General features: G+C 41.7%; 3 protein-coding genes and 2 pseudogenes across 13 annotated transcripts; 2 read left to right on the plus strand and 3 right to left on the minus strand.

Moving 5' to 3' along the window:
• Nucleotides 1-18,392: 18,392 nt before the first annotated feature.
• RABGEF1 (RAB guanine nucleotide exchange factor 1) lies at nucleotides 18,393-68,419 on the minus strand. Of its 6 annotated transcripts, none has more exons than XM_055409971.2 (9): nucleotides 68,317-68,419; nucleotides 43,172-43,360; nucleotides 40,936-41,102; nucleotides 35,754-35,923; nucleotides 29,015-29,096; nucleotides 28,178-28,310; nucleotides 26,851-26,942; nucleotides 21,498-21,754; nucleotides 18,393-19,002 (listed from the first exon to the last, which is right to left on the minus strand). In XM_055409971.2, the coding sequence occupies exons 2-9, from the start codon at nucleotides 43,348-43,350 to the stop codon at nucleotides 18,604-18,606; spliced, it is 1,479 nt and encodes a 492-aa protein (XP_055265946.1). In that variant the 5' UTR covers nucleotides 43,351-43,360; nucleotides 68,317-68,419; the 3' UTR covers nucleotides 18,393-18,603. The 6 variants fall into 6 exon arrangements, with proteins under 6 accessions (XP_055265946.1, XP_055265947.1, XP_055265948.1 ...); XM_055409972.2 differs by having other exon boundaries at nucleotides 43,172-43,357; nucleotides 68,317-68,332; XM_055409973.2 differs by having other exon boundaries at nucleotides 68,312-68,331.
• Nucleotides 68,420-75,553: 7,134 nt separating this feature from the next.
• KCTD7 (potassium channel tetramerization domain containing 7) lies at nucleotides 75,554-86,370 on the minus strand. 2 transcript variants are annotated; one of them, XM_055409975.2, is made up of 5 exons: nucleotides 86,047-86,370; nucleotides 82,529-82,698; nucleotides 79,697-79,875; nucleotides 78,886-79,258; nucleotides 75,554-77,683 (listed from the first exon to the last, which is right to left on the minus strand). In XM_055409975.2, the coding sequence occupies exons 1-5, from the start codon at nucleotides 86,188-86,190 to the stop codon at nucleotides 77,605-77,607; spliced, it is 945 nt and encodes a 314-aa protein (XP_055265950.1). In that variant the 5' UTR covers nucleotides 86,191-86,370; the 3' UTR covers nucleotides 75,554-77,604. The 2 variants fall into 2 exon arrangements, with proteins under 2 accessions (XP_055265950.1, XP_088689330.1); XM_088833204.1 differs by having other exon boundaries at nucleotides 75,554-79,258.
• Nucleotides 86,371-90,970: 4,600 nt separating this feature from the next.
• LOC129545024 (small ribosomal subunit protein eS6 pseudogene) lies at nucleotides 90,971-91,760 on the plus strand (annotated as a pseudogene).
• A 10,563-nt stretch (nucleotides 91,761-102,323) lies between these two features.
• TPST1 (tyrosylprotein sulfotransferase 1) lies at nucleotides 102,324-197,747 on the minus strand. 5 transcript variants are annotated; one of them, XM_055409963.2, is made up of 7 exons: nucleotides 190,017-190,244; nucleotides 168,067-168,143; nucleotides 154,908-155,853; nucleotides 134,319-134,517; nucleotides 108,043-108,093; nucleotides 105,605-105,651; nucleotides 102,324-102,904 (listed from the first exon to the last, which is right to left on the minus strand). In XM_055409963.2, exons 3-6 carry the CDS (start codon nucleotides 155,750-155,752, stop codon nucleotides 105,634-105,636), a joined length of 1,113 nt encoding a protein of 370 aa, XP_055265938.1. In that variant the 5' UTR covers nucleotides 155,753-155,853; nucleotides 168,067-168,143; nucleotides 190,017-190,244; the 3' UTR covers nucleotides 102,324-102,904; nucleotides 105,605-105,633. The 5 variants fall into 5 exon arrangements, with proteins under 5 accessions (XP_055265938.1, XP_055265936.1, XP_055265939.1 ...); XM_055409961.2 differs by lacking the exon at nucleotides 168,067-168,143 and adding an exon at nucleotides 189,324-189,363; XM_055409964.2 differs by lacking the exons at nucleotides 168,067-168,143; nucleotides 190,017-190,244 and adding an exon at nucleotides 197,728-197,747.
• Nucleotides 179,697-179,902, plus strand: LOC148773639 (cytochrome c oxidase subunit 7C, mitochondrial pseudogene; annotated as a pseudogene).
• Nucleotides 197,748-209,599: the final 11,852 nt, after the last annotated feature.

Genomic DNA, 209,599 nt, shown 5'->3' on the forward strand with positions numbered 1-209,599 from the left:
ATCAGAGAGACCGTTCACTGCATAAGACAACAAAGATCTCGCGTGCTGCGGCTGAGGCCAGATGCAGCCAAATAACACATAATAACTTAATAAGAAATAAACAAACACAGCTCCGAAAAAAGGATAATTCTGATAAACCAGGTGAAAATGAACAAGCCATCCTTGGTTTGAAATAGCACAGATTTTGAAATGAGATACTTATTAATAATAAAACTATCCAGTGAAATCTGGAAATGAAAGAATCCAAACTCCAGGAGCTTAAATGGATTAGAAAGGAAATGCAAACCAATGTCAAGTCAGCTACAAATTCAGTCCCATGGTTGCTGCTTTGAGCAGTAGCCAAATGAAAGCAAGCTCAGAATCTCCATGGGTTGAGTTGGCGCTATAATTTTTGATGAATCGGCTAAGCTTGTGACACCCATGACAACTCAGAAGATAATTCAAGTGGGGCAAGATGAGAGTGGAGGGCAGGAAGCCATGGCAATAAGGGATTATTCAGTAAAGGATGGAGACATTTTGTAGATCATTATAGACATCGTCCTGATAAACATTTGTGGAAACGACCCTCCCGAGACCTTTAGAATTGGGTCTCTGTCCTTACTTTGAAGTCTGCTAGCGAGAGGGGGGGTTATCTGGGCCACCCCCACCCCATCCTCTGTTGGCTAATACCTTTGTGAGGATGGTTCATGAGGAAGCCCCTAGATGATGGAATGAAGAAAAGGGTCCCTTCAAACATATCCAGAGAAGGGTAACTTTATCGCCCCTCCCTTTATCCACACAAACTGAAGATGCCAAAACCCTGCGGGTGCAGCCAGGATTGGGCTATGTATATAATTATGGGACCGAGTCACCCAGACTGTGACTAAAACCATAATGGAAGGAATCCTGCCGGCATTGGCACCATCTAATACTTTACTACTGAGTCCACGGAGAATGTGAAAGAAACAGCCTCAAAGCTTTTATCCCAGTGACCCCACGGGGAATTTTTTTTTAAAACCTAGATGGGGTAGCCACTTAGGAAAACAGATTGGCAATTCCTCAAAAAGTTAAGCATTGAGTTTGTATCTGACCCTGTAATTCCACTCCTAGAGACTCAATAGAATGGAAGACGTGTCAACACAAAAATATGTACATAGATGTTCACAACAGCAATATCATAGCCCAAGAGCGGAAACAGCCCAAATGTTCACGAAACGACGAATGGACAAACAAAATGGGCCATATCCATGCAATAGAATATTCAGTTCAGTTCAGTCACTCAGTCGTGTCCGACTCTTTGAGACCCCACGAACCGCAGCACGCCAGGCCCCCCTGTCCATCAACAACTCCCAGAGTCCACCCAAACCCATGTCCATTGAGTTGGTGATGCCATCCAACCATCTCATCCTCTGTCGTCCCCTTCTCCTCCTGCCCTCAATATTTCCCAGCAACAGGGTCTTTTCAAATGAGTCAGCTCTTCACATCAGGTGGCCAAAGGACTGGAGTTTCAGCTTCAACATCAGTCTTACCAATGAACACCCAGGACTAATCTCCTTTAAGATGGACTGGTTGGATCTCTTTGCAGTACAAGGGACTCTGAAGAGTCTTCTCCAACACCACAGTTCAAAAGCATCAATTATTCTGCACTCAGCTTTCTTTATAGTCCAACTCTCACATCCATACCTGACCACTGGAAAAACCTTAGCCTTGACTAGAAGGACTTTTGTTGGCAAAGTAATGTCTCTGCTTTTTAATATGCTACCAAGGCTGGTCATAACTTTCCTTCCCAGGAGTAACCGTCTTTTAATTTCATGGCTGCAATCACCATCTGCAGTGATTTTGGAGCCCCCAAAAATAAAGTCAGTCACTGTTTCCCCATCTATTTCCCATGAAGTGATGGGACCAGATGCCATGATCTTAGTTTTCTGACTGTTGAGCTTTAAGCCAACTTTTTCACTCTCCTCTTTCACTTTCATCAAGAGGCTCTTTAGTTCTTCTTCACTTTCTGCCATAAGGGTGGTGGTATCTGTATATCTGAGGTTATTGATATTTCTCCCGGCAATCTTGATTCCAGCCTGTGCTTCCTCCAGACCAGAATTTCTCATGATGTACTTTGCATATAAGTTAAATAAGCAGGGTGACAATATACAGCCTTGACGTACTCCTTTTCCTATTTGGAACCAGTCTGTTGTTCCATGTTCAGTTCTAACTGTTGCTTCCTGACCTGCATACAGGTTTCTCAAGAGGCAGGCGAGGTGGTTTGGTAATCCCATCTCTTTCAGAATCTTCCAGTTTATTGTGATCCACACAGTCAAAGGCTTTGGCATAGTCAATAAAGCAGAAATAGATGTTTTTCTGGAACTCTCTTGCTTTTTCAATGATCCAGCGTATGTTGGCAATTTGATCTCTGGTTCCTCTGCCTTTTCTAAAACCAGCTTGGACATCTGGAAGTTCATGGTTCACGTATTGCTGAAGCCTGGCTTGGAGAATTTTGAGCATGACTTTACTAGCGTGTGAGATGAGTGCAATTGTGCTGTAGTTTGAGCATTCTTTGGCATTGCCTTTCTTTGGGATTGGAATGAAAACTGACCTTTTCCAGTCCTGTGGCTACTGCTGAGTTTTCCAAATTTGCTGGCATATTGAGTGCAGCACTTTCACAGTATCATCTTTCAGGATTTGAAATAGTTCAACTGGAATTCCATCACCTCCACTGGCTTTGTTCGTAGTGATGCTTCCTAAGGTCCACTTGACTTCACATTCCAGGATGTCTGGCTGTAGGTGAGTGATCACACCATCGTGATTATCTGGGTCATGAAGATCTTTTTTATACAGTTCTTCTGTGTATTCTTGCCACCTCTTCTTAATATCTTCTGCTTCTGTTAGGTCCCTACCTTTATTGGAATATTATTCACCCATAAAGGGGAGGGAGTACTGATACATGCTGTAATATAGATGAACCTTGGAAACATACTAAGTGAAAGAAGCCAGAAACAAAAGACCATGGATTATATCATTCCCTTGACATGAAGTGTCCCGAATAAGCAAATCTATGGACACAGAAACTAGACTGAAGGCTGCCTAAGGTGGGAGGCAATGGAGGGTGATAACTAAAGGGGAGTTTCTTTGGGGACAATGAAAATGTTCAAAAATGTATTGTGGTCATGGTTGCACAAGTCTGTGAATATAATGGAAACCATTGAACTGTACATTTTAACGGTATGAACTGTGTGGTATATGAATTATCTCTTAATAAAGCTGTTTTCAAAACATTAAGACTTTACAAAGAAAATCAAAACAAGGCAGGGAGTAACTTTCAAGGCTCTAATCCTGTGAAAATCTTTAGACAGTTAATGTTTAAACAAAGATAAAAAAGGAAGAAATTGACAAAGTGCCATCAAAACCTTGATAGAAATTTTGGAATCTGAGTTTCCCACAACTAAGTCTCCTCAAAGCCCCTAGGATATAAAATTCCAAGTCTTAGAGAAATTTCTGAAAGAAAAGGATTACAATGAGCCTACAGCATCAAATTCCAAAATACTTTTAATATAAAGGCAGTAGTTCTTTCTCTCATACTTGCTAATTTTCCTTAAGATCAAGATTATTTAGAATTTTAAAATAATTGACATTTCTTAGTTAAAAAAAAAAAAAGCAAGGCCATAATGGAGGAAGACTGGCATAAAGGCTAAGATGCGGACCTTAGCCTTTTTGATGTGGACCATTTTTTTAGTGAAACTCACTCAGTCATGTCCAACTCTATTCGACCCCATGGACTATACAGTCCATGGCATTCTCCAGGCCAGAATATTGCAGTGGGTAGCCATTCCCTTCTCCACGGGATTTTGCCAACTCAGGGACTGAACCCAAGTTTCCCACACTGCAGGTGGATTCTTTGCCAGCTGAGACACCAGGGAAGACCAAGCGAGCCACTAGGGAAGCCCAAGACTTTAAAAAATATGTCTTTATTTAATCTGTTGCAATACTGCTTCTGTTTTACATTTTGGTTTTTGGCTGTGAGGCATGTAGGATCTTAGCTCCCTGAGCAGGGATTGAACCAGCACCCTCTGCATTGGAAGGCGAAGTCTTAACCACTGGATCACCAGTGAAGTCCCGTGCTGGGGTCTCTTGAACCAAATCCCTGTGGCGTTCCTAAGGCCTTTTACTCACGTGTGGGTAAAATGACCAAGGGTGGAGAAATAAGTCCTCAATTTCTATTGGGCACAAGAGCAAGTTACAGCACTGCCTAGGCCTGCTTGTGAGTCCCTAAGGGTGGGGGAGGTGGGCGGCACAACCGAATTCACCCAGGGAGCTATGGGGATGCTCCTGAGAGGGATCAGAATTAGAGTCTGAGGGCTTCCCTGGTGGCTCACTGGTAAACAGTCTGCCTGCCATTGCAGGGGATACGGGTTCCATCCCTACAGGATCCCTACAGGATCCTCCCTACAGCAGGATCCCACGTGCTATGGAACAACTGAGCACACATGCCGCAACTCTAGAGCCCAGGAGCTGCAACTACTGAAACCCAAGCACCCTAGAGCACACGCTCTGCAACCAGAGAAGCCACCGCGCTGAGAAGCTCATGCACCACAAAGAGAAAGCAGTCCACGCTCTCTGCAATTGGAGACAAGCCTGAGGAGAACAAAGACCCAGTGCAGCTGAAACATAAATAAGTAACTTTGAAAAAAGTCTGCAAACTCCCCTGGTGGTCCAGGGGCTAAGACTCTGAGAGCTCAATGCGGGGGCCATGGGTTTGATCCCTGGTCAGAGAACTAGATCCCAAATGTCACAACTGAGACCCTGCATGGCCAAATAAATAAATAAAAATAAATATTTTTTAAAAAGTCTGGTTAAAAGTTGGAATACATGATTTTTAAAAAGTACACTGTGCTGGTGTCTCCCTTATCACCATGCTCTGACAGTGGAACTGGGGTTAAAGGGCATGACAGTGAAATTTTGGGATCTTCCCTGCTGTACCCCAGTTCATTGAACTTTTTCATATTGAAAAAGTTTTCTTCTTCAATATCGGACCTAGTTGTCTCTGTGCTGGAACTATAGTTAAGGGCTCCAGAGGCTGGAATATTTTTTCACAGGATACCACTTCTACTAATTGGGACCTAACTGCAAGAATTCCAAATGATTGATGGGACTCATGGTCCTTTTCCCACACTCTGCCACGTTGGAGCTGACAACAGAGGGTGTTTTATTGCCTAGTGGTCAACATAGTTGTATTTCTCTGCATCTATCCAATCAGCCCCTCAGGATGAAATGACGTGGAGGCCCTTCCAAGTCTCCTCCTGTTGCCATACAACTTGCCCAGTGGGGAACCAGAAGGTCCTGCTTCCAAGAGGGGGAAGTGGATTAAAATTAATGATATATGGAAGAAGATTAGCTTGCTGCTGAGGAGAAGGAGAGAATAAATTGTTGATAATGTGGAGGCTTTTTGAGGAGCTCAGAACAAGGGAATAAATGTCTCTCAGTTCTGACTCACACAATCCTTGGGGCAAAGTACATGTTTGCCAAAACCTTTTCCTCTTTTAAACAGCCAACAAAGTCATCTGATCGATGTGGAAAACAGTTTGGCCTCAGAAAGTTAAACATGGAATTACCGTTTGATCCAACAAATCTCTTCTGAGGTACACACTCAAAAGAATTAAAAGCAGGAACTAAAACATACTTGTGTAACAATGTTCATTGCACCATTATTTGCAAGAACCAAAAGGCAGTGAAACCTAAGTATCCACCAACAAGTGCATCAACAAAATGATATAAACATGAGTTCAGTTCAGTCGCTCAGTCATGTCCAACTCTTTGTGACGCCATGGAGTGCAGCACACCAGGCTTCCCTGTCCATTACGAACTCCCCGAGCTTACTCAAATTCATGTCCATCGAGTCGGTGATGCCATCCAAACATCTCACCTTCTGTCGTCCTCTTCTCCTCTTGCTTTCAATTTTTCCCAGCATCAAGGTATTTTCTAATGAGTCAGTTCTTCGCATCCTGGCCAAAGTATTGGAGTTTCAGCTTCAGCATCAGTCTTTCCAATGAACACCCAGGACTGATCACCTTTAAGATGGACTGGTTGGATCACCTTGCAGTCCAAGGGACTCTCAAGAGTCTTCTCCAACACCACAGTTCAAAAGCATCAATTCTTCTGCGCTCAGCTTTCTTTATAGTCCAACTCTAACATTCATCGGAGAAGGCAATGGCAACCTACTCCAGTGTTCTTGCCTGGAGAATCCCAGGAGCGGGGGACCCTGGTGGGCTGACATCTATGGGGTCGCAGAGTCGGACATGACTGAACTGACTTAGCAGCAGTAGAAGCTAACATCCATACATGACCACTGGAAAAACCACAGCTTTGACTAGACGAACGTTTGTTGGCAAAGTAACGTCTCCGCTTTTTCACATGCTGTCTAGGTTGGTCATAGCTTTTCTTCCAAGGAGCAAGCATCTTTTAATTTCACGGCTGTGGTCACCATCTTGCAGTGATTTTGGAGCCCCCCAAAATAAAGTCTCTTGCTGTTTCCATTTTTTCCATCTATTTGCCATGAAGTGATGGGACCAGATGCCATGATCTTAGTTTTCTGAATATTGAGTTTTGAGCCAACTTTTTCACTCTCCTCTTTCACTTTCATCAAGAGGCTCTTTAATTCTTCTTCACTTTCTGCCATAACGGTGGTGTCATCTGCATATCTGAGGTTATTGATATTTCTCCCAGCAATCTTGATTCCAGCTTTTGGTTCCTCCAGCCCAGCATTTCGCATGATGTATTCTGCATATAAGTTAAATAAGCACGGTGACAATATACAGCCTTGACGTACTCCTTTTCCTATTTGGAACCAGTCTGTTGTTCCATGTCCAGTTCTGACTGTTGCTTCTTGACCTGCATACAGGATTCTCAGGAGGCAGATAAGGTGGTCTGGTATTCCTGTCTCTTATAAGAATTTTCCACAGTTTGTTATGATACACACAGTCAAAAGCTTAGCGTAGTCAATAAAGCAGAAGTAGACATTTTTCTGGAACTCTCTTGCTTTTTCGATGATCCAGTGGATGCTGGCAATTTGATCTCTGGTTCCTCTGCCTTTTCTAAATCTAGCTTGAACATCTGGAATTTCATGGTTCACCTACTGTTGAAGCCTAGCTTGGAGAATTTTGAGCATTATTTTCCTAGTGTGTGAGATTGAGTGCAGTTATATGGTAGTCTGAATATTTTTTGGCATTGCCTTTCTTTGGGATTGGAATGAAAACTGACCTTTTCCAGTCCTCTGACCACTGCTGAGTTTTTCAAATTTGCTGGCATACTGAGTGCAGCAATTTCACAGCCTCATCTTTCAAGATTTGAAATAGCTCAACTGGAATTCCATCACCTCCACTAGCTTTGTTCGTAGTGATGCTTCCTATGGCCCACTTGACTTCAAATTCCAGGATGTCTGGCTCTAGGTGAGTGATCACACCACTGTGGTTATCTGGGTCATGAAGATCTTTTTTGTATAGTTCTGTGTTTTGTTGCCACCTTTTCTGAGTATCTTCTGCCTCTGTTAGAGCCATACCATTTCTGTCCTTCATTGAGCCCATCTTTGCATGAAATGTTCCCTTGTCATCTCTAATTTTCTTGAAGAGATCTCTAGTCTTTCCCATTCTATTGTTTTCCTCTATTTCTTTGCATTGATCACTGAAGAAGTATTTCTTATCTCTCCTTGCTATTCTTTGGAGCTCTGCATTCAAATGGGTATATCTTTCCTTTTCTCCTTTACCTTTAGCCTCTCTTCTTTTCTCAGCTATTTGTAAGGCACTCTCAGACAACCATTTTGCCTTTTTGCATTTCTTTTTCTTGGGGATGGTCTTGATCACTGCCTCCTGTACAACGTCATGTACCTCGGTCCATAGTTCTTCAGGCACTCTGTCTACCAAATCTAATCCTTTGACTATGTTTGTCACTTCCACTGTATCATCATAAGGGATTTGATTCAGGTCATACCTGAATTGTCTAGTGGTTTTCCTACTTTCTTCAATTTAAGTCTGAATGTTTTTAAGTCTGATATATACACAGAATGGAATTTAATCTTAAAAAGGAAAGGAATTCTGATACTTGCAACAGTAAGGATTAGCCTTGAAAACATTATGATCAATGAAATAAGTCAGAAACCAAGAGAATATATATAGTATGATTTCTCTTACACAAAGGAGCTAGAATAGGCAAATTGATTAGGACAGAAAGTGCAACAGAGGTTACTGGGAACTGTAGGGGGTGGGGAGTGAGGAGTTGTTTAATGGGTACCAAGTTTCTGCCTGGGATGATAAACAAATTCTAGAAATGTACAGTGGCACATTTGTGAATGTACTTTAATGACACCGAATTGTACAGTTGAAAATGGTCAATTTTATGTTACATACAGTCCACCAATTTTTTTTTTAAGTGTGCTGACAGCCTGGTACCTAGTGAGCTTCTAGGCGTGGTCTGTGCCCTCATAATGGACAGACAGGTGGGAGGTCTGACCGTGTAACTGTCTGGACCAGGACAAACGTGGCTATGCCTTCAGGTTCCCCTTTCCTTTATTTATGTAAGTATAGATGACCTACGTTGGGGCACTTCTCTCATGTCCAACTGAGGGCACATGGGCCTCGTTGAGAGATTACTCTTGCTGGGAACCAATATCTGTCAAAGTACGTGACCCAAGAAAAGAAGTCTGGTTATATTCTCAAGATGTTTTGAACCTGAAACAACAAAGCCTCAAACCTATATTCCCATGAGAAGTAATATATGGTCCATGAGAAAAGGTACATTTTGTTGGGAGGGGCAAAAAAAATCAGTGATAGATTACTTATGGTTTCATCAGTCAAAAGAAATACCCCCAAAAGTATAGATTGTTATTGATCAGGGAGGAAAAGAACTGTCAAGTATTACAAAAAAGTCTGTGCTGGTGGTACTGGACGGAGCAGCTGTCTGTTTAAATGAATACCAACACTCAAATGACTGCAAACTTTTGGGACATGTGTGCACATCAAGATTCTCTACATGAACAGGTCCTGTTCCCAGGTGTTCTGTGCACACAGGGTGACAGCCTTTGGCTGTGATACCATTCCTTACATTAATGGTGTTGCTATCTTGTACCCCTTTCCTGAGATAAACTCTAGATTTGTAAGCATTGCCATACTGAGTCCTGTCATTTGTGTGTCTTTAGCAATCTAAACCTGTTTACCACCATTGGGGTAGTTTTCCTGCATTAACAATCAGTCTCCTGATGGGAGCGCTGATGAGGACACAGCCCCTCTTTAGTACTCCTGCCGGCAACCACTAAAACACAAATCCTGTTGTTCAGTTGCTTAGTTGTATCTGACTCTTTGAGACCCCATGAACTGCAGCACACCAGGTTTCCCTGTCCTTCACTATCTCATGGAGTTTGCTCAAACTCATGTCCACTGAATCAATGATGCCATCCAACCATCTCATCCTCTGTCACCCCCTTCTCCTCCTGCCCTCAATTGTTCCTAGCATCAGGGTCTTTACCAGTGAGTCGGCTCTTCACATCAGGTGGCCAGAGTTTTGGAGCTTCAGCTTCAGCATCAGTCCTTCCAATGAAAACTCAAATCTAGTCACCATGAAATGATCAGACAAATCCCGGATGAGCGACATTCTCTAAACATTGAGCCCACCCTCTACAAATATATACCAATGTCATGAAAAACAAAAATCCTCACATACACATTAAATTTCACAATCATGCTCATGTACACATTAAACATCCTACGGTTTTGTCAACTATTATCAATAAAGCTGAAAAAACACACCCAAACAAAATAAGGCTGCCAATTATTTAAAGAAGACTAAAAAGACATGACCAATAAATGTGGTAATTAATCCTGCACATAAAACTGAATTAGAAAAAAAATCTATTAAAGACACTATTTGGAGATTTTGGTCTGTTTATTGCCTCAAAGTTAAATTTTCATTGTTATGTAAAAGACTGTCCTTATTCTTAGGAGATATGTATTTAACATATTTAGGGATATAAAATTATGATATCTGCACCTAACAAGTACTGCAGCCAGAGTGGGAGGAGGGGCAGGGGAGAAAGAAAAAGAGAGGGCGAGAGAGAAAGAGATAAAAAGCAAATGTGGTAAATGTTAAGGATTAGATCAAGGAGAAGGGCATGTAGGTTGTTCATTATTCTTCCAATATTTCTGTAGATTTGACATTTTTCACAGTAAAACAATTTAAGAGGAAAAACTAACAATCACTGTACTACATTAGACTAGAGGTCGACAAACTTCTGTAAAATACACTTTACGTTTTACAGGCCATAGGAACGCTATTCTAACTATTCATCTCTGCCATGTAGTATGAAAGCAACAGAATGAATGGGCATGGCAGTGTTCTAATAAAACTTTATTTACAAAAGCAGATTTGGCTGCTGGTCACACTTTTTGACCCCTAATTTAGGCTGTGAGCAACTCAAGGCTGCACCCCAGGGTCGACTGGAAATTCATGGCTGGAATTGATAAAATTCTCTTAAAACACGCATCAAATACTGTAGCTTGAAATGCTATAATCCTAATTGCCTAATAACAAAAAACAGCCACACCCCACTTCAAACCTCTCTTTTTCATCTTTTCTCTAATAAAAACTCTTCAAATTTCATTATCTTCCTGAAGCCCCAAACCTCTCTCTTTACCAACCTCTCTCTTCTCAGTTCTCTGAGATCTTGGGGAGAGTTGATATAAAATGGTGCTTTGAAGTGGAGACTCTGTGGGAATGTAAAATGGTACAATGGCTATGAAAAACAGTATGGTGGCTCCCCCTAAATTAACAAGAGACCAGCCATATGATCCAGCACTTCCAGGAATATATCCAACAGAACAGAATCAGGATGAATGGAAGCCTGAACTCTGTGTTCACTGCAATACTAGTCACAGTTGCTGAGAGGTGGGAAAAAACCTAAATGTCCAAGAGATGACTGGATAGAGAAAATGTGTATACATACGATGGCATGCTACTCAGCCTCTAAAAAAAATAAGGAAATTCTGAGACTTCTGGGCAGGTCCAATGGTTAAGACTGTACTTCCACTGCAAGGGGCTTAAGTTTAATCCCTGGTTGGGGAACTAAAGATCCTGCATGCTGAGCAGCCTGGTCAAAATATTAAAATATAATAAAATTCTGTGCAAGTTATTATATATAAGATGGATTAACAACAAGGTCCTACTGTATAGCACAGGGAACTGTATTCAACAACTTGTTATAAACCACAATGGAAAAGAATATGAAAAAGAATGTATATATATATATGTCTAACCAAATCACTTTGCTGTACAGTAGAAATTAACACAGCATTGTAAACCAACTATACTTCGATAAAATAAATTTAAAAGATTTTTTTAAAGGAAATAAAAAAATTTTTATTGCAGAATTCTGCAATATGGAACATGGATGGACCTTAAGGATATTAGGCTAAGTGAAATAAGCCAGACATAGAAAGACATGTACTGCCTAATTCCATCTCCAGGAGGTATCTGAAACAGTCAAATTCACAAAATCAGATAGGAAATGGCGGTTACCAGGAGCTGGGGAAATGGGAGATGGGGTTATTCATCAGTAGGCGTAAAGTTTCAGTTAAACAAGATGAATACGTTCTAGAGATCTGCTGTGCAACATTGTACCTAGAGTCAACAATCCTGTACAAAATTTAAACCAAAATTAAACACACAAAAAATTCAGAGGATAGATCTCACATTAAGAGAATAGATCTCACTTTAGTGTTCTTCAGTTCAGTTCAGTTCAGTTCAGTCGCTCAGTCGTGTCCAACTCTTTGCGACCCCATGAATCACAGCACGCCAGGCCTCCCTGTCCATCACCAACTCCCAGAGTTCACTCAAACTCATGTCCATAAAGTTGGTGATGCCATCCAGCCACCTCATTCTCTGTCATCCCCGTCTCCTCCCGCCCCCAATCCTTCCCAGCATCAGACTCTTTTCCAGTGAGTCAACTCGTCGCATGAGGTGGCCAAAGTATTGCAGTTTCAGCTTTAGCATCAGTCCTTCCAATGAACACCCAGGATTGATCCCCTCTAGAATGGACTGGTTGGATCTCCTTGCAGTCCAAGGGACTCTCAAGAGTCTTCTCCAGCACCACAGTTCAAAAGCATCAATTCTTCGGCGATCAGCCTTCTTCACAGTCCAACTCTCACATCCATACATGACCACGGGAAAAACCATAGCCTTGACTAGACGGACCTTGGTTGGCAAAGTAATGTCTCTGCTTTTTAATATACTATCAAGGTTGCTCATAACTTTCCTTCCAAGGAGTAAGCGTCTTTAAATTTCATGGCTGCAATCAGCATCCGCAGTGATTTTAGAGCCCAAAAAAATAAAGTCTGACACTGTAAGTGTTCTTACACAATACAAAGTAAAAATAGAACAAGAAGAGTGGGGCTCTGGAGCTAGACAGCCCGGGTTTGAATCCTGGTTCCCCACTTCAGCTCTGTGATCTTGGGCAAGACACACATTTTGGTGCATCAGCCTCATTTCTGTGCCTCGGAATAACAGTAATATTTCCCTGCAGGTTCCCTGAGAAGGTTCAATGTATGTTGCTACGTGAAGCACTTAGCTCAATGCCTAGTGTGTATTAAGCACTAATTAAGTCTACCTATTATTATTCCTGTTAGTCCAGATTTATTAGGGCTTCCCCAGTGGCTCAAAGGTAAAGAATCCACCTGCCCATGCAGGAGACACGGGCTCAATCTCTGGTCCAGGAAGATCCCACACACTGCGGAGCAAACCAAGCCCATGTGCCACAACTCTGGAGCCTGTGCTCTAGAGCCCAGGAGCCACAGCTACTGAAGCCCGCGCGCCGCAGCTACCAGAACCTGAGCACAGCAGGGCCCGTGCTCCACAAAAAAAGCCACCACGATGAGAAGCCAGCTCACCACAACAAGAAAAGCCCTCGCAGCAATGAAGATTCAGCACAGCCCAAAATAAAGAAAATGATTAGACTAGGTTTATTACAGACATTCAAGAGGTAATACATTTTAAATGCTTGCTTAGCACGGGACCTTGTACATAAGGGCTGAATGCACTTGAGATACTATAATTATTCCACAGGGCAGTTAAGCCCGAATGTGGTGCCTTGTCACTTCCGTTATATCTTATGGTCAACCAAGTCTTGAGCTATTTGACTTTTTTCATATTTTCAGAGCTTCCTATTTTTACTGGATTGTAAGCTGAAGGCAAAGTCCAGGCCATTCACCTTTTCACAGTCCCTCCAGCACCATTCTTCATATGTAGTCTGGGCTCCACATATATTTAGGGCAGAAAACTAGTACATTTGAAAGAAAGATGCTTCTGCAGACCACCTTGTCCAGCCCCTCACTAATCAGTTCACCCAAACACCCACAAAGGACTCATTTCAGAATGAGTCACTCTTATTTTGGGGAGGAGAAAGTTTCCACTTGAAATAGTGACCATGTCCATCCATCCCTCACTTTCCAAATCAGGAGAAAAATGACCAAATGCCTCCTGCAACCCACCTCTCCACTGCCCAGAGCAGATGCCACTGGAATTTCAGGTTAATTCTGATGACAGAGTCGTCCTAGTGCTTAGAGAAGAGGCTTCCACATTTAAGAATGCTTACCAGTCTTCTGGCTGCTACCTCAAATCCAAGAAACTAGCTTTCTTTCAGCTTAATTGACTTTTTACTAAGGGAGCAAGCAATTTTCTTCTGGCAGGGAAACCATTCCACAGGTGCATACTCCTGTAGAGGAAACTTAAGCCAGACACCTACCCCTGCAGACAACTCATTATTCTTTTAAACCAGGGCAGGCCAGCCAAGAGCTTGATTCCACCCCTAGAGGTGGCATTCTGTATTGGCAACCACCAAGAGGTTGCCTGGGAAACCCTGCTCAGAGACAGCTGTGTCACTTTTAAAACAAACGTCTCCCTTTAAGAGCTGCTGCTGCTGCTAAGTCGCTTCAGTCGCGTCCAACTCTGTGGGACTCCATAGACAGCAGCCTACCAGGCTCCTCCACCCATGGGATTTTCCAGGCGAGAGTACTGGAGTGGGGTGCCATTGCCTTCTCCACTTTAAGAGCTAATGTGTGCTAATACAATTCTGTCATGCAGTAGTTTGAAGCTTTTGTTTTTATACTCTGAGAATATTTTTTTTTTCTGTTTTCTGATGATAAAACTACCATTCTACTGTATAAAGTTAAGAAGACTAAGGAAATATCAAAAAGAAAAATTAAAACCATCTATACTTTGGCCACTTCATGGGAAGAGTTGACTCCCTGGAAAAGGCTCTGATGCTGGGAGGGATTGGGGTCAGGAGGAGAAGGGGACGACAGAGAATGAGATGGCTGGATGGCATCACCGACTCGATGGACATGCGTTTGAGTGAACTCTGGGAGTTGGTGGACAGGGAGGCCTGGTGTGCTGTGATTCATGGGGTTGCAAAGAGTGGGACACGACTGAGGGACTGAACTGAACTAATTACTGATGAGCTTTTTTATTTTTTCTGTAGCACTGCTTGGAATTTTAAAACAGATTTGGAACTATGTTTAATACTATATGAGGATAGCTTTCTGCATAATTATTCAATTGAAATATCCCCCTCTACACAATTTAAACATTGAATTTTTAGACTTCTATACTTAATGTTTTTATATAATTTTTTTATTACTTTCTTGGGCTTCCCTGATGGCTCAGAAGGTAAAGAATCCACTTGCAGAACTCAAACTGGGGCTCTGTAACAACCTTAGACGGGTGGGATGAGGAGGGAAGGGGGAGGGAGATTCAAAAGGAAGCACACAGAAGCATACCTATGGCTGATTCATGGTGATGTTTGGCAGAAACCAACACAATATTGTAAAGCAATTATCCTTCAATTTAAAAAATAAATTAAAAAAAAAGAGAATCTGCCTGCAATGCAGAAGACACAGGAGACTCGGGTTCAATCCATGGGTGGGGAAGATCCTCTGGAGGAGGAAATGACAATTCACTCCAGTATTCTCACCTGAAAAATCCCATGGACAGAGGAGCCTGATTGGCTACAGTTCACAGGGTCGCAAAGAGTCGGACAAGATTGAGAGACTAAGCACAAGCAAATTATTTTCTTAGCATTGCTAATTATAGAAATAGGGTTACTGTGCCATCAAAGTAAAAAGGTTTTTAAGGCTCTTGACACACTGCCCTGATTAGCTGTCTGGAAATCTTATCATTTGTGCTTTCATCAGTGAGGCACATTTCTCTATACACTTATAAAGTGCAATATTTGCAATAAGATGTTAACCTTTGCCAATGTGACAAAAAAAAATGTTATTGAATTCTTTTCCATTTCTTTGGTTACTAACGAGGTTGAGTATTTTTCACCTGGTGTCCATTTAAAAAACATTTATGATCACTTTTTAACAAACTTTTATAATTAATTGGCAGAGTGGTAAATGCCGTCGATCTGTTTCTGATCTCTCAAAGCACATCTCTTCATATTCAAAACTAAGCAGGTGAAATGCCAAGAAAATCTAACATGTTGTGACGCTTTCTTAGTCATAAGAAATCATGAACACTTCAGGGAAAACAACATTCCCAGACAAATCGTTGTCCGTTTTTAAGTCCATATGGTGAATTGTCATGTCCTTTGTAGTATCTTTAAATGTTCAAAGTTTTACAGTTCCTTATTTGAAAAAGTACTTTTTTTTTCCATATTTGTATTGATTTGTCTTTCTTCTGTTTTTCTCCCAGCTTTATGGTGTGTGCTCAGTTTCACCGGACTCTCAGGAGCCTGCCAGGCTCCTCTGTCCATGGAATTCTCCAGGCAAGAATACTGGAGTGGGTGGCCATTTCCTTCTCAGTCCAGGGATTGAACCCACATCTCTTGCATTGGTAGGTGGATTCTATACCACTGTACCAACTGGGAAGCCCAACTTTATGGTGATATTAATTGACATCTCATTGTGTAAGCTGTACAACATTTTGACTTCCTACAACATAAACATTGTGAAATGATTACCACAATATACTTAAGTAACACATTCATCACTTTACATAATGACATTTTTTGGTGAGAAATTTAACATCTACTGTCTCACCAACTTTACACAGTACTTACAAAAAATTTTTAAGTATTTAAAAAATATTTTCTTAAAACATTTACTTATTTGGCTGCACCAGATCTTAGTTACAGCACAGTACGTGGGATCTTCTATCTTCATTGCAGCATGCAGGATCTATAGTTGTAGCATGCAAACTCTTAGTTGCAGCATGTGGGATCTAGTTCCCTGACCAGGGATTGAACTCAGGTCCCCTGCTTTGGGAGCAAAGGACTCACCAGCTGGGAAGTCCTTCTTGTTCTTGATTTTAATTAATGTCTGTTTCATTTTTAAGTAGGATAATGACCTCTGTGGTTTTAAAGGGAAACCTTTAGAACATGAGAATATTAATACTATCTTCCTAAGATGAAGAACCAAAAATCAACCTATTGGGAAGAGGAATGGATTAGGAAACTCTATTGATAAGGACTTCTGTTCCAATCACATTTATAGTACATAAAATGCCAGTACTTTCTGGTTGAGAAAACAGAAACCCTGGCTATGATATTGATGCTGACTTAAAGAGACATTGCAAGGCAAGAGTCCAAATAAGAATTCAACCAGAGACATATATAAAAAAAAAAAAAACAGTTAAACAATTTACACACACAGGTAAGAAGTCAAAAGACAGCTTTTTTTGGGAGGCTGATATGCACATTTTATTTAATAAACATAATGTACAATGACTAAAAGAATGGTATATTCCCAGGAGAAGTAAGAATGTGTACGTATACCTGGATTAGCACCTAGAAAGTACATAGAAAAGAAAAAAAAAAAGGGAAAGCTCTCTACGAAGACCATCTGGGCCCAGGTTTTTATGAGCACATTCTCCAGACACTTGATGGTAATATTCCAAGTAAGCTTGGCAATCAGCTGACTCAGTTAACTGCTTCATGTCTTCAGTGCTTTAGGACAATAGATGTATCAACGTGATGCATTTTAAGACGTTAATATAAGTAAGGGGTAACAAGTTTTATACCACCCTAGTTTTACTCCAAACCTATTGCACTACACATCTGTGGTACACCATGAGGAAGATACTGGAAACGCAAAGGAAGCTTTCTTAACTGCTTGTGTGATGTGATCTTGTGCAAAAATGGTGCTCTGGGAATTACAATTTCCCAGGTACTCCGAGAGTCTGTAGACATCACTGATTGTGAGGAGAATCAAGATGGTGTATTTAGTTGTGAAAGGCTCCACCAGGATTAGACAAGGCTCCATGCTGCCAGGGGTTGGAGAGCTTTACCGAATGAGCTCTGAGTTCACATTTCACTGTACATTTGGTGCCATTTTCTTTGGTTATGTCATATTAGCCATCAGGAGGAAAACACCTTTGCTTACAAAACAGATCAGCAGTCCCTAACTGGGAGCAATTCTGTCCCCCGGGAGACATTTGGCAATGTTTGGAGACAATCTTTCACAACTGGAGGGCTGCTACTGGTGTCTAGTGGGTGTAGAGGCCAGGGACATCACTAAATACTCTACAATACATGAGGTGGCGCCCAAATAAAAATGTCCTCAGGCTCCAAACAGTACTGAGGCTGAGAAACCCTGAAAGAGGCTTATGTGACATGTGACTGGGCTGTCCATAAAGTCACAAGTACACTATGGAAGCAGAGACGCCCCCTCCCTTGCCTCTGCACTTTAAAGCTCAGAGAGATGTTCCATCAGCTCTCACCTGCAGAGACCTGTTCATTCCTGGCTTCTGACTCAGCCCCAGGGCAACCGCCCTGACCAAGAGCTCAGGGAACATTTGCTGAATGGAAGGAGGACAGAGGTGCTGGAAGCATGGTTCAGTCTCCAGTCTGTACTCAAGAGTAACTTCACATGACTAAAAACGTGATTCAATGGTGTCACGTTTTCTGACTGAACAGGACCTCAAAGTTAGGGCTAACGCATTGTTAAAGCTGGAGCCAACGTTTTAGGGAGAGTATGTCTAAGCATTTCTGCATTCATTTTAGTGGGTCAAACCAAATAAAATGGTGTTAAAAGGCAAATATTCAATATACTTCATTTCAAACTAATAAAAACAAAACAGAATTAACACATGAAATGCCATGCACAGTGGACACCATTCTTTTTTTTTTACATATTTACAATTTTACATATTTACTTAGCAATATATCGTCTATCTTTACAATTAGAAAATTATGTCAAACTGTAGAACAGCGGTACCACATACATTTTTTGTAGCATTCATTTGTTTTCTCCTTTAAAAGGCAATTATTTAACCAAATCCAAAAATACAGTGAATGCCACAGAGGAAGCACATAGGAAAACCATGGAGAAAAAACAGATTTATAGACAAACTTTTCACACAAGCCTTAAATGAATCTATTTCAGTGACTCAATAAATAGTACTTTATTATTTACTAAGCCTCCCCTGACAAGAAAACAAAACAAAATGAACAAAGCAATCCCCACAAACTGTACCTTTAAAAATGCTCTGATACTTCTAAGCAATTAAGTTATACTCTAGACCCCAATCAGTGGACTGCAGGAAGGGCTGGCTACAATTCCGGGTCAAATAAATACTATCCATGTGAAGTTTTCATCATCCTGCATAAACTTGAGGTTGCAACGGTGGAGGAAGTTTATCATTTTCAACATTTTCAGAGTCAATAGCTGCTACAGACTGATTTGGGGGTCTAATTTCAAGTGGGTATTTCTCAACAATGTCTTGAACCTCTTTTGCAATTCCATCGGTCCAGTCTATGAGGTCTTTCTCAAGTTTCTTGGCTTCATTCATAATCCTTTCCTGTCGTTCATTCAACTGAGACAGGAGGTCCAAATTCTTATACATCTGCTTCACACCTAAGCAAGCATCAGGAGACCAACTCTCAGATTCCTGCTTCCTGGGAGAAGTCTGGCCAGACATGTATCGATCAAAATCTTCCTGACTTAAATTCAAAGACTGAGCATCTAATTTCTCAATGAAAGCCACGGCACAGCACTATGAAAAGAAGAGAATGTCATTTATTATAGTTATATAGGAGAGCTACAAACATTCAAAGAGAAAGTAAAAATATCCTTTTATTAAAAATAATTTAAACAGAATTAAAACTTGACAAGATAATCTCATGAACCTCCATGGACTTCAGCTTCAAAGATTACCATGGCCATTCATGTTGTTTCCTTTACACTCCCATCTGCAATAATGCATTTCTTCCTTTAAAAAAAATTAAATCTAACTGCCAAGTTCACTGAGCCAGAAATTCAGTCCTCTCCTTGGGTGGTTCGAAGGTCCTAGGGTCTTGTACAGAATGAAATATTTGAAGAGGCACCTATAGTATTCATTCCACAATGGTTATCACAGAGCTTCCTGTGTGTTTCCTTGAAGTCAGAGGCGCTCTGCTTCCCTGCCACACTGCGGGGCAGAGGAATCACGGTGTGGCCTGGAGCTCCAGGACCACGCCCCATGAGGCCCTTCCCTCCGGAGACCTACCCAGCTCTGCAGACCCACTCAGCGCACGGCCTGCCACTGAGCATGTCCACAGTTACTCGTGCGCACACAGACCACTGGTCCTCAGAGATATTTTAATGTCAAACAGTTAAAAGAATACACTCTGACACCAGACAAACTGAGTGAAATGTCACCTCTGTCAACTGACAGCCCAGAGCTGTGTGACCCTAGAAAAGTTACCTAAGCCCTCTGTGGTTCCCACATTTGTAGAATGAGGGAAATACCACCCAGATTTATTGTGAGAATTAAACAACGCAGCACATGTCTCACAAGTCTGTAGTAAGCAATGAATAAATGGTAGCAATTATTAGCACAGAAATGCTGAGGGAAATGCTGAGTGACACAGACATCTTAGTTATACTCTCTTAACTAATTTTTTTTAGAAGGAGCACATACCATTTTCATATTTTTTTAATAAAGTATTTTCATGAGAAAAACATAACAGGAGAAAATAGACAGCTCTCAGAATTTCTTTTGAGAAACTCGTTCACAGGATCTTACCTTATTATTCATAAAAAAGTGAATCTCCTTAAAGAATATTTAGCAAATCTATTTCAACAGCCTCATCTGACAAGAACGTGCCTGTCTGACCCTTACCCACCAGCTCACACTATGTGTGTGGAATCAGTGCAGACTATTTTCTGGAAAGAAGAGGCCTCTAAAATGATTCTGACGTTCCTGGCCTAGGGGAGTAGATACACGGTACTGCCACTAATGGAAACAGTACCTAATGGAAAAGAAAGAAACATTTGATGGGAAAGTAGCTTCAGTTCTGAACAGATTAAATCTGAAGCACAATAAATTATCTGGGGAGCTCAGAGTGAGGTCAAAACAGGTGACCTGCAGGTCATCACTGTACAGGTGACCAGCAGCTCTAGGACCAGAGGAGACAGTCTAGGGAGAGAGATGCACGGAGGACAGAGCCTCCAGGAAGTGACACATTCAAGGGAACTAGGAGGACACCAGGCCCACAAAGAGCCCAGGGAGATGGAGTGGAATCATGGACGCTGAGGCACACGAGAAGTTCCAGAAGGAAGGAGTCACCGGGAGTGTTAAAGGAGTGAAGCAAAGCAGAGTTCCTAAGGCATGTGGCAACTGGCCAATTTTTTACTTTTGCCACAGCGGTTTCACTGGGGCCGTGACTCTAAGTCTGGCAAGAAGAGGATGAAGAAAAAGGTGTACACACAGTTGAGGCTGTGGGTCAGGGGGCCAGGAAGAGTTGCAGAGTGCAGGTGATTCAAGGATCCGTCTTTTTAGATAATTTACCAGAAATGCTTCCTTATGTAACCTGGCCTCCCCTTCCTACCTTATTACCCTGAACAGCTTCCAGCACAGGAAACAAAGAATATAAGTTGTCTTGAGGCTCAAATTCATGAATGTGACAATAAATCTAGTCTAAACAGGGAGAAGTCCAGCGGTCAGTAAAAGGAAGCATGTGGCCTCAGGCCTTAGATATGCGTACCTCACGACTGTCCTGCCTAGTGTTAATTAGTACTGTAGAAAAACAAGAGCTGACAATCACTGCACATGCTCTGTGCACCAGCATCTCAGTATTCAGTTTTAAGAGGGAATTTGTAGAAATGAAACAAAAAATAAACATTAAGTCTTTTAATAAAGGAATCAGCCCAAGATCTCACTTATTCATGGTTGAAACAACCAAGTAAATGAGCGGCTCTTACAGCTGGGACTCCGGCTGTTGGCTGTCACTCCCTGGGACTCCAGGGAGTGACAGCCAACAGCAGCAAAGACACTCAACGTGGCTATCATGTGTCCTGTAGGGGAACCACAAGGGCTAAGTCCTGGGAGGTGGTATGTGTGCCTGGCCTGGTCACATGTGCTCTGTGATACCAAGCAAACATCCTCAGCTATGCTGACCCCTCAACTCCAGAGCACGAACGGGTCACAGGCCTGTGAGAGCCCTGTCACCTCCTTAAAATGAACACCTCTGGGTTCTCCTCCACCACAACACCAAGTCAAGTCCTTACCAGATTGGTGAAATAGTAGCCATCCTCGCCCGTCATCAGCCGGCTTGGGTTGCAGAAGCGGGTGATGTACTGGATGTTGGACTGAAGGCGTGGGGGGTTGCCCTTCAAGACAATGTAGATGAGTGTGGGTAAGAAGTCGTCGGCTGAAGCCGGCTCGTTCTTGGTGATCTTGATGGCATTGAAGATGTGCTTGCTGCACTTGGTGATGCAGGCCAACTTATCCCGGGGCACACGCTTCGAATCCATCTCAATGATATCTACAAAGAAGAAGAGATGCTGCTTTCAGTGAGGAGACGGTTACATCAAAGAGGCGTCAGGATCATCGTATTCCACCTCTTAAGTTACAGAGGTGCCCTCACTAACCCCTTCTCCACTAGTTAACTTAGCGTATGAGAAAGCCTGCAACAAATGTAGACACCAGCTCACACTTGGGCACACGTGCCCATCAGCCAAGCCCTACAGTGCGTGCTCTACAAGCATACTCTCTCCATCCCCAGGGTATGCATGCGCACTATTATTATTAAGGGAGCTGAGGTTCAGAGAGGGTCAATGATTTGCCCAAGATCATAGCAGGGATCTGAAGCCAAGCCTATCTGAGTCTAAAGCGCATTCTTTAAGTCATGATATACAATGCTTATGAGCTCCCCAGAGAAATAAGCAGAGTCGTTTCACTGTTTTTGTTCCTCATAAACACATTGTAAAACTGAGTTCAGAAGGCCTTATTTGCATACAGCTTTTTAGAAATGGGGCTATTTTACAAGGCATCTCTGAGCTGGATATCAAAGGGCAAGCGGCTGAAATCCATCACACCGAGGTCCATAGTGGCCAATCCTCACGGCATATAAATCTCCTACTAGCAACAAGTATCTAACAACAGCTTTATTGACACTTATAACCTGCTGGGTAACAGAGGGGATGAGCGTAGGTACTATTTAATCTCATAAACAATACTTTCTCTCAGAAGCAAAATTATTTCACTGCCCCTCTCTACCACTAAGTCCAACTGGCAGACTCTTATACGTTCACATTCTTTGTCACAAGGACTAGGAGGTAACGAGGAACGATTAAGTTTGAACTCTGCACTGTCAGAACCACACAGAAGAAGGGCAGGTGGGTGCCTCTGGACAGATACACCTGCCTACAGTCTAGAACACCGTGAAAGAAAAGAGCTGAAGTGGTTTAATTTGACACCAATTTCTTGCCATTAGCAGAAATGAAATTTTCGGATTTAGGTGGTTTGGTGGTACATGCCAGCGAGTTTTTTCCTGCTCTTGGCTCTCATCCTTGGGGTCAGCTACCTGGGGAGGTTCTCACAGAACCACCAGCCATGGAAGACTAACGTGTGGGAGACAGAACACTGGACAGTGCTGAGACCTTATTTTAATATACTAATACTTCCCCCCACTACTTACCTGTCTATTGTATGAATTATATAATTTTTGTTTGTTTTATTGTTTAAATTTTTAATTCTGGGTTTTAATTACTGTTACTATGTCTCAGTCTATTTATTTTTCTTTTTCTATTTAAATACAACTTATTACCAAAAAGATTTGGGGGAATGTCTATATATGGATATATATATATATATTTATTTTTTAAACCATTTTCACCCTATTTAGCCTTCTGCCTTTTACTGTTGGTTTACATTCTCCATTTCAACCATTTAATCATGTTCTCATTAATCTTTATTCCTTAAGTTTTAAAATAAATTATAAGTGAATTACGGGCACATATTTTATTGCGCTGCACAGATACTGCAGGGTTTTTTTTTTTTCAGATTGAAGGTTTGTGGCAACCTATGTTGAGCATCTCTCAGCACCATTTTTCCAACAGCATTTGCTTATTAATTACTCTGTGTCTCTGTGTCACATTTTGGTATTTCTTGCATATTTCAAACCTTTTCATTATTATTATATCTGTTATCATGATCTGAGATTGTTAATGTTACCATGGTAATTGTTTTGGTATTTTTAGCAATCAAGTCTTTTTAAAATAAGGTATGCATATTTCTTTTTAGACATAATATTACTGCACACTGGAGAGACTACTAGAGTCCACCAGGCTTCTCAGTCCATGGGATTTTCCCAGGCAAGAGTACTGGAGTGGGTTGCCTTTTCCTTTTCCAGGGGATCTTCCTGACCCAGGGATTGAACCCAGGTCTCCTGCACTGCAGGTAGATGCTTTACCCTCTGAGCCACCAGGGAAGCCCGAAGAGACTACAGTACCATGTAAATATAACTTATCAGCATTGGGAAATCAAAACATCCGTGTGGCTCAATTTACAACGGTGTTTGCTTTATTGAGGTGACTGGGAACCAAACCCGTAGAATCTCTGAGGCATGCCAGTATTTTCTATCTGGACGCATGTGTAGCTGCCCTGCCAAGGAGCAGGTCCAGCAGTGTAAAAAGAGAAAGAGAACAGAAGAAAAAGGAAGGAAAATAAAGGTGAAAACAAAACCCAAGGGACTTCTCCCACACTCTCCATCTGGTAGTGAACCCCATCCTTCCCCAGTATCTTTGAGTCTGAGAAAAGTTTCTTTTTGCTTTTAGACCACCCATCCCCAGGAGCAGTTCCATGATTTGTGCTGCCCTGAAGGTCCGTCTAGTCAAGGCAATGGTTTTTCCCGTGGTCATGTATGGATGTGAGAGTTGGACTGTGAAGAAAGCTGATCGCCGAAGAATCGATGCTTTTGAACTGTGGTGTTGGAGAAGACTCTTGAGAGTCCCTTATACTGCAAGGAGGAGATCCAACCAGTCCATTCTAAAGGAGATCAATCCTGGATGTTCACTGGAGGGACTGATGCTAAAGCTGAAACTGCAATACTTTGGCCACCTCATGCGATGAGTTGACTCACTGGAAAAGACTCTGATGCTAGGAAAGGTTGGGGGTGGGAGGAGAAGGGGACGACGGAGAATGAGATGGCTGGATGGCATCACCGACTCTGTGGACATGAGTTTGAGTGAACTCCGGGAGTTGGTGATGGACAGGGAGGCCTGGCGTGCTGTGATTCATGGGGTCGCGGAGAGTCGGACACGACTGAGCGACTGAACTGAACTGAACTGAACTAAAGTCTAAACTAGGAGACATGGAAAGAAAAGTAAACAACACAGGAAATTCATGACTGCGTTAGCTGTTCCTCCAGTAATGACTTCCCTTCCCAATCTGCCTGCTATGACTTACTTTTCAGAGTCCTCAGGTACTGCTTTATGTTTTCTGTTCAGGGCTTTTCAAAAAAGTGAAAGCATTAGTCTCTCAGTCATGCCCGACTCCGTGTGATGCCATGGACTGTAGCCTGCCCAGCTCCCTTGTCCATGGGATTCTCCAGGCAAGAATACTGGAGTGGATTGCTATTCCCTTCTCCAGGGGATCTTCCCAACCCAGGGATCAAACCCGGGTCTCCTGCACTGCAGGCATATTCTTTACTGTCTGAGCCACCACAGGCCAGGAGGAAAGATAGGGTTGAGGGTGGGGACTCTATCTTAGCAGGTGTCCAGACTTATCTTTAATGGGGTTTTGAAAGCAAAGTAGGCGGTACTCCCAAGTCAGTCAAACTGGGTGCTAGTGACATTTTGGCCAGATGATTCTGCTGCAGGGACTGTCCTGCACACTGCAGGGTGTTTAGCAGCACTTGGGGGTTCTACCCACTAGATGACGGATGACAACTCAAGTGGCACGGACCTCAGTGCAGTGTATTTATAAACAAAAAGGACAGTCCTGATTAGAAGCAGACAGTGATTTGGAGAGAGTTCACTGATTATCTCCACATTTAAGACTATTGTTAGAGACTGTCCTTTTGAAGGCTGACAAGTTTATAGAGTAGAAAGAAAGTGATCATATCAACTCTGGTCCTCAGAGGCAGAATGTGCCAGCTGTTGGATTGGCAAGAAGACGGGGCTAAGATGAGAGTATAAGAAGACTTTTAAAATTTCGTGGCTATACTTTTACTATCAAAAGATCTCTTCAAACTTCATCTTAGATGCCAAGAGGGCAAAGTCCCACAGCTCAAATTCTGCTAACAAACTGCTGATATACTGACATCTTCTTTCTTATTTTTATTTTTCAATAAACAATGATTTGGCCCTTGTAGTTTCTGGTTTTATAAGGTCTGTCCTGTGGCTTTTCAGAAAAGAGTCCCCAACATAAATTCCTATGAAGTACTTTAAATGTAAATCAGTTCATCTTGAACTTACTAGTAAGAGTCTTTGGGGAAAATGTAAGTACAAGTTTCAGGCTTCACTTTCAATCTCTTATGGATGTCCCCTGAGTAAAAGGCAGGGGTGGGGGTTGGGCCTTGACCCAAAACGGTCATTCATGGGACCCATGAGGAGCTTAGCAGAAAAGCTCTGAGCAACAAAGAAGACGGTATTTAGTGAGGACAATTAAACTCTACACAGGGAGTTACAGAAAATAATACATTTTATACCAAGAGCTGAAATGTGAAAAAGTACAAAGAGAAGCAGAACCTGAGAAAGTGGAAGAATCATGTTAGCCAGAAGATAATCCAGTCCCTAAAGGGGCCTTGAAGCTAAGTTTCTGTAACAGCCTCACCTCCTTTCCAACCCTGATAATATCTTAAGCAAACCCTCATTTCTTACTGTAACTCGAGTCTCTGGTTCTTATAACCAAAGGAGACTACTTAATGGTGCACCTCCAGCACTGCTAACATCAGCTGACCCACTTTCTTTCCCAGTAGAATTTCATTAAAAATCTCTAAACTGGCAATTTCTTTCCAACTCTTCTCCTTAATTAAGGAGAAGTTGGGCAAGTTGGATGTCTTCTCCACCAGTTTTGTTTTAAAACTTTTGTGTTGCACTTCTGCTGGGTTATTCCTTGATTAAGAAACAGAAACCTTATTAGGCGACTGGACCTGTCCAGAATGTCAGAGCCACATCGATTTAGGGCACTTCAGTTACTTCTCCAACTAACCAGAAAAGAAATTCAAAGCACATCTCTGATTAACAAGCAACTAGAGGCATCATTTTAATATATAATTCTAGCTTGGGAATAAGCATGTCTCACCAATTTCATCTCTCAAAATTATTTTGATACATAAATGCAGTTGAGTTTTAAGAAATTTACCTAGTTGACTTTAGTTCAATGCTCAAGAAACAAGAAACAGTCATGGAAAATGAAGGGGGAGAGTGGTTTAGTTGCTGACTGAAAATGCTTCAAATTCATAAACCTAACACTCTTAAATCACTTTTATCACATCCCAATATAGCTTTGGCAATCTGCATTTTAGAAGTATTTTAGAAATACTTTTTGCTCACTGAAATAAGTACAGATTTATAAAGCAAAATGCTAACTTCAAGGGGAAAATATCCAAATACAAAAGTTCTTAGTTTCACTGACCTGTAATTGCTTTCACCACCATATCGGACACCTCTGGAATTTCTTCATTAACAGGGACACAAAGCATCTGAGGTGTAACCCAGTGCAGGGCTCTACGGAGAGAGAGACAGTGAAATAAAAGGTCCAAGGATGGACTGTAATCATTTATCATGTTATTTCCTCAGTGATAGAAAAATACGGGCCGCCGCTGGCTCGTCAGGCAATCCCAGCCCCTGCACGTACTAGCAGATCATCTGATGTGCCAGGCAACTGGAATCCTATGGTGAGGCTTCTCTTCTGCACTTATCACAAGAAAGCAGAAGACAATTTTTCCAGTTGAAATGAAACTATACTACATTGGAAAAGCAATGGATATTTGAGAATGAAGATCTGGTAAGAGCCTGCTGCTCCCTGTCCTCACTGCCCACCTTTTAGGCTCTGCCCTAGACTTCTGAGGCACATCAGAGTCCGAGTCAGAGATCATTCGGCATGTGTCGCTTCTGCCTGAACTGCTGAGATTTCTGGTCATGTGGGGATTCCCCTCATGAAACTCTGCTGCCAACCCTCACCACATGCTTGAGTAATGCTCTCACCCTGCATTTCAGTCTAACGCCCACCAAGTTGCTTCTGGCTTCATCCTTTATCTTCCCAAGATCAATTCCGCACTTCCGATGACATATCAGCAAGTACAGAGCTACTGATTGCCAGCCCCACTGTCTAGGAATCCCACTTGTGATCCAAGGCTCCCTCTCCTCCAGTAACACCTCTTTAGGCTCAGGCCTGGCCCTGTTCCCACATGTCGACAGCCTCTTTCCCCAGTGCTCTGCTGCCACTAGAATGCACAGCACGGGGACTCACTCTACTGGCCATAGAAGAATGGGTGCTTTGCATAGTGTTAGTAACCCAGGGCTAGTGGGAAAATGGAGCAGCAGGAATGGCTGAATCACCCCTGGGAATAACAAAGAAAGACAACACACATTGCCTTTATATGGATATTCACAGCTTCCTTCCTGACAAGATAGTGCAGTGAAATGAGAAAACAATGTAATTTCCTCTTGTTCCTTGGAAATTTTGGAGATCTGAACAGTCTCAAATATCAGGCATGGTTTTCACCTAAAGCTGCCTGGATTCAAAGAGATGAGCAAGAAGGAGACCTGAGTCTTTTCCTCTTGTCAATTTACCACATTCCTTTTCTTTCTGACACCATAAAGGAGTTTATATGCTAAGGATGGCAGACACCTTAGCTGTTACTCACACCCAAGGTCTGAAACTCAAGGGCCCTGTTTTCTCAGATGTGTTCTTCCAACAGGAGGTAGTAAATACAAGGAAAAGCAGAACAAACAACTACCTGATCCTCTTCTGAATAGCAAGATCTTTCTTCTCATCATCAGTAGTTTCTGGACAGAACACATATTTATAGAGACGAGTCATGATGTACTTTTCAATCTGATCCATTATCTTCTCAACTCTTTCTGGAGGCACTGAAATATTCAAAAGGATATTTGAATGAAGGATGAACATTTGAAATGAAGAGTAGTGTTTTTATAGTACTTTCAATGTAGCAGAAAACTAATTTACCAGAAATACATTAAAAACACTCAAAGTATAAGATATTAAAAAATACTCTTTAAAAAAATTATCCCAACTTTTGGGGCTGCCTTTTACAGAATCCCTACTTCTAACTTAAGCTGTCTGCCAGGACCTAACAGGTGCACACCCTGCTTAATGAGAAGATCTTAGCATGGTGCTACATTAGAAAAGCACTTGAAATTCCCAAGACTGGTAAGTGCTGGCGAGACTCACCCTTTCACTTTTCAGAGGTCTACTATATGACCTTAGAGGTCACTCTAAAGTAAACAAATGGGGCAGATTTCTCACCAAGATGGCAATTCCGAGATGGGGGATTTATTTAGAAGCCTCCCAAGGGGTTTTAACTGACTCTGCCCCTATTCCCAATGACATTATTAAATATTGCTCAAGAAATTATCCAATTGCCTGATTATCTTGGTATGATATATGTGGTGGTATTCAAAGACACCGCTAAGTATAAAACCAACTATCTGCGTGGTAGTGGAGTAAGCAGGCAAACCAACAAAGCCTCCTGAGAAAGAAACTACTAACAGACTCAGCGGGAGGCCTGTGCGACTGCCAGCAGTCCCTCGGAGGCGGGCTAACAAAGGATTACCTTTTCCACGAGTCTGCATTCTTTCAGCAACATTCTGGTAAAAATCCTGAGTACACTCTGACTGTTCCTCAATGCTTAAGTCCTGAAACAAAGGGACAAAGAGGCTGCTAAGTAACTGAAAGACAGATCAGGAGGAAAGCTCTAAATTTTACAAAACTTACTCCTTGAACTAATCCCAAAAGTACTTTCGAATTAAATTACTGCTGCAGGGAAGAAAAGCCTGTCCTTTAATATTCTTTACCACATTCCATGACTTCTCATTTCTTTCTGCTGTATACACATATTCTTACATGGCTATAATGCATATTTTGATAATTTACATGTATATGTACATTCTGACTTACCTAGTCTACTTAATCATTTGATGGCTTTATAATATTTCATTATATTAGCCATTTAACTATCTTCTACCACTGTGTGCCATGGGCTTTTACCCTTTTTTCAATAATTATATATTGCAGCTATAAACAACTGCATGAAGATAGTTTATTTGGGGTTATTTCTTTGTGATTCATTTATAAAAGTGGCAAAAATACAAACAACTTTACAGCTCTAAATATCTGTTGCTAGACACAATCCTCAGAAACTCCAAGTACAGACATTAGTCACGTATGTGTGCTTATTTCTCCACAGCCCCTCCAACACCAAGCACCTAATTTTTATTTGGGTTTTACTGACTTCACAGGTGTAACATGTACATTAGTATTTATTCCCCACTTTCTTCCAAAGAACATTTGAAGTCTATATGAAAGATAAACCCAGTTCAGCACAACCTAGAAAAATGACGAAACAAGACAAAACAAGGAGAGAAACAGAAAATAGAGCTGGAAAGGTAACACTAAAATGTCTTCCTTGAAGATACAGAAGTTAGTAAAAAAAAAAGTCAGCCCACAAATTTGTCTAACTAAGCTATCTAGCAATCATCAGTAAGATGAAAACAGTCACACAACTGAGTGTCCAAATGTAAAAGCAGTTTCTTAGGTGAAATTCTGACTCCAAAATCAGGAATTTCTCCAAGGGCTCTCATGAAGATGTCATCACAGGAGGGCATGGATATGGCGCAAGACAAATTCCACAGGACTGCTTCTCACAGACCACCTCTGCACGGGCCAATGTCGTGGGTCAATAAAGTCCTGATGAAGCACACAGTCCCTGATGCTCTGGCTGATTCAGAAGAGATGGCCTGGGGTGAGGGATAGTGAGCAAACCTTGCCTACCTGCCTTCGCAATGTCTCATCCACCCTTCCCTGGTTTGGGTTCTCATTACCTCTCCCCTGGAGTTCAGCTGCTCTTCCCACTTTTCATTCTTCTCTTTTCAACTGATCATCTTAGATCACAATCTGGTCCCCACTTACCCTGCTAGGTTTCCTATTGTTGAGAATCCGCATTTAGCTTTCTTGCCTCTCTAACAATGTAAAATTATTCTCTGTCCAGATTACTTCTGCTCCTCTCCAATCCTCCAGAAGCTGCCCAAGGAAGTCCCAAAGGGTCTCATTCAAGGCTCGGTCCCCATCGTGCCTCCTCTGCGAAGATGTCCCCTCCATTCCCTTGGTCAAAATAACCTTGCAGGCCTCACAGCACTCAACAGCGCTCTGTCATTCCTTAACTGTCGCACTCCTTAACTGCCTGAATGTTTAATACTATTAAACCTTTTTCCTGATTATTAAGAACAATTTTCAACAGTTCCAAGTTTAGCTCCTCTCTGTAGATGAAATAAGTATCTTAATCTGCTTTCTTCTAAGGTTTTTCATTCTTAGCTATTTCATTTGGTGGGCATGTAAGGTTCATATCAAACACAGACCTTAAATAATCTGCACACAAACTTCCCTGTCTTCTTCAGCAGCAATAAGTAAAAAGCAATCCTGTTCCCCCTTGTTTTTCTAATTCTCAAATAATTTGCTACTGAGAAACTGAATTTATTTCTGGAATCCCTGGTTTATTTCACCATTCTCTCTCTTTTCTTTCTATATATGAAAATCATATCTAGTTGTGGTAACTTTCATTTTAGTATATTCTGAAATGTCCGCTATATTTAGAAACTTCCCCTCCCAAACTCCTGCTACCTTCTTTTACTAGAATAAACAATGTAACATTGTAATTTAATATTTTAAGTGTTCATACTGACCTGAAAGGTATTTGTAAATTTATCTTTTTGGTTTCCTCAGCTAGATCCAAGATATCTGTACTTCCTCAGCTAAATCCAAGATAAAATCCGGAAACAGTCTTTTAATTCTTTGAATAAACCTCTTTCTATATTAAGTTATCATTTAATATTTAATCTTTACATTGCTATTATCTTTAAAAACTGCTCTTTTTAAAAAGTCTGCTAGGCTCTCTAGCTTTCTATCTCTGGCATCTTGTACTGTAACTGAATTTTGTGGATTTATCTCACCATGCTGCTAAATTTATCTCTATTGGTATTCTGTTTTTTCTCAGATTTTCCGGTAAGATTATTTCCCCCCAATTTCCAGAAAATCATATTTCTATTCATTCTGAAAACATTTATTACATGGCTAATAGAATTCTAGCCACTATACCAGGCAATTAAATAAAAAATAATAACATTCTCAGAGGGCATTCAGATTGAACAGGAAGACTGAATGCAAATAATTCAGTACTTTCTGCAATGGATTATCTCCTTAGGTAGCTTAGAGGAAGAGACAGACAATAAACTAATCTATAATATATAACATGGCTAACTTTCATTCGCATCAAATCTTAACAGTAAGAACACATTTCATTCTTAAGACTATTACCAGTACTCACTCCTAACTAGAAACTATGGCCTCCTTTTAAAGGCCTAAATGGCCTGTTTTATAGGTGGCAATGGATCACCTAATTCCTCCTGCAGCTCCACACAATCACTGTAATTTTGTTACAGTTCAGAAAACTCCATTTTCTATTTCTATTGCACAGATTTACACTTTCAGTTCAGTTCAGTTCAGTCGCTCAGTCGTGTCCGACTCTTTGCGACCCCGTGAATCACAGCACGCCAAGCCTCCCTGTCCATCACCAACTCCCAGAGTTCACGCAAACTCATGTCCATCGAGTCGGTGATGCCATCCAGCCATCTCATTTTCTGTCGTCCCCGTCTCCTCCCGCCCCCAACCTTTCCCAGCATCAGAGTCTTTTCCAGTGAGTCAACTTGTTGCATGAGGTGGCCAAAGTATTGCAGTTTCAGCTTTAGCATCAGTCCTTCCAATGAACACCCAGGATTGATCTCCTTTAGAATGGACTGGTTGGATCTCCTTACAGTCCAAGGGACTCTCAAGAGTCTTCTCCAGCACCAGAGTTCAAAAGCATCAATTCTTCGGCGATCAGCTTTCTTCACAGTCCAACTCTCACATCCATACATGACCACTGGAAAAACCATAGCCTTGACTAGACGGACCTTAATATACTATCTAGGTTGGTCATAACTTTAGCAGTGTTTATTTTGCAATGTGAACTAACCTGCCACTCTGTTTTCTTATCCTGCCTTAGATTCTTCAGAGGACTTACCACAGTTGTATATTATAAATTAGTTTATTGCCTATCTCCTGCACTAAAATGTCAGTTCCCTGAGGGTACTATTTACTTTCACGTCCTTGGAGGCTACAACAGAGCCAGGCATAGAAAGAAAGAATGCAAGGGGACATGCCTATGGCTGATTCATGCTGATATAAGGCAGAAACCAACACAATATTGTAGAGCAATTATCCTCCAATTAAAAATAAATAAATTTTTTAAAAAAGAATGCAAGTGGCCATTTATTACTACTCTTTATACTATTGAAAAGACGCAGGGAAACAGTTCTATGTTGATCTCTCCTATTTCTGCATCTTGTGAGCAGACACTGGCAGCCTTTGTTCTGCACCCTTTTCCAGGATAGCTGTATAGTGGACAGGCCATGAAAACAGGCGTAGGGCCCCACTCAAGTGAAAAGGGTAGGCTGTTCACTAATATAATAAGGTTTCTTTCTGGAGCAAAAGTCAGGCAGGCTCACAGCCCTAAAAAGATCCTCTTCTTCAGACTAACTCACTGCCTGTACAGGGATTACCTGGTTGATACACTCGCCACTGCTAATGCTGTCATAAACTGAAACTGGCTTGTTTTTTCTGACCCAGGAAGCTTGTCTTCTGTCAGTATTCATGGAATTATGAAAGTGAAAGCATTAGTTGCTCAGTCATGTTCAACTCTGCGACCCCACTGACTACAACCCTCCAGGCTCCTCTGTTCATGGAATTCTGCAAGCAAGAATAATACTGGAGAGGATAGCCATTCCCTTCTCCAGGGGATCTTCCCAACCCAGGGATCAAACATGGGTCTCCTGTATTACAGGTGGATTCTTTACTATCTGAGCCACCAGGGAAGCCCATGAAACTATGGCAGGCTAACTTTTAACTTGCAAGTAGATTACATCTCAGATCCTTCAAAGTTCATCCCAAAGGAGCTAAGTGACATAACATCACATTTGTGCTGGTAAATTCTTTTAGGTTTTACAAAATTCCAAAAGGTTTTTCATAATTTTCTAAGAAAAAGCTACAGTCTAGCAGTGTAAATTACTTCTTTTCTTTAAGCATTCTTTAACCAATCCCTGGGATAGTCTTTTCTATAATGTCTGTGTAAAGTCATTTTATTTTTTCCCTAAAAAAAAAAAAAAAAATTTGTCTGGCTGAAGTCTTTCTTCCACCCCTAGCTTTCAAAATCTTTGACTATTTCCTTAATTACATTCTGTGTATTTTATCTTTCGAAACTAGATCTCCATGACCTATTTCCTAGATTAAGTTTCTTTTGTACTACAGCTAACTGTTTGATCTACTTAGGTTTTAACTTATATTTTAAAGTTCATATTTTTTGTATCTCTAGTCTCTGCTGCCTTCAATAATTTTCTTTTCCAGGAAACTAAACATATTAGGGCTTAAGTATGTCACCAAGCATGTAGTCCTCAGATTTTAAGATAATCCACCTTACGAGGGAATATACCCTGTGGTCATGAAGCCAGTTGATTTTTGTCAAATTCAATTACTGGCAACATGAAGGTGGTAAGAACTATCAAGGTACGAGAGTTCACTTCATCACTCTAAGGAAAAGCCAGTAGTAGTCACTTTTAGGAGCTACACAGTTACTAATGACAAACTACTCAAATGTGCTTTTCACAAACATTACAATGTAACTTTTCAGCAAGAGAAATGTTTAAACTTTTGCCTTTGCTTCAGTGAATGAAATGTGTAAGGGTTAAGTGTTCCAATAACTCATATTCTGAGACAGAAGGGAAAGCGCAGTTGGTGCACCAGGTAGCCAAATTCTGCAGAATTCCCAAAGATGTTCAGTTCAGTTCAGTCGCTCAGTCGTGTCCGACTCTTTGCGACCCCATGAATCACAGCACACCAGGCCTCCCTGTCCATCACCAACTCCCGGAGTTCACTCAAACTCATGTCCATCGAGTCGGTGATGCCATCCAGCCATCTCATTCTCTGTCGTCCCCATCTCCTCCCACCCCCAATCCCTCCTGGCATCAGACTCTTTTCCAGTGAGTCAACTAGTCGCATGAGGTGGCCAAGATGTTACATTCATTTAAAACACTCTGAGGGCAGCAGAGTTTGAGCACATACAATGTTATTCATTACACTCCAGGGGTCCAGTAGTGTCCTGTCAGTGGCTTCTGCAAGTAACTGACATTACTAAACATATAGTCTTAAAAATCAATGAACAGATTCCTAATAGAGTTCATTAATGCAATCGTACATTTAGCCATTGGTTACCTGAGTTTTCCAACAAGGTTTAGGAAAAGATCAAAAGTATTCACATATGAGTAAAGTGAACCAGGCTTTTCAAGCAGTATAACAGCTAGTTTTAAAAAAAATCTCTTTAAGCACTACTTTGTAATACTTCAGTGTGCGGGAATTATACAGGTGCTGAATTAAATTTTAGACTAAAGAGGTACATTTTGGGGATGAGGAAGCATTTTTTAAAACTCTCAATGCAGATACAAAGTATTTCCTAATAAAGATAAAATGGCTGAAAAAAATTTTAATGCAATTCTGAAAATACTTAATTTTTCTAGACTTGGCCTGTATGTGGAAAAAAGGTTGCTCATCACTGGCATACTCTAGGACTGGAGAAAACAGGAACGAAGACGAAAAAGGTGTGGGCAAGAGTGGTTCACTGTTGAAACTATGGGTTAGAAATTATAGGTTAACGACACATATGAAGAGGACACAAGCTGTTATCCAAGTGACCCTGGATAAGTCACTCATCCTCTCTGGCTCTCAACTTCCCTACCTGTACAATAAATGAACAGAAGTTGCTAAGGTCCTTTTCAATGTCTAAATTTTAGCTTTCACTTCTCTACCTGAGCAAGGACAGGAAAATTAAAAATCAAAATACAAAACCAAACCAAAAAAAAAAAAAAATCCTAAATGATTACTCTCGGTCTAATGATTATTACTTAAGAGTTCAAGGTCTACTATGGTCCTCTTGGCAGCTTGCTACTTATAAGGTGACAAGTTAGGAAGGCTTATTACTAAAGGACACAGTATAAGTGGCTTTGATGCCAGACTTTCCACATGAAGATGATCCAAATACCATTGAGTTGCAGTGGAAAAGTAATAGCCTTAGAGTCATGTTTAACTTGGTTCAGTGACAACATATCTGGATCTTTATTTTCTCAGTTGGAAAATGACAAAGTTTCACTAGATTCTCTCGAAGACCTTTCCTAAAACCAAAACTCTACGTTTCTAGGTGGTTCTCAACCTACCCTTTTGTAATGCATTGCTTCCAAAAACAGCTTGGTCTGCTTATAGATTTCTTGGCCTGTCTTGTGGAAGGTCTTGAGAAATTCTATGAACTCTTTAGACACTCTATCCGTTTCAATGCTGGTTTGCCGGTTTATGGAAGGACTGGGAGCTTTTGCTTCCTGAATTTCTGCTGGGAAAATTAAACATAGTAAGTTTCATTACACAGAAGATCCATGCATGGAATTACTTTAAGTATCTAACTTAAGATTATTTAAATTACGCTAAATCAAAGTTAAACTTGAATTTAAGTTATTTTATGTTTAAATATTTGGATTCTCCTTGTTTGTTTAATCGCTAAGTAGTGTCTGACTCCTTTGCAACCCCATGAACTGTAGCCCACCAGGCTCCTCTGTCCCTGGGATTTCCCAGGCAAGTATACTGGAGTGGGTTGCCATTTCCTTCTCCAGGGGATCTTCCCAACCCAGGAATCAAACCCCTGTCTCTGCATTGCAGGCAGATTCTTTACCTCTGAGCCACCAGGGAAGACCATGCACCTAGTAACACAGTTTTAAAACACATGAAACATAAACTAAAGAGAAGAAATTTTAAAATCCATAATTTTAATAGGAGAGTTCAATGCTCCTCTCTTGGTAATCAATATTATAGGTAATACAAAAAAGTCAGTAAGGACAGAATACCTGAACAATGCTATCAGACAACTTGAATTAACTGATATTTATAGAACACTCCATCCAACAAAAACAGAATACACATGCAATCTGACAAACTAACAGTGGTAATAGTTTACACACAGCAAATGTTTATGTGCTAAGTACTTTTCCGATGCTTTGTCGTGTAATCCTCACAACTCCACAAGCTAAGGCTTGAGAACATTAATTAACTTGAATGATGCTGCAGCTATTTAAGTGGTACAAGCTGGACTCTGAGCCTTAACTCTGCAGCCTGAGCTCTTTACTATGCAGTATCTGCCTCAGCATGCAGAGTGGACTGAGGACTCCTTCCAGGAACACCGTGCCCTAAGACTCTGTGGATCTGTAAGCCAGCCAAGGGTAGGGAAACTCGAACCATCTCTTTCATTGCCTTACTTGTGCACACTCTCTCCCATCAACAAATACTATTTTCCAAAAACAGATGATTCTGATTTTTAAAAAATATTCTTTCAAAATGCTAATGAAAGTAAAGATGCTCTGTATGATACTATAATGGTACATACATATCATTATACATTTTTCCAAATCAACCGAATGTACAATGCCAAGAATGAATTCTTATGTAAACTACATACTTCTGAAAATCATGTGTCAATGTAGGTTCAGCAACTGTAACACAAATGGACCACTCTGGTGGGGGATGTTGACACTGGAGGAGACTGTGCACGTGTGGAGGCACAGCACATATGGGAAATCTCTGTATCATCCTTTCAATTTTATGTGAACCTAAAACTACTTTAAAAAAACTTAAAAGAATCAAAAAGATGAACTGCATTCCCTAGTTATGAATTAGTATGTGCATGCATGCTAAGCCACTTCAGTTGTGTCTGACTCTTTGTGACCCTATGGATCACAGCTTACCAGACTCCTCTGTCCATGGAATTCTCCCAAAGAATCCCTTTCTACCCATTATCTAGATTCACAAAATTTTAACATTTTGCTCCAGGTCTGTGTGCAATTTTTTCTAAATTTTTTCAGAGTAGATGGTATGTATCATGCTCTTTATCCCTTAGTTTGAGTATTTCTTAGCAACAAGGATATTCTGTTGCTAACGATAGTTACTGAAAAGTAAGCTTTTTTTTTTTTTAAACACAGGATCAAACTGAGGGTCACACATTTATTTAGTGGTCATACAGTCTCCTCTAACCTGGAAATGTGTCTTTGTTTTTCATGACACTGACAATTTTGAAGAATACGAGCCAGTTATTTTTACTGAATGTACCTCAATTTGTGTTTCTCTACTGCTGCCTGACTAGATGTCAGGTTATACATTTTCAGCTTAAATATTGCACAACTGATGTTGTGTTCTTCTCAAATTATCATATCCAGAGGCACAGAAGGTCCATTTCCCACATTGTAATATAGCTATCATTTTTCTACTTGTAATCAGTAAATAAGTTGTGGGAGTTAACCTGAGTCATGGTTCACAACTTGTTCCTCAGGAAACTCCCTCCTCTCACCCTAGATTCAGCATCCACTGGTGAAACCTGTCTGAACCAGTTCCTACCAGGTAACTATAAAATGGTGATTTTCTCTATCACTCCTATGTTTGTTAGTCAACACTCTATGGTAAGCAAAAGTTTTCTTCACTTCTTTATCTATTTTATTAGTTGGATGGACTAATGGATTATTGTTTTATTCATCTGCAGTCCATTTATTGTCTTTATTTGTTTTGATACCCAAATGTGGTCAGTAGGAACCCATTCAAGCTGACTGGGTGTTTGACATGTCCCCAACATTTCTGAGGGGCCCTCCTTCCCCAGCTCCAGTTCCAGAATCAGTCAATTCTCCAAGGAACCCGAATTCACTTCAGTGTAAGATAGTATTTAGAATCTAAGGTCTGAGTAGAAAGAGTGACATCTTAATTCTAAAAAAAAAAAAAAGACAGAATTCCTTAATCCCTTCTTAGAGCGTAACTTTTAGATTATTTGTAAAAGATGAACACAAGATTCTACTCAGGGTGACATCTATTTGAGCTCTAAAGAAAAAGAGCAATTGAGAATGTATGAGCAAGTATTTCAACTTGGCTGACCCACTGTGATTTACTCTAAACCACAGCTCACTCAACCCTGCTTTAGAGATTAAAAAACTGAAAGTAAATTCTCTGAGTCTTTACGGTCAAGCTGTCCCATTAATCTTCTCTGAAAACACAGCCAACTCTAACAGGAAGTTAAAATATTTTTCAAATCCCTTAGAAGGTTATTTGTGTTCTATGTACCACCAACCTGCCCTGGCTTAAGAGCTTTCTTTCATACCACCAACAGAAGCAAGCAAAATATCAAGAGAAAGGACAGCTTGTATTAACAAAGTAAAATAAAGAACATAGAACATAAAAGGCCTATTGTAGTCTAGACTCAATAAATGAAAACTGCATTTAGTATAGGCGAACTTCATCCACATGCAAAGGCCAAAAAAATAATCACCCTGAAATGCAGAGTTCATTTGGCAGAGTTACATAAGCAATCTGTGAAACAAAGATCCAATAGCATCTTCTTTTCTAATACACACACATCAATTTTTTTCCCAACACCCTGAAGTCTTTCTCACCACATGCTTTCTAAAGACATAATACAGCTAAAAAAAAAAAAAAAATCTATCATTCTAAAGAAATTTAAAAAGTTAAGAATTATTTCACATGAAAGTTTTTAAGATTAAAAGTCACTTGAAATTTTTCTTTTAAAGTACAAATCTTCTTTCCATAATACAATGTATACTGTATAGAAGCTCCTAGGACATGATTTTTAAAAGTGCCAAGTACAGTCATAAATGTGTGTGACTATTATGCAGTTATCTATCTACAAAGATACAGACACAGATATAGTTATAGGTGAACACATACATATTTGAGGTCAAGGGATATAAGGGGAAAAAAGCTTAACCAGGACTTAGGAGACCTGAGCTCTAATATTAGCAACTCATTATATGACCTTGGGTAAATCAGTTCACCTATGGGCTTTCATACTGTCATCTGTAAAATGTGACAGTTAGAGCTGATGATTTTATAATTCTTTACTATTTCACTTGTCATATATCGTTTCATCAGACATCTATAAATGCATAAGGTTAATCAGACTTCCCCAAAGCAGGAAATAGAATGCAAACTAAACAGGAATGAATGGCTTTGATCAATACCTCTGACCTCCTTATCAGAAGAGATTATTCTATAAAAAAAACAAACATGCATTTTAAAATAGCTAGCACTTATTGGAGACTTACTATGTGTGTCAGGTACTGAGCTAAAACTCTGTACACACATCAGCTCATTTACTCCTCAAGACATGCCAATGATAGGTATTACTATCCCTCAGAATAGACAGGGCTTAAAGAGATTAGCCTGCGTAAGGTCACACAGCTAGCAAACTGCAAAGCTGATACTCAAACCAGAGTGACTTCAAAGTATACACTTTTAATCACCGTACTACACTACCTCCTCATAAATAAATCATGAACCAAATACATTCTTATCAAACACATTTAATCTGTAATAGGTATTGATTATTCCCCTTCTTACTGCTGTAGAGAAAACTGCTGACAGAGGGCCAAGCAAGAACAATTCCAAATGGATCATGTGAATGAAAAGATGGCTTAAAGGTTTGCCTTTATTAAAGAGAGGTGCTGTATTTTTGGATAAACAATCGTTCCTTCTAATAAACAACAAAAAAAAATCGTCATTAAATCCAAAAGATCAGCACAGATCTTTAGCTGTGATACTATTATTTCCCTTCCTGCAGCCAGACCAAAAACATAACAAAAATTACCCCAGGCTGGGGTGGAGGGAGTGGAGGGAAGTGTCCAAGAGAACAGCTCTCTGACAGCATCAGTGTTGCTTACCAACACAGAGGTGGAGAGACTAAGGTCTAAAAAGAGACATTCTTTCTTGCTTCCTGCTAGGTCATTTCAACTAGCTTATTAGCTCACTGGTAGAACAAGTGTGACTTTAGCAAGAATTTTCCTGCTGGTTATAATGTGGAATTTCAAGCAGTAGGATGAAAAAGGTCAAGTACATACAAAAGTGAGCCTTTCCTACATGTTCTCTAAATAGTATTTCCTATCTAGACACAAGCTGCCTCTCAAGCTTTCAGAAAACTTCTCTTTTAGATAACTTTAAGATAACTTGAAACAGTCATTTCTGATAAGGTATGGATAGTGAGGATATTAAACAAAGGAGAGTACACCAATATTAAAAAATTGAAGGCACAAAAAATAAAACATCCAAGCAGAGACAAGGGGTATAAATTTTATAAACAAAACTATATGTTTCAACTATTTTTATTCCTCTGATAAAGTAAAACTGTTTTATTAAACACAATGTCCTCCAACCAATGAGATTTCATTTGCCATCTGCACCTCCAACCCAACATCTCAAGTTTGCGTTGATATCTCTGAATGCTTACAGAAATTACAAAGCTGAGCCCACACACATTCTGTGTCTCATTGGGCACAAAAGGAAAAAGAGAATCAGAAAAATTACCCTTCTTTGCTCCAACCCTGGATGAAGCACTGAAGAATTTCTTCACTGTGGTAACCTTTCGGGTCTTCTCATTGGTTTTCTTCTCTTCAAACTTGGAAAATGTGAGGGACTGGGCCCCTTGGCTGCTCTGACTGCTGGCAAAGGCCTCTTCTTCCTCCCGCTGCAGTCTGTAATTCAAGAAGAGATCAAGAGTAACCCTGATATTCTCCAAGTTTTCCTTGCATCTACAGGTAATAACTCGATGAATTGGGGAGCTAAAACGTTCAGAATTAGAAGTTAAATACGAAAGAGGTCTGAGGTCTCTGATAACAAACTATCCTATGTGCCACTACAAACTTCAAAAGGGACTTTCTCTGTGGATCAAGTTCATTCAGCAGTTTTACTAGGATCATACAAAGAAATAAAGTCTAGTCCTCTTCTCTGACAACCTCAAGGGCGGAAGAGAGAAAGAGCTAAGTCAATAACTACCACATAATGTGACAGCACCTATAATAGACAGCAAAACCCTAGTGCTATGGGAATACAGGGGGGAAAAACCTAAATCTGCTGAAAGAGTCCAAGAAGGTTTTTGCTTTAAATTTATTTTATTATTTTTGGCTGTGCCAGGTCTTTCTTACTATGTGCAGGCTTTCTTTAGTTGCAGCAAGCAGGGACTACTCTCCAGTTGTAGTACAAGGGCTTTTCACTGCAGTGGTTTCTCTTTTTACAGAGCATGCGCTCCAGGGCATAGGCTTCAACAGCCAGGGTACACAGGGTTAGATGCTCCACTGCATGTGAAATCTTCCCAGATGAGGGATTGAACCCGCATCCCCTGCACTGGCAGATGGATTCTTAACCACTGGACCACCAGGGAAGTCGCAAGAAAGTTTTTATCATGGTGATATTCAGGCCAGTCTTAGAAGGATCAAGAGGATTCCGCCAAGTGAAAGAGCATTCCAGAAAGAAGGTACTATTACAAATGGGAAGGATGTGACTTGTGTGGAGGACCAAGTTCACTCAATGTAGTCAGATCACTGATGATGTGATGGACTCTGATATTGGACATACAGACAGGCGCCAGGTGGTAAGAAACCTTGACCGCCAAGTCTGCTATAATCCTGGACTTCATCATGTGGTGGGAAATCAAGAAAGACTATAATCCAATACCATTATCTGACCTGTGCTTTAAACATAATATAGGCAGCTGTGTGACACCTGGAGGGGCAGACAGACTAGGGACAGAGACAGTAATTAAGAACAAGAGTACACAGATTTAAGAGAGAGAAATAAGAACCTGGAAATAGGAGAGGATGGAATTCAAAAGACCTCTCTGAGCTGCAATAAGCAGAACATGCTCAGTTAGTTGTAACCAGTGTGTGGGAGGTGAAGGAGAAATTAAGAGTGACTGATGTCTTTTAGTCAACTGAGTAAAGAATGATGTCATTAACTGGACACAAGAGGAGGGATAGGAGGAAGTGCTGGGAGTGGGGATTAGAGTAAATAAAAGCAAGAAATCTGGCCTTGGACCAGCTGAATTTGAGGTATTTATAATAAATCTCAAAAGTTATCCATAGAACTACGATTCTCAAAGTGTGATTCCCCAGATAGCAGCGTCAGCGTCACCTGGGAACAATCTAAAACTACAAAACCTGGTGGTCCAGTGGCGTTATTCGGGTCACACAGAGTTGGACACGACTGAAGTGACTTAGCAGCAGCAGCAGCATGCTCACTAGACATTCTATGTTTTAATTTTTATCATGGTCATTTTCCTGGATAATACTAACAAATGTCATTTTTTAAGGAAAAGTTAAATTTCTGTACTTTCAGGACCATGGATACAAATCAACAGGTTTCTACTACTGCGTGCTCATCACTGTGCCAGATGATATGCTGGGTATATTAAGAGAATGAGGAAAATAATGCTTGATGAAAGTCATAAGCCAAGCCCTGAGCACTCATATCTATGACCTCATTTAATCTTCACCATAAAGTATGCTTATCTTCATTCAAAGGAGCTTACTGTCTATGTCAGAGAACTAAGACTTAACTCATCCCAAACACAAAACAAATAAAAGTTAAGACAAAGTGAATAAATCACTGAAAGCTATTTGTTAAGTGGTGAACGAAACAAAATATCCATTTCTCTTAAAATTAAGCTGACTTGCTGATAGCTCAAAACAGAACAGAAAAATGTATTCCGCCAAGCTGCGTATCCAGTTACACCATTGTCTAAACACCCCAAATCAAGTCCTTTTACCGCTCTGCCAGTTCCCAATCCTCCTGAATCTGCTTCTGCCTGGCTTTGTGGTACTCCTCCCTCCAGCACTTGGAGCAGAAACCCTGCCAAGCAGGGTTGCCGTAGTAACCACATCCTTTCTTGCATAGGAGCTCCGATTGATCCACATGAATTCCTCGGCGTTCAGACTTAAGGCTCATCTTCCTCCTGCTAATCAAAGAGCAAACAAGAAAGTGTTGTTGAAAATGAATTCACTACCATTCTGCTCACAGCAAAGCAAATGAGAAAAAAAATGAATGAGTTTATCAACTTCATGCTATAAGAGAAGGAAGGGGAGGAAGAGGGGAAAAGAAGGTTTCAATATGGCAAATTCCTGTCATACTAAAGAACAAACTTCTTATTCCTGCCCAATAATAAAACATACTTTAAGAAAGGACTGAATGGATTAAATACCTAAATGTAAGACATGAAACTATATAACCCCTAGAACAAAATATAGGGGAAAACTTCACAACATTGGATTTGGTGACAATTTCTTGGAATATGACACCAAAAGCATAAGAAACAAGAGCAAAAACAGACAAATGGGACTACATCAAACTTAAAAACTTCTCCACAGAAAAGGAATCAACAGAGTGAAAAGGCAACCTATGGAATTGGGTGAAATATTTGCAAACCATTTATCTGATAAGAGCTTAATATTCAGAATATGTAAAGAACTAAAACTCAACAACAATAAAAATCTAACTAAAAATCAGCAAAGGCCGTGAATAGACAATTTCCCAAAGAAGACATGTGTGTTAGAGTTAGTTGCTCAGTCGTGTCCACCTTTTTGCGGCCCCATGGACTGTAGCCAACCAGGCTCCTCTGTCCATAGAATTCTCCAGGCAAGAATACTGGAGTGGGCTGTCATTTCCTTCTCTGGGGGATCTTCCTGACCCAGGGATCGAACCTGGGTCTCCTGCATTGCAGGCAGATTCTTGGCCATCTGAGCCATGAAGAATACAAACAGCCAACTAACATGTGAAAAGATGTTTAACATCACTAATTATTAGGTAAATGCAAACCCAAACCACAATGACATATCACCACATGCCTGTCAGAATGGCTATCATCAGAAAGAACACAAACAACAAGTACAAGTGTTGACAAGCACGTAAAGAAATTGGAACCCTTGTATACATTTGGTGGGAAGGGAAAATGGCACAGTCACTGTGGAAAACAGTATCGAGGGTCCTCAAAAAATTAGAAATAAAATTATCATATGATCCAGCAATCTCACTTCTGGGTATATTCCCCAAAGAACTGAAAACAGGATCTTGAAGAGATACCTGCACGCTCATGCTCACTGAGCATTATTCACAGTAGCCAAGAGCTGGAAGCAATCTAAATATCCATCAAGGATGAATGAATAAACACAGGATGAATGGGTGAAGAAAATGTGGTACACACAATGGACCATTACTCAGCCTCCAAAAGGAAAGACGTTCTGTCACATGCTACAACATGGATAAAGTCTGAGGACATTATGTCAAGTAGAATTAGTCAATCACAAAAAGACCAATCAAAGACATGATTCCACCTACATGAGGAATCTAAGTAAGTCAAACTCTTCAAACCAGAAAGTAGAATGATTGTTGCCAGGGGCTAGGGGAAGGGAGGCAAAGAGAAGTTGCCGTTCAATGGAAGAGACTTCCAGTTTTGCCAGACAAAAAGGTTCTAGAGATCTGTTGCACAAGGTACACAGTTAACACTTCTGTATTATACACTTTGAAAATGGTTAAGATGGGGCTTCCCTGGTAGCACAGTGATAAAGAATCTGCTTGCCAATGCAGAGGATATGGGTTCGATCCCTGGTCCAGGAAGATCCCACATGCGGCGGGACAGCTAAGCCCAACTACTACAACTACTGAAGCCCGCGCTCCCTATAGCCCAAGCTTTGCAACAAGAGAAACCACTGCAGTGAGAAGCCCACGCACCACAACTAGGGAGGAATGCACTAAGCATTACTTCTGAGGATTCTAAAGGCAAAAGGGTGGAGGAGATTTAAGGAAAAAGACCAGAACTCACTGTATCACTGAACCCCCGTTCAGGTTACCCTTTATCCCGTCCAGTATCACCAAGTCAACCCAGAAATGAACGCCAGGGCACAGAGAGAGCTCCTTTAGTCCTGGCTCAAAGAATGAGAACAGGAACTCCTAACACTGAGAGGAAATACGAAAATCCCTCCATTTTCTTGTCTTTTCCCCCTTCTCTTGAGCCACTGGCAATCATATGATGTCTACAGAAGCAACTGGAATGAGAAACTGCAGGAGCTACCCTCTGAGCAAGGGGAACTACCCATTTCTCCCTCTCTCAAGTCTCCCAGACAGTGATGGGAGTACAAGACAGAGCAGGGTAACTACTTCCACAGCTTTCCACCCAGAAGAGAGAAGATAAGCCCTGAGGGAACTTAAAAAATACAGGAGGAATCACTGAGAATTCAAGAAAGCAAGCTGTGAACACCCTAGCCCATGCATGCACGCATAGGTCTGATGCTATTCAGAACCAAAGACTAAAACTCATACTAATAGAGACCACTGCACAGGTTTCAGACTGGCACGCACCAGGAAACAGGCTGAAATAGCACTGTGAAGCCTCTGGAAAATGAACTGACAAGGGAACCACAGCTCATAGAAGTAGGGTTGGAACCAGCAGCCTGAACTTGTCAGCAAAACTAAAAACTTTTGCTCTGCAAATGACACTGCTAGAAAAATGAAAATACAAACTACAGACTGGGAGAAAATACTGGCAAATCATATATCTGGCAAAGGACTTGCACCCAGGATATGTGTAATTCTCAAAACTCAACAGAAAGGAAAACCATCTGATTTTTTTTAAATGGGCAAAAAAAGACTTGAACAGACTTATTCAAAGAAGATAAACACATAGGAGATGATTCTCCATGGTTTCTCACATTTCTGAAAAAGGGGCCTTTGTAATTAAGACTATCTCTTCAAGAAGGTTTGCATATCTAACATTCTCAGAAGGAAGCAATCTCTGCTTCCCTTCAGAGCAGAAGACAAGTTTGTCTATTGTCAAGTAAAATAGAATATTACCCTCCAGGTGGCTTGGTAAAAAAAGCCAGGTGGCTTGGTTTGCTGCCCATTGTAAAGAATTTGAGTTCCTTAAGCAGACTGGTTCCAAATAGGAAAAGGAGTATGTCAAGGCTGTATATTGTCACCCTGCTTATTTAACTTATACGCAGAGTACATCATGAGGAACGCTGGGCTGGAAGAAGCACAAGCTGGAATCAAGACTGTCGGGAGAACTATCAATAACCTCAGATATATAGATGACACCACCCTTATGGCAGAAAGTGAAGAGGAACTAAAAAGCCTCTTGATGAAAGTGAAAGAGGAGAGTGAAAAAGTTGGCTTAAAGCTCAACATTCAGAAAACTAAGATCATGGCATCTGGTCCCATCACTTCATGGGACATAGATGGAGACAGTGAAAACAGTGTCAGACTTTATTTTTTTGGGCTCTAAAATCACTGCAGATGGTGACTGCAGCCATGAAATTAAAAGACGCTTACTCCTTGGAAGGAAAGTTATGACCAACATATTAAAAAGCAGAGATATTACTTTGCCAACAAAGGTCTGTCTAGTCAAGGCTATGATTTTTCCAGTGGTCATGTATGGATGTGAGAGTTGGACTGTGAAGAAAGCTGATCACTGAAGAATTGATGCTTTTGAACTGTGGTATTGGAGAAGACTATTGAGAGTCCCTTGCACTGCAAGGAGATACAACCAGTCCATCCTAAGGGAGATCAGTCCTGGGTGTTCATTGGAAGGACTGATGCTGAAGCTGAAACTCCAATACTTTGGCCACCTCATGTGAAGAGTTGACTCATTGGAAAAGATCCTGATGCTGGGAGGGACTGGGGGCAGGAGGAGAGGGGGACGACAGAGAATGAGATGGCTGGATGGCATCACTGACTCGATGGACATGAGTTTGAGTGAACTCCGGGAGTTGGTGATGGATGGGGAGACCTGGCATGCTGCGATTCATGGGGTCGCAAAGAGTCGGACAGGACTGAGAGACTGAACTGAAGCCTAGGTTCCTTGGCTGTGACACCAGCCCCATGGGGCTTGGGACCAAAGGTAGCCCATGTGAGATGAAGCTTATTTATGTCCTGTGAATAATGAAGTCCTTTGTCTCCGACTCCAGAGTCTCATGACTTCTGCCAGCATCTATGAAACTGGCAGGCTAACTGATTACATTTCAGATGGTAAGAACCCATGTCAGTCACATCACCTTGACAACGTGGCAGCTAAGCACATCAAAAGTAGTTCAACATTATCATCCGTCAGAGAAATGCAAATTGAAACCACCATGAGACACCGAACACACCTACTAGAAAGGCTAAAATTAAGAACAATACCAAGTGGAAGCAAGGATGCAGAGCAACTAGAACCCTTCTCAGTTCAGTTTAGTTCAGTTCAGCCGCTCAGTCGTGTCCGACTCTTTGCGACCCCATAAATCACAGCACGCCAGGCCTCCCTGTCCATCACCAACTCCCGGAGTTCACTCAAACTCATGTCCATCGAGTCGGTGATGCCATCCAGCCATCTCACTCTCTGTCGTCCCCTTCTCCTCCCGCCCCCAATCTTTTCCAGCATCAGAGTCTTTTCCAGTGAGTCAACTCGTCGCATGAGGTGGCCAAAGTATTGGAGTTTCAGCTTTGGCATCAGTCCCTCCAATGAACACCCAGGATTGATCTCCCTTAGAATGAACTGGTTGGATCTCCTTGCAGTCCAAGGGACTCTCAAGAGTCTTCTCCAACACCACAGTTCAAAAGCATCAATTCTTCGGCGATCAGCTTTCTTCACAGTCCAACTCTCACATCCATACATGACCACTGGAAAAACCATAGCCCTGACTAGACAGACCTTTGTTGGCAAAGTATTGTCTCTGCTTTTTAATCCTGCTGCTGCTACTGCTGCTAAGTCACTTCAGTCGTGTCTGACCCTGTGTGACTCCATAGACGGAAGCCCACCAGGCTCCCCCGTCCCTGGGATTCTCCAGGCAAGAACACTGGAGTGGGTTGCCATTTCCTTCTCCAATATGTGAAAGTGAAAAGTGAAAGTGAAGTCGTTCAGTCGTGTCCGACCTTAGCGACCCCACGGACTGCAGCCTACCAGTCTCCTCTGTCCATGGGAGTTTCCAGGCAAGAGTACTGGAGTAGCTTGCCATTGCCTTCTAGTGGGATGCAATGGAAAGGATTTGGTAATTTCATTAAAAGTTAGATACACTTACCATACAACCCAGCAGTCCAGTTCCCAGTTACTTCCTCCAGAGAAATAAAACCGATTGATGTTCACTCAAAAATCTATACAATGTTTCTAGTGACAATATTTACGACCAGTTAAAAAATGGAAACAACCAAAATATCCTTCAGTAGATGAATGAATAAACAAACTGTGTGGTACATCCATGCAATGGAATGCTACTTAGAAAAAAAAAAGTAAGTGATGCTATACCAAACAACTTGGGATGAATTCCCAAATGCTTTATGCTGAGTGAATGAAGCCAGTTTAAAATATTTACGTACTGTATAATCAATGTGTTAGAAACTGATGTTAGGGTGGAAGTCTACAAATGAACAGCACAAAAAACTTTTTTAGAGGTAATAGAACTGTACTGAGATGTATTATGGAGGTGTTTACATAAATCTATACTTTTTGTCTGGCTTCCCAGGCAGCTCAGTGGTAAAGAAACCACCTGCCAATGGAATGAGCCACAGAAAAGGAGGTTAGATCCCTGGGTTGGGAAGATGCCCTGGAGAAGGAAATGGCAACCCACTCCAGTATTCTTGCCTGGGAAATCCCATGGACAGCAGAGCCTGGCAGGCTATAGTCCATGGGGTCCCAAGAATCAGACATGACTTGGCGACTAAACCATCACCACCACCAAGTTCAGACAGGATTTAATCGTACTTATTATTTAGTAAATGAGGCTGAGCTAGAAAGAAGGTTAACGAAGTCTAGTCAAGAGTCTAGACTGTTAAATTGAGAAACTTTAAAGACCATCTACTTTCTTCCATTATAATACAGATAAAGACATTGAGACTAAAAAGCTATAATCTGTTCGATCAAAAAGGTAGTAAGTGGCAGGAACATCACAAAAGCCTAAACTTGTACTACGTCCTGAGTTCCATCAAACTATTTTGAGAGCCTGAGCTAAACTCACCATCATCAGCCTGTGGTCCTTCAATTCCAAGGGAAGTAGGCAAAAAGAAATATCTACTTTTTTCCTTATACTGATTCAGTAAGCTTAAAAGTTTTTATACTACAAAGACAATAGCACAGCTGTCTGTTACTAATATGAACCTAACATAGGTGTCAGCAGCTTCCCTTTCCTTGGGGAAGTGTTCCCCAAATGTAAATCTCTAAATCTACAGGTTGCCATGTTTGTGTATGTGCAGCCCCCCTCCCCCCAAACTTCAGGGCCACGGCTGATGGAACCAGAGGTGGATACATGACCCAAAATGAAGTTCTGGAAATGAGACTGAGTCTGGACTGTTCTTTTGACGATGGAGAAGCTGAGGCAGGACCACCTTCCAACAAGCAGTCTGAGTGACAGGACAATCGGTCTGTAGACTGAAACAGATATACAACAAGAAGCAGAGAAAAGTGGTAGAATAAAAATATTCTCTAGGTCCTGAGGGGCTTCCATTTCTCAGTTCCAACCCTTTGCTAAGGTTTGGCTGCTTGCCTACCTTCAGATTCTGAAACATACCCCTTGATCCCTGACTGCTTTCCTTTTGCCAACTCCAGTACAGCCTATTTGCATCCAAAGACTTGCCCAAGTACTATGCTAGAGCTCAAAAAATCTAACTGTGAAGGCTACTTTGCATATACTAAGGGCTCAACAGATTAACATGAAAACAACAATAATAGCTATGAGTCTATGAAGACCAACTTGATGTATACATGAGAACATGGAGATCGGTCAAATATGCACTCAAATCCCAGCTCTGCAATGTGACTTTGGACAAATTAATATTTCTGAAACTTCCATTCATACCACTGTATCCAACTTCTGCTCCTACCACATTCTCTACCTTTTCACAAATCTAAGCCTCATAGGCCTTGTGCTCCCATGATGTTCACTCTGTTGTTAACCTGTGACTATGCTACCTCAGATGACCAAAAAAAAAAATACTTTTCTGCATAATTAAGATTACTAATCAGTTGACCTTAAGATAGAGATTATCCTGATTTTCTAGGTGTACCTAATATAAGCACATGAACCTTAAATCCAGAAGAGAACAGGAACCCAGAAGAGTCGAAACTATCTTGAAAAAGAATGTAGGAGGACATACATTATCAATTTCAAAACTTACTACAAATCCATGATAATCAAAACAGCATGGAACTGGCACAAGGACAGACATGTGGATCAATGGAATAGAACTGTGAGTCCAGAAATAAACCCACCAAACTATGTTCACAACTATCAAATGGAAGAGTCTTTTCAACAAATGATGCTGAGACATCACGCATATAGAATGAGGTCAGACCTTTGCCTTATACCATACACAGAAATTAAAAATTGATTAAAGAGCTAAATGCAGAGACTACCGTAGCTGAAACTCTGTGCTCCCAATGCAGGGGGCCCAGGTTCAATCCTCAGTCAGGGAACTAGATCCCGTGTGACACAAATTAGGGTTGGCATGTGCAAGAAAAGATCCCATATGCTGTAACAAAGACTGAAGATACCACATGCCACAATTAAGAACCAGTGTAGCCAAAATAAAGAAATAAATGAATAAATATAGTTTAAAAAAAGACCTAAATGCAAAAACTAAAACTATAAAAACTCTTGGGAAAAAGCACAGGTAAAATTTCATGATTTTAAATTTGGCAAAGATTCTTAGATGACACCAAAAGCATAAACAAAAGAAAAGACAGACAAATTGTACCTCATGAGAACTAAAAGCTTCTGTGCTTCCATGGACCCCATCAAGAGAGTGAAAAGACAACCCACAGAATGGGAGAAAATATCTGCAAATCACGAATCTGATAAAGAAAATGTATACAGAATATATAAGGAACTGTTACAACTCAATATTTTAAAAGATAAATACTCCAGTTATCAAAATGGGTAAAAGATCTGAATAGACACTTCTCCAAGGAAGACATACCAATGGTCAATAAGCACATTAAATGACTTCTGACATCATTAGTCATTAGGAAAATGAAAAACCACTTCACACTCAATTAGATGGCTAGTATTAAAAAGCGAGATAACAAATGCTGACAAATATGTGGAGAAACTGAAACATTCATACACTGCTGATTAAATGGTGCAGCTGCTTTTGGAAACCATCTGACAGTTTCTCAAACGATTTTAGTGAGAGTTACTGAGCAATTCCACTCCAAGGTATATGCCCAAGAGAAATGAAAACACATGTCCACATAAAAACCTGTATATGAATGTTTATATCAGCAATTCCCGTAATAGTCTAATGATGTTGAAAACAACCCAAATGTCCACCAACTGATAAATCGACAAAATGTAGTATATTCACACAATGAAGTATCAATATTACTCGGTCATAAAGAGTAATTAAGTACTGACACATACGACAACAGGACTAACCTTGAAAACATTTGCTAACTGAAAGAAGCCAGTCATAAAGAGACAACACATTATATGATCCCATTCGTATGAATGTTCAGAACAGGGAAGTCTAGAGGGAAGGCAGAATAATGGTTGCTTTAGAACTCAAGGGGAGAGAGAGAGAAAATGAAATAAGGAGATAGCTAAAGGGCATGGAGTTTCTTTCTGAGGTGATGAAAATGGTCTAAAGTTGGTGTGGTCAAGGCTGCTTTTGAATTGTGCTCTTTAAATGGGTGAATCCTATGGTATGTGAACTATATTTCAAGAAAATTGCTTTTAAAGTATAAAGCAGAAGAGGAGGACAGAGAAGCCAAAGAGAGTCAAAGAACCCTTGTTTGCTTTGAAGAGAAATATAAGAAATGTGGGTGGCTTCTAGAAGCTGAGAGTGACCCCTGGCTGACAATCATAAAGGAAATGACAACCTCAGTCATAAAACTTTATTGAACTCAATTCTACCAACATTTGAGTATGCCTGGAAGCAGATTCTCCCCATAAACTCCAGATAAGAGCCAGATCAGATGACATCTTAAATTTGACCTTTGAAAGCCTTCACAGAGCACCAGCTGAGCTGGCCAGGAGTTCTGATTTACAGAACTTTGGGTGCTGTTTTAAGTTGCTAAGTTTGTGGTAATTCATTACGGCAACAACAGAAAGCTAATACAGGTCTTTCAAGTCCTCTCTTCTGGGGACCTTTGCAAGCGTGTTCTAATGCCTAGAAGCTGTGACTCTGTTCATAAGGTAATTTCCCTCTCATCAGTTAGGTCCCGCTTTCACTCTTTCTAAAGTAGTACCTACCCTAACCAACCCAAGCCTCACCTCCACCCTGGGCCCACAATTATTTCTCCATATCCTGTTTCTAACAAGGGACGGTAAGGAAAGGTATTCAGGAAGAGTTAACCAAGCAGGCCTGAGTTGCTCAAATCACGCACGTTCTCATTTTCAGAAGGGCTTGCTTGTGTGGCTGACTCTTGACCAGCTCCTGGGAACTGAGGTCTTAACAGCGCCCTTACAGACTAACTGATAAAGGTATTCTGTATGCTTGTAGTCTTGATCCACACTGTGCCAACCTGTCTAAACAGTCTGTGCAGACTGTGTGCACTGCACGGTGTGTACTGTGCGAGGGACGGTGAATACTGCTTTCCTTCTGGGGGTCAGTCATAAAGGTGCTTGTGCCTATGTGACCAGCCTCCAATAAAAACCCTGCAATCTTAGTCTTAAGTGAACTTCCCCAACAGAAAACTTCACACCTGGTGCTAGTTTGCTGCTGAGGGATTAAAAGCATCCTGTTAACTCCACTGGGAGACACCTGTTGGAAGCTCATGTCTGGTATCCTCAAATTCTGCTCAATGCGCTGTTCTCCATCGATCCCGTTTCACTGGATCCTTTCACTGTTAAAGCAGCCAGCGATACAGGCGTTCTCCAAGTCCTTCTGTGAATTGCAAGACCTGGGGAGGAGTCCTGGGGTCTACCCAGACAGATGTGACTGCAAAGGGGCAGCATAAGGGAGCTCTTAGTGCTAATAGTTCAGTATCTTGACCGTGGTGGTTAGAGGGATCTGCGTATGTGAGAAAATGGCACAGAACTGTAACACACACTGAAAGATGTCAACTTACTACAGCAGTGCTACATTGAGCCTCGTAAGACATCACCATCGGGGCAAACTAGACGAAAAGAATACAGGACCTCTCCGGGTTATTTCTGCAACTTCCTGCCAATCTGTAATTTCAAATTAAAACCTTTTTTAAAAAATAATTCCACTTAAAATCTATTAAATAAAAACACCTATGACTGAACAGGGAAGTCTGGCATGCTGCAGTCTGTGGGGTCACAAAGAGTCGGACACGACTGGGCAACTGAACAACATGATTGAACCAATGTGTATCAGACAGTTGTACATAGCACTCAGATCATTTCTGTTACTAAGTATGGAAAACAAGCAAGTGAGCCACCAAAAAGGACGTACATCCCATGATCAAAAGGTTATGGAGTGGTAATGAAGCTGTTCTGGTGGGCAAAGCAGGTACAGTCAGCACACCCAGGTTAGATTAGACATCAGAGCTACAGAGACACCATACCCTCTTCGGCTAGGGAGAAATACAGGGGATCAATTCTGAGACAATTCTGTCTTCCCAGACGGGCCACAACCCAGAGGTGAGCCACCATCAGTACTGCACCCAGGAGGGAGGTCAGAGGGACCACACCCAGTTTCTGTTCGAGCTCTGCACATCGACAAGAAGACTTACTGGGCAACCTGGGCAGAGAAAACACGTATTTCAACTGGCCTACTCATACCAGGGAGGATGGAGTAAGAATGATCTCTACTGCTGAGAAGGCTGAGACTGCTGTGAATTCTGCCGCAGGGCTAGGATTCACTCTGGACTGAGTGCCCTGAAAAGGGCCAGAGGCGTACAAAGGCCACAGGGTTGTGTCTGTTCTTCCAGAAGGCTCTGCATGCACACCAGGTTCATTTCGTAAAACCAAACCAAAAAATACTCTGTAGATCTGAGTAGCTTCCCACTATCTTCCTTATGAGAGGCCTGCTTCCTTTTCTTAGGTTCAATGTCATGTCCTCACAGATCATTCCTCTGGGCAACGCACCTGGGATTTACAGAAAACATCCAAACAACTATACTAAAACAATAAACTATCCTTGAACCTCGTTAAGAAACAGAATTTAAAGTTAAGCTTTTTCCCTTAAATTTATTTTTTTTTCCTAGTTACAGAAGTAAAAGATGGTTACTCTAAAAAACCTAAGATATATACACCCATAGAAAATAAAGAAAACATTACTCCCAGACAGTCACTATGTTCTCATAGTGCTTTCTCTACTCATCATGACCTCATTTATTTATTCAACAAATATTTATATACTGATTTATACTATATGACAGGCACTTAGGATACAGAAGAAAAAATGTTTCAGTTCTCATAGCACTTACTGTCTAGAAAATGTGACTATATACCTAGAAGCCCTGAAAGAAGAAATTAAACACTATGAATGTTGAGGAATTAATTTTAAAATTACTAAATTTCATAAAAGAATTTTTATTTATATGAAAAAGCTACATATGTGTACATGAAATCTATGAAACTCTTATAATAACCTAACTACAAATTAGGAAATATAAAAAGAGATCTCATTCCCAATAGTATCAAAATGTAAAAACATCTAGGAACTATTTTAACAAGAAAATTAGGAACTTTCCCTGGAGGTGCAGTGGTTAAGACTCTGTGCTTTCACTGTGTGTGTGTTGGGAGGTAAGGGTGGGGAAGTCAATCCCTGGTTGAGGAACTAACATCCTGCATGCCGCACAGCTTGGTGTGTGTGTGTGTGGGCGTGTGTGTGTGTGTGTACATATATAATAAAAGTAATTACTCATCTGCATAAAAATACTGAGATATAAAGAACGCTTAAGCAATTGGCAAGACATACCAAGACACAGTATGAGAAAATTAAATATTTTATAAATGAGCAAATGTTTCCAAATTTTTAAGTTCTCTATAAATAACAATAAAATTCCAAAGACTCTTTTGAACTTGACATAATTATTCCATATTTGGGGACTTCCTTGACAGTTAGGACTCCACGTTTCCACTGTCCATTGCATGGGGCAAGCGACAAATCCTGGTCAGGGAACTAAGATTCTTCATACCAAATAACACAGTCAAAAAAAATTCCATTTTTTATCAGTAATAATACATAGGCAAGAATTTTTTAAAATATTCTAAATTAACTTAATTTACTGAACTTTAATTTTCTGCAAACTAGTTAAAACAGTGTGAATTTAGCAACAGAACTAGCAAGTCACTACAGGTGACCCCCAAATGAATTGCTAATACATAAAATAATTACTAATATAATATTTAATATATTTGGTGCCTCTAATATAATAATTAGAGGAAGGAGAAGGAAAGGATATTCAATAAACAATGTTGGTATTACTGGTCAGCAATCTAGTACCCCCCAAAGTTAAAGACAGGTACTGTAAAGAGTTAAAGTTCTTTAAAGACAAGTGAAAAAATAGAAAGAACTGAAATTAAGTATTTATGAAACTTCTAAAGACGTGAGGGCTATCTAAGCTTACAAACTGCAGGAGAAATCAGAAAGGAAACAGACTTGAATAACTAAACTGAAACATCTACCTAGTTTTTAAAAGGCCCCATCTTAGAACCAAAATAGAAAGGCAAATAAGAGACCAGGAAGACTATTTAAAGAGGACAAGAGAGTATTTTATCATATTTAGAAATTACATTAATAAAATTTATAAATCTAAGGATTTGAGCAGACCATTCGCAAAATGGAAATAGCTTCCTAGGGACAGATGGAATGTCAAAGGGTGTATGCCTTGTAAACTTTGATTTATATCCCTAAACTGGTCTTACAAAAAGGTCATACCTATTTACATTCCCACCTACAATGATCTACTTTGCCAAAAACTCTTAAAAACTACATTGTTAGTCTTTAATCGTTGTCAATCTGAAAGGCAAAACAGGAGAAGCATTTCTTGTTTTAACACATATGCCCTTAAATTAACCATCTTTATAGATACTTACTGGTCATTGGCATGCTTTCTCTGAAGAAGTACACTGTTCCTGCTCTTTGCTCATTTTCTCTGACATCTTTTTTCTTTTAACAGGTGCTCTTTTTATGTCATCTTTTAGTCCTCGACTTTACATGTTACGAAGATACTGCAAGTTTAATCAAAGACTGTACACGTTTCACTAACTTTCATAGCATGAAACACATTGCCTCCAAAATGAATGCGAATGTCACACAGAGAATTAGTGGCAGAGTTCCAATGTTAAATATAACAAGACAAAGTATCCAAACACCCAAATAATTTCAAACAATAGTCAACCCCATGGAGTATAATGTACAGTTTATGTTGTTGAAATGAGCAGAGCCAGCAGAGCAGCATTCTTAAGGAATGAATTCCAGGCAACAATCTTCTACTGTATTGTCACACCCTCATCAGTGAAGTGAAATTATGACTCCAATCTGAGCGTGCCATTCCCGAGGTGAATAACTCAAAATTACACGCAAAATAACCTGGCTGTTCAAGTCTACTCCTACCAGGCTCTATCCCTTCTTCTTCCACAGAAGCAGCCATTTCTCAACTGGTCAATAACACAAAGTAACAGCAAACTACAATGTGTAAAGGTGGCTTCAGTGATCAAAGGGTTTTGGTTTTGCAAAGTTATACCTTAGTTTTAGCTGTGCCGCAGCCATTTCATCCTTTGCCAGTTGCTATCACTTGGCTAGACATACATGTATCTACGAGATAAGAGAAGTACAAAAAGCAACTGCCTGGAATGAAATGTATTTATTCAGACTTGTTAGAGGACTCAGTCAAATAAATATTTGTATTATATTCTAAGCTTGTTAGGAAAATGCCTCGTTGTGTAACAATAAATTAAATTGCAGAAACTTTCAGAAGTTGCTAAAACCATCCCATCTGCTGTGGGTTGAACTGTGACCTCCCAAAAGACAGGCTGGACCCCAATAATGTGAATGTGACTAGATTTGGAAACAATGTCTTTGCAGATGTAATTAACATGAAGTCATACTGGATTAGAGTGGGCTCTAAATCCAATGACTGGTATCCTTATAGGAGGCCCTGGGAGAGACAGAAACACGCAGAGGCCACGTGGCCACAGAGGCAGAGATTGGAAGAACATAGCTACAAGCCAAGAAACTCCAAGGCCTGCAGCAACCATCTTCCCTATACCCTTCAGAGAGAGCATGGCCCTTGCTTTTAGATGTCTAGCCTCCAGAACTACAAAAAAAAACCACATTAATTTCTGTTGTTTTAAGCACCTAGTTTGTGGTAATTTGTTACAGCAATCCTGTAAACCAATTAGAATGGCTGCAAATTCCAGAAATAATTGAAAGAAATGAGTCTTTCACTAGTTGACACAGACCTATGGATCCACAGCATCACTTCCTCTTTACAAATAGGCTGATCATACATCCCAGTTAATGAGAACAGTCCTGGCATAAAAGTATCCCTTTTGGTTCTCAAAAGTGACCTGTTTTCGATAATAAGGTACACAGTCATCCTATTCATGAACAAGTCTAGAATACCCTTCTGTTCATCTGCCTTCAAATCCCACCCTATTTCAAATAATGTCTGACTCCCCCTTCCCCACTGACAGAATAATTCCATCTCTCTGGTTCCGATAGCATTTTTTTATAAAGATTTATCTACTTATTTGTTTGACTGTGTCAGGTTTCAGTTGCGCACATGGGATCTTCGCTGCAGGCTCTTTGGCTGCAGCACAAGGACGCTTCAGTTGTGGTGCACCAGCTCCGCTGTTCTGCGGCAGCATGTGGGGTCTTAGTTCCCTGACCAAGGATCAAACCCGAGTGCCCAGATTCTCAACCAGGGAAGTCCCCCTAGAGCATTTTATAACTACAGCTATTACAACACTCGTGTTCTATTACATTTACTTGCTAACTTGTCCATTCCACGTGTGGAGACAACACAGCACCATGAACAGAATGAGTACTCAACAGGCATCTTCTAGATTTATTAAATGATTTATTCATAAGACTCACAAAGTACCTGCTTAGAGAGTTTTCTTCCCCTTTTGTCCCTGTGAAAATTTTTTTTAAAAAAGAAAATCTCAACTAAAATGGGTATCAGGAAGGCCTGTAAAGCGAGCTCTCACATGCTACTACTACCCTCATCATCCTCATCATCAATTACCTCAGACAGGAAGACATCAATTACCCTGCCGGAAAGACGTCAGTTACCGACTGCAACAGGAAGAGATGCACCTTGCACTCCCAAACAGGAAGTGCACTACTTTATTACGTCAGCAAGAGTAAGACTTCCTTCTTTCCCAGCAACCGGCCCAGCCAAAAGAAAATGCTGTAGCTCAACCAATGAGAATCTAGGGTCACCTGAGCTTTTACTTTCCTCCAATGAACTTTCATTTTCCCTTGCTGATGATGACTTCCTTTCCTGTCCCCCCTCCTTACTATAGAAGCCTCCCATGTTGTGTAACCTCTCAAAGTATCTCTTTGCCAGAAGAGATGCTGTCTGATTCATGAATCATTTGATAAAGCCAGTTAGATCTTCATTTACTCGGCTAATTTTGGTTTTAACACCCCTATATACTCTCTAGCGTTCAACCGTAGGAGGTAGGAGAAACTTAAACAGCCAAACAACTAACTTATAAGGCAATGGTTCTCATATTTTAGCATGCATAACTATCATGCTTGGAAGACTTGTTACAACATGGATTCAGGTGGTCTGCAGGTAGGGAGGGCCTGAGAATTTGCATTCTTAACAAGTTTCCAGGTGATGTGGCTAGGAGCTCCTTGAGAACCACTGTTGTAAATTAAAGTAACTTTCCCTGATGGCTCAGACAATAAAGAATCTGCCTGCAGTGTGGGAGACCCAGGTTTGATCTCTGGGTTGGGAGGATCCCCTGGAAAAAGGAATGGCTACCTGCTCCAGTATTCTTGCCTGGAGAATTCCATGGACAGAACCTGGCTATAAAGCAAGCACCACAATCATAAAAAGATTATTTTCTTCTTATAACTTCATTCTTAGCGGGAAACTCTCTTTTCTGAATATGACAAAGTAACTTATGGCAGACCAACACTGCTGCTGAGAATTAGGAAAGTCGGCAACATTTTAAAAACCAATGTTTAAATGCATCAGAAAGCAGCTGAAGCAACCAAGACTAGAAGGCTCTAGATTCTGGAAAAAGGGAGGAACCGTAGAATCCAAATGACATACTGATGATTCTGGGGCAAAAAGTTAAGAATCAAGACTTTCCTTCTGCAAAGGAACCATGAGAGGTTTTGGAAGAGATGAAAAGCAAGACTCCATGGGTCAAGATTCCTTCAGTGAAACAGGAGAGTTGAAGAACCAGGCCTGACAAAAGGCTGGCCTTCTCCTTTTGAGACATCTACCAAATTCTGCAGTTGCACAAGTTCAGTTCAGTCGCTCAGTCGTGTCTCTTTGCGACCCCATGAATCACAGCACTCCAGGCCTCCCTGTCCATCACCAACTCCCAGAGTTCACTCAAACTCATGTCCATCGAGTCGGTGATGCCATCCAGCCATCTCATTCTCTGTCGTCCCCGTCTCCTCCCACCCCCAATCCTTCCCAGCATCAGAGTCTTTTCCAATGAGTCAACTCATCGCATGAGGTAGCCAAAGTATTGGAGTTTCAGCTTTAGCATCAGTCCTTCCAATGAACACCCAGGATTGATCTTCTTTAGAATGGACTGGTTGGATCTCCTTGCAGTCCAAGGGACTCTCAAGAGTCTTCTGCAACACCACAGTTCAAAAGCATCAATTCTTCGGCGATCGGCCTTCTTCACAGTCCAACTCTCACATCCATACATGACCACTGGAAAAATCATAGCCTTGACTAGACGGACCTTGGTTGGCAAAGTAATGTCTCTGCTTTTTAATATACTATCTAGGTTGGTCATAACTTTCCTTCCAAGGAGTAAGCATCTTTTAATTTCATGGCTGCAATCAGCATCCACAGTGATTTTGGAGCCCAAAAAAGTTGCACAGAGAGGGCTTCAAAACAAAACTAAAAGCCCCTGAAAATCAAGAGTAGAGTTTTCAACAATCTCACTGTTCTCAGCAAAAATTAGAGCAGAGAAGCTACCAGGAGGAGGGATCCCTGTGAATTTATGAGAGTATTGGTTGAAAGCCCTGAGTGGCTGGCTACTTGCTAACATTAAAGGCAAACAGCATTAAAGACCAACTAGAGAGAATCCCTGCCATACCAAACCGGCAACACAACCTCAACCATCAACTCAGTCCCTAACAGGATTAGGTGATGAGCCCCTACTCTACCTGACTAGCAAAAAGGATGAGGGATTTCCTCTCTGAAAAAGAGCAGCAGCATCTGGAACTTCATTTTATTCATAATGCTCAGAATTCCTATAACTGAAAACCAAAAGGAAAAAACAGAAACAGATGTTCAGATAATCTAGACACTGAAGTTAACGGACTTTTAAATAACGATGGCTATTTAAATTTCCTATTTTAAAAAACAGGGGAAGAAAGAGGAAAGAACATATATAAAAAGATGAAGAATTTCAACTGAGAACTGGAATCTATAAGAATCAAGTTGAAATTCTAGATCTGAAAAGTATATTACCTAAAACTAAGAATTCAAAGGGTAGATTTAGGCACAGGACTTCCCTGGTGGTCCAGTGGTTATGACTCCACACTTACATTGCAGGGGACACGGGCTCGATCCCTGGTGGGAGAACAAAGATCCTACATGCCACAAGGTGTGGCCAAAAAAAAGAAAAAGGAGCAGATTGGGGAACACTGTGAAAAAGACAACCAGGTGTGTAACTAGAGTTCCAAAAGGAGAGGAGAGAGTAAACAGGGCAGAAGTAATACCAAGAAGAAAGAATGAAAATTTCCAAATATAATAAGTTACACTAATGGACTAATGATTCTAATTTAAAGACTAAAATTGTCAGGCTAAAGAAATAAAAAACTAAATCTAACCTCATGATGCTTTTCTAGGACAAAGAAAGTTGGAACGTATAAGGATGGAAAAAAGACACAGCATGCAACATTCATCAAGAGAAAGCAAAGAAAGCTATACTGGTATCAAAGTAAATTTTAAGGCAAAAATCACTACTAATGATTTCAGGATAACAGTGTCAAGTCACCAAGAAAATTCTTTTTATTTTTTTAAAGAAAATTCTAATGTGAGCCAAGCGGTTAGAAATTAGTCACCACTGGGAGCTAAGAAAAACACACTGGCTGAAACCAATTTTGTTTAGGAAATCTATGACAGCTCAAAGAAAGACAGAACCACAAAGTAACATGGAGCTTAAATACCAGTCTTCTTTGCAATACAATAAAACCCATATATGTACCTTATGGTAAGTTCTGAAATGCTTACACAAAATATTAAAATCACTTTAAAATCATGAAATAACAGGTAGACCGTTGAAGACAACACACACACACACACTGAAAAGGCAGTGTACTGAAAAGGTAAAAATTCTTCTTTAGGGAAACAGCCTACAACCTCTCACTGGTAACATCAACAACAAAATCTGCATGCAATCTGTCCTCAAGCACATGTAAGAATAAAAGTAGGCTCCTGAAATGAACTTATTTACAAAATAGAAATAGTCACAGATGTAGAAAACAAATTTACTGTTACCGGGGCGGGGGGAGAGGAGAGGGATGAACTGGGAGACTGGGACCAAAATACACACATATTATAAAACAGATAACTAATAAGGACCTACTGTATAGCACAGGGAACTCTATTCAGTACTCTGTAATGGCCTGTATGCGAAAAGAAATTGAAAACTGATTCACTTTGCTGTACACCTGAAACTAACACAACACTGTAAATCAACTATATGTCAATAAAAGATAAAATAAAGGGGCTTCCCTGGTGGTCCAGCAGTTAAGAATCCCGCCTGCCAACACAAGGAACACGGGATTGATCCCTGGTCCGGGAAGATCCCACATGCGGCAGAGCAGTTAAGCTGATGTACCACAACTACTGATGCCCAAGACTAGGGTAGCCCCCCATTCTCCATAACTACAGAATGCCCACTTGCAGAAATGAAGACCCAGCACAGCCATTAAGTAAAATTTTTAAAAAATAAAATGAAAGTAAGCTTCAGGAGAAAGTGTTGTCTCCTTCATACAGCTGACATTCAAAGGACTTAAATATTGAATTGCAATATTGTCTCTCATCAGACATTCTATTTCCTGGAGCAGGTGTTCTGTAAACATCACATGATGTTCTGTAAAGGTATCAGCAGCTAGCACATGGTATGAAAATACTCTGCCATCTGATTATTGCTTATAAATGATATTTAAGACGTGTCCATTCACAACTATACAACATTTGAAATGCCAGACAAATGAAATCTACACACTTATCACCCTACTGTCCCAACCACAAAGGCTAATTAATTTCTATAAGTAAAAATGTAATCCAATTCACTAAGTAAAAGCCAAGCATATTACTTCCTAAGACATTAATTATAATGGATTTTGGACACTGTTTCATCAGCCTACTGTTTTTGTTGTTGTTTTCACAATTTTATTTTGTATTCTTCTTATAATATCCTATTCAAAACTTAGGTCACTAGCCCAACTAATTTTTCAGGAACCTATTTAACTACAATGACAAAAGTGCTATGGAAATGCAATTAAGGAAACACCATGTTACATAACTATATTTAGACAGGGACAGTTCCACCCATTGTTTACTAATAAGGATGAATAAGGATGTTCTCTACTCTTTAGTTCCGTAGGTTAGGTCACAATTTACAATATCCTGGAGGAACTATATTACAATACTTAAAAATAAAATGATGTGAAATTAAACTGGAATAGTCTCATATGAAAACTCACAATAAATAATGGTTTACTTAACTGTACAACTCTAAAATGCAATACAATGCCTAATAAAACACAAAATGAGATTAATAACGCATAACAATATCATAACAATAACAACACCTCACAATATCACTATAAAAGTATAACCTAAATTTGTCCTAAATTGTAGTAGTGGGATCACCAGCTAAAGTTTTACTCTAAAATATAAATAAAGGCCTCTCTTTCCAGAATGGCACACTATCTTTACAACTATATCATCGTGGTTTTCCTGCTCTCAGACAAATTTATGACAAATTTTAAAAAAAATTTGCATTTCAGACGTATACAAACTCATAAAATAATATTCCCACTTCTCTAATCCTGACAGATGCCTAGAAGGCGTATTTTTTCCCAGCTGTACAGACTATGGCCAAAAGCCCTGAACTTGTAGCTCTCAGCTCATTTTCTGGATGAAGGTTCAGAATGGTTCAAGGCCCTTTTGCAGGGATGGGTTTGCCAATGTGTTTACCTCTATTGAGCGTATCCCCACCTGTGGGCCCAGACTAGCCCACCTCAAGTATTATAGTAGAAAGTCATAGGTGTGGACCACTACCAAAGTTAAATTTTACCTAAGTTCAAATCTCCATCACTTCTTGTATGACCTGGAACAAGTTACTGCTCTGAATCACATTTCTTTATACTTTTCTTTTAAGAAAGGGAATAAAGGAGAAGGGCAACACTGTGACAATGCATGTAAAGAGCTTATTATGAGCACATGCCTGGCTCATGCTAGCACTTGATAAGTTTGAACTAATTACTTAAAGGTCAATTTTTTAGCCTGAGGAAAAGGCAGACATATTAATTTACTGGACACGACACCTAGGATGAGCCGAGTGGATTGGTTCCCTTTTTAAATATAAATTATATGCCTGGACTTTACAAGCCAATGCTCTCTGTGTTGAAGCTAACACCCCAAACCTACTTCCAGCAATGAGTCTTGGTACTCGTTGGTATTTCCTCAGCTTATCTACGTGTGGAGGCAAGGTAACTTTTATTTAAATATTTATCCGTGGCAGTCTCCTCCATTTTCATACCCTCCATGATAGCATGCCTGATAAAAATATGGCTCTGTGATTAACCAAAAACTCAAAAAATAGATGTACTCAAAGAACCTGTCAGGAAGCACAAACCCAAACCTCACTGCTGATAAATTGATAAAAAAAAAGCTCCACGGAGAAACAAAATACTTACGAAAGGTAACCTGAAAACTGTGTCATCCCCATCTACACACCTAGATAGTGTAAAACAGATCCTTAAATTAAATCAGTCTCAGGAGCTGAGTGCTTAGTCCACATTTTTTTTTGCCAGCACCAGAATTGTTTTTATTGAATTATGTTTTGATCCTATGTCATTAACCTACACAATGAAGCAATGAGGAATTTTACTAAAAAACAAAGTAAACTGCAACACAGCCCTCTGAAATGCATGCTACTTAAGGATGTAGTTAAGGAGTTTCTCAGAACAAGGAATCTTTGGGAATCCAAAGCAGAAGTTGGGTCTTATCTTATGGTCAGTGAACCATGTAACTGATTACATTTCTTTCTGAACTGGCTACTAAAAAGCAGTCAAATTTGGGGCCCTCTAACAAATACTTAAGACTTCAGTCCAAGTACTTTGTGTACAGATCTCAATTCTGTTTCCACCTTCATTTTTCTCCCACAGTCCTGAATTCATCACCTTTTTCTGTTTCCAACAGTTAGTTGTACATATCTTTGTAAGTCATTATGAATCCTTTCGGGAACAAGGTGTGATATAAGCAAATGATATGCCCCACTTAAAAAAAAAAAAACAGTAGAGCACAAGAAGATATTTTCTTCCATTAATAAACATTTATGAGCTCAATTTCTAGAGGCATTTTCTTGAGCTCCCAAAGAACAAAAGCAAGTGTTGTAACCAACTTTATATTTAAAATTAGGAAAGTCTAACGACAGAGGAACTATCAAAATAAGACACTTTCATTATGTATTTTTAACTGGGGTGCACACAGAAATTTGCAAATATATCCCCTGTAAAAATCCCCCAAAAGTCATTTTTAAAATACAGATGAAATCACCACAAAAGCAGATGTATTTGCATATTTACTCCAAATGAGAACTGAACCAACTAGCTTCAAAAATGATTTATAAAATTTCTATCCAGCTCCTTCTGGGTAGTCCTCTGCCTAGCACAGGGGATGCTGCCAACCATTCTGTACTGTGAAACAGCATGGAATTTAGAGCCCTAAATGCTCTTGCTACATTCCTGCTTCAAGGATTTCAGAAATCTCATTGCTGTCATTTGAAGAAAACAAAAAGCTTAAGACTCTCTTAGTGGGTAAAATTTTACTCTATCATGCACTCATACTTAACATTCTGATCATAACTTCTAACTATAAATTTATCTAATTAATTGATTATGATAATAGTCCTTCACCAACCTAGTGACCACAAACAAGTGAGCTATGCTACTAGAGATGTAAAAAAATGTTTTACTACATAATAAAAATTACGCTTCCTATCCCACTGATAGTAACTTCAGCAACAACAGGAATCTCATGGAGTAATTTGAAAGCAGCACCACAAAGTACAGCATTTCCTTAAGGCATGTTAGGAGCTTTATCCAAATAACAAACAGATAAAATAAGAGCTAAATAATAGTACTCGGGAAAAAGATGAGTCAACTATTATTGTTTTTCCTAAATGTTTACTCAACAACAGTTTAGATTACTTCAAGGCATTTCGGTCAAACAAATAATACACATAATGTTTCCACAATTCTTTAGGCCAAAAATGAACATTTAATATGACTTTCAAAATGCCTGGCCTCTGTTGTGAAACTTTTTTTAGGGTCAGCGCTGGGTTAAGAAGCCACTTAATAGCATTTCTATTCTAAGTCACAGAACAGACAAGTATGTTACACAGACATCTCCAATATTTTAGGCATGGGTCATCTCTGCTGGAGATGTCTACTTTGCAACCAATATAAACATATGTGCCAAAAGTGAAACTTGCATTGTCAAGACAGAAATTTTGTTTCCAGCCAAAGACTGACAAAAGTAAATAAAAATAACATCTTAGTTCTTCTATTTGTAGCTATCTAAATAAGTACCGATTAATTTAAAAAAAATTTTTTCACTGAAAATCAACATCAGAAATCCATGATATCTCATCAAGTCCTCCTGGAACACTCGGTGAATGCCTGACTTGGATTGAGATGCAAAGAGATAAAAGCAGAATTCCTGTTTATAGAAGTTTACAAATAATCAAGGTCAGACACACTCAAACAATTAGTAAATGAACAGGCAATTCAATTCAAACACTCAAAACACAAGCTAGCACAGAATCAAGCACGATCCTGATCAGCCTGTAAGACCGACATAAAATTTCCATGTTAATCAGGCAAACGCGTGAAGTGAAGTGAAAGTCGCTCAGTCGTGTCCGACTTTTTGCGATCCCATGGACTAGACAGTCCACGGAATTCTCCAGGCCAGAATACTGGCGTGGGTAGCTTTTCTGTTCTCCAGGGGATCGACCCAACCCAGGTCTCCTGCATTGTGGGCAGATTCTTTACCAGCTGAGCCATAAGGGATACCCCGCCTCAAAATCCTTCCTTGGTTCTGTCACCATCAGAGAAAAGGTCCAAGAAATTCCTGCATCTCAGAGGCCCCTCTCTCCTCTGCATTTTTTTCCTTTAAAAAAACCACCTCCTGGGGAGTTCTTCTCCTCTCCTCCTTTAGCTGCCCCACCCCCACATTCCCACTACCCCGAAAATTCTCACCCCACCTTGTCAGTCGGAATATTACTCATTCTTCAGGACATTTCCGGAAATATTCCCAGGTACCTCCCTCCACACCCTGCAGTTCCTCGGGGCACCTGGGGTGTGGTCCCCACCCCACCCCGCCCCTACTCCTAGCTCACGCTGCTCACCACACTGAATCTTCGCTGTTCCCCTCTCCTAAAGTAGCTAACTTCTAGAGAGAAGAAAATGATTGCTTGGGAGGTCAATAAAAATTCAAATCCTGAATACTTCTTAATCTTGCACCTAAGAACCAGTAACTCTTAAAATTATCGTTATTTATCATTAAATGGATTAAATCAAAATCTTCGGGCATCTCTGGAAAGCTTTCTTGGTACAACTATATTAATTAGTAACTTTAATAGAAACTTTTTTGGGTTTGCTTTGCCGTTTTAGATTTACAGGAAAAAAAGGTACAATTACTTTTACACACAAAACACAAAACTCTCCAGATCCAAAAAACTACTTCCCAGGTGATGCTGTAAACTCATCCTGACAAATATTCCTGACACCTAATCAATCTCAGGGCAAGGCGAGGCCCGGCGCCCACTGACACATTTCCCAACCACAGGGCTTGGTCACTGGCGCTGAGACATCACCAGCAGGCTCTGACCTATTCTCTTCCCCCCTGCCAACTAAACTTCCGCGATGGGCATCTCCTACCAGACAGTTCGGAAGCAGGGACTTCTCCTAAAAACCCAGGCCCACAACTTCGCCCTCAACCACCGGGCCAAAGTTAGGACCAGTCTTCAGTCCCCGCGCTGGAAGCATTCTCCCAGCTCCGGGACCTTTCCCTCCCCAATACCGACGCGGGTCCCTGAAGTACCTGGCGCCCCTGCCAGGCCGGGCTGCGACGGGGTCCCCCAGGGGCCCAGGGCACGACCCAACCGGCCACCACCACAGGTGTCCCTCGGCACTCCGGCGACCGGACAGTGAGGAGGGAGCCGGCCGGAGGGCAGCCATCCCGCGAAGGGTGGACGGTGGCAGAAGGCGGCCAGGAAACCAGACGCGCGTCTGCCCGTCGGAGTTGGGCCGGGCCGCAGAGAACTTGGCGACGAGCGCCCGAAACGGGCAGTCCGAGCACGACAGAGGATGAAGGGGGCCGACTACTACCTGGGGCCGGCCAGGGCCGCGCCGCCGGCCCGGGGGCTGAGACGGAGGGCGGCAGGAGACACCCGGGCGAGACGGCCCCAGCCGGGTGGACAGCCCGGACCAATGACCCAGCAACCCCCGCCGGGACGGCGCCGCCGCCACGCCGCCCTGAGCCACGAGCCGCGGCGCCCTCGCCCCCAACCCGTCTGCCCCGTACCTCACCTGCGGCCCCACCGGCGTCAGGACAGCCGCTCTCCGCGCGTCGCTAGAGGAGGTGGCCGGTACCCGTCCACAACCCGCCCTCACGCCGGCCCTCCCTCTCGCAGCCCCGCCCCCGGCGCCGCGGACGCACGCCACGCACGCAGGCGCGCACGTCACTTCCGGGGTCTCGGCGCCGGCCGAGAGGGTACGGGTGTCCGTAGCAATCGGCCTTGGGTGGAGATGGCGTGGATACCTGCAGCCGCAAAGCCTAAGGCGAGAGGAAGGAGACGGCTTCGACTCTGATCCCGGGGCGCTGATCTGGAGCGTTCGGGAGCCGGCGGAGAAGCCGGTGTTTGCTTGTCTTTTTCCAGGAGTAGGCGGAGGACAACGCTGCCCCTCTGACACGGCCCCTCCCATGCTTAGCTTGGAATGGAAGGCGGCGGCTGCCAAGGCGCTCGGAGAGCAGTGTTTGGGCCCGTGCATGGTTCCAGACCGCAGGAAATGAGGCTGCCTGAGAAACTCAAGAATCCCACCGCTTCACCCGGATCTTAGGATTTTAAAAGTTCTTGAGTTAAAGGACCTTAACGAAAGTGGTTGATATAGAAACCGGTTTTACAGCTGAGCGTAACTGAGTTCCAGGAGTTAAAAAGTTAGCTAGTGGCTCGCTATCAGTGGTCGAGTCATAAATGGAATCCAGTTCTCCGTGATTCCCATTTCAGGAATGTTGGAGACAACAGCTGCCTCTGTATTCTGGATGCCATCTATGGCACAAAATGCAGCCACGACTGGGGTTAAAAAAAAAGAGGGAAAGAAAAAAAGAAGAGAAAATACAATACGGTGTCTGGGAGGGAGATCTGGATTGGAATCCCAGGTTTGCTAAATGCTGCCTCGGTGATCTCGGACAGGTTGCCTAATTTCTCAGTCATTGCTCATTATTTATAAAATGGAGATTGGTTCCTCCTCAGATTACTCCTAAATGCTGGAGGGTAGTAGAATATGCCATCCCAAAATATGCTTCTTTGGCATAAGGATTATTCTGAGAAAGAGACACAGAGAAGCCCTGAACACAAACTAGAAGTTAACCTTTCGTAAGGGAAACGTACATTTATGAAGGAAATGGCCATTTATAAAAGTGTCTCCCACTCTGTACCTAGCAGAGGACAACGCCAATACATCACTAGAGACTCATCAAAGGAGAAGACAGTGGCTTAAACTGTATAACAGACTTTTAAGCTTGTTTTTCTTCTCCTAGTCACCTCTATAAGTGGTCTCCACCCTCCCCTCGCCCCCCCCCCCGCAACATTTTTCCTCTTTTGTCTTTACTGGAAAATGGTATTGAGGTTGGCATTCTAAGCCTTTTCCCTCGGTAGCTCCTGTGTACATGTTAAAGATACATGTTAATAAATTTCTATTTTTCTCTTGTCACTCTTTTATAAGGATTTCAACCAACAACTCAGAAAAGCAGAGAGGAAATTATTTTCCCTCCCCTACCACACCTAAAGTGTGCTCTGCTTAGGATAGCAGACTATTTTTTTTTTTTTTAAGTACCTATGCTGAGAAGCTTACATTCTAGGGGAGAAGTGCAGGAGCCATGAATAAATCATTTACAATAGTACATAAGAGTGACCATTTCTATGGAGAAAAATAATGCAAGGGAGAGGGGTAGCGAGTCCAACCAAGAAGCCTGACATTTTAGGGTGAACAAGAAAGCCCTCGCTGAGAAGTTAACTAGAGCAAAGGGTGAGGGAGCTAGTTATACCATTGGGTTGGCCAAAAAGTTCATTTGGGTTGTAACATACAGAAAAACCTGAACAAACTTTTTGGCTAACTCAGCACTGTGCAAATATTTCGGCAAGAATGTTTTAGGCACAGGGAACAGCAAGTGCAAAGGCCCTCCTGACACCAACTTGAGTAGCTGTAGCAGAGTGAGTTGAAGGGAGGAAGGAGAAGATCAAATGGTAATGGGCAAAGCAAGTAAGGGGCTAACCCAAGGTCAGTGTGGGAGGGGACTAGCAAAAAGGACACTAGAAGTTCTGACTCGTTGAGGCCATTAATGGAACAAACTAGCACAAAACTACCACAATCCCCCCTGGGAGAAGGGATGGTGGTGGTGGAGACTATTGGAAAAGGCAACAAATGTATAGTTAACTGAGGAAGCAATGTTTTAGCTCTTGAATTGGATGACAGGTACATGGATATTCATTGCTTTATTCTTTATTTCAGTGTATGTTTTGTTTTTGCCTGTGGGTGTGTGTGTGTTAGTCGCTCAGTCATGTCCAACTCTTTGTGCCCCATGGACTGTACAGCCCACCAGGCTCTTCTGTCCGTGGGATTTTCCAGGCAAGGATACTGGAGTGGGTTGCCATTTCCTTCTCCAAGGGCTCTTCCCGACCCAGGGATTGAACCTGGGTCTCTTGCATTGCAGGCGGATGCTTTACCATCTGAGCTACTAGGGAAGTCCTGTTTTTGCAAACTAACTTATAAAAATCAGTCCCATTGGGACAACTGAAAAGAGGGTAAGAGTAAATCCTGGAGTGGGTCAAAAGGAAAACAGCCAGCAAAGAAGAAAAGAAAAAAAAGCAACAAGAAGAAAACTAGAAAAGAGAAGTAATGTGGAGGCTAAGAGGAGAGAGAAAGCCAAGGGACTGATCAGAGAGTCAAATTCTGCAGAAAGTTTAGATAAGATGAATCTACCAAGAGAAATGAAAACATACTAATAGAAGCGGTTAAAGTATGCATCCTCGCCTTGTTTCCAGCCTCAGTGAAAAAATTTTCAGTCTTTCACCATGGTCTGATGTTACCAGTGGGTTTTTCATACATGGCCTTTATCATGTTGAGAAGTTTCTTGCTATTCCTAGTTTACTGGGTGTTTTTTATCATCAAAGTATATTTTTAATGTAATTTTTATTGTAAAATAGACATAATATGAAATTTACATGCAAAAGAATGAAATTGGACCCTTACCTAACACTGTATAGAAAAAATTAACTCAAAATGGATCAAAGACCTAAATGTACGAGAGAAAATTTAGAAGGAAACACAGGGGAGAAAAGTTTCATTACACTGGATTTGGCAATAATTTCTTAGATATACACCAAAGGCACAGGTAATGAAAAAATAGACATATTGAACTTACCAAAATTTAAAACTTTTGTGCATCTAAGGTAACAGTCAATAGTCTATAAAGTCAACTCACAGAATAGGAAAAAGGTTTTGCAAATCCCTACCTGTGATAAGGGATTGTTATCCAGAATATATAAGAGAACTCCTAGAATTCAACAACAAACCAATTTACATGATATGTCTTTCCATTTATTCAGGTCTTCTTTCTTTCATCAATGGTTTTGCCATTTTCAGTCTTTCACCTCCTTGATTAAATTAATTCCTAAGTATTTTATTCTTTTTGATGTTATTTTAAATGGAATTCCTTCCCTACTTTCCCCTTTGTTCAGTATTAGAAATGCAATTGATTTCAGTGTGTTGATTTTGTACTACTACATTGCTTGATTCATCTATTGGTTCTAACAGGGGTGTGTGTGTGTGTGTGTGTGTGATTCATCTATTGGTTCTAACAGGGGTGTGTGTGTGTGATTCATCTATTGGTTCTAACAGGGGTGTGTGTGTGTGTGTGTGTGTGTGTGTGTTCCTTAGGGTTTTCTACTATAAGATCACATTATCTTCAAATATATGTGTGTCTGTGTGTGTGTGTGTGTGCTCCTTAGGGTTTTCTACTATAAGATCACATTATCTTCAAATATATGTGTGTGTGTGTGTGTGTGTGTGGTCCTTAGGGTTTTCTACTATAAGATCACATTATCTTTAAATATATGTGTGTGTGTGTGTGTGTGTGTGTGTGTGGTCCTTAGGGTTTTCTACTATAAGATCACATTATCTTCAAAGAGAGAAATTTTACTCCTTCCTTTCCAGTTTGGATGCCTTTTCTTTTTCTCGCCTAGTTGCTCTAACTAGAACTTCCAATACAGAAAAAACTCAATTTGCTAAAATCAGAAAGAACAGGGGTGATTACTATTTGCATAGTCCATGGTACTATTCCAATTTTCATCGATTGTGCCCCAAATGTCCCTTATAGCTAATGTTCCCCTGGTCCCAAGTCTAACCCAGGATCACTTAATTGTCATGTCTCTTTGGTGGTCTTTAATCTGGAATACTTTTTCCATTTAAACTTGTCTTTCATAATCTTGACATTTTTGTAAAGTATAAGTGAAGTGAAAGTCGCTCAGTTGTGTCCAACTCTCTGCGACCCCATGGACTATACAGTCCATGGAATTCTCCAGGCTAGAATACTAAAATGGGTAGCCTTTCCCTTCTCCAGGGGATCTTCCCAACCCAGGGATCGAACCCAGGTCTCCCGCATTGCAGGTGGATTCTTTTACCAGCTGAGCCACAAGGGAAGCCCAAAAGTATAAGACGGTCATTCTAAAACCTGTCCTTCACTTTGGGTTTCTCTGATTTTTTCCTCATGATTAGATTCATGCTATTCATTTTTTTTTTTTTTGGCAGAAAAATCACATAATGTTGTGTTCTTCTCCAGGCACTAAGATAAGGGATGTACATGATGTCTGTTTGTCCCATTTTGGCTAGTGACATTGATTAATGATGAAAGTGGAGTCCTTCAGGTGTCTCCACTGTGAAGTCACTATTTTTACTTTATAATTATTTAGTAATTTATAGGAAAATACTTTGAGACTAAGTAAAGATCCTATTTTTCTTAAAAACTTATTTAAGTTTTAATAATCACTTATTTAAGTTTTAAAAACCACTGATGATTGATGATGATTCAGTTCTAATTATGATGTTTACAAAATGGAGTTTTTTAAATAGGGGTTTTCTAATGCCATCATTCTTTCTATATTCAGTTCAGTTCAGTCGCTGACATTTTATGCTAATTAAGAACTTTCCTTTCTATCTCTTTTATGCCATTACTTATTCATTTGTGTCAACATAAATTCATGGATTCTTATTTTATTCAATGGGTTATAAGCCACAGGTATAATTATTTATTAATTTTAAAAATTTATTTATTTGGCTGCACCGGGTCTTAGCTGTGATGTGCAAGACCTTCTGTCTTCATCACAGCACGTTGGTTCTTTAATTGTAGCATGCAAACTCTCAGTTGAGGCCTGTGGGATCTAGTAATAAATAGTTTGCCGAGCTGGGATGGAACCTGGGCCCCCTCCACTGGGAGTGTGGAGTCTTAACCACTTGACCACCAGGGAAATCCCTATAATGATTTAGTTAGGTGTTCAAACTGTCTCATTTCAAATTTTAATAATGTGTGCCTAAGACAGGAATTTTGACTTAACACTGAGCCATTATTTTCTACAATAATTATACAGTTCCCTGTGCTATACAGTAGGACCTTGTTGTTTATCCATTCTAAATTTAATCATTTGCATCCTAAATTCTAAATTCTCATTTCTCTCCCTCCCCGACTCCTACCCCCGGCAACCACGAGTCTGATCTCTGCGTCTGTGAGCCTGCTTCTGTTCTGTAAATAGGTTCATTTGTACCATATTTTAGATTCCATGTATAAGTGAGACACTGCAAGGGGAGATGTTTCCTTTCTGGTTCTGGTGTGCTTCCTCACAGCTCATACAGCTTCTCCAGCACCCAGCTCCTACCATCCAAAGTGGTCTGCAGTCACAAAGAGCTTCCCCCAGCACTCCCAGGGGTGGTTCTGTAGTAGAGGGCCTCTGGCAAGACACCGCCTAAGGAACAGATTTCTCCAGCACCCCAGAGGGTAAATTTCCAGCAAGTTCCACCAGCATGGCACCCCCATGACTTCTCTGTCATTCAGTGAACCTGGCCATGCCTTGTCAAAAAAGGTCTGGATATCAGCTCTTGGGGGAGGGGGTATTCATCCTTGGACCCTCTGTCTCAGCCTCAGTGGCTGCTTCTTGGCTATTCCTATAGTCTTTATAGTTATCTCTACTCTTTATTAGCCAATCCTTCATTCCTCCAATCATATTATAATTAGAAATTATATTCAAGATATAAATTATTAAAATTACTGTGTAGTTTTTTTTTTTTCCTCCTGACTGATAAAAATGACTCCAAATGCAATTCAGGCAGAGACCTTATAGGTTGATATGTCAGATGTAAGGTACCAAGAAGTCTCTGTTATTTTCCATTTTGAATGGGTGGAACGTGAAGGCACATGGATGGCAAAGAGGTGAGCAGGAGTTCAGCTTCCTCCCCTGGCATGCCCCTCAGCCATTGTAAGAGAATATTGTCCCTTTCCATGTCCACTCCGGGAAGCTCTGGGTTTTGGCTTGCCTCTGCTGCACAGGTGGCTCAGTGGTAAAGAACCCGCCTGCCAATGCAAGAGAGACACGAATTCAATCCCTGGGATTGAATGGCAACCCACTCCAGTATTCTTGCCTGGAGAGTCCCACGCACAGAGTAGCCTGGTGGGCTACGACTGAGCAAAGCAACTAAGCACTGCTGCACATGGGTACAGGCGTGTAGTTTGTAGTGGCTTCTCTAAGCTGCAACCAGAGCCGGATTCCTCTGCTGGCCTCTTGGGGTCTTGTACATGTAACAGAGCCTCTTCTGAAGCCAAAGTGTTTGAAAAACCGGACCCGCCCTCATTGTGTGAGCCAAGTTGCCAGTTTCACCCTGACCACTCCAGACTGCTGCAGACACTCCCTGTAGGGGTTCTTTCACAAGGTGCCACTGGACCTTGAATCTGTTTATCATATTGCAACGCTTATACCTGGAAGGATCGCCGGCCTCAACCAACTCCAAGGGCCAGACGCTACTTATGCTGGTGCCTCCTTGTGCCCCCACCAAGGCACTGGAGTGTGTCTTGGGGGGTGCAGGCCCAGGACAGGAGAAAAGAGACACAGGGCTTTCAGCAATGGGACTTCTGGGTCCTCAGTGAAGGATCAGGTGAACCCACTTCCTAAAAAGATAGAATGGTCAAGGGAGGAAGTTGAGGATCGTGAACAAATGGTCAGCACTGCTTAAAAACCCCAGAAATCCAGGGGCACAGGTAGGTATGCCTACCGAGACAGCAGGTAAGGGTAACTGCAGAGGGACCTCCGGGGGGCCCATCCACCTTTAACTTTAAGTCTGGGTGGAAGTTCAGCCGCATGGCTCAGGGAAGGGTCTGCTTGATTTAGCATGGCAGCACCTAACATACCACGTTTTAAGCAGAAATCAACACATTTGCTGGCAGCCTGGAGTGCGGAGGGATGAGAATACATCTCTAAATAAGAAAGGCACGACACCCAGGTTCTAGTTCTTGACTTTAATGCTAGGTGAGGGTTCCGAGGCTCTGGATCAAAGCGCTCACAGACAGGAAAATGAAGGAACACAGGCAGCATTATACGGTGTACACAAACCCAACGCTACAGAAGGAAGACGACAGACCCGTGACCTCCCACACCCAGAGGCAACTGCCTGCTCCTCCTCTTGGTCTCTGTTCCCGTCTCCCTGACCCCTTAGCCAGCCCACCGTTTCCCCAGTTAACACAGGTGTATACACGTATGATTCTTCCAAAATCCCAAAAAGTGCCTCTCCCGCCCCTGCGCCCACAACTCTGGCTTCTGATGAATAAACCCTCCCTTGTAATAAGCATCATGAGGCAGGCACCACCTTCTTGAAAGAGCCACGGCAAAATGGTACCTGAGAGAGCTTAATCACTTACAGTGCAATCAAATACGGACAGAAGGTATGCAGAAGGAAGATATCTGAAATCCTAACTGGGATCAAAATGCTGGGTGTGAGTGGTTTCTGTTTTGTTGTTGTTATCTGTCTTAACCATTAGAGGATCCAGCTTGGACCAAGATGACACACTGAGGTTGACCCGACGCTGTGGCTTGCAGCTGTCAATTTCCCAGTCCTCCAGTGAGTGACCCAGAACAGGAGGATGACACCACCTGAGCAGCTGGAGGCACAAGACTCCAGACAGCTCCCAGAATGTCCCAAATCCCAGGGAGAAAGACAGAAAATTGCAGAGCACAGTTGACTGCCTTCCACATGATGAGCACTGGACAGCCTGGCGAGCTCACCAGAAGTTGAATAAGGATGGTGACGATCCCTTTCTTTCTTCGATTTAGAGCATTACCCAAAGAATTCCCCCCACTTGGGATGGTGGGATGGGTCTCACTGTGTTGTTGTGTCTCTCTCGCTGTATTTCAATCTTTGCAAACTTAGTTGCCGTTAAGTTTTTCATTCTTAATAAATTGCAGCTAGCACTGCACCATGCAGTCCTGTCTCCTAAAACTTGCACCATCCCAACCACTGAGCAGAGCTCCTGGGAGAAAAGGTGCCCAAAGTCAAACGGAAGGGAAGCTTCAAAGGCAAGCCTGTTGCTTTGACCAACTGACATTACGCACAAGAATTCCATGAACATGGCCTTCCTTTCACTCTGGGAAGCAGTTGTCCTCTGGAACCCTCCTTCCTGACCCAACCCTTTGGATGCTCTGGGCCTGCCCACTGACAGCTGAAAAAGGAACCCAACTGGGAGAGGTCACTTCCTCAGAGATGACCTTTATTTGCAGGCCATCGCCACAAACCCCCATGTCCAAGAGCACTTTGCAGCCTGGCCTTGGCTCCTCATAAGAGGACAGCCCAACATGATCATCAAATTCTCTTACTCCACATGGAAAGAGCTCTAAGCTGGCTGCTCAGCCTGGTCTACCGGCCTGCAGCCTTGTCTCCCCACGAAGGCACAGAGCACACCACCACAAGGAAAACTCGGGGAGCAGAGCAACAGGGGTGTCTCCAGCAAGAGGCACAGGGAGTGCCCCTGGAGCCCCCAGCAAGCCTTAAGGGCCTGACTTTGGGCAAACCTGCATTTGCGTGAACCAGTCTCTCCCTGTCTTTTGTGAGTGGACTCTAAATAACCGAGAGCTGCGATGCTCTGCGCTGAGGAGGGAGAGAGGAGGGGCCAAGGTGGGATGACTGAAAGTTCTGGGCTTCACTGTCTGCTCTCTCCTCACACCGGCTCCCTCCCGGAGAGCCTGCCTCACTGTCTGTCAGAAAACAAATTTTTACAGGAGTTCAAGCTACTGGCCAGTCTGGGCAACTTAAGTCAGAGACTTTCCTGTGATTACAAGGCAAGGGCTGTGCTCCTGGGGTCCAGGCAGGGATGTCAGCCCCAGAAACGTGACAGTCCGTTTGTAGATGAGAACAAGGAGAGGATGCATTATCTCAGAACCTGAAGCACTGACTGGACCATCCCCTCAGATGCTGGCCTGGACGCCTGCTCCACGCACACAAGAATACAATGTACGAGTGGGAGCCCATGCCCTGGAATCTTCTCACACAGGGGTCAAGGGGTCACTGCCCCGTGAGGGAATTCAGCCAAGGTCTGGACTGCTTCTCCTCAGCTCTCGGCCCCGTCCTCACCAGTCTCCTCCTGGAAGAATGAGACCGATGAGGCTCACAGGAAAAAAATCTTATAAGAGCACTCGGGAGCAGTGAAGTTCAATCGCAGTTGCAGGGAGCAGCCCTACCGGTGGTGTGGGAGTTCCCCGCTCCGATGACTGGGACCGCAGAGTATTCCCTGGGGACGCAGGCCCCCCCCCCCAACTGGTGGCCCCAGGCTGCAGATGGCGCAAGAAGGAAACACAGTGGAGCAGAAGCTGCTGGATCTTTTCTCTCCAAACTGGCTTCCGGCTTGTCATCCCGCAGCTCCAGGGACAGCTGCACCTCTCCCCCAGCCCTTTCTTCCCTTCCCCAAGACAGACAATCAGGGTTCCCCATCCAGGGAGGTTCACCGTAAAATGGATCCTAACACATGGAATAGTGGCCAAGCAGGGATTCTGAGCCTCTAGAAAGGATGTTACATCTCAAAGAAGATCTAGGCATCCTGCCTGCTTGACTGACTTCAGAAGGAGTCCCTGAAATGTACACTCCAGCCCCCGGAAGCAATCACCTGTCAAGCAAGGCAGGTTGGTGGAAAGGAGGAGAAGCCCAGGCCCTGAGGCAGGGCTGTAAACATTGTGCTTTTCTAAGGCCAACCTGGTGCATGGCTTTGGCAACTAGGGTAACATCTCCAAAAGGTGCTGAAGAGTGTGTCTTGGGAGGAAAAGAGTCTTTCCACATCCTAAAATGAAGCGTGGGGCTATCGCTGGGGGAAGAAGGAAAGAAGATGCTCCTTCTTCAGCCAGGGGCTGTGGGGGGCCATAGGCACAGTCCCCCACCACATTCCAGGTTCATGCCGAGACACTGAGCACAAGAGTGGAGGGTGGTTGCGCCTGCGTCAGCTTGGCAGCATGGCTCCAAAGGGCACAAACTTTCTTGCAAGGCCAAGAAAATGACAAAACCTCTCTGGACGTTCCGGTCAAGCCCTCGCTAACCGGACCCCATAAGCCTCAGGCAGAGACCACCGTGCTGTGAGGTCCCCCAGGGGCCACCAGCCTCGAGTCTGGCCCCAAGGTATAGCCGGGGAGACCGGGGCTGCCCCTCCGTTCCCCTGGAGCTGAGCCTCGGGACCCGTCCTCACCTCAGGAGGTGCTGGGGCAGCCAGGAGCCCCTCCAGGGACCTCGCTCTCAGAGCCACCAAGGGGACCAGCTACCCTCCCTGACGGGACTCTGCTCCGTGCCAGCGCTACTCACCACCACGTGATCTTGAACTCATAGATAGGGCGCTTGCAGTAGTAGTGGTTGATGAGGTGCTTGTCGCACACCCCGATGCACTGGTGGTCCACGGTGAGGCCCTGGGCCGACAGGTCCGTGACCAGGCAGTGCAGCAGGTCGTAAACGTCAGCCACGGCCTCCCAGGGCCCGAAAGACACATCCACTTCGCAGTGGTGCTCAAAGAGTTGCCCGTCACTCTCGCTCCGCTCGAAGCGCAGCGAGTTGAGCAGTGGGCACTCGTAGGGGGTGATGGGCATCTCCTCCTTGAAGATGCAGACCTTGAGCTTGGCAAAGCGGGCCTTCCGCTGCACGGCGCGCAGCCGGGCGATCTCCACGATCCGCTCCAAGTGGTCTACAGGGGGTGAACACAGAGCCTATCACTGGGCGGGGCTGGGAGGTGGGGTAGGGAGCAGAGAGAGAGCACCCCAGTGACGTCTGGAGGGAAGAGACAGACCCCCAGGGAGGGCACTCTGTGGGCCCATGAGGGGCACAAACTTCACCAGGGATGGCGGGCGATTCTACAGGGCCAAAGGAAACCGATGGGACAGGAAGAGGGCCTCTTGCTGAAATGCCATTTGATGACACTGCAGGCGAGGTGGGCCCTATTTCACCTGAGTCTCCCCCTGTGACTGAGAGGACGGCAGAAAGGGGAGCGGGACTCGCTGCCATCCCAAGTAAGACAGGTGCGCAGGAAGCCGAGACGCCCTTTCCTGGTGGAGACCCCGACACTGACAGATGCCTCGCAACCCTCCCGCCTCGCACTCCGGCTGCCCCGGTCGTGGCCCCTCACCTTTGTAGTAGGGCATGAGCCCCAGGAATGCCTGGCGCACCTTCTCCCCCTTCAGTGGCTGCATGTTCTCCAGCTGCTCCAGGAGCGGCCCGATGGCGTAGTACTGGGCCTCCTTGTACACGGCCCGCACGCGCTCCCGGGGTGGCAGGTCCCCCGAGCGCAGGAAGTTCAGCACATCGCTGAGCAGGAAGGAAAGAGGGCGGCTGAGGAGGAGCTGACGGACCCGGACAGGGCCTCCCAGAGGTTAGAGCACAGGCTCTGGACCCAGGCAGCCCGCTGTGTGACCTCGGTAAGAGAATTTAATCTCTCTGTGCCTTGATTTTCTACTCCATAAAATGGGGACAAAGTCAGAAAATGACCCCATCATGTTATGAGAGGATTAAATAAGTTAACAAATAAAAAGTGCTTAGAAAACACTTGGCACAATTACTTCCAGTGCAGGGGCCATGGGTTCAATTCCTGGTTGGGTAAGTAAGATCCTGCATGCCACATGGTGCGGCCAAGAAAGAAAGACATCTGGCACAGAGTAAGCCCTCAATAAGTGTTAGTGGTTGTTATCAGTACCATTATTAATATAATTATTAAGTACATATAGGAAAAATGAAAAGATGATATTTAACCTCTTTATACATTTTAATTGAGGTATAGTTAATATTACCTATGAATACACCCATAACCACCACCATCTGCATCAAGATACAGAACATTCCCATCTCCTTGAAGTCTCCTTGGGCCTCTTCCCAGCCAATCATCAAATGTCAGCAGGAGAACTTTCTGGTCATAAATGTCTGTCTGACGAAGTGGTGGTAGCATTTCGTTCCCACTAGCCACGTGGACAAGTCCTGCACCCCCATCCATCCCTGCCATCAGCATTATGCTACAGGGAGAAGATGACTGCCCAGCCCTGACACCTGAACGAACTGCTTTCAGGAGTGAATAAAAATGACACACTGCATTTTCTTAAAGTAAAAATTCAGCTCTTTCAGTTCTCTCTTTAGATTCTGCAGTGCTCCTCTGTGAGGGTGTGTGAGTAAACCTGAACATCAAGCTGTTACCTCAACAGTTTAGTCTATGACCATGACGCAACACCAGCCAGCACTCACTAAGTAATAATCTGTGTCAGCCACTACTCAGGTGTTATCCCATATAATCCCTTCAATGACATGGGTTAAGTGCTCTCTTGCATCCGTTTTATAAATGAGGAAAAACTGGGGCTCAGAGAGCTTTAAGAACACTCTTAGTAAAGGAGCCACGGCTAGCCGGAGGCCCAGATGCAGACACAGGTGACTCCAAGCGCACACCCACAATGGTCTAGACTTTAGTCCAAAGCGCTATGTACTGAGCCCAACCAGAAACCAGACCAGGGGGAGGCCCAAGCAGCCTCCACAGTAGCTTCTGGGGGCACGTGTGCCCACCCACAGAGAAAAGCCCTAAACTCTTTTATCTGAATCTTTCCACAACTTCACAGGCTGCTGGTGAATCACAGGCCACTGGAGTCCAGTAGCCTGAGGATGAATGCCACAATATCCTGTTTTCTGCCACACCCTTGCCTGGCCCTGCCACTCTCCAGCTGTGGCCACCTGAGCATGGGCACAGCAGCCCAGGGCCAAACCTAATGCCCCCTCCCCATCACCCCTTCCAAAATTAGGCTCGAGGGCAAACCTCAGTGACTCTGAAAAACATAACCCCGGGGCCAGGCCCAGCAAGGAGTGCTGTGGGAGATGCCAGCTGGGGCCAGCACTTTCCTCCCCCAAACAGCCTGCAAACAAAAATCTTTTTATAGCTCTGCAGAGAGATGTGACACTTTGTTTTCTCAGCATTGGAGGCAGCTGACAGCCCAGTGGGGAAACCCAGATGCTTCAAAGCAAATTATTTGACCAGAGGCTCCTTTTGGAGGATGAAAAATGACCCTCCTCCTGGTGTGGGCAAGTCTGCTTGGAGGCTGGCACAGAGATGGAGCAGTTGGAGGGTTTCCTTTTGTTCAAGGTCAAGGACCATGCTAGTTCTCCAGTCATCTCCAAAGTTAGATGGATGGGGCAAAGAGCTTCAGCCATATACTCAAAGGACCTGGCCAGAGGTCACACCAAGACTCTATTTAATCCACATGACAGGCCTGCAAAGCAGCTATAATTATTTCTCATTTCACAATCAAGGAAACAGAAACACAGAGTCTTTAATTTGTCTGTAAAGTTGTCAGAAGTTATTTCTGGGAAAGACTATCTTTTTTTTTGAGATTATGTCTTCCCATGTTTTACTGTTAAAGTGACAGTAACAACTGAAGGTTGTTTTTTTTTTAAGACTTGGCAATACTATAGGATGGCAACCCTATGTTGGCCCTCCCCTTACCTGTTTTATTTATTTTTATTTATTTATCACTGCACTGTGCAGCTTATGGGATCTTCAGTTCCCCAACCAGGGACTGAATGCAGGCCCTTGCCAGGGAGAGCATGGAGTCCTAACCACTAAACCACGAGGGAGCTCCATTTGTTTAAAACTATTGAAAGAAGTCTGAGAACCACGGCCATACACCGTGTTCCTCCCTAACGGTGACACTGACAGCTGGTGGAATTCCACTGTCCAGTCTTTGCATAGCAGAGAAGCGGTTTCATCACACCTACCCAACGTGTGTTACCTGGGATGTCTGGGGCAGTCCTTGCCTCCTCTGGGAAAGAAACTAAGAAGTCCGATCCAGTTCAGAGTGCGCATTTATTAAATCACACCAGCAGGTTATCTCCTCTTCCGGGTGTTATGGAAGGTATCACGGTCCTGGGCCCGAGCCCAGGCCACTCACTCACCAGGACCGCGCAGGTGGCGGCAGAGGGAAGGACGTACCCGAAATGCGTGCCGTCGCGGTCGATGAAGTAGCGGCCCTCGGCGTCGGTGGGGATGTAGTGTCGCCCGCTGAACATGGCCGCCAGCATGGTGTCCTCGTAGCGCCGCAGGGTGGACAGGCGTGTGGTGAAGTGAGCCCCTCCGATGTTAAGGGGGACGACCTCAGGGAACTAGGGAGGATCACCGGCGCCTTCAGTCCGGCAGCTGGGGAGGCGAGCCCGGGCTGCCCGAACCCCGGGCGTCTTTCTGACCGCTTCTCTCCCCACCCCCACCCCACTCATCAGTTGCCAAGTCCTCCCCCTCCTTCCACAGCTCTCAAATCAGGCCTCCTCCCGGCAGTCCTCCCACCCCTGCTCCAGAGTTCAAAGCCTTCGCTGTTCTCCTTCCGCTTTCTGAACTTCCCATCTTTGTCCCTTTGCTCATGTCCCCAGTGTTCCTGCCACTCCTGTCCATTCAGCAAATGCAGCTGCCCCATACGGCAGTGTGTGCTGTTCACTGCGCAAGGGCACCCGGGTGAGCAGGCTCGGCTAGCCCAGCTGTGAGCCCTTCTGCTGATTCACACTAAGGCACCGTATGGGTTAGCAGCATCAAATCATTAAGAGCTTCTAGTCAAGATCTCCTTCTCTGTAAAAAACTTTTTTCTTTTTCTTTCTTTCAAATATTTATTTATTTGGCTGCTCCGGCATCTTAGTCGCAGCATGCGGGTCTAGTTCCCAGGCATCTAACCAGTGCATTAGGAGCACTGAGTCTTAACCACTGGATCACCAGGGAAGTCCTGCATGAGCAATTCTACTCTGTCGTCCCTTGCCTGCCCCAAGATAGGTTTAACTAAACACTCCCACCATTGTGCCTTCACTATACCACATTCTCCTCTATAACAGTGCCTTGCACAATAGGTGCTTTGTGCTGTTGGTGGTTATTTATTCAGTTCAGTTCAGTTCAGTCGCTCAGTCGTGTCCGACTCTCCGCAACCCCATGAATCACAGCACGCCAGGCCTCCCTGTCCATCACCAACTCCCGGAGTTCACTCAAACTCATGTCCATTGAGTTAGTGATGCCATCCAGCCATCTCATTCTCGGTCGTCCCCTTCTCCTCCCGCCCCCAACCTTTCCCAGCATCAGAGTCTTTTCCAGTGAGTCAACTCGTCGCATGAGGTGGCCAAAGTACTGCAGTTTCAGCTTTAGCATCAGTCCTTCCAATGAACACCCAGGTTATTTATTACTGCCCAAGTTTTCCGAGGGCAGGGACAGCATCTTGTTCACCTATTCTGAGGCCACCCAGAGCAGGGCTCACAGATGCTTGTTGAATACTGCCAGGCATCCGCTCCTCACCCTCTGTACCTCTCTGCTTCCCTCCTTAATCTGTGCAGTGAGATTAGTGCCCAGTCCAGTTACAGTTCTGGATTGAAGGGCAGGGAATGAGGGTACCAACATTTGCCCTGAGAAGCTCTAGGTTCTCCCTAATATGCTCAGGGTCTTTTTTTCCCCCCCTAATCTCTTCACTGCTTGTGGCTTTGAAAGAAACCAGGCCAATTCTAATTTTCCCACAAACCTCCTCCAGATTAACTAAAATTGTATCCCACTGCATACTTTTCAATATTACGACATCGCTCTGGCTCTGTGAAAGTCTGCGTGTATTTATCTAGACAGTCTTTTCTCCCAACATTCATAATCCTTTGTGAAATAAAAGTAGGAACAAACACACTACATCAAGTGGTCCAGGGTCTTGTGCAGTGTGCCTGGCTCATAGTAAAACCTCAAAGAAGCATCGCATGAATGGATCAATCAGACAGACAGGCATTTACAGCTCTGTGAATGTGGGTAATGTTACTCGCCTGCACCCAGAGCACATAGGAAACGCCTTCTGCTGATTCAACAGCTAGCTCCTCTAAAACTATTCTATGTGCACACTAAGGACTCAAATATTATTTGGGGATAATAATACTTTATATTATTCACATGAAGCCATGTAATATTTTATATTACTCACATGGAGCCATGTAATAGTTTACATTACTCACATGAAGCCATGTAATAGTTTATATTACTCACATGGAACCATGTAATATTTTACATTACTCACATGGTGCCGTGTAATATTTTAATTACTCACATGGAGCCATGTAATAGTTCACGGTACTCACATGGAGCCGTGTAATAGTTCACGGTACTCACATGGAGCCGTGTAATAGTTTACCTTACTCACATGGAGCCGTGTAATAGATTACGGTACTCACATGGAGCCGTGCAATAGTTTACGGTACTCACATGGAGCCGTGCAATAGTTTACGGTACTCACATGGAGCCGTGTAATAGTTTACCTTACTCACATGGAGCCGTGTAATAGTTTACCTTACTCACATGGAGCCGTGTAATAGTTTACGGTACTCACATGGAGCCGTGCAATAGTTTATGGTACTCACATGGAGCCGTGTAATAGTTTACCTTACTCACATGGAGCCGTGTAATAGTTTACGGTACTCACATGGAGCCGTGTAATAGTTTACCTTACTCGCATGGAGCCGTGTATCTGTGAAAGAGCTGGCACTGGAGTGCTGGCTATAGTCTCCAGGTCCTATCCTTTTTCTCTCAAAACAGACTGTTTCCCAGTGACAGTGCACACACACAAAAAAATGGCACCCCATGTCTCCAATAGCTCTTTTCTTTCTTCAATTACAAAAGTCCTCCTGGAGTTTTGCCCATTTCACAAGTGTCCCACAGCCTCCTAACCCCAGGAGGATACTACAACTTCCCAAGAGCCTCACCCAAGCCGACCTTGCCCTTCTGGGCTTGAGTCCCTTCATCTAGAATGCTACCTGTCACATGCTTCCATGTCTGCCACTACCTTAGCCACTATCTCCTAGCCTCTCTCTTCAGCGTCCCCCAGGGCCCCTCCTTCCTCCCTCCGGAGGGTCATTTCAGGTATTCACATGATAGTGTCACATGCGTTCAGTAAGACCAGTGGAAGCCACTGTGCATCACAGCACAGCATCTAGGAGGGAGAGCCATGGAGCTGTCAGGTGGGTAAGGCTACATCTATGAACCAGCCTGCTTTACATCTGCACGCTGCCCCTGACCCCACTCTCTGGGCAGCTGGAGACTAGGTCTGCTCAACTACCCAGGCGTCTTCTTGGATTCTCTAGAAAACACTATCATCTCTTGGGGCTCCAAGGGTCCCTTCCCATGGCCTACCCTCCCTCCTCCAGTAGATAAGGGTGGGACAAAGGGATGGGAGTACCCACCCAGGAGGCAGTGGCTCCTGGAAGGAGGGGGATGGGAGGGCCAGGTGCCTCCTGGGACAGGGAAGATGCACCTGGTGCGTTTGACAAGGGTTGGGGGGGATCGGTGGGTGGTGGGAGCGGGGTGGGTAAGGGAGCAGAAAGGACTAGCGCCGCCCTCGGCCCGACCCCCAGCCTCCACCTCCGCGCTGCTCACATCCCAAGGTCAGCTCTGCCGGACACTGGCTCCTCGTTCTGCGGCCCTTCCCGCGCCCCCATCCCCTCCCCGGGTGCAGGTACCTCCTGCGGCAGCAGAGGCAGTGCGTGCCCCGCCTGCGTGGCCGTCGGGGTGGCCGGCTCCAGAAAGTCGTCTTCGGCGTCGGAGCTGGACATGGCACCGTCTTGGCGACGGCTGTCTGGCTCCCGCCCCGTGACTACCACCATCCCTCTGGCTCTGGGCAGTGGGCGCGGCTTTGGGCGGGCGGGCGGCGGCCCCGGCACTAGCACCCAGCAGCTCCTGGCATGACGCGGCGCGGCCGACAGGCGGGGCCGGAGGGGCCGAGAGCGCAGCGCGCGCAGGCTGGAAGGCGGCGACTCCCTCAGCGCCGACCCGCCCGCCGACCACTGTGGGGACCACAGGGCCACTGGCCTGACCCGGCCGCCTCACGCTATTGGCCGAACTCCGCTAGCGTCCGCCCCCGATTGGCAGGAAGCTCGACCAATCTCAGGGCAGACAGAGCTTTCGGCCCGCGCCTGAGTAGCCACAGGGTGCCAGACCGCGGGCTGCCCGGCTCTGATTGGCCGTCTGGTCAGCGGGCTCGCCCTCTCCACCCGCTAACACTCGCTCCGCGAACGGGCGCGCGCGCGCGGCCACCACCGCTAAGCCGGGCCTTCTTGTTGGCGTGGAGGGTGGCTCCCGCATCCCAGCCGACACCTAGAAACTTGAGGAGAGAGAGGGCTTACGACTTAATCGTTCGGGCGTTTCCAGGGCAACGGGTCCTGCGCATCCTTGGGCGTCGAAGGCCGGGGAAATCCGAATCCGGGAGGACCGGGCACCTCAGTGGAGAACCTGAGCATCCTTTCCTGAGGGAGGAGGCTGAGGTCACTGAGGTTGTAGGAGAGGAAGGGCAGCACTGCGACAGGGGCTGGCCCTCCTCTAACCGCAGAGACAGAACCTGGGTTTCCAGTCTTTCCCGACTGACTCAGGCAGCAGTCCAAAAAAGGAAATTCAAAACAGGGGCAATTGAGATTCATGGGGTCGCAGAGTCGGACACGACTGATCGACTGAACTGAACTGAACTGAAGAATGGCCGTAACTCTCCACCCTCTACGCGTCGGGTCTTCCTCTGGGCACCTGGAGACACGGATGGAGACACGCCCTGTCCAAATAAGCTCACAGGCTGCCGAGGCGGAGTCCAGCCTGGGCCAACACGTCTGTCTGCAGCCTTGGAGGCCGTGTCTCCTGGTATGACAGTCAGCTCAGGGACTCTCCTAGGGGGTCAGAATTTTAGCTGTTTCAAACCATTTTTACATCCAGCTCTTCATTTGAATCTCACATTGTTGTGTCAGAAAAGGAAACTGAGGCCTGGAGGATTAGAACAGCTTCAGGGAGGTCAGCCATGAGTAAGAGGCACAACACTTCCTCTGTTGGACCCACCACACTCCCAGTTGTAGGAGTCTCCTAGGTCAGTGTTTTCTCTAAATACAGCTGCATCAAAATTACTGGAGGGAGAATTTCTTAAAAAACAGATTCCCAGCCCAGTTGCTCTGTCGTGTTCAATTCTTTGTGACTCCATGGATTGTAGCCTGCCAGGCTCCTCTCTTGGTAGGATTCTCCAGGCAAGAATAGTGGAGTGGGTTGCCATTCCTTTTTCTCCAGGGGATCTTCTGCTTCCTGGGATGGAACACGGGTCTCCCGCATTGCAGGCAGATTCTTTATCGTCTGAGCCACCAGGGAAGCCCTTCTCCAAATACAGTTGCATCAGAATAACTGGAGGGGTAAAATACAGATTCCCAGCCCCGCCTCCAGAGACTGATTTGGTGCATCTGGGGTGAAGCCCTTTAATTTGCATTCCTAACAAACGCCAAGGTAATTTTGATGCTGCAGGTCCTTGAACTGTGTTTTGAGTAGCACTACCCTGATGAAGGCCCCTTGAGGCCGTCTCTTAGCTCTCACTACCTGCTCCAGCCTTTCTGAACAATATAACAAAATTTCCTCTTTCCATCCTTAGGAAGTTTCAGCTTAATAGAAATTGCAACCAAAGGTGGCTTAAATCAGTGGTTCCACAAAACCAGGGGCCAGTTTTGTGGAAGACAATTTTTCCGTGGATGGGATGGTTACTGGATGATTCAAGCACATTACATTTATTGTGCACTTTATTTCTATTATTATTACATCAGCTTCACCTCAGATCATCAGGCATTAGATGGCAGAGGTTGGGGATCCCTAGCTTAAATAATAGAAGCTTATTATCTTATGTAACAAGAAATCTGAGTAGATCCTAGGTTGGTTCAGTAGGTAACGCAACAAGGAGTTACCTGGACCAGCTTGCTTCATTTATCCCCTCTGCCAGATGGCCTCTCCTCCCCTAGGAATCCATGGAGAAAACCAGAGAGCCACGGGCTATTGGGGTGGCATTTATTCCTACATCTTAAAGCAAGGCTGTATAAAAAGAATAGGAAGGAAGCCCCAGAGACTCAGGATGTAGGAAAATCCATGTGCCATCATGGTTACATTACTGAATGTGTTCGAGTTTTCATCTTCCTTTTCGGTTGAGGAATATATTTCCTTCCAGAATATAGTTTCCCAGTTGGTTCTGTTTACACGGTGGGGGGACATCCAAGATCAGCAGCCTGGAATGAGGACTTGCTGAGCAAGTAGGCAGGGGTTGGAGCAGGTTTTCTGGGAAAGCAGGGCACTTTGCTGGCAGCGGCTACCCCCAGCCTGCAGTGAAATGATTTCCAGGCCAGTCCGCATGAGGTCTGGAGGAAAGGGTCAGTGAGCCTTGGAGGGGGCATGGCGTGCAGGGGTGGGTTCTGTTTTCAGAACACAGACACTTATAGTGCTTATTTTTCCTCCAGGAGTCACTCAAACAAATAGTCCTACAGGCATGGAACCCTGCAATTAGTCAATTGGATTCTGTCCTCTCTGCCTCATTAAAGAAAAGACCTTTTGAATGGCAACAGATTTCCAAAGTACTGATCCAACTACTGAATTTTCTCTCCCAATTCTAATTCAGCAAATAAGAACAATAAAGGAAATAAAAATGGGAACAAAAGCATCCATCTTCTTTTCCTTCCAGTTGAAGGACTGGCCTTTCCTTTCTCTCCCAGCTTTGAGGAGGAGGCTGTTTGCCAGCAGCTTCCCAAGTCCCAAGACACAAGAACTTGGCTAAGGACACACTTGCTCAGAACTCAGCTCAGCTCTCCCTCAGCCTCTGATGCACCCCATTCATTAACCACTGCTGTTCCTTAGCCTTCCCCACTGTCCACTTGATAAATGTGGCTGATGTTCAAATTGGCTCTCTCATTTCTTTTCTGAATCCCATCTACCCCCCATAAGTGTGCCTCACTGAGTGCCAGAACCTTGAAATCTAAAAGCTACTTTTCCATAGTAAATGAATCCTGGGTTCTACAGGTGACTTAACTTTCACCAAGCAGATCCCTGCACTTGAGATTTGGAGGGGGTAAGTGGACCCTGAGTTGGAGGCCTGCTTCTTGCTCTTTCAGCAGACCATCTCGGATGTGGAAGTGTTAAAACTTCTTTTTTTGCTGTGGTGTAGCAGAGGTCCCCTGTTGGTCTTTACCTTCCTGGATTTTCAGAACTAGGGTGAGGGCATCCATTTTGCTGTCTTATTCATCTCTGTAAACAGCCTCCGTGGTCCAGAACAATGCCTGACATAGAGTAGAAACTCAACAGATGAATACATGAAAGAAATCATGTTAAAATAATTACTTCTCTCCATAGATTTTTTTCTCCAGTATTTTATTGGTACTATTAGTATATAAAGGAATGGATTGTTATTGATATCACAGAGATAGGGAATTTCAGGATGGCATCATGCTGGATTGGTGAGAAGGGGTGCACCTCAAGTTGTGAAAGGTCTTAGGGGTGTTATCCAGGGCAGAATATCCAGTGAGGGGGGCTCTTTGGTTTGAAGTGCACATTGGTAACCATGGTAACTGGTAACCATATTGTCACTGTGCAAGATGACATGGGCCCCAAAGTGTTCTCATCCTAAGCTCTTTGTATGTCAGTTTTTATGAAAGTTTTATATTTCCATGAATTAATTATAATAAACCAAAATATAGATGAAAAAAATCACATCCAACAGTAGAAACCAACAAAACACTGTATATCAACTATACTCCAATAAAAGTTAATGGAAAAATAAACAAACAAACACATTGGGACTTCCCTGGCAGTCCAGTGGTTAAGACTTCCACTGCAGAGGGTGCCAGTTCAATCCCTGGCTGGGGAACTAAGATTCCACATGCCACATGGTACAGCCAAAAAGTAAAAATTAAAATAGTGATAATAATCACATCCAGAATCCTCTGAAAAGTGTTTTATTATTCTTTTTTAAATTATTTATTTGGCTGTGCCAGGTCTTAGTTGTAAGCATATGGGATCTAGTCCCCCAACCAGGGATTGATCCCAGACTCTCGGCATTGGGAGTGCAGAGTCTTAGCCACTGGGCCACCAGGGAAGTCCCCTGAAGATAGTGTTTTATTAATTTGGTTTGAGGGCTTCCCAGGTGGTGCTAGTGGTAAAGAACCTGCCTGTCAATGCAGAAGACATAAGAGATGCAGGTCTGATCCCTGGGTCAGGAAGATCCCCTGGAGGACAGCATAGCAACCCACTCTAGTATTCCCTACTGGAGAATCCCACGGACAGAGGAGCTTAGTGGACTACAGTCCATGGGGTCGTAAAGTCGGACACGACCGAAGCGACTTAGCATGCACGCAATTTGGTTTGAGTTGGTAGCTGTCCTACCAACTGCTGCCAATTACTCTCACCCCTTTATGTCTCTAAGTGAACTCTTGTTCCAGTCACCTCTGGAAGCATTACAGTCAAATCTCACTGGTGGCTGGGTGAGTTACTTGGAGCCCAGTTCTCCCTCCCATCCTCTTGACTGGCATTTTCACTAGTCTTATCAGTTCAGGTTTAAGCACTTCACAGTTTAAAAATCTTTTATCCAGCCGTTTTTCATGGTGCCTCGGAGGCTGTCGGCCACTTCAGAATGAAGCTGAACATCTCTTTCCCGGCCACTGGCTGCCAGAAGCTCATTGAAGTGGACAATGAACGAAAACTTCATACCTTCTACGAGAAGCGTATGACCACAGAAGTTGCTGCTGACGCTCTGGGTGAAGAATGGAAGGGTTATGTGGTCCGAATCAGTGGCAGGAACGATAAGCAGGGTTTCCTCATGAAGCAGGGTGTCTTGACCCATGGCCGAGTTCACCTGCTACTGAGTAAGGGGCATTCCTGTTACAGACCAAGGAGGACTGGAGCGGGAAAGCTCAAATCTGTACAGGGCTGCATTGTGGATGCCAACCTGAGTGTTCTCAATTTGGTCATCGTGAAAAAAGGGGAGAAGGATATTCCTGGACTCACTGATGCTACAGTGCCTCGTCGCCCGGGTCCCGAAAGAGCTAGCAGAATCCACAAACTTTTCAATCTCTCTAAAGAAGATGATGTCCACCAGTGTGTTGTGCAAAAGCCCCTAAACAAAGACAGTAAGAAACCTAGGACCAAAGCCCCCAAGATTCAGCGTCTCGTGACTCCATGAGTTCTGCACTGCAAATGCCAGCGTAATGCTCTGAAGAAACAGCGTGCTGAGAAAAATAAAGAAGAGGTTGCAGAATATGCTAAACTTTTGGCCAAGAGAATGAAAGAGGCCAAAGAAAAATGGCAGAATCAGATCACCAAGAGACGGAGGCTGTCCTCTCTGAGAGCTTTTACTTCTGAGTCCAGTCAAAAACAAGATGTTCTAAGAGTAACAAATAAATAAGATCAGACATCAAAAAAAATATTTTATTCAGTATGATTCCATCAAGTGGAAAAAGAATTTTTCAGGAAATATAATCCCCTGTGCCCTGATAAAATGCACCTTGTCTTCTAGCGTCCCTATCTCTTGGGATGGCGCCACCATTCCACAGCCTTTCTCTCCCGCAGAGACCCCTGCCCGCTTACACTGCCCTAGATTTGAGGTTAGGAGTGGCCTGCTTCTCTGAGGCAGTAAAAGAGTATTGGAAAAAAACAATTTGCCATGTGGGGGCTTCCTGCTGCTGCTGCTGCTAAGTCACTTCAGTCGTGTCCGACTCTGTGTGACCCCATAGACGGAAGCCCACCAGGCTCCCCCATCCCTGGGATTCTCCAGGCAAGAACACTGGAGTGGGTTGCCATTTCCTTCTCCAATGTGTGAAAGTGAAAAGTGAAAGTGAAGTCGCTCAGTCGTGTCCGACCCTTAGCGATCCCATGGACTGCAGCCTACCAGGCTCCTCCATCCATGGGATTTTCTAGGCAATAGTACTGGAGTGGCTTGCCATTGCATTCTCCGTGGGGGCTTCCTAGCGCTGATATTTGTTCTGACATTTGTTTGGAACTGTCAGCTAAGAGTCCTTTGGTGAAACCTTAAAATATCCTGAGGCAATACAGAATTAAAATTCTGATCACCGAAGAATTGATGCTTTTGAACTCTGGTGTTGGAGAAGACTCTTGAGAGTCCCTTATACTGCAAGGAGATCCAACCAGTCCATTCTAAAGGAGATCAATCCTGGATGTTCATTGGAGGGACTGATGCTGAAGCTGAAACTGCAATACTTTGGCCACCTCATGCGGCGAGTTGACTCACTGGAAAAGACTCTGATGCTGGGAAAGGTTGGGGGCGGGAGGAGAAGGGGACGACGGAGAATGAGATGGCTGGATGGCATCACCGACTCTGTGGACATGAGTTTGAGTGAACTCCGGGAGTTGGTGATGGACAGGGAGGCCTGGCGTGCTGTGATTCATGGGGTCGCGGAGAGTCGAACACGACTGAGTGACTGAACTGAATTGAACTGAACTGATAAGAGTAGGAGGTCTGAAAACTTTTTCTGTAAAGGGCCAGAGAGTAAATATTTTCAATTTACCAGGCCATAGAGTTTGTCTGTATTTAGCTCTGTTGCTGTTGAGGAAAAGCAGTCATAGACAAGACGCAAGTGATGTCATAGGTTATGTAGTAAATTATGTCGTAAGACATAAACAGTGTTGTCAGATTTGGCTCAATGGTTGCAGTTTACCAACCCTGACACTTCTCCAGTGGACCACATTTGGTCAGAACGCTCCACCACGACCCGTCCATCTTGGGTGGCCGTACACACCATGGCTCATAGTTTCACTGAGTTAGACAAGGCTGTGGTCCGTGATCAGATTGGTTAGTTTTCTGTGATTGTGGTTTTCAGTCTGTCTGATCTCTGATGGAGAAGGATAAGAGGCTTATGGAAGCTTCCTGATGGGAGAGACTGACTGAGGGGGGAACTGGGTCTTGCTCTGATGGGCGGGGCCATGCTCAGTAAATCTTTAATCCAATTTTCTGTTGATGGGTGGACATGTGTTCCCTCCCTCTTATTTACCTGGGGCCAAACTATGGTGGAGGGCTTCCCTAGTGGCTCAGAGGTAAAGTGTTTGCCTGCAATGTGGGAGACCAGGGTTCAATCCCTGGGTTGGGAAGATCCCCTGGAGAAGGAAATGGCAACCCTCTTCAGCACTCTTGCCTGGAAAATTCCATGGACTGAGGAGCCTGGTAGGCTACAGTCCATGCGGTTACAAAGAGTCAGACATGACTGAGCGACTTCACTTCAACTTCAAACTATGGTGGAGGTAATGAAGATAATGGCGCCCTCCTTCAAAAGATCCCATCCATGTACTGCTATACTCAGTGCCCCCAATGCTGCAGCAGGCCACCACTGATCCAGGCCTCCGCCAGACTCCTGGACACTCACAGGCAAGTGTGGGTCAGTCCCTTGTGGGGGCACTGCTCCTTTCTCCTGGGTCCTGATGTACACAAGGTTCTGTTTGTGCCCTCCAAGAGTCTGTTTCCCCAGTCCTGTGTAAGTTCTGGCAGCTCTATGGTGGGGTTAATGGCGACCTCCTCCAAGAGGGCTTATGCCATACCCAAGTCTGCTGCACCCAGAGGCCCTGCCCCTGCGGCAGTCCACTGCTGACCCGTACCTCCACAGGAGACACTCAAACACAGTCTATCTCAGTCTCTGTGGGGTCCCTGGGTCCTGGGGCACACAAGGTTTGTTTGAGCCCTCTGAGCGTCTCTGGCGGGAATGGGGTTTGATTCTAAACATGAACTCGCGCCTCCTACCATCTTGCTGGGGCTTCTCTGCCCTTGGATGTGCAGTATCTCCTCACAGCTGCTCCAGCACCATGCAACCGCCACTCCAGTGCCTACCGTCTTAGGAGAATTCAATCTAGAACTTTCCCAATGCAGGGGGCCTAGGTTCAATCCCTGGTCAGTAAACTAGATCCCACTAAAGATCCTGCATGCCACAACCATTATGGAGTCCCAGTGACAAATGGAGTTGTGACCACATCTGTTTCACATTGGGTCTAGTAGGTTCACAGAAGAATCTGTGGTTATTTCTCCAGCTCTGTAGTCAGGACGCCTGGTGGCTCACGAGGCACAGCCTGCAGCCATCCAGGACAAAATGTGGTCTACTGGAGAAGGGAATGGCAAACCACTTCAGTATTCTTGCCTTTAGAACCCCATTAACAGTATGAAAAGGCAAAAAGATAGTACACTGAAAGATGAACTCCCCAGGTCGGTGAAGTCAAGTCACTCAGTTGTGTCCAACTCTTTGTGACCGCATGGACTGTAACCTGCAGGCTCCTCTGTCCATGGGATTTTCCAGGCAAGAATACTGGAGTGGGTAATATGCTACTGGAGATGAGTGGAGAAATAACTCCTGAAAGAATGAACAGACAGAGCCAAAGCAAAAACAACACCCAGTTGTGGATGTGACTGGTGATAGAAACAAAGTCCGATGCTGTAAAGAGCAATATTGCATAGGAACCTGGAATGTTAAGTCCATGAATCAAGGCAAATTGGAAGTAGTCAAACAGGAGATGGCAAGAGTGAACGTCAACATTTTAGGAATCAGTGAACTAAAATGGACTGGAATGGGTGAATTTAACTCAGATGACCATTATATCTACTACTGTGGGCAAGAATCCCTTAGAAGAAATGGAGTAGCCATCCTAGTCAACAAAAGAGTCCGAAATGCAGTACTTGGATGCAATCTCAAAAATGACAGAGTGATCCCTGCTCATTTCCAAGGCAAACCATTCAGTATCACTGTAATCCAAGTCTATGCCCCGACCAGTAATGCTGAAGAAGCTGAAGTTGAAAAGTTCTATGAAGACCTACAAGACCTTCTAGAACTAAGACCCCAAAAGATGTCCTTTTCATTATAGGGGACTGGAATGCAAAAGTAAGAAGTCAAGAGACACCTGGTGTAACAGGCAAATTTGGCCTTGGAGTACACAGTGAAGCAGGGCAAAGGCTAACAGAGTTTTGCCAAGAGAACACACTGGTCATAGCAAACACTTTCTTCCAACAACAAAAGAGAAGACTCTACACATGGACATCACCAGATGGTCAATACTGAAATCAGATTGATCATATTCTTTGCAGCCAAAGATGGAGAAGCTCTATACAGTCAGCAAAAACAAGACAGTGGCAAAAAGCTGACAGTGGCTCAGATCATGAACTCCTTATTGCCAAATTCAGACTTAAATTGAAGAAAGTAGGGAAAACCATTCAGGTATGACCTGAATCAAATCCCTTACGATTATACAGTGGAAGTGACAAACAGATTCAAGGGATTAGATTTGATAGAGTGCCTGAAGAACTATGAACGGAGATTCATGACATTGTACAGGAGACAGGGATCAAGACCGTTCCCAAGAAAAAGAAATGCAAAAAGGCAAAATGGTTGTCTGAGTAGGCCTTATAAATAGCTGTGAAGAGAAGCGAAAGGCAAAGGAGAAAAGGAAAGATATACCCATTGAATGAAGAGTTCCAAAGAATAGCAAGGAGAGATAAGAAAGCCTTCCTCAGTGATCAGTGCAAAGAAATAGAGGAAAACAATAGAATGGGAAAGACTAGAGATCTCTTCAAGAAAATTAGAGATACCAAGGGAATATTTCATGCAATATGGGCACAATAAAGAACAGAAATGGTATGGACCTAACAGAAGCAGAAGATACTCAGAAGAGGTGGCAACAAAACACAGACAAACTGTACAAAAAAGATCTTCACGACACAGATAACCACAATGGTGTGATCACTCATCCAAGGCAGACATCCTGGAATGCAGTCAGGTGGGCCTTAGGAAGCATCATTACAAACAAAACTAGTGGAGGTGATGGAATTCCAGTTGAGCTATTTCAAATCCTGAGAGATGATGCTGTGAAAGTGCTGCACTCAATATGCCAGCAAATTTGGAAAACTCTGCAGTAGCCACAGGACTGGAAAAGGTCAGTTTTCATTCCAATCCCAAAGAAAGGCAATGCCAAAGAATGCTCAAACTACCGTACAGTTGCACTCACCTCACATGCTGGCACTGTTCAAAATTCTCCAAGCCAGACTTCAACAGTACATGAACCGTGAACTTCCAGATGTCAAGCTAGATTTAGAAAAGGCAGAGGAACCAGAGATCAAATTGCCAACATCCATTGGATCATCAAAAAAGCAAGAGTTCCAGAAAAACATCTACTTCTGCTTTATTGACTGTGCCAAAGCCTTTTGCTGTGTGGATCACAACAAACTGGAAAATTCTGAAAGAGATGGGAATACCAGACCACCTGACCTGCCTCTTGAGAAACCTGCATGCAGGTCAGGAAGCAACAGTTAGAACTAGACATGAAACAACAGACCGGTTCCAAATAGGGAAAGGAGTACATCAAGGCTGTATATTGTCACCCTGCTTATTTAACTTATATGCAGAGTACATCATGAGAAACACTGGGCTGAATGAAGCACAAGCTGGAATCAAGATTGCTGGGAGAAATATCAATAACCTCAGATACGCAGATGACACCACCCTTATGTTAGAAAGCAAAGAAGAACTAAAGAGCCTCTTGATGAAAGTGAAAGAGGAGAGTGAAAAAGTTGGCTCAAAACTCAACATTCAGAAAACTAAGATCATGGCATCTGGTCCCATCACTTCATGGCAAATAGATGGGGAAACAGTGGAAACAGTGACTTTATTTTTTTGGGCTCCAAAATCACTGCAGATGGTGATTGCAGCCATGAAATTAAAAGATGCTTACTCCTTGGAAGGAAAGTTATGACCAACATATTAAAAAGCATATTAAAAAGCAGAGATATTACTTTGCCAACAAAGGTCCATCTAGTCAAAGCTATGGTTTTTCCAGTAGTTATGTATGGATGTGAGAGTTGGACTATAAAGAAAGCTGAGCACAGAATTGATGCTTTTGAACTGTGGTGTTGGAGAAGACTCTTGAGAGTCCCTTGGACTGAAAGGAGATCCAACCAGTCCATCCTACAGGAAATCAGTCCTGAATATTCATAGGAAGGACTGATGCTGATGCTGAAACTCCAGTCCTTTGGCCACCTGATGTGAAGAACTGACTCATTTGAAAAGACCCTGATGCTGGGAAGGACTGAGGCAGGAGGAAAAGGGGATGACAGAGGATGAGATGGTTTCATGGAATGACTGATGCAATGGACATGAGTTTGAGTAAACTCCGGGAGTTGGTGATAGACAGGGACGCCTGGCGTGTTGCAGTCCATGGGGTCTTAGAGTCGGACACAAGTGAGAGACTGAACTGAATCCCCATGCAAGAGAAATAGATCTAAGTGCATTGTGATCTTTTCAAATGTGCTCCATCTAAATGCCCTAACAGTTAACACCCAGCTTCGTGTCTTTTTAAAAATTTTTCTTCTTTTTTATAAACCCTTGTGTCAAGGGCTGACTTTCAATAGACTGCAACAAGAGAACTGCTTGTTAGGTAAGGAAATACCACAGCTTTATTTCTAATTCAAGTCTCAGCTACTCATTTGTGAAGAACAACCGATAGCCAAGACTTGATTATTAATATTACTGATTTTTCGTCAAAAGGACTGGCTAAATAATGAGATACCAGAAAATAAGTGAATGGAAAGTCCCTGTTAAATCTAACTAGATGGCTCGTCTTGGGTAAGTCACAGCACTACTCTAAACCCCAGATTTTGTAAGATTAGGGCATTCGATCTCTTGATTTCTTTCTTTTAAAAAGCTCTCATTGTTTTTCACTTCTTTACTGAAAGTAATTCATGCTGATTGTAGCATTCAGAAAACAGGGTTAAGCAGAAAGACAATAAAAATAACTACAACCCCACCACAAAAAGATAAGACTGTTAATATCTTGGCACATTGTCCTTTCTGTTGTCTTTCAATTTAGTGACTCCATTTAGTTTTATATCCATCCTTTAAATAACAGAAGTGGGAACATACTAAACAGCTTTGTGATTTCAAATTTTCACTTAATGTAATGTGAACATTTTTGTTAAGAAAATTTTCTACAGTATATTAGCTGAATATTGTTATATGGATGTACCATAAATCATTTATCTAAACCTGCCTTTCATTTGTTTTCTTTTCCAGTTTTTTGTTTCTATAAACTTCATTGCAGTGGACATCTTTGTGGGGAAACTTTTACACACATCTATATTTCCATATTTCAACTTAAAAACTTTTCTGTACATTCAGCAGTTATTCCAAGTTTGACCAACAGAGGGCGTTTAGAGCTTTCCATCTCAGGGAAAGGCCATAAAGCCATTTCTACCGGACATAACAAAATAGTGGTTTTATTGTGAAAAATGATTTAATTTTGGATGTCCAGTAATAATCAGCAAATTCCAAAGGAAGAATCAAAGTCATTTATATCTAAACAGAACTCCTCCCTGCAAAAAACCCTCAAATAGCGTGCTTTATTAGGACTTAAACCCCAAATGAATACAAATTATCTCTTTTGCCCGGTTCAGAAGAACAAAAGGAGAGCTCAGCTTTATGCAAAGACCTCAATTCGCCACAGAAGACTGTAGGATAGTGACAAACAAGCAGGGAAGGGAACTCAATGCCAAAAATATAAATCTTGCCAGAGAAAAGCCCAGACAGCCCCAGGATCTGGAGGTCCCTAGGAAGACAAATTTAGGGGCAACACTGAATGGAGTCCTGCCTAGATTATTACTTATCCATCACCTACCAGCAAGGTTGCGGTAGGTAATACTATAGGTTTTGTTAGATAGAGCCTGAAATAATTGTTTTATGTACATTCTTGATTTTCACCAAGATCATAAATTTACAAGGCAGCACTTCTTGGCACAACAATTATACCCAGCAAATAACTAAGTACAAAGTGGGTATTTAAATAATTGTCACTCAATGCTAATGACAAGTTTCTGTTCTAGTAAAAAGATGATTATTGAGAGGTAGAGGAGTGGGTAAGGGTGTAGGCTCTAGAGCCAGGTTGCCTGTACTTGCATCCTGATTCCATCACTTACTAGCTGGTCTGGAAAGCTAGTACTGCCTCCTGACCCAGTGTCTGTAAAAATGCAGGTAGAAATAATACCTACCTCTGGCGTGATTTTGAGAATTAAATGAGTTTAGACATGTGAACTCCCGCACTGGGCTTGGACCATGAGAAGTTCTTGATGTTCTTGAGTGATTATGAGCCTTAGTGATTACTAAGATTTTTTCCTCTCATCTTGAAATTCTATGACTCTTCATGGATGCTGCTCTCTCCAAGCTCCTCAGACACTGAGGACCCCGGCCTGTCCCTGGCTCCACAGGTTCACCTGATGGCTGCAGCCATGGCTTTGCTGGCCCCGAGCAGCTCTCTGATCTTCACAGGTGACACATCTTCCCCAGTCCCTCACCCGGTTACCTCTTTTTAAATTTTACTCCAGGTGTCTTTCATTTGTTCAACAGGCGTTCCATTTGATTCCATCAAATCATAACATTTCACAAATAATAGTCATCTTCATAGAGGTGCTCTAAGATGTCCCATGGAACAGAAATGCTTTCCTTTACAGGGCTCAAAAGAAATGTGCTCAGATGGGAAAATCGGCTTTGTGAAGGAAGGTCAACGGGGATGCAGACACCATAGCGTCTGCTTCTCTTGGCCGCTTGTGCAATGGTTCTTCTTTCCTGAGCCAGCTGTTCTGTACAATTATTCCTTTTCCTATTCCAATACAATCCCAATCATGAAGGTGGAGTCTCCAGAGGTGGGCAGGCATAGGGAATAAAAATCTTTATGTTTACCTAGGGGTGAGTATTGGAGTCAGGCTGGGCTACCGTTTACAAATATCCTTGCCTCCCATTCTAACAGGCTCTGGAAGGGTGTGTGACCTCCCTACAATGCTGGTAACATAAGGCGAATACAGGAAATAAGGAAAAAACAAAAACACGAATTACGTTATGCTGAAGCTGATTTTATTGCTTTCTGGAGGCTGGAGCAGTAACTAGAGCAGTAACAAGAAATGGGACTTAAGACAGCTGAGCCCATAACGGAGCTGGGATTTCCCAGGGAGACGGGAGAGGGACTGGGTTTTTGGGCATCTTGAAGAAGCAGAAAATAGTGTAAGGACCCAGGGAGGAAGTGTACTGTTCACAAGGGGTGCCAAGGCCATACTGTGGAGGCAGAATAGTTCAGATGTCATGTGTGAGGCATTAGAGAATCAAAGGTTTTTGAACAAAAGAGTGACTTAAGACATAGTGCTGAACAAAGGACTGATCTGGTAGCAGGATTCATTTTCAGTTGAAGGGGACATGGCTAGGGGAATGGACCAGAAAGAAGGATTGTAGGGTCAGGCTTAAAACCATGTCTGTGGCACTAGCTGAGGCGCCTTGTGTAAATGACTTGACCAGGCCAGCCTCTGTTTCTTCATCTGAAACTGTTAGAGGCTTCTGGGAAGATTAATCATTTTCCTAATTTTCCTAGTTTCTTACAATGTGTCAGACATTTTGCTAGGTGTCAGGGGTACAAAAATGGACTCAAAAAGACACATCTCTGCCTTCTAGGATCTTACCATCTAATGTAAGAGACAGACAATTTAAGAAGTCAGTTCAGTTCAGTTCAGTCGCTCAGTCGTGTCCGACTCTCCGCGACCCCATGAATTACAGCACGCCAGGCCTCCCTGTCCACCACCAACTCCCGGAGTACACTCAAACTCATGTCCACAGAGTCGGTGATGCCATCCAGCCATCTCATTCTCTGTCGTCCCCTTCTCCTCCCGCCCCCAACCTTTCCCAGCATCAGAGTCTTTTCCAGTGAGTCAACTCGTCGCATGAGGTGGCCAAAGTATTGCAGTTTCAGCTTTAGCATCAGTCCCTCCAATGAACACCCAGGACTGATCTCCTTGCAGTATAAGGCAAGTTCAAAGGCATCGATTCTTCGGCGATCAGCTTTCTTCACAGTCCAACTCTCACATCCATACGTGACCACGGGAAAAACCATTGCCTTGACTAGACGGACCTTGGTTGGCAAAGTAATGTCTCTGCTTTTTAATATACTATCAAGGTTGGTCATAACTTTCCTTCCAGTAAGTGTCTTTTAATTTCATGGCTGCAATCAGCATCTGCAGTGATTTTGGAGCCCAAAAAAATAAAGTCTGACACTGTTTCCACTGTTTTTCCATCTATTTCCCATGAAGTGATGGGACCAGATGCCATGATCTTTGTTTTCTGAATGTTGAGCTTCAAGCCAACCTTTTCACTCTCCTCTTTCACTTTCATCAAGAGGCTTTTGAGTTCCTCTTCACTTTCTGCCATAAGGGTGGTGTCATCTGCATATCTGAGGTTATTGATATTTCTCCCAGCAATCTTGATTCCAGCTTGTGCTTCTTCCAGCCCAGCGTTCCTCATGATGTACTCTGCATATAAGTTAAATAAGCAGGGTGACAATAGACAACCTTGACGTTTGGAACCAGTCTGTTGTTCCATGTCCAGTTCTAACTGTTGCTTCCTGACCTGCATACAGGTTTCTCAAGAGGCAGGTCAGGTGGTCTGGGATTCCCATCTCTTTCAGAATGTTCCACAGTTTATTGTGATCGACACAGTCAAAGGCTTTGGCATAGTTAATGAAGCAGAAATAGATGTTTTTCTGAAACTCTCTTGCTTTCTCCATGATCCAGCGGATGTTGGCAATTTGATCTCTGGTGCCTCTGCCTTTTCTAAAACCTGCTTGAACATCTGGGAGTTCACGGTTTACATACTGCTGAAGGCTGGCTTGGAGAATGAAACATTAAAAACTGCAAAGTGTGATAAGATGATATTGTGAATGAGGTTCGCAGATAGGACATCAGGCATCTCTCTGAAGTTAGACTTTATGGAGACCAGACAATTAAGAAGGAAACAAAAGAACAGGATTCTGAGACAAAAGGATGATAGTGGGTCTCTCTGAAATAAATTACAGCAAAAACTCCACTCAGAATATCTGAAATACAACAACTGAAGAAACTTTGGTTTATTAGATCATCATCTGATACGTCTTATTGCTTCTCTAAAATCACGGCAATGAAAACATGTAAACTAGCAGAGTGCTTCACATTTAAAGCTTTTATTTTGAAAAATAAAATACAAAAGTCATCAAGTTGTAAATGTATGTGGTAATTCCTCAACTTCTCAGAAACAATACAATGAATTATTTAAATAATTAAGATATTTAACATTATCCACATCAAACATTTCAACAGGTACAAATGTTCTACAAAACATTAGAACAAGTACAGACAACCTAGCCCAAGATGAAAACGGCCCAATTTTGCTTACAGGATCCCATTTTTAAACCCTCCCCTTGAAAACAAAGTTTGGAATCTGGTAAGAAAAGATGAGGGCCAGAGCAGTTTTAACAGAAAGCACACATCCCCGCTGGGTTCCTTCTCCGCAGGGCTGTGCATGTAATTAGGATCGAGAGTGCTGTACATGGGAAGCAGGTCACTCAGGAGGGTCCCAATGTGTGCTGACATCCCACCCTCTCAGGTGAAGGAGACTGGCAAATAAGCAGGAGATGGAGACATGGTACACACACTCCACTGATCTCAGCAGGGGACAGCCAGTCCTAGAAATTTCTCTGTGGCCAAAAAGGCAGCAGTCTTCCCTAGGGCAGACAAACAGAATGCATTAGAGGTGTGTACTCTAATCTCACTCAATCTCACTTTGTTCTTCCCTGCATGACACCACTTCCTTTCCAGCTGTGAGCCCAGCACAGGAGGGGAGACAAGCAGGGGGATGGACCATTAGGAGAACAGCTGCTTCAGAAGGACTACTGGAGAGGCACACTCTCCCTCAGTTTGGGATGCTTTTAGATGCCTGCCAGGAGCTTTGATATGCAAAACAAAAGGATGGAAGCCAAAGCAAGGGCTGCTCCTGCCCACTTTCAAATGACTGCAACTGTCGTTTGCAATTGAGGCAACTCTGGGGGCATTTGACAGGGATGTCAAATGTCCAGGGGTTGGATCCTGACTGTTTAATATAAAAAGGTGGATACTGAGGCTCTTTAAAGGGAGCCTTAGGAGATACAGTGACTGCTGTTCATACACCAAAGGGATCCCAAAGACAAGACGAAAGACTATAACTTGACTTGAGATGCCTTGGTGTCATCCTAGCTTCTCTTGAGTTCTTCTCTCACTGCATGGGGGCCACTACAGGCCCCGACAAGCAAACAAGGATGTATTGCCGCTGTAGTGGCAACTCCAAGCTGGAGTCATTTGTCCTGTAAAACAGCTGGTTGATAATGCACCCCTGTATGAATGTTTCCAGGAAGGAATTCATCTATACTTTTTTTTTTTTGGCTGCACTGGGTCTTAGTTGTCGCACGTGGGATCTTTAGTTGTAGGATTTGAACTTTTGAACTCAGTGGCGGCATGTGGGATCTAGTTCCCTGACCAGGGATTGAACCTGGGCCCCCTGCGTTGGAAGCATGGAGTCTGAGCCACTGGACCACCAGAGAAGTCTCTCATCTATACTTTTGAAAATATTTTGAATAAACAAAATCACATAAGGCCTAATAACGGCTGTTATACCTGTATGCCCACCGAGTTTAAGTCTATATTTAGCATTAGCTCCTTAGCAAAAGACAATCATAAATCCTAAAACCTATGAATAGTATTAATTCACTATCGTTGGTAATTTTGACATAGCAGTATTCCGGAGAAGGCAATGGCAAGCCACTCCAGTACTCTTGCCTAGAAAATCCCATGAATGGAGGGGCCTGGTAGGCTGCAGCCGTGGGGTCACTAAGGGTCAGACACGACTGAGCGACTTTACTTTCATTTTTCCCTTTCACACATTGGAGAAGGAAATGGCAACCCACTCCAGTGTTCTTGTCTGGAGAATCCCAGGGAAGGGGGAGCCTGGTGGGCTTCCGTCTATGGGGTCACACAGAGTCGGACACGACTGAAGTGACTTAGCAGCAGCAGCATAGCAGTATTCACTTTTTCTATCTGTAATCTATTAATACACGGCACGTCATAAAAGTCTCTTATTCAGACTGAATTTTCAATCTCAGTTTTCTCATCAGTAGAACAGAAAAAATACCACCTACTTGCCAGACTTGAACGAAATCATTCATATATGTGTGTGTGTGTGTAATGTATATATGGATAATTCATAGATCTTAAAGATACCATTTATCATATATTATTTATATACTATATATATGTGATGCTTGGTATTTCATGCCTGGTATGGAGTATACAGTCAATACATGGCTATTATATAAAGTAAAAATAGAACAGCAAACAAAACTATGACAAAAATCATAGATTTTAATGAAAGCTTTTCAAGTTCCAAATGGTTGTAATGGTCCCCAACCTTTTTGGCACCAGGGACCTCAACAAGCAAACAAGGGACCAGTTTCATGGAAGACAATTTATCAATGGACCAGGGGTGGGGGGATGGTTTCGAGATGATTCAAGCCCATTACATTTCTTGTGCACTTCATTTCTATTATTATTGCATCAGCTCCATCTCAAATCATCAAGCATTAGATCCCAGAGGTTGGGGACCCCTGGTCTACAGCATTTCAGCATATTCAGACCAAAATGGAATCTTAAAATCTGGGAGAGTAGTGTGAGGTCTGAACAGCCATGTCAGGAGGTCTAGGTTCAGAACTAGCTTTGCCACTGGAATCCATGACATGTACCTGATGACCACTCAGATAGAAAGGGGGCCAAGAAGGCCTGCCTCACACTGTAGCCCTTAACTACAAGACAACGTGGCTTATAAACATACAACACTATAAAGAATTAACATCAGCAAGGGCAGACTTGAAAAACCAACCAAGCAACTCCCAAAAATATTAGCACAAAAATGTTGGCAGATGCCGCACACAGAGGAAGCAGCATGGGTGGTGAAAGAATCCCGAGCTGGAAGTCAGAAGACAATACTCATTACCACTGGGTTCTTCCGACCTGTGACGTGAGCTTGACCAATAATCTGGTCTCTCTAGGATCAGTTTCCTTATCAGCAAACAGGTGGTTGAGGGTGTTTCTTTCAGCTAAAATATTTTACCATTTAACACCCCTCCTCATACTGAAAATAACAACTAACACTGCGTGTTTACTGTGTGTCAGCTTCTGGCAGACATTATTACGGTTCATTCTACCAACCTCTTCCTTACATTGTCCTCACTTTACAGATGAAGAAACTAAGACACAGAAATAGTCCGCTCAATGCCACACACAGTCAGATTCCAATCCAGGTGAACTGACTCCAGAGCTGTGCTCCCCACCCCACCGCACTGCCTCCTACGAGAGTGAATCCCAAAGGTCCAGGCCAGCAGTGTCCCCAACCTCACCTCATGTGTGTAAGAGGTTCCTGGCTCTGCTATTCCACTTGCTCAGACTGTGGAAAGGAAGCAAAAGATGTTTTAAAGTCGGTCAGCATGAGAAGTGACTGCTCTTGTTGAAATATCAGATGTAGCTTGCAGGCTCTGATTAGACTTCCTAATGAATTCCGTCTGCTACTGCTGACAGTAAAGAAGACTGGCTTTTGTCTCTGGTTCCTAGTAGGGAGACTAAATCCTTGGAATTTTCCAGGTAACATGAATGTCTTTGTTATTTATGAGCCCCTTAGATTATACCTGAGTGTCTGCTAAGAGATAAAATGACTCAGTATGAGGGCTAATCACAAGGAAGACCAACCTGTGATTTGAGGGCTGGGGCCCTGACCCAGCTCAACTTCTGGGTAGGGGACTTTGGGGATTGAGTTCAATTCTATGACAGTGAGTCAATCAATCATGCCTATGTAATAGACTTCCATAAAAAACCACTGGACTGCCAGGGAATTCCCAAAACTGTAATCTTAAGTACAGTGCTTTCTTGAGTTCTGTGAGAATTATAACTAAAGATCAAACGTGGGGGTTCTGTGGGCTTCAGTTTTATCTTTATTAGGAGTTAAATCAAAGCCTTTTATAGGCTCTTTTCTAAGTACCTATGTGATGCATTAAATGAAACTAACCTGAACAGGGCGCTTGAAGTGCCTATACTAAGCCTTTTATCTATTTTTTGTTATCTTTTCCTTATTTATTACAGAAATTCTCCATACTGATGAATCTTTTGTTTCAAAATTTTCTCCTACCTAAGGTGTACTTTTTTATATGATGCTTTCTAATAAGTAAACATTCTCAATTTTAATGTAGTCCAACTTATCCATTTTAAAATTAATGATTAGTATTTTTATAATGTTTAAGAAACCTTTCCCTCTTAAGGTCATAAAGATATTCTCTATTGCCTCCTAAACACTTTATTATTTTGCCTTTCACAGTGAATTCTATAATCAACCTGGAAAGGATTTTTATGTATGCTGTGAATCAGGGAGTTCCGATAAATTTCAATCTCAAAATCCCTTTCTTGACTCCTTCAGATTTACTATGCAAAACAGCCTTTGTATTGGACACTTCTTTAAGACTGCCTCTTGGATTATTCTCTGGCTCCAGCTGCCATAGCCTGTAAGTGACCACTTGTTCATGAATTCACCCAGATTTCTGGTGCATCTTGCCCAGCCAAGGCTCAGGGCCCCTGTGCCCCCTTGTTTGCAAAAGTTGATCAAAGTCTTTGGACAGACCAGGAGTCCCCTTGAGAAGATCTCTTTTTCCTCTGACTCTTGAGGACACATTCCAATTTCTCACACATAAAAGTAATCAGTAGACAGTTTTTGAATAAATGGAATGGATGGATGGATTAAAATTAAATATATGTTAATAGGCATATACCATGAAAGTAGTTTAAAATACTCAAGTAATATGTATCAATTATTAATGGCTGTTAATAATTAATGGCTGTTTTAAGACAAGGATCTGAGAAGACAGAGTTTTCAACCTTGGGTGAGATACAGCTACTCTTAGAGAAAAGCCTGTTTAGTCTTGCTTCAGGCAACACGACTTCATACAGTCCGTGAGGTTCCCCTCAACAACCCAGATCTGGAACAATTTTAGCGACTGAATTCAGTGCTGGGTCCTCATTTCCTATTAACAAGCTAATTGCTGTTAGCAGCAACCTGGAAGTGACATGTATTATCACCATGCTGGACAGGGACGTCTTCTCTCGGCTCAGGCAATAGTCACTGACTTCTTCCTACGACTACACAGGAATGGCAGGAGATACGCTCTTGCAGGACTCTCTGGGCTACTCTACATCTGTTGGCCATAACAACACCTATTCCTCTTCAACTCAAGAAACAATACTGGAATCCAAGTAAGTGATTGTGTAACATGACAAGGAGACCTCTGGATCTGCTTTAATTAACTTTTTAAAAAAGTAAAAGTTATAAGCTTCAAACTCACATCACCCATTCCCAGCTTGGAAACTTGGTAGTTGAAGGCCAATGACTGTGTGTAAAATGTATTCATAAGTCTTCTAGGCTCCAAATGAGAAAAACTAAAAGGCAATGGATGTACACGTAATATGAATAAAGCGTGGCTGTACATTATTATTTCAAGTAAGGTATCATAAGCCTGGAGCAGATTCACCAAGGCAGGTTCCTTATTTGTGGAATACTGTGTGGTTTGTGAGTGACCTCAAGCAATCAGATTTTAGTTATCAATGAAGTATTTCCCTAGCTTTGGAAGACACTGAGCCCTCTGAAATTGAGACTATGTTAAGTGATTGTTATTATCAACAATTACCAGAAGCCAGTCTTTCTACCCCCAGCACATATCGTTATCTCTTTGAGAGGATGACTTCAGTGCAAGAGCCCATTTATTATTACACCAAGATGCAGAAGCAAATACAGTACCTGAGGTTTTTCTTTAAGAAATTCAGGTAGCTGAAATTCTCCTTTATAGACCTAGAAAAAAAATAAAAGCCAAGTATAAGTTTAAGGAAATAGGTACTTTCATCATCGCTTTGGGAAGCTTGCATTGCCTGATGGTGGGTGGGTTCACTGCTTCATTCTTGGTGAGTTTGGGATAGGAAGGAAGTCTGTCAGTTCAAGAGCAGCAGAGTTGAGGACTGAGTGAAATTTCTATTCACTCTGACCCCACCTGCTCTACTCTTGCCTCAGGTCAGTTCAGTCACTCAGTGGTGTCCAACTCTTTGCGACTCCATGAATCACAGCACGCCAGGCCTCTCTGTCCATCACCAACTCCCAGAGTTCACTCAAACTCATGTCCATCGAGACGGTGATGCCATCCAGCCATCTCATCCTCTGTCATCCCCTTCCCCTCCTGCCCCCAATCCCTCCCAGCATCAGAGTCTTTTCCAGTGAGTCAACTCTTCGCATGAGGTGGCCAAAGTATTGGAGTTTCAGCTTCAGCATCAGTCCTTCCAATGAACACCCAGGACTGATCTCCTTTAGGATGGACTGGTTGGACCTCCTTGCAGTCCAAGGGACTCTCAAGAGTCTTCTCCAACACCACAGTTCAAAAGCATTAATTCTTCAGCGCTCAGCTTTTTTCACAGTCCAACTCTCACATCCATACATGACCACTGGAAAAACCATTGCCTTGACTAGACAGACCTTTGTTGGCAAAGTAATATCGCTGCTTTTTAATATGCTATCTAGGTTGGTCATAACTTTCCTTCCAAGGAGTAAGTGTCTTTTAATTTCATGGCTGCAATCACCATCTGCAGTGATTTTGGAGCCCCCAAAAATAAAGTCTGACACTGTTTCCATTGTTTCCCCATCTATTTCCCATGAAGTGATGGGACCAGATGCCATGATCTTAGTTTTCTGAATGTTGACCTTCAAGCCAACCTTTTCACTCTCCTCTTTCACTTTCATCAAGAGGCTTTTGAGTTCCTCTTCACTTTCTGCCATAAGGGTGGTATCATCTGCATATCTGAGGTTATTGATATTTCTCCCGGCAATCTTGATTCCAGCTTGTGCTTCTTCCAGCCCAGCGTTCCTCATGATGTACTCTGTGTATAAGTTAAATAAGCAGGGTGACAATATACAGCCTTGATGTACTCCTTTTCCTATTTGGAACCAGTCTATTGTTCCATGTCCAGTTCTGACTGTTGCTTCCTCACCTGCATACAGGTTTCTCAAGAGGCAGGTCAGGTGGTCTGGTATTCCCATATCTTTCAGAATTTTCCACAGTTTATTGTGATCCACACAGTCAAAGGCTTTGGCATAGTCAAAAAGCAGAAAGGCTGCCTGGGAGAAGACTTAGAGTCTCTGAAGAAGAAAGAAAAGCATCCTAATATTCCAAGTTCCAATTATTTTATTAATAGCTGAAAGTAAGCCCTTGACCATCTCTCTCCAGCATCCAACAAAGAATTCACCCAATTTAGAAACAGGCTCCTCCTGATTTCCTTCTGAAATGTCCAGCTTCACTTTTCTAAATGTACCCAATATTCCCATAGTAATTTGAATATTAGGTGGTTCTTAAAATGATATATACTTTTAACTTCATGAAATTTTATAATTAAAAACTGGTACTTTTCAATATGTAAAGTTATGTTTCTAAAAGCAGCAATAATTAGGGAATAGTTTTTAAAAGGTGTGTAGGATCTTTACATAGAAAACATACAATATTATTGAGAGAAATCAAAAACCAGATAGACACGTCCCTTTCAGGGATTGTAATATTCAATACAATAAAGTTGTCATTCTCCTCACAGGATTTCCAATAAAAACTCTAGCATGCTTTTTGGGGGAAGAGGGATGGGTAATTTTAAGCTGATTATAAAAGTTTTATGGAAATGCATAGGGCCAAAAATCATCAAGGTAATCTTAAAAAGAACAAAGTGGAAGGACTTATTCTAAACTATATTAAGTCATTATTATTCAGCTATAATAAGGTTACATTAAACATACAAAAGAAGTGGGGAAAGTAGAAAAAGTAGAAGCAGTAGAAGTTTTTCTTTTCTTGGGCTCCAAAATCACTGCAGATGGTGACTGCAGCCATGAAATTAGAAGACATTTGCTTCTTGGAAGGAAAGCTATGACAAACCAGACAGCATATTAAAAAGCAAAGACATCGTCAAAGCTAATGCTTTTCTAGTAGTCATGCAGGGATGTGAGAGTTGTACCGTAAAAATGACTGAGTGCTAAAGAATTGATGCGTTTGAATTGTGATACTGGAGAAGACTCTTGAGAGTCCCTTGGATGGCAAGGAGATCAAACCAGTCAATCCTAAAGGAAATCAACTCGGAATATTCAGTGGAAGGACTAATGCTGAAACTGAAGCTCCAATACACTGGCCACCTGATGCAAAGAGCTGACTCATTGGAAAAGACCCTGATGCTGGGAAAGACTGAAGGCAGAAGAAGAGGGAGGCAGAGGATGAGATGGTTAGAGAGCATCACCAACTCACACACATGAACTTGAGCAAACTCCAGGAGATAGTGGAGGACAGGGAAGCCTGGTATGCTGCAGTCCATGGGGTTGCAAAGAGTTAGACACAACTTAGCAACTGAACAACAACAAAACATACAAAAACACATACATACAAAAAACATAGCTATAATCAAGACAGTAAGGTTTTGGCACAATGACAGACAAACATATTAATGAAACAGAATAAAGAGTCCAGAAACAGACCCTCATTTACAGATAACTGGTTTACGACAAAGGCGGCCCTGCAGAGCAGTGCAGTTAGAATGAATAAATAAATGTGTTTATGTATATAACGATATACCATCCTGAAATTTTAAAAATGAGTAGTTTAAAAATACTGCTATACCAACAACCTAGATGAATCCCAATACATAATGATGAGAAAAGAGCCAGATCTCCAAAAAATAACATAACATATGTCTTCATTAAAATTTTTTAATATTTATTTGGCTGCACTGAGTCTTAGTTGTGTCATGCGGGATCTTTCATTGTGGGGCATGGATTCTCTAGTTGTGGCGTGCAGGCTTAGTTGCTCCAAGGCATGTGGGACCTTAGTTTCCCAACCAGGGATCAAACTCGTGTCCCCTACGTTGCAAGGCAGATTCTCAACCACTGGACCACCAGGCAAGTTCCTCCATTTAAAATTTTTAAAGCTCAAACATAGGCAAAGCAATTCTGATGTTAGAAATCCGGATAGTGTTTACTATGGGGAGGAGCGGGGTGGTAAGGCTTGGTAAGAAGGATGAGAGAAGCTTGTAACCCTACAAGCTGGTGATTTTCTGTCTTGATATGAGTACTGATTATAAACACGTGTGCATTTTGTGAATATTAACTGAGCTGTGGTTTGTATACTTTTCTGTATGTATACTATACTTCAAAAAGAAAAAAACTGAACGAATTAAGCCAGTAGCTTAAGAATTTACTAGGCTTGCTCTTTCACACACACACAATTTATTTAAGTACAAAGATGTCTCTTTCAACACTGTCAACAACAGCAAAAAACTGAGAACTATTCATGTTAATCAAGTGAAGAAGGTTTCCATCAGCAACAGCTTTGATAACTGTTGAGAAACTACAGAAAGAAACTATGGATTGTTACTGAGAAGAGTAAGTGGTAGCCCCTCGGAACACAGGGACACAGGAACAATCTTCTAAATGGTGAATACTAAAGCCTACTAACGAAGTATTTCACTTGGGTATAAGATGACTTTCACTTCTAACGGTAGCAGTATTCCTTCTGAGACTCAGAGAATGAATGTACTTTTTCCCTGTCTCTTTCTCTGCAATTTCTAAAACCTAGTCTATTCTTTAGGGTCTCTCCAGCAGTCCTAGGAAGCCTAAATTAAAGCACAGAGAAGAGACCTGATATTTCTTTAGCAATGCATCAGACTGGAAACTGAGATGGGGGTGCAGGATAACAACAGTGCAGCTGCTAGGAGGGTCTCAAAAGCTGCCCCCATCTCCTTCATATCTTCAAACAGTCCCAGGTCACTGGAGAGCTGGTCTAACTGCTCTCCAAAGAATCTGCATGTAAGAATCCTGTTTGCTTTAGCCCAGCCTCAGAGTCCAGAGATTGTTCCAGTTTTGTTCATTTCCCCCTAGTTTTACTGAGATACAACTGACATATAACATTGTATTACTGCTCCAGCTTTCTGACATAGGAAGTGTCTGCATCATGCTACACTGACTTCCACGGTGCTTCTGTCTACTATCTGTGGGGCAAGCAGACACTATTTCAAAACAGGGGCTCAAGCCATCAGAATAGGCTTTTTGTTTTTGCTTTTTACCAGATTGTCAAGTCCTTCCTTCTCCCTCTATTCAGGGAACTGAGTCCGAAGCCTCCCTCTCCAAGCCCTGGGCATAAGCTGCTCAGGCCTAGGGTCCTATACCCTGGCTCCTTTATGAACCAAAGCCAGCATGTTTGCCCCAGTACCCCTTCCACTGTTAGCAGGTTTGGTCCCTAACAAACTTTTATTATATTCCTCACATCCTCTCAGGAACCGAGTCTTCTCTCTCTCAGTCTCTTCTGCTAGAATTCAAGTAGAAGGTGCAACACAAGCCCACAGCGTCAAATGGCTAGTCAGTGGCAGAATGAGGCTCAGAAGTCCCCAGCTCAGCACTCCCCCTTTATACTGTGCTCTGCATCTTATTACTATTAGAAAATTCTTATCGTTAAATTCTTCCTTCTCTTTTTGGTTTGTTGTAAAAACTAGCAAGACATAACAGAAAATATGAGTGTGAACATTAAATATTATTAAGTGTCTTCCAGGAATCAATAGTTTCAGAGAGGTAAGGCTTATATGAAGGGGGAAAAAAACCTACCAAAACCCTAAATATGTGATATCACAGATTTAATAAGAAAAACAAAAAGGGGTCAGGATAAGACATCAAACAAAAGGCTCAATCAACAAATAAGTGGGAAGCTGTCTCTTCTCATTATCCTTTAGGGGAAAAAAATGCTTCAAAAGTTAGAAACTATGGTACTGACAGAAGTTAGGAACTTTCTACTGACCAAGCAATTTCTATTTAGTGCAGGAAACCAAGTACAGAATCACTTCTAAAAACAGCGAAGTTAGAAATGGAATTTCCTCTGGCTAAAGAAATAGTGTTTCTGGACAACCTATCCTCTGGTACTAATGAACTGAGGATTTTACTAGACAGAAATGAGCTAGGTACTCAGAATCTAAACGTTCCTAGAGAACCTTCCACCTCAAGCTCTGCAAAACAAGGAAACAAAAGTAGGCTTCTGATTTAGAGGGTGCACTGGAAATAAAAGTAATAACAGCAGCTAAATTTGATTTTCTCTACATCAGGTTGGTGCTGAGCATGCGTTTCATGTTTCCCCTTATCCCACAATCCTTTGAGGGAGGTATTCTCTTCTTACAGATGAAGTAACTGAGGCACAGAGACATTAATTTGTCCAGGGTAGTAAAATGGAATGTTACTAAGTACCACGATTGAACTTCCATTTTAAAAGGGTCGCCCTTTATCATAAGTGACCAGTCCAGGTTCGACGCATAAATTTTCCTGTTCATTTCTTTGCATTTGTGCTTTTTTAATAAAATTCTTTTTTAGAAATAAAAATAAATAAATAAAAGGGTCGCCCTAATGGCTCTGTTTAGTCTGCAGAGGATCAAGGACAGAGTGTGGAGCAACAGCAGCGATCTAGACAGGACAGGGAGGTGGTGGCGTAGGTGGTGCAAAGTACCTTTGTGGATTTCTTCCCCCTAATTATATCGAGATTTCCTAATAGACTAGATGTGGAATGTGAAAGAGCAGAGGGGAGTCAAGGATGACTCCAAAGTCTTTGGCTTAAGCAATTACCAACTGGAAATATGAGCCATCAACTCAGGTGGGAAAGGTTCTGGGATATAACAGATTTTCAGGGGTTCAATTTGGAAATGTTAAGCTTGAGATGTCTACTGGACAACAGATGAAAATGTCAAGTAGTCAGAAATACAAATCTAGGATTCATGGAACAGGTCTGTGCTGGGATATATAAATTTGAGAATCATCAACTTATAGATGGTATTTAAAACTTGATACCTGATGAGATGACCTACGTGCTCAGGGTAGAGAGAGGGAGCAGAGGACTTAAGACTGAGGCATGGGGGTATTCCAACATGAAGAGGTCGGGGAGAAGAGGAAGACCAGCAAAGAAGACTGAGAAGAGGCCACCAATGACAGAGAAGGAAAATTTTAAAAAGTGGTATCTAGAAGTCAAGTGACTCTGACTAATGTCAGTTTCAAATTAGTGGAGTGAGGTATAATCAACTCCCTTGTAAGCAAAGCCTTCAGTTGTGGATTACCTAGAATACAGAGCTAGAGAAGGGAAGAGAATTTATCTAAGCTGCCTGTGAAGCTTCAAAACACCAAGAAAGAAGAGGTTCTGAATACTGAAGCAAGCAAAGCATCTTCTTGTTATTTGTCCTCAGGCCACTTTCCATTTTCTTACAAGATTAATTAGAAGCTGACCAGCCATGCCCAATACCACTTCACCGGCTACCACAGCCTCACCTATAGTAATAGTTTACAATTAAGATGTAAACAAGTCTTCATGGAGCTAAAATGGAGTTATTAACACACCTGCAGACTGAAGATTGAGTCTTCTATTTAATTGAGTCTTTTAGGTCCCTTTTCCTTTACACACATTTTTAACCATCACAAGTTATCTGGATTCAACCTATAGCAATCAGACACAGCAAACAGGAAGGTAATGGGCAAGTACTGATAACTGAGAAGTGGCAAATGAAACAAAGGAAGACACAGAAATTATAAAAGGCAGATAGGAAGCCTTGAGTTCTTTAAGAAAGGGACCCACAGTTCTATATCCTATATAAAGAGAGGATGGGCATCATGCAGTAATTTCCTTTGAATGAAATAAAAATTCAAAGTATGATCAATAATTTACTTAAGAAGGCAAAGAAATATATCATCAAAATGCAGAGGAATTCTACATCAAAATATTAAGGTTTGGTCCTAAACGAGACAAATCTACCCAGAAACCTGACTTTCTAGAATGATAGGTTCCCCAAGGATTTCAGACAGTCAAGTGCTTACAATTTACAGGAAAAGGTGGCAGACATGTTATGAGGCCTAATTCTGAATCTGGCTTGATCTTATGGAGAATATGAAACTATTTCTAAATTATTTTCATGCTAAAAGTGTTTGTGGCCACATTCCCTGAAGTGACTAGATTCGAACAACTAGAATATGGCAAAAGTGATGGAATGTTATTTCTGAGATTAGGTCACAAAAGTCTGTTTCTTCTGGCTTGGGTACTCAAGATGAACAATGACTTAACTCAAAACATTCTTTTAAAATAAGAAAATTTTAAACAACGTCCAGAAACACATACTAATGACCATACTACATGCACTGAAGATTTTAAAGTGCTGCTTTTGCTCATTGTTTTCTTCAAAGTGTGTGCATGTATATACACATATGTGTACAAAAACACACACATTCCGAGGGTTAAAAGATTAGTCTTATAACCTCTGGTTATGAATTCAAATTTCACTGTAAGTTCAAATCTAATTTATTCCTCCTTTCTGCCTTCTTCCTTCTTTCCATCCTCTTTCCAAGAGTGCTCAAGTGAACAGAATTGGATTACTTCTTAGTTCATGACAAACTTTCATCATTGGTCCATGCATGGCCTGATATTTATTTTGTTATGCAATTCACTATTTTTAATAATATAAAAAGCATTTCCCCTCGAGAAACAATGATAGTTTCACATGCAGAGAAAACACAACTCCAGCCAGATATGATAATGCAGAAAGGAATCTAGATTTTGAAATTTACATCTTTAATCCCACTGGGCTCTTCTGGCCCACTAGAGACTCATTATCGCTAAAACACAAACATGAAACAGCTGATAACATGCATGTTTACATATTCTCATTTGTCTTAAAAGTATTCTGGCAGCTTTGCAAACCTCAGACTGGGTTTCTGCAGCATTCAACAATCTTGTGTTACAAACAATGGACAGGTGTTATTAATACATTCCCTATATCAAGAAGAAATATATTAATCAGTTCATAAGCATCATCTACTCCTCCAAAAATGTTTTTAAGAAAAAGTGTATTGACTTTTGGGGGAAGCTGGACAAGATGGATTGGAATGTCAATTGAACTGGGAATGTGTAATAAATGTCACATAGGAACCTCTACAAGAAAGCAGTATAAATACAGCAAATTTAGCATCAGGGCGTTGATTTTCAGGGGAGAAAAGTTTAACATGCAGGATGATTAAGAAACTGTATCAGTTTACTACAGGATACTTACCAGGCAAGAATACATCTCTATTCAAAGGTAAACGTGTTGAACATAATTTTCAGTAACACTGAAGGACAGTTAATACACACAGTCAATAAAAATTTCATCAATTTCCTTTCACTGGGGTGCTTTTTCCTTCTTTTCTCAAACTAGGAACTTTTAACTTATCCTTTAAACATGACAATCCAGTACAGCCAGTTCTGTGTTCACATAGCATCCCAAATGCCTTAAATTTATGGCAGTTATCATGTTGAACTACAGTTAGTTACACATTTATTTCCAGCATACTTCTTAAGGAGAGGGACAGAGCCTTAATTATCTGTATATCCTGGATGCAGAGATGAATGGACAGTTGGACAAAAAAAGAAATAAATGAAGAGATTCCTTCATAATGGTCTCCATTTTTATAGATGATGGACTGAGAATAGTTTCTGAGGCCAACTTACAGTACAGATTAAGCAGAGCCGCAGAAGAAGCAACTCCATTGGGCCCTCCCTGATTGGAACCTACTGAACCTTCAGGGCTACATATGACATCATGTTATACAATACTGTTAACTCATTCTATTCAATTCTACTTTTGAAATAAATGAATTCAAGAATCGACCATTAAAAAGAATGAAATAATGCCACCTGCAGCAACATGGATGGACCGAGAGATTGTCATACTGAGTGAAGTAAGTCAGACAGAGAAAGAGAAATACCGTATGACACTGTGTATAAGCAGAATAGAAAAAGAAATGCTACACATGAACTTGCTTACAAAACAGAAATAGACTCGCAGACTTACAGAATGAATTTATGTTTATGGGAGGAGGGATAGTTATGGAGTTTGGGATTGACATGTACACACTATTATATTTAAAATTAACCTACTGTAATATTGTACAGGGAACTCTGTTCAATATTAGGTAACAACCTAAACCACTGGACCACCATGAAGTCCCAGGAATTTCTATTCTTAAAAAGACAGCCTTAACGGAGAGAAAAGGCAAAGCAGATAAGTGTGAGAACATATGTGAGACACATAAAAACATCACACATCAAAATATGCAGAGAATTTCTAAAAATTATTAAGGAAAAAGCAAATGATTTTGTAGAAAATTGGGTAAGAGACTTGAAAAAGCATTTCATAACATATTCAGTGGCAAATAGCATGAAAAAGGGTTTGCTCTCTTTGGCTATTAAGGAATACTCATTTTAACCATAATAAAACATCACTACACTCCTATAAGAAAGACTAAAATTTTAAAAGATTGACTCTAATATTGACGATGTAGAACAACTGAAATTCTCATACACCTACTAGTGACAGAATATAGTCACTTAGCATTATCTCCTAAATTTGCACATTCAAATGCCCTCTGACCTCATTCATTCTGTGACGGAAAAGATTAACTTAGCAGGCCTATTTTATTCAAATGTTGCACACTCCCAAGAAAGGCCTATTTTCAGGGCTGCTCTTGGCTGGCTCCATGGATCTGAGCCTAGAATGTTCTGTCTATAGGAATGTTTTTGCACGTCTGAGGCCTTGGGCCGGCTTGTCCCAGTTTGAGCAGCTAGTTTATGTTAGTAATTTATTTATGGTGAACATCTGTTTTTTCTCTGGGGGGTCTACATGCCTACATGACCAATCCCCAGTAAAAACCCCTGGATTCAAAAGCTCTGGTTGGCTCCCTGGTTGGCAACAATTCACATGTGTTGTCACACATGTTGCTGGGTGAGTGAAGCAAATCCTATGTGACTCCGCTGTGAGGGACATTTGAAAGATAGCACCTGGTTTCCTCCAAAGTTTTTACCCCATGTGCCTTTTCCCTTTGTAGGTTTTACTTTCCATCTTTTTGCTGTAATCAGCTACATTTGGAAGCATAGGAATTTTAAGACTACTGTCTTGGAAAATTCTAATGTAACTCTCAGGCATATTCTTAACAAAAGTGCATGCTCATTTTCATTAAAAGACATGTACAAGGATATTGTATAAACAACTCAAATGTCCAAATAGTTGTGCAACTATAGTATCACATTAAAAAACAAAAATGAATTACTGTGAAATGCAACAACATGAAACTCACAAATGTTAAAGGACAGAAACCAGACACAAAAAAATACTGTCAGTACCCTCCAGCTAAAGACTACCAGGAATACAGCTGTAGTTGGACATGTTGAATTCATTACTCCTTTAAGCAAGGGAACACACACACCATGGAAATGTGGGTTGTCTCAGGAAAAGAGCATCAGAAAGGACTCTCATGATTTTGGTTAGGTGATTTGCGGAAGAGTCCAAGGAAACAGGGTTTTGTTCTGGACTGGGGGCTACCAGCAAGCAGGGATTATTCTCTAAATGGGTATCTTAATAAATCTTATCTAAAAGAAGGGAACACTAGAAGTGAGAATAAAGCTATTTTTGGTTAAGAAGCAAGAGGTGGGTATTTGGTATTTTGTTGTTACTACAAAGTGTTCTTGTCTTTTCTCAGTTCATCGTGGTTAAAGAGGACTCCTGGCTTGTGTTGGTGTTCTGTGAGATCACTGATACCAAGGAGAAAATCATCATATTTTAGTGATGAGCACAAAAAGTCAGTTTCTAATCAACCATGGGCTAGAGGTTGTGTCAGATCAGTTCTTTTGATGTCTGAGACTGCTTTTTTCCTTTCTTCAAAATAAACTGTATGATTTCATTTATATGAAATTTAAAAGCAAGCAAAATTAAATCCATGATGGCAGAATTTAGAAGTTATCCGTGGAAAGAAGGAAAGAGGAGGAAGAAGTAATTTGGAGGGGCAAGCACAGGGCTTCTGAGTACGCCTACTGTCTCCATGGAAACAAGCAGCATCTCCGGGTTGAAAAGTGGTGGAAAAATAGAAAGGAACTGGCAGTAGTCTGCAGTCTTCATTCAGTGATAAAGCACGGTCAACAGGCTGTCACCACAAGATGAGGTCTTTGTATGCTCGCCAGTCTGTCAAATCACTATTTAGGAGAACGTGTCACTCAGTGGTAAAGAATCCACCTGACAGGCAGGAGACGCAACACGAGCTGCATTTTCAATCCCTGGGTCAAGAAGATCCCCTGGAGAAGGAAATGGCAACCTACTTCAGTATTCTTGCCTGGGAAAACCCACAAACAGAGGAGCCTGGCGGGCTACAGACCACGGGGTCACAAAGAGTTGGACATGACTTAGTGATAAAACAGCAGCAGTCATTTGTTTAAATGCAAAATGTATTAAGTGAAAAATACATGAAGAATTCACATGAAGCTCACTGATACTTATTCAGGATTTCAAGTCCCAAAAATGAACATTTGAAAAAAGCAATGTTGAATGTCTATCAGTGTCACTACATTGATTGAACAACAACAGGAAATAATACAGGCACACTTTGGAGATACTGTGAGTTTGGTTCCAGACAACCACAATGAAGCAAATATTGCAACAAAGCTAGTCACACAGATTTTTTTGGTGTCCCAGTGCCTATAAAAGTTATGTTGACACTAGCCAGTGAATCATAATCATTTTGCTGGTAGAGGGTCTTGCCTCAATGCTAATGACTGCTGACCATCAGGGTGGTGGCGGCTGAAGGTTAGGGTGGCTATGGCAATTTTTAAGAATAAGACAACAATGAAGTCTGCTGCACTGACTCTTCCTTTCATGAACGATTTGTCTGTAGCATACAAAACTGTTTGATAGCACTTTACCCACAGAGTAGAACTTCTTTCAAAACTGGAATCAATCCTCTCAAACTCTACTGCTGCTTTATCTACTAAATTTATATAATATTCTAAATCCTTTGTTTTCATTTCAACAATCTTCATAGCATCTTCACCAGTAGTAGATTCTATCTCAAGAAACCACTTTTCTTGCTCATCCAGAAGAAGCACCTCCTCATGAATTAAAGTTTTATCAAGACGTTATAGCAATTCAGTCACATCCTCAGGTTCTATTTCTAATTCTAGTTCTCTTGCTGTTTCCACCACATCTGCAGTTACTTCTTCCACTGAAGTCTTGAACCCCCTCAAGTCATCTATGACAGTTGGAATCAACTTCTTCTTAATTCCTGTTAATGTTGATATTTTGATTTCTTCCCATGAATCACGAATGTTCTTAACAGCATCTAGAATGGTGAATCCTTTCTAGGAGGTTTTTAATTTCCTTTGCTCAGATCCATCAAAGGAATTGCTTTCTATCTAAGATACAGTATTATGAAAGTATCTCTTGAATAAGACTTGAAAGTCAAAATTATTCCTTGACCCATGGGCTTCAGAATGAATGCTGTGTTAGCAGGCATGAAAAAAAAAAAACAATCTCATTGTCCATTCCCATCAGATCTCTTGGGTGACCAAGTACATTGTCAATGAGAAGTAGTATTTGGAAAGGAATATTTTGGGCTTCCCTTGTAGCTCAGCTGGTAAAGAATCCACCTGCAATGTGGGAGACCTGGGTTGTTTGCTTTCTTAACATTTGTGTGTTTACTGGAGGAGCACTTTTAATTTCCTTCAAGAGCTTTCCCTTTGCATTTGCAACTTGGCTAACTGAAGGTGCAAGAAGTCCGGCTTTTGGTCTGTCTCAGCTTTCTACATGCTCTCTTCAACAAGCTTCATCATCTCTAGCTCTGATGTAAGAGGTATATAACTTTTTCTTTCACTTAACACTTAGAGGCCATTGTAGGGTTATAAACTGGCCTAATTTCAATATTGCTATGTCTCAGGAAATAGTGAGGCCCAAAGAGAGGGAGTGAGATAGGAATCACCAATCAGTAGAGCAATCAGAACACGCAAAACATTTGTCAATTAAGTTTACTGTCTTAAATGGGCATGGCTTGAGGTGCCCAAAACAATCACAATAGTAACATCAAATATCACTGATTACAGATCACAAGAAATATAACAATGCATACACAACAGTGCATTACTATTTCTTCCTGGAGGTTCTGCAGGCACAATGCTCAGTATGAATGAAACTATGTAATGAAACTATGTAATGTCACACAGGCTCTGAATAACACTATCAACAACCTTGATTTAATTTCTAATTGATACTTAAAGGACACTACATTCAACACATGCAGAATACACATTCTTATCACATGCACATTGTACATTCCCTGAGATAGAAGAGATGCAGGACTATAAAACAGTTATCAACAAATTTAAAAGGATCAAAATCATGCAGAATCATGCTACATAAAACCATAGCTAAATTAAAGAAGAATTCAGTATCAGTTAACTATCTAAACCCAAACAATCTGGAAATAAACACACTTCTGAATAATTAATGAGCCAAAGAAAAAAATCACAAGAGATATTAGAAAATATTTTAAACTGAATGACAAAGAAGATACAACATATCAAAATTTGTAGAATATATATAATATAAAAAATATATATATAATATATAATATAAAGCAGTTTAGAAGGAAATGTATAGCTTTAAATGTATTTATTAGAAAAATGAAATATTTACAATTGATTCCAGAACTACACCCCTATAAAAATAAATAAATAAAATTGATTCCTAAGGTTCAACCTTAGGAAGCTAGAAAGAAAGAATAAACTTCAAGTAAAGATAAGGAAATAATGAAGATAAGAGAAAAGATGATAGTAATATAAGTTCAAAAAAGTAGAAGACACCAACAAAGAGAATGATAAAAACCAAAAGCTAGTTCTCTATAATATCAAGAAAGCTCAAACACAGTATTACCCAAACCAGGCAGCTTAAACGGAGAAGGCAATGGTAAGCCACTCCAGTACTGTTGCCTAGAAAATCCCATGGATGGAGGAGCCTGGCAGGCTGCAGTCCGTGGGGTCGCTAAGGGTCGGACACGACTGAGCGACTTCACTTTCACACATTGGAGAAGGAAATGGCAACCCACTCCAGTGTTCTTGCCTGGAGAATCCCAGGGACAGGGGAGCCTGGTGGGCTTCCGTCTATGGGGTCACACAGCGTCAGATACGACTGAAGTGACTTAGCAGCAGCAGCAGCAGGAGGCAGCTTAAAAGAACACACATTTATTATCTAAGAGTTTCTCTGGAGTCAGGAGTCCACACACAGCTGAAAGCCCTCTGCTCATAGTCTCACAAAGCCGCTAACAAGATATTGGCCAGGGCTGGAAGAAGCACAAGCTGGAATCAAGATTGCCGGGAGAAATATCAATAACCTCAGATATGCAGATGACACCACCCTTGTGGCAGAAAGTGAAGAGGAACTCAAAAGCCTCTTGATGAAAGTGAAAGAGGAGAGTGAAAAGGTTGGCTTGAAGCTCAACATTCAGAAAACAAAGATCACAGCATCTGGTCCCATCATTTCATGGGAAATAGATGGGGAAACAGTGGAAACAAGTGTCAGACTTTATTTTTTGGGGCTCCAAAATCACTGCGGATGCTGATTGCAGCCATGAAATTAAAAGACACTTACTCCTTGGAAGGAAAGTTATAACCAACCTAGATAGCATATTAAAAAGCAGAGACATTACTTTGCCAACCAAGGTCTGTCCAGTCAAGGCTATGGTTTTTCCCGTGGTCATGTATGGATGTGAGAGTTGGACTGTGAAGAAAGCTGATCGCCAAAGAATTGATGCTTTTGAACTGTGGTGCTGGAGAAGACTCTTGAGAGTCCCTTGGACTGCAAGGAGATCCAACCAGTCCATTCTAAAGGAGATCAATCCTGTGTGTTCATTGGAAGGACTGATGCTGAAGCTGAAACTCCAATACTTTGGCCACCTCATGCAACGAGTTGACTCACTGGAAAAGATTCTGATGCTGGGAGGGATTGGGGGTGGGAGGAGACGGGGACGACAGAGAATGAGGTGGCTGGATGGCATCACCGACTCGATGGACATGAGTTTGAGTGAACTCTGGGAGTTGGTGATGGACAGGGAGGCCTGGCGTGCTGTGATTCATGGGGTTGCAAAGAGTCGGACACGACTTAGTGACTGAACTGAACTGAACAGTCTCATTTAAGGTTCCAGTGAGGAAGATTCTACTTTCGAGCTTACTTGGATTGTTTTAAGAATTCAATTCATTGTGGTTATATAACTGTCAACTTGAGTTGCTATCTGTCAGTGGAGGAACCCTCAGTTCCTAGAGGCTATATGCAGGTCCTTGCCACAAGGAATTCTCCAGCACAGTAGCTGGCTTCTTCAAAGTCAGGCAAGGAGAGAATGGGAGCAAGGGAAGAAAGGGAGCAACTTCAGCAAATCCAGCCCAACAATCTTATATAATGCAATCGTGTTCACATATATCCTGTCACCTTTGTTGTATTCTTACAGGCATACCTCATCTTACTGACCTACACTTTATGGTGCTTTGCAAACACTGCATTTTTTTTTTTAAAACAAATTGAAAGCTTGCAGTAACCTTGCACTAAGCAAGTCTATCAGTACCATTTTTTCTACAGCATCTGTTCATTTCCTGTCTGTGTGTAACATTTTGTTAATTCTTACAGTATTCCCTACTTTTTTCACTATTATTATATTTGTTATGATGATCTATGATCAGTAGGAGACAAGAAAGGTATTAGCTCGTTGATTAATTTTGATTATCAACAGGAAACAGGATTTAAAATACACAGCAAAGGAAGGAAAGACATTTCCTAGAACCCAGGAGATTCTCTGTTACACTTGTTTACAATGAAAGTTAATGGAAAATTACTGCCAAACAACATAGGCATGACCATTATTGGCACACACCCTTTCAGAATGAACGTTTGGGTCACTCCCCCAGGCATAGAATCATCGAACCAACATGGTTAGTGAGGGCAATGGAATATGAAGTAGTTAGAGAAAGAAAGAAATTACAAATGCTGTCCATGACTACATGACAGGTACAGAAATGGGCACTACAATGGTGTTGTGGATTTTCTTCCTTTCTTTGTTATGAATACGTCTGAATAGATTGATTTTCTTCTCGAATAAAGGTGTGCTACTTATGTCTGACTTTATATCTCAGTATTTCGGTTTCAGGATATCAAAGACAGTGTGACTCAGCTGGGGGAGTAAATATCAGCCAGAAACAAAGTGCAATATGAAACATGGTGGCTCCTCTTTTGGGGAGATGTGTTAGTATGCTTTTAGTTTTGTAAGGGATCACTGCATCACATTAGGTAGAAGCATAATGTCATTATCTTTATTTGGAAATTAATATGATTAAGATGGGTATGTACGTATGTCAGGCTGGCAAAAAGAAGAACTATGCTGGACTGTCCATGGTCAACAGGTATCACCACCATTCCTGTCTAGGGTAGAAAACTAAGTCTTATGTAATTCCCTTCCCTGTGTGGTTCAGAGTAAATAGCTACCAGTGAGAAATTTATATGAGATTTATTAAATGGAAATGAAGCAAAAGCCATTATTCTCAAGACATGCAGCGCTCCCACAGACCTCTTCTAAAGCCCCCACTTCATCTTGGTGGCATGCCTCACAGGCCCTCCCTCAGGCTCCCTCACGGAGGTTCCATTTGACAGCTAGATGTGGTCTCCAGGGCTTCTCTGCAAACTCTGGCTTTCCATCCACTGCAGGTTTAAATCATGAATGCCTATTTTCCTGATTTTTCTATGATAGCTTTATCTAGTTCATTCTTAAATAAAATGTCCAGTATATAATTTAAATTTTCCAGACCCTCAGTTCTCCCAGATTTTGGTAAGCCATAATTAACATATTAGACTCCTCACTCCTATAATACTTACAGTAGCTCCCTTTCCTCAACTGAACACAGACTGACACCATCATAAAGTACTGCGGTAGCCACTGGAGCTCACCTCTGTGTAATGGAGCATTTCTCACAAAAGGCAGAATCCCTGTGAACTGGGCTATGACTTCAAATGTTGCCTACAAGAACTTCATATTAGGACACAGTATTTTTGGTCAAAGAAATATTCTTCTTCCTATGTCTAAGGTTTATTTTTGCTAATAACAATCATTTTATTGAACACCTACTAACTCTCAAGTGCTCAAGATACAAAATGTATATGTGGTTCATGCCTCTGAAAAATCCTTAGTATAAAACAAGTAGTAAATAATATAAATGATACTATAACTGCAAGAGCAAAGGTAGGCACGAAGAATAGTAGAAGAATCTGTGGCACATAAGAAGCGTCATGTGAGCTGAGTCTTAAAGGACAAAGTGGTAAAATGAAGAAGAGAAGCAAGCTAATCAAGGCAAGAAGAGCAAGTGCAAAGGTACAGGGTTATAAAAATGTGCCAAGAGAAAGGCAAGTAGTGTGGCGTGACTAGAAGGATAAAAAGAGATGAGGTTGAAAAGGAAGACTGAATGCAGCAGACAAAGAATCTTAATGCTGTTCTAAGGAGTCCCATTATGGTTATGAAACAGAAGGTCTCATTGAAACGATAAGAAAACATCAGATAAACCTTTCTTTAGAGCCATCAAAGAGCAGTGGATGCAAAGAAGCAATGAAGTCTAAATGACTTCCAGAGAAGGATGAGTTCTTCAAAGGTGAGCAAAGAGCCTCTTTGTATCTTGAATCAATTGCCTAATCTGCGTATAGGTAGGCAGAAAAGCAGGCCTACCAGAGGTGAAAGATTTTGCTGATAAGACAAAAAGAAGCTGAACTTTCAGTGGCAGTGTGAACTGGTATGATGAATTCAAATCTAGAAGAGGCCCAGATGTAAAAATAAATCTCTTGGTCTAATAACTATAACCCAAGGGACTTCTGCTGAGTAAGCAGAGGTAGAAAGGAGAGAGATCTCCCAAACTTGTGTGGTCCTTAGATTCCAGGGCCCTGCTGCAGCTGCAATCCGGAGGTGAAACACATTAATATAAGATTCAACCCACTCCCTGCCAGCTGCTATTTTTAAAAAGCCAAAGAAATCAGCCTCTCATCCTCAGAACACAGGAAACTGCGGGTTGGGCTAAAGGTCAAATCTCCATAATTTCATTTAAATCTAGAAGTAAACTGACTAAAACTGCTGCTCAGACCCAGCACAGTCTAACTCACTGAAATTTGAATGGTCAGCCAAATAACCCAGCTGCCGGAGAGAGGAAAGAATATGCCCTATCTGGGAAAAATAAAGGAAAAATATTATCTAGGTTACTTCTTTTATACAAAAGGTCTGGTATGAAACAAACCCTAAAACATGCAAAGAAGTAAATAAGCCTAATTCATAATTAAGAAAAAGAGCCAAAAGAAAGACCCATGTATAAGAACTTTAAAATAATTATAAAAATGTTAAAAGAATTCAGAGGAGAAGATGAACAGAATGAGTGAAGAGATGGAAGATTCCAGCAAAGAAACAGAAATTCTAGTTCTGAAAAATAAATTATCTGAAATGAAGTTGTTGGATGGGATTAATAGCAGGTTGGACACAGAAGAAGAAAGGATCAATGAATTCAAATGTAAATTAATTAAAAGCAAATTAAACCTGAAGCGAGAGATGGCAGAGGATCAGTGAATCTGGTACTTTTTAGTCAAACTGGCAAAAACTGAAGAGAAAAATCTTATAGCAGTCAAAAACAAAAAACAGGGCTTCCCTGGTGGCTCAGCGGTAAAGAATCTGCCTGCAAATGCAAGAGATGTGGATTCAATCCCTGAGCTGGAAACATCCCCTGTAGAAGCAAATGGTGACCCACTCCAGTATTCTTGCCTGGAAAATCCATGGACAGAGGAGCCTGGCAGGCTACAGTCCATACCATCAAAAAGAGTTGGACATGACTTAGCAACTAAACAACAACAAATTCTATCAAGTGAACTATGTGTCAAAGAAGTACAGAACAGATGAACTTTAGTACTCAAAAACAAAAAAGCTATTATATTCATAAGAATTTTAGTTGACTTCCCATAAAAACAATGACAACCAATAAAATAACATATTCTGAGTGCTGAAAGTAAACAAACAAGCAAACAAAACTAAAAAACCTGTCAATCTAGAACTCTACACCAAGCAAAATATTCTCATATAATGAAGGAGAAATAATGACATTTTCAACATGGTTGCATAAAAACAATGAAATGGCTACGCTTACATGAGACAAAGGAGATTTCCAGAGAGAAACATCAGAGATGAAGAGACACACTTCATAATAAGAGCTAATTACTTACGAATATATAAAAAGGTATGTTCCTAATGATCCAGATTCAAGACACATGAAGCAAAATTGATAGAAATAAAACAAATTCACATCTTTCTCCAAACTGATAAAATTAGACTCCCCCAAAAGCAATAAGAATTAGAAGATCTGAGCAACACTGTGAAACAACATGACCCAATCAATATTGATAGAATTCCGCAACAACTGCAGAATACACATCCTCTCAAGTGACATGTGAGAGCATATGCTGGCCATAAAGCATAAAGCATTTCAATATATTTCAAAGGACTGAAACCACACTAGTGTATTCTGTAATTGTAATGGAATTAACTTAGAAACCAACAATAAAAAGTGCCTCAGAAAATTTCCAAAGATTTAGTTGAAAAGTACCATTCTAAGAAGTCTGGGCTTTATCCTATAGTACCAGTGGAGCTATTCAAGGTTTACATAAGGGAATAGTATGTCCAGATACATTCAGATTTGAATTTTTAGAAAAGTAACTGTCACTGAATATTTTTTTAAATGTAGAAGAATGAATACACTCACATACACAAAGGGGAATAAACCACAATTCATGTGAAAAATGAGGAGAAACTGAAATAAGTAAGGTAGCTAAAATAAGAATTGAGTCAAGATAATTTCAAATATATAATCAAGGGGGCTTGGTGATTAATTAATTACATGTCATCTGCAAAGCTAGGTAATCCTAACCAACTGTGATCACTAGACAAACAGAAGTGCTATGAATGGAGACAGGAAAAACACAGAGAAGTTTCTGAAAACACAGGTGTGCATTATAGGCTCTCCTGTTAATGCAAGAACATTGATTCCAACAGCTGTAGCTTCTCTTTTTTTCAGTGTCCTTTTTAAAAAAAAATTATTTATTTTAATTAGAGGATAATTCATTTACAATATTGTGATGGTATTTGCCATGTATCAATACGAACTGGCCGTAGGTATACACATGTCCCTTCCATTCTGAAGCCCCCACCCACTTCCCTCCCTATCCTATCCCTCCAGGATGTCACCGAGCACCAGCTTTGGGTGCCCTTACTGTTTGGTTCAGGAATATAAACCAACTCCCTCTCCCAGCTAACTTAATATTCAAGTTCCTTCTTGTTTGCTCTGTGGGTTCTGTACACTGATACGTGCTTTTCTATCTGACTATTTCTTCTTCTTTAGTACTATCTAATCTGGTTTTCAACTAGATATTCCATTCACACCTGGATTTGCTTTTCAGCGCACTCTTCAGGTTTAGTAACCAGGTCTGTTACTGCTCTGTCTGGGGCTTGATCCATGTGTCCCGAGGACTCTGCTCCCTGGCTCATATGCAAATATAGATAAACACAGGCTAATCTCGCCCCTATTCTAGATCCTTGCTCGGTTTAGTGAACATTCTGTCAGGGAACAATCTGATTGTTCACTCTATCAGGGAACAGGTATGGACAATAAATTCATTTTGGATATGAGTTTGAAGTCCTTGTGAACAACCGAGTGGAGAGATACAGAAAGCAGCTGAAAAAAATGAGCTTGGGGCTCAAGAAAAAGACCCTAGGAGATACAGATTTATGATAATTAGCAAATAGATTGTAATCAAAGTCACACGAGTGAATGAGCTTTTCAAGGAGACTATAAAACAGAAGTTCTTAATCTGATGGGCTTTAGAGGCATCTATGAATCCATTAAAATTACAGAATAAAATTCTCTCTATATATATGCTGTCTTATTTCTCAGACAGGGGCCCATAGTTTTATCAGATCTCAAAGGTCTATAAATCTAAAAAGATTACAAACCCAGGGGCAGGGAGATTGCTAGACTGTAACATGGGGAGGGAGATTGCTGGAATGTAACCTAGAGGGCGCTATTTACTGAAATGTGCTACAATTTGGGGATTAGAGACCTCAGTGATGGGAAAGGACATGGAATATGTTAGCATTTCATTTCCAATTGACCATCTGAGTCAGAGCAGCCATGAAGCACATGATTTTCTATTCAAAATTGAGCAACATGTCTCCAAAATACACTGACTCAGACACCAATACTTCTAGACTATCCAAAGTTGTATGAAAAATACAATTTTTAGGCCTAGAATTTTGGATTCTATATTCCCAGTCAAAACGTGAATTTTTCCCCTACTCCCATCCCATAAATAAAGGGCAAAATCTCCCCAGCCATCTTCTTTCTCTGGAGTCAATCTCATGTCACAGCTGACAAGCGAAGATCAATTTTTAAGCATTACTTTATGAAATTTCACGATCATCAATGCTGGATATATTAGCATCTGAGATTTTATAGAAAAAAGCCTTGAAAATATATAGCTTTGAAAAACTCCACAAAACAAGGATGTCGGCTTATATGCTTTATCACAAAAAGCTCAAAAATGCAACTTGGTTCACACTTTATCTTTTTTCTCCCAAAATTACTTGTTACTTTAGAGATAGACAGGGTTGGGGAGGGAGGTTTTTTCCAGTGTATACTTTGAAACTCTTCAAAAGCCACAAATGTGTATGAAACAAACTCTCTAGTCACAAGAATTCAAACCACAGCATTCTTCCCTACTTAACCACTCAAGCAAGCCAAGAACAGTCTAACCAGCCAACTCACATGTAGGAAAACTATAATGTCTACTGCTTGGGAAACCTCTAAATATCATTTATACATGTACCTTGGTTTATAAAAACCATTTTAGTATGTACAAAAGCAAAAGCTATGAATTACCAATTACCAAGAGATTAAAAAGGACTATGATAATGGATGCTGGACTGTGTACTGTCTTCAGCAGAACATAATTGACAAAACTTTAACACACATAAAACTTTTTTAAACTTAGGAAATAGTTTCATAAAAGAATATATGCATGTAGGTAATAACTGGAAATGTTCCATTATATTAATCAATGAAACCTATTAAAATTAGCAAAAATCTAAAATAAAATCACCTATATTATGCTCGCAGTTCAAAAGATTAAAAAAAATTTATCAACATATATCATGCACCTTAAAATTTTAGATTCTCTGACATAGTTTAATTCCACTCTCATTATTCTAACCTTTAAAAAAAGAACCCACTAAAATGCAGTATGTGCAAAGATGTTCATTGCAGCACAGTTTGCCAAAGAGAAAATTGTAAACAACAAAAGAAAAACAGTGAAATGAATATATAACATATACTAGGGAAACCTCACTCATTCACTCACTTTTCATTCATTCATTCACTTACTACTGTGTTTCAAAAGGATTTAAAGTGGTTCATATAATGATTTATTTATACAACCATGAAAAATTATGTTAAAAAACATGTGCACAGTGAGAAAATGCTCATGAATATTAAGTGGAAAGGGTGGGATACAAGACTTTGTGTGTGCAAAAGAAAGGTCAAAAGTTATGTAATCTTACCTTTGTTTAACATGTACAGAAGAAAGGGAAATTCATCAAAGTACTAACAATGGTATCTGTCTGGATGATAACATTATAGGTGAATTTTTTCCTATCTTTTTAATTTTATAAGTTTTATAAACTGAGCTTATAATTTCATAATAATGCTTAAATGGTCAACACCGAAATCAGATTGATTATATTCTTTGCAGCCAAAGATGGAGAAGCTGTATACAGTTAGCGAAAACAAGACTAGGAGCTGACTGTGGCTCAGATCATGAACTCCTTATTGCCAAATTCAGACTGAAATTGAAGAAAGTAGGGAAAACAACTAGACCATTCAGGTATGACCTAAATCAAATCCCTTATGATTATACAGTGGAAGTGAGAAATAGATTTAAGGGACTAGATCTGATTGATAGAGTGCCTGATGAACTCTGGATGGAGGTTCGTGACACTGTACAGGAGACAGGGACCAAGACCATCCCCATGGAAAAGAAATGCAAAAGAGCGAAATGGCTGTCTGAGAAGGCCTTACAAATAGCTGTGAAAAGAAGAGAGGCGAAAAGCAAAGGAGAAAAGGAAAGATATAAGCATCTGAATGCAGAGTTCCAAAGAATAACAAGGAGAGATAAGAAAGACTTCCTCAGTGATCAATGCAAAGAAAGAGAGGAAAACAACAGAACAGGAAAAACAAGAGACCTCTTCAAGAAAATTAGAGATTCCAAGGGAACATTTCATGCAAAGATGGGCTCGATAAAGGACAGAAATGGTATGGACCTAACAGAAGCAGAAGATATTAAGAAGAGGTGGCAGGAATACACAGAAGAACTGTACAAAAAAGATCTTCACGACCAAGATAGTCACGATAACGTGATCACTGACCTAGAGCCAGACATCTTGGAATGTGAAGTCAAGTGGGCCTTAGAAAGCATCACTACTAACAAAGCTAGTGGAGGTGATGGAATTCCAGTTGAGCTATTTCAAGTCTTGAAAGATGATGCTGTGAAAGTGCTGCACTCAATATGCCAGCACATTTGGAAAACTCAGCAGTGGCCACAGGACTGGAAGAGGTCAGTCTTCATTCCAGTCCCAAAGAAAGGCAATGCCAAAGAATGCTCAAACTACCACGCAATTGCACTCATCTCACACGCTAGTAAAGTCATGCTCAAAATTCTCCAAGCCGGGCTTCAGCAGTATGTAAACCATGAACTCCCAGATGTTCAAGCAGGTTTTAGAAAAGGCAGAGGCACCAGAGATCAAATTGCCAACATCCGCTGGATCATGGAGAAAGCAAGAGAGTTCCAGAAAAACATCTATTTCTGCTTCATTGACTATGCCAAAGCCTTTGACTGTGTCGATCACAATAAACTGTGGAACATTCTGAAAGAGATGGGAATCCCAGACCACCTGACCTGCCTCTTGAGAAACCTGTATGCAGGTCAGGAAGCAACAGTTAGAACTGGACATGGAACAACAGACTGGTTCCAAATAGGAAAAGGTGTACGTCAAAGTTGTCTATTGTCACCCTGCTTATTTAACTTATATGCAGAGTACATCATGAGGAACGCTGGGCTGGAAGAAGCACAAGCTGGAATCAAGATTGCTGGGAGAAATATCAATAACCTCAGATATGCAGATGACACCACCCTTATGGCAGAAAGTGAAGAGGAACTCAAAAGCCTCTTGATGAAAGTGAAAGAGGAGAGTGAAAAGGTTGGCTTGAAGCTCAACATTCAGAAAACAAAGATCATGGCATCTGGTCCCATCACTTCATGGGAAATAGATGGAAAAACAGTGGAAACAGTGTCAGACTTTATTTTTTTGGGCTCCAAAATCACTGCAGATGCTGATTGCAGCCATGAAATTAAAAGACACTTACTGGAAGGAAAGTTATGACCAACCTTGATAGTATATTAAAAAGCAGAGACATTACTTTGCCAACCAAGGTCCGTCTAGTCAAGGCAATGGTTTTTCCCGTGGTCATGTATGGATGTGAGAGTTGAACTGTGAAGAAAGCTGATCGCCGAAGAATCGATGCTTTTGAACTGCGGTGTTGGAGAAGACTCTTGAGAGTCCCTTATACTGCAAGGAGATCCAGCCAGTCCATTCTAAAGGAGATCAATCCTGGGTGTTCATTGGAGGGACTGATGCTAAAGCTGAAACTGCAATACTTTGGCCACCTCATGCGACGAGTTGACTCACTGGAAAAGACTCTGATGCTGGGAAAGGTTGGGGGCGGGAGGAGAAGGGGACGACGGAGAATGAGATGGCTGGATGGCATCACCGACTCTGTGGACATGAGTTTGAGTGAACTCCGGGAGTTGGTGATGGACAGGGAGGCCTGGCGTGCTGTGATTCATGGGGTCGCGGAGAGTCGGACACGACTGAGTGACTGAACTGAACTGAACTTATATGATGGTTTATAAGAAAACAGCTCATTCCAAATAGCTACTAATGACTTGAAAAAAGAAAACGAAAGTAATATCTAAGAGTAAAAAATCCACATGGAAATCAGCCTCATGAAATATAAATTAGTCAATTAAAAGTATCAAAAGAAGGACAGAATAAAGAGATGATATAAGATTGTGGGGAGGGGAGAACACTGCATAAAAAGAATATACCAGAAAAAGGCAAGAAATTTTAATCTTGAAAATCAAATAGCCTATCAGTGACTTATGCTAACATGGTTGTCTTATTTAAACTGTAGTTTCAAAAAAGACTAAATCTAGAGATTGAAAGTAGAATTGTGGTTGCCAGGGGCTGGAGAAAGGGGGAATGTGTAATGAGTATGTAGTTTCAAATTGGAAAGATGAAAAAAGTCTTTGAGATGGATGGTGGTGACAGCCGTACAACAATGCAAATGTACTGAATTGTATACTTATAAATTGTTAAAATGGTAAATTTGTTATTTGAATTTTACCACAATAAAAATAAGGAATACATTAAGATCTGATTTGAAACAGATTATACAGGTAAGGTATATATTCAGATTTTTTGAGTTTTGAGCTTTTCTCAAGATTATAGAGATGTGAGCATAACTTATTAAAAGATATAGTTGTAGTCACACTTTACTAGCAACTTTCTCTCAATCAGAGGGTAGTTTATTGTACCTATTTATAATAATTCTTCTCATGTAGTCAATGCTTAATTTTCAAATACCAAGAAATCATGCCTCATCTAACCAAAGTAAAGCAGCCATTAGATTCAGAGTAAAAAGAAACTAGAAGTGAGGTCACTAACAATTCTGGTGTTTAGACTAGTTTATGATAATCAGCTAATAGAATAAATCTCTCCAACAGTAAGCATCATTCTTAGAAAATGGGAAAAAAGAGATTGAAGAATTGTCCCCACAGTCCCTGGAAAGAGCCATAGTTATCCTTAAAATGCAGTGGAAGATTTCTGACGATGAAGCATTTTACAAACAGGATTTTTCTACTTTAAAATAATTTTCTGATCATAAAAAAAGCAAGAAATGAAACAAAAAGCTTTCCTGGACCCAAATTCAATACTCAGTTTTCTCAATTCACTATGAAGTTCTCACTTACCCTTCTGGTGTTTTCAAGGATTTTGGGATCAGGTTTTCCATAGTTAGGTGGATTGGCATATGGGTCATATCCAAGTTTGGCAAGCATGGGTGCAATCACTGCCATGTCTTGTAAAACATCTGGAGGTATCTTCCCAACCCATTTTGATAGAGCTCCCACATTGACTGGCTTGATGACTTGGTCTGTAGATCTCTCCACTCTGAAAACAATATAATGTGAATAAATATTTAGAATATCAAAAACAGTATTGGAAATTATTTTTGATGACTTTAAAAATTACAAGTCTCTGGATTATAAAGCTATTGAAAAAGAGAACATTTTTCAGGCTTAACATTATTTACTAGACTTTTTTTAATGTTCTCAATTTGACAGCAATTATTGGCAGTCTCAGATTTCTAGAAATAGGAAAAAGGGTCAGCTGAAAACATCTGCACAAAATATATTACTGACACTTTGATTACAACATTCAGAAAAAAATAACATAAGATGCTCAGAAAAACAGCTGATCAACTTACTTGAAATACATAAAAAAACACAGGTAAGTAAGATTGCTTGATGAAAGATGACCAAAGGGACAGAAAGATGTACACATTATGTGAAAAAGTAAATACAGCAAAATGTTAATTGATAGTGGATATAATTCTATCAGTATTTTGTATGTTTGAAGTTTTTCATAATAAAATATTAGGGGGAAAATAATCAACCACTATTCACTACCAATGCAAAAGATTCTTATGTCTTATTTTCCTGCTGATCTCCTAAAGAACTCTACTTTTTAAGGAAGAAAACTGCTTTTATGACTTTTGCTATTACAAAATAAATGCATTCTAACTCTTGACCTAGATATTTACTTTAAGCCTATAGTGATACTATGATCAAAAATTCATAATATTAGTGCAAAATATAATATAAAAAGACATCTGTATTTAAATTGGATCTGAACTAGCAGATTTTGGCCTAATGACTATTAAACAAAAGTGGCAAAAAAAAATGCCCAAAAGAGTTTTATATTAATATCATAATACATTAGAAGTCATTCAAACACAGTATTCTAATAAAACGCTAAAAAAACCCTTTTCCTTTTTCAATCTCTCACTGAAGATAAACATTATCTAATAAAGAATCCCTCAAAGGGGCTACACTCCTTCAAAAATACACAAGAGAAAATAAAATGATTCTTCCCTGGGATTCTGTGAGGCCACTAGACCCAGGTTTCCTCCCTGACTTGATGGCCACCTTCTTTTTTCTCTCTCAAAAATTTCTCCAGGACTCCACTGCTCTCCTCACTCAATACATTTTCCCTGTATGGCTTCATCTCTATGATCTTTTCTTGATATTTTTTTTACCTGAGTCAAGAACAGCCTAGTGTGTCTAGGACAGGTCCAATTTATATAAATTGCCCCCAACTTAATGATGGACAGCACATCACACTCATACCCATAAATGTCCAAGTTTGAATGATACATTATATGGTCACCCTACCATAGACCCTGCACACACCCAAAAACTAAAGTGCTTCAAAACTGGACCCCTCACCTTCTGTTCAAAATCTACTCCTCTTCATGTACATCTTATCTTGATAAATGGCACCACCACCTGTCTACAAAGCAAACCCAGAGATCTCAGATGGGACAGGGAGAAAGCAAGAGCACTCCCAAATTTATTCAACTGCTGGAGGCTTTATCTTTGAGTAGGAAAATCTCTCCCACTAGTTTTACTGCCACTAACCTTAGTTCATATCACCATCATTTCTCACCCAGAATACTACAAAAGCCTCCTAATTTCTCTGCATTTAAGTAGCTGGCTTCCTTATCCAACTATCTTATCCTTCCACCAGACTATAAGGCAGGGCAATGTTTTATTAAAAAGGGCTTCCCGGGTGGCTCAGTGGTAAAGAATCCGCCTGCCAAAGAAAAGAAGCAGGAGACATGGGTTGGATCCCTGGGAAGGGAAGGTCCCCTGGAAGAGGAATTAGCAACCCACTCCAACCCACTCTGGATAATCCCATGGACAGAGAAACCTAGTGGGCTACAGTCCACTGGGTCACAGAGCTGGACACAACTGAGTGACAATGAACACATATACATGCAATGGTGTAAATACTCCCACTATGGCTAATTTCAAGCTACCAACATAATGTCATCAACCACAGAGTTGAGAAGAGATGCAGAGAAAAGGTTTCTCTATGCTGGGAAAGAATTGAAGGCAGGAGGAGAAGGGGACAACAGAGAACGAGATGGTAGGATGCCATCACCGACTCAATGGACATGAGTTTGAGCAAGCTCCAGGACAGAGAAGCCTGGCGTGCTGCAGTCCATGGGGTCGCAAAGAGGCAGACATGACTCAGCGACTGAATAACGAACAGCTGAGGCAATCCAGCTCCAACAGACCACTGGGTATATAAGGCCACAGTCTCTTATCCAAAATTCTGAAATCCAAAAAGTTCCCGAAACTAAACATTTTCCTGTAACTCGTATGGCAGCAAAACATAACCTGAACTGATAAGAATCTATCTATAGTCTTCATTTTTCTTGGTGTAAACAATCAGTCTTTGATGCAGAAATACGTACTTGATTACAGAGTGCTGACCCAGAATGTGGAGAGGATGTTATGTGTTACGTACATCATATGACCTTTCTAGAATCCAAAAATTTCTGAATTCTAAAATACATCTGTGTTAACCAATGAAGTCGTACATAGATAGGATCTTGTATGTCGTGACTGGGAAGTTGGTTTTATCTTGAAAATGATGGGGAATGACAGAAAGGTTTTTATTACTGAACTGACAAGACCAGATCAACCTTATCTGCATTCAATATTGCTAACTATGGGAAGAGTAGATTGAAGGAAGAGGTAACTGCAGTCAGAAAAACCAGTGAAGACGTTCAACCATATATTGAAAGAACTGAGAAATGATTAAAGCTTCAACTACTGTAAATGACATACAGATGGAAAGAAAAAAATCTGCACAGATTTTTTAAACTGATAAGACAGTGGCCAATTAGATATGGGGAGGAGAGAAAGGAGTCTAGATGAATTCCTATTTGACTTGAAGGACTGAATGTACAATGTTATCATTCATTAATAGAATGATCAATGGACAACATAGAGGAAAAGCTTAAGTATTACTGCTTAGTTTCATTTCAGATGTAGGGAACAAAGGAGAAGAGATAAATTTTTTTAGTAGTCAGGAGGTTTCCAAAAGTCTAAAGGAAAACTAGAGCTGACTAAGAGACTGAAATGTAGTATGTATTCAGTAAAAAACAGCTATTATTATTTTTGTATTCAGATTGTAGCACTGATTCAGAAAAAAAGTGAAAGTCATTATTTATTATGATTGCATAAATGATTTACAGATAAAGTTCAACCATCTCCTATCTGACAGACAGAATTCTAAAATGAAAAGGCTTTTTGTTATGTAACCACTAAGTCACAAGCTCCATTAGTAATGAATGCAGTTGCTATGGACTTCTTAAGGGGAAGAACTTGGGAAGGCCTACTGCATAGTGATCAGGTGTTTCTCTTTAAAGGAGCAGTAATAGCATTTTATGTGTTGAGCATAAAATCCAAATTAAATATTTTCTGAGCCCACTATGTGTCAAGTGTTAGATATTAAGGATGCAAACATGACATGACTAGGTTCTGGCCCTCCTCTCAAGAAGCTCAGTCTGTTAATAAAGAGAAATATACACATGATTAATATGCAGCATGATAAATGTGATGTCAGAGGTTAGAAATCATATTATGGGAATGTAGGTAACAGAACTAGGCTATTCTCCTGGAGTGGGACATGAGTCAGCATAAATCACCAATAGCTAGGGCAAATGTTAGTAATCTATGGGTCACTGCCCAAATCCAGTCCTACTGCCTATTTTTTAATCTGTCCTTCAAGCTAAGAAGGGCTTTATATTTTAAATGCTTTTTTAAAAAATCAAAAGAATATTTTATAACATGTGAAAATCATATGGAATTCAAATTTCTAAAGTTTTACTAGAACACAGCCACACTGATTTGTTTACATACTGTCCACGGCTGCTTCTGTGCCACAACGGCGGAGTTGAGTAGTTGAGGTAAAGACCTTGTGGTTGGACTTCCCTGTGGTGGTCCAATGGTTAAGAATCTGCCTGCCAATACAGGGGACACGAGTTTGATCCCCGGTCCAAGATGATTCTACATGCTGCGAGACAACTGCTGCTACTAATAGTGGTGCCATGCACCCCAGTACTGAGCCAGCACTCCAGAGCCCGTGCGTCACAATCACTGAGCCTGCGCTCTGCAACAAGAGAAGCACCGCGGGGAAAAGCTCACACACCACAATGCCAGAGTAGTCCCGGCTTGTCTCATCTCAACCAGAGAAAGCCTGGGCGTGGTAATGAGGACCCAGCGCAGCCAAACATTAAAAAAAAAAAAAAAAAACCATACGATTCCCCAGACTTAAAATATTTATTATCCAGCCCTTTGCAGAAAAAATTCGTCAACCCCAATCTAAGACTATATCTTAAGGGCACGGCGGGTCTGTGGCAGGTGGTGGTCTCAGGTGACGGCGTTCCTCAAGAAGGACCACATCAACTTTCACACACTTGAGAGCCTGGTACATTAGAGAGCGACACATAAGGAGAGCTAAGGATGTATTTGGAGCCACTTTTGGGTGGAGAGGGAGAGGGAGGAGGAAAGAAACATACTGTTCACTTTGTACTTATCAGATTCAAGAAAGACATTTGTTGCGTGATGAATAGGATAGGGGAAAATAAAATAGAAAACAAATTGAAAAACAAGAGAAAGTTTGATCCCAATCCTCCAGGAGGTCACTGCTGGTTGGGGAGCCACACAAACTTCCCACTCTTAAACTCAGAGAATTGCTTTGTAGTTCCAAATCATCCCTTTTGGCTCGTTTTTTTTCTCTCTTCCCATGGTTTCTAGGTATTTAGTCTGCCTTTTTTTCTAAGAGGCAGCAAGATGTAATGGTAAGAATGCGGACCTGGAAGTTGGGCCTGTGTGCTCTAGCTGTGTGATCTATGAAAACTCTGGTCCTCAGAGCCTGGAGATAATGACTGCTAGTAGGTAGACACAGCTTGTAAAACACTGCTCAGAAGCACAGACTGGCAAACTATGACCCAAAGCTGGCCTGCTTCTTGTTTTACAAATAAAAGTGTTATTGGGACAAAGCCACATCCACTTGTTTCTATACTATCTATGGCTGCTTTTGTGCTGACATCAAAGCTGAACAGTTATGAGAGAAATTATATGGCCTATAAAGTCAAAAATGTCTGGTCCTTTACAGAAGAAGTTTGTCATTCTCTGTTCAAAAGGATACAGTTAGAACTTCCTTGGTGGTCCAATGATTAAGAATCTGCCTGCCAACGTTGGGGACTGGGGTTCAATCCCAGGTTTGGGAAGATTCCAACTAAGCCCGTGTGCTACCACTACTGAAGCCCGTGTGTCTAGACCCCGTGCTCTGTAACAACAGAAGCCACAGCAAGGAGAAGCCCACACACCGCAACTAGAGAGTAGCCCCTGCTTGCTGCAACTAGAGAAAGCCTGTGCACAGCAATGACAGACCCAGAACAGCCAAGCACAGACAAATAAAAACATAAATATTTGTAAAAAGAAAACAGTTCCTTGAGAGCTATGAACTTCCTCCAGAGAATCGAATTTTCTTCTCCAGACAACAATCTGCAGGCTGGATGGAGTTCACCCAATCTCCTTTACTCCTTCAGTCCTTCTAGAAGTTAACTAACACTTAGGCCTGAAGAGTACCTGAGTATAAGCTAATTCTCACTCCCATACCCTCTAGGTCTCACAGGGACCATAAAACAGAGCCTGACAGATATACATTTTAACACCCACATCCCAGGCACAGCACTACAAGGCAAGGCAAGATATCTGTGAATCTGCAGGTGAGGTGCTTGAAACAGGAGTCTTAACTGTCCAGGCTCGCCTACTCTGCAGCATTCACAGTGGAAGCCACTCTTCCTCGGGGAATGGGGACAGTGCCAAAGTCTAAATGACTGAGGTGAATATTATTCTCCAAGACACTCATTTTAAAAACATGGAGCTTCCACGCATCTTAGTTAAACACTACAGCTAGGCGGGCTGCCAAACCACAGGTCTGAATTATGATATGCAACAACTACTACAGGAAACCAAATCCTCTGGACTAAAGCATCAGGGCTGGAATAGACATGCAAAACAGAATGGGTAAAAGAGTAACATAATCCACACAGCTAGACTTATTAGAGTAAAAAGATGAAACACCATTAAAAGTCATGTTTTCAAAGTCTATTTCACTCTTAGAAAGTGTTCAAGTTATGTCTTGTGAAAGTGGATTTTTAAATATGTACACAACAGAAATTCAATTTTGTAAAAATGTTAAAAATATGTGTTTTACATATATGCATAGAAGCACAATAAAATGCTCAGAATGAGATATGATTAAGTGTGATTTTTATTAATACATTCTCATCTGACTTCTCAGCATCTTCCAATTTTCTATGATAAACCACCTTTCTTTTTTAAGCCCATGTATATGGATGTGAGAGTTGGACTGTGAAGAAGGCTGATCGCCGAAGAATCGATGCTTTTGAACTGTGGTGTTGGAGAAGACTCTTGAGAGTCCCTTATACTGCAAGGAGATCCAACCAGTCCATTCTAAAGGAGATCAACCCTGGATGTTCATTGGAGGGACTGATGTTAAAGCTGAAACTGCAATACTTTGGCCACCTCATGCGACGAGTTGACTCACTGGAAAAGACTGTGATGCTGGGAAAGGTTGGGGGCGGGAGGAGAAGGGGACGACGGAGAATGAGATGGCTGGATGGCATCACCGACTCTGTGGACATGAATTTGAGTGTACTCCGGGGGTTGGTGATGGACAGGGAGGCCTGGCGTGCTGTGATTCATGGGGTCGCGGAGAGTCGGACACGACTGAGCGACTGAACTGAACTGAACTGAATAGTGGGATGCATAGGATCACGAAGATTCACTCCGAAGTTTAATAACTATCTCAAGTTCAACATAGTGCAAACTGAACTCCTACTCTTACCTCCCAAATCTACTATGCCCACAGCCCTCCCCATCTCAGTTAAAAGCACCTCTATTCTTCTGGCTGTGTAGGATAACACAAAGTAAAAGTGGAGTTGTCTTTTGACTACTCTCTTTTCTCTCATACTCCACATCCACTTCATCAGAAAAGCTTATCAACTATTCTTCAAAATGTATGCAAATACAATCATTTCTCATTAATGTCACTGCTACTCCCCCGATTCAAGCCAACACTGTCTCTTGCCTGGATTTCTACCATATTCTTCTAATAGTCTCCCTGCTTCTTCCTTTATGTCTCTGTGGTCTATTCTCATTACACAAGCAGACAGAGCCTTTAAAAATACAAGGCAGATCTTGTCACTCCTCTGCTCAAAATCCTGCAAACTCCACCCACTCCCCACACAGTGTCAAGTGTTCCGAATCCACATCCTGAAAATAAGAATCTGAGAAATCACAGAATAGTGTTTCATCTTGCCAAATATTCCCTAAAAACGAAGAAACCAAAGAGCAAAACCAAAACCCCATAACCAACATTTAAAACACAACTAGGTGACAAAGTAGCCCCACAAACCCCCAAATTCAAGTGCTGAAACAGCCAGTACAGTCACAATACCTTCATGGAAGGAATATTTCTGTGGGAGGAAAGAAAGGGAAGCAACAAGGCATATGAAAGATAGCCGTACTCCGAAAACCAGAACAGACCAGTCTGAAAACACTAAAGTGGAAGGGGTTTCACCCAAACCAAAAGATGAGGGTAAGAGGCCCTCGTAAGTTGAGAAAGGGATCAGCAGGCTGGGAAAAATGAATTCTTAAAACCAACTGGCCAAAGTTCCTATCCAAGATGGGGCACCACACTGAAGGGAAACTTCTGGAAAAGAATTAGAATGGGGACAAAGGAGTGAGCAAGTTCAGACACCTTTGACAGAGGGGTACAGAGCCAGGAATCTCAGTAAAGCAAGCCATCATATTATTTAATACTTTACCAAAAAATGAGAAGAGAGTGATCTGTGCAATTGATAAAGATATCTTGAACCATTACACCTTCTAAAAGTTTAAGAAAATTATTTTTATGTACAAATGAATAACAAGAAAATACAAGACCAAATCTCAAGGCTTTTTTTATTATAAGGAAAAAAGGAAATAACATCCCTCTGGATAAGGAAAAGCAGTCAGAAAGACATGGCCACAAAATATTAAAACTGTAACTTACTATTTTATTAAAAAAAAAATTACTTGGTTGTGCCAGGTCTTAAATGCAGCATGTGGGATCTAGTTCCCTGACCAGGGATTGAATCCTGGACCCCGTGCAATAGGAGTGTGGTGTCTTACTTCCACTGGATCACCAGGGAAGTCTGTAACTTACTAAGTTCTTTCTTAGCATAAACACAACTTTTTTTGCATTCTTTAAAACTTTTATTTTGTATTGGAGGATAGCTGATTAACAATGTTGTAACAGTTTCAGGTGGACAGCAAAGGGACTCAGCCATTTGTGTGTGTGTGTGTATGTGTGTGTACACACCTCATAACTTACCATTTTTAAACAGCTAAAAGACATTAAGAAAATGATACAAGATAGGAAAGAACAACATAAATTGTAAGTATAAAAACTCAGAAATTAAGTGACAGAACTCTGGAAAATCAGAAATGAAAAAAATTATTTCATAAATGAAGACTAATCTTGAAAGAAAAATAAATATCATAGATACTCTTCAGTTCAGTCGCTCAGTCGTGTCCGACCCTTTGCAACCCCATGAATCACAGCATACCAGGCCTCCCTGTCCATCACCAACTCCTGGATTTCACTCAAACTCACGTCCATCGAGTTGGTGATGTCATCCAGCCATTTCATTCTCTCGTCCTCTTCTCCTCCTGCCCCCAATCCCTCCCAACATCAGAGTCTTGTCCAGTGAGTCAACTCTTTGCATCAAGTGGCCAAAGTATTGGAGTTTCAGCTTTAGCATCAGTCCTTCCAATGAACACCCAAGACTGATCTCCTTTAGGATGGGCTGGTTGGATCTCCTTGCAGTCCAAGGGACTCTCAAGAGTCTTCTCCAACACCACAGTTCAAAAACATCAATTCTTCGGTGCTCAGCTTTCTTCACAGTCCAACTCTCACATCCATAAATGACCACTGGAAAAACCATAGCCTTGACTAGACGGACCCTTCTTGGCAGAGTAATGTCTCTGCTTTTTAACATGCCATCTAGGTTGGTCATAACTTTCCTTCCAAGGAGTAAGCGTCTTTTAATTTCATGGCTGCAATCAGCATCTGCAGTGATTTTGGAGCCCAAAAAAATAAAGTCTGACACTGTTTCCACTGTTTCCCCATCTATTTCCCATGAAGTGATGGAACCAGATGCCATGATCTTAGTTTTCTGAATGTTGAGCTTTAAGCCAACTTTTTCACTCTCCTCTTTCACTTTCATCAAGAGGCTCTTTAGTTCTTCTTCACTTTCTGCCAAAGGATGGTGTCATCTGCATATCTGAGGTTATTGATATTTCCCCTGGCAATCTTGATTCCATCCTGTGCTTCTTCCAGTCCAGCATTCCTCATGATGTACTCTACATATAAGTTAAATAAGCAGGGTGACAATATACAGCCTTGACGTACTCCTTCTCCTATTTGGAACCAGTCTGTTGTTCCATGTCCAGTTCTAACTGTTGCTTCCTGACCTGCATACAGGTTTCTCAACAGGCAGGTCAGGTGGTCTGGTATTCCCATCTCTTTCAGAATTTTCAACAGTTTATTGTGATCCACACAGTCAAAGGCTTTGGCATAGTCAATAAATCAGAAATAATTGTTTTTCTGGAACTCTCTTGCTTTTTCCATGATCCAACGGATGTTGGCAATTTGATCTCTGGTTCCTCTGCCTTTTCTAAAACCAGCTTGAACATCTGGAAGTTGACAGTTCACGTATTGCTGAAGCCTGGCTTGGAGAATTTTGAACACAACTTCACTAGCGTGTGAGATGAGTGCAATTCTGTGGTACTTTGAGCATTCTTTGGCACTGCCTTTCTTTGGGATTGGAATGAGAACTGACCTTTTCCAGTCCTGTGGCCACTGATGAATTTTCCAAATTTGGTGACACATTGACTGCAGCACTTTCACAGCATCATCTTTCAAGACTTGAAATAGCGCAACTGGAATTTCATCACCTCCACTAGCTTTGTTCATAGTGATGCTTTCTAAAGCCCACTTGACTTCACAAACCAAGATGTCTGGCTCTAGGTGAGTGATCACACCATCATGATTATCTTGGTCGTGAAGATCTTTTTTGTACAGTTCTTCTGTGTATTCTTGTCACCTCTTCTTAATATCTCCTGCTTCTGTTAGGTCCATACCATTTCTGTCCTTTATCGAGCCCATCTTTGCATGAAATGTTCCCTTGGTATCTCCAATTTTCTTGAAGAGATCTCTAGTCTTTCCTATTCTGTTGTTTTCCTCTATTTCTTTGCATTGATCACTGAGGAAGGCTTTCTTATCTCTCCTTGCTATTCTTTGGAACTCTGCATTCAGATGCTTATATCTTTCCTTTTCGCTTCTCTTCTTTTCACAGCTATTTGGAAGGCCTCCCCAGACAGCCATTTAGCTTTTTTGCATTTCTTTTCCATGGGGATGATCTTGATCCCTGTCTCCTGTACAATGTCACGAACCTCCGTCCATAGTTCATCAGACACTCTATCAGATCTAGTCCCTTAAATCTATTTCTCACTTCCACTGTATAATCATAAGGGATTTGATTTAGGTCATATCTGAATGGTCTAGTGGTTTTCCCTACTTTCTTCAATTTAAGTCTGAATTTGGCAATAAGGAGTTCATGATCTGAGCCACAGTCAGCTTCTGGTCTTGTTTTTGCTGACTGTATAGAGCTTCTCCATCTTTGGCTGCAAAGAATATAATTAATCTGATTTCGGTGTTGACCATCTGGTGATGACCATGTGTAGAGTCTTCTCTTGTGTTGTTGAAAGACGGTGTTTGCTATGACCAATGTGTTCTCTTGGCAAAACTCTATTAGCCTTTGCCCTGCTTCATTCCGTGCTCCAAGGCCAAATTTGCCTGTTACTCCAGGTGTTTCTTGACTTCCTACGTTTGCATTCCAGTCCCCTATAATGAAAAGGACATCTTTTTTGGGTGGTAGTTAAAGGTCTTGTAGGTCTTCAAAGAACTGTTCAACTTCGGCTTCTTCAGCATTACTGGTTGGGGCATAGGCCTGGATTACTGTAATATTAAATGGTTTGCCTTGGAAACAAACAGAAATCATTCTGTCGTTTTTAAGATTGCATCCAAGTACTGCATTTCGGACACTTTTGTTGACCATGATGGCTACTCCATTTCTTCTAAGGGATTCCTGCCCACAGTAGTAGATATAATGGTCATCACTAATCATTAGAGAAATGCAAATCAAAACTACAATGAGGTAACACTTCATACTGGTCAGAATGGCCATCAATAAAGTCTACAAATAACAAATGCTGGAGAGGGTATGCAGAAAAGAGAAACCTCCTATATACTATTGGCAGGAATGTAAGCTGGTGCAGCCAGTATGGAAAACAGTTACAAAGGTTCCTCAAAAAACTAAAACCAGTTGCTGTATGATCCAGCAATTCTATTCCTGGGGGGTTTCCCTGGGCTCAGCTGGTAAAGAATCTGCCTGCAATGTGGGAGACCTGGGTTTGATCCCTGGGTTGGGAAGATCCATTGGGAGAAGGGAAAGGCCTCCCACTCCAGTATTCTGGCCTAGAGAATTCCATGGACTATACAGTCCATGTGGTCACAAAGAGTCAGACACGACTGAGCAACTTTCACTTTCACTTTTTATCTTTTAAAGAAATTGATACCAATTCACAAAATATATTAGTAAAAACATAGAACACAAAAGAAGAGATCTTAAAATGGTCACGGAAATGTCATATAAAAAAAGAACTGGAAAAAAAAAACTGACTGACAGCAGATTTCTCAAGAGCAACAACTGCAATAGTGGGCAGTGGAATAATACCTTCAAAGTACTAAGAGAAAATTACTGCCAACCCAGACTTAATCAAACAAAAATAATCTTTCAAAAATTAAAGACTTTTTCCAATAAAACTTAGAAACATTAAAATCCTTAGAATAAAAGAAAAATCATTAGTACACCTGATGCACAAATGTAAGCAGCAAAAACTGAACAAAACCCCATGTTTTAGGCGAAAAGTAATGGGAAAAGGGAGCACTGAGGTCTGAGGAGTAGAGGAAACATCCTTGTTATTATTGACAGCTTTCTCTCATCTCTTTCCCCTCGTGGTGACACCCAGCATGCAGAAATGCACAGTGATGGTGCAAGTAGCTAAACCTGAGAGAAAGCCATACTTCAGGCCAGAATAACAAGAAATGTAGCCCCAGGTAGTATGCGGGGCAGGAGGCAGAAATTAAGGGAAAGAGAGAGCCAGAGAATATGTCCCATAATTTTGCGTATGAATTAGCACAACTTCCAACTCACACCTGGGAGAGACTGAAGTAGCACAGCAAAGGCTTTGAGAATTAAACTAGGAAATAAACTGCCACTGATGCTCCAAACTCACAAATGATTTGTCAGTGACAAAACCCAAAGCAGTATAGCAAAGTCTGAAAAGTAAAATAATACTGGAAACATTATTCATAGAAGGAGACACAAACTTGTGTTAGTTTATAAACTAACCAGATTGATTACTCAACAAAACAAATCTTCATTCTCCAGAGGATTTTAGCAGGACTCAGAGATTCAAAACATAACTCCAAAAATTACTCAGATACACAGAACCAAGAAAATGTGATCCAGTAATAATGGAAAAGAACCAAAAGATGCACAGAACAGGAGGGAAAACTCTCTAAGTAATTTGTAAGGCCAGCAGTATGATATAACGAAACTGAAACCTCACACCTCAGATTGAGACTTGAACCCACAGGCTGATACTTGAATCCAGACAAACCCCAGACTGGGATGTGAACCCATACTTTTTAACTAGACTCACTCACCTGGTGTCAGGATTTACTGAGTGAAGCTCAGGTTCTGTACATCTCAGTGCAGAAGAAATTCAGTGAGAGGCAAAGTGATAGACAAGGAGTAGATTTATTAATATAGGATGCTTGTGAGGGATACAAGCGGGTAGGCAACGGGGCTCTGGCCTGAGAATTAAGTAAGTTACATGTTTACAATCAAAGGAAAGTGGGGATGAAAAGAGGACAACCTTCTTCCTCATTCTATGAGTAGACATTAGGCTTATATCACTAGCTCCTCCTTCACATCAGGCAAGAGACTGACTATATAAGGTCAAACCAGGACTGTCCTGATTCTTATTCAAATCAACAGAAGGGTGGTAACATATACTAAAATACGCTAAATCATCTCAGGTTTCATGATAATGAGGGTCTTCTACTTTGGAATGACATCTTTCCCTTATATTCCTGTCCTTGGTTCTAAGGATCATTATCGTGCTAGACTTGACTAGCAGGATAGAGGCCTCATTTTTTTAACTTAATGGTCTGAGGCAAATCTCATGCTTTCATTGATAAAAGCTTTATAGTTAAAGTGGTAGCTGCTCAGTCATGTCTGACTCTTTGCAACCCCATGGACTGTAGCCCATCAGGCTCCTCTATCCATGAGATTCTCCAGGCAAGAATACTGGAGTGGGTAGTCATTCCCTTCTCCAGGAAATCTTCCCGACCCAGGGATCGAATCCTGGTCTCCTGCATTGCAGGCAGATTCTTTACTGTTTGAGCTATAGGAAAGTCCCTTATTTTGGACAGGGATCTCCCAAAGTTCCCTACGGTTCCCTCTCTATCTATAATCACCTAGTGGGATTTCTTAAACTACCTGTGTACCTACTCTATCCCTATCAAAACCAGACAAAGAGTGTAAGAATAATAAAAACTACAGTTCAGTATCACTCATGAAATAGATACAAGTATTCTAAACTAAAAGTCAGCATATCCTATCCAGCACTAATTAGATAATTCAGTCAGTCAGTTCAGTCGCTCAGTCGTGCCCGACTCATTGCGACCCCATGAATCACAGCACACCAGGCCTCCCTGTCCATCACCAACTCCCGGAGTTCACTCAAACTCATGTCCATCGAATCGGTGATGCCATCCAGCCATCTCATTCTCTGTTGTCCCCTTCTCCTCCTGCCCCCAATCCCTCCCAGCATCAGAGTCTTTTCCAGTGAGTCAACTTGTTGCATGAAGTGGCCAAAGTATTGGAGTTTCAGCTTTAGCATCAGTCCTTCCAATGAACACCCAGGACTGATCTCCTTTAGAATGGACTGGTTGGATCTCCTTGCAGTCCAAGGGACTCTCAAGAGTCTTCTCCAACACCACAGTTCAAAAGCATCAATTCTTCCGCAATCAGCCTTCTTCACAGTCCAACTCTCACATCCATACATGACCACTAGAAAAACCATAGCCTTGACCAGACGGACCTTGGTTGGCAAAGTAATGTCTCTGCTTTTTAATATGCTAATTAGCGCATATTAAAGTTGAAGCTTTACCAGAAATTCAAGGTTAAATCAGTATTACAAAATGTATTAATGTAACTTACATAGTAGCTTCAAGGAGGGAAAAAGAAGTCATATAGGTTGTTCAATCAAATAATCTCAATGGTAGGCTACTCCTAAATGGCTCCCAATTATTCAGTCACACAGAGTCATTTAAACAAATTAAAGGTGTGCCTCACAGGTCTTCTCAATTTAACAATAAGGCCTCTAGGAAGCTTAAACACATTATCCCTTAGGCATCTCAGCAGGAGTCCAAAGCAAGAAACGGTTTATCTCAGAGATTTTGTGGGGAAAACTATTATCCAAATGGAACGAACCCCAGTAAGATTTACAGAGGACCCACAAAGTTTTTGAGAAGTATATCCGCAGCAACACTACCAACTTGGACTGAAAGAGACAGAAACAGTACAAAATGAAAACACACATTGGATTTCCAGAATTCTTCTGGCAGGAGGTAGTCTGATAAAACCACACAGCTACAAAATATGTGCTATCTTTCATGAAAAAGAAACGATCACTCAAGAGCCCAAAAAGCAGAGCTGAGAGACATGGAAAATAATTCCTAGAATTATTTATATTCAACTGAGACCTAATCAAAGAATGTCTAACATTTTCCCAGATGGATTTCAGAACTGATATGAACCAGTGATACCTGACTTACTCCAATACTTTGGTCACCTGATGCAAAGAGCTGACTCATTTGAAAAGACCCTGACATTGGGAAAGATTGAAGGCGGGAAGAGAAGCAGACGACAGAGGATGAGATGGCTGGATGACATCATCGTCTCAATGGACACAGGTTTGCGTAAACTCCGGGAGTTGGTGATGGACAGGGAGGCCTGGCATGCTGCAGTCCATGGGGTCATAAAGAGTCGGACATGACTGAGCAACTGAACAGTGATACCTTACCCTCTCCCCCCATTTACCTTCATTTTAAATAAAAAGGTCTACTATCTTATGCCTGTTCCACCATTTTATACTGGCATTGGGGGCGGGGTGGGGACATAACTTGTATCTTTAGACGTATTTTCAGATTGAAAACTATTGTATTCAAGGACCTGTATTTAATAAGGAACTACACCCAGAAGCCTCATCCACAACTAGACCTGATTCAGATGGCAAGATGAAGGACTCTGAGCTTGTAACAGAATGAGAATTTTGGGACTTGGTGAGGAGGAAAATATATTTTGCATATTAGTCACTGGCAACCAGAGGGCAGATTGGTTGACTTCTTTTAAAATGATTCCCAACTCCAGGTATTCCTTTGTGTAATCCCCTCCCCTTGATTGTGGCTGGACCTGGAGTCTTGCTTCTAACGAATACAGCAAAGATGGTAGGATGTCATTTGCAAGATTAGGTTAAGAAGATGTGAATTGTGTCTTGCTCACTCTCCTTGACTCTTTTCATTTGCTTGCTCTGATGAAGTCAGCTGCTGTGTTAGTAACCACAGAGAGAAAGCTTCATGGCAAGGAAGTGAGGTCCTCCATCCAACACCCATGAGGGACTGAATCCTGCCCAAAACCACATGAGCTGGGAAACAGTCCCTTACCAGTAAACCTTGACTGCAGCCTGTACAAGATTCTGAGCTATGAGACTCAGCTAGACAAGCCCGTATTATCAACCCACCAAAACTGTGACACAATACACATTTGCTATTTTAAGCAAATACTAAAGTCATTATATTTTTAGGAACTTCCAGGTTGGTGAACATATCCACATGTGGAGGGCAGAGTATCCTTATATCATGGGGCCAGAAAGCTCCTGTTTTGGGACCCTTCCAGACCTCACCCTATGTACTTCTTCATCTGTATCCTTTCTAAGAATGGCTCCAAATTTTCTTTCTTAAATGCAACCTTTTAAGTGGGAATAAAAGAGAACTACCAATAACCAATGAAAACATAAGGTGCTCAAATTCATTAACAGAGAATTACAAACTGAAATTTCAATGAAGTACCATTTACTCTTACTCAATTAGAAAAATTAAAAATCCAGGCTGTACTCTATAGTAACATTAAATAAGAAGGTTTGCTGTTTCTTTTTTAAAAAGCCACGTTGATGAGGATATAGGTCCCTGGGGATTTTTATATTGACAGTAGCAATGTAAGCTACTGCGAACTCTTTGGAAAACAATTTGGCATTACCTAGTGAAGTTGATCGGAGAAGGCAATGGCAAGCCACTCCAGTACTATTGCCTAGAAAATCCCATGGATGGAGGAGCCTGGTAGGCTGCAGTCCATGGGGTCGCTATGGGTCGGACACGACTGAACGACTTCACTTTCACTTTTCACTTTCACACATTGGAGAAGGAAATGGCAACCCACTCCAGTGTTCTTGCCTGGAGAATCCCAGGGATGGGGGAGCCTGGTGGGCTTCCGTCTATGGGGTCACACAGAGTCGGACACGACTGAAGTGACTTAGCAGCAGCAGCAGCAGTGAAATTGATACGAATATGCCCCATGGTCCAGCAATCCTATGCTTAGGTGTGTATCTTAAGAGAATCTCTTGAATAGGAGAACCTTAAAAAAATGTACGTAGCTCTAAACCAAAAACAACTCAAATGGTCATCAATAGTATAAATAATTAATTGATTATATCAGAATAGAGCTACGGCCATAAAAACAAATTAAAAATAGCTTTACACCTCAGAAAGATAAATCTCAAGATAACATTAAAAGAAAACAAACAAAAATGGACAGAAAAAAACAGACCATGCTCCCATTTATCTGAAGTTCACAAATAGGCAAACTAAACAAACAAAAACAGAAAAACATGACAAAAATAACACAATCACCATCAAGGAGTTTCAAATATTGCTACTGTAAGGCCAACCTGCCCTGTCAGTATCCCAAGAAGAGTTGTTCAATCGGGTGCCCATTTTGCTTCATTCATGAGTTAAGACTATCTCTACACTAAAAAGCTTATAGAGAATGTGTGGTAACAAAAGCTTATGAAGCACTTGGTACTGTAGTAGGTACCATGCTAGGTGTTTCACGTGCATTTTTTTTTGTTTTTTTGACAGAGCATAAGCATTTAATAATAATTTTAAAATATATACTATAACACTTATGCCAGGACCTGTACTAAAGGCTTTACAGTAATTTTAATTTAATCCTTACAACAACTCTTTGAAGTACATACTATGATCACCATCCACAATGGGTACAGTTATCATCATCTTGATAATAATAATAAAGATAACAGGTAACACTTTTTGCCACACTGTGCAGCTTGTCGGATCTTAGTTCCCTGACCAGGGATTGAACCCAAGCTCTTAGCAGCGAAAGTGCAAAGTCCTAGACACCGGACCACCAGGGAATTCCCAATAGGTAACATTTTTGATCACCTGCTAATGCCAGGCACTGGGATAAGGCTTCATAGTCACCTAATTTAGTCTTCAGGACAACCTTAATGGATATTGTTCCCATCTCCATTTCCAGGATATGAAAACTAAGCGGGAAGATGAGGTAACTAAGAATGAGCAAAATCAAGTAACTCACTTAAGGTCTTCAACTATTAAAGGATAGAGCTAGCTGGACCTTTGTCTGACTGTTTAGCCACTTTCACAGTCCTTATTTTATTTACTATTCATAAGCCCTATAATGTAAATATAACACAGAGGTTAAGAGCACAGTTTCTAAAGATGAAGAGACATGAACCCATATCCTCTTTCTACTATGTTTCAACTGTGGAACCGAGGACAAGTTCCTCAACCTCTCTGACAGAAATAGGCCTTGCATCTATAAAATGGAGGTTTTTAAAGTATCCGTGGGTAACGGTGAAAGGGTAAATATGAAACCTGAGATAAAGCATATGTAAATAGTGTTATATTTACATACTGAAATATCACATAGTAATAGAAAAAGAATGAACTATTGTTATGTAAAATAATATAGGTGAATCTAAATGTTACATGAAAAAATCCAGGAACAAGACAGTAAATAGATATGATAGCATTTATATGAAGCTCAAAAACAAGCAAGACTGTTTTTGAACTTCATAGACTGAAACAGTGGTTACTTTGGGGTTAAGGAGGATATTGACCAGGAAGGAGCATACAGGAGTCTCCTAAATGCCAGTAATTTTAAAAATATCTTTATATGTATGGTGAGAACACAAGTGTACAGAGATGTAAGCATTCACCAAATTGTACACTGAATATTTGTAATTTACTATATATGTTAATTAAAAAAAAAAACTCAGTGGCAAGAGTCTTGGAATAGGCATTAGAAGTTCTAGTTCTGCCATGTGTGATTCTTGACAAACCATAAAACTTCACAGGGTCTGCATGCTATATACTACAGCTAAATAAGGTCTCTTCCCATTCTAAAATTCACTGATTCAAAATTCCTATGAATTTCCTTAGCCACACCATGAGGCATGCAAGATTTTAATTCCCCAACTAGGGATCGAACTCATGCTCCCCTGTAGTAGAAAGTCAAAAGTCTTACCCACTGGACTTCCACAGAAGTCCCTGCAAAATTATTTTCTCCTGATTTCCACAGAAATTAAATTCAGCCAATCTCTTTATTCCCTACTTGGAGAGATGGGGGTGTTAATAGGCTTATTTTATATTAATAGATGGAACCAGCATCAGAATTTCTGGGCCAACATATAAGCATACAGAATAAAATGCTTACCTAGAAATACAGATGATGGAAAGAACAATAAACTGATGACAGGAGCTAAAACTGTAATTTTTTTTAATCAATGTAAATAACCTGGAGCCACTAGAGTGATGATACCTAATAATTTATAGTCAGTAACTGAAAGCTAGCTACGGAAAAGTAGCTCTTCCTTTCAAATTATCCATATGAGGAAGCAATGTTTACTGTACAAGTTCTACACTTGAAAAAAATCAAGAAGACATTCTTTGATAGGGGCAAGTAGGACACAGGAGGGAAGTTCATTGCTTTTTCTTTATTTTACAGGGGATATATATTACTTTTATAAATGGAAAGATAAAAAATAGAGTCAAAGTCAATTTTTCTTCATGAGGAGATGCTACCTGAATTTAAGAGTACTTATATCATTATGTCCTTATTTGATGTGTACGTCATCAAATTAGGTTATCAGATCAAGTCAAGCCAACCTAGTCATCACTTTATGAGAAAGGAAGAAAAATGCAATGATTTTAGAAGCATTTTAATTCAAGGAACTTCTAGTATGGATTATGCATTAAACTTCTAAATTTCAATGATTCTCTAACCTTTTGTAAAACTCAAGGGAAGATGTATCCATCAGATGAAAAAAGAAAACACTAGATGCAATAAAATGCCATGGACAAAAGTACCAGCTCATTTAGACCAAAGCACAGATTCTAATTCTGGCCCTGCCACCTAAATTTGTGTAAATCATTTTGATCTTTCTGACTCAGACCTCTTCCCTATAAAATGAAGAGACTGAATTAGATAATTTTACCTTTGTTTTTCCTCTCACTAAAATGTTCTATATACTTGGAATTTACTATCTACGGGCTTCTCTGGTGGCTCAGATGGTAAAGAATCTGCCTGCAATGCAGGAGATCCAGGTTCAATCCTGGGGTCGGGAAGATCCCCTGGGGAAGGAAATGGCAACCACTCCAGTACTCTTGCCTGGAGCATTCCAGGGACAGAAGAGCCTCAAGGACTACAGTCCATGGGGTCACAGAGCAACTAACACTTTCACTTTCAATATGATAGATGCTTTTCCTCATATTGACCATACTCTACACAAAAGTCAACTATTCTTATTAACAAAAATATCTGGAAATTAAGTTATCAGAAGCCACTAAATTTGAATGATGGACTTGAAAGTCTGCCGTGTTTTTACTGCTATAAACTGGATTTGCCTCCATTTTTGCCTCTGTCAAGTACATAAAAAGGATAATTCATAAATTTAAAAATGAATTAAGTAAGTGAAAGTGTAATGAAAAAGTTAGAGAACTTTTTAAGAACTCATTGATGAAGCTCTCTATTCCAGGAAAGGGCTATAGTTTATACATATACACACCCCTTTATTAGCTGAATATAGGGTTAAATAAAAAACATAAAATCTACTCACTTTGACAGAGATACTCCCCCAGCTTTTCCAATCATCTCTTCATGGTGTAATACTGAGTGGTTCCAAGGAATTTGGAGGAACTTTAAGACTGTTCTCATCCACCGTTCTGGATGTAACACAAGTTGCTCATAGTGAACTAACATGCATTTTTTATAGCCAACCTCCATACACTGGTTATACATGGTCTCAATGGCACGATTCCACTTGGTCAAACAGTCCCTATAGCTGTTCAGGTCAAATCCAGCTATAGTAACTTTTCGAGAAATCATTGAATGCACTGATGCCCGGCCATCTCGGATCATCAGGAGAAATTTGGCATTGGGGAATAACCTAGCAAGGTAAGTTAAGGATTTCAGGGCAAAAGGATCTTTATTACATAAATAAGGGGCTGGCTCCCCATGCTTCACAATGATTTCTAGTAAGAAGGCCTGCATGGCAGAATCCAGCACTTCATCGGTGACACCAGCCTCATCCAAGCGTATTTTCTCCTTACTCGACCGTGACCATATCTGCTTCAGAGCCAGGATTCGAGGAATGACCCTGGTTTCCTCTCCACAGCGAATATCAGGATGTGCATCTAGCATGGCCCTCATGAGCGTGGTTCCACTCCGTGGCACACCTCCAATAAATATTAAAGGCATATCTTTGTGATAGGCAAAGGTCTTATTGGCTTTGATGTCCAGGGCAGTTCGCACAGTGGTCTTTATATTCTCCAGTTTGAGGGGCTGGCTACGTTCTTCTATTCGGTGATGGCATTCCATGGCGTGTTGGCCCAAGTAAAATACAGTCACAGAACTAATCACCAGACATGCCAATAGTAAGTTCTGCTTCAGTTTTCCAACCATCTTGATGTGATTATCTTGCTATTAAACAGATATTTTGCTCCAAATGATTTTCAGAAAACATTCAGGCCATGGACAGTCTACTTCAGAAAGATGACCAACATCTAATAGGAGAAGGAAAAAGTTATTTTACCATCACACTGAGATTATTGACAAATTAATAATCAGTCATCACCATTACATTTGAGCTAGAAAGAAGCTGAAGCAGTCTTAAGTACACTGATATTCTTAGAATACAAGCATATATAAATGAAAGCAAAAATAAATCAACATTTCTAATCAGAAATAGCTTTTCTTTATGTAACAATACTGAAGCTACAGACATTGCACAGAATGGAAAAATAAATAAACTTATTTCTAGTTAGTCAAGCAAATATTCAATATTCCCAAGTATGTTTCGAGTCTAACCCAAAGTTCATCTCTGATAGTCAGAGCTGCTTCATCCCCAAGAATTCATTATCTCCACATTCTACTTTAAAGAGAAATTACAGAAGAAATATACAACTTCCAAATTTTTAACACAGATTCAGTTTATTCATTCTATAAAGTATTTATTTAGATACAGTCCAGATACTTGGGCTTGGCTGAGGATAAACTTTGAAAAGGACAGCAGTGCAATGACCCCTGCTCTCAAGAAACATAGTCTCATGGGCACAGAGATCTACAATGACAGTAAAATGCTGATCAGTGCCTTAATAGAAATAAGCAAAGGAGACCATGGGAGTATAATGAAAAAGCACACAAAGCATGCCTCAGGAAGCTACAAAAGCCTTATAGAAAACAAAAGGAAAGACTACACTAAGCAACAGAAATTTGTGTGCAAAAGCACAATGGCATGACAGAAAACAGAGTAATCAGGTGACAGGAAGTAGTTCAGAAGAACTAGTATAGGGTGCAAAGAAAACTGCGTGTGTCTGTGATCAAGATCTGGGCACAAAGAATATTCTAACCTGAAGCTACACCATGACCAAAGACATAGACACGTAAAAGCAGAGGCATACGTGGTAGACACATATACTATGTGCATGGAAATTTAACCTGAATTTCAGAGAGCAAGCGTAGTGTTTAATTTTATCTGTCAACTTCGCTAGGCTATGGTGCCCAGTGTTTGGTCAAACACCAGGCTAATGTTTCTGTGAAGGTGCTTTTTTTTTTTTAAATGACTAACAAACCAACAGACTGAACTGTGAGTAAAGCAGGTTATCCTACAAAACATAGACTCATCCAACAACTTAAGAGAAAAGACACATTTCCTGAAGAAACGGGAGACTTTCCTCAAGACAACAACACAGAAACCCTGCGTTTCCAGCCTACTGCCCTGAAGAATTTAGACTCAAGGCTAACATCACCTCTTACCTGCCAGACTGTTATATGGATTTTAGAAATGCCAGTGCCATAATCACATTCCTTACAAACTCTTGGTTATATATATACACACATATATATATGTATCCATATATATATGCTGCACTCAATATGCCAGCACATTTGGAAAACTCAGCAGGGGCCACAAGACTGGAAAAGGTCAGTTTTCATTTCAATCCCAAAGAAAGGCAATGCCAAGGAATGCTCAAATTACTGTACAATTGCACTCGTTTCACATGCTGGCAAAATTATGCTCAAAATCCTTCAAGCTAGGCTTTCAGCAGTATGTAAACGGAGAACTTCCAGATGTACAAGCCGGATTTAGAAAAGGCAGAGGAACCAGAGATCAAATTGCCAACATCCATTGGATCACAGAAAAAGCAAGCAAATTCTAAAAATACATCTACTTCTGCTTCACTGAGTATGCTAAAACCTTTGACTGTGTGAATCACAACAAACTGTGGAAAATTCTTAAAGAGTTGGGAATACCAGACCACCTTACCTGCCTCCTGAGAAACCTGTAAGCAGGACACGAAACAACAGTTAGAACTCAACATGGAACAACAGACTGGTTTAAAATTGGGAAAGGAGTACATCAAGGCTGTTTATTGTCACCCTGCTTATTTAACGTATATGCAGAGCACATCATGAGAAATGCCGGGCTGGATGACTCACAAGCTGGAATCTGCCGAGAGAAATATCAACATCCTCAAATATGGTACCCCTTTACTGGCAGAAAGTGAAGAGGAACTAAAGAGCCTTTTGATTAAAGTGAAAGAGGAGAGTGAAAAAGCTAGCTTAAAACTCAACAAAACTCAACTCAAAAAATGGAAGATCATGGCATCCAGTCCTATCACTTCACAGCAAACAGATGGGGAAAAAGTGGAAACAGTGACAGATTCTATTTTCTAGGGCTCCGAAATCACTGTGGATGGTGACTACAGCCAAAAAATTAAAAGATGCTTGCTCCTTAGAAGAAAAGCTATGACAAATCTAGACAGTATATCAAAAAGCAGAGACATCACTTTGCCGACAAAGGTCCCTATAGTCAAAGTTATGGTTTTCCCAGTAGTCGTGAACAGATGTGAGAGTTGGACCATAAAGAAAGGTGAGTGCCAAATAATTGATGCCTTTGGACTGTGGTGTTGGAAAAGACTCTTGAGAGTCCCCTGGACTGCAAGGAGAGCAAACCAGTCAATCCTAAAGGAAATCAATCCTGAATATTCATTGAAAGGACTGATGCTGAAGCTCAATACTCTGGCCACCTGATGCAAAGAGCTGACTCATGGAAAAGACCCTGATGCTGGGAAAGATCGAGCGCAAGAGAAGGGGGCAACAGAGGATGAGATGGTTGGATGGCATCACCAACTCAACGGACATGAGTTTGAGTAAACTCAGGGAGATAGAGAAGGACAGGGAAGGGGCTGCAAAGAGTGGGACACAACTTGGCGACTGAACAACAATCCTGACTGACAGTGAGGACACCTGGGGAAATTACTAACTATACTGGAAAAAGAATACATTCTGAGAAGCAGGACTTCTAGCTACGAACTAATGAGAAGGCAGGCTAATTCTTGCTCCCTGTTGCCCCCTCCCCTACCCCCGGGCCGCAAAAACAAATTATAAAACAGGATGAAACTGACCAAAGAAATACAACAACCCAAGAAGCATTTATGTTTTAAAAACTGCTCAACACTGAGTCAGAACAGTGAGAACCTCCAGTATTTGTGCCTGACTACTCCCACCCCCCCATTCATCCACTCAGCAGATGCAGAGGTTCGGCAGAGTAGGGCAAGGCAGAACAAACTACAAGGCCTAGAGCCTTTGCTGCAGGAATCAATGGAGATCGCTCAGGGTGAATAAGAGCATAATGCACATGCCCCACTGTGCTGCCAGTGTGATGTTCCAGCTGGCACGTGTGCAAGGAGCGAGAAGAGCTCGAGTAGGTTGAGGCTGTAGCTCATAAACCTGTTTGTCACAACTACTGAGCCCGCACGCTGCAACCATTGAAGCCGGCACACCTAGAGCCCGTGGCTCCACAACAAGAGAAGTCGCCACAAGAAGAAGCCCCCACACCGTAACAAAAGCCCCTGCTTGCCACAACTATAGAAAGCCCAATCAGAGCAACAGAGATCCCGCACAGCCAAAAATAAGTAAATAAAACCTTTTTCATAAACAAAAAGACTGCAAACAAAAAATTAAGATAATTGGTAACAATATAGCATTGAAATATCTATGCAGAAAACTGTATCCATAACATAGAAGGCACAGTTCAGATGTTACACCAGTATTTAATTTAAAAGGGAGTAAGTGGGAAGGAAAGAATATAATGGAGAGAAAAGACAGAAATATAAAGAATGGAGAATTAAGATTCAACCTGAGGAAAATAACATTTTGGCTGAAGAAATTAAAACTGTAGCACAAGCACAAAGGGGAAAAAAATCTTTCTGAAATGAAAAGAGACATTAGTTTATACATGTGGGGGCCTACCCTTCAAGCAAAACAAATGACAATAAACTCAATCTGGAAACATCCTGGCAATTTCAAATACGATGATTTCAAATTTCAAATACAATTCAACCTCAAAGGTGAATGAAACAGTTCTGCAGGCTTCCAAACAGAAAAAGAAAATAAAGCCAAAGGACCAAATAACAAGATAGTTAGATGTCTTTACAACATTAAATGCTTATTCTCTGGTTTTCTTGTAAGATACCTTTCCTTATTTTTCAAATTTGCTACAGTGAACATGTATTACCTTTGTAAGTAGGAAAAGAAAAACAAGTATTTTAAAAATAATTGGAATAGCCTTTCTTAAAAACTGATAGGTAAAAATCTGAAGAATGAGTAGGAATTAGGTAAACAATGCTAAGAAGAGAATTCTAAGCAAAAGTAAACGGATACACAAAAGCGCTGCAATGGAAGGCATTCTTCAAGCTTTGAAGGAGCAGGAAGAAAGTGAATGAGAAATGACACTGGAAAGATGGGCAGGGGTCAGATCTCACGAGTCAGGGACTGCCCCCGTGGTCCAATGGTTAAGAACCCACCTTTCAGTGCAAGAGACACAAGTTCAGTCCCTGGTCAGGGAGCTAAGATCCTACATGCTGTGGGACAACTAACCCCACATGCTGCAGCTAGACAGCCTACATACCATAGCTAGAGTCCACCCACTCCTGAGTCTGTGTGCCACAATGAAAGATCCTGCATATCACAACTAAGACCTCAATAAATAAATACATATTTTTTAAAATAAAAAAATCTTGTGGATCAGGATAGGGATATAAAATTTTATCATAGTTACTATCAGATATGACTCACATAAAGATTCTAAGCAGGGAGTTACTTAATTCTATTTGGGTTTATATGATCTCACTCTGGCCAAAACTATTTTAAAAAACAAAGTTGTAAGATTCACAATTCCCAATTTCAAAACTTACTACAGGGACTTCCATGGCAGTCCAGAGTTAGGACTGTGGTTCTAGTGCAAAGGGTGCAGGTTCGACTCCTGGCCCGGGAAACTAGGAGCCCACATGCCATGCAGTGCAGTGAAAAAATTAAAAACAAAACACAAATCTCACTACACGATGACAGTAATGAAGTTAACGCAATATGAGCATTATGAAACAGGCATACAGATGACTGCAAGTCCAGAAACAAACCATGAGATTCACGATCACCTGACTTTTGACAAGGATGCCGAGACAACTAGGTGAGGGAAGAGTGGCACTGGGACAGCTGGGCACCCACGTGTGAAGGAGTGAAGCGGAGCGCCTGTTCCAAAAGCCAGCTCAGAATGAGCTAGAGACCTAAACGGAAGCCCTAAAATGATAAAACTCTTAGACAAAAACAGAAGTGCAAACTTTTGTGACCTTGTGTTAGGTCATAGTTTCTTAGCTACAACACCAAAAGTAAAAGAGACAAAGAAAGAACAGATAAACTAGACCTCATCAAAATTAAAACATCTGTACTTCAAAGGACAATATCCTAAAAGTGAGAGACAAACCAAAAACTGGGAGAAGATATATGCAAATCACATTTCCAGTAAGGGACTTGTATCCAGAAAATATAAAGAACTTACAATTCATCAATGAGGACAAATAACCCAATAAAAAATGGACAAAAACTCTAAACAGATGCTTCTCCAAAGAAGGTATACAGTAGTTAATTAGCACATGAAAAAATGCTCAACAATGTTAGTCTTCAGTTCAATTCAGTTCAGTCGCTCAGTCGTGTCTGACTCTTCGCAACCCCATGAATCACAGCACGCCAGGCCTCCCTGTCCATCACCAACTCCTGGAGTTCACCCAAACTCACGTCCATCAAGTTGGTGATGCCATCCAGCCATCTCATTCTCTGTCGTCCCCTTCTCCTCCTGCCCCAAATCCTTCCCAGCATCAGAGTCTTTTCCAGTGAGTCAACTCATCATGTTAGTCTTAGGAAAATGCAAATCAATACCAAAATGGGATACCACTTCAAACCCACTAAACAGCAACAATCAAAAACAGACAGTAACAAATGAAGATGTGGAGAAAGTGAAACCCTCATATATGCCAGTGGGTGGGAGTGTAAATTGGTGAGGGCATAGTCATTTTAGAAAACAGTAAGGCAGTTCCTCAAAAAATGAAACATGGAGTTACCATACCATCCGGCAATTCCACCCAAGAGAACTGAATACATGTGCCCACAAAAAGAACTTGTACACAAATGTTCATAACATCATTATTCATCAACAAAAAGTAGCAATAACCCAAATGTCCATCAACTGATAAATGAGTAAATAATAAATGGTACATCCATGCAACAGAGTATTATTCAGTCATAAAAAGGAGTACTGATACATGTTACAATTTGGATGAACCTTAAAAACATTATGCTAATCATCTAAAGAAGCTCATAAAAGATCCCATATTGTATGATCTCATTTATACAAAATATGCAGAAAAGGCAAACTTGTAGAGACAAAAATTAGTAGTTTCCTGGGGCTGAGGGGAAAAGAAAGATGGAAGTGACAAACGTGGTTTCTTTTTGGGGTGATGAAAGTGTTCTAAACCCAGGTTGTGGGAAAATTTATGGTATGTGGATTACATTTCAATAATAATGCTTAAAAAAAAAGGACTACACACTTATTAGGATGGCTCAAATAAAAAATTCTGACAGACAATATCAAGTGCTGACAAAGATAAGGAGCAACTCATTCTCACACATTGCACAATGGTACACCCACTATAAAAGAGTCTGGTGGAGTCGAATGACATACATGGGGAAAGAATCTAAAAAAGAGTGCATAACTGATTCACCTTCTGTACAGCAGCAACTAACACAACACTGTAAATCAACAATACTCCAATAAAAATTAAAGAAAAAAAGAGTCTGGTAGAGTCTAATAAATGTGAACATATACTTATCATACAACCTAACAAGTGCACTCCTGAGTTCCATGGAAATGAAACCAACAATGCGGCTTGAGGCTCCAGAATGCTCAGTAGTTGTGGAGCCCGGGCTTAGCTGTTCCGTGGCATGTGAGATCTTCCTGGACCAGGGATCGAACCCGTCCCCTGCATTGGCAGGTAGATTCTTAACCACTGGACCACCAAGGAAGTCCTTCTACTCTGAATTTTTAAAAGAAAAATTGCTAGTCCAAAGGGTATAAGATGTGCTTGATTTTAAAACTTTTAATACATATTTCATTTACCTCTTTCTCCTTAACCTACATTCAAATCTGACAAAATTTCTGCCAGCTCTCCCTTCAAAATATAGTCAGAATCCCACCACTTAATACTTTCATAAGGACCATACAGATTCTCCACCAGGATTTCTGAAAGGTGTCCTTACTTCAACTCCTGCCCCCCACAGTCTATTTTCAACTCAACAGCCAAAGAGATCTTTCCAAAACTTAAGTCAGAACATATCAGTCCTCTGCTCAAAGCCTGGCATTATCTTTCAAAATGGTCTTGAAAAGGTTTATTTGAAGACAGCCTGGTGGGCTGCCGTCTATAGGGTCGCTCAGAGTCGGACACAACTGAAGCGACTTAGCAGCAGCAGTAGCAGCAGCAACACTAAATCTCACGTTAAATTCCTCTGTCTCATTCTACTGATTCTGTCAATAGTCATCAAAAGCACTGATGGAAGTCAGGCTTATTAACACTATTCCAAAACAGTAGTTTGCTGTTCAAAGTGAAATAATAGAGGCTTCTTCACATTAGAGGCTTAATAAGGACTCAAATGAAGGGAACTTCCTCTTCACTAAGGGACAGTTTGGGGTAAAGAAAACCCTGCCATGTATCCCAGCATGTGTCCTCACAACTTGATGATTGAGTCAATTAACATAATTTGAGGTGATTTTTTTCAGGCTTTTATTACTGTTGTATTGAACACTGTCTTCCCCAACACACTTAGGAGAAAAAAGTATGTTCTATCTCCCCTTCCCAATGTTCAAAAGCAAGTAAGACAGTATTCAAAGGCCTTGTAAGAGATACAGAAAAGGAAAAGAAGAGGATTCGCAGCTTCCCCAGAAATATTCTCATTACTTTTCACTAAGTTTATGAAGCCTAAGTTCCTGTCTTTAGATGTTTCTTAACTTGAAGAATCATAGAGCATGAGTGCTACTTTACATTATTTGGTCCAAGGCCCAAGTAGCACATTCTTCTCACCACCTCTTTAAATCTTACCTGTTCTTCAAAGGTCACCCTTCATTTATCGGGTATATTTTACTTACTCCAAAAGATTTTAAAGTCCTGAAGCTCAGAAACCTTGTCTATGTCCCGTCCCCTACCACAGCATGCTTCACAGAGCTCAAGGTCCCAGTGTACACGGAGCCTTCAAAAAGCATCAATAAACTACTCAGACTGAGAAGAAAATATCTATAGAAAAGAGACTCTGCAGAGCTTGAGGCCTCTATTCATACCTTGATACTGATTCTTCTCAATCTCTGGAAAAAAGTAGTTCCATAATTTAAGAAGAAAGTGCAGTATAAGCTTGTCTGATAATTACCATGACAAATTTGACCACTGTCTGCCTGCATATGCACACACATGCTCTACTGGCCTCTTTCCATTTTCTAAAGTCCACATCACTGTATTTTCAGACAAGGAGGCTCAACATTTTCTCAACTGGGACATTTATAAAGCTGAGGCTGAGCTAGAAGGAAACACGAGCAAGTTCAGTCTCATTTTCATCTCCAGAAGGATGAAAAAGCACAGCCTCAGACATATCTGAAAAATTACTATTAACAAGACTTCTCTTCCCGAGAAAGCCAAATGAAAGACTCCCAGAAATAAAGTTCTAGAGAAAAAGAAAAGGCTGACATTATACTTCCATACTTGGATCACTGTAAATTTTATAAAGATTTCTAAGCAAACAGTTTCAGTCAACAAACAAAGGGGTGTAAGAGATTGGTAGTCAGCAGAATATGCCCAACACTCGGCACATACACACAAGCCCACATGTACTCATGAGCACATTCTTTACACCCTTCCTTTAAATCTGGAAGGTAGCCATGTGCTACATACAAAGATATTCTGGGTAGATTTTCCAGCAAAAGATAAATTATAGGAACGCAACAATCCCCTAAAAGCTTTCTTTCCTTTGTTAATCATTAGCTTCTTGCTTTCTGTGCTTATTCATGCCAACCAATGTGGCAAACAGAAACAGCCAACGCTACCTTGCCTCCTGTCCAAAGTCCTGTCCAGAGATGGTTTCTCTATTTGCTTCCAGCTTTTTAGTAAAAGGAAAAATTCATGTGTTTGAACTTGACGATTAGTAAGTGTCCAAGGGTTAATTTAAATGAGTTTTGTCATTCAGCAGACACTTCAAATAAACCCTGTAAAACCTGCAGTAAAACCAATCTTTATGTCAGCTCATGATGAGAGTACCAACATAGGAACATCTTTTTCTAGCCACCCACTGGGGACTGGCACTAAAACAAATGGTAAGAAGACTATAGTGTACACAACTGCTAATCTCTGGGAATCTACTGGGACTTTGGGAGTGTACTGCGATTTTGGTTTCAATAAACCCCATGGCCAGAAGGGAAAAAGCTGGACCTAATGCCTCACAGTCAACAAGAGTCCAAAATGCAGTACCTGGATGCAATCTCAAAAACGACAGAAAGATCTCTGTTCGTTTCCAAGGCAAACCATTCAATATCATGGTAATCCAAGTCTATGCCCAGACCAGTAACGCTGAAGAAGTTGAAGTTGAACGGTTCTATGAAGACCTATAAGACCTTCTAGAACTAACACCCAAAATAGATGTCCTTTTCATTATAGGGGACGGGAATGCTAAAGTAGGAAGTCAAGAAACACCTGGAGTAACAGGCAAATTTGGCCTTGAAGTACAGAATGAAGCAGGGCAAAGGCTAACAGAGTTTTGCCAAGAGAACGCATTGGTCATAGCCAACACCCTCTTCCAACAACACAAGAGAAGACTCCACACATAGACATCACCAGATAGTCAACACCAAAATTAAACTGATTATATTCTGTGCAGCCAAGGATGGAGAAGCGCTATACAGTCAGCAAAAACAAGACTGGGAGCTGACAGTGGCTCAGATCATGAACTACTTATTGCCAAATTCAGACTTAAATTGAAGAAAGTGGGGAAAACCACTAGACCATTCAGGTATGACCTAAATCAAATCCCTTATGATTATACAATGGAAGTAAGAAACAGATTTAAGGGACTAGATCTGATAGACAGAGTGCCTGATGAACTATGGACGGAGGTTCATGACATGGTATAGGAGACAGGGATCAAGACCATCCCCAAGAAAAAGAAATGCAAAAAAGCAAAATGGCTGTCTGAGGAGGTCTTACAAATAGCTGTGAAAAGAAGAGAAGCGAAAAGCAAAGGAGAAAAGGAAAGATATAAGCATCTGAATGCAGAGTTCCAAAGAATAGCAAGGAGAGATAAGAAAGCCTTCCTCAGTGATCAATGCAAAGAAATAGAGGAAAACAATAGAATGGGAAAGATTAGAGACCTCTTCAAGAAAATTAGAGATACCAAGGGAACATTTCATGTAAAGATGGGCTCGATAAAGGACAGAAATGGTATGGACCTAACAGAAGCAGAAGATATTAAGAAGAGGTGGCAAGAATACACAGAAGAACTGTACAAAAAAGATCTTCATGACCAAGATAATCACAATGCTGTGATCACTCACACTCACCTAGAGCCAGACATCCTGGAATGTGAAGTCAAGTGGGCCTTAGGGAAGCATCACTACAAACAAAGCTAGTGGAGGTGATGGAATTCCAGTTGAGCTATTTCAAATCCTGAAAGATGATGCTGTGAAAGTGCTACATTCAATATGTCAGCAAATTTGGATAACTCATCAGTGGCCACAGGACTGGAAAAGGTCAGTTTTCACTCCAATCCCAAAGAAAGGTAGTGCCAAAGAATGCTCAAACTACCGCACAACTGCACTCATCTCACACGCCAGCAAAGTAATGCTCAAATTCTCCAAGCCAGGCTTCAGCAATACATGAATCATGAACTTTCAGATGTTCAAGTTGGTTTTAGAAAAGGCAGAGGCACCAGAGATCAAATTGCCAACATCTGCTGGATCATCAAAAAAGCAAGAGAGTTCCAGAAAAACATCTATTTCTGCTTTATTGACTATACCAAAGCCTTTGACTGTGTGGTTCACAATAAATTGTGGAAAATTCTGAAAGAGATGGGAATACCAGACCACCTGACCTGCCTCTTGAGAAACCTGCATGCAGGTCAGGAAGCAATAGTTAGAACTGGACATGGAACAACAGACTGGTTCCAAATAGGAAAAGGAGTATGTCAAGACTGTATATTGTCACTCTGCTTATTTAACTTATATGCAGAGTACATCATGAGGAATGCTGGGCTGGATGAAGCACAAGCTGGAATCAAGATTGCTGGGAGAAATATCAATAACCTCAGATATGCAGATGACACCACCCTTACGGCAGAAAGTGAAGAAGAACTAAAGAGCCTCTTGATGAAAGTGAAAGAGAAGAATGAAAAAGTTGGCTTAAAGCTCAACATTCAGAAAACTAACATCATGGCATCCAGGCCCATCACTTCATGGGAAATAGATGGGGAAACAGTGGGAACAGTGGCTGACTTTATTTTTTGGGCTCCAAAATCACTGCAGATGGTGATTGCAGTCATGAAATTAAAAGACGCTTACTCCTTGGAAGGAAAGTTATGACCAAAATAGATAGCATATTAGGCGAGAGACGCCCGGCTCCGGCGGCGCAGACGCGAGAGACGCCCGGCTCCGGCGCAACCAACCACGTGCAGAATCGTGGCTGAGATGAGCTACCCCGCGCCCAGGGTTAGGGCGGTGGCCGAGAGGAGCTGTACCACGTTCAGGAGGCGGTGGCTGCTTGCGCACCGGAGGGCCGAGAGGAGCTGATCCACATTCAAAGCAGGAGGGGTGGCCTTGAGGAGATAACCCTCGTCCAAGGTAAGGTACAGCGGCTGCACCTTGCTGGAGCAGCTGGGAAGAGATACTCCATGACCAAGTGGAATAGAAGAATCCAGTGTTCTGGGGAGGAAGGAACAAGACGGCGGAGGGATAAGACGGCGAGACCACACTCTCCCCCACAAATTCATCAAAAGAACATTTGAACGTGGAGTAAAGTCCACAAAACAACTTCTGAATACTGGCAGAGGACATCAGGCTCCCAGAAAAGCAGCCCATTGTCTTCCAAAGGAGAGAGAAGAAATCCAGCTCCACCCACCAGAACACCGACACATGCTTCCCTAACCAGGGAACCCGGACAAGTCACCCGTCCAACCCCACACACAGCGAAGAAACTACATAATAAAGAGAACTCCACAAACTGCAAGAAGAGGGAAAGGCCACCCCAAGCAAAGCAATATAAGCAAGATGAAGAGGCAGAGAAATACCCAGCAAGTAAAGGAACAAGATAATTGCCCACCAACACAAACAAAAGAAGAAGATATAGGGAATTTACCTGATAAAGAATTTCAAATTTTGATGGTGAAAATGATTCAAAATCTTGACAGCAAAATGGAGTTACAGATAAATAACCTGGAGAAAAGGATTGAGAAGATGGAAGAAAGATTTAATAAGGACTTAGAAGAAATAAAAAAGAGTCAATATACAATGAATAATGCAATAGATGAGATCAGAAACACTCTGGAGGGAACAAACAGTAGAATAACAGAGGCAGAAGACAGGATAAGCGAACTAGAAGATAGAATTATACAAATAAATGAAACAGAGAGGAAAAAAGAAAAACAAATTAAAAGAAATGAGGACAATATTAGAGACCTCTGGGACAATGTTAAACGCTCCAACATTCGAATCATAGGAGTCCCAGAAGAAGAAGACAAAAAGAAAGACCATGAGAGAATACTTGAGGAGATAATAGTTGAAAACTTCCCTAAAATAGGGAAAGAAATAATCACCCAAGTCCAAGAAACCCAGAGAGTCCCCAACAGGATAAACCCAAGGCGAAATACTCCAAGACACATATTAATCAAATTAACAAAGATCAAACACAAAGAACAAATATTAAAAGCAGCAAGGGAAAAGCAGCAAATAACACATAAGGGGATTCCCATAAGGATAACAGCTGATCTTTCAACAGAAACTCTTCAGGCCAGAAGGGAGTGGCAAGACATACTTAAAGTGATGAAAGAAAATACCCTACAGCCCAGATTACTATACCCAGCAAGGATCTCATTCAAATATGAAGGAGAAATCAAAAGCTTTACAGACAAGCAAAAGCTGAGGGAATTCAGCATCACCAAACCAGCTCTCCAACAAATGCTAAAGGATCTTCTATAGACAGGAAACACAGAAAGAGTGTATAAACTTGAACCCAAAGCAATAAAGAAAATGGCTACGGGATTGTACTTATCAATAATTACCTTAAACGTAAATGGGTTGAAATTTTCAAAAAGGCTAGGAAACAATTCTCATAGCCATCAATAGTTCAGTGTTGAGTTCATGAATAGTTTTTAAAGTTTGGGACAAACTGTAGTATTTGCTATTTGAAGTACTATTTGTAATTGGCATATTACGATGTAACATTGGTCTTCATTTCCAACTTAAAACGCCTAAAAATGCCTAACAGGTTTTTAGATTTGTGAATTTTAGTTGAAATGTATTTTACAATGTTACTAGACCTGCAGAAATATTGAAATATTTCAGAGAACTTATTCACTGTACATTTAATTTATTTTATTTATAAAAGTTATGAACTGTAGAAAGTTTTACTTGTTGGGTCAAATGCTTGTTGCTTCAAATGCTTGTTGCATTTGAAGTGCTAGTTACAAGAAAATCAAATACCTTCAATGTATAAATGCTATTAAGTTTTTAAAGAAAAAAAAAAAAGAGAATGACATAGAGAAGGAGTTATTTAACTCTGTGCTGTAACTCTGAGCTGCTAGGTGCATAATGAGAATATTACTTATTTTAAAAGACCTCTAGGTAATAATTATGGAAGAGGGAGACTGATGGGTATAAGACTCAGCAGATAAAGCATATCTGATATTTAAAAAATAATAATAATAAAGTCTATAGTGTATGATATAAAAAAAAATAGATAGCATATTAAAAAGCAGAGATATTACTTTGTCAACAAAGGTCCGTCAAGTCAAGGCTAAGTTTTTCCAGTGGTCATGTGTGGACGTGAGAGTTGGACTACAAAGAAAGCTGAGCGGCTAAGAATTGATGCTTTTGAACTGTGCTGTTGGAGAAGACTCTTGAGAGTCCTTTGGACTGCAAGGAGATCCAACCAGTCCATCCTGGGGGAGATCAGTCCTGGGTGTTCATTGGAAGGACTGATGTTGAAGCTGAAACTTCAATACTTTGGCCACCTCATGCGAAGAGCTGACTCATTTGAAAAGACCCTGATGCTGGGAAAGATTAAGGGCAGGACGAGAAGGTGATGACAGAGGATGATAGTTGGATGGCATCACCGACTCAATGGACATGGGTGGACTGGGTGGACTCCGAGAGTTGGTGATGGACAGGGAGGCCTGGCGTGCTGCAGTTCATGGGGTCACAAAGAGTCGGACACGACTGAGCAACTGAACTGAATGTCTAGGACACAAATAGAGACAGAATAGAGACAAGAGCACAGTTAAACTCAGGCATGGCATTTCTAAAGTTCAAATCCAATGAAATGATATCTGGGAATTACTTCAAAAATATCTGAAGGCAGATGTGTGGGAAGGAGAGAAATTAGATGACTATGAGTTAATCACTGTTGAAGCTGAGCGATGGACACTTGAGGGCTCAACATAATTTATTTCTGCATATGTTTGAAAATTTTTATAATAAAAGGGTTAAATGAAATAAAACAAAATAAAATGTTCAAGTTACCAAGTTCTAACCTTCTCAGACTTATAAATCAGACGGCCATGGCAGGCTAACCATTACTACCCTCGATTCTTCACTTATATTTATTGTCTTTTTAAGTCACCGATGAGACAGAACACAAAGAAAAGAAAAAACAAATTTGCTCAAACTATAGACTCTCATTCAGTTATTTAATTGGGCAATTTTCCCACCATCCTCTCAAGTTTAGAACAGGAAACTATTCAAGTAACTACAACAGGAAAAATAGAAAAGAAGATGATACTGAAATAATATAAAGGCAGCCTAGTATATGAGCCAGAAGACTTGGGCTCTAATCTGAAATTCATTTTATCTTAGCCATATGGAACTAGATAAATCATTGAGCATCAAGTTCCTCATTCATAAAACAGGGATAATGATAAACTCTTTTCCAGATGTAATTAGAGTAGAAAGTATAAGAAGTAAGACCGAAGAGACAATGCAAAGATAAAGGAATACCTGCAAGTTCTCTTGTTTCCCAGTGCTGCTGTGACCACCAGGTGAACAACATGTGAAAGGACCTCTGAAAAACACAGGCCTGTGGCACCCCTCATACACTGGCTTCTGCTCATCCTCTAGCTTCACGTCTTGGCACTCCCCTTCCAGGACCACCCCGCATCCACACACACCTGGCCTCAGACCACACGACTGCTGCCTCCTGAGTCAAGCCCCGTTCTCTTTCGTACTTGCCTCCTCAGTGCTCTTTACTCATCCCCCTTCCCCTCAAAATCAACTGCTTCCTCTTCTGTAACCTCAAGCCTTGGTAAAAACACATAGGTTTGCATACTCATGCACTGTATTGTGGTTAGTTTACCCCCACTGAACCATAAACTCCCTTAGAGCACAAATTAAAACCCATTCATCACTCATGCAGCAGGTGCATTATTATCAAATAAAATATAAAGGAATTTATAGATGAATAAGCACTAGTGAAATCTTCTTTCTTAAATCTTCTTAAAATGCCTACAGAGTCATCTAAAAGAAAGGAAATGTTCAACAAATAATGTCAAAAATGAAACCAGGAACTACAAATAAACAAAACCAAAGTAATCTGGAGGCCATGAAACAATTTTGCAATCCCAGTCATTATTCCAACTAAGCTTTTTCAATTGAATCTACAAAATTCATAGCAGATGGGAAAAACAACTTTTCCAAGACTTTGGAAAGAACCATACAGATATTAAGGTGGTAGCAAAAATATTTTAACTGTTATGATATTAATATTAATTAATGGAACAAAATAGAAAGCCCCGACTACATATATAAAATTTTAAACCAGTCACAAAACATTATTTAACTTATGGCATTGGTTTTTCTGGGGCTTCCCTTGTAGCTCAGTCAGTAAAGAATCTGCCTGCAATGAAGGACACCCAGGTTTCATTCCTGGGTAGGGAAGATCCTCTGGAGAAGGAAATGGCAACCCACTCCAGTATTCCTGCCTGGAGAATCCCATGGACAGAGGAGCCTGGCAGGCTACAGTCCATGGGGTTGAAAGAGTTGGACACGACTTAGTGACTAAACCACCACCACCATTTGTTTTTCCAGTAGTCATATACAGATGTGAGAGTTGGACCACAAAGAAGGCCAAGCACCAAAGAGCTGATGCTTTCAAACTGGAGAAGTGCTGGAGAAGACTCTTGAGAGTCCCCTGAACTGCAAGGAGAGCAAACCAGTCAATCCTAAAGGAAATCAACCCTGAATATTCATTGGAAGGACTGCTGCTGAAGCTCCAATACTTTGGCCACCTGATGCGAAGATCCAATTCTTTGGAAAAGACCCTGATGCTTGGAAAGATTGAGGGAGAATCCAGCAGCAGAGGATGAGTTGCATCACCAACTCAATGAACATGAATTTGAGCAAACTCCAGGAGACAGTGGAAGACAGGAGCCTGGCATGCTCCAGTCCATAGAGTCACAAAGAGTCAGAACACAACTTAATGACTGAACAACAAAGAACAATTGGGTTCCCTCAACCACACTCCTACACTCACCCAGCTTCATCTATGGCAGCCCCCTATTTATTTTCTGATGCCTCACAAATCTATATGCAGCCAAAACTTCTATGCTAAATCCCAAGAACTGACCATTCAAAAACCAAGGGATAAACTCTATCTGGATGTTCCACTGGGCCTGTCAAATTCAAAGAACACCATATGGAACATATCTTCTCTAGTAAATTAATCCTCCTCTTCAGTTTTCTCTACTAGTAAATGAACCACTTCCTCCCAAATGCACAAGTTAAAAATCTGGGAGCCTTTTTGTAGCTTCTTCCTTAATCTCTTCATACACAGCAGGTAAAGTCCTGTCAATTCTTCCTCCTTTATAGCTCTTCAATCTTTTCTTCTCCCTTTTCTTCCCTTGCTGGTATGGCTTTAATTCTCACCCTCATCTTATTCTCAAAGATAACTCCACAGCCTACTGACTAGTACTCTCTGACTTCCTATAATCAGTTCATTCACTATCCTGTTTCAAGAGAGTTCCCTCTAAAATGTAAATAAACTTATGACACTCCCCTGCTTAAAACTCTTCAATGGCTTTCTACTTCTTTCAGAAAAAAATCCTCACCATAACATAAGTCCCTTCATGATCTAGTCCTTACCTGCCCCTCAGCCTCTGCTTTTACTACTCCACATCATCAACACCCCTAATGCACACACACTCTCTCACCCAATGCTGCCTTCATCTTAACAACCTGAAGCACCACTTAAGACTCCCACTCATCCTTCAATATTCAGTTTCAAGATTATCTCTTCTAGAAAGCTTTCCTGACAACTCTCTGCTTCATACGACACAGGTGTCCTTCCTAGTGCCCTTGTACTTACCCATATCTTATTTCTTCTTATGTAATTTGTCCTTTTTCAGTAGATTGTGAACTTCTTGAAAGTAGGGACTTTTGAATGAGTTAATGGATTCTTGATTGCCAGTAAGTTAATATAACTAGATTCTATGAGTGTAATTAGTTGTAAAGATACTGACTACATCTTTATCCTACCTGCATATTGAGCATCAATAAATAAGTGTTGCGTGAACCCACTAAACATTTTTTTCTCACTAAAATCCCAGAGAGCTAACACTTCACTATAATTACAGTATAATTAGAATATTGATTGGTCTTTCTTCCTGATTTCAATGTGAAAATACAGTTTGACTATGTTCAGAAAGACTAAAGTACAAAGTTCAATTCTTGTTTTTCCCCCTCTGGCCCTTGCTCTTCTAATCCACTTTCTTTACTGATCAGTCTATTTCATCTGCCTCTATCATTTCACACTCTCATTGATGAATAAATCAGAATTTTACTTTTTTTTGTTCTCTCTTAGTCTCACTGCAACAAACCAGATGATAAAGTAACACTTCTGGCCCAGAATCATTTTACACACAAGGAAACTGAAGCTCAGAAAGAATAAGCAACTCATTTAAGATATCAACACCTGGCAAACCAAGCTGGAACCCAGCTCTGGCTCTAAAACTATGATGACAATTCCATGGTGCTTCCCTAGGCTTGGCATGAACAAAAAGCAACATAGGCAACATGAATAGGCAAATGAAGTGAACTTAAAACTCTGGCAGTGTTATAATGCTTTCATTAGCCTATGGTTTAAAAAATGCACCTAGCTTTTGAATTATCCTATTTCAGTCATCTCAGATCTAATTAGAATGAAGAAGAAAACTCTAAATCCATGTATGCATTCTGCTTTATTTGCATAAATGAATAACATGCATTTTTGTACACTTTCTGTAAGTCCCTGATGAATTCATCAAGATGGGATCAAGAATGGAGAGCTAGATCTGGTCCGAAGAGACAATAGACATACATGAAAGGCAAAAACTAGCAGGTCAAGTAGCTCTACAATTCCTGTGGTTTTTCTGCAGTTTAGTTTTGCTTCAGCACAATCACTCTCAAATGTAAATAAATCCCCCCCTTCTGTCAAGAGAAATTATGTGTCTGACACAAAGTTACTCAGAGCTGGAATTCTGCAACCTTCTTCATAAAAATGTGGGTATCAAATCTTTGATAAGAAATCACTATTAAAATAATTTCTATGAGAAAAATTGAATTTTGCCTTTATACTTTTATATTCCTATACCTTACTAAAGATTATATAGTATAGTGTGCAGTTGGTATATTTTTCCAGAGAAGACCTCTTCCTTCAGTTCAATAATAAATGAATAAAATGCAATTCCCAGTAACAATAGCCAAAATGTGGAGCATTCTTGCTATAAAACCTTACTCTTACACTTCAATTAAACAAATATTTACTGCACATATAAGTGAGTATGATTCATCGTTTGCCTTCAAAGAACTAGCATTTAGCAGGAGGGTGGAAAAGACAAGAAACTAGGATGCATATTCTCTCTATGTATATATATGGTGTAATTATAAGATCATACAAAAGATGTGAAAAAATACAAGTTTTCCAAGAAAGGATCACATCCATGGGCTCATATATGAATCTTAGAAGATAAACAGAACTCCCACTGTGGGAGTGATGGAAGAAAGAGTGTTTTGAGCAGAGAAAATAGGATAATAAGAAGCCTCAAACTAGAAAGGGACAGCATGTGTTCAGAAAATAATAAGTAGCCAGCTTAACCAGAGTGCAGGAAAATAAAAGCAAACAGGAAAAACAAAATGTATTGTCTCGAAGTTATCAGTAACCTAAAAAATGTGCTGAAACTAACGTATGAAACATTTCTATGACATAAATATAAGAAAAGGCTAAAGGCAACAAATCCAGCATGGCAGAGGAAGGACCTCTAAAAGCGTGATCTTCAATAAAATTGATGAGAACACTGGCACAAATGGTCAAAGCCAACTTTTTCAGAGATCTGAAAACTAACCAAAAGCTTGCAACAATTTAAGAAACATTTATTCATGAAAAGCAGCTGACTTTCAATAAGCAGAGCAAGCTTTATGCCATTTCAATTTGCCCTATTTCCCTTTTCCCAGCTCCATGGAAGCCTGGGAAACCAACAACCAATAAACATGGTAGCTGTGAATAACAGCAGCCCAGAAGCCACTTAAGGAGCAGAAGAGGTTAGCAGCTCCCTTCAAAACCACATCTCTAAAGAACTGCACCCCTTAGGGCCTCCCTGGTGGCTCAGTGGTAAAGAATCCACCCACCAATGCATGAGACACAGGTTCGATCACTGGCTTAGGAAGATCCCACGTGCTGTGGAGCAACTAAGCCTGTGCGCCACAACAGCTGAACTTGCTCTCTAGAGGCCGGGAGATACCACTGCTGAAGCCCACATGCTCTAAAGCCTGTGTCTTGCCCCAAGAGAAACCACTGCATTGAGACGCCAGAGCACCACAACTAGAGAGTAGCATCCACTTGCCACAACTAGAGAAAAGCCTGCACAGCAACGAAGATCCAGTACAGCCAAAAATAAATAAAATTATTTTAGAAAAGAATTGTAATACTTAACCTGTCCAGCAGCTCACTGGATAAACTCCATTCTCAGGGCTTATCCTTATCGGACCTGAATCAGAGCACCCTCAATGTGAACAATCCTATCCCAGGGCATTTGTTAAAATAATCAGAGACAATTTTTTAAATGCCACAGCTGTCTGCAGTAGCAACAACAACTGGGGCAAATACAATGATTCAAAAACTTAAAAAAAAACTGATGAAAGAGATGTACGTAGAAGGTTCAGAAAAGCTTCAACATATTTTTAGGAATCTGGAAGGCATGTACATACTCAGGAAAGGCCTAGGAATGCCCTAATCTCTCACCTCTGTCTGATCTTGATGTGCTACACAAGCAGAAAGTAAAGGTTAGGGCACAATGTAAGCTGCTGGTGCATGAAGGGAGCCACAACACACAGAGAGACAGACACACACACTCACAGAGCCCCTCCACAAGGCTGGGGGACTTAAGGGTTGAATACATTTAAGGAAATCTGCCCAATCATTTGCTAACCATGATCGCCAAAGAATTGATGCTTTTGAACTGTGGTGCTGGAAAAGACTCTTGAGAGTCCCTTGGACTGCAAGGAGATCCAACCAGTCCATTCTAAAGGAGATCGATCCTGGGTGTTCATTGGAAGGACTAATGCTGAAGCTGAAACTCCAATACTTTGGCCACCTCATGTGAAGAGTTGACTCACTGGAAAAGACTCTGATGCTGGGAAGGATTGGGGGCGGGAGAAGTGGACGACAGAGAATGAGGTGGCTGGATGGCATCACCGACTCGATGGACATGAGTGTGAGTGAACTCCGGGAGTTGGTGATAGACAGGGAGGCCTGGCGTGCTGTGATTCATGGGGTCGCAAAGGGTCGGTCACGACTGAGAGACTGAACTGAACTGAAATGAAGAAAACCAAGCAGAGACTTCAGAGGTTACACAGGACAAAGGGTACAGAGTTAATACAATTAGTCCGAAAAAGTAACAAAGCAAACAGCAAAAACAACAAACCCCTGGGAGAGAGGGTAATTTCCAGAGTAGCTGCATTACAATATTTAAAATGTCCATTTTTCAGCAAAACCATGAAGGACACACCAAAACAAGAGAGCATGACCCAAATACAGGGCAAAAATGACAGTCAATAAAAACTATCCCCGAGGAAGCCCAGATATTAGACTTAGTAGATAAGGAGTTTAAATCAACTATTGTAAATACATTCAAAGAACTAAAGAAGAGCATGTCTAAAGAATTAAAAGGAATTATGAAAATGATTTCTCACCAAATAGAGAGTATCAATAGAGATAAAAAGTATTCTTTAAAAAAAAGAAGTTAAAAAAATAAAGAAGTAGACATTCTGGAGTTGGAAAGTACAATAATTAAAATGAAAAATTCACTAGAGGGGCTTCATAGTAGATTTAAGCTAGCTGAAGAATCTGCAAACTTAAAGAGGGATCAATTTTCCAGTCTGAATAACAGAAAGAAGAATAAACAAAAATGAATTCAGCCTCAGATGTATGGGATATCATCAAGCATACCAAAATAAGCCAAAGTTTCAGAAGAGACAAAAAGAAGAAAAAATCAGACTTATAGAAATACCTGAAAACACCCTAAATTCAGTCAAAAATATTAACCTCTAAACATCAAGTAGGATAAATCGAAGAGATGTATAGCTAAACACATTATAATCAAACTGTCAGAAGCCAAAACAAGATATTGAAGATACCAAGAAAAAAGTGACTCAACGCATCAAAATCCTCAGTAAGATAATGAGCTGACTTCTCAGTCAAAACCACAGAGGCCAGAGACATATTCACAGGAAGACATATTCACAGTGCTAAACGACAAAGAATATCAATCAAAAATTCTATATCCAGTAAAACTACCCTTCAAAAATGAAAGAGAAACTAAGTCATTCCCAGTAAACTAAAAGAATTCAATGCTAGAAGGGCTTCCTTTCCTTAAAAATATTTTTTTAAGGAAAAAAATAGATTTCTTCCTATACAAGAAATAAAAGGAGTCCTTAATGCTGAAATGAAAAGACACTAGACAGTAACCCAAATCCACATGAAGAAATAAGCACTAAAAAGGTAACTACACAGATAAATACAAAAGACGGTAAACATATTTTTGCTTGTAACTTATTTTTTGTATGAAAGACAACTGCATAAAGCAATAACTATAAAACTGTTGACAGGATTGTAATACAAAGTATGCAGCTTGACAATAAGACTACAAAGAAAGAGAAAATGAGAAGAACTCTATTAAAACAAAATTTTTGCATACTATTGAAATTTAATATTAATCCAAAGTAGATTGCTCTAAGATATTAACTGTAATCTCCAGAAAAATAAAGAATATTATAATGAAAGAAATAAGCTAATGAAAACATATACTAGAAAATATTTAATACAAAAAAATTTAATCCTGTCAACGGTTTTATAGTCATTGCTTTATGCAGCTGTCTCCTTTCACATAGAAAACAAGTTACAAGCAAAAGTATGTTTACTGTCTTTTGTATTTATCTGTGTAGTTACCTTTATTAGTGCCTATTTCTTCATGTGGATTTGGGTTACTGTCTAGAGTCTTCATTTCAGCATTAAGGACTCCCTTTATTTCTTGTATAGGACTAGGAGAAACAGAGAAACTAAAAAGACGTTAAGACATAGAGAAAACAAATAGCAAAATGGAAGACATATTCGATTGGCCAGGGCTTCCCTGGTGGCTCAGACAATAAAGAATCTGCCTGTAATGTGGGTGACCTGGGTTCGATCTCTGGGTTGGGAAGATCCCCTGGAAGAGGGCATGGCAACCCACTCCAGTATTCTTGCCTGGAGAATCCCCACGGACACAGAAGACTGGTGGGCTATCGTCCACGGGGTCACAGAGAGTCGGACGTGACTCAGCAACCAAGTACAGCACATTCAGTTGGCAAAAAAGTTCACTGGATTTTTCTATAACATGTTACCAGGAAACCTGAATGAACTTTTTGGCCAATCCAATAAATCCTAATATACCAGTAATCACATTAAATGTAAATAGATTAAACACTCAAGAGGTGAGGATTGGCAGAATGGATCAAAACAGAAATAAAAAACAATTTTAAAACATCTAAATATATGCTTTCTACAAGACATACTTGTAGAAAGTATGTCAACATATTAGGTACATGTGTAACACATAAGCACCTAACAACAGAAACCTCAAATATAAGAAGCAACAACTACAAACTGACAGAATTGAAAGGAGAAAGATAATTCAATAATAATAGTTAGAGACTTCAATACTCTACTTTCAATATGGATAACATAACCAGACAAAGGATTCACAAGGAACCAGAAAACCTGAACAACACTCAAGTCAACTAGATATAGCAAACATCTATAAAACAGTCCAAATAACAATGGCAGAATATACTTTGTTTTCAAGTGCACATGTAACATTCTCTAAAACAGGCCATAAAAGGAGTCTTGGTAAATTTAAAGGATTGGAATCATACAAAGTATATTCTCCAAAGATAATGGAATGGAACTGGAAAACAATAGCAGAAAAAAAGTTTAGGAAATTCACACATAGATGTGAAAATAAACACTACTCCCTTAAATAACCAATGAGCCAAAGAAGAAATTGTAAGGGAAGTTAGAAAATACTAAAACACTAAACTTACGGTATGTAACAAAAGCAGCAAGAGCCACGCTATGAGAAAATTTATAGCTGTAAACACTTGTAGTTAAAAAAAAAAAATCTCAATGCAGGGGAACAAGGTCACGAGGAAAAGACCACATGGTATGCTGTTGCCATCTCTTGTGGCTTCAGTCTCTGCGCCTTTGGCACTATGATGGGACACAGCGTCCAGAGGTTCACAATCTATGTGGTCTGCAGGAGCCACTAGGAGGAAAGTCCAGGGAAGAATATACCATTTTCAGTGGAAAACAAGTGGAAGTTACTAGCATGATTTTGTGCTCTGGGTCTGGATTTGCTGCACTTTTCTTTATAGTAAGACAGTTACTGCTTAAAAAATTATCCATGAGACGGATATGAAGAGGATTATTTTAAGAGGTGCAATCTCTGAAAAAAGGATCAAACACTTGAACTCAGCAGCCTTGTTATGTTTGTAAATAAATTTATGGAATAAAAAAAGATCTCAAGTTGGCATGCTATACATCTTAAACTTACACAATGTTATGTAAATTATATCTTAATTTTCAACTTTTAAATTTTAAAAATTAAAAAGATTTCAAATCAACAACCTAACTGTCCACTTCAAGAAATTAGTGAAAGAAGAACAAACTAAACCCAAAGCCAGAAGGAAATGATTAGTGAAATAAATAGAGTTGAGAATAACAGAATAGAGAAAATCAACAAAATAAAAGGTTGATTCTTTGAAAAGATCAGAAGAATTGACAACCACTTAGCCAGACTGAACAAGAACAAAAGAGAGAAGATCCAAAACTAAAATCAGTAAATAACTACCACCTTTACATAAATGATTACAAAGGGCTATAGAGAATACTATAAAAAACTATAACAAATTAAAAACCTACATGAAATGGACAAATTCCTAGAAAACACAGACTACTAAAATCAACTTACAAAGACAGTAATCTGAATAAAGCTATGACAAGTAAAGAAATTGAATTAGCAAACAAAACTTCCCACAAAGAAAAGTCCAGGAGCAGATGGCTTCACTGGTGAATGCTATGAAACATTAAGAATGAATACCAACCCATAAATTCTTCCAAAATACAGAAAAGATTGGAACACTTTCCAACTCATTCTGTGAAGCCAGTTTTCCCTGATTCCAAAACCAGACAAAGACAATACAAGAAAACTATAAACAAATATTCACTATACAAATGCAAAAATCTTCAACAAAATAGCAGCAAACCAATCCAGCAACACACATAAAGGATCACACACCATGACCAAGTGTGGTATATCCCTGTGTGTAAAGCTGACTCAACATATGAAAACTGATTAATGTCACTCACCATTATTAATAGAATAAAAGACCAAAAACCACCTGACAAATCTTAATTGGCATTGAAGAAGCATTTGACAAAATCCAACACTCTTTTGGGCTTCCCTCATAGCTCAGCTGGTAAAGAATCTACCTGCAGCGCAGGAGACCCAGGTTCAATTCCTGGGTTGGGAAAATCCCCTGGAGAAGGAAATGGCAACCCACTCCAGTATTCTTGCCTGGAGAATCCCATAGACAGAGGAGCCTGGCATGGAGTCAGACACGACTCGGTGCCTAAACCACCACCACAACACTCACAATAAGCACAATGAATAAGCTAGAAATAGAAGAGGACATCATCAACTTGAAACAGGACAACTAAGAAAACCCACAGATAACATCACATTTAATAATTCCCCCTAAGATCAGGACCAAGACAAGAAGAACACTCCCACCATTTCGAATAGTATTATACAGGAAATTTTAGCCAGGGCAATTAGGCAAGAAAAAGAAAGCAATCCAGATTGGAAGGAAGAAGTAAGACTACCTCTCTTCAGAGAGTATATATCATATATATAAAATTCTAATAAAACACTAAAAAACTATCAGAACTGTTACATGAGTTAGGTATGATTTTAAGATACTTGACTAATATAAAGAATTCAATTATATTTCTATATATTTTATATATATAAATAATAAATATATTTCTACATATTGTCTGTTTTGACAATCCAAAAACAGAATTAACAAAAGAATTCCACTCACAATAGCACCAAAAGAATGAAACATTAAGGAATACACACAGGGAACTCTGCTCAGAGTTATGTGGCATCCTGGATGGGAGGGGGTTTGGGGGAGAATGGATACATGTACATGTATGGTTGAGTCCCCTTGTTGTCCACCCAAAACTATCACAACATTGTTAACTGACTATACTCCAATACAAAACAAAAATTAAAAAAAAAGAAAAACTGGAAAGTGGATAAAAATACATGTATGTAATGACCAATCTAAGATGCTTCTTAGTTTAAAATAAATGAAACAAACAAAAGAAAAATATATTTAACCAAAAAATGCAAAATTTGTACACTGAAAAATAGAAAACACTTTTGAAGTAAATTAAAGATGATCTAAATGAGTGAAAAGTCATTACACTCTCATGAGTTAGAAGACTAATAAGAATTAAGATGCCAATATTCCCCAAACTGTTCAATGCAATCTCTATCAAAATTCCAATCAGACAACAGTGCCAAGACAAATCAAAGAGTAAAAGAGTATTTGTACAACATATGGTGCTAAGACAACTGAATATCTATAAGCAAAAAATGACGTTGGACCCCTATCTCATACTTTATACAAAATTCACAAAGATGGATTAAAGATCTAAATGTAAGATATGAAACTATGAAACTCCTGGAAGAAAACATATGAGGAAATTTTCATGACTTTGAACAGGCACCAGTTTCTTAAATATGAAACACAAAACTAAAACCTTTATGCCATCAAGAAAGTGAAGACACCTACAGAATGGAAGATTTATATCTGTTAATCATATCTGATAAGGGTCTAGTATCCAGAATATATAAAGAAAGCTTACAATTCAGAAATAGAAAGACAAATAACTCAATGTGAAAATGGACAAAGAACAGAGATTTCTCCAAAGATACACAAATAGCCAAAAGTTCCATGAAAAGTTGCTCAACATCTTTAATCATCAGGGAAATGCAATCAAAACCACAATGAGATATTATTTTACACATATTAGGATAGCCAGAATAACAAAGTCAGATAATAATGAGTTTTGGCAAGGAGGTAGAAAAATTGGAACCTTCATACATTGCTAACAGAAATGTAAAACAGAGTAGCCACTGTGGAAAACAGTCTAGCAGCTGCTCAAGATATTAGACTTACAGTTCTAGAGTTATATGTCCCAGCAATTCCACCCACAGGTGTATATCCAAGAGAAATGAAACATGCGCACCCCAAAATTTGTACACAGATGTTCACAGCAGCATTAGTCATTAACAGTCAAAATGTACAAATACCCAAACACCCATCAACTGATTAATATATAAATGTGGTCTATACATAAAACAATATTATCTAGCAAGAAAAAGAAATAAAATACTGATACAGTCTACAACATGGAAGAACCATGAAAATATGCAAAGTGAAAGAAACCAATAACAAAGGACGACATGTTGTATGATTACATTCATATAAAATGTCCAGAACAAGCAAATCTGTAGAGAGAAAAACACATTAGCAGTTGCCAAGGGACAGGGATTAGATTTGATAGACAGAGTGCCTGAAGATCTATGGATGGAGGTTCATGACACTGTACAACAGGAGGTGGTGATCAAGACCATACCCAGAAAAAGAAACTCAAAAAGGCAAAACGGTTGTCTGAGGAGGCCTTACAAATAGCTAAGAAAAGAAGAGAAGCTAAAGGCAAAGGAGAAAAGAAAGATATACCCATTTGAATGCAGAGTTCCACAGAATAACAAGGAGAGATAAGAAAGCCTTCCTCTGTGATCAATGCAAAGAAATAGAGGAAAACAATAAAATGGGAAAGACTAGAGATCTCTTCAAGAAAATTAGAGATACCAAGGGAACATTTCATGCAAAGATGGGCTCGATAAAGGACAGAAATGGTATGGACCTAACAGAAGCAGGAGATATTAAGAAGAGGTGACAAGAATACACAGAAGAACTGTACAAAAAAGATCTTCACGACCAAGATAATCATGATGGTGTGATCACTCACCTAGAGCCAGACATCTTGGTTTGTGAAGTCAAGTGGGCTTTAGAAAGCATCACTATGAACAAAGCTAGTGGAGGTGATGGAATTCCAGTTGAGCTATTTCAAATCTTAAAAGATGATGCTGTGAAAGTGCTGTACTCAATATGCCAGTAAATTTGGAAAAATTAAGCAGTGGCCACAGGACTGGAAAAAGGTCAGTTTTCATTCCAATCCCAAAGAAAGGCAATGCCAAAGAATGTTCAAACTAATGCACAATTGCACTCATCTCACATGCTAGGAAAGTAATGTTCAAAATTCTCCAAGCGAGGCTTCAACAGTACGAGAACTGAGAAATTCCAGATGTACAAGCTGGATTTAGAAAAGGCAGAGGAACCAGAGATCAAATTGCCAACATCTGTTGGATGACAAAAAAAAGCAAGAGAGTTCCAGAAAAACATCTACTTCTGCTTTATTGACTATGTCAAAGCCTTTGACTGTGTGGATCACAACAAACTGTGGAAAATTCTGAAAGAGATGGGAATACCAGACCACCTGACCTGCCTCCTGAGAATTCTGTATACGGGTCAAGTAGCAACAGCTAGAACCAGACATGGAACAACAGACTGGTTCCAAATTGGGGAAGGACTATGTCAAGGCTGTATATTGTCAACCTGCTTATTACATCATGCAAAATGCCAGGCTGGATGAAGCACAAGCTGGAATCAAGATAGCCAGGAGAAATATCAAAAACCTCAGATATGCAGATGACACCACCCTTATGGTAGAAAGCGAAGAAGAACTAAAGAGCCTCTTGATGAAAGTGAAAGAGGAGAGTGAAAAAACTGACTTAAAACTCAACATTCAAAAAACTAAGATCATGGCATCCGGTCCTATCACTTCATGGGAAACAGATGGGGAAACAATGGAAACAGTGACAGACTTTATTTTCTTGGGCTCGAAAATCACTGCTGATGGTGACTGCAGCCATGAAATTAAAACATGCTTGCTCCTTGGAAGAAAAGCTATGACCAACCTAGACAGCATATTAAAAAGTAGAGATATTACTTTGCTGACAAAGGTCTGTCTAGTCAAAGCTATGGTTTCCCCAGTAGTCACGTGTGGATGTGAGAGTTGGACCATAAAGAAATCTGAGCACTGAAGAATTGATGCTTTTGAACTGTCGTGTTGGAGAAGACTCTTGAGAGTCCCTTGGACTGCAAGGAGATCCAACCAGTCCATCCTAAAGGAAATCAGTCCTGAATATTCATTGGAAGCACTGATGCTGAAACTCCAGTACTTTGGCCACCTTATACGAAGAACCAACTCATTGGAAAAGACCCTGATGCTGGGAAAGATTGAAAGCAAGAGGAGAAGGGGACAACATAAAATGAGATCGTTGGATGGCATCACCAACTTGATGCACATGAGTCTGAGCAAGTTCCAGGCATTGGTGATGGACAGGGAAACCTGGAGTGCTGCAGTCCATGGGGTTGCAAAGAGTCGGACACAACTGAGCAACTGAACTAAACTGACAGGATGACAAGTGGGAGCTGGAAGTGACAGGTAAGGAGTGCACAGTTTCTTGAAAATGTTCTAAAATTGACTGTAATAAGGGTTGCACAGGACTTCGCTGGTGCCTCAGTGCTAAAGAATCTGCCTGCCAATGCAGGAGATGCAGGTTTGATCCCTGGTCAAGAAGATCCCCTGGAGAAGGAAGTGGAAACCCACTCTGGTATTCTTGCCTGGGAAATCCCATGGACAGAGGAACCTGGCGGGCTATAGTTCATGGGACTGCAAAAGAATCTGGCACAACTATAGCAACTAAACAACAACTGAAATAAACCAAACATACTAAAAAAAATTATACCTTAAATGGGTGAATGTATGAAACGTGAATGATAGCCCAATAAAGCTGCTACCAAAATAAAAGAAAGTAGGCTGGGCCCTATGCATGAAACTTTTTAGGGCAACTGCTACTAAAACAGAAGACTTTTCTTTTTATTGAAGGGTAACTGACTTACATTACTATATTAATTTTAGGTGTACAACATAGTGATTTAATATTTTTAAACATTACAAAATGGTCACTACCATAAGTCTAGTCACCACCTGTCACCATACAAAGTTATTACAATATTTAACTACATTCCCTATGCTGTATATTACACCCCCAAGATTTATTTTATAACTAGAACTAATTCTTAATCTCCCTTACCTATAAAAGACTTAAATAGGATCCAGAGTCTCCTAACAAAATACCACAAAGGTCCAGGATACAATCAAAAGTCACTCATCAAAAGCCAGTTTAAAAGTGTGTATAACCACAAATTTAACCCAGGAAACAATGGAGTCTCAGTTTCCCTAGAATTTCTTAATAGCATATAGAATGGCTCTCAGCATTTTGTTGTTCTGTCGCTCAGCGGTGTCCAACTCTTTGTGACCCCATGGACTGCAGCATGCCAGGTTTCCCTGTCCTTCACTATCTCCAAGAGCTTGCTCAAACTCATGTCCGTCAAGTCGGTGATGCCATCCAACCATCTCACCCTCTGTCATCCCCTTCTCCTCCTGCCTTCTATCTTTCCCAGCATCAGGGTCTTTTCCAATGAGTCGGTTCTTCGTATCAGGTGACCAAAGTATTGGAGCTTCAGCACCAGTTCTTCCAATGAATATTTATGGTTAATTTCCTTTAGGATTGACTGGTTGGATCTCCTTGCAGTCCAAGGGACTCTCAAGAGTCTTCTCCAATACCACAGTTCAAAAGCATCAATTCTTCGGTGCTCAGCCTTCTTTATGGTCCAACTCTCACATCTGTCATGACTACTGGGAAAACCATAGCTTTGACTAGACAAACCTCTGTTGGCAAAGTGATGTCTTTGCTTTTTAATATGCTGACTAGATTTGTTGTAGCTTTTCTTCCAAGGAGCAAGCATCTTTTTAAGTTCATGGTTGCAGTCCACAGTGACTTTGGAGCAAAAGAAAACAAAATCTGTCACTGTTTTCATTGTTTAGTCAATGCGTAAAGGTAAGTAATGAGTTTTCCTGAATTCTGTGAGCCTTTACAGTAAATTACACACCTGAGGAGGGAGTTGTGAGAAGCCTCAATTTATAGCCAATTGGTTTCAAGTACAGGTCACAACCTAGGACTTGGGATTGGTCTGAAGTTAAGAGGAGTCTTGTGAGACTGAGTCCTTAACCTATGGGGTCTGCACTAAATCCAGGTATTAATAGCAATAATTAAGTTAAAAGTGTAGAATACTCAGTTGCTGTCTGGAGAATTGGAGAACTATTTAATGTGAGGGAAAAACCTACATATTTGGTATCAGAAGTGCCGTGAATAGTGTAAGAAACAATAATTTACCTTTGGGCATAATCACAGACCTCAAGGAAATCCTAGTTATGAGAAAAATGGGCCCATGAGAAATGATTTAAATAAAATCTGGGGGGTAGGATGAGAGGTGAGAGGAAGGCTCAAGAGGAAAAAGATACATACATACATACATATATAAATATAAAATTATGACTGACTCACATTGTTGTATGGCAGAAACTCACAACGTTGTAAAGAAATTATCCTCCAACTAAAAAAAATTTTTTAATGTGTTAAGTACTTCAAAAAGGTAAATGTATAAAGGCCGCAAAGTAACCATGCCAACAAAAGTGACATTTATGTTGATTTTCAAAGGATGAGTTAAATGCTATATATAGCTCCTCACCATTCTCAGTCCCTCTTAGAGCTCTCAAGCCAGTTCTCAGCCTTTGCTGCCTATTACTGCTGCATGAGAAAGATTTTTTAAATGAAAAGGTCTGGCCCCACAGCAGACCAAGACTTAGAATCTCTATAGAGGCCTTGATCCCCTCATCCTCAACCTTTAAAAGCTCCCAGGTGGTTTTAAAGTAGAGCCTGGGTTGAAATCTGTTCAGGAAAAACATACCCCAGGCCACAAGCAATTTTCTGGCAATGAGGAGAGAAAAAAAAGGATTTCAGGTAGCAACAATAGGATCTATGGCAGACATAATGATAGCAGAGAAGAAGAGGATTCTAAGGTTTCTAGGGTACAGAACTTAAAATAGGTTTGTGGATGTCCTTGAGGCAGCTATAAGAAAAGCAAGCACAAAATACCCAAGTCTGAAGTACAAGTATCCAAGTATAGTTATCCGACAGATGAACATATGAAATACCTGAAGTTCAAGAAAAATGAGGACTGAATATATACCATTGTAAACCAAAAATATACAGGTGCTACCTGAAGCCATGAACGGAAGTGTAATAACACAAACTAGAGGACAGGGAAAAGTACAGAGAACAAAATCCTAAGTAATACCACATTCATCTCAGGGAAAGTACATCAAGGCAATGTTCGTTTTGGTTTGTTTGGGAAGGTGAAAACCTAAGCATGTGTGCAAGTTGAGAAAAGAGAATATAGAATATGAAAGATGTTAGCCTCAGAAAGTAATACCTTCCTCCTCTGATAAAAGAAAAGGCGATCAGAAATCAGATAGGTACAAGCACACAGAAAAATGACAGACCCTTAAGGGTTCAGGGCTGATGCCCACCAATTCTGCGAAGTAGGAGGCAAAATAAGCAATGTAAAGAAGTCAAGAGTAAGATAAGTCAAGTTCAGAAGAGGAGAATGGTCAAGATCCAGAAATAGCAATGAGGTCTAGGTACATAAGAGGTACACAGTGAGTGAGTCAAAGGATCTCCAGGCAGCACGAGCAAAGTTGGAATCCAAAAGTTTAAAACAGCACCAGCAGCTCAGTCACACGCTTTCCTCAAGCCTCCAGGAGCAGAAAAAGCCAACTGTTTGATTCATCCAGGCTTGGAAGTCATCAGAGTAAATGAGCAAGAATGGCTTGAGGCCAGTAACACGGCTTTTATAATTTTCAAAAGTCAAACTTATTTTATTCTTTTTAAAAATCGACTCTAGTTATTTCCTCTGATAGCCAGAAAGGGGGGCGGGGGTGGCTAATTCCTCTTTCACTCTGAAATAACTTGTCAGAACTTCCACTCGTAAGCATTTCTGATCCCTTCCATGGTTGATTCCAAGAAATCTAAACCTGATTTCTCTAGGCTCTTAAAGGATGAAAATTCACTGCAGGACTGGACTATCCAGCTGCGAGATAAACACTCGAAACCCTTCTTAGACACAGTGCAATTTCAACTAGGAGGTGGGGGCTCTTCCTTCCCTAAAAATAAAAGTTCAGCAAACACTGGAGATGGGGTGGTGGGACTAAGTTGCAAACCTTATTAAGAACTCTTTACAAACCCAATTATTATAAAACAATACATGACACAAAGATAGCAAAATTCAACTTTTCAGAGTGACTGCTCTAAGTAAATAACTGACAATGCAATCTCTTCATCACACTTGGAGGTGCCTGATTCATCCCGCCACCTCCCATACTACTCTTGAGGTACTGGATACTGGACGTCTTGCTACCACTATCTGCAGGGCACAAAGGTCTCAAAGGAGGAAGAAGGTAACTCTGCCTGCTACCAGCAGAGGAGCTTTCACCTCATCAGGGTGATTCGAAAATGCAAATATCACATTCGCACAAAATTATATTTCACACCAAAGTGTAAATGAGTGACAGTGGATTCTGTACCCACCAGAGAGGCGGAAACCCCGATACGTGAAAGAAAGTGAAAACTAAGGGTAACACGCGTGAGCACCACGGACCAGACCTACTGTGCGCCAAACTCTAGCCAACACACTTTACATGTCATGGGTGTAGTTCATTTAAAGACGACTTACGCTAAAACTATAGACCGGGCACCCAGGAGAGGAGCAGTGTCTGAAAGTTGAAGCGTAGAGGAAAAGATTTGTTAGCGACGGTGGGTGATGAAAACGGAGAGAGAAGGGGCGAGCTGGGAAAGGAAAGCATCTGGGGGCAAAAGGGCAAAACCCAGGGACACATGGCGTGGGGTGGGGGGCGGGAGGGCGCGAGTGAAACGCCTAGAGGGCCCAGTATAGGGGGGCAAGGATGGGGTGAGCCTGGGGAAGGGAAGTCCGGGTAGAGAGGGGGGCAAAAGTCCGATCCGGGGGCGCCCTGGCGTCTCATCCCCGGAAGGCGCCCCGAAAGACTGCAGAGGCTGGAAAACTGTGCCGGCCAGACAGAGGGACAGGAAGGCGGGGAGTGGGCGGGAGAGGGCGGGCGGCCGACCACGGCGGGGGCGAGTCGGGCCACGGGGAAGCCCGAGACCGGGAAACGCGGGCGCTGAAGGCAGGGGTGCGGGCTCCGGAGCCGGGCCCGGCCGGGCCGGGACCCGGGGCTCCGCGCTGAGGGGGCGGGGCGGCGCTAGCCCCGGGGGAGATACGCGGGCCGGCGGCGACTGGGGCCGAGGGATGCCAGGACGGACGCGGCCGGGACTCGGAGCCAGGTGAGCGGCGGCAGGGAGACAGCGGGGCCGGGGCGGCGCGCCGCAACGAGCGCGGCGTCCCCCTTACCTGGAATGAGTGAGGAGCCGCCGCGCCGCCTCCTCAGCATCCTGGGCTCAGCCGCCTCGCCCACGGCCCTAGGTGGGGGCCATTCCTCCCACCCCGGGAGCCCGCCCTCACCGCCAGGCGCCAGCTGCTGCCAGCACGGCCCGGCCCGAGAAGCTGCGCTGACACGACCCGCGACCGCGGCCGCCTCAGCAGCGACTCCCGCCGTCGCCGCCTAAGCGCCCGCAGCCGGCCTCCCGGGCCGGCGCGGGATCACACGCGTGCGGCGATTGGTTGCCCGGCGACCGGCCGGGCGATGTGTCGGCCTCTCTGATTCGTGGGTTCCACAGGCTGCCCTCCGAGGGGGGCGGGGCTCGGCCTCCCGCCGGGCCCGGCAGGCACTGAGGAGAGGGGTGGGTCTGACGTCGGGGCCGCGCGGGCGGCCCTAGTCCCGGCGTGTGCGCGCGCTCCCCGCAGGGTTCTGGGGCCGCCACCTGCGTGAGCGGCTGGTTGCCGAGCAACGGTGCATGCGACCTAGCTGGGGGTAGCCGCGGGCAGGTGGCGGTCCACGCAGCCCCAACCCCCACGGTGGGTGGCCTTCATCCTGGAAACCTGGGACCCGACAGGAGAAGGAGTTTTTCCAAGAAATCTTCCCTCTGCCTGTCCCTGCTTCAAATAGCACCTCAGTGCTTGCTACTAGCAGAGGAGCTTTCACCTCATCGGGGGTGATTCGAAGATGCAAATATCACATTCGCACAAAATTATATTTCACACCAAAGTGTAAATGAGTGAGAGTGGATTCTGTACCCACCAGAGAGGCGGAAACCCCGATACTTGAAAGAAAGTGAAAACTAAGAGAGGAGGAAAAAGGCAAAGAGAAGGGGGACATTGGGGAGAGGGCTGAAATTTCACAACTGAAAAATAACCGTTCCTGTTCGCAGGTCCTTCCTGCGGACATATCCACACCACGTTCTGTCGAAGCAGTTATTTCAACTCTGTGAACATAGACTGGAAAAAGCATGGGTTCAGAAATCTAACAGCTGCATTAAAAATTCCTGTCTACAGATTGAGTTTTGTTGTCTATAGAACGAGGTCTGTAAACCTCATGAGAGTTGCTGTAAAGATCAAGTGTACCTATGTGCTTAGTCATGTCGGACTGTGACCCCATGGACTGTAGCTCACCAGGCTCCTCTGTCCATAGGATTTTCCAGGCAAGAATATTGGAGTGGGTTGCCATTTCCGCCTCCAGGGAACCTTCCCAACTCAGGGATAGAACCGCGTCTCTTCCATTGCAGGGAGATTCTTTACCGCTGAGCCACTGGGGATGCCCAAGTTCAAGTGAGGTCCACACAAAAATGCCTACAGGAATGTTCATAGTACCCTTACTCATTATAGCCAGTAAAATGGGAAAAAAACCCAGATGTCCATCAGCTGATTAATGAATAAGTAAAATATGACATAGTCACACAATGGAGTATTACTTGACCATAAACAGGAGTGAAGTACTGATAAATGTTACAACAGGGCTGAATCTTGAAAATGTCCTGCTAAATGAAAGAAGCCAGTCTTGAAAGACCACATATTATATGAGCCCCTTTATATGAAATGTCCAGAACAGGCAAATCCATAGAAAAAACAAGTATATTAGTGGATGCCTTGAACTGAGGGGGAAGTAATTGCTAATGGCTATGGGGCTTTTCAATGGGAGGGAGTGATTGATGAAAATGTTCTAAAATTGATTGTGGTGACAGTTGTGCAATTCTGTGAATATAAAAAAAACCCCACTGAATTGTTTACTTGAAGTAGGTGAGTTGTATGGTATGTGGATTATATCTGAATAAAGCTGTTATTTTTTTTTTAAGAGCAAATAAGGTAATAAACCTCCAAGAGCCTCAGGCTGTGGTGCCACTCTAAGAACAAGGGATTAGTATAGCTGGTTGTTTCCCCTTTATTTGATTGGCAAACTCTTGTAAGCAATTCGATCAGACGAAATTTAAAGAAATACCTACCATGATATTTTTTCTTTGGAACATTTACATCAAATTAGGAAGCTGATCTGATCTGACCCAAGCTGCTTTGGGGCAGCAGAAACGGACCACTAGGATTAGAAAGCTCATCAAAAGAAAAGGAGCAGGACTTCCCTGGTGGTCCAGTGGCTAAGACTCTTTGTTCCCTATGCAGGAGACCAAGGATCGATCCCTGGTCGGGGAACTAGATCCCACATGCCACAACTAAAAGACCCCACATGCTACAACAAAGATCAAAGATTCCTTGTGCCATGCAACTAAGACCTGATACAGCCAAATAAATGAATAAAATAAATACTTTTTTAAAAAATGAGCAACGTTGGCAGGCAGAGAGCAAGAGGAAAGGGAAAGGACACAGCATTCTACAAGGCGATTCAGATGCACCTGCACCCACCGTGGTTTGATTAACCAGTCTTTTAACATTAAGAGCTGTGTCCCATTCCACTTCCTGCATTCCAGACCACTTCAGGGAAACAGCTCGCCCTGACCTGAGCAATCTTGAAGCCACAGACAGCACCATGGGGCATTAATCCCTTAAACACAGCCCCTGCCAGCCTCTCTCCATGAGCCAGAAATGCAGCTCTCTGAAATGACCTCCACAACACCCAGAAAACACTTCACCCACTTACAAGACCTGGAAAAAAAAAATTGAGTAGCCAGGTAGAGGCTTGGTACTGGTATCTCTCATATAAACTCTGAGAACAAATTCCAGATGTAGAGAATTCCATAATAATGGGGGACATGAATCCCAGTGAAATCTGGCAGGGATGTTAGCTCCTTGCCTGTCCCATGCCAGGATGTTTCCCTGAGCAAGACAGCTTCAGGTTGCCCAGGGACCGCACTGTCTATGGAAAAAAAAAAAAAAAACAGCTGCAAATAAGAAGCTGCTTGTTCTGAAGTAAAGCTCCAGGGCTGTATGGGAACAAGGTTTTTCTGCTTTTCAAAGCTACCCCAACTCATACAGTATATGTTAAGAAAAAAGACTCCAAAATATACTCTTAAAAGAACACAGTTAAAAACAGTATATATAATATGCCCATTTGTATTTTTTCAAGTACACACAGACACACAAACACACGCACACTTGTGAATTTCAGAGATCAAATCAGTCAGTCCTAAATGAAATCAACCCTGAACAGTCATTGGAAGGACTGATGCTGAAGCTGAAGCTCCAGTACTTTGTTTGGCCACCTGATGTAAAGAACCAACTCATTGGAAAGGACCCTGATGCTGGGAAAGATTGAAGGGGTGACAGAGGATGAGCTGGATAGCATCACCAACTCAATGGATATGAGTTTGAACAAACTCTGGGAGACAGTGAAGGGGAGCCTGGCATGCTGCAATCCATGCCAGGATCGCAAAGAATCAGACACAACTTAGCGACTGAACAACAATAATAAAAACTGACAACAGTAGTTGTTTCTGAGAAGGAAACTGAAGAACTTGGGCACAGGAGAAGGAAAGACATTTATTTTTCACTACACATACCTTTTGGCACTTTTTGAAACGTTGTGCCCTGTGCTTGGATTATCTATTTGAAATGAATAAGTATGTAATTTTTTTAAAGACTCTTTTCTGGAAAACTCACTGATCAAGCCTTTATGAACATCCAGTTCACATGGCGTATGTTTTGCTTTGTGTCATTTAGTGACTCTCAGGTTCAGCACACATACTCTGAATGCCCTGGATCTATTTTCCCTCCCCAGCTATATACCTCTTTCAGGTGATCAGCTCAGATTCAGAGACCTTACCTGAGAGCCTAGACAGCGTCTCCCTCTGACCAATAGGCAGTTCAAAGGACCCAGAGCCTGCTTTTTCCAAACAGTCTGGCAGGTCCAAGAAAACAGAAGAAGTGGACGAGTGTTCCCTGACACACCAGTGAGTACCTGGAAGCCACTGCCATCTTCTAGGTCAACCTTTACCCTGCTTCTGCCTCAGAGAGTCATCTCCCAGCAAGCAGCCCAGCCCTCCAGAGCTTTCATTTTATTTTCTTCCCCAACTTTCCCTTTCTGAGACCCTCTCCATCCCTTCCTCTCACCTCTGCCACCACACTTTGGTTTTGCTTTGGTTTCTTTTATTTCGACTGAGCCATGCAGCTTATGGGATCTTATTTCCCCAACTAGGGCTCAAACCTGGGCAGTAAGAGCTCTGAGTCCTAACCATTGGGCCACCAGGGAGCTTCCTGCTTTGGTTTCTGGAAGGACAAAAGTACAGCAGCTCCCCACAAATGGCACTTCCATTCCAGGATCTGGCATGGAGAGAGGATGGGGGGTGGCGAGGGTCTCAGAAAGGGAAAGTTGGGAAAAAACTCATGCCAAAGATATTATTTTTTTATTCTCTGCCTCAGACCAAGGGAGCTGGAAATGAGGGTCAGCAGCAAGGAGCTTAGAGAAAGCATCAGATTTAGAAAAGGCAGAGGAAGCAGAGATCAAATTGCCAACATCCATTGGATCATCAAAAAAGCAAGAGAGTTCCAGAAAAACATCTACTTCTGCATTATTGATTATGCCAAAGACTTTGACTGTGTGGATCACAACAAACTGTGGAAAATTCTGAAAGAGATGGGAATACCAGACCACCTGACCTGCCTCTTGAAAAATTTGTAAGCAGGTCAGGAAGCAACAGTTAGAACTGTACATGGAACAACAGACTGATTCCAAATAGGAAAAGGAGTACATCAAGGCTGTATATTGTCACCCTGCTTATTTAACTTATATGCAGAGTACATCATGAGAAACGCTGGGCTGGAGGAAGCACAAGCTGGAATCAAGATTGCTGAGAGAAATATCAATAACCTCAGATATGCAGATATCACCACCCTTATGGCAGAAAGTGAAGAAGAACTAAAGAGCCTCTTGATGAAAGTGAAAGAGGAAAATGAAAAAGTTGGCTTGAAGCTCAACATTCAGAAAACTGAGATCATGGCATCCGGTCCCATCACTTCATGGGAAATAGATGGAAACAGTGGAAACACTGGCAGACTTTATTTTTTTGGGCTCCAAAATCACTGCAGATGGTGAGTACAGCCATGAAATTAAAAGACGCATGCTCCTTGGAAGAAAAGTTATGACCAACCTAGACAGCATATTAAAAAGCAGAGACATTACTTTGTCAACAAAGGTCCATCTAGTCAAGGCTATGGTTTTTCCCGTGGTCATGTATGGATGTGAGAGTTGGACTGTGAAGAAAGCTGATCACCGAAGAATTGATGCTTTTGAACTGTGGTGTTGGAGAAGACTCTTGAGAGTCCCTTGTACTGCAAGGAGATCCAACCAGTCCATTCTAAAGGAGATCAGTCCTGGGTGTTCGTTGGAAGGACTGATGCTAAAGCTGAAACTCCATTACTTTAGCCACCGGATACGAAGAGCTGACTCACTGGAAAAGACGCTGATGCTGGGAAAGATTGAACGGGAGGAGAAGGGGATGACAGAGGATGAGATGGTTGGATGGCATCACCAACTCTTACTCAATGGAGATGAGTTTGAGTAAGCTCTGGGAGTTGGTGATAGACAGGGAGGCCTGGTGTGCTGCAGTTCATGGAGTCGCAAAGAGTCAGACATGACTGAGAGACTGAACTGAACTGAGCAAGGGGTTTGGACACAGATAATGGGGAGAACAGGCTCCCTTTGCTATGCAAGTAAAGGAGCAGAGGTTCTTCAGAAAGCATGGAAATGGCCTTGGGAGGAAATGGATAAGTGGGGACAAAGAGTTCTCAAGGGTAAAGGCAAAAATGGTGATGATACAAAGTCATTTGTCTACCTGATCATCCTGTTTCCAGGACAGGGCTTGGCACTGGTCAAAAGAATGGATGAGTGAGTGAATGGATAGATGATTAGCAAAAACTGCAACTGGGGCTTCCTAGGTGGCTCAGTGGTAAAGAATCTGCCTGCCAATGCAGGAGACATGGGTTTGATCCCTGATCCAGGAAGACCCCACATAAGCAGAACATCTAAGCCCGTGTGCCACAACTATTGAGCCTGTGCTCTAGAGCTCAGGAGTTGCAACTACTGAAGCCCACATGCTCTAGAGCCTGTGCTCTGCAACAAGAGAAGCCACTGCAATGAGAATCCCGCCCACCACAACTGGAGAGTAGCCCCCGCTTACAGCAACTAGAGAAAAAGCCTGAGCAGCAACAAGACCCAGCACAGCCAATAAATAAATAAATTAATTAAATTATTAAAAAAACACCTGCAGCTGCTAAATAGACATTTCTCTAAATGGCATATGAAAGTGAAAGTAAAAGTCACTCAGTCGTATTCAACTCTTTGTGACCCATGGACTATACAGTCCATGGAATTCTGCAGGCCAGAATACTGAAGTGGGTAGCCTATTCCTTCTCCAAGGGATTTTCTTGACCCAGGAATCGAACCGGGGTCTCCTGCACTGCAGGCGGATTCTTTACCAACTGAGCTATGAAGGTATCCCAAAAGATGGCATATCGATGGCCAATAAGCACATTAAAGATGCACAACATTGCTAATTATGAGAGAAAACAAATCAAAAGCACAGTAAGGTACCACCCCATACCGATCCAAATGGAGAACTTGTGATACAGTACAGAGAACTCAGCTTGTTGCTCTTTGATGACCTAGGTGGGTGGGCTGGGGGGCTGGGGAGGGAAGTCCAAAAGGGAGGGGATATATGTGTACATCTAGCTGATTCACTTCATTGTACAACAGACACCAACACAACATTATAAAACAATTATGCTCCAATTAAAAAAAGAGTCTCCAAATAAATGATGGAGAGAGTGTACAGAAAAGGGAACCCTCCTACCCTGTTGGTGGGAAGGTAAGTTGGTACAACCAGTATGTAAAACAGTATGGATGATCCTCAGAAAACTAAAACTAGAGTTGCTGTATGGTCCAGTAATCCCATTCCTGGGCATATATCCAGGCAAAACTACAGTTCAAAAAGATAAATGCACCTCTATAATAGTGCTCATAGCAGCACTATTCACAATAGCCAAGACAAGAAAACAACTTAAATGTCGATCAACAGATGAAAGGATAAAGAAGACGTAGTATATATTTAGAATGGAGTACTATACAGCCATAAAAAAGAACAAAATAATGCCTTTTCCACAACATGGATGGACCTAGATATGATCATACTAAGTCAATCAGAAAGAGAAAGACAAATACAATATGATATCATTTACATGTGGAACCTAAAATATAAACCTATCTACAAAACAGAAACAGACTCACAGACATAGAGAACAGACTGGTTTTTGCCAAGGGGGAGGGGGCTGGGCAAGGGGTGGAGTGGGAGGTTGGGGTTAGCAGATGTAAGCTATTATACATACACTGGCTAAATAACAAGGTCCTACTGCATAGTACAGGGAACTCTATTCAATATCCTGTGATAAACCAGAATAGGAAAAATATGAAAAAGATGTACATATGTATATATAACTGAATCACTTTGCTATACAGTAGAAATTAGCTCAACACTGTAAATCAATTACAGTTTTTTTTTTTTTAAAGCTGCAGCTCTCAGTGAGGATGAAAGCAGCAGGGCAAAGCAGAGACAGACACAGGGGAGAGAGCAGGAGGGCACTCAGGGTCCTGCCTGGAAGGGCAGGGGCACTCCAGGTGAGGGCTCCAGAGCCAGAGATCCTTGGTGGAGAATTGAAGGTTAAACTCTCACTCGACTTAAAGTGACCCCAGAGCCCTGGCTGATTTGAGTCAAGATGAAACACTTACCTGCAAATAGCATCAAAGAGCCAATGAACTGCGGGAGACACTTCACGATTCTCTTGAAGCTTGTGGGTTAGAGGGATTTGAGACAAAAAGAAAATGGTGACACAATTTAAAGAAAAAGGGGGAAAAAAATGAGCATGTCTCTTCGCTTTCCCCACCCGTAGATCCAGGAAAACTGGCCAGGTCAGGCCCTTCAGCCACATCATCATTTTAAAATGAGAATCCAGCCCAGCCTATGAGCAGGCATTTTCCAAATGGCTACAGAACTCCTGCACCTTCCAAAAATACCTCTTCATGCACCTCCTGCCAGGGAAGGAGGGCCATATGCCCAGGCTGGAACTAACCCACCGGCCTTCCTGAGCCCAGGAGTTGCCCCTCCCGTGTTCTGCAGGCCCCGGGTACAGGAAATACCCACTGCTTCATGGGGAAACCTAGCCAGACAGCTACTGGTGCTGAGCCCAAGACTGGGAATACAGCAGCTTCTGATTCCACTTGCAACAGAGATTATGTGACTTCCAGGAGTAGTTGCCAAACCTCGCTATGCACGTAAACCACCTGTGCAGCTTTGACACCGGGCCTCTGGTCAGTTTCATAAAGCAGAGGCTCTGGGGGAAGGATCCCCCTGACTCCCAAGGGAAAGAGGCAGAGGTAGTGACGGGGAGGTGGCACTTGGGGAACATCAGAAAGGCTGGTGGGCAATGTTCTGTTTCCTGACTTGAGGACTATCTGGTTTGTTCACTTTGTGAAAATTCATCAAACTATACACACATGTGCTCTTCTATGTACATTTATTACACTGCATTTTAAAAGAAAAAAAAAAAAAAAGCTCCCAGGTCAATCCACTCCCCTACCAGGTTTCAGAACTGAGCTGGAGGTTCAGGATGAAGGGTTTAGGTTACACAAAAGAGAGAAGCTAGGGGGACTTCCTTTGTGGTCCAGTGGTTAAGAAGTCACCTTCCAATGCAGGAGATGCAGGTTCAATCCCTGGTTGGGGAACTAAGATCCCTCATGCCTCAGGATAACTAAAGAGAAACTCACACACTGCAACTACTGAGCCCTTGCACTCTAGAGCCCATGTTCTGCAACAAGAGAAAAAAAAAAGAGAGAGAGGCTGGTTGCTTTTGAGTATTGGCTGGAGTAGGTACAGGATCTGCCTCCCTTCTTAAGCAAGTCTCTGACACTCAGTAGAGAAAAGCTACAGAGAGGGGAGTTAGGAGGGGCTTTCCAGGTAGTACTAGTGGTGAACAACCCGCCTGCCAATGCAGGAGACATAAGAGAGGCAGGTTCAATCCCTGGGTCGGGAAGATCCCCTGGAGGCGGAAATGGAAACCCGCTCCAGTATTCTAGCCTGGAGAATTCCATGGACCGAGGAGCTGGTGGGCTACAGTCCATAGAATCACAAAGAGTTGGACACGACTGATGCGACTTAACACACAGCACACTCTTTCCTGTGACTTTGGTTTTCCCTCCCTGGTTAAAGAGGCTGCGGAGGCGACCAGTTTCTTGCCACCCTCCTAGGTGTCTTACCTGCTACTCCTACAGGATCTGGGGGACTCCATGCAATTTAATAACGCCCAGCACCAGTCACTCTTCTAAGTGCTGAGCACATAGCAGTGAACAAGTCAATCTCCAATGCCCTTTGGATTACATTTGTTAACAATAAAACAGCCAAGTTAGAGAGTCGGACACGACTGAAGCGACTTAGCATGCATGCATGCGTTGGAAAAGGAAATGGCAACCCACTCCAGTATTCTTGCCTGGAGAATCCCAGGGATGGAGGAGCCTGATGGGCTGCCGTCTATGGGGTTGCACAGAGTCGGACACAACTGAAGTGACTTAGCAGCAGTCAAGTTATTTTTACCATCAAAATGGATTAATCCAGGAGCCGCAAAAATCGCACTTTGAGATGTGCAACTGTTGCAGGAGAATGGGAGACAGAGAATGGTCACATTCCAGGTCTCGGGCAAGTCCCTGGGACCAGCCCCACGTGAGGGTCTTTGGCTTTGCATAGGAGAGAATTCAAGAGTTAGCCATAGTAAAATGAGAGCAGGTTTATTTAGAGAGAAACACATTCCATAGACAGAAAGTGAAGTGTCTCAAAATGCACAGTTTTTTAAGAATAAGACAATGATGAAGTCTGCTGGCTCTTCCTTTCGTGCATGATTTCTTTGTAGCATGCAATCCTGTTGTACAGCACTCTTCCCACAGTGGAACTTCTTTTGGAACTGGAGTAAATCTCTCAAACTCTCCCACTGCTTTCTCAACTAAATTTATATAACATCCTAAATAATTTACTGTCAGGTCAACAATCTTCACAGCACCTTCATCAAGAGCAGGTTCCCATCGCAAGAAACCACATTTTTGGCTCATAAAGAAAAAGCACCTCCTCATGCATTAAAGTTTTATATTGAGGTTGCAGCAATTCAGTCACATTCTTAGGTTCTATTTCTAATTCTAGTTCTCTTGTTCTTTCCAACACATCTGCAGCTACTTCCTCCACTGAAGTCTTGAACCCCTCAAACTTATCCATGAGGGTTGGAATAAATTTCCTCTAAACTGTTAATGTTGATATTTTAACCTCTTCCCGTGAACCACAAATATTCTTAATGACATCTAGAATGTGAATTCTTTCCAGAGGTTTTCAATTTCCCTTGCCCAGATCCATCAGAGGAATCACTATCTATGGCTGTTATGGCTGTATTTCTTAAATCATAAGACGTAAAAATCGAAATTACTCCTTGCCATGAAAACAATATATTAGTCTCATTGTCCATCTCCATCAGCACTCTTGGGTGACCAGGTGCAGTGTCAATAAGCAGTAATATTTAGAAGTCAATCCTTTTTCTGAGCAGTAGGTCTCAACAGTAGGCTTAAAATATTCAACATTTGTAAACAAATGTGCTGTTATTCCAGGTTTTATGGTTCCATTTACAGAGCATAGGCAGAATAGATTTAGCATAATTCTCAAGGGCCCTAGGATTTTCAGAATGGTAAATGAGCATTGGCTTCAACTTCAAGTCACCAGCTGTGCTAACTCCTTATAAGAGAAGCTTTGAAGCCAGGCATTGACTTTTCCTCTCTAGCTATGAAATTCTCAGATAGCATCTTCTTCCGCGAGAAGGCTGTTTTGTCTACATTGAAAAATCTGTTTTCAGTGTACCAGCTTCATCAATTATCTCTGGTAGATCTTCTAGATAACTTGCTGCTGCTTCTACATCAGCACTTACTCTTTACCTTGCACTTTTATGTTCTGGGGCTAGCTTGCTTTTTAAGACTGCATGAGCCAACCTCATCAAAAGAGCCTCTTGATGAAAAGTGAAAGAGGAGAGTGAAAAAGTTGGCTTAAAGCTCAACACCCAGAAAACTAAGATCATGGCATCTGGTCCCATCACTTCATGGCATAAATAGATGGGGAAACAATGGAAACAGTGACAGGCTTTATCTTTTTGGGCTCCAAAATCACTGCAGATGGTGACTTCAGCCATGAGATGAAAAGACGCTTGCTCCTTGGAAGAAAAGTTATGACCAACCTAGACAGCATATTAAAAAGCAGAGACATTACTTTTCCGACTAGTCAAAAGCTATGGTTTTTCCAGTGGTCATGTATGGATGTGAGAGTTGGACCATAAAGAAAGCTGAGCACTGAAGAATTGATGCTTTTGAACTGTCGTGTTGGAGAAGACTCTTGAGAGTCCCTTGAACTGCAAGGAGATCCAACCAGTCCATTGTAAAGTCCTGAATATTCATTGGAAGGCCTCATGTTGAAGTTGAAACTCCAATACTTTGGCCACCTGATGGGAAGAACTGACTCATTGGAAAAGACCCTAATGCTGGGAAAGATTGAAGATGGGAGGAAAAGGGGATGACAGAGGATTAGATGGTTGGATGGCATCACTGTCAATGGACATGAGTTTGAGTAAACTCCGGGAGTTGGTGATGGACAGGGAAGCCTGGCGTGCTGCAGTCCATGGGATCGCAAAGAGTTGGATACTGCTGAGAAATTGAACTGAAATGATCCAACCTCTGCTAGCTTCAAATGTTTCTTCTGCAGCTTCCTCACCTCTCAGCCTTGCCAGAACTGAAGAGAGTTAGGGTCTTGCTCTGTGTTAGACTTTGTCTTAAGGGAGTGTTGTGGTTGATTTGATTTTCTAACCAGACTAGTGAAACTTCTTCCATATCATCAATAAGGCTGTTTTGCTTTCTCATCATTTATGTATTCACTGGAGTATCAATTTTTTCTTAATTATTTTAATTGAAGTATAACTACAATGTTGTGTTGGTTTCTGCCATAGGTATACATGAATCAGCCATAGGTATATATATATATATATATATGTCCCCTCCCCCTTCAACTTCCCTCCCAACTCCTACCTCATCCCACCACCCTAGGTTATCATAGAGCATTGGATTTGAGGTCCATGCATCATACAGCAAATTCCCACTGGCTATCTGTTTTACATGTGGTAATGTATATGTTTCAATGCTTGGAGTAGCAATTTTTAAAAATACTAATTTATTTGGCTGTGCCGGATCTTAGTTGTGACATGCAGGACCTTTTAGTTGTGGGGTACAACCTCTCAGTCACAGCAAGTGGCATCCAGTTTCCTGAACAGGAATTGAGTCTGGGCCCCCTGCATTGGGAGTGCGACGTCTTAGCCACTAGACCACCAGGAAATTCCCTGGAATAGCCATTCTAATTTACTTCAAGAATTTTCCCTTTACATTAACAACTTGCCTAACTGTTTGGCTCAGGAGGCTTAGCTTGTAGCCTATCTTGGCTTTCAAAATGACTTCCTCACTAAGTTTAATCATTTCTAGCTTTGCTTTTTCATTTCTAGCTTTTGATGTAAAGTGAGAGACATGTTCGTCTTCCTTTCACTTGAACACTAAGAGACCACAACAGCATTATCAGTTGGCCTAATTTCAATATTGCTCTTTCTCAGGGAGTAGGGAGTCCTGAGGAGAGGGAGAGAGATGGGGGAATGGCTGGTTGGTGGAGTAGTCAGAACACACACATTTATTAAGTACACCATCATACATGGGTGTGGTTTCTGGTGCCCAAGATGATTACAACAGTCATATCAAAGATATCAAAGATCACAGATCGCCATAAAAAACATAATAATGAAAAAGTTTGAAATATTTTAAAAATGAGCAAAATGTGGCACAGAGAAACATAGTGAGCAAATGCCATTGGAAAAACGACACCAGTAGACTTGCTCCTTGCAGGGTGGCCATGCCATGCCATCTAAGTCGCTTCAGTCGTGTCCAGCTATTTGTGATCCTATGGACTGTAGCCCACCAGGCTTCTCTGTCCATGGGATTCTCCAAGCAAGAATACTGGAGTGGGTTGCTGTGGCCACCAGCCTTCAATTTGTAAAAAAAGAACACAGTATCTGTGAAGTACAATAAAGCAAAGCACAAAAAACAGGGTATGCCTGTAATCTGTCTTCAGTTTAATTCTCAGGCTGCAGCCACGAACCTAAGAGGACCAGAAGACAAGCGTTGTCTTGCCTACCTGTACTTCACAAAGGCAAAGAAGCTTGCTCATGGGACGTCCCTGGTGGTCCAGTGGTAAAGAATTCACCTTCCAATGCATGGGGCAGGGGTTCGCACCCCGGTAGGGAATCTAAGATCCTCCACGTGGAGCGGCAACTGAGCCCACACGACAAAACTACTGAGCCCACGCATCTCAATTAGAGAGAAGCCCTCATGACACAACTAAAAACCAGCGTGGCCAAAAATTAATTAATTAAAAAAGAAAGCCTTGCTTACCACTCAATGTGCCCTTGTCTCCACTCCGGGTCCTGTGCTATGCATAGCCTTCTGCATGCGTGGTACTCCTCCACCCAGCCAGTGAAAAGTCAGCGCAGCTCCACCAGGGCCAGTCTTCACATTGCTCTGAAATGCCAACTCCACTCAGAAGGGTCTCACCTCTGTGACTCTTGGGACCTTGGCCCCACTTTACACCTTTCTTAAGGCCCTTCTCCTGTTCCACTTCATATTCTTGTTCTTTATATATTTGTCTGGTTCTCCCCTATCAGATAGGAAGCTGCTTAGCTGGCAGATGAACTTTTCCCTGAAACACCCAACACTATTTTTGAGCCCTTAAGAGGCCTTAGAATGTTTGTTGGGATGGATTAAATGCAAGGATGGGACGTTATCTCCCTGAAGAATAAACAGTTCATTTTGTTCTACATCTCTGTGATTCACAAACAAAATTTTTTTTCTCTCTTTTTTAATTGGAGGATAATTGCTTTACAATGTTGTGGTCTCCACTGTACATCAACGCAAATCAGTCATAATTATATATATTCCCCTCCCTGAAATTCTTTAAACTAGAAAAAAATTGGTGAGAACAGTACAGTCAACTTCAGTATATGTATCCTTACCAAGTGTCTGTTGAGTCATCATTTTGCTAACATATGTTATATTTGCTTTAATATATCTCTCTCTAGCTGGCTAACTATAATTATCACTATTTTTAGTTACTGAACCATTTGAGAATAAATTAGACATTGTGTCTTGCATCCCTTTAGCCCTATATACTTCACTGGTACCACTTAAAAGCAAGCACATTCTCTTCTTACACAATGATCCAGTAAAAGAAATTCAACACTGATAGGATACTATTAACCCCAAGCTCAGTCGCTTCAGTCGTGTCCGACTCCATGGACTGTAGCCTGCCAGGCTCCTCCATCCATGGGATTCTCCAGACAAGAACACTGGGGTTGGTTGCCATTTCCTACTCCATAATTATCTCCATGTACAGTACCTATTCATATTTCCCAAGTTGTCCCAATTATGACCTTTAAGCTATTTTTTTCATTCTCATTGTCTACTGAACAAAAATGTACTGGGGCTCTCATTGTCTACTGAACGAAAATGTATAACCTAAAAGTTGAGAATTATGCTTTATTCCAAGGACTTTCTGAACACTCAAGCGCAGGAGGCGGCCTCTCAGATAGTTCCAAGGGACTGCTCTGAAGAGGGAAGAGCCAGGTTATACAGGAGTTTAGCAACAAAAATCAGGTAGTCATCAAAAGATTACTGTTAGCAGACCCCCTCTTGGTCTTGCCAGCAGCCCCCATGCAGTGTACTTAATAAATTTCACTTTCTAACTTCAAAAAAAAAAAAAGGTTACTGTTAATTAAAGGAAACCAGACACCTCAATTAAGCTAGTGCTTGTGTACATATGGGAAGATGCAAGAGTCTGGGCTCATTGAAACCAACCTTTATCTGCACCTTAGCTGTCCAGGGCCAATATCCAGTTCTTTCCCATCCTGAATTCCCTCAGGGCTCACCCTTGGGGGTAGCTGTGACTTGAAGGTTGCAGCCTCCTTTGTTACTGATACGGCAGGTGAGTTTTTCATTCACATCATCTATGCACTGCATTTAGTTATTGCATCATTTAGTCTCATAATGTGGAACATTCTCTTTCATTCTTGAGGCATACTAGTTATTTGTAAAATAGCCTTCGACATGACTTTGTCTTCTGTCCCAGGTTATGCCTTTGGGGACAGGAAGGCTCCGGGAATGAGGTTGTGCCTTTCTCAGAATATGGCAGCAGGAACCCACATGAGGTCAATTTCTCCCCTTATCAGTCACGTTAATTTTTTTGTGGGGGGCTGCAAGGCTTGCCTGCGCCCTGCGTGTCCATGCTCAGTCGTGTTCAACTCTTTGCAACTGGATGGACTGCAGACTCATGTGTTCATGGCATTTTCCAGGGAAGAATACTGGAGTGGGTTGCCATTTCCTCTAGGGGATCTTCACAGGTCAGGGACTGAACTCGTGTCTCCTGAATCTCCCGCACTGGCAGACGGATCCTTTACCCTTGCGCCACCAGGAAGCCCAGCTGCAAGGCATGTGGTCTCTTAATTCCCCAACCAGGTATCGAACATGGGCCCTTAGCAGTAGAAGTGCAAAGTCTTAACCACTTGACCGCCAGGGAAGTCTGGGTCAGGTTAACTTTGATGATCTGGCTAAGGTGGTAACTGCCAGGTTTCTCCATTGAGCAGTTGCAGTTTTTCCTTTTGTGCTTATAACCAATCTGTGGAGATGACTTCGTATTTTACAGACTGTGGAAATACTCTGTTTCCAATCTGATGATGATTCCTGCCTGATGAGCCTGCCAGTCACTCAAGGAAAGTGGAGTTGGCCGGCAGCCTGGAGCTGGGGCTCGAGATCACAGAGCCGGGATGCGCAGAGAAGGAAACACAGCAGGGACAAGGAACTGTGTGGACAGCAGGGCAGGCAGTCTGAGGGCTATGCTGGGAGCAGCTGCAGCTCACTGCGGTGTAGGTGGCGGGCACACCACACCAGGCACCTCAGGGCAGCCCCGAGGGTACAGGCCCTTCACCAGAATCAGGACCGGGAGAGGGACCAGTTTGCTGGAAGCAGAAAGACCATGTTATTGTCCTTCTTCCCTGGTGGCCCCTGGTGCTCAGTGCGGGAAATGCCTCAGAGGCATTATTTCCAGAATATTTCCAGGGGCTCCCAGTGAATGTGAAGGGATCCAGACCTCTGGGCCTGGCCTGGCCCTTGCAGCCGGGCTCCCCCACACCCCTCCCCCGTCCCTGCCTGTTTGCTCCACTCCTGACAAATATTTGCTCTGCTGGGTACACAACCCTGGGCTGGCAGTCCCAGTGGAATGTAGGCAGTGCATACCCACAGGACACACACAGCCCCTGGACCAAGTGGCCACGAGTTCCTGTGTGCTGGACAGTTCCTTTCCTGCGCTGCTGTAACAAATGGCCATAAATGGGGCGGCTTGACACAGCAGGAATTTATTCTCTTCCGGTTCCGGAGGTCAGAAGTCTGAAATGGAGGTGTCGGCAGGGCTGGGCTCCTCCTGCAGACAGATAGTAGGGGAGAATCTCTCGTTGCCTCTTCCAGCTTCTGGTGGCGGCTGGCAGGCCTTCACTTCCTGGCTGCATCCTCCAGTTTCTGCCACTGCGGTCACTCTGCCTCCTCTTCCTCTCTCTTATAATGAAACTTTTCTTGGTTTTGGGCAGGATCCTAGGGGCCACCAGATAATCCAGGATGATCTCCTAGTGAGACCCTTAACTTATTTACATCTGCAAAGATCCTTTTTCCACACAAGCTCACACTCATGGGTTCTGGGAGTTACTGCATATCTTTGGGGGGCCACCAGTCACCTTGCTATGAAAGGAATTCATGTCTGCTCTTCCACTTTGCACAAATATTAGTTTTCCATATGTTTCTCCAACAAATTCTGTACTTTGTTGATGGTCAGGCGTCATTAAAGTAGTCCCCGATGGCTGTTTCAGGCCTACCCAAATACTTTTGTCCTCCCCCCACCACACCCATACACACACACAAAATAACATATCTGCGCACAGATGGTTACACACTGTCCCCAGGTCCTTGTACAGAAATGTACGTGTGTGCTGTATTCCTTCACTTGACACGTATTTGTTGAGTGCTCACCACGTGCTAGGCCCTGTGGAGGCAGGAAACACTGCAGAGCACGAGGCAGCAAGCCCACACCTTGTTTACATTCTGCTGAAATATTTACACACACACACAACGATGTATGTAGATGCAGAGCCCACAAGGTTCTTTCATGCCGGGGGCTCCCAGAAGGACAGAAGTCAGCTATTCCAGGCCACAAGCAGCAAGGGGATGTGAAGGCCTGTAATGCAAATAAACCAAATCACCAGGAAGGTCATTTTTAAAACAAATCCTTGATTAAGTGAAACACTTGTGGGCAAGGGTGAACTCCCCATTTCTGAAAGCACAAAGCACTGCTATGGAGGCGCTCGGAGTTCTTGGGTGACAGAGGAGTCTGAGCAAAGGGACCAGCTGGGCCTTGAACAGCCAGCACATGCTGGATTTGAGGCCAGCCCCAAGGACAAGGCGTGCTGGGCCGCCTGGAGGGGAGAGAGCATGACCACACGAGACTCAGCCGGGGCTCAGCCGTCAGTGATGATCTGCAGGGTAAGGTGAGACTAATGACTGTATTCTGGCATTATCCACCCAAACCAGCACGCACTCTAGTGCAGTGGATGTGTGATGTGGTGAGTTGGCTAGGCTGGTCTACAGACTCCCAAGTTCCCTTTCCAGTGGGACTCCAGTTAGGGTGGGCTAGCCGCGAGACACTCTCATGAGTCAGAGGACGGAAGAAAGACAGAAGTGGTGTAGCTCACACACAGTCCTTACCTGTAATTCATTCAATTCTCTTTTCCCCCGATCTTCCTTCCTGAGGGTCTGTGCACAAGCTTGTGCCTGGGGGGCTCTAGCTCGCTTGTGACCTTCCCTTCCTTTATTGAGTGAAAACTGTGGGTGGTATTCTGCAGGTTTTTCTTTATTTCTGACATTTTTTAAAAGTCACATCTTCAGTGAATAAGAAGAGGGTCATTTCATACCCCAGAGCTTCCAGAACTGGCTGCTATCTTGACTCTTCTTGATATAAATATAAATTTATATTTTCATATAAATTTAGAATTAGCTTGTCAAGTTCTATTAAAAAAAACATGTTGAGAGTCAGACTCACAGACACAGAAGACAAACCAAAGTGTTTGCTACCAAAGGGGAAATGGAGAGGGAGAGGGATAAATTCGGACTTTGGGATTAACAGATACATACTGTCATATATAAAACAGATAACCAAGGAGGACCTACTGTATAGCACAGGGAGCTATATTCAATATCTTATAATACCTATTTTGGAAAAGAATTTGAAAGATATATATATATATGGGCTTCCCAGGTGACACTAGTGGTAAAGAACCTGCCCTGCCAATACAGGAGACAAGAGATGCTAGTGTGATCCCTGAGTCAGGAAGATCCTCTGAGGGAGGGCATGGTAACCCACTCCAGTATTCTTGCCTGGAGAATCCCCCATGGACAGAGGAGCCTGGCAGGCTATAGTCCATGGGGTCGCAAAAATCAGACATGACTGAACGACTATGTGCATGCATACACACACATACAAACACACGTGTATAACTGAATCACTTTGCTATACACCTGAAACCAACACAGCACTGTAAATCAAATACACTTCAATAAAAAGTTGTTTGTTTGGGGAAAAAAGAGAAATTAAAAACAGAAGAATATAATCATTAATAATTATAAATAAATAACCTTTATAAAATAAATAAAAATCAAAATATAAAAACAAAACAAATATCAAAAAAAAAAAGGTTGAGTTTTTGATATATATAACCTAGAAATCAATTTGGGGAGAATAAATCCATGAGTTTTCCATCCATGAACATGCTGTATTTCTCCAGACTCATACACAGATTTAATGAATACAAAAGAAAACATCAAAATGGTGGCATAGTTGGTTCAGTGGATACCCCACAGGAATAAATGGCTGGCGCTACCCGCTCTTGCTTCCTCTTTCCAGCCTGCCAGGTTTTCATGTGACCTTGTCCTCTGCCCACAACTAATTGACTCAAGGGAGGGGAAGGCACCTGCCCCAAGCTGATCCAATGAGTGCTTTCTCCCAGAATTGTTGGACCAGAGACTGAAAGAGAGTTGAAACAGACTCTTTTCGGTGTCTGAGGCTGTGAAAATATAAAACTTAGGTGCTCTCTACAATCATGTTTCAGATCATGTGAACTGGAGGACTGATTAGAGGCAGCTGCATTGCTGAGAAAAAAGAGTGACACTCAGAGAGGCACAGAAACAAGACAGAGAGGCTGGCGGTGTTTGAATCGTGATTTCATATAGTTTCTAGTCCCAGTTGCAGTCTTGCTCTTGGGTTCCAATAGACCCATGTTCCAAGACAGCCATTGATTCCAAAGGTCCATTGTTCCTTAAAATAAATCCATCTTCAGGCTTAAGCTATTTTGAGTTTCTACTGCTCACAACCCAGGTACCTACCTACTGCAGTTGAGTTGTA

This window comes from Moschus berezovskii, chromosome 27 (genome assembly GCF_049115385.1).
Source record: "Moschus berezovskii isolate FMDL1 chromosome 27, NW_MosBer_1.0, whole genome shotgun sequence".
Taxonomy (NCBI): Eukaryota; Metazoa; Chordata; class Mammalia; order Artiodactyla; family Moschidae; genus Moschus; species Moschus berezovskii.

What these genes read in the sequence shown, in the direction of transcription:
- RABGEF1 (XM_055409971.2), bottom strand. Translation starts at nt 43,350, where the DNA reads ATGAGCCTTAAGTCTGAACGCCGAGGAATTCATGTGGATCAATCGGAG. An exon ending in GATTGGGAACTGGCAGAGCG is followed by an intron (nt 41,103 to 43,171) that starts GTAAAAGGACTT and finishes CTTGAATTACAG; the next exon opens with ACTGCAGCGGGAGGAAGAAG. An exon ending in GCTACTATTTCACCAATCTG is followed by an intron (nt 19,003 to 21,497) that starts GTAAGGACTTGA and finishes TTCTTTTCATAG; the next exon opens with TGCTGTGCCGTGGCTTTCAT.
- TPST1 (XM_055409964.2), bottom strand. Translation starts at nt 155,752, where the DNA reads ATGGTTGGAAAACTGAAGCAGAACTTACTATTGGCATGTCTGGTGATT. An exon ending in GGGGGAGTATCTCTGTCAAA is followed by an intron (nt 134,518 to 154,907) that starts GTGAGTAGATTT and finishes TATTGTTTTCAG; the next exon opens with AGTGGAGAGATCTACAGACC. An exon ending in TCCTTGAAAACACCAGAAGG is followed by an intron (nt 108,094 to 134,318) that starts GTAAGTGAGAAC and finishes TTTTTTTTCTAG; the next exon opens with GTCTATAAAGGAGAATTTCA.
- KCTD7 (XM_055409975.2), bottom strand. Translation starts at nt 86,190, where the DNA reads ATGGTGGTAGTCACGGGGCGGGAGCCAGACAGCCGTCGCCAAGACGGT. An exon ending in CGCGACGGCACGCATTTCGG is followed by an intron (nt 79,876 to 82,528) that starts GTACGTCCTTCC and finishes CTTCCTGCTCAG; the next exon opens with CGATGTGCTGAACTTCCTGC. An exon ending in GAGTTCAAGATCACGTGGTG is followed by an intron (nt 77,684 to 78,885) that starts GTGAGTAGCGCT and finishes TCATTCTTCCAG; the next exon opens with GAGGAGACTGGTGAGGACGG.